The sequence below is a fragment of the Stylophora pistillata genome, chromosome 7, assembly GCF_964205215.1.
Source record: "Stylophora pistillata chromosome 7, jaStyPist1.2, whole genome shotgun sequence".
Taxonomy (NCBI): Eukaryota; Metazoa; Cnidaria; class Anthozoa; order Scleractinia; family Pocilloporidae; genus Stylophora; species Stylophora pistillata.
In genome coordinates, this window is record NC_142525.1 from 11,899,816 (window position 1) to 12,137,315 (window position 237,500).

Consider the following 237,500-nt stretch of genomic DNA (forward strand, 5'->3'; position numbering starts at 1 on the left):
CTATTTTCTTAAAACCCTACGAGAGAAAGGCCTGGTACCTTTCTATCCCAGAAAGCCAAAGGAGACGTGAAAACAAGGAAAATGGCGGCCCAATTGTGCAGTTACTGGGACTTGTATCTTTCGTGTTCTTCCTTCCTAAAACTGGGGTATTTAAAAATGGCGTATTTGGCTTTTGAGCTCTGTGAAAATACGAAGAGTTTCCTGGCTCGAGGAAAATTTGTGGGCCAACATATTGGACCGTTTACGAGCGATTTAGTTGAGCAAACTTCTGCAGAATGCGAATCTTCACAAGGTTGTTCCCACGACAAAAGAATTGTAACACCTAGTCGAAGCAGATTTTAAGAGTTTGTATGGGGAAATGGAGTCAGAATTATTAGTTTACTCGTATACTTTGAGAATAGGCAGGCTTGAATTTGAGTATTTGATGGACGCTTTAACGTAGTGATGGACGCTTTAAGCGATGCAGGCTGCATTTCCAAGTACATAGCGAAGGAATATCTTATTCTTAGGCAGCTAATTTGAAAAAACAATCTTTTCGCATACATTTTCTTAGACTGTTTCGGCGCCATTTTGTTTGTAACACAAGAAGCGCCTCTACCATATTGTCCCGAATTTCTGGCAATGTAGAAAACCTTTAAAGCGGGTTTTGGGCATTTAATTCAAGACATTTTGTAACATCATAGCAGAATCAATGCAGATTTTAGTTAATCTTGTATGCCTAAGGTAGCTTTAACCTTTAGCGTGGGCGCGGAGACTACCCCCTCCCCCCTCTCCTGGGGTGCTCCGTCCAATCGTTCTTTAATCGTCCTATTGTCCAAGAAAAAAGTCTATTTTTGGATCAAATTCAGCATATCGAAAGTAGGAAGCATGAGAAAAAGTAGTTTACTTTCATTTTGCTGATCCTTGATGCATGCAGAGCGCTTGTCATAATATATAGTGATAAAGTTACTCATCATCTCGCTGGTAGAGTGATAGATTGATTCCTTGTGGGACACTCAGATCTCTCTTTTGTCCTTCTCTCTTTACTTGAAGATATATGTCAAAGCTTTAGCAACTTTTTCAGTACTTTTGAATAAATATTTGAATCCAGATCAGTTTTATTTTTTATTCATACTTATATTTAAGCAGGGGCATCCAATTTCATAGGGCTACAAAAGAAGACATTAAATCATTAAAACCGTTTATTGTTTAAGACGGCGCTTTAGTCTACCTTTAAATTCGCTGGGTGTCTCTACTTGTCTAATGTTTCTCGGAAGGCAGTTATAGGTACGAGCACCGTTTATTCTGAAACTCCCTCGACACTTCGCAACTTTTGCTAAGGGAGATCGTAGCAAATCACGGCTTCTGGCGTTAGAGCCATGGGAAAAGTACGTCGGCGCGTGTGTGAACTCTGAAAGTAAATACGAAGGTGAGAAGTAAACCACACCAATAACAGCGAACCACCTGCTACATTCGATATTCGTGTCATTATTTATTTGAACTTTCCCTTTGTAGAAAACTTTATTGTTTCTGGTATATGAATACATTTGTTCGTTCGTGCTTTGAACTACACTCGTCTTCTGACGTAAGTCGTGTAAGTCACACGAATGACAGCAAACGAACCAGCTGCATGTCATTTTATATGACTGTTTATATCTTCCTCCGAAGTTAGAATATGTCGGCTTTGTATTTCTTCCTTTGTCCTTCGCACAGATGATCTTTGTCGTTTCTGGTCTTAAGAGACATATACCTACTTTCGATTAGACTTGTCCCTTAACAGAGAAGTAGCTTAATACGTACATACATAAGAACACATTGGCATCGAAAAGGTAAGGAGATGAGTTCAAATTTGAAATGAATAATAATAATACTAATAATTGTTTATACTCACATCTAAGAATTCAGAACTGGCTTCGTTTAGAAAGAAACTCTACGTGAACTGAAATAGGACACTGACAGCTCAGTACGTTAAAATTTTTTGCCGTGTCATGAAGATGAAGAGATATTGGATAATTTATTGTTCGCTTTAATAAGCACTCAGAAATAAATAGAGTGACAAGGTTTTTTTTAGACAAAATTAGCGAATGTTCTTAATTTTTAGTAGCCGACAGGTTCTACGCCTTTGAATGACATTCAATGAATCGTTTTAAAGGTGATCTATCATTACAAAGAACTTCATTTTGCTATGGGGATATTAATTTCACCGATCGGAAGAGAAGCAAAAAAATAGCTAAAAAAAAAAAAAAAAAAAGAATCAAGAAAAGGGCGTGCAAGTCGATAACAAAACAAAAGCGGAAAAAAAACCTAGCGTAATTACCTTGAGCCGCTTTCATCAAAGACCCCTTTTAAAATATATATATATCTTTTATAGTGATCAATTGAAACGCTAATTTGAATAGTCATTATTATCTCAGGTAACTACACATGTATTCAATGTGAAGAAAAGGTTTTCAACTTTCAGCAATACTATCTATATCAGTCGAATGATCGCGTGAAAGACTCCGAGAGCCGAAATAAATTATTTTTCCCCTTTTTTCATGCGCTGATGTTGTTTGCCTGCAAGGGGAAAAATTGTGTTCGTCTTCATTGTTGAAAAACGTCCAGTATAGGCAGGTAGGATTGTTGAGTATATTTTAGACAGCTTTTATTATTGATATTTTTTGGCGCAGTCGGCAATTTGTGAAACATTTCACTTTAAACAGCATAGACTAACCATGCATCCCACAAGCGACATCCAAAGACAATTTAATTTTATTCGATTCTAGAGCATTCTTGGATTTATTTGGTAAATTCGCTGGGAGACTCAACAAGCCAACAACACAATAACTGTACAAGCCTTGAGTTAACTAATTGAGGTTATGGATCCGAGCTGATAAACAAGGCCCGCATATGGACAACGCCCCGCGAGGACAGTTTCAACCTCAAACTGAAACTAACATGAAAATACCGGAAAAGGCATTGAAATGATTACGCTTCCCAATCGATGCTTCATCTCCGCGTGCGATTTTGGTTTTAGATCTCCAGTATTTCCAAAGAAAATCGCTTTTAACATCATGCATATGACGATATTGTAATCGGTGTATGACATACTAACCATAGGAATAAGAAGTATGCGGGTAGTTTCAAATTGAGTCATCAAAGTCTGAATCTTTGCAGACTGCCATTTCCGCAAATGTTAACTAGAGGGGCTGATATGCTTGAAACCGCCAAGTTCGGCAAGGACTCACATGTATATGTTAAGTTTCATCGCTCGTTCAAGTTATCTTATTTTCCTTTTACTTTGTTTTCTTTCGTTTTCATGGCACTCAGTTACTGTTCTAATTGTAGGTTTTTACTTTCTTTAACTTAGTTTTCGTTACATCACCATATCTCACCTCCCTTTGAACATAGCAAACGTGCCTCGTTTTCAAGGCTACCAAGGTTCAGCCCTTTCTTTCAAAATGTATGGCTCGCTTTAATTAAAAAATGCACCAATAATCAGGACGGATATACAGAGGTACAAAATACCTAAAACATGGATAGATTTTGTACGAAAAGCTTTTTTACCAAATCACTACACTGGGAGATATATGAGTCAGTCATTTAACATTTTACTCAAATTGTATTGACAATGAAAGTGAAATTGAAATTCCCGAGGCAAGAATACACAGAATCAAGAAGCACTGCCTGTAGTCCTTGACGGTTTCAGCCTTCTGACGACTGAATAATTCTCACATGACAGGGAGCCAAAAACGCACCAATTACAGCGAACCGACCCACTGCCTACATATTCATTTGATCCTGGGTTTATCATTTTAAGGCATTGACATGTGTAACCGAATACAGAATTGATTCTGCGTTTCTGGATGCTTTCCATTCAAACGTCATTGTTGCTGGTTTTTAATTGTATATATGGAAACGTATTTTCAACTGCACTTGTCCCTTGGCATGTACCGCTCAAAGAGTACATTATGAGACCACAAATCCGCAAATTTGAAGTTTATCTACACATTTAAAATATTTTAAAAGTATTTTTCTGCTGAACTCAAAATTTGCCATTTTTCCTATTCTATAAAACTACATGAAGCTTTCAACAACAGTGATGCTTGTAGCATGAGCTTGGACGCCTGTCACCTATCTGTATGAACAAAATAATAACTTCACGTACCAGAGAGTACTTCGAAGCTCAATGGTGAAGCATCGTGATCGGAATCCGACAGTCTGAAGTTCGCTTTATCGTGGGAACTCAGAATTATTTCTTTGTTCTGAGCTCATGACAGACTGTAAATATATTTTTCTTTATTCAAATTTTGTTTGCCATTCATAGTTGAATGCCAATTAATTTTATACTTTGTTCTTAAAGAATAATAAGATCAAGATGAAAAGTATAATTTGAAAGAAGACAACGAGAAATCGATAACTAATAACGCAGCGCCACGAACGAGATGTAACGATAGTAACGAAGGAAACAGATGACAGGTTGTTATTTGGCAGAGTTTGTTCTTTGAAGCAAATACAGTGATAGGTATGTGTTTGCGCTGATTGGATTTTATAGGTATGCTGTACAAGAAACTCTGCCATTTGCACAGTGAAATGTTTATTTTACCGCTGAAAAAAAAAAACAAAAAACCAAACCAGAAAATAACAAGTACAAAAAAAAGAAAAGAAAGAAAATTAACTTCTGGAATATGCACGTACACGTTTGTTTTTCATAAATAACAATTCAAGACAAGATTAAAATAACTCTCTGAGGTAAATGACTGCTGTTTTCATTAGTAAGAAAATGGTTTATTCAGCTTTAGTAATCCCATCTATATTCTCGGAATATTGAACATGGAATGTATACGAGTTTAATCTGTTACCAACATATGAGCAACATACCTTGGAAAGCTAGGGCTTGTAGGTGTTCCAAGAGAATATTAATCAGCTTTCATGGACAGGGGGCACTGAACAAGTCTTTCGTCGGCCTCTCTAGGGAATTCCTAAGTGACCCTAATGATACGAAAGCGTTTCCTGGCATGAAAACATACTTTAACTAAGTAGTTTCGAAAACCAAAAACGTTGTCTCTGTTCATTTCCGGGTTGCTTGGTAAGCACAAGAACACAGAATTCCACTTGACAATGGAGGTTCCAACCATGGCAAATTGCATCAGGTTTCACGACGACCTGAAAATTGTAAAAGCATGAGTTTTTATTTTTATCATCAATATTAAAGTATTTCGATTTAGATCGCGAATTGCACTGATCTCACCTACTGTAGTCAATTAATGAAATGCGCATGCGCTCATTTGTACTGCAAAAAAACTAATTTACTCTTTGTACTCACAGAACATAATCACATATCTTTCTTTAACGTTGTTTTATTTTTCTCTTTCAGTCATTTCATCTTCATTCGTCGTTCAACAGAAGTAAATATGAATAACAGCAATGTAACCTCAAAGTTACCTCAGCAACAGTCCGACGATGGAGTCAAGGCCTTGAGCAAATTTCTTCCAATTGCCATAGCAATAGTTGTGGCTAATGGACTCGTGTTTGTCTTGTTTTACCGATGTCCCCGTCTCCGCACTTCTTCAAATTATGTGCTTCTTAGCCTGGCAATTTGTGACTACAGTACTGGCGCTTTCGCCATTCCATACTTCATTGCTTATAACTTTGAGATTTTTCCAAAAGGAATGCACTATGGGTCATACGCTTCGCATACATTACTGGCTGTTTCAGGTTCTTATCACATACTGGTTGTTACTGCGCTCAAGTACTTGGCAACTGTTAGCCCCCTGAAACACTACGTGGTGACCAAGAGATTGATTTTGAAAGTAGTGCTCGGCGTGTGGATCATTTCTATGGTTTTTGCTGTCATTCCTCTTGCTTGGCATGGTAATGAAACATCTGAAAGTTATGACATCATTCACACTGCGGCTTGTCTTGTTGCAGTGTTCCTTTTTCCGTACGTATTTATGATTTATGCATTCATAGCCATGTTCAGAGCGATTACTAAAAGACAGCGACCATCTTCGGTAGAGAGCAATAAGCTGCGGAAGGAGGAGAAAAACAAAAGTGACCGGAAGTGCATTTTGGTTTTCGCAGCCATGGCCATCATATTTGCCTGCTGTTGGTTGCCTTATTTTACCGTCATGCTTTTAGTCGCCGTAGGAAGAGGAGATTTCGATTTTGTCTTAGAAGCATTCATGGTAATTCGATACATCACATCTTTTGCCAACCCTCTACTCTATACATTTTTCAAACGCGACTTTTGGTCCGCCCTACGAAATCTGTTGCAAAACAGGAGAAACTTCAGTTTTTCCTATCAAAAAGGTCAATCTGAGTCTCTCAATCTCACTAGCCGATTCAGGGCAAGGTCACGCGTCAGAAATAGAGGGTTGGTGTCACTCGAAGGAGAAAGACAAGAATCAAGGTTGATTCGCGATGGAAACGTGACCTTCGGTGAGGAGATATTTCGTACAACCCGTGTTTGACTGCTGCTTGCAGTGCATGAATAGGGTACACAGACTTGATTCTTCATGTAGCTGTTAATCGCCATCAAGAGCACTTATGTGGTTCAACTCCTACATAACTTGCAGAAGTTACATACGCGCCGAGTGGTTTCTTAGTCTCCACTTTTACTCAAGGCTCGAGGGAGGCGAGATGAAAGGTGTCTTGTCTAAGAACACAGCACAAATTAATAAATAAGCTGGACTGATTCGTTTCATCGTTACAGTATATAGTTTAATTCATTAAGCCGGTCGCATTGAGAAGATCACTTTTAGGTATTGATTAAAAGCCTGATGTCATTGTCAAGGCCAATAGCACGTAAAAAATGCCAATGAAAAAGCACTTTGTTTGATATAAGTTTGTTTTCTTCAAGTGATACATAATTCAGTGAAGTATTGACGCCGCTAAAAGGTAGAAACTGTGTTTAAAAGCGTTCTTAAGACAGTGTTTGCTACTCCAAGTAACCTCTGACGCGTGTCGATATAAACAAGTTTGGATTAAAATTTAAAAGTATTTTCTTTTATCGTTATCATGTATACGAGGACTACTCTATAAAAAATGGTTAAATTCTAGGCTATTAGAACGCATTTCGATTATCAATCGTTAAGCAAATCCAAAGGAATTATGGATAAGTAAGTAAGTAAGTAAGTTAGCAAACTTTATTTACACAGGGTAGCCCATTCAACCCCAAGGTTGGTCTTCATACGGGCCCTGTATCTTAAAGAATTGATTTACATTAAGAATTTTCATAAACTATCACACTCAAAAGAGCCTAATAAAAATACAACAATAGGATTTAAGAACTATATTTCCAGCCTAGAAAATACAATAAAACATCACTTTTAAACCCTAAAATATAGTAAAACATCAAATTCAGAAATGTCTTGCTCAGCGGCAGAAGGTCTAAATGTTTTCACTCTTCCCAATGTATACAGGGAGTTTGTTAAAAAAAAAAAATTGCGGCAGTAAATGATTATGACATGATTATGAAGCAATTAGGGTTGAGTTTCCTGGTTTAATTTTGGTCGAGAGCTCCGTTCGTGCTTTTGTGAAAAACAATATCAAAGAATGAAGAAAATTATTTAGAGATGTTTGTGAAGAAAAGCAATTTAGTTCACACTTGACAAAATCGATGTAGACGATCAATTCCATCTGATGAAAACAAAATTCCATTATAGGGTGAAAGTGAAATAGATGAATGCAGTGTACAGTATTGGAACGATAATCCATTGCTACCAGCGTATGAAATGGGTCGACGAAGTAGCATAACCAAAGAAGAAGCCGTTGATATCCTTTTGAGCTCAGACATTCTAAGTTAAAAAGTATCACGGGATGTATCCACGTCAATATCAAAGAATTTGCTTTTTGTTGTCCATTTGGAGGCACCACATGTGAAAACTGTGAAGAACCTACTTGCCGATGATTTGGGTGCCTGGCATGGAACGGGGACAAAGATATTTTTCTTCAAGCAGGCCGAGCAAAAAGAAACTGCTGACCAAAGTCACAGAGGAAATGTTTGGAGCCGCTAATGTATTCAAGTGCTCGCGGTCGTTTTACCGCAATCAGAGTGACCCAGAGTTACTTAGAATACTCATACATCTTAGAAGTAGGTACCCTGATGGTCTTTATTTCTTGGCCACCAAATACAACTAACTGTTAGGTCGAATTCAAAAATTCGGGTAAACTGAAACATTAAGAAGTTGTGAGACGAAGTTCGCGAAACTAGGTGCTACCATCGGACATTTGCGGAACCCTTCAGGGAACCTTATAAATTAGTTAGTTGAAGTCGGAAGTTTTGCGATAAAGTGAACGCGTTGTACAGTAACAGGGATTGGTATTACTCTCGTACAATCACAATCGAGTAGTTTTTAAACAATATTTTGTTCAACTAAACGTTACGAATGTCTGATTTGATGACGAAATGCGACTTTTTTTTTAGTTAGGTAGCGACGGCAAAGAAAACAGTATGGCCTTGGTTCAATATGTTTTGGACAATGTGTAGCGCCAAGTAAAAGTTCAACCCCATGGAAACAGCAAGAGCCAAAAGCCATTTTATCGCACGTCATATACAATACAGCAGCGACTTGAACAACTCTCAGAAACTCATTCTCCCAAGGAAGTTTTCCACCAGAGTCTTGAACAAAGTGGTGGCATCCTCCAATTAAGATCTGCTGGTGGGCATGCACGAGATATAAAACAAATAAAAAAAATAAGGTTGAAAAAGCAACAAAACGAAGATGACGAATTCGTGGAGCTGCTACAAATGTTGAAGGAAGATACGAGAGATGTAGACAATGCCTTTGTTAGAAAAGTAGAAAATTTATCTGATCCTTGCGTGGTACTTGCTTCACAACAGCAGTTGAGAGACATTGAACGATTCTGCACTAATCCTGCCAAATTTTGTGTCCTTGGTGTTGACGCAACTTTTAACTTCGGAAAATATTACGTCTCGCTTACGACGTACCGGAACCTGCTCCTTAGGACTAAGGAAGATTGTCACCCAGTACAAATTGGACCTGTACTTTTGCACCATAGAAAGGGTCTTGGCAGTTATTATGAGTTGTCATCGACAATGATTAAGCTACATGCACCGATTCAAAACGTTCTTGTATATTGAACCGACGGCGAGAAGGCCCTTGCAGAAGGATTTGGACGGCCGCTCCTTTACGCGTTGCACCTCATGTGCGACATCTACATGAAGGACAACATTTGCTCAAAATTGGCCGAGCTGGGAATACCAGCTGTCGTCGCTGAAGAGTTTCGAATGGATATTTTTGGAAAAAATATCGGGACCAATAGACAGCCCGGATTAATTGACTGTTTTACACCTGGCGAGTTAAATGAGAAAATGCAGTCATTAAAGGAGTCCTGGGAGAGACACCATACCCAAGGCAAACGTTTCTTGGATTATTTCTTGAAGTATAAGGCAGACCCTATTAAACAAACGATGACGGCAGAAGTTCGTTCAATGGCGGGCCTTGGCTTCCCACCAGGCGTCTATGATCATGGTAACGAGTGCATGAACTCGGTTCTTCAAAGAGAAAAGGCAAGAAGTGGTAAGAAGCGATTGTCACTAACTGCTTGCGTCTGACTTATACGACAAACCGTGAAGCGACAGCAAACGGAGGAGGAACTGGCTTTGATAGGTACAGGAGAGTTGAAAGTTGATGCCATGTATGACGATATGAAAGTCCCAGAGATAGTGTTCTATCGGAAATCTGTCAAACAGAAACAGGCGGTTCTAAAGAAATTTAACAATCAGGAAGTAAGATCTACTGATGACGTGTTGCCGGGCACTGGGGAGGATGAGTGCATTCGTAACAATTTGTTGTCTATTTCTGTGGAACAGTCTGCGATTATTCGTGTCCCATTCGATGTCTTGAAACAAATGTTCCAAAAGGCTGGGGTACATCTATCGCGCGGCAAAGAGGCTATTGTGACAGCACTTGGAGCTAATGCCTTTACTGAAAACTATGTTAAATCAGAGGGAGGCTCTCCTTACGTCTTTAAAACCAGATTTTCAAAGCGTTACGGAGTGTACCACGAATGCAGCGATAACTGTATCCCGTACACAGGTTACGGCTTGTGCTCCCATACAATTGCTGTTGTTGAACAGTCCAATACGGAGAATTTCTTTCATTGGTATAAGGTAAACAAACAGAGTTCACCAAACATTTCGGCCCTCTCCCAAATGGACTTGCCTACAGGTCGAGGAACAAAGAGGACGAAGTCCACTCAGGTTCGAAAAGGAACAAAAAATAACAACAAAAGGGTGAGAACCGTTGTAGAAAAGTACATCACCCCTGTTATCACACCTGTCAGACGGCTTAGCCGCATCAGCTACAATGGATTCCCCAGCTCAGACACAATATCTTCTACATGTGAGTTTTTAAAAGAAGTTACGCGTTTGTTTATTATATGTTTGTTCTGTTATACAGATAATGTCAAAACCACGTATAATGCACGATCCTTCGCAGTAGATATCGCTATTTATGCAATAGGGAAAATCAGACCTGAAAAAATCAGGCCTGTACGGGATTCGAACTACTGACCTCTGCGATACTAGTGCAGCGCTCTACCAATTGAGCTAACAAGCCAACTGGGAGCAGGCCTTTAAGTTGATTCGTAATAAATCCGTGATGATAAATCAGATACAATAAATATATGAAGTTCATATATTTTGAACTGCGGTATTAAATACGTATGATGCACGATCCTTCGCAGTAGATACTTAACGGCCTACTTAACGGCCTGCTCCTAGGTAGCTTGTTAGCCCAATTGGTAGAGCGCTGCACTAGTATCGCAGAGGTCAGTGGCTCGAATCCCGTACAGGCCTGATTTTTTTCTGGTCTGATTTTCGCTATTGCATAAATAGCGCTATCTACTGCGAAGGATCTTGCATCATACGTAAAGAAAGAAATGGCAGAGAAGAATTCGTTGGGTTCTATGAGTGCGAAGATGGTGTCACTGGTCAAGCTATAGCCACTCTTATACTAAAGTCCTTTCAAGAACTTGGCTTGTCTATAGATTTCTGCAAGGGACAGTGTTATAATAGTGCAGGCAACATGTGTGGTCGGCTCTAAAAAGTCTTAGAAAAGGCAAAGACATAGTTATCAAAGGGGCCGATAAGGGCAGCTCAGTCGTTGTTTGGCGCACTGACCTCTACCAAAAGGAAGCTTTGCGGAAACTTTCTGACACTTCTTTTTATCTAAAGGTCGACAAAGACCTCACTACCAGCAATCAAAAATCCGTGAAGAATACGATCAACCAACTCATAACTAAACAAGAATTGCCGGCCACAGCAAAAAATCTCATCATAACCACTCCTAGAACTTCTCGTATTTACTTTTTACCTAAAATTCACAAACCTAACAGCCCGGGTCGGCCCATTGTCTCGGCTTGCAGTTGCCCTACCAAACTTATCTCCAGCTGTCTATACAAAATTATGGCTCCCATCGTCAAAACTTTACCATCATATATTAAAGACAGCCAACACGCTCTTCAAATTTTTCGAGACTTTAATTTCCTTGGCCAAAATAAACTTCTTTTCACCAGGGATTTTACGTCTCTTTACACTGTCATTCCTAATGACGAAGGCCTTCTGGCCCTTAAACATTTTTTTGATGAACGTACTAATAAGGAACCTAAATCTGAAACACTACTACGCTTAGCCGAACTAGTGCTCACACTCAATTGTTTTTCATTCGGAAACAACTTCTTCAAACAAACTAATGGAGTAGCCATGGACACCAAAATGGGACCTAGCTATGCCAATCTTTTTGTAGGTTTTGTCGAACATCAATTTTTCAGCCAATGCAACTGGTCCAAATCTGGACTCTACGGTCGCTACATCGACGACTGTATCGGCGCTACCTCCTCTACCAGAGAGGAGCTCACTCAATTCATAACCGCAGTCAATTCTTTTCACCCGGCTGTGAAATATACCTGGGAAATTTCTGACAATTCTTTATCCTTTTTAGACATCAAAGTTTCAACTGAAGGTAACGGTTGATGCACTAGTGTGTATTACAAACCTACAGACTCGCATAATTACTTGTTATATTCGTCTTCGCATCCATCTCGCGTTAAGAATTCCATTCCTTTTTCTCAGTTCTAAGACTTCGTCGTTTATGCAGTGATGATTCTGATTTCCACCACAAATCAAACTCAATGTGCCAGTTTTTTCGATAAACGTGGTTACCCTGTTTCTGTCGTTCAAGCGGGCTACCACCGCGCCCAAGTTATTGATCGACATTCAGCACTACAAACGTCGCATAAGGAAGATTCCGACCGCATTCCATTCACTCTCACGTTTCACCCTCACAACCAATCAGTTAAATCCATCATTCTTAAAAAATTTAAATTACTTCAAAACGATCCACAGACAAACACTATCTTTTCGCAGTCTCTGCTCATTTCATTCAAACGCGACAAAAACATAGGCAATTTTTTGGTCGGAAGTTCTTTTCAGACTAATGACCAATCAGAAACTTTTAAATGCGCTCGTGCACGATGCAAAACGTGTCCTTTCACTCACAACACTTATAAAATATCGGGACCTAAACGGGATGGGTGGGGTTGGGTTTCCAGGGTGTAAAAACCTAGTAGGGGACTTAGAGTCCTATTGTTTCTACATTTACCTATGGTAAATCTTTCTCTCTCTCTCTCTCTCTCTCTCTCTCTCTATATATATATATATATATATATATAAAATAAAATGAACACTAAAGCTTAACAAAAACTATAACTTCAGCTAGCTTGCATTGATATCCTATACTAACTCATGTTTAAATCTGAGCTATATCTGTACTAATTGAAAAACATGTCGTTTTGTTAAATGACGTGTAATTTTCGTAGTAATATTCTCACACTTTAGGTAACCATCACAGCTAGATTACCCATAGATGCTAAACCCTTACCTATGTCGATCCTCAATTCTTCTTTCTCGAACATGTTCAGTTAAATAACTAAAATATAAATAAAAGAAATACTCGAGGCTGTATATAAGGATTAATAATATGGTTTTGATGAACAGTAGTTTCTATTCCCGCTTTTAAAGATTGTGTATAAAGATTTACCACTCACCGTGAATAGAGTTTCTAAAGGGAAACTAACCATCTAAAAAATTGTTTCCAAAATGCCAAAAACTTGACGCTATCTTTTTCAAATCATCTACTTAGCTGAAAACGCAAAACCTCAATGCCAGTTCACAAGGAGATGTTGTTCTGCTTATCGCCAAGCAGAAGTTTAACTTGCGTCGTTCATTGTCAAATCGTTAGGCACATATAAAGACAGTTTCCCTAAGGCTAGGTTACTTTTTGAAATACGATTTCACTATGACGGTGACTCAAGGTTTGAGTCAAACCTTGAGTCGGCGTTATAATGACATGCGTAGATGGAAGTCAGAAGGTTGTTTGGACATGCTTATCCCATAACTTTCAAGCCACCACTACATGTACCAGACTGTTTTTCATCTCTCGCGTTCATTGATATTTAACGATGGCCACAGGTTTACATCATAATCCACAACATTCTAAATATTTGCTCACAAATCGTTAATCCAGACACGCGTAAGAAGTCATTTCAATGAGCAGAAACATTTTAAAAACAGCTGTTTCCCGTCAACAATTCACTGAATTCTGTATCGCTCGAGGAAAATAAAAGGATATCATAAAAAGCGCCATGAAATCATTTGTTTTTCATTTGGTACATGTTATTGGGGAGCCTATTTGTCACAGTGAAAACCAACGTCAAGGCGTTAAACCAATCCTATCTTAGCAAGTGATTTAAGCTTAAGGAGCCAAAGTTTGAAGCGATTCAGTCCAGCTTTTTTTTTTATCAATTTTTGTGCTATGTTCTTGGGCAAGTCACCCTCCACAAAGTCTCTCTCTAAAACTACTGTATTTTGTGAAAATGTTCACATTATAAACTGCTTGGATCTTCATTCAGCTGCGGTCGTGAGACAATGCAACTGTCACGTGATTATTTTCCCATTTTGCCAGTCGTACCACCTCGGAACTTTAAATATAAAAGAAAAAAATTTATGAGCACCCACCTCAATATCGAGTTATCAATTTAAAGAAAAATATGCATTTGCTTTTACTGGATATGAATTTGGTTGAAGCGAACTCTGGGCTACGCAGCTCATTGGATATTTATTATCTGATATTCAATGCCCGCTCATGAAATAACTAATAATCAGTTGTTTCCAATTTTTTTTTTTTTTACCATAAAATCTCCTTCATGGTGTTGTGTGGGATTTTAAAGTCTTAAAAAATGTGTCTTCCAAGAAAATGTCAGCCAAAAGATTTAATTAACGAAATGGGAAGTTGTAATTTTAATGCATCGTAAAACACTTTGAGTACATGCATGGTTATTTAAAACTTTAATTGACTGATATCATCAGGTATGTCGTTCTGAAAAGTAAAATCACATAAAGTATTTAAATAATTTCCACGCAAGCGATATCAGTTCTGACAAAATATTATTAATGACGAAGGAAAAGAACAGTACTCGCAGAGGATATTTAAAATACAATCTATTAGGGAAAATGTTATTTCAATTTATCTATTTGACTTCTTAAAAGCATTTCAACATTTGTTTTCTGTCCAATTTAAGCTGATCCCGTCGATCTCAACAGCTAATGTTCTAAAGAAGACACTCGCTGCATTTCCTTGTCTGCTTCCTCAAATGGCTATGCTTTTATCTGTTTAATTTTGAGCTCGAAAGTAAATTAAGTTTCTTCTCAGCGATTGGTCAGATTCATACTAGGTCATCTTATCGCGTTTCTGATTCATATCAAATATTGACATTTCCTTGAAATTGAAGGAAATCGAGGGCTTTTTTTATTCTGAATCGCCATGCATCTGAATTTTTTTATCAGATGGTAAGTCGCTGGGTAAGTGATCTGCTTTTAAGCTTTGATCATGAAATGATCATCACGCGATTAAGAGCAAGTTCGTAGATTGAATTTCGATCAGGATCAACGTTTTCTTTTTGTTAAAAGAAATCTGTTTCAATTAAGAAGGTAATTTGTACATAATTGGGAAGAAAAACTTGGTAGGTATCTTGATTCAATCGCTACACCCTTCTACTTTTAGGATATGATTCCGCACTTATAAGTGATTCAATAATAAGTCATGTTTCATGAAATCTAATAGAAAATGAAACTATCTCTGTAACGTAGATCGTATTCCATTTATTCTCCTCTAAAGGACATTTTGATTTTCAGAAAAACCTACTTTCAACCGACACGATTAATAGTTGACTGCAATACAAACTTTCCGAGGGAAAGAGCACCTTTATCCAGTTCTAAAGGAAAGGTAACGAGTTGTATTTTATTTTATTTCTTATCACTAGATACGCTTTTCACCAAATATCAGATATTTTCTCGATTTTCGTTAAGTTTGATAAAAAATTTGGAAGTTGAAATTTTTCCACCCAAAAATAATCAAATACATATTATGTACGAGGTAGTGAGTGAATGTTGTGAGAGAAAAACAGGGAGTCAATTTATTTCAAAGGAAACCATAATTTTCATCTCTGCGAGTCAAAAGTACACCCAGAAATTTGACAGTGAGATTTTAAGGAGTAACCTAGGGATTACGTCGGATTGTGATAAATAAATTGCTGTTTACCTGTGTCTTGCTCCTTTTTAATTTTCTCGCTTGCTATTGAAAGTGTGGCTTCCATAATTGAATTTTAGCTCGTTTAGACGAATGCAAATGTTGCGAACTGGAGTTTCAAAGTATTTCCTAGAGCAAGATTCCATAAGCCGTTTTTAATTTATATTAGTCGAGAAAATATCCATCAATTTTTATCCTCACTTCGGTGAATGAAATGTCTAAGAGTAGAGATAATCAGGATATGGTATGAGCGTACTGCTCTTTTAACACTAGTTTTGTCAAATTTTACCTTTTACGGTTTTAAACCGCTCAACAGCCTTCTCCCTTCTCCCCCCCTCCCAAAAAAAAGGAAAAAGATTGAAATAAAAATAAAACAAAATAAAATGAATACGAAACGTTATTAGCCAATAAGATATAACCCTCCAGAGAATGCTATCCAATCAAAATGAGACTAGTGTTTCAAGTGGGTTCACAGTGTCCTGTTTATGAACGAATCGAATGAAGTAGAGAAATATTAACCTTTAATTTCCTCTTTTGATAAAAATACATTTGATTATGATAAGAATACGAAAAGTAATGCTCTAATCGTATGTTAGAAGAAATTAGAGATTTCATTACATCTTCCATTTAGTGAGTTTCATGTGCTCCGCCGTATTTTCATTAGATTTTCCATTAGGGACTTTCGTTTACTTCGTCAGTAATTTAATATCGACCACGATCGCGCTGTGTGCTTCTCTGATTAGAAAATTCTTATCCGATTTATCTTGCGATTTAAGGGACAAATGAGATAGAAATTTGTCAGGTATTTTGGTAGAAATACCTGACAAATTAGATATACACACGTTTGAAGCGTTGTTTCTGGTAGACCTCGCCATGCCGCGTCATTCGATCTACCCTAGCTGAGATCATGTCCAGCTTCTCAGAAGACTTCGTCTGCTTTTAATCTAAATCAACAAAGAAGCCGTGAGATATCATTAGAGCTATATGAAATGCAAGTTTCCATTTAGGAGGACCCTAAGGCATTAGAGGTTTTGGAGAACATTCAATTGACTCCCTTAAGTCGGTAAACAGATTTGACTCCGGTCATATGTGCTCAAACCTATTAGTAAACTACTTCGAAAGAATTTGGATATATCAACAGAGTGGAAATGGTAAATTGGCTACCGTAACGATTACAAAAGCTGACGTTTCGAGCGTTAGCCCTTTGTCGGAGCGAACGCTCAAAACTTCAGGCTTTGTAATCGTTACGGTGGCCAATTTACCATTTCAACTTTGTTGATATATCCAAATTATTTCGTTACTCCCACCGACGCAGCCCCAAACAGTTTCTTTCGAAACTATCATCCTTTACTTCGAAAGAGATTGGTAAAACTGGAATACCAGTATAGCAGCAAAGCGACATCTTGATTTGTAAAGGAAAGAGGTCTGTTATGTTTTACCCATGATGTCTGTAAGGAAAAAAACATCCACAGAATCCTCAAGGAACACCATCAAATACTCTTGACATCGTCCAACACACAGGCACAGGCCATATTCAAAGAAACAACTCTCGTTGCCTATCGAAAAGGGCGTAATTTAACACAGATGCTTACCCACAAAAGACTGCGATCACCGATGGCCGCTGACACAACCCCCTCCACTGATGAATCCCCACACGATACAAGCAATCCACACATTCAAGTTCCATCTGACACTACCTGTACAATCTGTGGCCGATCATTCAAAACTAACAAAAATCTCAAAATTCATTTCTCTCATAAACATAAAAAGCAGAAACCATTGCAATTCACTCGTCCCGGATTCTGGCCCTGTAGGGCTGACATAAGATGCAACTGCTGCAAAACATACGGGCAATTTACAGGGACAGTTAAAAGCAGCACTACAGGAGAAGCGATAACACAGCGACAACACACGTCATGCAAGACTAGCAATGTGATATACCTGATAGAATTCAGCAAATGTAACGATCAGTACGTAGGCGAGACAGGTCACCCAAGTCACCATCGTGGCAATCAACATCGTAGCGATATTAAGGGTGGACATAAAAACATACCCTCTGTCAGACATTTTAAGAACTGTGGAGTCGATCATCTTAAACTTACGGTTATTGAAAAAGTTAGAAGTCAAAATCAAGAAATCAGAAAAGCAAGAGAAAATTATTGGATTTTAAGACTCAATCCTACTATCAATAAGCTTACTACATGAATTATAACTACTTTAACTTATCTATTTTATTCACCATAACACGTTTCGCTGTTATCTATTCTTTTTTTATATTATTACGTCATGACATGTTTACTGTTGACACGAATTTTAAATTTGAATATTGCTCATGTAATTAGTATGCTCCTGAGGAAGGCCGAGACGGTCGAAACGTCGAGCTTATAACCAACAAAGCTACATTGGAGTTGGCCTCTTGACCATTACATTTCTGCTTATATATATATATATATTTAACAAATATTCGCCGAAGACAATATTAACCGAACCTGAGGCGAATAATTGTTTTAGTTTAACATTTTATGTAAACCGCGCGGAGCGGTATATATGGCGTCATATAAGGAACCACTCGACCAATCAGATTGCTGGAAACTCTTTGTTCAGCTCTGAAATTATACTAAATATATATATATATATAAATAGAATAAATGTTTGAAAAGAAAATTTGCCGTGAGCGTGATTTGAACCCACGTCCGCCTGTTACTAGTCAGGTGTAACAGAAGGCCGAAACAGTACTGTCTGCAGTTAGTTATATATATATATATATATATATACACATATATGCGAGTAGGAAGAATTAATATTTCTGCAGGTGTAAGACAGTAATATCATACAAAGAGACATACAAAGCTAATTAAAAGCCTTTGTACTAATTGATTCAATTGGACTCAACTCGTGCAAAGGCTTTTAATTACTGTTTTTGATATAGTCAAACGTTTTAAGAAAACTTTTTTAGAGTAATGAAATATTTCGGTTAAGCTATTCTTGCATCTCCTGGTGACAAAGCCTACGCAAAAAGATCAAATTTCTTGAGATTGTTTTAAACGATGCACAAAACCTGGCGAGAGCAAGCAATATCACAGGAAACCTCTGCAAACCACCAACGGAGAAATCAAGGCGTAAGGCATTTCCCTTTAAGCTGCACGTTGGCATAGCTTGACCAAGGACCTGTATGGGTGGGTCATAATCATAAGTCTGTACATGCGTTTCTCATCTTAAAATTCTGGATACAACACCAAGAAGCTTTTAAAAGGTCATTACTTCCTAATATAAATTAAAAATTTAAAAGCTTACAAGTTATTCTCGTTGAAGATATGGGTGATTTTAACCCAATTATGTAGACTATGCCTGCATTAATGCAGTTTTGTCCCGATGTAGAGCAGTATCTGATTTCATTACTAGAAATCGGGGACATTTCTAGCCCGTTAAAAAATGTCAGCGGTATATCGTATTACAGACAATTCAACATGGTCGCGGTTGAAGTGTAGTGAACACGTAACTTTCTCTTTTCTTAAAACCCTACGAGAGAAAGGCCTGGTACCTTTCTATCCCAGAAAGCCAAAGGAGACGTGAAAACAAGGAAAATGGCGGCCCAATTGTGCAGTTACTGGGACTTGTATCTTTCGTGTTCTTCCTTCCTAAAATTGGGGTATTTAAAAATGGCGTATTTGGCTTTTGAGCTCTGTGAAAATGCGAAGAGTTTCCTGGCTCGAGGAAAATTTGTGGGCCAACATATTGGACCGTTTACGAGCGATTTAGTTGAGCAAACTTCTGCAGAATGCGAATCTTCACAAGGTTGTTCCCACAACAAAAGAATTGTAACACCTAGTCGAAGCAGATTTTAAGAGTTTGTATGGGGAAATGGAGTCAGAATTATGAGTTTACTCGTATACTTTGAGAATAGGCAGGCTTGAATTTGAATATTTGATGGACGCTTTAACGTAGTGATGGACGCTTTAACCGATGCAGGCTGCATTTCCAGTAGGCAGCGAAGGAATATCTTATTCTTAGGCAGCTATTTTGAAAAAACAATCTTTTCGCATACATTTTCTTATACTGTTTCGGCGCCATTTTGTTTGTAACACAGGAAGCGCCTCTGCCATATTGTCCCGAATTTCTGGCAATGTAGAAAACCTTTAAAGCGGTTTTTGAGCATTTAATTCAAGACATTTTGTAACATCATAGCAGAATCAATGCAGATTTTAGTTAATCTTGTATGCCTAAGGTAGCTTTAACCTTTAGCGTGGGCGCGGAGACTACCCCCTCCCCCCTCTCCTGGGGTGCTCCGTCCAATCGTTCTTTAATCGTCCTATCGTGCAAGAAACAAGTCTATTTTTGGATCAAATTCAGCATATCGAAAGTAGGAAGCATGAGAAAAAGTAGTTTACTTTCATTTTGCTGATCCTTGATGCATGCAGAGCGCTTGTCATAATATATAGTCATGGAGTTACTCATCATCTCGCTGGTAGAGCGATAGATTGATTCAATGACAGCAAACGAACCAGCTGCATGTCATTTTATATGACTATTTATATCCTCCTCCGAATTTAGAATATGTCGGCTTTGTATTTCTTCCTCTGTCCTTCGCATAGATGATCTTTATCGTTTCTGGTCTTAAGAGGTATATACCTACTTTCGATTAGACTTGTCCCTTAACAGAGAAGGAGCTTAATACGTACTTACATAACAACACATTGCCATCGAAAAGGTAAGGAGTTGAGTTCAAATTTGAAATGAATAATAATAATAATAATAATAATAATAATTGTTTAAACTCACATCTAAGAATTCAGAACTGGCTTCGTTTAGAAAGAAACTCTATGTGAACTTTATGAACTGAAATAGAACACTGACAGCTGAGTACGTTAAAGTTTTTTGCGGTGTCATGAAGATGAAGAGATAATAGATCTGAGAAACAGCTGATAATTTATTGTTCGCTTTAATAAGCACTCAGAAATAAATAGAGTGACAAGGTTTTTTTTAGCCAAAATTAGCGAATGTTCTTAATTTTCAATAGCCGACAGGTTCTACGTCTTTGATTGACATTTAATGAATCGTTGTAAAGGTGATCTATCATTACAAAGAACTTCATTTTGTTAGGGGATATTAATTTCACCGCTCGGAACAGAAACAAAAAAATAGCAAAAAAAAAAAAAAAATCAAGAAAAGGGCGTGCAAGTCGATAACAAAACAAAAGCGGAATAAAAACCTAGCGTAATTACGCTGAGCCGCTTTCATCAGAAACCCCTTTTAAAATATATAATTTTTTTTTTTATAGTGATCAATTGAAACGCTGATTTGAATAGTTATTGTTATCTCAGGTAACTACACATGTATTCAATGTGAAGAAAGAGGTTTTCAACTTTCAGCAATACTATCTATATCAGTCGAATGATCGCGTGAAAGACTCCCAGAGACGAAATAAATGATTTTTCCTCTTTTTTCATGCGCTGATGTAGTTTGCCTGCAAGGGGAAAAACTGAGTTCGTCTTCATTGTTGAAAAACCTCCAATATAGGCAGGTAGGATTGTTGAGTATATTTTAGACAGCTTTTATTATTGATATTTTTAATAATAATAATAATAATAATAATAATAATAATAATAATAATAATAACGGTTTATTCACAGTATATCCACATAAAAAGGTGCGGTTCTTCATCTGTGAAGGCCTACGATACTAAAATTTAATATTAAAACTAATTTATAATGAATAACTAAATTGTAATAAAAAACTATACATGAAAGTAAATATGCAGAATATATTGGTTGGTGGTGGTGGTTGTTTCTGTATTTTTACTAGGAAGACAAAGCGTGCGCCTTGAAGAACGCCTTGCAGAGCCTGCAGTATTCTTTAAAATCTGTGCAATTCCTTATATTTGCTGGCAATTCGTTAAAAATCGTGGCTGCTGAATGCTGAAAGGTGACCTGTACAAATGGAACATAAAGCCTTGGAGCAACACTTTTTTTTGGCGCAGTCGGCAATTTGTGAAACATTTCACTTTAAACAGCATAGACTGGCCATGCATCCCACAAGCGACATCCAAAGACAACTGAATTTTATTCGATTCAAGGACATTCTTGGATTGATTTGATAAATTCGCTGGGAGACTCAACGAGCCAACAACAAAATAACTGTACAAGCCTTGAGTTAACTAATTGAGGTTATGGATCCGAGCTGATAAACAAGGCCCGCATATGGACGACGCCCCGCGAGGACAGTTTCAAACTCAAACTGAAACTAACATGAAAATACCGGAAAAGGCATTGGAATGACTACGTTTCCCAATCGATGCTTCATCTCCGCGTGAGATTTTGGTTTTAGATATCCAGTATTTCCAAAGTAAATCGCTTTTAACATCATGCATATGACAATATTGTAATCGGTGTATGACATACTAACCATAGGAATTAGAAGTATGCTGGTAGTCTCAAATTGAGTCATCAAAGTCTGAATCTTTTCAGACTGCCATTTCCGCAAATGTTCATTAGAGGGGCTGATATGCTTGAAAGCGCCAAGTTCGGCAAGAATTCACATGTAAATGTTAAGTTTCATCGCTCGTTTGAGTTATCTTATTTTCCTCTTACTTTGTTTTCTTTCGTTCTCATGGCACTCGGTTACTGTTGTAATTGTAGGTTTTTACTTTCTTTAACTTAGTTTTCGATACCTCAGCATATCTCACCTCCCCTTGGACATAGCAAACGTGTTTCGTTTTCAAGGCTATCAAGATTCAGCCCTTCTTACAAAATGTATAGCTCGCTTTAATTAAAAAATGTAGCAATAATCAGGACAAAAATAGAGAGGTACAAAAGGGTACATTATAAGACCACAAATCCACAAAATTGAAGTTTACTTTCACATTTAAAATATTTTAGAAGTATTTTCTACTGAGCTCAAAATTTGCCATTTTTTCTATACTATTTAACTACATGAAGCTTGCAACAACAGTGATGCTTGGAGCATGAGCTGGGACGCCTGTCACCTATCTGTATGAACAAAATAATAAATTCACGCACCATAGAGTATTTCGAAGCTCAATAGTGAAGCATCGTGATCGGAACGCGGAATCCGACAGTCTGAAGTTCGTCTTATCGTGGGAACTCAGAATTGTTTCTCTGTTCTGAGCTCATGACAAACTGTAAATATATTTTTATTTATCTAAATTTTGTTTGCCATTCATAGTTGAATGCCAATTTTATGCTTTGTTCTTAAAGAATAATAAGATCAAGATGAAAAGTATAATTTGGAAGAAGACAACGAGAAATCGATAACTAATAACGCAGCGCCACGAACAAGATGTAACGATAGTAACGAAGGAAACAGCTGACAGGTTGTTATTTGGCAGAGTTTATTCTTTGAAGCAAATACAGTGATAGGGATGTGTTTGCGCTGATTGGATTTTATAGGTATGCTGTACAAGAAACTCTGCCATTTGCACAATGAAATGTTTATTTTACCGCTGGAACACAAAACCAAACCAAACGAAACAAAGAAATAAAGCAACTGAAAATAACAAGTACAAAAAAAGAAAAAAGAAAATTAACTTCTGGAATATGCACGTGCACGTTTGTTTTTCATAATCAACAATTTAAGACAAGATTAAAATAATTCTCTGAGGTAAATGACTGCTGTTTTCATTAGTAAGAAAATGGTTTATTCAGCTTTAGTAATCCCATCTATATTCTCGGAATATTGAACATGGAATGTGTGCGAGTTTAATCTGTTACCAAGGTATGAGGAACATAACGAGGAAAGCCACGGCTTGTAGGTGTTCCAAGTGAATATTAATCAGCTATCATGGACAGGGGGCACTGAACAAATCTTTCGTCGGCCTCTCTAGGGAATTCCCAGGTGACCATAATGATACGAAAGCGTTCCCTGGGATGAAAACATACTTTAACTAAGTAGTTTCGAACACCAAAAACGTTGTCTCTGTTCACTTCCGGGTTACCTGGTAAGCTCAAGAGCACAGAATTCTACTTGACAATGGAGGTTCCAACCATGGGGAATTGCATCAGGTTTCACGACGACCTGAAAATTATAAAAGCATGAGTTTTTATTTTTGCATCAATATTAGTATTTCGATTTAGATCGCGAATTACACTGATCTCACCTACTGTAGTCAATTAATGAAATACGCTCATTTGTACTGCAAAAAAACTAATTTACTCTTTGTACTCACAGAACATATCACATATCTTTCGTTAACGTTGTTTTATTTTTCTCTTTCAGTGATTTCATCTTCATTCGTCGTTCAACAGCAGTAAAAATGAATAACAGCAATGTAACTTTGAAGTTACCTCAGCAACAGTCCGACGATGGAGTCAAGGCCTTGAGCAAATTTCTTCCAATTGCCATAGCAATAGTTGTGGCTAATGGACTCGTGTTTGTCTTGTTTTACCGATGTCCCCATCTCCGCACTTCTTCAAATTATCTGCTTCTTAGCCTAGCAGTTTGTGACTTTAGTACTGGCGCTTTCGCCATTCCATACTTCATTGCTTATAACTTTGAGATTTTTCCAAAAGGAATGCACTATGGGTCATACGCTTCGCACACATTACTGGCGGTTTCAGGTTCTTATCACATACTGGTTGTTACTGCGCTCAAGTACTTGGCAACTGTTAGCCCCCTGAAACACTACGTGGTGACCAAGAGATTGGTTTTAAAAATAGTGCTCGGAGTGTGGACCATTTCTACGGTTTTTGCTGTCATTCCTCTTGCTTGGCATGATAATGAAACATCTGAAAGTTGTGACATCATTCACACTGCGGTTTGTCTTGTTGCAGTGTTCCTTTTTCCGTACGTATTTATGATTTATGCATTCATAGCCATGTTCAGAGTGATTACTAAAAGACAGCGACCATCTTCGGTAGAGAGCAATAAGCTGCGGAAGCAGAAGAAAAACGAAAGTGACCGGAAGTGCATCTTGGTTTTCGCAGCCATGTTTATCATATTTGCATGCTGTTGGTTGCCTTATTTTATCGCCATGCTTTTAGTCGCCATAGAAATAGGAGATTTCGATTTTGTCTTAGAAGCATTCATAGTCATTCGCTACATCACATCTTTCGCCAACCCTCTACTCTACACATTTTTCAAACGCGACTTCTGGTCCGCCCTACGAAATCTGTTGCAAAACAAGAGAAAATTCAGCTTTTCCTATCAAAAAAATCAATTCGAGGCTTTGAATCTGAATAGCCGATTAAGGGCAAGGTCACGCGTCAGCAATAGAGGGTTGGTGTCACTCGAAGGAGAAAGACAAGAATCAAACTTGATTCGCGATGGAAACGTGACCTTCGGTGAGGAGATATTTCGTACAACCCGTGTTTGACTGCTGCTTGCACTGCATGAATAGGGAACACAGACTTGGTTCTTCATGTACATGTTAAAAGTTTCCGTGCTGAATCGCCATCAAGAGCAGTTGTGCGGTTCAACTACTACATAACTTGCAGAAGTTACATACGCGCCGAGTGGTTACTTAGTCTCCACTTATAGTCAAGACTCGAGGGAGGCGAGATGAAAGGTGTCTTGTCTAAGAACACAGCACAAATTAATAATTAAGCTGGACTGATTCGTTTCATCATTACAGTATATAGTTTAATTCATTAAGCCGGTCGCATTGAGAAGATCACTTTTAGGAATTAATTAAAAGCCTGATGTCGTTGTCAGGGCTTCAATAGCACATCAATAGCACGTAATAAATGCCAATGAAAAAGCACTTTGTTTGAGATAAGTTTGTTCTCTTCAAGTGATACATAATTCAGTGAGGTATTGACGCCGCTAAAAGGTAGAAACTGTGTTTAAAAGCATTCTTAAGACAGTGTTTGGCACTCCAAGTAACCTCTGACGAGTGTCGAGATAAACAAGTTTGGATTAAAATTTAAAAGTATTTTATTTTATCGTTACCATGTATACGAAGACTACTCTATAAAAAATGGTTAAATTCTAAGCTATTAGAACGCATTTCGATTATCAATCGGTAAGGCAAATCCAAAGGAATTATGGATAAGTAAGTAAGTAAGTAAGTAAGCAAACTTTATTTACACAGGGTAGCCCATTCAACCCCAAGGCTGGTCTTCATACGGGCCCTGTATCTTAAAGAATTGATATACATTAAGAATTTTCATAAACTATTACACTCAAAAGAGCCTAATAAAAATACAACAATAGAATTAAAGAAGTACATTTCCAGGCTGGAAAATACAATAAAAAAATCACTTTTAAAGCCTAAAATATAGTAAAACACCAAATTCAGAAATGTCTTGCTCGGCGGCAGAACGTCTAAACGTTTTCACTCTTCGCAATGTTTACAGGGAGTTTGTTAAGAAACAAATTGCGCCAGTAAAAAGAAAGGCCCCTTTCCCATAATTCTGTTTAACGTTTGGTAAGGATAGCCTCATACTTTGCCTTGTGAAGTAGTTGTGAATGTTCGAACATCTAGTAAAATATAATAAAAAATAACAAGGGACTAATGAGTGAAGACATAGAAAAACGAGTTTTGCCTTGTGGTAAGAGCGTCTGCTGGAAAGAATCGGCCAGTGCAGCTGCTCTATTGCCTCAGATGAGCGAGAGCAACGTGTGATGATCCATGCAGATATAGTCTGTAGTCCCTGTAGTCGATCTATATCTCGCTGTGGAAGGTTACTCCAAGCAGTGACACAGCGCTCGAATAATGGACACTGCCAAGGATACAATGACACTGCCAAGGATACTAACTCTTGACGACACCTTTTTATACACATAGGTTCTAATAAGTCTATTGTTATAATTACCTTTGATAATTACCAAGTGTAGATTACCTTTGATACCCAATTAGAACTTTCTCTAAGCAATTAAAACTTTCTCTAACGCAAGTAGGTAATAATAGGTACATCTCCGTAATTTTTGTCTTGTATTATCAAAATTTTTTGTAATGGCTGTTAATCAAGAGTTAGTAATTTTTCGCCTATAGATTATGAAGGAAATCGTTAGAAATCAGGAGATTATGTTAGATATCATTCACGCGAGTCGGAATGAAGTTGTAGCTTTCAAGTCAAAGTAGATGTATGCTCCAGTTACCTTTTAATTTCTATCTCCATAAATTGGAAGCCACTTCTGTCATTTGTACACTGACAGTGGTTTGAGATTCCAAAGAGTAGCCTGGCCTTTGAATTACTGTCATCACATGTGGTTAAAAATTTGACGATGAATGCCTCCATTTTGAATCTTGCCTAGCAGACTAGCCTCTTTAACGTGCACTCCGCATTTTCCCATCTCTCAGCGTTTTGTTTGATTAATTATGAAATTGAAACACGACTGTAATAATTGTTTTTGAGGATGACTAATGCAGCTTCTCCTTCTCGTTATGAACTAGCGTTGTGATTTTGAAAAGGAAACTGTTAAAAAACGGTGGCGTCGTGTTTTAAGCATGCTTGAGCACAATTTTTTAAAGGTTTTTTTTTTTTAGAAACTTAATTCGTGGTGCGTGGTAAATCTCTACAAAACATTTATTAAAAGAGAACAGAAAAACTATCTTATTTCTAATTCGCCTTTTTTTAAAATTTTTTAACGATTAGTAGTGTAAAATATCTTTTTTTCTGAAAGGAACTTATCAAAACAGAAGCAGAGGCAAACAAAATGAGTGATAGGACAAAAATAATAAAAAAAAAAAACAGATATAATTAAATGAAAACCGGCGAGAGGCTATGGAAGGACTCAGGTGTTAGTGAATTTTACAACCTTGAGTTTTTTTGCAGTTTTTTAATTAAGGTAGATTTAGAAGGATGAAAAGCTGTCAAAGAAAAAAAACTTTATTGGAAAGAAGACAACTATTTACATAGTCTATGTATTCGTTCACTCTTCAGGTGACACAATAAGCAGAAATTTAATTTTCAGACGTGTTATTTGTCTTTTCAAGTTTTGTTTTGAGATAAGAAGTGATCAATGCAGACAGTTAAAAATGTGTCAACTTAACTATCGACAAAACTACCCAACAGATTTGATTAACAGAACTCTAGAGGAAGGAAGTTGTGAGCCATGTCTTTTTAAAGTAAAACGACAAATGTTATTTATCCCTAATCTAAGATGGAAGATGCCCTTGGTTTGAATTCTGAGAATATAAGTAGGTATTTTTCCAACTCCAAGATGGAATCAGGTAGAAAGATAAATTCAGACATGTAAATCATTTATTACATCTCGTTGGTCGATGCAGTTTCACATGGAATAAATTAGGAAATTTGAGCGTACAGAAGTAAATTTCCCTCTTCGTATATGGTTCCAAAGTTGGGATGTTAAAATTATGTAATTCACATAGTTGAGATCGACGCTGAAATCCTTTGAGAAACAAATTGGTATATGCATTACAGCCTTAGACTGGGGGAGTTAATTTTTCCATTTTGTTTTTCTTAAAGCTTTTTTTTTTAAATCATCGAAGCTAAGAAAGTGTTATTGTACAATTCCTTTCCCTTCTATGAACGAGGAACACGTTCTTTTAAAAAGTCCGTGGACAGTTTTGTAACCTTGATATGAAATGGGCTAATATTTAATTTTCTTCAATTATCTCTTATACTAAATCAAACAGTAGGATGCTGTTTAGTTTCTGTTAAATAAGAAGATTTGGAAACGTACGAACTGTTTCAAGGAGGCCTTAAAATGCTGTCCAAAAAGTAGAATTTAGGATTTTATGTTTTTAATCATGCTGCTGAAGGACAACATGAACAGATTATAAGAAGATTTGGGTTACAGTTCCTCCTCGTCTCATGTATACGTACATCACACGCTGTTGGAAAAAAAGGAAAAAAAACGTTATTTTTTTTCGGTGAGCTATTACAAGCATAAATACTGTAGCATCTGTTTTATGAGATTTCTTAAGCAAGAAGCTTATCTTTTGCATTCTGGTAGAAACTTTTTCAGCCAGCGGCAAAGCAATATTTACATAGACAAGAGGAACTCTCTCATTATAGTGGGAAACGGGGCGAACTGTCTTTATCCAGGAGTATTTTAATGCTATTAAAATAGCCAATGTTTCTTAATGGTACGAAAATTTATGGATTAGGAAAAACTCAGTTTCAGTCTTTGGTGGTTTGCATCTGCATTGTTTCCTACAACACATTGAGTATATGCATAATAATTTCAAACTTTAAGACTTTTCAAATGACTTCTCTGTTCTCCATGGTGGCTCCGGTGTCTTCTTAAGCAACAATCTCAATTTGAAGGAGTGAAATAAGCAGTGGTTTTTTAAAAGTCAGGTTTGCATACGAGTCGCTTCACTGGTTTTTGAGAAAGCTGTCCTTTCCTTATAAATAATTTTGTAACGAGATAAAGGTAAACTTACGACCCAAAGGACAGAATCTGCGAGATATTACTTGGGAACCCGAAAGTCTCACTTTTAGGCGAATATTTTACTAAAAGCTTTGATGGCAACAGTAGTTATGCCGATTCTATATTTACTTAACAAGAAAGTTTTCAGTTCTGGGGAGCTCTTACTTAAGATCAAAACATGAAAATGCACTTTAAGTGGAAATTTTTCGCCAGTGATTGAAGGAAATTATTAGTTTTCCGTGCAATTTAAACTTTTCTCGTCGAAGTCAACAATTTCTTCAAACAGAAATGACGCGATGAGAAAAAAATAACCTTGAAAAAACCTACCTTACCACAAACAATAGTAAACTGCTTGGCTGAATCAGATAACTTCCCTTAACGATTGACAGACCTTCGATTTTCTTGGTTTTATGAGTCTAGATATGACACTCGTTGCATTTCCTTATCTACCCTCTCAAATTGCTGAGTAATTTTCTGTTGACTTTTGAGACGGTTAGTAAATTAAGTATCTTCTTTACGATTGGTCGTCTGCTTGATAGTTCATCTGACCGTGTTTCACACCTGGATGGAATATTGACATTTCAGTCCTTAAAATTGAGGAAGTCGAAGCTATTTATTATTATGAATCCCCGCGCATCTTAGTACTTTCTTACATTGTAAGTTGCAAGGTAAGTTGATCCTATGGATTCTCGTTTTCAGCGTAAAAATTGACATGATTATGAAGCAATTAGGGTTGAGTTTTCTGTTTTAATTTTGGTCGAGAGCTCCGTTCGTGCTTTTGTGAAAAACAATGTCAAAGAATGAAGAAAATTATTTAGACATGTTTGTGAAGAAAAGCTTCATATACAACTTGTTTCAATAGCTAGATTTCTTTTCAAAGTAGAAAATTATTTGCATCTAAAATTGATGCAAAGGAAATGGCATTACTCACAATATGTTGCGTGTCACGAAATCTCATAAAAACGAAACTCAAGGCGAATTCTCATTTCCTATGCGACACCTCTTTCTTGGTTTTGCTTCGGACATTTTGAATTTCAGAAACAAGTCATCTTCGATCTCAAGAGTAATAACCGACAGTCAAACGAACTTCCCGAGGGAGGAAAAGTCTTGATCAGTTCTTCAGGCAAGGTAAGAAAATCAATTGTTAATTATTTTTTATACAACTAGATATGCTTATCTCCAAACTTGCTTTCTGCCTGTTCAGAGATTTTGTCCATTTTTAAGTTTGATCATGATTTGGCTGTTGTCACTGTTGAAAACCATAGATAGCGAATATTGGGGAAGACAAACAGGAAACCAATTTATACCGAGGCAGAATAATACTCCGTAAACCATAAATTTCATATCCGCGGATAAAAAGTACATCTTGAAATATAACAGCAAGAATTCAAAGAGAAACCCAATCTTTGCAAAATTTTGTTTAAATTTGATCAAATTTTGCGGTTTGCCGGTTACAAAGGTAAACTTTGCTTCTCCTTTCTTCATTTGTTATCGAAATCGTAAATCTTTGAAAAATTAGGATAAAGTTTTCCTAGCCAAAATTTTAAATTGCACCTCGCAGCAAATTTTCATCAATACTTTTTAATAGTATATACTTCAGATATTAATAGCGCTTTACAAGGGCGGTGATTGGCTTGCTCGAAAGTTATTGGCAAGTTCTACGCACTTCACAGTAGTCGAAGATACAAAGGTGCGTGTCAAGAGTTCTTAAACTCTTGACACGCACTTTTGTGAAATTAAAATTATCATAAGATAAAACCAGTACTGGACTCTGGACTGGACTGGACTCCGGACTCTGGACCCTGGACCCTGGACTCTAATTTTACTTCTACTGTAATTAGTATCTACAAAATTACGAACAACTATGCGCATCATTATGCGATTACTTGAGTCAATTAATCGACTGGTTTCGTCTTCAAGTGAGACTTCATCAGGATAAACTACAAAATAAACTACTTAATGCATTAAAGGAACTTATTTTATACTAGACCTTGTCAGAACATGTCGCGTTACTAGTTTGGGTGTGAACAACAAAACACCCGCAAGTATTTTCGGACAGGATATGATAAAATTCTGTGCTAGAAAGTGGTTTTTTAAGGTGTTTTTGGGGCTCACGGTTTTAACCTTAAATTCAAAACCTTGTAGAAAACTACTTTTGGCAAAATCGAAACGAGCTGTGTGCTCTCATGGATATTTCTATCAAGGAAATGAAAAGCAAACCTGTGCGACTTTGAAAGGAAATTGCCATTTATACCATTTAACAATGTCACATTTCATTAAAACAACCGTGTATACCGTATACATCTCGTATATAGTAACGAGTGCCGAAACTCCTTTTTTTATCCAGGACTTCGAGCACTTACGGTAACCGGAATTGTTTCATCGAGTTTTCACAAGCACTGACAAATTTATCAGTTTTTTAAGCTACTAAAACTGCTGGTAAAACCGCATGCATAGATTAACACTATGGTTGTCAAAGAAACCGATGTCACAGGAAATTAGTGGCCACGAATCATTGAAGAATGTGTAAAACAAAACTGGAACTTTGTCAAGTTAGCGAAAATTATCTTACCACTCCGGACTTACGTATCTGGGTCTGCATATCCGTTGCCGATAAAAGTCGTCTGTAGAACCAGCGTGTGCAGAGTTTCCTTCTAACGTAACTGAGAAGTTTTGCGAAACGTACGAGTTCCTTGAGAGTACAGCTCAGAGTAAAATGGAACATAGAGGCTACACCAGGCTAGTATGTGGAAGAGGTGAGTTCTTGAAGCCCTAACTTCTTCCTTGTGCATATTCTTACTTCTTACTTTGAAGTAACTGTTTCCTTCGTTTCAGGGTCAGGGTCAGGGTCGGGATCTTCGGAAACAGAACTAGAGCAGGTCAGGTATGTGCATTATTACAATGGATCGAAGAACGTGCGAAAAAAGGGGTAAGGCGTCCGATCTCGAAGAAATGTTGTCAGAATGCGAATTATACACGGAGTATTTCACTCAAAATACTTCTGAATTGTAAAATGCATTTTTGGTATGGAGAATTTTTCTAGCTGCCACTTGGCCACTTCAATCGTACAATTATACTACGTTGTTGCTGATTAAACTCGTCTATTTTTAAGTTTTTTTGTATTATTTTCCCAATCAAGAGGGAAACTGGTAACGCCCTAAAATTATTGCAACGTGGCGGTTTCTATTCTCCAAGCTTGCCTGCGACCCCATCCGTCTTTTTCCTTTTTTTACGCGGTTTGGGAAAGTAATAAAAATTAAAGATTTAAGCTGGTCTACTTATGAAGAAGACTTTATAACATGTAACGCACGCTCACATTTAGCTACAGTTTCGTCTGTGCCTAATCCGCATTGTACGTTCATAAACAAGACAACGGGAAATATCGTATTTACACTCAAGTCAATGCCGTGAGCAGGCGAGGACCTTTCCACGTTCTCCGCCACAAAAGGAAATGGCTGAAGGTACTGGCGGCATGAGTTTGCAAGTGCGTAACGTTCAAGCCCGCGTTCAACAGTTAAAATTTCCTTTGTCATGCCTTCATCTTTCAGCTCTGATAGCCGTGATGGTGTCATCTATTTAGGGGTCACTAGAATGTCTGCTAAAACACTTCCTTTGGAGAGTCAAACGTGAGTTTTTTTTATGTTTCCTTCTTTAACTGATGTTTTGTCATTTTCATCAAGCAATCATAGACCGTGGTGTTAGAAAACAGATTATAGACTGCAAAACAGTTTTTTTTTTTATTCTTAAAATCAATAAAGACCCCAGACCTTTCCTTTGACTGCTCACATGTATCTAATACGCAAACATACTTACTGAATGGAACGTGGCGGCTTCTATTATCCTAGCTTGCCTGAGACCACATCCGCATCTTAGCATTTTTCACGCGGTTTGGGAAAGCAATCAAAATTAAAGATTCAAGCCGGTGTGCATATGAAAAAGACTTCTGAACATGTGTCGCCGGTTAGTATTTAGCTACACTAAAGTCTGTGCCTAATCTGCATCGTACGTTCATAAACAAGACAACAGGAAAGATCGTATCAATACCGCGAGCAGGCGACGACCTTTCCACGTTTTCTGCCACAAAAAACTGGCTGAAGGTACTAGTGGCACGAGTTTGCAAGTGTATAACGTTCAAGCCCGCGTTCAAGAGTTAAACTTTCCTTTGTCTTGCCTTCATCTCTCAGCTCTGATAGCAGTGATGACGTCATCTACTTAGGGGACACTAGGGGGTCTTCCAAACCACTTCCTTTGGGGAGTCGAACGTGAGTTTTTTATGTTTTCTTCTTTAATGACGTTTTGTCATTTTGAGCATTTTGAGTTTTGTCATTTTCAGACGAAGTTCGCGAAACTAGGTGCTACCATCGGACATTTGCGGAACCCTTCAGGGAACCTTATAAAGTAGTTAGTTGAAGTCGGAAGTTTTGCGATAAAGTGAACGCGTTGTACAGTAACAGGGATTGGTATTACTCTCGTACAATCACAATCGAGTAGTTTTTAAACAATATTTTGTTTAACTAAACGTTACGAATGTCTGATTTGATGACGAGATGCGACCTCTTTTTAGTTAGGTAGCGACGGCAAAGAACACAGTATGGCCTTGGTTCAATACGTTTTGAACAATGTGGAGCGCCAAGTAAAAGTTCAACCCCGTGGAAACAGCAAGAGCCAAAAGCCATTTTATCGCACGTCATATACAACAAAGCAGCGACTTGAACAACTCTCAGAAACTCATTCTCCCAAGGAAGTTTTCAACCAGAGTCTTGAACAAAGTGGTGGCGTCCTCCAATTAAGATCTGCGGGCGGGCATGCACGAGACATAAAACAAATAAAAAAAAAAGTTGAAAAAGCAACAAAACGAAGATGACGAATTCGTGGAGCTGCTACAAATGTTGAAGGAAGATGCGAGAGATATAGACAATGCCTTTGTTAGAAAAGTAGAAAATTTCTGCACTAATCCTGCCAAATTTTGTGTCTTTGGTGTTGACGCAACTTTTAACTTCGGAAAATATTACGTCTCGCTTACGACGTACCGGAACCTGCTCCTTAGGACTAAGGAAGATTGTCACCCAGTACGAATTGGACCTGTACTTTTGCACCATAGAAAGGATCTTGGCAGTTATTATGAGTTGTCATCGACAGTGATTAAGCTACATGCACCGATTCAAAACGTTCTTGTATATGGAGTCGACTGCGAGAAGGCCCTTGCAGAAGGATTTGGACGGCCGTTCTCTTACGCGTTGCACCTCATGTGCGACATCCACATGAAGGACAACATTTGCTCAAAATTGGCCCAGCTGGGAATACCAGCTGTCGTCGCTGAAGAGTTTCCAATGGATATTTTTGGAAAAAATATCGGGACCAATAGACAGCCCGAATTAATTGAGTGTTTTATACCTGGCGAGTTCGATGAGAAAATGCAGTCTTTAAAGGAGTCCTGGGAGAGACGCCATGCCCAAGGCAAACGTTTCTTGAATTATTTCTTGAAGTATAAGGCAGACCCGATTAAACAAACGATGACGGCACAATTTCGTTCCATGGCGGGCCTTGGCTTCCCACCAGGTGTCTATGATCAAAATGGTAACGAGTGTTTGAACTCGGTTCTTCAAAGAGAAAAGGCAGAAGTGGTGAGAAGCGATTGTCACTACCTGCTTGCGTCCGACTTATACGACAAACCGTAAAGCGACAGCAAACGGAGGAGGAACTGGCTTTGATAGGTACAGGAGAGTTGAAAGTTGATGCCATGTATGACGATATGAAAGTCCCAGAGAGAGTGTTCTATCGGAAATCTGTCAAACAGAAACAGGCGGTTCTAAAGAAATTTAACAATCATGAAGTAAGACCTACTGATGACGTGTTGCCAGGCACTGAGGAGGATGAGTGCATTCGTAACAATTTGTTGTCTATTTCTGTGGAACAGTCTGGGATTATTCGTGTCCCATTCGATGTCTTGAAAGTAATGTTCCAAAAGGCTGGCGTACATCAATCGCGCGGCAAAGAGGCCATTGTGACAGCACCTGGAGCTAATGCCTTTACTGAACACTATGTTAAATAGGAGGAAGGCTCTCCTTATGTCGTTAAAACCAATTCTTCAAGCGTTACGGAGTGTACTACGAACGCAGCGATACCGGTATCCCGTACACAGGTTACGGCTTGTGCTCTCATACAATTGCTGTTGCTGAACAGTCCAATACGGAGAATTTCTTTCACTGGTACAAGGTAAACAAACAGAGCTCACCAAACATTTCGGCCCTCTCCCGAATGGACTTGCCTACAGGTCGAGGAACAAAGAGGACGAATTCCACTCAGGTTCGAAAAGGAACAAAAAATAACAACAAAAGGGTGAGAACCGTTGTAGAAAAGTACATTACCGCTGTTATCGCACCTGTCACAGACGGCTTCGCCGCATCAGCTACAGTGGATTCCCTAGCTAAGACGCAATCTCTTCTACATGTGAGGTTTTGAAAGAAGTTACGTGTTTGTTTATTATATGTTTGTTCTGTTATACAGATAATGTCAAAACCATTTACCATTTTCTGATTCTTACTCTATTTTGTAGGTGTTATAGAAAACCAAATTATTCGCGACAATATACCGGCTGTCATTGTATGTTACAGTTAGTCCAGAAAATCGATCGCATATGAATTCATAGCCATTGAGGCACGCAGTATTGAATTGGCTATTGAGATGTGGTGGATTATATTATTTACAGAATTGATTAATTAGAATTATTCGCCAAGGCTAAGTAAACAATGACAAAGTACTGTAAATATTTATCAATTATTAATCAAGCCTGAATAAACAAGAGAATATATACTAATGTCGCTGTACGGGAATTCATATGCGATCATTAGACCTTCTCTTAGTCTATTTGTTTTGTTGTTATACCATCTATCGTTTTCTTCGTAGGATGAAGAGCCCAGTCCTGATGCTCTTCTGTCTCCGCCACGCATGCAGGAAGGGGCTTGCCAACTTGCTCTGCTGCAGTTTTGCAATCCGTTGGTGAAGAAATGTTACGGGTGTGGCCAGATGCTAAAACATGTATCTGTAAATGACAATCGGCTTACCGTCAATTCCTACTCCTCCTCGTGATTTTGTTATTTTCAGTGCTACAAAGAGGCAGTATTGGCAGAATAGGGTTCAGAAACGAGGCCAGTTAACAAACTTTTACTTTCATTGTATGGCCAATTGCGTCAGGTTGATGCAACCTGCGTTTATACCGCTCTTGGTATATATTCCAAATGCTTTATATGCCCATTTAAAACAAGTTCACAGGGAGCACGTTGCGAAAGAGCTGCAAATTTCCGTAACCCTCTCATAAGTGCCAAAACTCCGCATTTCACGTATTAGAAACGTGCGAGCAGTAAAGGAAAAGTCTGGAACGAGACTGAAAACGGCGAGAGAGACTAGGTGGAGATCAATTTCCGTTCCGAGTACATTAGTTTTCCACTGTGACCACTGCCACCTTTCGACGCCATCATGCTATTCACAGTGTAAGTTAAAAAATTCAAGCTTGAATTTTGAATGTCGATTCGAAAGACTGGCGCATGTACCGTCTTGACAGTGTCCGTTTAAGGGATGACTCTCATTAAATTTAAAGGGAGTTAGTTTCTCACATTTGATCAATTGCCTAAGTGGCATGTATTGAATAAATTTCAATAGAATAGATTTTTTACGCCAAAGATTTAGCCAGTTATTTAGTACGAACTGAACGAGATATCGTGAAAACATTTTTCTACCAATGACCTAATGAATTGACCTAATATAGATAAAGGTCATTAGTGGAAAAAGTAAAAGTTAAGTTCACTGTTTTAGCGGACTCTCGCGTCTAGAAAGATTCCATTGTTGTCCTTTTCAACATTGAACAAGCAAGTGACATTACAAGTTTCTGAAGAAATAGACTGCACCCCTCTAAAGTAAAAGTAGAGTCCAGAGTCAATTGAGTATTTGTCGATTTCATTACCATAATACTATATTTCAAGTTTAACAAGTACTTTGCGTTTTGTTTCTGCTTAAATCAAAACTGCTTAAGGTAAAATTGAGATAACCACCGACAGTACTTCAGCTACGTGTGGCTGCATTAACAGGAATGGATGATAACAACTATTAACTAAGGGAGTGCGAACCTCTCTCGTTTGGATGGTCCTTAACCTAACCTTCGGGCTCAAGGTTTTTAACGTTAAAATGAATTTTACCATTCAGAAGTATTTTGAGTGAAATACTCCGTGTATAATTCGCATTCTGACTACATTTCTTGAAGATCGGCCGCCTTACCCCTTTTTTCGTACATTTTCGATCCATCGTAAAAATGCACATACCTGACCTGCTCTAGTTCTGTGCCCGTAGATCCCGACCCTGATCCTGAACCTGAAACGAAGGAAACAGTTACTTCAAAGTAAGAAGTAAAAATATGCGTAGGGAAGAAGTTAGGGCTTCAAGAACTCACCCCTTCCACATACTAGACTGGTGTAGCCTCAACATTCCATTTTACTCTCAAGGAACTCGTACGTTTGCTTTTCATTTCCTTGATAGAAATATCCATGCGAGCACATAGCTCGTTTCGATTTCGCAAAAAGTAGTTTACTTCAAGGTTTTGAATTTAAGGTTAAAACCGTGAGCCCCAAAAACACCTTCAAAAACCACTTTCTAGCACAGAATTTTATCATATCCTGTGCGAAAATGCTTGCAAGTGTTTTGTTGTTCACACCCAAACTTATAACGCGACATGTACTGACAAGGTCTAGTATAAATAAGTTCATGTAATGTATTAAGTAGTTTATTTTGTAGTTTATCCTGACGAAGTCTCAGTCGAAGACGAAACCGGTCGATTAATTGACTCAATTAATCCCATAGTGATGCGGATAGTTGTACGTAATTTTGTCGATACTGATTACAGTAAAAGTAAAATTATAGTCCAGAGTCTAGGGTCCAGAGTCCAGAGTCCAGAGTCCAGTCCAGTTCAGAGTCCAGTCCAGTCCAGTCCAGTCCAGAGTCCAGTCCCGGTTTTTTAACCTTGGCCATTAAAATTTAAAGAGAAATCAAGTACTTAATTAGAAATTAAATCCTCTAATGAGTTTCTGGTAAAACGTCTCGTAGAAATTTGATATTATTTTTAGTAGAACTGCACACGTTGATCCCTTTTGTTTCTGATTACACCACGCCGCTCCTTTCGGTCTATTCAAGCGGAGACGATTTGCAACTTTTTGAAAAATTTCATCTGACTTTAACGTAAATAATCAGGGAAGACAAATCAATGGAGCGATATGGCATGCAAGCTTTCGTGAAAGGGGACGCTAAGACATTAGAGGTTTTGAAGAATATTCAATTAATTCCCTTAATTTGATAGACCAAATTGGATCTCCGGTCATTTGTGCTCAAACTGAGCACAAGTGAACTACTCGGAAAATCAAAATCGACCACGATCGCTCTGTGTGCTTGTCTGATTAGAAAATTTTTATCCGATTTCTCGTGCGATTTAAGGGAAAAATGAGATAGTGAATGAAACTGATAGAAATTTTTAAAGACCTCACCGCGCCGCGCCACTAGGTTTACTGAAGCTGAGATAATGTTTCACTTTTTAAATGGTTTCGTCTGCTTTTAATGCAAATTAACAGAGAAGAGAAATCAATAGAGCTACATAAAATGCAAGTTTTCATTTAGGAGGGCCCTAAGACATAAAATGTTTGGAAGAATATTTAATTAATTCCCCTAATTTGGTAAACAAATTGGATCTCCGGTCATTTGTGCTCAAACCTATGAGTAAACTGCTCAGAAAGAAATAATTGTCAGGCGATTGGAGGTTGGCATGTTCCAACAGTTATGTCTGCAAGTACTTTTCGATCTACAATATCGAGAGGAAAGGTAGATTTCGAGTTAGAATTTAATAATATATTAACAGCAAATTTTATTTCATTTCATTAGCAAAGGACCAAAATGACCCGAATACAATAACGAAAAATTTCCTGGTAATAACCATTTATCAACAAAAGCCGTAAAATTCAACACAAAATATAGAGTGTTTTTTTTCTTTTTCGCCAAGAAATAAAAGGATAAACTGACTTTAACCGTAATAAAAAAAAAAAAAACAAAAAAACAAAAAAACTGGGAATCTTTTACTGTGCGCGTTGAACAAATCATGTTTATGAAACAGCTGCAATTGCGGTGTTTCATCAGTATTTGTAATTTATTTTTTAACTTAATTTCTGTTACAATATTCAAGAGGGCAAAGCATACGTGTTATCTGTAGAATCATGAGACATACTAATTTGAAAGTGTTGAATAATCGGACCGAATTTGACGTCTACGTTTGAAGGCAGCTGGCGTTTGCTGAAATACATTTTGAAATGAAATGGTAAAGTTTAGTCGAAATACAGTATTCTAAATATGCGTGGCCGTACGTTCTGTCATCTAATTTGGTGAGATAGCTCCTAGAGTTTATCTAAAATGAAAAAAGGCAGATTTTGCTGATGAGAGACACATTTCCGTTAAATTTGTTCCTCTCCCGAATTGGTTAAGTATAAACGCTTATTTCTGTTAATCACACAAGGAAAATACAAATGTCGTGTAGAGACAGAGTGACGAGGTAAGATAATGCAAACTGAGCACTAACCAATTTTTGCACCATAATGGATGATATCTTGTTTAGTTGATAAAGATAGTCCCAGACTTACCCACGAAGGAGCTTTGATATCTATTAAATATCTTCTTCAAACATTTCATTTCCATTAAGCATTTCAGTTACGGGTGTGTTGCGAATGCGTATTCATATCGTAGAGACAGAAGACAAATAGTATGACCTTAAAGACTACGACCGTCAAATTTGCCCTCTTTTGTTTCACTGGTCGACTATGCTGTTCCCGCAACTCCCGGTGACAAAACTGGTATCAAAAATCGGACCCTTCACGTTGCTTCAAACTTAACACGAAAGCTGGCGAAGTTGAACAAATTGCAGATGGAGAGTCTGGATAGGAAGGAAACTTGTGCAAAACGCTAGCACAGAGAGGGTAATGCGTAAGATACGTTTTTGATTTTTAACAAGTGAGCGTCGCCTGGCGAAATGCTCCCACGTTAAAAACATATTTTTCTCATTTTGAAACTTCCTGGATGTTAACACAGGAAAACGCTTTGGGGATCCTTATCTCCAGATAAATTTAAGAACTTTAAAAAAAAATCGTATAAAGTTATATTGTTTGAGCCCAATGCATAAATAATATCTGCGATGATGCAGTTTTGTCTCGATACAGAGTTATCGTAGACAGTTTAAGAGTATTATTTGATTAAGTATGATTATTTTCAAAGAACGATTGGAGCCTCGTTAATCCTTCTAGGTATTTCAATTTGAGTGCTTGGATTCGAGCCATTTTTTGACATTGTAGCAGAAACGGTGCAGTTTTACTATTTTTTAGATCCGAGAAAAATTTTTATTTAGGTATGAAGCTTTGTCAATCTCAACCTTTTTTCCTATTCGTTTATGCATAAGTTAGTGTTAGACGCGGAGACTAGGCCTGCGTGGGCAGCTCCGTCCAGTATTTTGGAAGAACTTGCAATGTTTGTCAATAGGAGGTTCCACTAGTAAGCCACATAAGACTTCATCAGTAACATTACCGGTGAAAGTGAAACAGAAACTCGAGATTCTTGAACGTATGTAATGAAAAAGCCTAGCAGGTGGTCATACCTGCCCTAGCGTTCAAAAACTAAGTAGTCAAAAACTGGCTAATCAACCAGTTACATTTAATATTCACATTCTCATTCTAATGAAAATTGGGGCAATAAATGGGCTGATGATTTAGATTTGAGTGAACCAATCAGAAAACTAGGAATGCAATGTCCAAAATCGATCATTTAATAATCAGTTATTGTTGAGCTCAGTTTACATTCAGAATCAAATACAGGGACATAACTGTCTTTTGTATGAGTTTGCGACACTTTTCATTCCCATTAGACAAGATTTTGGCCTCTGATTGATCCGAATTAATTTCTGGAGGTTATCTATCTTCTTTCACCAAGCAAAAACTAAAACAAAGCAAAAAGATCGAAAACTGAACCGAATCATGTTATAAATAGAAATATACATATTTGATTTTAAAATGGACAATAAAAAAAGCTATTAATAAAAACTCATAGGCAGTGGGGTTAAACAGTTTGATGATAATATTTCTTCAAATATCCGCCAAAGAAAAAGGCTGTCATAGCAGATCCTTATGGCTTCTGGTGTAAATATTATATATCTACTTTCAATTGACTTATAGCTAAGCATATACGTATCTTGAGACCTTAAAAACTAATTTAAATAATTGTTAATATCTAACGTAATTACATTTGTATTCAATTTGAAGAAAAGGCTTTTGAGTTTCAATAACACTTCCCACGATCTCTAATAATCGCACCAGAAACTCTGAAAGCCGAAAAAAAAAATTTTTCCCTTTTCGCTCATGCGCTGATGTAGTTTGTCCGCAAGAAGAAAAACTTTGCTTGTGCTTTTTAGTGGGGAAAAACTTCGAATAAGCAGTTAGGTAGGATTGTAGAAGTAGATTTTGGACATCAGATATCAGTATTATTTTTTGGCTCAGATGGCAACTAGTGGAACATCACAGCTCAAACGGTTGGCGTAGCCTGGCCATGGACTCCCGCCTGCACGTCAAAACAATATTTACATAGTAAAGAGGAACTTTGTCAGTCGTGGGAAACGAGACGAAATGCCCATTGTTTCTTATTGGCACTAAAATGTATGAAGTAGGAAAAACTCAGCTTCAGTCTTTGAGGGTTTGTATCGCCATTGTTTCATACAGCACATTGAATACAAGCATGATAACTTCCAACTTTAAGACAGGTGTCTTTTTAATTAAAAAAAAATATCAGTAGTTATGCCGATCTGAATAGTAAAATCATATATACTTTTGAAATTATATTGACGAATACGATATCGATCTTAACAAACTGTTATTAATGACCAGGGAAAATAAATGAGGCAGTTCCAGAAGAAATTTAACACCATGTATGAATAAGAGAAAAAAGTATTGACTTAACGTCGTCTTAGGACAATTTGATTATTAGTTTTGCCAGTAATATAATTGAGGACATGACTATGAAGCAAATTGGATTGAGACAAGTTGGAGTGAGTTGCCTGGTTTAATTTTGTTTGAGAGCTCCGTTCGTGCTCTAGTGAAAAACAATGTCAAAGAATGAAGAAAATAGTTTGAGATGCTTGCGAAGAAAAGCTTTATGTGCAACTTGGTTCAATAGCTACATTTTTTTTGCATAGTAGGAAGTGATTTGCATCTAAAATTGATTCAAAGGAACTGATACTACTCATAACATGTTAAGTGTCACGAAATCTCATAAAAACGAAACTCAAGGCGAATTTTCATTTCGCATGGGACACTTTCACAGTTTTTCTTGGAACATTTTGAATCTCAGAAAAAACTCATCTTTGACCTCAAGAGTAATAACCGACAGTCAAACGAACTTCCCGAGGGAAGAAAAGTCTTGATCAGTTCTTCAGGCAAGGCAACAAAATCAACTTTTAATTATTTTTTATACAACTAGATATGCTTATCTCCAAAATTGCTTTCTGCCGACTGTTCAGAGATTTTGTCCATTTTTCAGTTTGATCATGATTTGGCTGTTGTCACTGTTTAAAACCATACATAGCGAATATTGGAGAAGATTGTTTCTGATGACACCATGCCCCGCCTTTCGGTCTAATCAAGCGGAGACGATATCCAAATGTTTGAAAAATCTCGTCTGCTTTTAATGTAAATCAACAGAGAAGACAAATCAATCAAGCGATATGGCATGCAAACTCTCATCAATGAGGACGCTAAGGCACTGGAGGGTTTGAAGATTATTCAATTAGTTCCCTTAATTTGGCAGACGAAATTGGATCTCCGTTCATTTGTGCTCAAACCTATGAGTAAATTTCTCGAAAATCCAAAATCGAGCACGATCGCACTGTGTGCTTGTCTGAGTAGAAGTTTTTATCCGATATCTCGTGCGATTTAAGGGACAAATGAGGTAGTGAATGAAACTGATAGAAAATTTTACAGGTATTTCTAAAGGTAGGAAATGCACACGTTTGAAGCTTTGTTTCTGGTGGACCTCACCATGCTCGTGCTATTCGGTCTACTCAAGCTGAGATAATGTTCAAGTTTTGAAAAGACTTCGTCTGCTTTTATTGTAAATTAGCAGAGAAGAGAAATCAATAGAGCAATATAAAATGCAGGTTTCACTTAGGAGGGCCCTAAGGCAGTAGAGGTTTTGAAGATTATTCAATTAATTCAATGAATTTGGTGGACAAATTGGATTTCCGGTCATTTGTGCTCAAATCTATGAGTAAACTGCTCGGAAAAGAATAACTGCCAGGCGACCGGGAGGACAGGAGATTGGCATGTTGCAACAATGATGTCTTCTGAAGGACTTTACGATCTTCAGTATAAGGAAGCAGGGTAGATTTCGAGTTAGAATTTATTAGTATATTAACAGCAAACTTTATTTCATCGCATCAGCAAACGACAAAATGACCCGAAGACAGTATAACGAAAAATTTCCTGGTAATAACCATTTATCGAGAATAGCCGTAAAATTCAACCGTCAATCATGAAAAGATTAACTTACCGCCAATCTCCAGGGACAGTCCCCATCGACACCCAGTGAGCCATATGGTAACAAGACACTGAGATAACTGTGTCAAAGACACTTAGAAGTAGAAGCCTTTTTTCTGAACGACAGTCTTGATGAATTACCAAAACAGCTCAAGAAACGTGACATTTCTGGGAACAAAAGACCTATTGAACAGAGGGAATACCTGAATGGAGTTGGTTCAAAAACTACCAAAGCTTTTAAGGTAGAAAACCAATATTCGAGTAGTTAAAGGCCCATTTCCATCCGAGATCTTTTGCAGTCGTTTGTTTTTGTTTTGGAGTCACGCTATTGTTAAATGGCGAACTCTGATAGTCATTCACAAACACTATTAAAAAAAAAAAAAGATTTGGTGAAGAACACAGTGAAATAATTTGCAGCTAAATATTTGAGACTGAAAAATCATAAATCGAGTCTGTGTATAAAACTTGTACAAAGCTTACCTGATGTTAAAGGAAATTGTTCGGCTTCAACACTAAATAAAATATAAAAAAATAACCAATATTGGCCACAACTGATTTACTTTACGCATTTCAATGATAGAATAATGACTTGTACAAATGAGATCGCTTACATACATATTTCAGGATCTCAAGTAAAAATCAGTCAAATAATTATTCTCACCTCGAAAAAATCTCCCCGGAGTCTCTAGTTCCATCGTAGGAACAGTGCAATAACATTTCTGCAAAAGCACTGTCTCTAGAGTTACCGAAACCCATGGTTGTTTTCCTTCCCCTCCTTAAATCATACACAGACTCTCGAAGTCGAATAACCTTTGCCGAGCCGGGCAGACTCGGCCTTCTTCTAGACCGCTTCTTTGGCGGCATCAACTTTTCAAATGAATTTCTTCGCAGTCATACATGTAAGAATTAAAAACTATTTAACAATTAGTATATACTAAAACAGTGGATAGCGTTGAAGGCGCGCTCTGATTGGCTAGTCAAACTCCGAATATCCTTTGGTATTTACCTCCGAGCAACTCGAGAAAAAGTGGCGTGCCAGTTTGCATCCGTGACAGGCGAATAAATCACTCAAATAACAACGAAGCAGTCCCTGAAAACACAGAGAAAGCGACTAAATTTGGTCTGGCTGTGTTTAAAAGTAATGGTAACCGGGAGTTTATCGATAAAAACCAATGAAAAAGGTTTTGTTTACAAATGCAAATTAATCTTGCGTAACCTCACTTGTTTACTTGAAAATCAGAGTTGAATGGTATTTTTTACAAAATGGTTTCAAATACAGAAAGAGTTTGCAACATCATTTGAAGAAATGTCGCCACCAGAGCTAAACAAAATGTCTTCAGAAATTTTATCTGTCAGCGAAAAAACGAGACGGCACTTTTTACAACAAAAAATCACTTACCGCGATCCGAGCCGCGTTGGATCGTTACGCGCGAGAAAATGTTGAAATTTTGGAATCGTATGAATTAAAATAAATTTTTGGTGGTGCATATTATCTCACTGTTTTAGTACATACTAAAACAACTATTCACCACTGACCACCTCCACCTCGGTGAATAGTTGTTAATTATTCGCCTCAGGTTCGGTGAATATCGTCGAATAATCCCCGAGACGAAGTCGAAGGGATTATTCGACAATATTTACAGAACCTGAGGCGAATAGTTGTTTTAGTATAATTTCAGAGCTGAACAACAGAGAAATTTCTAAAATCATAACATTTTAGTAACATTTATTAACTTTTTATTTCAACATTTTATATAAACCGCGTAGAGCGGTTTATATCGCGTCATATAAGGAACCCCTCGACCAATCAGATTGCTGGAAACTCTTTGCTCAGCTCTGAAATTATACTAATTACTGATATAGTTACTACGATAGTTTGTTGTTCGCACATGATTCAAGATGGAACTTTGAAAGCCCTAATTAGTAAGATGGAAGAGGATATCAAAGCGATTCCGCAACTACGAGGAAAATAGCGTATTTTTCATATATGAAAAATGATCCGGGCGCGCAAGGCATGTCGGTTGGAAATGGGCCTTTAAAGAGAATTTAACATGACCACGAGAAAATGTGTTTGTCACCAGAAGTGGTATGTTCTTGTTGTCGTGTGCATATTTGAACTAAGGTGAGACAATTTACAAACTGCATGTACACTGATCTCGTAGAAATGCTGTTCTCTATTCCAAGAATTAAATAGGTTCGCATCACACACAAAAAAGGAAATATTTGCTTGCAAATAGATTTTTTATGCTTCTTCTTCCCATTGTGTACTTTTTATTTCTTTGGGGGGCCTGGGACTTGGGGTAGCATTTATTTGGATTATAGCAAATACCCTTTAGAATACTTGTGCTTGCCAAGTGAACAGGCTCCCATGTGAGCGTCACTTCGCTTCATCTTGACCGTGGTAAAAGACGTGTTTTTTCATCCCTCCTCCTTCCCTTGTCCCAGCCACTCCTCTTTTTCAAATCATTAGATTGTATTTTTGGCGTTTTCAGTGCCCTCACCCTTACTGGGCCAAACTTTGTATCAAGGATTTGATTGAACAGTATTTTTAAATAAATGCGGTTATGGGATTTTGCCCACAGCCATTTGCTCCAATTGTTGATTGGTTTTAATTCTGCCCATTAAACATAGCTCAGGCAAGGCAACATGTTTGGGTTGTCCGTATAATTTATAAGAAAGAAAGGGCATAGATGATTTTTTTCTCTTGCGCTTAAAGAATAAGATAAACTGACTTTAACCGTAGTAAAAGAAAAATAAGGATCTTTTACTGTGCTTGTTGAACATATCACGTTTATGAAACAGCTGAAATTTTGGTGTTTCATCAACATTCGGAACTTATATTTTAACCTTAATTCTGTTGCAATATTCAAGAAGGAAAAACCTATGTGTTATCTGTAGAATCACGAGAAATACTTTTTTTGGAAAGTGGGGAATGATCGGGTCGAATTTAATGTCTACCTTTGAAGGCAGTTGGCGTCTGGTGAAATAAAAATTTGAAATTAAATATTGAAGTTGAGTCGAATTTTACATTACTATTTTAGATTTGGATAGCCGTAAGTTTTGTCATCTAATTTGGGGAGATAGCTCCTAAATGAAAAGAGTCAGATTGTGCTAGAGACATTATTCAATAATATTTTTTTCTCTCCTGAATTGGTTAAATATAGACGTCCATTTCTGTTGATTACACAAGGAAAATACACATATCGGGAAGAGACAGAATGACGAGGTAAGGTAATGCAAACTGAGAGCTAAAGAAGTTTAGCACCGTAATGGATGATATCTTGTTTAGATGATTAAGATAGTCCAAGACTTACCTATGTAAGTCTTGGACTATCTTAATCTCTACCTATGGTAACTATGTCTTCTCATACGCTCATACTACATACAAATGCACACACTATTCGGGGTAGACCCACACTAAAAGATGTCGAGCGTTTTCAGATAATAAGCAGAAATTAAATTAAACAACACTCTTCTTCAGATTGCATGCCTTTGTAAACCTGCCTAAGCAAAAAAGCCCGAGTTCACGCAGTTATGTGCTTAGTTTCCATAGAAGGTGTGGCGATAAATGAGCTTATAGTTGGGTCGGATTCAGTCTTTGGGGATTTGCATCTTCATCGAATACCTGCGTGATAACTTCAAACTCTAAGGCTTTTCAAATGATTCCGCTGTTCTCCATGGTGACTCTGGTGTCTTTATAACCAAAAAGAGTGGTATCTGAATAGTAAAATTATATATACCTTTAAAATCATATCTACGAATACGATATCGATCTAAACAAACTGTTATCAATGACAAGGGAAAATAAATGGTGCAGTTCCAGAAGAAATTTAACACCATGTATGATTAAGAGGAAATTGTGTTGACTCAACGTCGTCTTATGACAATTTGATAATTAGTTTTTCCAGCAATATTTACAGACTTCGTCGATTTCAGTGGACTATTCAAACAAAGACGACACAGGAAAAAAACTGCCAAATTGTATGTTCCCCTATTCAGTAAGATAAAGTATTATTTAAAATTTTCCCCAAAAAGTTCTATTAACATGAACGATGTATATCACTCTGAATAGTAAAATTACATACATGCATGCCAATATTTTTTTCATTAAAAAGAAAGTTATCAATTCTGGCGAACTTTTATTTAGGATCAAAATAAGGAAATGCATTTTTAGTGAAAAATTTTCCCAAATGATTGAAAGAAATGAGTAAATTTCCTTAACTGCTTGTTGCTTTAAGACCATTCCACCATTTGTTTTCCGTGCAATTTAAACTTTTCTCGTCGAAACCAACCAGTTCTTCAAACAGAAATGACGCGAAGAGAAAAAAAAAACCTTGAAAAAACCTACCTTACCATAAACAACAGCAAAGTGCTTTGGTGAATCAGATAACTTACCTCAAGGATTGACAGACCTTCGATTTTCTTTGTTTTATGAGTCTAGAGATGACACTCGTTGCGTTTCCTTATCTATCCTCTGAAATGGCTGAGTAACTTCCTGTTGATAGTTCATCTCAACATATTTCACACTTAGATCGAATGTTGACATTTCATTCCTTAAAATTGAGGAAGTCGAAGCTATTTATTTTTATGAATCACCTCGCATCTAAGTACTTTCCTACAATGTAAGTTGCAAGGTAAGCTGATCCTATAGATTTTCGTTTTTAGCTTAAAAATTGACATGATTATCACGCAATTAGGAGTGAGTTGCAAGGATTAATTTTAATCAACAGCTCCGTTCGTGCTTTGGGGAAAAACAATGTCAAAGAATGAAAAAAATAATTTAGAGATGTTTGCGAACAAAAGCTTCATGCGCAGCTTGTTTCAATAGCTACGTTTTTTTTTTCATAGTAGGAAATGACTCAAGGAATTGGTGTTACTCTTAACATGTTGCGTTTCACGAAATCTCATAAAAACGAAACTCAAAGCGAATTTTTTATTTCGCATGCGACACTTCTTTCTTAGTTTTGCTTCGGACATTTTGAATTTTTAGAAAAAACTCATTTTCGACCTCAAGAATAATAACCGACAGTCGTACGAACTTCCTGAGGGTAGGAAAGTCTTGATAAGTTCTTCAGGCAAGGTAACAGTCTATTTTTAGTTATTTTTTATATAACTAGATATGCTTATCTCAAAATTTGCTTTCTGCCAGTTCAGAGATTTTCCCCATTTTTAGGTTTGATTATGATTTGGCTGTTGCCACTGCTACAATACAACAATGTTTGAAACCATAGATAGCGAATATTGGGGAAGACAAAGAGAAAATCAACCTTTTCCGAGGCAGAATGATAATCTGGAAACCATAAACTTCATATCCGCGATTGAAAAGTAATCTTGAATTATGCCAGTAAGATTCGAAAGAGTAAGAGAATCTTTGCAAAATTGTGTTCTAATTTGATCCAATTTTGCGGTTTGGTAACAACAAAGATAAGATTTGCTTGTCCTTTCTTTATTTGTTATCGAAATCGTAAACCTTTGACAAATTAGGATAACATTTTCGTATCCACAATCTTATGATGGCACCCCGCAGCAAATTTTTTAAATAGAACTTCAGATATTAATAGTGCTTTACAAGGGCGGTGATAGGCTTGCTCGAAAGTGATTAGCAAGTTCTAATAGTATTTACTTTAGACATTTAAAATAGTGCTTTACAAGGGCGGTGATTGGCTTGCTCAGATTAGCAAGCTCTACGCACTTCACAGTAGTCGAAGAGACAATAGTGCGTGACAAGAGTTCTTAAACTCTTGATACGCACTTTTGTGAAGTTAAAAGTTAAATCAGAAAGGAATGAATTAATTAGAAATTGAAATTTCTCACCCTTTACTCGGTATATTGACAGAAATAAATTAATTTGTTTGGTACTCCATGTGGAGATTACCATTATGTGGTTTTTAAGAGCGTACTTTTTCTTTAACTTCTTCAGCGATTAGGATTTTCCTTTTTGGCCATCTCTCTTAATTATCAATATTATCTAATTTGTAAAGTTTCTAGAAACTCCACGTCACTTGAGCAATTGTTTCTTGGGCCAGAGTGAGCTTTATCTTGAATTGGTTTTGGTTCAAGATCCAGAAAATCCCTTGAGGGGCAAATAGATCGAGTACTTCTAAAGGACCTTAAAAAGCGCTTATGATATTGGGCGGTTTTTTTTAGCGTTTGTTTTTTTTGGTGGGTTTTTGGACATTAGATCTAAGCTTGTTTGTTGACCGACGGTTAACCCCAAAGGGTCCCTGGTTGAACGTTGTTTAAATAGTTATTCACTCTGTTACACTTTAATTCTTGAGCTCATCATATGTTTAAAGAATTTATAGCTTTCACTCGATATTCCATCAATGAGTTTCTTGTGCTGCACCCGTAGTTTCAAATCGACCTCGATCGCGCTGTGCGCTTTTCTGATTTGAAATTTCTTACCTTATTCCAATTATAAGGGCCAAATGTGAGAGTGGTTAAGTCTGGTAGAAATTTGCCATTATTTTCAGTAGAACTACAAACGTTGATCCCGTATTTCTGATCACACCATGGCACGCCTTTCGGTCTAATCAAGCGAAGACGATATCCAACGCTTTTAACGTAAATCAACATGGAAGACAAATCAATCGAGCGATATGGTATGTAAGCTTTCATCAAAGAGGACGCTAATACATTAGAGGTTTTGAAGAATATTCAATTAATTTCCTTAATTTGGTAAACCAAATTGGATTTCCGGTCATTTGTGCTTAAACCTATGAGTAAACTGCTCGGAAATTCAAAATCGACCACGATCGCACTGTGCCTATCCGATTAGAACATTTTTATCCGATTTCGCCTGCGATTTAAAGACTGATAAAAATTTTTACAGGTATATATTTCTAAAGGTAGAGATGCACTCGTTTGAAGCTTTTTTCTGGTGGACCTTGCCATGCCGCGCCATTCGTTCTACTCAAGCTGAGATAATGTTCAACTTTTTAAAAGACTTCGTCTGCTTTTAATGTAAATCAACAGAGAAGAGAAATCAATAGAGCTATGTAAAATGCAAATTTTTATTTAAGTCGGCCCTAAGGCATTAGAGGTTTTGAAGATTATTCAATTAATTCACTTAATTTGGTAGAAAAATTGGATCTCCTGTCATTTGTTTGCAAACCTATGAGTAAATTGCTCGAAAAGGAATAATTGCCAGGCGACTTGGAGGAAAGGAGATTGGCATGTTGCAACAGTAATGTCTGCATGGACTTTACGATCTTCAATATTGGAATGCAAGGTAGATTTCGAGCCAGAGTTTAATGCCGGGTATATTAACAGCAAATTTCATTTAATTTCGTCAGCAAAAGACCAAAATGATCCGAATACAATAATTAACAAAAAATTTCCCGGTAATAATCATTTATCGACAAAAGTCGTAAAATTCAATCGTAAGAAGATTAACTTACCATCTTACCGTAAATCTTCAGGGACATTCCCCATCGACACTCAGTGAGCTATATGGTAGCAAGACACTGAGATAACTGTGTCCGACTCCTAGAAGTAGAAGCCTTTATTTCTGAAGGACAGTCTTGATGAAATTGCTAAAACAGCTCAAGAAACGTGACATTTCTTGGGACAAAGATCTTTTGAACAGAAGGAGTACCAGAATGGAGATGATAAATAATAATAATAATAATAATAATAATAATAATAATAATAATAATAATAATAATAATAATGATATTTATATAGCGCCTATCCAGTGATAGATCTGGGCGCTTAACAAAGTGAGAGGAAATATAAAATTAAAGTTAATCAAAGTAAATAAACTTAAAATTGAAGTAAAAACATATGAAGTCTATTTTCTAATGGCTAAAGTAAAAGTTCTTAAAAAGATAGGTTTTAAGTTTATGCTTAAAAAGATTGAACTTCTCACAGGAGCGTATGTGGTTGGGTAATTTGTTCCTGAGTTCAGGGGCTGAAACGGAGAATGTTCTGGTACCATAGGTCTTAGTATAGGTAATCGCATGGGGCCGAGTAAAATTAAGGATTCATATCACGCGTGTTTTCCGAAGTTACTGAAATTGCCCTCGTCGCTTCGCGATTCGGGCAATTTCAGCAACTTCTGAAAACACAAGTGATAGTAATCTTTAATTTTACGAGGACCCATTGCGATGACTTGTTAATGAAACTGAGGGCAAAATTGTTGAGTTTTTGAATGCGCTCTTCAGTAATCAGTCATAGGAAGCCGTTTAAAGTTGACAGAGAATCAATGACCACAAACGCATGAATGAGCTGAATAAAATTTTATTTTTGCACAAACATACCAGGACATTGACAACCAGGCCTGCTAACAAACTTTCAACTTTCAAAATACAAAGTTGGTGCGTTTTAAAGAAGGTTAAAACGTTCAAGACGCTTTCAGATCACTCTGAATCTGATTCTTTGATGAAGATACGCTATTATCCTCGCCTTACATCCCTTATGCTCTTCTGAACGGCATCATTTCCGGCGATGTTCATGGTAAAGTAAAAGGTAAAGGTGTCTTTATTTCTCCAAAAACAACATACGTGTTTAGTTACAATTTTAAGGTTGAAATCAGACAGGCGCCTCTGGCAGCCGTGTTTAGTCCGTAGCGATTTCACCTACCCACCCAACCCACTCCAGGGAGGCCATCCATCACGCAGTAATCTTGTGCGTGGGAATTTAACGTCTCCTACACCAACCCTGCAGGAGACGGGACCTCCATTTATTCGTCCCTATCCGAGAAGACTAGAATATCTAACCATTTCTTGATGTTAAAGAAAGGAAGCATATTCTTCTCAAATCATTTTAAGACCCTGAGTGTTGGTCCGGCCGGTATTGAACTCTCGACCTCCCGCACAGCAGTCCGGCGCTCTCCCAATTGAGCTAATCAGGCGGCGCTTCATGGTGACGCTGCAGTGACTGAATTTGTAAACATGGCCGGGAGCACACAAAGATGCAGTGGAATTTGCAGGATATAGTTGACTTAAAGTGCCTCTTGAAGGAAGAGGTAAAGCTCGGTGCTAATCATGGTGGCCACGTCTAGAGTAAATCTAGTTTCTATCACTATCTTATCCTGTTTAAGCGCTACATTTCTAAACCATTTATTATCCTTCGAGGCTACTTTTAAATCAAGGTGGAAACCCCTGCACACTGGTGTTTAACTCAAGAAGAAATGCACTCATATCGTCAAACATGGTTTTCATCGATCAAGAGTTCCAATGCAGTAGCACACTAAACACGGATTTGTCTCCTTAGTCATCTCTGACCACGACCTTACACTGGACATCGCGGTATACGTTGATATTTCGACCAACCCCGGTCCTGCTTAATCTATTATCGCCACTGGTAGCCGGCACAGAGCCACCACTAGAGATTTAATTCGGCAACTTGGTTCTCCAGTTCGCCAAACAACGACCCTACAGTACTCTCGGCGTGAACTGGTGTCGCTCCGGTTAATTTACAGCCTTCAGGAGAGACGGTCAGTTTTATTTAAGAACATTCGAGCGGATGGAATTTTTAAGTACCGAGGGAAACGGTCTGGAAGACTTACTAAAACACAATTAAATACAGGCCGAAGCAAATATTCTTCAGAAACGAATGATTTTTCTACCTTGAATAACTATTCACAGTCGAACAATTACACTTTACCAGGGCTTTCAGTAATTCCCGTGAGAAAAACTACGCGCGTCATCTCCAGTAGCTACACAAGTCAAAGAACTGTTAATTGCTATAACTTTTCCCCCTTGAATGAATTTTTACGGTTCAATTGTCACACTTTACCAAGACCTTCAACAATACCCGCGAGAGTAACTACGCGTGTCGCCTCCAGCCGTTACACAGATCAAAGGGCCGTCAATTTCAATATTTTTGAACACCCACAAGTCTGATCTTTTTTTTATAACGGAGACATGGCTGAAAGATTCTATTGATGACAGCGTAGTTGACATTAGTAGCTGCAACATCCTACGCAAAGATAGGACCCACAGGCTACATGGGGTGGGGCTCTATGTGTAAAAGATTCCATCAAATTCTCAATTCTACGGGACTATGAGTGCCCTGACCCCGAGGTCCCTGAGGTTTTGTGGGCCAAGATCACGCCCAACCGATTGCTCCGGAGTTATAACTGCCTTATCATTGGTACAGTATACCATCCTCCACCTGCCAAAGATGAGCCCCTCATCGATTACATGATGGATTCTCTCTCTGGTATAGAGAGTGATATCCCTGGTGCAGGTATAATTCTCGCTGGCGACTGGAACAGGGCAAATGTTTCACCAGTTATTTTGATAAATGGACGACCTGCGTGAGGCGGAACTGCTTAAAAGTAGTTCCGCCTCACGCATGTGGTCAATTTTCCAACAAGAGGGGATCGTACACTCGACAAAGTGTTAACTAATCTTACAGAACACTACGAGAAACCCTCTCCATTCCCGCCCTTCGGACTATCCGATCATTGTAGTGTTGGTTTGTTTCCAAAAATTAGATCGAAGGCCAATATTCCTGCAAACAGAGCGGTTACTACACGTGCTGTGAATGCTGAGTCCAAACAGGCTTTTGATCGTTACATGACGGGGCTCGACTTGTCATTAATCGACACTATAGATAGCATTCAAGAACATTATGCTCACTTTAGTTACATAATTCGCGTAGGTTTAGATTCTATCCTTCCCAAAAAGCGAGTTAAGTTCCACCGAAACGACGCACCATGGATTTCACCCAAACTCAAGGCACTTATAGCACACCGTCAAAGAGCATATTACCAAGACAACAAACCATTGTTCCATTACTACCTGAACAAAGTAAACAGGGAACGAAAGCTCTGCAAACGCTCTTATTACAACACTAAAGTCAGCGTTTTGACCGAAAAAAATCCTAAAATGTGGTGGTCCGAATGTAGGCGGATATGTGGAATGAACAAAACAACTACAAGTGTCGCAAATGAGCTCCTTGTAAGTAAACCAACTACCTCAATCAACCTTAATATCTTGGCTAATGAAATCAATACAGCTCTGCTAGAACCTCAAGCTTCGTTTGACCCACTTTTAGATAATATCAAAACTGTGAGCAGTGAAGGTTTTAAAACCCATTATTTCACCCGAAGCTACCTTCAAATGCCTTATTACGGTCATCTCCTCCAAATCCGGGAGCCCAGGTAATATCCCAAACTGGGTCTTGCGTGATATCGCTCCTGAGCTCGCTCAACCCCTTCATTGTATCATCAATTCCTCTATTAGTCAAGGGACTTTACCGACATTTGGAAATGTGCAAACATCAGCCCTCTTCCCAAAAAAAAGATAGTTCAGGATGCGGCGAAAGATTTGAGACCTATTTCATGACACCAACGTTGTCCAAAATTGCCGAGCACTACTTCGTCCATGAACATGTGAAACCAGCACTTCCGAAACGCTTGGAACTCGATCAATTTGGGTGTATTCCAGGGTCGTCCCCTGCGCATGCGTTGATAAATCCGATGTACAATTGGGCGCAAGCAACAGACGGAACGGGGAACACCGTGCGTATCTTTGCGTTGGACTATAGAAAAGCCTTGGATCTGATAGATCACAGCCTCTTGCTATAGAAACTCTCGACCTACAACATGAACCCTTACATCATTAATTGGATAATAGCCTTTCTTAAATATAGGAAACAAAGGGTCAAACTTGCACATGATTGTCTCTCAGAGTGGGGTTCGGTCCGAGCAGGAGTACCGCAGAGAAAAAATTGGGACCGTGGCTATTCTTGGTTATGATAAACGATTTGAAAGTACCATCAGCCAATGATTGTATAAAATATGTGTATGAAATAATAAGCAAGGGTGGTCCTGGCAATGCTTAGTCTATGATAAAAGAAGTAGCTACCTGGTCAACACTCAACTCGTTTCAGCTCCATCTGAAAAAATGTAATGAGCTAAAAGTTCCCTTTCTGCGCTCCCCTCCTTCCCACGATCTCATAGAAATTAATCGCTCTAAGGTTAGTGCCGTTAGTGTCATGAAATTACTGGGTGTGTATTTTCAAGACAACCTCAAGTGGAACACTCACGTTACTGAGACGATTAAAAAGGCCGCTAAGTGCCTTTAGTTTTTAACTCAGTTAAAGCTAGCTCAGGTGCCATCACCAGAATTAACAGATTCTTATCAATCTGTCTTACTTTATGGATTTCAGGTCTACCATTATAGTCTCCCCAATTATTTGAGCTTAAGTTTAGAGCGTGTTCAAAATAGCGCCTTGAAAATTATATACGGTTATGATAATCATTATAGAGAAGTGCTTCAGATGGCAGAGCTCAAAATCCTAAGAGATCGGAGAGAAGACCTTTGCTTCAAATTCTTTAACAACATCGTTTCCAATCACTTGGATTGTTTATACCATTTACTGCCTTTCGATAGCCGAGATCAACTTATGGAGTTACGACGACGCAGACCATTTAAAGTTTCCTTTAAAACAAATCGGTTCAGAGATACTTTCATTCCAACACACGCAAGACATTATAACTAAAATTTATTATAATTGTATATGTAAATTAGTTCCCTTTTAGGTTTGATTTTATTTTATAGTTCTATTACATAATTTGCACACCTTTGCAATTCAGCTTCTAGCTGATATTAACGTATTCTTAATAAACGACTATCTATCTATCTATCTCTCTATCTATCTACCACTGTTGTCAATGGCTCGTGAAATGATCTGCTGCTCTCAAGCCCGTTGGCTGATGCGTGGCCTTTGATATTCTTTATTTCACACTTTGGGATAACAGAACTTTTCACCTTCTTTACCACGGTTTTTCGTGCACTATGACTGGTCAAATTCTTGTCGGGACACAGATCCTTCAGCGGTGAGTTCTCTTTCGTGTTTTTCGTGATTGTGTTTGTATTTTTTTTCCCATTGGGGTTTTCTTGTACCAAACCCTTGAAACCGGCTTGTCGATGACTGTGAGGTAAAACGGACCGCTTTTCTTCATTTCGCTTGGTCGCTTCCCCAGGTATCGTTTGAACAACATGACGGGACACCATTCCTCATTCCCTGTGGCAAACATTTTGGGGGTGACTAGTATGGGTTTCATGCTAAGTCCTCCCTGTCTCGTCTTAGTTGGACCTTCTGCGAAAGTTAGAAATTCGTTCTCGTCGTCGTCGCGCTGTAAAGTGAAATCTTCAACTTTCATTTGGTGGTGTTCTTGTCGCCCTTGTAGGCCAAAGGGCTGAGTGAGCAGCCACCACATGGTGTCAAGTAGAGCTCGTAGAGTGCCTCCTCCAAGCTGGCCGTTCTGCCAGAAGACTTCTTCCTCTTCTTTTGTCAAAATTCTGGATCGGGTTGGTCGTCTTCCTTTGCCCTGCTCTCGTAATTTCCTGGCCTTCGTTTGTAGGACTTTTCTGGAGTTAAGAAACTGCCTATCTCGGATGATGGACTTTGGATAGGCTTTTGATTTCAGATATCTCTCCAGTGATGCCTGCATTACTTTCAGGCAGTCGGGCTCATATTCATCCCCGTTTTCTTTTCGTAACTCGGCATAAAACTGCGCCAGTGTTTGGTTGACGACATCGCTCTCGTACCCTCCTAAATCTGCTTGGAAGTTTCTTTCATTCGCCCACTTTTTAAAAACATTCTTCCAGTACTCTGTGCTTTTCCTCGTGTTTTCGTTTTCACTTTTGTCTTTTAATTCTTCGATATATTCCTCGTTAACTATCTCGAAATGAGACGCCATTGTTACAGAAAATCCTCAGCAACAACTTTTCGATAGCATAAGGTGTTCCTAGGTAACCTGAGTACCAATCATAAGCTCGTAATTTTTCTCTCTTCTCAGGGAAAAATAAAAAAAAATACCCTCTTAATTGACCAATAAGCACTCAGTAATTTTGCCCTCTATTTTATTAAGATTAAAACTAACGGGATTCAGATTTAACGTAGAGGATGAACGAAGCGATTTGGAAGGTGAGTAGCGAGTGATAAGGTCTTGAATATAGATTGGAGTTTGCCGATGCAGTGCTTTGAAAGTAAGTAGTAGAATCTTGAATTTAATTCGTTCAGAAACAGGTAGCCAGTGAGGATCGAGGAGGATGGGAGTGATGTGATCACACTTCCTAGACCGTGTAATCAGTCTGGCAGCTGCATTCTGCACTGACTGAAGCTTTTTGATGATGTATTCAGGGACATTGTATAGTAGAGAATTGCAGTGATCGAGCTTGGAAGTTATAAAAGCATGCATAAGAATCTCAGTAGTTTGCATTGATAAGTATTTCCTAACACGCGAAATAGTACGAAGATGATAAAAGGCAGATTTATAGACACTGCTTACACGGGGAAGCATCGACATAGTGCTATCGAAGATGGCGCCAATGTTTCTGGCATATGAAGAAGGCTTGACGATGTCAGTTCCAAAGCGAAGATGGGGTCGGGATTGCTGTGGATTATACTTTGAGAATAAATAGAGAACCTCGGTTTTGTCTTTATTCAGTTAAAAAACTACCAAGAATTTAAGGGTAGACAAGTTAAAACCTGCAGGTAAACTGAGCCCGTAGAAAAGTTGTTTCGCTATTCTATAAATTAAATAGGTTCGCATTAGACAAAAAAATGTTTTTTTCTATTTCGCCGAAAAAAAAAAAAAAAAAAAGAAAAACTGACTTAAATCGTAGTAAAAGAAAAATGGGAATCTTTTACTGTGCCCGTTGAACATATTACGTTTATAAAACAGCTGAAGCTCTGATGTTTCATCAGCATTTGGAACTTATTTTGTAACCTTAATTCTGTTGCAATATTCAAGAAGGAAAAACATACGTTTTATCTGTAGAATCATGAGACACTTTTTTTTGAAAAGTTGTGATTGATTTGGCCGATTTTGACGTCTACTTTTAAAGGCAGCTGGTGTCTGGGGAAATAAATTTTGATATTTAATGTTAAACTTGAGTCGAAATGCATTAGTCTAAATATATGTAGCCGTAAGTTTTGTCACCTAGATTTTACGTAAAATGACTAAAGTCAGATTATGCTAATGAAAGACACATTTCCTTGAAACTTGTTTCTCTCCTAAATTGATGAAATATAATCGTTAATTTCTGTTGATTACACAAGGAAAATACACATATTGTTTAGAGACAGAATGACGAGGTAAGGTAATGCAAACTGAGCGCTAACGAAGTTTTGCACCATAATGTATGATATCTTGTCTATATGATAAAGATAGTCCGAGACTTACCCACGAACGAGCTTTGATATCTATTATATATCTTCTTCAAAGGTTTCATTTCCATTAAGCATTTCATTTACGAGGGTGTCATATCGTGGAGACAAAAGACAAATAGTATGGCCTTGAATTTTACGTCCGTGAAATTTCTTTAAAGTAAAAAAAAAAGTTTCCTTCTTCTGTTTCAATTCGTCGATTATGCTGTTCTCGCATCTCCAGGTGACAAAACATGTACAAAAAATCGGACCTCTTCAAGTTCTTTCAAATGTTACACGAAAGCTGGCGAAATTGAACAAAATTGCAGATGGAGAATTGTGATAGGGTAATGCGTAAGATACTTTTTTAAACGAGTGAGTGCAGCCTTGCCAAATACTCCTACATTAAAAACATATTTATCTCACTCTGAAATATCCTGGATATTAACACAGACAAACTCTGTAGGGGGTCATCTCCAGATAAATTTACGAACTTTTAAAAAAATCGTATTTAAGTCATTATTTCCGTTTAATGTATAAACAATATCTGCGTAGATGCAATTTTGTCTTGATGAAGAGTTATCGTAGACGGTTTAAGATTATTATTAGTTCTCTGAAAAGTGTAAAAATCAATGATTATTTTCAAAAACTATTGTAGCATCGTTAACCCTTTTAAGGTATTTCAAATTGAGGGCTTGGATTCGAACCATTTCTTGACATTGCAGCAGAAACGGTGCAGTTTTTATATTTTTTAGTTTTAAGAAGAAGTTTTATCTCGGCTTGAAGCCCTATCAGTCTGAACTTTTCTTCCTACTCTTCTAAGCATAGGTTAGTTATAGACGCGGAAACTGGGCCTGCGTGGGCAGTTCTGTCCAGTGTTTTGAAAGAACTTGCAATATTTGTCAATATTATCGATATAAAATAGCGAACGCTAGTTTTTTTGCAGTGTCAGTAACATTACCAGGGAAAGTGAAACAGAAACTCGAGATTCTTGGACGTAAACAATGAAAAAGCTTAGTAGGTGGTCATACCTGCCCTAGAGTTTAACAACTACATAATTAATCAGATACAATGAAATATATGAGGTTCATATATTTTGAACTGCGGTATTAGATACATATGATGCACGATCCCCGCAGTAGATAGCGCTATTTAAGCTATAGCGAAAATCAGACCTGAAAAAAATCAGGCCTGTACGGGACTCGAACCACTGACTTCTGCGATACTAGTGCAGCGCTCTACCAATTGAGCTAACAAGCCAACTGGGAGCAGACCGTTAAGTTGATTCGTAATAAACCCGTGAAAGTGATAAATCAGATACATTGAAAAAAAAAACTAATGTTAAAACTAATATACAAAGCATTTCGTGATAAGCCACTACTAGTGCTATCCGATACTATTATGACGAAACGCCCTACAGGTTACTCTTTACGAGCGTCAGAGTCCTTATCGGTGCCACGTTTCAGCTCTATTTATGGTAAAAACTCTATTGCTTATAGAGAGCCTGTATTATGGAATATTTTAATTTCTAAGGATAAAACTATTCCTAATACAAGTTATCAAAACCTGAAGAAGAAAACCTGTTCAATTTAAAGAGTTGACATTCAAAGAGACCTCTACAACAACCACAAATTTTAGACGTAAAGATTTCCATTATATTTAGGTTGCGTGATAGCTTTTAATAATTTAATTTTTAGATAGTTTGATATTGTTATGTATTATATATATCTTTTTCTTGGGTTTAGTATTTATGCACAACTCCATAAGCTGCATAGCTTTTATTACTATCGCGCTAAATAAAGGTTGTCTGTCTTTCTGTCAGTCTTTCTGTCTGTCTGTCTGTCTGTCTGTCACACTGTTTGTGGTAGACCCACACTAAAGATGTCGAGCGTTTTCAGATAACAGGCAGAAATTAAATTAAACAGCACTCTTCGTCAGATGACATGCCTTTGTAAACATGCCTAAGCAAAGAAGTCCGAGTTCACGCAGTTATGCGTCTTGTTTCCACATAGGGTGGGGCGATAATTGAGCTGATAATTAAGATTTGAGCGAACCAATAATCAGAACACTAGGAATGCAATATCCAAAATCGAGAATTTAATAATTTAATAATTGATAAGAGTTTAATTGTTAAGCTCAGTTTACAGTCAGAATTAAATACAGGAACATAACTGTCTTTTTTTAGAATTTGCGACACTTTTCATTCCCATTAGACAAGTTTTCAGCCTCTGATTGATCCGAATTATTTTTGTAGGTTATCTATCTTCTTACACCAAACAAAAACTTAAATAAGACAAAAAGATCGAAAACTGAATCGAATCATTTTATAAATACGAATGTACATTTATGGTTTTAAAGTGGTTAATAAAAAAAGCTATTTATAACAACCCATAGGCAGTAGGGTTAGACAGTTTGATGATGATATTTCTTCAAATATCCGCTAAAGAAAAAGGCAGTCATAGTAGATCCTTGTGGTTTCTGGTGTAAATATAATATATCTACTTTCCATTGACTTGTCGCTAAGCATATACGTATCTTGAGACCTTCTCTAAAGGACGACACATTGGCATCGGAGAGGTAAGGAAGCACGTTCAAATACTGTCTGCGTTCAAATTTGAAAATCCATAGCTTGCTTTGTTTGTCAAGAAGCCTCCAAAAACTCTAGATGAACAGCATGAATTGAAATACGACACAGACAACTCAGCACGTTAAAATCTTTGAGGTTATCATTAAGGAGACGTAAAGGTGATAGTTTTGGGAAACAGCTGATAAATTATAATTCGGCTTAGTTTGCACTTGAAACTAAACAGGCTTTGTTACGACAAAATTAGCGAATATTTTCAATGTTTAATGTCTTTAATGTCTTTTAAAGTTAAATTATCATTATAAACAATTTCCCTCTGCTCTGCGAATATTCATTTTACTGCTCGGAACAGAAAAAGAATTTTAAAAGCTAATTTAAATAGTTGTTAATACCTAAGGTAATTACATTTGTATTCAATTTGAAGAAAAGGCTTTTGAGTTTGAACAACACTTCCCACAATCTCTAATAATCGCACCAGAAACTCTGAAAGCCGAAAAAAAGACTCCTCCCATTTCGCTGATGTACGTAGTTTGTCCGGAAGAAGAAAAACTCTTCTTGTGCTTTTAGTGGGGAAAAACCTCGAGTAAGCAGTTATGTATGATTGTAGAAGTAGATTTTGGGCATCATATATCAGTATTATTTTTTGGCGCAGATGGCAACTAGTGAAACATCACACCTCAAACGGTTGGCGTAGCCTGGCCATGGACTCACGCATGCGACGTCAAAACAATATTTACATAGTCAAGAGGAACTTTCTCAGTCGTGGGAAACGAGACGAGATATCTTTATCTGGGAGTATTTTAATGCTCTTAAAATAGCTAATGTTTCTTATTGGCACTAAAATTTATGAAGTAGGAAAAACTCAGCTTCAGTCTTTGGGGGTTTGTATCTTCATTTTTTCATACAACAGATTGAATACAAGTATGATAACTTCAAACTTAAAGCCTGGTGTCTTTTTAATAAAAAAAATGGTATCAGTAGTTATGCCGATCTGAATAGTAAAGTCATATATACTTTAAAATCATATTGACGAATACGATATCGATCATAATAAACTGTTATTAATGACCAGGGAAATTAAAAGGCGCAGTTCCAGAAGAAATTTAACACCTGGTATGATTAAGGGGAAATGGTATTGACTTAACGTCGTCTTATGACAATTTCATAATTAGTTTTGCCAGCAATATTTACAGCCTTCGTCAATTTAAGCTGACTGTTCAAACAAAGACGACCCCGGGAAAAAAGAGCTGCCCCACTTTATGTTCCCCTATTCAGTCAGATAAAAAAAAAAGCATTATTTTAAATTTTCCCTAAAAGTTTTAATAACAGCAATTATGTATATCACTCTGAATAGCAAAATCACACATATATATGCCTATATTTTTTTTTTAATTAACAAGAGAGTCATCAATTCTGGCGAACTGTTATTTAAGATCAAAATAAGGAAATGCACTTTAAGTGAAAAATTTTCCCCAATGATTGAAGGAAATGAATAAATTTCCTTAACTGTCTGTTGCTTTAAGACCATTCCATCATTTGTTTTCCGTGCAATTTAAACTTTTCTCGTCGAAGTGAACCAATTTTTCAAACAGAAATGACGCGATGAAAAAATAAAACCTTGAAAAAACCTACCTTACCATAAACAACAGCAAAGTGCTTGGCTGAATCAGATAACTTGCCTTGAGGATTGACAGACCCTCGATTTTCTATGTTTTATGAGTCTAGAGATAATACTCGTTGCTTTTCCTTATCTATCCTCTAAAATGGCTGAGTAATTTTCTGTTGACTTTTGAGACGGTTAGTAAATTAAGTATCTTCTTTACGATTGGTCGTCTGCTTGATAGTTCATCTCACTGTGTCTCACAACTAGATCGAATATTGACATTTCAGTCCTTAAAATTGAGGAAGTGGAAGGTATTTATTTTTATGAATCCCCGTGCATTTAAGTACTTTCTTACATTGTAAGTTGCAAGGTAAGTTGATCCTATAAATTTTCTTTGTTAGCACAAAAATTGACATGATTTTGTAGCAATCAGGAGTGAGTTGCCGGGTTTAATTTCGATCAAGAGCTCCGTTCACGCTTTGGTGGAAAACGATGTCAAAGAATGAAGAAAATAATTTAGAGCTGTGCGCTACGAAAAACTTTATATGCAACTTCTTCCAATAGCTACATTTTCTTTTCATATTAAGAAATTTATTTGCATCTAAAATTGATTCAAAGGAATTGGTATTACTCATAACATGGTACGTGTCACGAAATCTCATAAAAACGAAACTCAGGGCGATTTTTCATTTCGCATGCGACACTTGTTTCTTGGTTTTGCTACGGACATTTTGAATTTCAGAAAAAAACTCATCTTCGACCTCAAGAGTAATAACCGACAATTAAACGAACTTCCCGAGGGCAGAAAAGTCTTGATCAGTTCTTCAGGCAAGGTAACAAAATCAATTTTTAGTTACTTTTTATACAACTAGATATGCTTACTTCCAAATTTGCTTTCTGCCTGTTCGGAGATTTTATCCATTTTTAAGTTTGATCATGATTTGGCTGTTGTCACTGTTTTAAACCACAGATAGCGAATATTGGGAAAGACAAACAGGAAATCAATTTCTTCCGAGGCAGAATGGTACTCCGAAATCCATAAATGTCATATCCGCGTTTAAAAAGTACATCTTGAATTATATATGACAGCAAGATTTCAAAGAGTAACCGAATCTCTCGAAAATTGTGTTTAAATTTAATAAAATTTTGCGGTTTGTCGGTAAAAAAGATAAACTTTGCTCCTCCTTTCTTCATTTGTTATCGAAATCGTAAATCTTTGACAAATTAGGAGAAAGTTTTCCTAACCAAAATCTTAATTTGCACCCCACAGCAAATTTTCATAAATACTCTTTTAATAGTATTTACTTTAGATATTTAAAATAGAGCTTTACAAGGGCGGTGATTGGCTTGCTCGAAATTGATTAGCAAGCTCTACGCACTTCACAGTAGTCGAAGAGACAAATTTGCGTGTCAAGAATACTTAAACTCTTGACATGCAGTTTTGTGAAATTAAAAATTACATCAGAAATGAATTAATTAATTAGAAATGAAAATTTCTCGCCATTTTTTGGTAAATTGACGGAAATAAAGTAATTTTTTTGTGGTACTCCATGTGGAGATTATTGTATGGTTTTTAGAGCGTACTTTTTCTTTAACTTTTTTAAAAATTAGAATGTTCTTGTTTGGCCATCTATCTTAATTATCAATATTATCTAATTTGTAAAGTTTCTAGAAATTCTACGTCACTTGAGCAATTGTTTCGTGGGCCAGAGTGAGCTTTATCTTGAATTGGTTTTGGTTGGTGCGGTGAGAAACAACTTGTCAATGAGGTGAGTCATATTTTCAAACTTTCAGCTACAGCCGGAACAATTAATGGAAATGACTGCAAAAAGAGTTTAAACATTCGCAAACTTTTCTGGAATTGGAAAAATGTACTTCAAGATCCAGAACATCCCGTGAGGTGCAACTAGCTCGAGTAGCTCTAAAGGACCTTAAAAACGCTCACTATTGATATTGAGCGGGTTTTTTAGGGGTTTTTTTTATTGTGGCGCGTTTTTCGACGTTAGGTCTAAGCTGGTTTGTTGACTGAGGGTTAACCCCAAGGAGTCCTTGTTTGAACGCTGTTTAAATAGTAATTCGCTCTGTTACACTTTAAATCTTGCGCCAATCATATGTTTAAAAAATTTAGAGATTTCATTCGATATTCCATGAATGAGTTTCTTGTGCTTCACCCGTAATTTCAAATCGACCCCGATCGCGCTGTGCGCTTTTCTGATTTAAGATTTCTTGCCTTATTCCAGTCATAAGGCCAAATGTGAGAGTGGTTAAGTCTGGTATAAATTTGATATTATTTTTAGTAGAACTGCACACGTTGATCCCTTGTTTCTGATCACACTATGCCGCGCCTTTCGGTCTAATCAAGCGGAGACGAGTCCAACTCTTTTAAAAATTTCGTCTGCTTTTAACGTAAATTAACAGGGAAGGTAAATCAATCGAACGATATGGCATGCAAGCTTTCATCAAAGAGGACGCTAAGGCATTAGAGGTTTAGAAGAATATTCAATTAATTCCCTTAATTTGGTTGACAAAATTGGATTTCCGGTCATTTGTGCTCAAACCTATGAGTAAACTGCTCGGAAATTCAAAATCGACCACGATCGCATTGTGTGCCTGTCTGATTAAAAATTTTTTATCCGATTTCTCGTGCGATTTAAGGGAAAAATGAGGTAGTGAATGAAACTGATAGAAATTTACAGGTATTTCGAACGGTAGGAAATACACACGTTCAAAGTTTTGTTTCTGGTGGACCTCACAATGCCTCGCCATTTGGTCTACTCAAGCTGAGATAATGTTCAATTTTTGAACAGACTTCGTCTGCTTTGAATGTAAATTAACAGAGAAGAGAAACAAATAGAGCTATATAAAATGCAATTTTTCATTTAGGAGGTCCTAAGGCAGTAGAGGTTTTGAGGAATATTCAATTAATTCCCTTAATTTGGTGGACAAATTGGATCTCCAGTGATTTGTGCTCAAATCTATGAGTAAACTGCTCGGAAAGGAATAATTGCCAACAAGCATGCCTGTTGCAGGACTTCACGATCTTTAATATGGGGAAGCAAGGTAGATTTCGAGTTAGAATTTAATAGTATATTAACAGCAAACTTGATTTCATTGCATCAGCAAAAGACAAAATGACTCAAAGACAATAATTAAAGAAACATTTTCTGGTAATAACCATTTATCGAGAAAAGCCGTAAAATTCAACGGTCAATCGTGAAAAGATTCACTTACCCTTCAATCTCCAGGGACATTCCCCATCGACACCCAGTGAGCCATATGGTGACAAGACATTGAGATAACAGTGTCAGACTCCTAGAAGTAGAAGTCTTTTTTTCTGAACGACAGTCTTGATGAAATTACCAAAACAGCTCAAGAAACGCGAGATTTCTGGGGACAGAAGATCTATTGAATAGAGGACATACTTGAATGGAGTTGGTTCAAAAACTACCAAGGCTTTAAAGGTAGAAAATCAATATCCGAGTAGTTAAAGAGGATTTAACATGACCACGAGAAATTGTGTTTGTCACCACAAGTGGTATGTTCTTGTTGTCGTGTGCATATTTAAACTTAGGTGAGACAATGAAAAACCTACACGTAAACTGATCTCGTAGAAATGCTGTTCTCTATTCTAAAAATTAAATAGGTTTGCATCAGACAAAAAAAAGAGATTTTTTCTCTTTCGCTTAAAGAAAAAGAAAAAGTGACTTTAACCGTAGTAAAAGAAAAATAGGGATCTTTTACTGTGCTTGTTGAACATATCACGTTTATGAAACAGCTGAAATTTTGGTGTTTCATTAACATTCGGACCTTATTTTTAACCTTCATTCTGTTGCAATATTCAAGAAGAAAAAAACATACGTGTTATCTGTAGAATCATGAGACAACCCTTCTTTGGAAAGTGGGCCGAATTTGATGTCTACCTTTGAAGGCAGCTGGCATCTGGTGAAAGAAAATTTGAAATTAAATGGTAAATTTGAGTCGAAATACTCTATTCTAAATATGCATCGCCGTAAGTTTTGTCACCTAATTTAGGGAAATAGCTCCTAGATGAAAAGAGTCAGATTGTGCTAATGGGAGACACATTTCCGTGAAATTTGTTTCTCTCATGAATTGGTTAAATATAGACGTTCATTTCTGTTGACTGTACAAAGAAAATACACATATCGTGTAGAGGCACAGGGGGCCCACACAAGCTGCGTGTCTGGTCGTTTGTTCGAAATATAAAGAAATGTATGGGAGGATATTGAAGAGTCATAATATCGTAAACTTATATCAAGGAATGTTTATGTTAAAGCTTAAAATAAATGTAAATCTACCTCACTTGTTGTGTATTGTCGTTTCTGTAGTTCTAAATGGCGAATTTGAGCGATTTGGTAGACTTTGCGTTGAGTGTTACTTTACTGTATAAGAAGGAAACAAGGGTGGAAAGCTCATTTTCGACCGCTCCAGCGCGAGGCCGATTTTCACCCAGAAATTAGAATCACCCGGCTTCCAAATCGAACACTAGATAAATTAAAAGGTTGACCCTTCTTCTTGTGTCATTGAATCGACGTTTGCTTCCTGGCACACCAAATCTGTGCCGCGGATGCCGATCGCTTGGAAAGCTGCATTTCTCGAAAGTTTTTTGGCGGTTAGCGCTTGGATTTTGAATGGATCTTCGATTCAATGACACAAGAAGAAGCGTCAACCTTTTAGTTTATCTGGTGCTCGATTTGGAAGCCGGGCGATTCTAATATCTGGGTGAAATTTGGCTTCACGCTGGAGCAGTCGAAAATGAGGTTTCCACCCTTGTCTCCTTCTTATACAGTAAAGTAACACTCAGCTCAAAATCTACCAAATCGCTCAAAATCGCCATTTAGAACCACAGAAATGACAATACACAGCAAGTGAGGTAGGTTTGCATTTATTTTGAGCCTTAACATAGACATTCAAGCTTGATATAAGTTTACGATGTTACGACTCTTCAATATTCTCCCCTACATTTCTTTATATTTCGAACAACCGACCAGACACGCCGTTTGTGTGGGTTCCCTGTGGTAGAGACAGAATGACGAGGTAAGATAATGCCAACTGAGAGGTAACGAAGTTTTGCACCATAATGGATGATATCTTGTTTAGATAATTAAGATAGTCCGACACTTACCCATGAACGAGCTTTGATATCTATTAAATGTCTTCTTCAATGGTTTCATTTCCATTAAGCATTTCATTTACAGGGGTGTTGCTAATGCGCATTGATATCGTTGAGACAAAAGACAAATAGTACGGCCATAAATATTACGTCCGTGAAATTTCTTTAAAGTAAAAAACTTCCCTTCTTCTGTTTCAATTCGTCGACTATGCTGTTCTCGCATCTCCAGGTGGCAAAACATGTACAAGAAATCGGTCCCCTTCAAGTCGTTTCAAATGTTACACGAAAGCTGGCAAAGTTGAACTAAGTTGCAGATGGAGAATTGTGATAGGAAGGACACTTGTGCAAAGCACTAGCACAGAGGGTAATGCGTAAGATAATTATTTTTAACGAGTGAGCGCAGCCTGGCCAAATACTCCCGCATCAAAAATATACTTGTCTCACTCTGAAATCTCCTGGATATTAACACAGACAAACTCTGTGGGGAGACTTTTAAAAAAATCGTATATAAATCATATTATTTCAGGAAAATGTATAAATATCTGCGTAGATGCAGTTTGTATCTCGATGCAGAGTTATCGTAGACGGTTTAAGAGTATTATTAGTTCTGTGAAAAGTATAAAAATCTATGATTATTTTCAAAACCGATTGGAGCCTCGTTAACCTCTAAGGTATTTCAAATTGAGCTGGGATTCAAGCCATTTCTTGACATTGCAGCAAAAACAGTGCGGTTTTTATATTTTTTAGTTTTAAGAAGTTTCATTTCGGCTTGAAGCCCTTTCAATCTCAACCTTTCTTCCTACTCTTCTATGCATAGGTTAGTTATAGACGGGGAGACTGGGCCTGCGTGGGCAGTTCCGTCCAGTGTTTTGGAAGAACTTGCAATATTTGTCAATATTATCGATATAAGATAGTGAACGCTATTTTTTTTTTTTTTTTTTTGCCATGTGAGTAAACATTACCAGTGAAAGTGAAAGAGAAACTCGAGATTCTTGGACGTATGCAATAAAAAGCCTAGTAGGCGGTCATACCTACCCTAGCGTTTAACAACTAGATAATTAATAGCAGCTGATGAACAAGCTACATTTAATATATACATTCTCATTCTAATGAAAATGGTTCCATATATTTTCAAACGTTCTCCTTTCTAGGAAATAGAATCGTATCCGGTTTTCATTCGTGCTTTGAACTATACTTGTCCGGTGACATAGACAACGTAGGTAGTACCTCATAAGTTAACATTTCGTAATCGTAAAAGTGAGAGAACACTTAAATTAATTTTCAACTGATGACGAATGGCTGTCTTAGTAAAAGAAACCAGCCTACCAACGCCAGGGTGATTTTTTTTACTCGGGCTTCCTGTGGAATGCCCAAGTTATAAATTAGGCTTCGTTATTTTCCGTCTTGAGACGCAAAGCGCAGTCTAGCAAGCAAAGCGCATGCGCTGAGTATGCTTTTTCAGTTGCGAAGTAAGAAAACAAGTATACGGCATTTAATCATAAAGTATATACACAGGTAAGCTTCAAAGCACATGGTTATCATGATGGCCAGAAAGAAGCCCCGTAATTCAAGGGTAAATATGTCTTCTCTTATGCTCATTCGACATACAAATGCACACACTGTTCGGAGTAGACCCAAACTAAAAGATGTCGAGCGTTTTCAGATAACAAGCAGAGATTAAATCGAACAATACTGTTTATCAGATTACGTGCTTTTGTAAACATGCCTAAGCAAAGAAGCCCGAGTTCACGCAGTTATGAGTCTAGTTTCCACATAAGGTGTGGTGATATATGAACTGATAATTGGGAATTGAGTGGTCCAATCAGAACACAAGAATTGCAATATCCAAAATAGAGAATTTAATAATAAGTTATTGTTGAACTTAGTTTACACTCAGAATTAAATACAGGGATATAACTGTCTTTTGTCAGAATTTGCAAACCTTTTTCATTCCCATTAGACAAGTTTTCAGCCTCTGATTGATTCGAATTAATTACTGTAGGTAATCTATCTTCTTTTACTAAACAAAAAATAAAACAAAACAAAAAGATCGGAAATTGAAGCGAATCACTTTATAAATAAGAATATACATATTTCATTTTAAAATGGCCATTAAGAAAAGCTATTTAAAACAACTCATAGGTAGTTGGGTTAAACAGTTTGATGATGATATTTCTTTAAATATTCGCTAAAGGAAAAAAGCAGTGAAAAAAAAATCTCGTGTATTGTCTTTGCTTCTTAGTCCGTTTCCTCATGGAAAAATTCAGTATTAGTTATTTGCGGTGGGAAACCTGGCAAAGACAGGACCGGTCACGGTATATGTGAACCACTTTCAAACCTCTTGCGCAGGCAATTCATGCTCAGCGACACTAGAAATACTATTGGCCTTTTTCTTCCACTTTAAAACTCTTGAACATTATAACCGACTAGCTTTGTAGGGTCATTCTTTCTGGCCAAAATTGGAACTCAGAAGCCTATTTAAGTCAGGTAATCTCTTTGAGGAAATAGTTCCGAGCCAAATGTGAATTGATAAAAATCATGGTTGATTGTCTCAAGTAAAAACCCGAGGCATGTAGGCATACAATAAAAAAAAAAAAGCACAATAGCCAGCCAATAACAACGCCGATCTGATAGATGTTACCAATAAGGATCGAAATTAACAAGACAGCTAATGTATAACATGAACCAATAACAGCAAGCGAACCAGCTGCGTATCATTCGATATTCGCATGATTTTGTTTATCTTCGTCCAGGCTTCGAATCGAATCTGTATTTCTTCTGCTATCCTTCGCATAGCAGATCTTTGTGTTTTCTGTGTAAATATTATATACCTACTTTCCATCGACTTGTCGCTAAACATATACGTAGACGTTTAAAACCTTGTGTATAGGACAACGCATTGGCATCGGAGAGGTAAGGAAGGACGTTCAAATGCTATCTGCGATCAAATTTGAAAATCCATAACTTGCTTTGTTTGTAAAGAAGCCTTCAAAAACTCTAAATGGACAGCACGTTAAAATCTTTGAAGTTATCATCAAGGAGACTTTAAGGTGATAGTTTTGGGAAACAGCTGATAAATTATAATTCGGCTTAGTTTGCTCTTGAAACTAAACGGGTTTTGTTTCGACAAAATTAGCGAATATTTTCAATTTTAAGCAGACATGTTTAATACATTTGATTGGCATTTGGACAAGTAATTTTGAAACAAATTTATCATTATAAACAATTTCCCTCTGCTCTGCGAATATTCATTTTACTGCCCGAAACAGGAAGTGAAGTAGAACAACACAGGTATTCCAAAAATATTCAAGAAAGAGGCTTGCAACTCGAAAAAAAAAAACAAACAAACAAAAGCAGAACTTTGCTAAATAAACTAAGCCGCTTTCTTTCAAAGCCACCTATCAGAATATTTGTATTGTTGAATAGTGCAAATTTAAAAGCTAATTTAAACAACCGCTTTATTCCCAGGTAATTACATTTGTATTCAGTTTGAAGAAAAGGTTTTTGAGTTTCAATAACACTTTCCAGAATATCTAATAATCACGCCAGAAACTCTGAAAGCCTAAAGAAAGATTCCTCCCTTTTCGCTCATGCGCTGAGGCAGTTCGTCTGCAAGGAGAAAATCTTTGTTTGTGTTTTCAGTGGGGAAAAACCTAGAATAAGCAGTTAAGTAGGATTATAGTGGTAGATTGTAGACATCACATATCAGTATTATTTTTTTGGCGCAGATGGCAATTAGTGAAACATCACACCTCAAACGGTTGACGTAGCCTGGCCATGGATTCTCGCATGCCACGTCAAAAACATCACTTAAATGCTATTCGATTTTAAAATATTCTTGGATTGTAAGGCTAAGGAAGTCTGCGGAGGTCATTCTTTCGACACGGCAATAACTCTAGAAGCCTAAAACTAACATATTGAGGTTATCGATGCAAACAAATAAACGAGGCCTGCAAATAGACGCCACCTGCACGGGCGGTTTCAACTTCAAACTAGTAGTTTTGAGTTAATTCCAGCATAAGATGAACGGATTCTTGGTCTCGTGGCGTCCATTTGCAAGCCAACTTATTTTACTTTTACCTGGGAAGTCTTTGATCGGGAAAGATTAATTGAAAAGGCCTCTTGTAGAGGCAAATGACCACTACGCTTCGATTCATTAACACCTAGTAGACTCAATGAAGTATTTAACTCACGATGCGAGGTAAAATATTATATTGGAGCGATGTAATTGTAACCACTCTGCTCCTAATCTTCTTTTAAGCGCTTGATGTTAACACACTTACATGTCGGTCCGCCTGCGACTGAGTGTGTCTCCTCCTGCCAGCAGTCATGAAATCGATTTATTGTTCTAGAACATAGTTAATCGATTATGTCTAGAAGTATGTCAACAGTTCTGTGGCACAGAATTAACAAATTAAAACTTAAGAGCTGATGTTTGCAGTAGGCAGGAAGCGTGTCACAGTGAGTCTATCAATTCAGAAATCATACGTATGTGGGTCAGTTTTAAATAGATTCTACAGATTCGGAGTCGTTGCAGTTACTTAAGTCGCTAAGTTTTGCACTTGCACCTTCAGAAAGTTGTATGCTTGATCTCAGCAGCAATTTCTTTGGAAATTAAGCTGAAATTGAGCAAAACGACGCAAAAATTTCTTATCAGTCAGCAACAGGCATTAATTAAGGTGAGATTTCTGGTATTTTTTAGTCAATTCTAGTTTGAAATGGATGGGGTTGCGGTCTCACGACGTGTATTTGCAAGCCTTGTTAAAACTCTCTTCTTCTTATTGAGGAAGCCTGTGGTCGGAAATGATTATATAAAGAAGCTTCTCAGAGAGGTAGATGGCCACTGCACTCTGGGCATTAAGAGCCACTGACCATAAATATCGATAATCCGCCGATAGTTGCAAAATTTCGTAATTTTTTTTTATTTTTTCTATAGGACCCTTTTAATGAACCCTTTTCGAAAATTATATCTAAAAGTTCTACAGCGTTTTTTTCTCCGAAAAATCGAAAAGTTCGAAATACGCCTAAACGACCGTTTGTGCCCCCTGTAAAGCAACGAAAACCTATGCATCTTCGGCAACTTCGTACGCTACAACGCGATGAAATCCCGCTTTTAAATTTGGTATGCTCGCAAATGGTCCTTTAATCTCTTGGAAAGTATTAATTTCTTGTTATTTTGTTACGTTTAAGTCTGAATAGTGACCCGTTGAAATAAAGTACTTCGTGTCTCTTTCGCAGAAATAAAGGTCAACTTCAGTGGCCTATGAACAGGTCTGCCATAGATACTTATAAATCGTAATGCACATCAACTTAAAGCTTTTTCCTTGTATTTCAATTCCTCCAATTCTCTATCCTGCCCCACCATAATCGGCGCGTCCAGGCTTACAAGAGTTTGGGCTATTTTGTCAAAAATGCACTGCGAACCGCTGAAAAGCTGTCACGACCCATTCAAAGGCCATTAAAAGGTCTTGTATGATATATTTACAGACCAAAATATATATCATCTTAAAGCTTTATCCTTGTAGTCTACGTCCTCAAAGTTTCTTTCTTGGCCCGCCATAGGCGGCGCGTCCAGCTTTAAATGAGTTTGGGCTAAAAAATGACAACAAATGTAATGCGATCCGTTGAACGACGGTCATGCAAGAGGTCGAGGCCAATCTTTTATCTTGGCCAGGAATGTACGAAATACATAACCTCTTGCGTGACAGCCGTTCAACGGATCGCATTACATTTTATGTCATTTTAGCCCGCACTCTTTTCAAGCTAGACGCACCGCCCATGGTGGGCCAAGAAAGAAACTTAGAGACAGACTACAAGGATAAAGATTTAGGATGATATAGATTTTGATTTGTAAATATATCATAGGAGACCTTTTTAAAGGCCTTTCAATGCGTCGTGAGAGCTGTTCAGTGGTTCGCATCGCATTTTTGACAAAATAGCCAAAACTCTTGTAAACCTGGAAGTGCCGTGTATGGCGGGCCAAGATAGAGAATTGGAGGAATTAAAATACAAGGATAAAGCTTTGCGATGATGTACATTAGGATTTATAAGTATTTATGGCAGACCTGTTCATAGGCCACCGAAGTTGACCTTTATTTTACCTCTGCGAAAGAGATGCAGAGTACTTTATTTCAACGGGTTACTATTCGGACTTGGAACGTAACAAAATAACAAGAAACTGATATTTTCTAAGAGATAACGGACCATCTGCTAGCATAAAAAGTTGAAAGGCGGGATTACATGGCGTTGTAGCGTACGAAGTTGCCAAAGTTGCATATATTTTCATTGCTGTACGAGATGGAAAACGGTCGTTTAGCCGTATTTCAAACTTTTCGATTTTTCGGAGAAAAAAAGTGCGATAGAACTTTTTGATATAATTCTCGAAAAGGTTCATTAAAAGGGTCCTTCAGAAAAAATAAAACGAATTACGAAATTTTGCAACTATCGGTGGATTCTCGATATTTAGGGTCAGTGGCTCTTTACATCTAATGAGGATTATTTGAGATATTGTGATCACGATACGTTGCATGATCTTCAATCGAATTCTCTATTCGAGACCGCATTTCGTAATAGGTATTTCGTAATAGGTATTCGTAAGAGGTATTTTGTAATTGGTATTTTGGAAACATTTTGTTATAAAGGACTATGGATATATTCTGTCGATATCTCTGGCTCACGTCTCTTTAAAAGAAGTTAATTTGATACATAAGCAGGGAACTAAGCAAAATATGCGAAAGCCGTGGATCGCTGGTTGTGACCAGTGCCTAGAATTTCAGGAACAGGTAAGTAACATTTGCAAAAGATACAAAATAAGTAAGAGGCCAATAGACTGGACTGCCAACGGTCGTTGGCTACTTTAGCTGAGTTATTTTGCCGACTTCTGTGACCATATCTCATGCTTTGTAGATGTTTAGCACATCTAGGATTGAAACTGCCTGTTGGTGGTCCTCCGGAAAGTTGGTGTAATGTAATGAATATTCAGTTGCTTGAGGTTTGCCAATGAAGGTCACATTATTTATCAAAATTTTGAAGTCTTCCTCAGTGTACGTATAGTTTGTCAGCTTTATTGGGGTTGTGCCGGTTTGGCTCTGCTCTAGTAGAGGTTGTTTCGAGGGAGATTATAGCAGTGCTGGTGTCGCTTCGTTTGGAACTGTTTGAAGAGTGAACGTAAAGTAGTCCATGGTATTGTTTTTGTTGCGTTTAGTGGACGAAAGGTTGTACACATAACCTATAACACTTTTTTCAGGTGTGCTTGATTTTGGCTTTCTAGCCGATGGACCAGAGGAATAACCATCTATCTATCTATCTATCTATCTATCTATCTATCTAATCTATCTATCTGAACTGGTCTTGGAATACGACATACTGAAAATCCTCATCAACCACTTCACACATTCAAAAGACGCATTTGTTAGGAGATCAAAGTTGTTTTATAGGTGGTATACTTACCAATTAGGAAACACAATTCTTCGTTCGCTCTGATTGGTTCGTTTTTATTGCTGGAACGGACTTTGACCTGGAAATTTCGATCCTAAATCTATAGCAAGGTAGGATATCGAGCACGAATGATGGAGTTTCAGGAGTTTTAGAAATATCCAATAAAGAGCATGTTTTGAATTAAGTATGGCAAATGAAGGTATAAATTGTTGTATTTAAGCTTACATGATTTGTATGGCTTAATCTGATGGAATACTTAACTTGTGATATAAGAGCTTAATATGTTGTTCAGGAAGATTTTGCGAAATTGTTTGAATAATTAATGTCATTGTAATAAAGCTTGAGACCAGATTTTTGAAAAATACTCGCATATATGAGCTGAAGCTTCAGGCCGTACAACGTTTACAAGTTATCATTCATATCTATGTTTGTAGTAAGCATCACTCGAGCATTTTCTTTTGCTAAGATTACAGAGTCAGGACCTCCTTTTTCTGATCTTCCGCAAGCTAACACTTTATTAAGGTCTTGCTTAGTGGCATTTGGTGGATATTGGTCTATAGCCTTAAGAGTATAGAGATTTGTTGTTAAATGGTCAAGGCGCCCATTATTTTGCCTATGAACAGGTACATTTTCAGCAAAGATATGCAATGCATGTGTTGGGTAATTGATATCTGTTGGGTTGACAAATCTTAACCGAATGCATTTAACATCATCAGTGTGTGCTGCATTTCTGAATCTATTTAGTAACTCAGTAAGTAGTTGATACTTTTTTTTGTCTCATTATATCTGTTAACTCTATCATTTGAAAAACTGACCAAGGATGGCATAAGTTGTGAACATGACTTTTGAATTCATCAAATACAGGCCTCGAACGGATCGGTGGAAGTTGATGTAAATCACCTAAAGCAATAATACTAAGGCCTACAAACAGTGGGTTGTTTGGTGTGACAAAAATTTCTTTCAGTTGTTGGTGGATATGCAGCAAACTGGTGTTTGATACCATAGAGATTTTATCAATGATTGTTAGTTTTAAAATTGATAGAGCCATTTTTATTTGTATTCTCTTTTGGTCGACATTGGTGGAAGATTGTCACCTGCTTCTTTAGGAATTGCTAAAGTAGTATGCATCGCGGTACCATTGATGTTGATGACAGCTACTCCTGTTGGAGCCATTAATAGCACAGTTGGTTTTTCAGGATTCGTAAATCCATGCCTAAAAGTCTTTGAAGCAGTATGATATATTGTTTTAATTAGGTGGGATTTGCATGTACCTGCACCTCCTGTTATAAACAAATAGATTGGCTGTATATGCACTGGTTTTAAGCCGTTCATGTTTTTAACCTTGTTTCTACACCATGATACAACTGTTGTAAGCCTGGCGTTGCTGAGTGTTTAAAGATCTCACTGGTTGACAAAGATCATCATCAGAAATTTCTAATGGCTAGGTGTAGGCTGATATTCCACCTCCAGAGGATAGTTCATCTGATATTGTCTGTGGACCTTAATGTTCTGATGCTGGTTATTAAACGATTCTTCATTATTGGAATTGTCTTGTATTTGTAACGGCAAATCTTCATTTCCGGGTCATTAATAGCATCATAAGAATGCATTGTGCTCATATCATTATTTCTTAATATCTCAAGTGCTTTAATGACTGCATCACAATCTGGTTCACAATGTTTTTTTTATCCTCTACTACTGTCTGGACATAGAATTTAGACATGTAAGTTCGTTCATTTCCAATAAGCTCAGTTTCTTGTCTCCATGGTAGTAAAACATAAGAAGATGATGGAAATATCAATCAGGTTCCTTTGCCTTGTTTGGAGTGTGGTATCTTATGACAGTCTTAACCTGCCTCCTGCACTTCATAATTTCTTTGCCATTCATCAATTTTATCTTTTAGGGAGTATTGATGTATTTTCACCCGCAGTATCCACATGTAGCTGTGAAATTATATCATCGGCAAGAACTTCTGGTTGAGCATCTATTGTTTTAGTTATATCACTTTTATAACCCTTGTAGTAGTAAGCAGCAAACTCAGCAAGACACATGTTGTTGACTGATTGAATGTCATTTGGCTTTATGCTATGACGCTCAATGATATTGGACTTGTAGATATCTATACTATCATCTTCTAATTCATCAACTTCTTGAAGATTCTTTGTTACTCTTAGTCTTTTGTCTTGTAAGTCTGTGCTCACAAAAACAATTTTTGGAAATACCTTTCTCAACCAAAGCTCAGGCATACACCTATAAATACACTCTTGTGAGCTTACTTCTCTAGTGAAGAGGCAGGCAGCACAATTTTTTTTTAGTCCATCTTTGATGTTTAGATTTGCTTCTTTTGCTTCTTTCGCCATATTCATAATAGCTTGAGAGCATTCAGTCTCATCTTTAGTGACATATGAACATACATATGCAATACACTTGTAATGGTTGAATACCGGTTGAAGTCTTCGTTGGCAGCAAATCCTTTTACACCAGTAATGAAGTAGCGGTTGGTAAAACAACTGTCGAGTTATCTCTTGAGATGGAGTTCGTAGTCGGAGTCAGGAGATATTGAAAAAGCCCACCCATATTGTTCTTTAGTAATATTAAGATCTTGAAGTATATCCTCATGGGTTAAAGAAGGGTTGTATTCTGGGTGTTACCAAAACGAAGACCTCGAAAACTAAGACCCAAGACCTAAGACCCGTCTCAGTTCTCGAGATTACGAAAACTAAGACCCCCTAAAATCGAATCCGTCGGAGTATAAAGTCAAATTGTAACCAAAGTAAGTCTAATCTGTCAAATTATCTCCTTTTCACCGTGTGCAGGTCAAATTTGATGGTAAATTTAGGAGTCTTTGTTTTCGTAATTTCGAAAACTAAGACCCCTCGTATTCTTCGTAATTACGAAAACTAAGACCCTCACCGTACCATTCTGTAAAATTTATACAAAGTCGAATTACGACCGTTCAAAGACTGTAATCCGTAAGACAACCAAAAAGCTACTATCATACTTGACGATCAGGCATGCGAACGACTCAAAATCCGATCTCCCGCTCCAAAATCTACCGCCTGCGCATACGTTATTCAGCTCTGTCAGAGGTAACGCAATCTCGGTCGCAGAGACACGAAGAATAACATCCATCTCCAATGAAAAGCCAGTTTTATGATTTAAGGGATAAACAACAAAATGAAAGATCAATAGGGGTAAGGAATATTTTCATTGTACAATTATACGTAGGTAGTTTATGGCTTTCATCTTTATAAAGCCACAGTGCTGATATGATATGTCTGCAAATTTTTATAAGAAGCGAAACGTCTAGCACGAGTATGATATTAGTTTTAGGTCGTCTTATGAAGTATAGTCTTTGAATGGTCGTAATTCGACTTTGTAGAAATTTTAAAGATTACGAGAACTAAAACCCCTAAATCTACGGTTAAATTTGGGACGGTACAAAACGTGGATCCCCCTTCTGGACCCCTTTCTGGACCCCCTTCTGGACCCTTTTCTGGACCCCTTCTGGACCCACTTTTGAAACCCCTTTTGGACCTCCCCAACTAGATGGAGAAAGGATGAAAACAATAAATACCTGGTGCATCTTAGGAGGTCGTCATCAAAGTGGCATTTCATGCTAGAAACATTTGGCTGAATCTTTAAAAAGTGCCACTAGAAGTGTTAATTCTCCCTGTGCTCTCATGGAATCCATTTTGTTTCTAAGTTAGGGTGGAGACCTTGGCACAAGGCTACAAAACCTCCGGTCTTTTCCTCCGATCGACCGATCAGATTATTCCGCCATTTCGATTGCATCATCTCATGTCCTTGGCTACCACCGCTGACCAAAACAATTGTGGTCACCATACACGGAGCTCTATGGTGGAACCTTGAAGATAAGTTGTGTGATTGTTTGGCGAGAAAATGTCGTAAATGTTTATCGATGGCCTCAGGAATGTGAAGATTGCATACAAAATGCGAAAAAATCACCCACCTACCTTCAACATTCCACCATAGAGCTCCGTGTATGGATGGCCACAATTCTTTTGGTCAGCGGTGGTAGCCAAGCACATGAGATTATGCAATCAAAAAGGCGAAAAAAATCTGATGGGTAAGTGAAATATTGTGAAAGTGAAAGATTCGATACCTTAATAGCAGCATAGGCTGAATTGCTAAGGCTTACGGTGTTACTAAGGTTGAGATCGGTCGTCAGCATTATCAGGCGCCTCTGGCAGCCACTTTAGTCCATGTAACGACTTCACCTTTTCCCCCCACACATCCCCCCCCAGGGGAGGACATCCATCACACAGTGATCTCGTGCGTGGGAAATTAACGTGTCCTACCCCTAACCCTGCAGGAGACGGGACCTCCATCTATTCGTCCTTATCCGAGAAGACTAGAATATCTATCCATTTCATTGATGTTATAGAAAGGTAGCAAATTCTCCTCAGTTATTGTAAGACCATGAGTATTGCTCCGGCCGAGGACCGGGGCTCGAGCCCTCGACCTCCCGCACAACACAATCCGGCACTCTAACCAATCGAGCTAACTAGGAGGCGGCCGATCAGAGGAAAATACCGGAAGTTTTGTGGCCTTGTGCCGAGGTCCCCACTCTAGCTTATAAACAAAATGACACCCACAATAGCACACGGGAGAATTAACATTTCTAGTAGCACTTTTTGAAAATTGAGGCAAATGTTTGTAGCATGCAATGCCACTTTGATGACGACCTCCTTAGTCGCACCACATATTTATTGTTTTCATTCTTACTTAATCTAGTTAGGGGGTCCAGAAGGGGGTTCAAAAGGGGTTACAGAAAGGAGTCCAGAAGAGGGGTCTACGTTTTGTACCGTCCCGTTAAATTTGACCTAAAACACGGTGGAAAGGATCGGACAGGAGATAATTTGACAGATTAGGCCTATTTTGGTTACAATTTGACTTTGGACTCCAACGGAATCAATTTTAGGGGGTCTTAGTTTTCGAAATCTCGAAAACTGAGACGATCTTAGGTCCTAAATCTTAGTTTTTGAGGGTCTTAAGTTTCGTAATATCCTTGTATTCTGGCTTAGTGGGATTAAGAATTTCATCTATTTCCTGTTTAATCAGACAAAAAATTTATTTTCCCTCTTGTCAGTGTGGCTGTTTTTATGCCTTCATTCATATCTTCATGTAAAGGTTCAGTAACAATTGTACAGTCTGTAAAGAATTGACCAAAATTGAATCCACATGTAGTGTTTTTATATTTTCTACATGTTTTGCTATGGCTGTGTGTTTGATATTTCTTGACCAATTCATAGAGTTCAGGACCAGTGTCTCGGTCTTGTAAATATGCTTACACTTGCTGCATGGTCAATATACTATATACTCTTGCGTAGTTTCATGGGTTCATTTAGGGCAGTCATCTGTCCATATCAATGCGTGCAGATGGGGAGAACCTCTCATTTTAATTTCTGTACGGGGAACATAATGTACTATTTGCCAATTTGATTTGCATTACCTAGTAAAATCTCAGTAAAGAATGTTTCTACTCTGTACTGGAAGTGTTTAGCTACTATAACTGGATTGAGATTCAGAAGCCTGGATCCCTCATCATAATTATGATAAAGCTTTAACTTCCTCATCACTCATGTTTTTGCCATTAGCTCGAGCAATAATCTAAGATAATTCAGGCCGTCTTAAATCAGTACATTAGAGTGTCATGAGCCATGTCGGTATATCAAGCTGTTTTATCATTGCTACTACCTCATACATGAATATTTGCCAGTATGGAGGAGAGCCGGCTAGAATTTGTCTCAGAAATAAGTAGGCTTGATCTTGATAAATAAGGTTCTGCAGGAATTGTGCATTTCACCTGACTTGTCATGCTGTAACACTCTGACCATGAACCTTAACCTCTTCAGAGCAATATTCATGCTTTAAGATATTGTTTCTGCTCAATAATGAACTGTGCATAGAAAAGGTACTCTTATTTGTAGTAAACCGCCCACTGTAATGCCACAGTCTGGCCCTAAAGTATTTTAGTGGTGATAATTTAACATCTCTTTCAGTAGTGTAACCAAATTTACCATTAAGAAATAGTTCTGGGAATGCAAGTTCTTCACATTGTTTATCAGTCATTAAAGACACTGGGTGTTTGTTTTCTCCAGGGGCTGCATTGTAAATTTCTTTACCGGTAGAGTTATCGGAGTTCTGTTCCTCAGCAACGTACTAGAGGGTAATCTGGAATGACTGAATGTAGACATGTCTCATTGGCAGTTGACCCATGCTCATTTAGAGGGTCTTTCACTTCTTCATTTTGGACTTCCATGTTGTTACTAGGAGGAGTATTGTTAGCGAGACTATTTACTCTTACATCTACAGAATGATCAGAATTTGTACTATCTACTGCATTTTCAGATGTATTTTTTTCTAAATTGCTTTGAGGAGAGTTTATTGGTAATGAGTTTGTGTGATCAACCTCCTTGTCATTCATTATACTTGTCAGTTCCGTGCTAATATTTGTGCAATCAATCTGTATACCTTTGTAAAGGTATTGGCTTTTAACCAATTTAGTGCTGTTATTATGAATATTCTGGTCTAACTGCTTCAAAATAAGCATGACCTCTAAATTGATCTTTTCTTAATAATTTCAAAAGAATAATACCACATATTTTAGGGGGACAAGGCTATATGTTACATCTTTGATCACAATCAACTGGTACATTACAGATTGCTTCTTTAATCTTTCTTTGTTGTCCCTTGGACATCACTACTATTTTTTCAAATAGAATCCGCCATGCTATTATAACTAGCTCTAGTTTTTTTAAGACCTTTAAGTTCAGTTGGTACATCATCAACATATAAATTGTTTACAGTTTACATGGAACCTTTCCTTGAATAGCTTTTGAGTGACATGTCTTGCAGAATATAAATTTTTTCATCAAACGATATTAGCACATTAAAAAGATGCCGAGAAGGGTACCCATTTGAGACCAATAGCAATACAGATTTCTGATAGAGCATCCTATTGCACACACAACATATGTAAAGTGGACTTTCCTTAATATTCTTTTTAAATGTATCAATGAATGAATCCCCGCTTTTACTTTTATTACCACAGTACTTTTGTTTCTGTTTCTGAAGTAATTCTTCTTTGCTGCATCCATTGTTTTGTATTTTTCTGCTTGTTTATTTAATAGGTCTTGCTTCTCTGCTGAATCCATAGTTTTGTATTTTTCTGCTTGTTTGTTTAATAAGTGTTGTTTCTTTGCTGAATCCATTGTTTCTTGTCGTTTTGCTCGTTCGTTTTGTAATTCAAGTTTATTTGCCTGTTTCTTTTTCTAATAACATTCTCTTTTTTGACGGTTCCATTGCTTCATAAATTAGTTTTTGTCTTTCATTTGTCTTTATCATTTTCCTTGCAGCACTCGCAACAGCTTTAGCTGAACATGTCACAAACTGAATTTTGTAATACCCTCTAGCATTATTTTGTAATACCCTCTGGCATTATTTTGTAATACCCTCTGGCATTATTTTGTAATACCCTCTAGCATTATTTTGTAATACCCTCTGGCATTATTTGATTTTTGAATATTGCTGATGGCCACAACAAGAGAAGCAGTGCTATTTACAGTTGTAGTATCTTCAATTAGAGGCAGTTGACTTTCAGTAAGTACCAAGAGGGAATACTCGTGTTGACCTTTTTGTGGGTTTAAAAATACATGTCGTGCAAAAAACTGAAAATCACATAGAAAACCCTGTGCATTCAACTATTATTTCCTACAAGATTTTTGAGAATTGATTTGCTGTCCACTGAATCATGTAACAGTATCTGATTGTGCGTTTACATAATGGGACAATTTCTAGGTCACGCGTTGTTTACATAACGTGAGTTGTCACGTGCAGTATCTTTCCCGCCGTTTTGCTGTATGTATTACTGTGGTCCTAAATAAATAGTTGAGTTAAAAAAAAAAACAACACTTTACAAATCAGACAATATTCCTTCACTGTAATCACTTTTAAGATCTAAAATTGCTTCAGTTCCACAAATATCAACACTTTTTTGGCAAATCATCTGATGATAAATACTTGTTCAAAGATGAATCAACAGACAGCAACTGCAGTACATCTTATTGTCACGACAAAATTGTTCATGGAAAATTTTCGGATATGAGTGGTTGAAAGGCTGTATCTTAGGGTGTACAGTACTGATATCCTTCTATTGTAGCTTCTTGATGAATAGTACCAGTGTAGCTCTCACTATATTGAAGTTCTTACTCTCGAACACATTTAAAATTGTGGGTAATTTCGTCTGCATTAAAAATGGTTGTCAACTGAGACAAACTTGAATACAACTGATTTCCAATATTCATTGACACCAGATCTTGATAAGTAGTTTTTTAGAAAAGCTTTTCAAGGTAAAAATTAGTGATAATAATTTTGGACGACGTTTGGACCTCGCTGGGGTCATTTTCGAGCAGATGAAAAAGAAAATTGTTACATATATGTACTAAATTCAAGACGTGGGAATGATAAAGGCGATAAAATATGGAAATATGTAAACGCTAGACGTAAAATCATTAGCAGAATTGATTCCCAGAATTGAGGTCATTAGCAGAATTGATTCCTTGTTTGTTATTGCAAATCAAAGAGCATAAACTCAATACAACACATTGTTGTCATGAATTTTGTCCAAATTGTTTTGCATGGGTCAATGTACATTGGAGTAGGACCAGGGTCTTTCTCTATCTATGAACTCAGTTGAAATTTATAATAGTTTGATATGAGTGTCTGACTCTTATAAAGAAACATGGGTCTATTACAAGAAAACATTGATAAATACCGACTTGCTCTATACTTCAATTTAATTATCCTTTGATATATCCTCACAGAACAATTCAGCAAATACTTTTTCCCTTGTTGTGTAACTTTATTTAATCTTACTCTCCTCCTATTAAGCTTACAAACATTCTTTATAACTCTTCTAACCTTCACATAACGACGTAGCCAAGAGGACTTCGGTATGCTTCACAGGCGGCCCAAACGTACTGTGTGTGACTTTGGGGCGTAAAGTTCATTAACGGCAATAACTAACATATTAAGATCGCGTTTTAAGCGTACGTGTAGGCCGTTAAAAATGGACATATTAAAAAAGAAATAATAAGAAAAAATTTAAAAGGATAATAATAGCGAGGAATAAAACAAGTGAAGTCTCCTTATCCTTTTTTTCGTAGCCGCTTTGTTGCCAACGGTCGTTTTAACGCTGTTTTGGCGACTTGCTTTATAACGCGTGCGGTGTCACCAGGCAACTGTCTAATAGGAAAAATTATAAAAAAGAATTAAAAAAAAATTAAAAAGGAAAATAAAAGCGAGGAGTACATCGCATGAAGTCTCCTTTCCTTTTCTTCGTAGCTGTTTTTCTCGTTTACGGTCCATTTAACGCTGTTTTGGCGACTTTCATTTGCATAAAAGACTCTCCCAGGGGATTTTAGGAAGGTTGCTCTATTGTCAAACAACACCGTCTGGGAAGTCGTGCGTGTAATTCGACCCGAAGTGCATTGATATTTGAATCCCGTAGTTAGGGCAAAACGATTACGAGTATCTACGAAGCGATTTTTCCAGAATTGGTGGTAAAACGGAGTGTCTCTCAGATCGATGTAGCGGAATTTGGAAACTTTTGCCACTGGAACGGGTAGGTAATAGCTAAGCGCTCTCGAAGGTGGAAATTTGAGGGAGATTGGTCGGCTTTTGTAAAATTTAGCGGCCTTCGAGTGACGACGGTTGGTGTTCGGGACCGGTTAAAGTTTCCAACCTTGGGTTTTTTTATACACATTTGACCGATAGCGGCCACACGCTTAACAATGAAAGTATAGACACACATATCAAACTATTATATAAAATTTCAACTGAGTTTAGAAATAGAGAAAAACCCTGGTCCTACTCCAATGTACATTGACCCTGCAAAACAATAACGGCACCATAAAGCCAAGCTAATGAGTTGGTATTTGGACAAAATTCAAGACAACAATGTGTTGCAACGAGCTTATGCTCTTTGATTTACAATAACAAACAAGGAATCAATTCTGCTAATGATCTCGTGTCAATAATGAATATTGGAAATCAGTTGTATTCAAGTTTGTCTCAGTTAGTCAGACAATCATTTTTAATGTAAACAAAATTACCCAGTTTAAATGTGTTCGAGACTATGAACTTCAATAAAGTGTGAGCTACACCAGTACTATTCATCAAGAAGCTACAGTAGAAGGATATCAGTACTGTAACCCCTAAGATAGAGCCTTTCAACCACTTATATCCGAAAATTTTCCATGAACAATTTTGTCGTGACAATAAGATGTACTGCAGTTGCTATCTATTATAAAGGTTATGTCGACTTGAAAATATGCGATTCTCAGGCAAGGGATATTCATGGTAGAAGCCATCCTCAAGGTACATGTGTGCTGCTTGAAGTGTCATCACTGAATAGCTTAGCATATTATTTTCAGAGTATACATAACAATGATATATTTGAGTTAAAAGGGGTTAAAATTAATAAAGTTCAAAATAGTACCTTTTTCAGAGTCATGCCTGTGAAACCAGAAAGTTCAATGTGAGTTGCACCGTTGAGGCATTGTGTATGGTTGGACGAATACGCTCCTGAACAAATTCCTTCAGTTTTCTGCCCTTTCTTCTGAGACGTTTCAGAGTAACTTCTGGTATTCTACTGGGTTCTTGATCACGGCTAAATACACGGTTGTGTTTACATGTAAACAATACGAGATAACTCGTTTGATATAGCAGATTTCGCTTGATATTTCACGATAGAAGGTTCACTCGTAAAGGATTGCTCGTAAATTGATTTCTCGTAAATTTTGCGAACCGACCCGTTCCCAAACCGCTCCACAAGTTTTAGTGTGGGTCTACTGCGAACGGTGTGTGACTTTGTATGTATATTGAGCGTAATAGCCAACGAATTTCTTTCGCGTACATCAGTAAGGAATTGTCCACGAAGGCAGCCATTGCTTTAAACCCTGCGCACTACGGTTCATTCTACGCATGCGCGTATATTTCACGCATGCGCTGTAGTTGAACTACGTTTTGTGACTGAACGCACAAAAAAAAAATAAATAATAAAAAAATCATGCTGAATTCCTACCTCGAGCGTTTCCTTCGGAAAACCCGAGTAATAACATTTAGAACCATGTCAGTGAAAATATAATTCTCGGGACAAGAATACCTACAAGCTAAAAGCGGATTCATCCCCATGAAACAAGGACAAAAATAATTATTTAAGCGCTTTTAAAGTGGATTAATCGTGTCTCTAAGGAGGCTGGATATAGTTTTTCACTTTTCTGATGCAAGATATCTAAACTAAAATTATCAAGCTTAGCTTTAACGAATCGCGATCACATTTTTCCCTAAAATAAAGATATTATTGAAGAATCAGTTTGTTGTAGATATATTGAAAACCTCGTTGCCATGGCAACGTTGCTGGTTTGCAATGCTGGGCCCAAAATTAGACTTGACTTGAATTTTCTTAAAAATTGGACGATGAATTTATTTTAGATTTTGCATGCGTCCTTTGACTGTCTTGGTCTTCTTGGCTGCTAAGTTTAAAAGAATTCTGCCAAAAAGTTTAAGGAAAAGGGGCCTTTTTTTGAATTCATCGTTAGTTCTTTTACCCTCTGACAGAATTTATTCGAATTTTTGTAAAACACCCACAGAGCAGTTCAAAGTTAACGTGCAAAAAGTAAAAAAAATTCACCGAGCGGAAACGGAAATACGTAAGTCTAAAGTTTCAAATTTCTGAAAATTTCTACTCGACAAGATGGGAAATTGCACATGCGCAACATTTGTGTCACGCCACGACACTTGCCACGGACGCCACAAGGTGTTGGACGTCTTCTTCGCCGAACGTCCTTCTCGCTCTTCTAAAGAGCTTTATTTTGCTAAGAGAGGTTCACCTTCCGCCTGGAAATGGCTGCTGCTCTATTTTCCTTGAAAGTGCTGGATTATTTTGTGCAAAGTGTCGGGATGTTTTGTTCCTCTTGGAGCTGATCGACGCGATGTGGTTGGCGATTTGCTAAGAATGGAGACCAGTGCTTCCTTCCCACCGTTGTTGTAAAGATCTTTTAAGTCATCGTAACACAGACCGCTTTCTGCAATTTTCTGAATGATGTTTTCTTCGACGAGGAGCCCGTTATCGCCCTGTGAATAGGGCTTGTCTTTGAAAGTTTACATGCGTTCGTGGCGTCCGTCAAGAAGGTCCGGGTCTACGAAAGCGAAGGAGGCGGATTTCACATGCTGTTGTTTACAATGCCAGCGCTTGTTAGCTGCAACGGGGATTGAAGGAGGACACAGTGGAGGGCACGTACATCTTCCAAAGTATCGTGTGCATTGAAATCTTCATAAAAAACAGCTTGATACACAGAAGGGAGATTGCTTTTACATGGTTTTCCGTCAGGATTGAGAAGAGCGTTACCACCTTTAGCGAGTGTTTTGATGAGTGTAAGGTTATCGGCGAAAAACAATTTCTTCGACGATAATGTTTCTTTATTTGAATTTCCAGCACATCGTCGGAGTGTAGGAGTGTCGAACACAGAAGAATTATGGTCAATTAAAACGGTGTGACAATGCATACTGCTGGAAAAGAAAGTGGTAAAAGATTGAAGACATTCGCTCAGGAGTGTACTGGAACATTCTCTTTGAGCAAAGTTCTCTCACCATTCACAGTTTTGACAGTGAGTTGTTTACATGAGAAGTGTAGCTGCTGATATCGCATGTAGGTAGCACCTATTTAGTGTTCCGGAAACCAGCCACGATATGAGAAAATAGCTCCGAAGATCGCGATCGTGTTTGCGGCCGGATTCACGCGTATTGTGGTCACTTGAGAGTGTTGTAGCTTTCCGTTTTTGAAACACACTACTAATAAAGTTAGAAGAAAGTGTCTACTAGGCAGAAGAAAAAGTGATTCTGGCCTTGGCGTGGCGGCCATGTTTGTTTGTTTGTGTTTTTGTTTTTTGCAACTTTTAAAATTCCCATGTAAACTAGAACCCAGTCTGGGCGCACCAAAGAAACTATATCCAGCCTCCTTAACTCGAGTTCAAGAGACATAAATATGGAACCAAAAACGCAACCATCGCAGCTAACCAAGTCGATCTTTGCCTTATCATTCTAAAGGATTGTCCGAGTATTTCGAATTATAAATAAATTCTGCGTTACTGAGTGCCTCCATAGGAACCTTTATCTGGAATGGTGTATAAATAACATAACATAACATTACATAACATAACATAATCTTTATTTCTTTAGATAAAATCACATATCCTAAGTTACAACATAAACTCACAAGGGAAACTATTACATGTCATATTTAAAAATTATCCTATTACTAAAAACGTTCTTAAACCTTTCAGTGGGGATTCTAGGGATAGCTCAAGAAGTACTTTAAAAGGTAACAAGTCGGCAAAAAATAAGCAGAATTTCAATTTTGACAAACGTATTTCATAAATAAGCTCAAAATCTGCTATTTTTCGCATTCTTCATTAAAAGACGGAGGTTCCAACAACACTGATCCTCGTTGTGTGAGCTGGGACACCTGTCACACAGGAACCGAGGTATGGCTACACTCACCATTAAGTTCTCTGAAGCTTAGTGGTAGAGCTCGAGCATCGAAGGGATGAGTCCGACGGTCTGAGGCTTGATTTATCATGAGAACTCAGAATAAATTTTTGATTTAACGGATGGTGACAGGATGGAAATGAAAATTCTCTTCTTTTTTTAATTTTATTTTTTGCAATTATAGCTGATGCCAATTTCGTCCTCTGTTCTTAGACAAGAATAAAATCAAGACGGTGAGCATGATTTGAGACAAGGCAAAGAGAAATTGATGATGATATCTTAAAGCATACGCAGCATCAGGAAGGAGATGTAGCTTTTTTTTTGGAGGAAAACGCTGATCAGTTTTTATTCGGCAGAATTTGTATTTAGAAGCAAATGTAATGACAGAGTTGTGTTTTCTTAGACAGTTCTCATTTAAACAGACACATTTTGAACCTCTATTTCACAAAATCAGTTGTATGGGCGTGCTGTGCTAACAATTCTACCATTAACTCAGCAAGTTATTCATATAACCTCTGGAAAAACAAAATGAAACATAAAAGAACAAAGAAACAGGAAATAGAGAAGAAAGAACGAGAAAAAGGAAAAATCTCTAGCTTAACTGCTTTTTTTTATACGCATGGACACGTTTGTTTTCACATTTACGTCACGTCTGCATTCATGTTCACTGATCATTTTTCTTTACTCTTCATGAGGCATCTGTTTTCCCTTTATTGGTAACTCTCCTTCTGGGTGTAATCGTGTAAAAGAAATCCATCCCCGTTTAGTCAAGAGGGCACCGAACAGTCAAGTCTTTCGTCGGCCTCTCTAATGAAGCTTCCAGCCATGGCCAATTACATCAGGTTTGTCTGCAACCTGAAAAGCGAAAAAGAGGAAGCTTTTTCACCTCAATATTAATATTTCAATATAAATCATTAAGTGTTCCCATGATCTCACCCCCCCCCCCCCAGATTCCCAACAACATTTACTTGAATATTCTCTCCATCTGAGATATGATATGCAATTATTTGTATTCCAATTAATCCAAGTCTCTCTTTATTCACGTGATACGATATCATGTAGCTTCTGTAAGTAATACTTCATTTTTAAACTTTTGATCTCTTTCAGTGTTTTCGTCTTCATTTGTCGTTTCAATGGAAGTAAGCGTGAATAACAGCAATGCAACCTCAAAGTTTCCTCAGCAACACTCCGACGATGGAGTTAAGGCCTTGAGCAAATTTCTCCTAATTGCCATAGCAATAGTTCTGGCTAATGGACTCGTGTTTGTCTTGTTTTACCGATGTCCCCGTCTACGCACGTCTTCCAACTATGTGCTTCTTAGTCTGGCAGTTTGTGACTTCAGTATTGGCGCTGTCGCTATTCCATTCTTCATCATTTATAATTTTGCAATTTTGCCAAAAGAATTGCACTATGGGATATACGCCTCACATATATTACTGGCTGTTTCAGGTGCTTATCACATACTCGTTATTACTGCTCTCAAGTACTTGGCAACTGTCAGACCACTGAAACACTACGTGGTGACCAAGAGATTGGTTTTGAAAAGTCTGCTCGGGGTTTGGATCATTTCTACGGTTTTTGCTGTCATTCCTCTTGTTTGGAAAGATACTGAAGCATCTCAGCGTTGGCAGACCATCCATACTGCAGTTTGCATTGTTGCAGTGTTCCTCATCCCGTACATTTTTATGACTTACGCGTTCATAGCCATGTTCAGAACGATTACGAAAAGGCAGCGACCATCTTTGGTGAATAAAAGGCCACGGAAGCAGAAGAAAAACAGAAGTGACCGAAAGTGTATCTCGGTTTTCGCAACTATGGCGATCATATTTGCATGCTGTTGGTTGCCCTACTTTATTATCATGTTATTAGTCACTGTAGAAATAAAAGTTCAGTTGTTTAATGTCATACAAGCATTTATGGTCATTCGATACATCACATCTTTCGTCAACCCTCTGCTCTACACATTTTTCAAACGCGACTTCTGGTCCGCCATAGGAAATATGATGCAGAACAAGAAAAACTTCAGTTCTCAAAGAAGTCAAAACGAGTCTCTTAATCTCACCAGGCGATTAAGGTCAAGTGTCAACAGTAGAAGGTCGACAATACTCGAAAGCGAAGAAGAAGGATCAAGAATGATTCGCGGAGGGAAAATGACATTTGGTGGAGAGCCATCTTATACAAGCCGTGTTTAACTGGTTTCAGGGTATGGAACAAGAAGGCAGAGTTAGTACCTCATATAAAGAGATCTAATTAGTCGCCACTGATAGCAATTATATGGTTAAATAAAGACATGGCTTCTAGATATTGTACATACCCAATAGGTTTGGTACGCTCCATTTTCACTCAAGGACGGAGATTGTACATTGTGAAATATTTCTTGCCCAAGAAACACAGCACATGGGAAAATCGACTGAGCCGGGCCGGATTGTTCAAAACACGGGATTAGTATGAATTTTTAATTCACTAGAATAGTTTAGCAAAGGGATTTTTTCTCCTTAATTTTTTTCTGGTTAGTTTCGAGTCATAATGAGATAAACCCCAACTAAATCTTAGCTCTTAAATAAGCTCTTCTACACGAGAAACTAAAGCCAAGGTTAAATTTGAATCCTAGTTCAAAATTAACTCGCCTTCGAACAACCCAGCCGAGAACTGAACGCTCCATGCCTATTAGATAATGTTTGGCTCATTAAACCAATCACATTGCAAAAACGGGAGTGTCTTAGTTAAAGAAGAAGTATGCATTAGGGACCATAGAATTTCCATCTCCGTAAACAAAAAAGGAATGTATGTCATTATGACGTTGGCGAGGATTGAGATTCCAAAGAGTGACCTGGCCTTACTTGAATTCTCCTCATATATGCAAAATTTTGCTGAGCAGCTTAGCCGCTTTACTGTGACCTAACTGAGTCTCTCCTCCGCATTTTTCTAACTCTTAGCCAGTGTTTGAATAATTAAGAAATGGAAATATGTTTTTTTTTTTAAATGATAACTAGAGCAGCATCGTTTTGTGAATTGGCGTTACGGTTTTGCTTGTTGGGTCAGGAAGTTCTTTAAAAATAGCGGCGTCCAGTTTTTGGAGCTCAAAAATGTCTTTTCAAAGGTCTGTTTTTTCTTTCGAAACGTAAGACCCGACGAGTGGTAAATCTTTAGACATACTTCTGAAAAGCGGAGAGAGAAAACATGTTCTTTACGATTCACTTGTTTTAGTCCCTTTTTTCGATTCGTGTGTACAACTAAAAACTTTCTTGATAAAAGGTTTTATTGAAACGAAAGGATAGAATCCAAACAGTTAATCAGGAAACCAGAGCTTTCTATATCGCACTTTTAAAAGCTGTTGGTGTAAAGCAAAAAAATTAGAGACTTGTATGATTTATTGATAATTACTGTACGCAGCCTACTTTACATTGTAATTGTACGGATGTACCATAATGTATATTAAGTATACGTTAGCTCCAATGTATATTGGAGCTATTTGCATAGCATTTTTTGTTGTTGCACAGCCCTTATTGACGACTTAATGATACACTAATAATAACTGCAATGGGAATTTAATAGCAATAAATTGATAATGATGCTGATAATGATAATATACAAGTATTGGATGAGGTTGAGCACGACATTTAACAATTATTCGCTGAGCCTGAGGCAGAAGACAGTCAAAACAAAGAAAATATAACGACTCTCGTGGTTTTGTTGTGCGACAAACACAGTTTTCTTTCCCGGCTCTCGAAATAAACAAGTCATTCACGATTCTTCTTAAAGCGAAGTATTTGTGCAACAATATAAATCCTTTATTGACCGAGCTTGTCAGATCAAGATAGCTGGATATTGGCCTCGCTCTTTTTTTGTATTTTAAGGAACCTCTACTTCACCTCGGTCTATAAAAAGAACACGGCAGATATCCAACCATTTTTACCTCACTGTGGTCAATATCGCACGAATGTCATGTGAAACTGAATTCGATGACTGTTTTATTGTAAAATTTGTAAGGAGACACCTTTCTCTAGCTCTCGAGCTCTCTAGATGTGTGACTAGCTCCTTCACGAGTTTAAAAGTGTTTTTTAGTGCCACAAAGTTGGTGGTTATCGATGGCATTAAAGTACACCTCCTTTGTTTGGAGAAATAGCGCTCAAACTGTTTCAAATGTTCTACTCAAAAGATCTGGCATAAAATAATTGCCTTACTAAGCGTTCTAATTTTTCTATCGTTTTTCAAAGAAGGGTCTTACAGCCACTTCGAATTTCCCGCTGCCGTCATCTTGAATGGTGCGCAATGCACTCTGGGCTGTTGACGTGTAATGGTTGCTCAGTTTAGTCGGGGACTTGTTAATGCCATACTTCTTCTAGCCTCCCTCGCAGCGGTTTTTAGTCTCGTCACGCAACGCTTCTCCCCACAAACCTGGGTTTGCTTGACGAGAATAAAAACGGCTGCGAGGGAGACTATTCTTCTTCCGTCTGAAAAAACATTTTTAGTAAATATGCCACAGATCTTCCCCATCAGTTGGAGCCGGAGTGCTCTTCAAGCGAATATAGACAGGAAAGCGAAGTAGAAGATGAAGAATATGAAGGAGCGTGAGATTTTAATTGTGAAAATGTCGACCGCCAATCGAACACTTCATGGTGCTTATGCGAAAGATGTCCGTAATGCCAACAGGAGTCAAGTCAGTGTGCTGTAAAGAGCTGCCATTTTTCTCTTGAATGGTCGAAGATACTCTGTGATCCAAAATCTTCAACTGCGATTTGTAATATTTTCATATAAAGAAACTCTTAATCAATAATAAAACTGGGAGCAGCTTTACTTGACTTCTTTGTTTTGTTTTGTTTTGTTTTTTATTTAAGATCGATTCTTTTTTTAAGTTAAACTGATACTGTTGTTTATTTATCGTGTCAATCCTTCGGTTTGATTTTGGTATGACTCTACATAATTTACCAGAAAGATCGAATATAGGTGATTTGCAACTAATCTCTAGAGACACAGGTAACAATGGTGAAAGGAAGAAATGCTGGTGGACGAACAAAAGGAGCCAATGAGATATCTATTGTTTACGTTCACCAACATGGCGGCAATGACGTAAAGTGCAAACCACCGATACATCAGCGGTGACTTGGGCATTCCGTTTTAACCTATTCAGTCTCGCCATGCTAGTTACCAAGACAGAATTTCTCCCTACAATATCAATGCAGTAACCAATAAGACAAATCATGAGAATAAAGAAAAATGACAATAGTCCATTTTACAGTTGTGTGCTTGGTTGCCAAGCCTTTGAACGGGAGTGAGGCTAGGAGTGACCTTGTTATGATACAAACCTTGCTGCCTTTCAAAAGTAAATCACTTTGTTAGCATGCTAACTAGATACAGGTCTCTATCACAACATGGTCACCTTCAGCCTCAATCTGAATCAAAGGCCTGGCAACTAAGTACACAACTGTAAAATGTAATAATTTGGATATATCAACAAAGTTGAAATGGTAAATTGGCCACCGTAACGATTACAAAAGCTGACGTTTCGAGCGTTAGCCCTTCGTCGGAGCGAATGACGAAGGGCTAACGGTCGAAACGTCAGCTTTTGTAATCGTTACGGTGGCCAATTTACCATTTAAACTTTGTTGATATATCCAAATCATTTCGTTACTCCCACCGACGCAGTCCCAAACAGTTTCTTTCGAAACTATCAGCCTTTATTCAACTGTAAAATGTCCTATTAGGGGATTATTATCATTTGATCTAATACCAAGTTCTCCAAAAGATCACCGGAATAGTTACACGGATGACGGCAAGGAGAATTACTATTGAGAACGTGGGACTGAAAAGGTTAAATGTCTTGCATTATAAGCAAGATTATGGTAGCTTTTAGACCTCATGATTAATCTTTACTGCCTTCAAACGCCCACTTTTTTTTATGGTGAAAGCACCGCACTTGCTATCTTCGGCCTCAAAGCAGACCGTCTCCTTACCATTTATTTTACGCCAGCCTTCTGAGATAAGATATCAAAGATGAACCGGCTCTATCTGTACATTTCATTCAAATTGTTCGGCAGAGCCATATCGATATACAGGTACGACACATACAACTATATAGGCGCATATGCATCAACAGGGATTTCCAATTAGGGTTATCAATTGTGCTCAGAAATATTCAGCTAATTTTCCATGGTACTTCCATAGTAAGCCTAGATGACCTTACCTCTCTCACAGAATATATCCATCTTTTCCGTTGCCATCTCATTTCTTTCGCTCGCTTTGATCTCTGTGCATGAATCATCTGGAAGCTCCTTGATGGAGCCGAGAGAGACTGTGCCAAAAGAAAGTGAAAAGATTCCTTCCGCATAATAATGTTCTGGTTCACCTAGAAATTTCGTAGATATTTGGCACTCTCTGATATGAAATTATCTGCCTTTTATTTTTTGTTTCAAAGTTCCTTGCATAAGAATATTTCTTCTTCATTGGGCTCGCAAGGATGGTAGGTTTATAAGGGCTAATATTAAATATAATCAAATCCTGAAACGAGAAAAATTGCCGTTTATAATAATGTCAATTACAACTTTCGACAACGCTTTGGCATGCAATTTGCCCAAGGAGTAATTTAGGCGTGCACGGCCTTTGTTAGGCTTTAGCTTTAGCATTTGAAGAAACAGCTTTTAAAACTCGCTGGTAGATCCGCGAAAAACTAAAAAATAGCGCAAATAACAACTTGCAAGGCCTTTGTTTCTTAAATATGCGCTGATAAGTTACCGAGCTTGGGCAATATTCCCTGTGGATAAAGGGACGCAAACCTGAAGCCGACAAATAGAATCCAACTAGTGTTCGCTTCGCTGCTTATACTGATTACAGATCTAGAATTTGTTCCCTTCTTCAAGTAACTGTCCCGAGAACAATCAGCATTTTGTGCGATGAGGATCTTTAATTTGAAAAACTTCTCTTCATAATTTGTGGATTTCTGTAAGGTGGATAGACAATGCTTCTGAACCCAACGCTTTCATGTCCATACTTAAAAAAAATATATGTTTTCCTTCACGCCCGTTCGACCGTCAAAGGAGAAAATAGACATAGAGAAGATTAATAACGTGCAGCTGTTTCAGGATCCGGAGAAATGAAGTAAATGGCGCACGAACAAGCCGAAGAAAAGGGTTTAAACGTGCCTTACGAGGTGAAATAGCATTTCATCACAATTATTTGATATATCCGTTCAAAACAAGTCCCATTTGGATTGCGTTCTTTCGTGCGCAACACTGTTGTCAAGGTTGCGGCAGCAATAGCATGTAATAACATGTGATTAACCTAGTCATTATTCCTCACAGCAGGACTCCATCGATGAAAATAACCTCTTCTTACTTTTTAAAAAACATGATCTTGGAACGGTTTACACTCACCCTCAAACATTTTAGCGTACCAGGCGCAGATGAAACATTTTGCTCTTAAATCTTACAATTTGAGATTTAGTTTGCTCGAACAGTGTTTCAGTGTATGGCACAACAGTTCTTCAAGTGAGGGTGCCTTATACCGCTTTCAAAAACTCAGTCGCGTGAAAATATTTTACCTTTTCACGAGTCACGGAGTTTGTTCAAAACTGTTTCACGTTCACTCGAAATTCGAGGCAATCACCTCATTCAATATTTTTAGTTTTCCTTGTCTTGACGAGTCCTAGCGACAACAGAGATCGTAATGTCTTATTTCATCTGTTTAAGAACTACTAGTAGTCTGTTTTATGATTTTATTCGATTCAAAGCAAGTCCTCTTAGTTTCAAAACCCTGGTCGAATCCTAACCGCAGCCGTTGAAGAACAATACTTATATTTCCAAAATAGCAGGAAATTCCACGCGCAAAACAAGATGGTTCTCTTATCAGATTTAACTCTGCTCTCAATTTACAGTTCATGCTTACGTGAAAAAGAAAAAAAAATTGTTCACGTGGACACGAAAAGATAAAATAGCTTCAATCACGATTCACGAATAAAGGAAAAGTCAAATCACGATTTACGAAAAAAAAAATGACCCAGTCACGCTTCACGTACTAAGTAGTGGGACTCTCTTGAATATCTAAGGCAAACTTCTTCGAAATCTTCCGAAGTTCAATTCTATTGACTAATCCCTTTCTGTTTACCCATGTAGAAAGTGTTTGGTTTCCCTCACGCTTGCTGGGTCGTACAGGAAAAATATTTGTAATTTTGTAGGAAACTAAGAAGAAATAAGGCTAATGATTGTGCAAACATACCCCACTTTGGTGTTTACTATATTCCAGCCAATTCAAAACAACCCCCTGTTTGTATCGAGTTCTTTCGGAGACAAAGCCGGTTGTCTAGGCTGTGATGAGCATTTCAATTAAAGCATCCATCGTCTATCTTAGGCTTATCACGCCTTTGGAGCTGATCTGAGCTGAAAAGTTAATCATTGCAACTGGTTTTTAGTACCTAATAAGACGCCTTCACTGCATAAACCATTTAGCTCTGATAGGGATAAATAACAGGTTTCGAAATGATACAATTGAAAAAAGAATAAGTTTTGTTCAGTTTCCAAAAAAAAATTATCACATGTAAACGCTTCAATTTAATTGGCTTCTCTAACTTTTCATATCCTAAGTAGAGGGTCCCCTATACCCTTTTATAAAACCCAGTCACGTAAAAGTATTTGGCCTTTTCACCCATCACGAATAATATCCAGAACTCTTTCACGTTCACGCGAAATACAAGACAATTACTTTGAAGTACTATCATACTTTTCTAGTCTTGCTCAGTCTTACGCGACAAAAGTTGATGTAACGTCTCATCATAGTTGTTGAAGAACCAGTAGTGGTCTGTTTTGCGACTTTTATCGAACCAGGGGGTGGGGGGAGGGGGGTGGCTCATCGAAATAATCATGAACCATAAATATGGAGGCCCATCTTTTCATCATGGGCCATAGGGTCAATTAAGTTAGACTGATACTGTTGTTTATTTATCGTGTCAATACTTCAGTTTGCTTTTGGCATCACTCTACATAATTCGCCAGAGAGAACGAATATACATCAGCGTTGACTTGGAAATTCCGTCAGTTTAACCTGTTCAGTCTCACGAGTGATAAAGAAAGATGAAAATGAGGGGATTATAATTATATCAGTTAGAACTTTCAAGGCTCTGGCATGCAATTGCCTAGGGAGAAATTTAGGTGTACACAGCCTTTGTTAGGCTTTAGCTATAGCATTTCGAATAAACAGCTTTCAAAACTCGCCGATAGATGTCAAATAAAACGATAAAGTAGCGAAAATACCAACTTGTAAGGCTTTTGTTTCTTAACCTGAAAAGTTGCCTGACAAGTTGCCGAGCTTGAGCAATATTCCCTCCTGATAAAGGGACGCAAAACTGAAGCTCGACCGATAGAAACCAACCAGTGTTTGCTTCGCTTCTTATATTGCATACCATGATTTTTCCCTTCTTCAAGTGACTGTCCCGAGAACAATCAGTATTCTTTGCAACGAAGATCTTTGGAAAACTTTTCTCACACGTTGTGGATCTGAATTATATTGACAGTTATTGCTTCTGAACCCCGAACGCATTCATGTCCCCACTTCAAAAGAATGTTTGCTTTCCCTTCCCGCCCGTTTGACCGCAAGAGAAGAAATTAGACAAAGAGAAGATTAATAATGTGTAGATGTTTGGGGAGAAATGAAATAGATGGCGCATGAATAAGCCAGAGAAAAGGGTTTGAACACGCCTTATGAGGTGAAATAGTATTTCATCACGATTGTTTAGTATTTCCATTAAAAACAATCCTCATCTGGATTGCGTTCTCTTGTGCGCAACACTGTTGTCCAGGTTGCGGCACGTAATAGCATGTAATTCGTCGCTCCGACGAAGGGCTAACGCTCGAAACGTCATCTTTTGTAATCGCTATGGTGGCCAATTTACCATTTCAAGCATGTGTTTAATTAATCTTTATTCCCCAAAGCAGGATTCCCTTAACGACACTAACCTTTTATTTTTTTTTTTAAAAAACATAAATTTAGAACGGTTAACACTCGCTTTCGAACATAAAATCTTGCGATTTTCAAGTCTATTTACCATCTCTTTCTGTTCACCCGTGTATGAAGTGTTTGGTTTCCCTCACGTTTTCTGGATCGTAAGAGGAATATTATTTTTAATTTTGTAGGAAATTAAGGAGAAATGAAGCAAATGGTTGTATAAACATACCCTAAGGTGGTATTTACCATATTTCAGCCAATTCAAAACAATCGATATTGGCCCCATCTGTATCGAGTTCTTTCGGAGGCAACGCCGTTGTCTAGGTTGTGATGAGCATTGGAATCAAAACATCCATAATGTACTTTGCTGGGCTTATCGCGTCTTTTAAGCTGAACTGTGTTGGAAAGTTAATGCAACTGGTTTCTAGTACCTAATAAGATGCATCCAGCGCATAAAACATCTAGTTCTGATAGAGATGAATAACAGGTTACGAAATGATACAATCGAAAAAAGAATAAGTTTTGATCGGTTTCCTAACAAAATTATCGTATGCAAACACTTTGATGTCATTGGGTATCATTCATATCTTAAACTTATCTTGGGTGTCATTCATATCTTAAACAGTTAACCTTATATATAGGCGCATCTTCGAATTCGTTCATCTGCACAATCGTTCTTGTCCTGTTGAAAGACACTGTTCTCTACAACGTTACTGGTAGGTTCCTATCTCCAGTCTTAAGGTAACATGTCTCTTACAGCTTCCTCAACGAAAATTTGTAAACTGAAGAGATCAATCCATCGATCCAAAGTAAAAAACTTGCCATATTTCAAAATCTGGTGTGGGTAAATAGCAAAAAATTGTTGATCACGTTAGTAGGTCAACGGCGTAGCGCTATTTGCTAGGATGAATTCCTGCAGTTTGATATAATCATTTCTGCAAATTTATTTATTTCAATTTACAATGTCCCATTATGGCGGCAGATTATCGAACTGAAGATGAGCAAATTTTATACCGTGTCGAAATAGATGCTTCTTTCGCTCGAATCCGAATTATCCAACCAACACGGATTAGTTGCCTGACATCACACATGGTCATTCACGTTTAGGTGATAAGTGAAATAGGAGACGTGGTGATGGAGCTGGCGATAGGTTTTTAGGAAAGAGTGTGCTAAGTTCCTGAAGTGGTGAATGTGGCCGATAAATACTAAAACAAGGAATTGACGACTGAGAGTAGAGCGTCCCACAAGTTTGGTACAAACAAACACGAAGAAGCTCCTCATCCGATCTTCTAATCTGATGATTTTTTTTTTTTCGTTTCTCTCGTTTGTTAAAATGTGCCTTCATTTTCGTAGTAATTCATAGTCGCTTTCGTTCGTTTTTCTCTAATGAACTACAGTAAATATTTATTTGCGATCCAAAATACGTTCATGTAATGAAAGGCAAAAGTCCCAATTTTGGTTAGCTAGACATAATCTCTTTCTACTGATAAGATGAGAACTTACATTTTTTTCCAGTGCTTTCGTAATAATCCGATAACGCAACGCTCCTTTACATTTTGCGAACTCAAATTCGAATTGGAAGAAACAATACTCCCAATGAAAAATTACGGAGGCGAAGGATGGAATGATCTTAGTAGCTGAGCTGTGAATCTTATTAATTCTGTAGCGTATCTTAAATTTTATTTTATTATTGTTTTCTTTTTTTCTCTCAATGAAAAGGAAGGATATTGGCTACAGATTGGGGCTGACCGAGAATTGAAAAAAATGTTGTCGTGGCTCAATTTATCTATTCCACAGATCTTAAGTCCAGCCAAAATGAGATCCATTTTTGTTGTCTCACTGCTTGTGCTGATTTTGATGGAAGGAAGCAGACCTGTCATGGGTGGAGGAAAGAAAATAAAAAAAACTGCAAGCCAGGGTGAAAGCATTGGAAGAGTGCCAATGTACGTATAACATTGGCAAGTTGTACATAGCTGTAGAATGTTTAAAATACTAACAAATCTTGATCTCATATTTAATGTGACATTGACGTAATACCCTTCACAGTGAACTTTATTATGTAGATATTGGTGAATTACAAATTTATCTCGTGTTTCCAAAAATAACATCTTCACCATGTGCATTGAACTTACATTTATGTATTCTTGTTAACAAGCAAAGATAATAAAGTCGTCCTGCATGGTAACCAGCTGGTGACCTAAGGTAACCTAAGCTCTCTCGTAAAAGGCAGTATCAGCAGTCGAAAATATGAAATTCGTATCCATGTGCGACCATGTAAAATCCTGTATATGTATGTTTGAGCTATTCGAGTAAAGCTCAGGAAAGAGCTTTCGTATCTTGACTCTTTCACCATCATTTTGTTCTGTCCTTTTGAAGCCTGCTCCATGATTGAAGATCTCTTGAATAGAGTTGAAGCATTGGAAAATAGAACTCCACCACCTCCTCCGACAACAGCTCCAGCACCCCCTACAACGATGCCCGCAGGTAACACGAAGACAGTCTGACTTCTGATTACTTTTCAAACATTTTAAACTTGGCAAGTTAAGACAGGAAACAACATTCTTGATTTAAATACATAGATATCATTACGCTAGCTCTAACGAACGAGATTACTAAACGAGGTCTGCCCAGTTTCCTGAGAGCTAGCTGCAAAAGCACGAAAAATATATGCAAATTATGTTCCACGAGATCATGAGCACGTTGATATAAACAAAACAAGACCAGCTCCTTTCTGAGCCGGTCAGCGGTCCTTTATGGGCTGCTGTACACAAGCACAGCTTGTATTCTGGTAACTTTTGACACAAAAAACTGAACTTATAAACTCTATAATTCTATAGGCAATCATTTTCATTAGAAGAATGGATTAATAGTTAATTAATCTTGTAATGAAAAAAAAATTAAAATCGAAGAAAAAAATCACAAAGAATTCTACATCCCGTGCTTACGTGTCAATGTAGAAAGTTTCGGTGAAAGAGATGTACGAAAGAAAAACAAAACATTTGGTTAGGCATCCACTGACAAGAAAGTGGTCGCTAAACAACAGCGATAATGTATGTCCGTGATGCCCATTTACCATGCAGAATAAGTCTGAAACTGATCTTGTAGGGATGCAGGGTAGGTGGATATTTGTCGAAACTATTTGAGTTGTTTCTTTTTTGTACTATAGAATGCAAAAGCTATCAAATCCTGGCAGATGCAAGCAGGAATGTCAACCACAGTGAAAGTCCACTCTTATGCGATCAAAATCTTACTCCAAACTGGTATCGCTTCCAAGGAGCGGCCGGAGTTAAAATGCCTACATCTTGCACCCAAACAAGCAAGTGCGGTACCCACGCCACTGGATGGCTGAGTGGCGGTCATCCCTCAGTGGAAGACGGTAAAGTCACTAGGAAGGTCTGTTTCTCGTGGGACAGTTGTTGTACTTGGTCGATCGACATCCAGGTGATAAATTGCGGCGATTTCTATCTTTACTACATCGAAGGAACACCCCCGGAGCACCGATGCAATTTGCGCTACTGTGGTACCGACTAAGAAAGTTCCGTCGTGACCAGGACCTGTGGTTTTAAGTAAAGGGGATTTAATTAGTGTTTGGGATAAAATGAGTATTTGCTTGACTCAATGCTAGTTTTCCGTGGAGAGTTATCACTTTCAAGCCGAATAAATATACTTAAAAAAAACTGTTGTCTCTTTCTTTCCATCGTTGGTACGTAATAAACTACCCTCTGTCTCATGAGAAATGCAAGAAGTCAGAATTTGAAACCGATTCAGAAATGACGAGGGTCGAAATAACCATGAACGGCGTAAATGTGGAGGCCCATTTTTTCATCATGGGCCATAGGGTCTACTCTTGTTAAACACAAGGATCACACTTTCGTATGTCAATACAGATTTACACTTTTTTCGGAGATGACAATGTTTTGTCTCTAACTCAGCTCTGCTGCACTCGCGTTAAATTGAAGGAATGAGTCTCTGTCAACCACCGTACCATATGTAAACTTGGCAAGTAAGACTGCATCAATTCCAATTCGGTTTAATGGAGTCACTCTCAGGGTAGCTTGTGTGACAATACTATTTCTCTGCATATAAAGGAGAGAAGTCTCCAATTTTCCGATCTCAAAATTTTCCTCTCTTGTGTATATGTAGTGTAATTTTCTTCTTGCTGGTCGATGCCTTGATGTGACTCGGTTAAGGACTGATGATAATTGCTTCTACTTGGATCATAAAAAAATTGGATTCCTTTCTTTCCTGCATGTTTGAAAAAGTAGCGTCATGGCTGATTTCTGATCGAGTTAGCGGGGGTTATTTCCTTATTTTTTTGTTTCTGTTGTCTTACTTTAGCTGTTACCGTCAAAAACGTACTAAAGACAGTCATTTGGAAATCCACAGTTTTAGTCTATCTGAGAATAAGCTTAATATATCCACAAGTCATGAGCACTGAAGGCCAAATGCGCCGATGTCAGATTATTTTTGCAACCTAAGCCGTCTTTGAGTGAGGACTATACTTTTCCAACTCATAAAACAAAACAACTTTTTAGACAATCTGAACTAGTTTTCCTTATCTTTCTCTTCCCTCCGACGAACGGCTAACGCTCGAAACGTTTTTGTAATCGTTACGTTTTTGTAATCATTAGCTTTTGTAATTGTTACGGGGGCCAATTTACCATTTCAACTATGTTGATATATCCAAATTATTTCCTTGATAAAACTGAATACGAAACAATAACAGCAAAAGCAAACAATAACAATGAATTATAAATAGCGCAAGTCAATTCTTCAACAGGCACTATTGAGACAAGTCAGGGCTGTACGGAGCTGGGGCAATTCGGGCCAAGCCACCTCTTGCAGTTCACAGTACAAATGTTTTGTTTTCCTCTCTTTCAAAAGCCTCGTGTAATGTTTAATAACTTCCTTAGAAGTGATAAAAAAATCCAGATGGAATACGAAATTACTGTTTGGGTTAGGGTTGCTATTCTAATCTGGTCCAGTAGTCTCTCTAGAAACTCAAAGGACCTCAGAAAACTTCCTCAGATCGCTTATCTATTTACAGTTCTATTGATGATATTTATGTTTTCCTTTCCCTTTGGGATTACGATGTGCTTGGAATGCCCTCTATTCGAAAGAACAACGTAAATATCAGTTGATAACCTCAACATAAATATTGAAATCCGCTCTCCGTCCAGCCGTGACGAGTTGCACCCTGTGACTCCCGTCATAAACAAAACAAAATTCTTGGCCTCGTCATTCGATCAAATAACTGCTTTCCATCTCGTCGACATTTGATAGATATCTTGGTCAGTATATAACTTGTCAAACAAAGTTTCGCTTTTATTTTCACCGGAAGTGAGCTCAAGTTCAACGAAAACACCACTTGAGAACATACAAGCTACAATCAGCACGTCCGCGTTAATTTTTAGGCTGTGGATGGACTGTGGAACTTAGATATTTACTGCTGCTGTGTTAGGCTGTGCCGCATGAATGGAGTTCTCGGTGCTGTTGATAGCAAGCGTTTTTCTCATTAAGGTCTCAGGTAAGCATCGTTAGGTTAGAAAACGTGGTAATAGAATACAGTTGTACAATTTCGAAAGTACTAAGAGAACATTCTCGGCTCAATAATATGCGACAGCTCACGTAAAGAAAAAAAAAATGATTTATATTTACTCTATATTCGTGGGTTGGTCATAGCGTAAGAGTAACATAAAGGTCGTAAAGTTGGTCATAATCCTACTTTAGCTGGATGTTATCGAAGCGCTCGAGCTCCTTAGCAATTTTAAAACTTATCATTAGTAACTAGGCGCGACTTAACAAATTAGGATCGTGCGGTGCATGATCTGCATTCACGGCACTCAGCGAGGCGAGTGATATTTGCTTATCCTTTATGGCCGTCGATATTAAGATAAAATTTCAAAAACGAAATAACATCACGAGATGCCATAACGTGAAAGTGACGGTCGCGGTTAAAAGGATTGACTTGAAAGGACCTCATTAAATATTCTATAGAAAACGTATTTTTATGTTTTCGTTGATTTACATTTTTTTGGACTTTCACTACAAATATGTTTTCTAGAATGTTTAATGAGATCCTTTCGAGTCATTCCTTTCAGCCGCGACAGAAAGTGACTGGATTCCCGCAGAAGCGAAAGTATCGCGTTTTTTCTATCGAGCTATCATGGTCGTCAGTGTTTATTCAACCCTTTAGAAATTTTATACCATGATGAGTAAGAAAATATTCATAACGATTAAAATTCCTGCATAAGAAGACTCACACACCTTTCAATGATATAAATAGAAGTTGTATTTCGTATAATTATTCTTCAACCGTCAACCACTATTTTCGAAATACAAAACTCTGGTGTGGTTTCCAAAAAAAAAAAAAATTAAAAATATATATATATTATTACAGCTTGAATAAAATGCTTACCCTTCTGAGTTATGTTCATGTTTCGCCATTTGCTTAGTCGAATTGAAAGTATTTTTGCAAGCTAGGTACGTGGGAAATTTTATGAAGCAACTCTGTTTTTAACGCGTTGTCTTCAGCTCTGAATGAAAACAGTTACATGAACGCTGCACATCAGTGTGTCACGCAAATCTAGAATCGCTCGAGCATATTGATCTTTAAAATAAGTACACTGATTATAGGGTCTTAGCGTCCGGAATGTTTTTTGTTTTTTGTTCTTCTCCTTCAATCAATCATTAGGGTGTCCTATTGTGTTGTCGCTGTTTCTCGTCGTTCGTTAGTATTTTTTCGCTGGTCAGTTAGCTTCTGTTGTTTCTATGTCACGTATCTTCGTTCATTAGTTTCTTTCGTAATATAGGCGCTAATTGCACTTTAAGTTAGCTAGTCGTTTTCGCATATATGAATTAGTTTTTCTCAAGTTCAGAGTTTAGTTTTCCGTTAGTCATACAGCAGTTAGCTTTGAGCAGTTACTCCAGTTTATCTTATTTTTGCCTTTGGGCAGTTTATATTCGTCCAGCAGTTTCGTAGAAATTGTAACAATGTAAGTATTGTCATTTCAATTTTGTTCGGTTCGTTCAGTGTATTTCTTTCCTGTCACTTTTACTAGTCAATTGTTCTAATTTCGTATTCATTTATTGTTTTAAGTTTCAACCCACATACCCAATAAATCGTCTTTATCATCGTGGTGTTGGGAGGTTACGATTACTGCAGTTACACTGATCTAACTCTGATGAACCCGGTGGGGCCGACATCATGATCTTTTATTATTCTCTATACTCCTGATTATAGTTTAGCTGTAAGTAATATTTCGTTTTGCTTCTCAGACCCCTGTAGCCATCCTGAGAGTATCAATTGTGTCCAGGGACACAATTGTTAGGAGTGTGACATGAACGTTCTATCAAGAGTGATAAAGAGAAAGAAAACGATGCTTTCCCTATAGACCCTCTTATGGTGAATGCAAATGAAGCGAACAAGAGTACAGCAAAATATGAAGTAGCATTTATTTCAGTGAAATGCGCATTCTTTTCCTTCTGCACGTCCGTTGAGCTTCATTTCTACGAATTTGAAGAGGGGTTTACTGGGCGGAAAGTTTTAAAAGGCGCGAAAGCGATTAAACTGATCGACATTAGAACATTTAAAAAGAGTTTTGTTGTCGATAACCCAGATTAGCTATATTAGCCGTGAGATATATCTTTTAGATAACTGAATAAAATTAAATCGATAACAACTCATGCGATACCTCAAGTTAACGTTACCACCAAACGATCGATGGACGAATCCTTACACTTCTTTAGGACCAAAATAGCTCAATAAAAACTCAGTTTAAAAGATAATGAATAAATTTTTGAAAAGTGGATATTTTATGAATATATTCTTCTTTCTTTAGAAGCACAAGTTTTTGTACTGACCCCAGTCAGTCCAATTCAAGCTCAAGATGGCGGCAACATCACACTACATTGGGACTACCACTCTAGCTTTTACACACTGAACCTTGCTCAGTGGGGAACTATGACCCCAGATGGTACTTTGGAAACCATCATAGCTCAACAGCAGGGGAATTAGCCAGTAGAGTATTTATCATCAAGTTATAAAGACCGCGTTTTTGTAACGGAAAAAGCTTCCTTGACTTTCATTAACGTTAAAATGGATGACGGTGGGCGATATGGTTGTAAGTTGGCGTTTAGAGACGCGAAAATTTTAAACTACACAATACTGGAAGTATCAGGTAGGCGAGTGTTTACTTAAAGAGTCAAATCGATAGTTCATATGTGTAAGTAGACCGAATTACTCGTGAAGAGCCAGTTTCTGGTTGGAAGAGTTAATGCCCAGAAAGGTTTGGGACGAGGCATATTTATGACTCAGTTTTTTTGCATCATTCCCGTCCCCGCTTTCTCTAGTGGGAGTGTATACATAGGGAATGCTAATTTAGCCTGTCGCTCCAGATTTAGGTGCTATGATTTCTGAAGTAGGTTTGGTTACTAAAGACCTCACTCTTTTGTAGATGTCGTTTTCTCTCTCAACTTATTTTCCTCTATGGAACTTGTTGTAGCACTTTGCTCACGGTTTACGCGATCAACCTTTACTTATCATTCGAAATGAAGTACATCCTAGTTTAAGTTTTCCAACTTCCGCTTTTGCTAATAGTACTTTGTGCTTAGCAAAATGCAAGGAAACATGAAAGAAGAAAAACATCGAAAAGAGGGATTAACCTTTTTTTTCCTGTCTTTAAAACGATGTTCTCCTCCTCACTGGTATGGCGAATAGAAATAGTATCATGTGTCCTTTCCGACATCAACGTCTTGTCATGAGTATGTCAATCACATGTAGTGGCACGTCAGAGTCTTAAATGAATTCACACTATGTCTGCCTGTTCATCTCTTAAGCAAGAGCCACAACAGACGCATTCCCAACAGCTGATGGTACCGCTGATGATGATACGATAAATACACATCCGATATATCTGGCTTTTGTTGCCGTGGTTCTGTTCCTAATTATACTAGTTGTCGTCTACTTATTCATCACGTGTAGGAAAAGAGGTAAGTCCGTGCGTCCTCGCCTTCCTCGTCTAGAGGGCCTCACAGCCTTTTGGCTAAAAGTGCGATAGAATTTGGATTTGGAGAAGGTGATGGGCAGAAAGGGGAGGGGAGGGGAGGGGAGGGGGGGCTTAAGAAAGTCGACTGTTATGTGGTGTTCTAGAAACTTCTTTGAGACTATCATCCCTTGCTTTGTGGAGATAGCCTAGGTAGTGCGCAAAAATAGATATCTGTTATACTCTGGAAAAGTTTGAGTTAAGCGGAATGCCATCTTTCTTTAGTTTCAACGGGAACGTAGGAACTTTCGCCCTTTTCCCTCCTTTTTATTTGTGCTTGAGTTTGGCTCCACCCTCAGTTTGATATGCGTGCCATGCGAGACAAAATTTAAGACTGACGAATGCTCTTTAGGAAAAGGTTAATGATTAAAATTACGTGATCATCTTTATCCTATTTTGTTTCTCGACAGAAGCTCTTACCGGTAGAAAGTGAGTATATTGCCTGTTTCAGTTTGCTTAAGCTTATCATAATGTCCCGTCTTCCATTCGCAACTTTGCAGACGATTTCAACTTGCCAACCTCCGTGTTAATCATTGTCATTCATAGTTTTAACAAAGTTTCAGATGATGAGCTGATATGATTCTCCTGATATTCAGCCAGCCTCTTGACACTTGAATTCAGCTTTTACAAATCTCTTTTATACACTTCTGTTGCGTTAGCTTCACTTGTCTGTTTCAAACGCTCAAATTGACCTGTTGTTAGCAGGAATGCAATATCAAGTATATTGTTTTCGCTTCTGTTTTTCTTTTTCTACAGAAAAACTGAAACAGCAAGACCGGACACGAATATGATTGAAATGGTTAGAAAAAAATTAAATCAATGTTTTTTCATTTTTTTTATTATAATTTTTATTTGTTTATTAATTTTTGTTTTTTTAATGAGGAAGACTGCTTAGAAATTTCACAGGATGATATCAAGCACGTTCCTCGAGACAATTTTAATAGCAACATATATTTTTATTTAAATCAATGGCAAGCCTTTCGTTTATCTCGCCCCGAAAGTAATAACTTAGCGCTCAGTCATTGTTCATCGTGATGTTTTTGTTGAGCACAAACTCACATCCGATGGAAAAAAATAGCCAAAAACTGTTACAAGCTATATGGTAACCAAGATATACATCAAAGGTCAACGAGAGGGAAAACATTTATCGACCGAATAACGAGGCCAAGAATTTTTATTTTATTTTATTCTATTTTAGTTTTTTACGACGTGGGAGGTGTTGGACTTTGGTTTTGATCGCATGGTTCTCAGGGGGAACTGAGGGGGGAGGGCAGTCGTCTACAATAACATATTCGGGGAACTAAACTGACTGCCAATCAGGAGGAAGCATTAGAAAACTACAGAGCCTTATGGAGGGATCGGGTTCATTTTTTGTGACAACACTAAAATCCACCCCTCCCCTCCTCTTAGGCGCAAAATAATTATCAGACTAAGTCTTGGTGTGTCGTACTTTTTCTTTACAGAATCCAGTGTCTCGCAATTACATGTACGCAGACACAGAAACGACTTTGGATCCAAACGGTTCATATGACGACGTTATCCGTCAAGAATACTCAGTGATTCCTCCAATACTTCCAAACGCGACCGAAAAGGACTGGGAAGTACCTAAGGAGAACCTTATGCTTGTGAAGGTGATTGGCAGGGGAGCCTTCGGTAAAGTGGCTCGCGGAATGGCAAAAGGAATAAATGAAAACAGGGAAGACATGCCTGTAGCTATCAAAATGTTAAAAGGTTTGTTTAATCATCTATTTTTTTTTAACTGATGCCTCGAAAAAGAATCGCCTTGCACTAATTTTCACCACACTGATGGATTTGTGGATGACGATAATTTACGGTTTCTTCATGAAAGTTCTTTTTCGCTGCAACAAGCTTAAGTGACGGACGATATCAGATGGCACGAGGGTGTACACATAGAAATTCTCCCGTCCAGTTAATTCATCGTAAACTTGATCAAGAATGGGGACACCCAAATTGAATAAAATCTTTTGGTCCTTGTCACTAATCATCTGTACCATGATACCAGGCCTTATTGCCAACCAACTAGGGAAACGAGAACGGAAAGAAAAAAAAAAGCAGTGTATGCCACAAGAAAGTGCCTTGAAAAACTAAGCAAATATGATGAAGCCAAAATTCCGGCTGAGAAGTGCACTTGCGAAAAGCATCTCCTAATCGAATGCGTGAGAAAACTGCATTTGACCCATCTCTGATTTCATGAGTCTTTATCACAATGGCAACTGAACTGTTTGGGCAAAAAAAAAATGGGAATTTGCTGTGGATTATGCAATTGGAAATGCTCATAACTAATAAACTTGGGAACGTGAATTGTTATACTTTTCTCGCTCGTTTGATTTTAGATTCTGACGAAAATGTTCGCAAAACTTTAGAATATTGGAGCGCAAAGGTCTGAAGTTTGATTCCTCATAGAGACTCTTTAACCCACGCTCATGACGAGACGAAAAATCTCTCTCTATTCCTTTACCGAGCTAATCTCATTTGAGTTTTGTTTAGGACCCGTACCATTCCAACGCACGTTTTTTATTTTGATCCATGATAGAAAATGCCACCGACGAAAACAGACAGGACCTCCTTGCTGAGCTGAACATGATGAAGAAGCTTGAACAACATCAAAATGTCATACAGTTACTGGGCTGTGTCCCTAAGTCAGGTGTGCTACTGCACTTACTCTCTATGGATTGAATGCACAAGGTCACTTGGAAATATCAGTGCATATTGTATATATTGCGCATTTTTGAAATTGTAGACGCATTTCAATGGCATAATTTCCTGGGTGATCTTTATACAATGGTATGATTTGCATCATGTAGAACTGAATCTCATAGAGCACGCCCTTCCAAACAATGACAGTGCGCGTTATATCTGAACTTTATTATAACGATGGGTAGCCCTTTCGACGTGACAATCTTGTTAAAAAACAAAGAAACATCGGTGCGTTTTTTACTTTCTTTAATGTCGTTTCTTATCTTAGATCCTGTGATGGTTATAACGGAGTATGTACCGTATGGAGATCTCTTAGGTTATCTGAGAAAGAGCCGTGGACTTCACGATACATATTACAATGACCCTGACATAAAACCTCAAAGCTCTCTTGGTTCTGACCATTTATTCACCTTTGCTTGGGATATTGCAAATGGTATGGATTATTTGTCGTCGAAAAAGGTACATTAGTGCACCCATGAAAACTGGGTATTCCTAATGAACGGCTATGGGAACACTCGAGAGCAAAGCTCTCGTTTAAGTATTTATGTTTTATTTTGTCGAGCAGACTTCAAAAAAAAACAAGTGGAAATTCAATCGATTTAGGATGGACGCACTGTTTCAGAACAACGTAAACCAATGGATGAACTTTCAGAGGGCTTTCTTTTTTGCTATAATTGGCTACTGGAGAAATAGGGCTGTTCGCAGGTTACCCCCATTTTCCCTAGGAAATTAGATATTTTGAGCTGTTATTTTCTCGCATTTGTTAACTCATGATACTCGGCGTTTATGCTAAGATTGTAAGAGTTATCATCCCCCTGCCTAAATCACTAGACCACCTGAGGTTGGGAGACTCGGGGCACCCGAAAGATTGACCACATCGATGTATGACCGTTTTTCAAACATTCTTGCAGATAGTTCACCGTGATCTTGCAGCCCGTAATGTGCTAGTTGGTGAAGGAAAAATCTGCAAAATAACTGACTTTGGTTTGGCGAGAGACGTTTTTAAAGAGGACCTATATAGAAGAACAGCTACGGTAAACCTGAAGTGATAATTACTAGTCTAATTTCCTCGTTAATGACCTTTTCTTTTCATTTCCTTTTGTTTTTTTCTTTTAGTTTTTGATCCGTCTCATATTCTAAAAAAAAAAAAACTGTGTTGATAAACGAAATTACTTTGCGCACGATATATTGTGTTATTGGCGCATTAAGTTGCATCGCAAGGCATTGATGATATGCGCTGCTTACTCCGAAGAGCATGAAAATGTTCACGACAAAATACTTAATTACTATTTAAGAAATAGAACCCATTTTCCAGGCTCACCATTTAGAATGCTTAAGCCTCTAGACATCTTATTATATGCTTTTCGAGTGTGTTCACCTAACATCCCAAGTAACAGTGTTTAGCATCTAACCCTATGCAAGTTTTGCTCGTTTGTCTCTCGACTGGTAGGGTCGTCTCCCTGTAAACTGGACTGCATTTGAATCCTTGTTGTATGGAACGTGTACGACGATGAGTGACATGTAAGTTACTTCCGATTGTTTACTTCGTGTTGGTTTTGTTACCACTGTTCTGGATGCCGCTGAATTCATTTGCTAATTTTTCTTTCTTAAAAAAAAATTACTTCTTTGACCTTTGTTATTAATTTATTTCAGATGGAGCTATGGAATCGTGATGTACGAAATCTTTACCATAGGTGAGAATGAACACTTCCATGAGACGTGTTCTCACTTTAATCTGCCAGCTTCCTCTTGAACTGCAGAACCATCTGGTTTTTGAAACAAAAATTAGTTAAAAAATTTACTTTAATTGCTGCTTTCTCAGTGTTCTTTGACTTAATATCTACCTTCGTTAAGTGGCCGAAACTGAAATAAGCGAAATGGTTAATTAAGAGTTTGCTCGTCGAATAAAGTAAGATGTTTCAATTCTTCAATTCGTATTTACAAAACAAACCGGCGAGCAGGCTCCAGGCCTCCGTTGTTAACGCTCTGGCAGGTGCGTTTCTTCGCCAGTAATAATAATAATAATAATAATAATAATTATTTACATTTCTAAAGCGCTAAAATTATAAAATATTCTAAAGCGCTTTACAACATTATTAACTACAAATATTAAAATGATAAACGACAAAATATCAAAACAAACTGTAAGCCAGCTTGAATAGATGTGTCTTAAGCTTTGACTTAAAAATCGTTACACTTGGACTGTTTCGAATTTCAAGCGGCAGTTCGTTCCACAAAAAAGGTCCAGAACGGGCAAAGGCACGATCACCAAAGGTCTTAAAGTTAGTTCTTGGGACCTTAAGGAGACCCTGATCGCAGGAACGTAGCTGATGACCCTTGACACTGTGTGGCTGCAGATATTCTTTTATGTATAGTGGGCCTTGGTTATTTAAAGCTTTATAAATTAAAAATAACAACTTAAAATGGACGCGATAAGCCACAGGAAGCCAGTGAAGATTATATAAGGTGGACGAGATGTGGTGAAACTTGGGAATCCTAAAAATTAGTCGAGCAGCGGCGTTAAGCACCTTCTGAAGACGCTCTGTCTGGTACTTGGGTACGCCAAATAAAAGGGAGTTGCAATAGTCTAAATGCGAAGTCACAAATGCGTGAACAAGAGTCTTCGTGGACTCAGGACTGAGGAATTTCCTAATTTGGCGAATTTTATACAATCCATGAAAAGCTTTGCTGCAGATCTTACCAATGTGAATGGACATGGACATATTGGAGTCAAACCAGGAACCCAGGTTTCGAACACTGTTGAGAGGCTGAATGGACCAGATTCACGGCAAACCTCTCCCCGGCTCGTCTCCAATCTCCCTGCGGGCGGAGAAAGGGGCGTCCTACAGCATACAAATTAACATACAGTCTCGACTCTACGATCGTCCATTCAGACTATTACGAAATCTATCTTTTTTTCCCTAACTCCAATCATATTTTGGACATATCACAATGCTTTCTATCGTTTTGCCTTTTTAACCTTGCTGTGGGATAACGCCAATGATTTCTCGATAACAACCTCTCGTTCACAGGAGGTTCGCCTTATCCGAAGATCGACGGAAAATCTTTAGCCTCTTTACTTCAAGAAGGTTACAGAATGCCTAAACCTTCACATTTAGATGAACAATTGTAAGTGAAAAACCAAAGTACCTAAGTGTCACATTTGATGCAGCTACCTAATGTCTGTATCCTCTATTACCTTCTATTGCCTTTAATATCTTCAAAGCAAAGAAAGTTAACTCTAAAAACACGGTTAAACACGGTAACTTGAGGAAATCGAATGGACGCGAATGCGTCCTTTTTCGTTAAAATTACGGGAACGAGTGATTACTGAGATGAAAACAAGTTTCTGACGCTTTCTTATCATCTAAGATTGCCTTACTTAAACCACTTTTAAACGACTCGGAAAATTAATGAACGCCTCCTTTAAACTGATTGTATCATTTCCATTTATTTAGGAAGGCAAATCAGGTTAATGTTGTTTACAGTATTGTTTCTCAACATATTTTTTGTCAAGGTATAAGGTCATGAAAGCCTGCTGGAATGAAAAACCCAAAGAGAGACCATCATTTGCCGAACTGCGCGGGACCATGGAAGATATGAGTAAAGAGAAAGGGGTAACTAAAACTTCTATTTTGTCTCAGGATGATCGCATTTTGATTGTATTCCATGTGAGAATAAAGAGTTTTTCCTCGCAGATGAGCTCCAGCAAGAGAGTATAAACCACTCTAATCCCTTGGCTCCAGGTTAAAGGAATTGCAGAAAAGAAGTTTGGAAAAAATTAAGGGTTCGACGGAAACGAGCCTGTGTCCCCCAACCACTCCCCAAAAGGGACCTGAAATTTTAGCTATAGATGAGATCGAAAAGCCTCTTCTCTCTACGCACTTTTGTTTTTGCCAAGCCTTTTTGCGATTGAGCGTCGAAATTGAGATACGCAAAGTTCTGAAGAATCCTTTCTGAACATGCCTTGTTGTTCATTTGCTTTGGTTTTGTTTTGGTCTTTATGAAAGTAAGGAAAAGTCAGATCAGGCACAAACATTGTGCTAAAGGTTCTCATAGATGAAAAGTATTTCAATTCATTGCATGAAGAACTCAAACCGTTACTGTAACATTAATTTTTCAGACCTACATCAACCTTCAGGACTACGACAGCAAACTTTATCAGAACGTCGACGATATGAACGCTTAAGCCACGGCGCACGTTTTAACTTTCATACTCTTGAGATCCAAAGGGGCTCCAGAACTCTAACAACGGAGGACGATGGCTTTCCTTCCAGCATAAATTTTAGTAAAGTTACTTTTTGTAGATCTTTGCTAAAGCTAGGACAACCAACATGCCCAGAATTTATATCGGACGGGTAAAATCAAAAGAGAATCAAGACAATGGCTGAAGAGAATATGAGAAATATTAATAAATTTTTAAAGTATATTTAAATAAAAAAGTACTCGATATGTATCCTTAAGACTTCCACCTACTTAACGATATAGGTGTAGACGTCCTTATACTAATGGGCCGGCGTAACTGTTAGAGGCAATGATTCAATTAACAGGTGATTGACGAATGTAGCTGTTTTAGCAAAGTTCGGAATACAAGCGTATATTCTAATTTATAATGGAACTAAGAAGGCCTCGAGACTACCTAATGTGACTGGCCTGTTAAACCAGGCGCTACAGCACCATCGTAAGTCAGTCATAATTTTCATGTTTGGAAAACGTGACGCATTTTAAAAGTGTACTGGAATTACGTTCAAGACACTATTACTTTAATTCTTATTAAGTGATTTTTCTATTTTTTCTTTTTCTTTTTACAATATTAAAATGTCAGAAAATAGATAAAATAAGCTTGAGAAATGTATCCTTGTGCCTCATGTACACTTTAACTCCAGTCGGATCCCCACTAACGACTTCTTATTCAGAAGGGTACGCGTTTTACGACGGCGACCAGTCCTTGCATGCTCCCCTATTTCAACTTATCTACGACGACGACTTCGCTGCAAAGGTAGTGGCCATAGTGTATTAACAATCATAGAATCATAGCAACTGACGGAACGAAGAACGCTTTTCACGAGGCCGCAAACAGGTCAACTTTTCTCAGCAGAGTGCGCAACAAGTTGTGTCCTCTGTCTCAAAAACACATCACGTTTCTACATGCTACAATGTACTTAATTTCTTTTACGAAATTAAAAAACTGAATTCCCGCGAAGATTTGTTCCAAAATACTCCAGAACCTCCGGGTAGCGACTCCCTGTCTTAATGGCATCCTTCCTTACTTCATTGCATAAGTAAGACATTGAAAATTAAACGCACCTTTTAAAACTACTATTTGATAATTATAACATCATCTTTAAATAATATTGTTGTAGCTGAATTACCTGGGTCATTCCTCGAGCAGTGTTGGTTAGTTAGTTAGTGTCAGTTAGTGTTAGTTAGTTCAGTGTTAGTTGGAGTGAGTGATCTTATACTCATGAAAGCATATGGTTATCAGTAGCCAAGATATATTAACAAAACTAAAGGTATACTGCAGGTAGAACATAGTTTAAAAAAAAAGAAAAAAAAAATTAAAATGTTGTTTGTACCATAGTCAATAAGCAACGGAGTAATGTATCCGTGTTGCAACCTATGTTAAAAACACTTCGTCAAAGAAGAATCAGGAAAAAAAAAGTTAAGATTTAAGTGATACAAACGTTTTCCTCTATCAAAAAGACCTTTCTCTCTGTCCTTGTTATTACTCGTCCCAGTCTTCCAAGTTACTGTAAAGATCTTCGTCATACACATTCATGTAAATAATTTCCTGAAACGGATGAAAACAAAAACAAAACCAAAAAAAAAAAGATAACAAGATTGGAAGCTGGTAACAGACCAGGATGTTTATTTGCATATATCCGTTAATTAAGCCTCGCGATTTGAATTGCCAAGGTTGATCCTCTAACGGAACCAAGCGTATATCTCACCAGCGCCATGGTTTGAGAAAAGAGATGATACTACTTAGATTAAAGGAATCGTGATAATATGAAATCCTTTTCTGGGACTATTTTACATCAGCACATGTCTTGTATAGTCGATCCCTGCCCTAATGGTTCGCAGTAAAACCAAATAAGGAAAAACAAGTATCGATTTTTACCTTGTGACAATTCTCAAGGCGTTTGGCAATTCTGCTTATAGATTCAAATGTAGGACGGCGATCCGGCTCCTTATCCCAGAATTCAGTCATCAGCGCATAGCTGAAGATTCAAACGGGAATATGGTCAGTTACTATTGTAGAAGACACCACCCAAAATGTAGAATTTAGGCAGCAGCGAGAGAGTTATTCCGTCATACACTGAATAGTTCTGGAAACAATTTTTGAAAGCTGATGACACTCAAGAATAGTAGGATAAAAAAAAAATTATTGCTTATTGTCTTGGGAATTTCGCGAGTGACTTAAGGTTTGGGATGGAGACTTAGTTGGGTCATTTATTGCTTTGTGTTCTTGGGCATGACACTTTACTCTCACGGGGTTTTTCTCTCTCTTTCTCTCTCCACCCTGCAAACTTTAGGGGAACCGCCTGGAATAAGCTCCGGCTAGAGTTTTCTAGTTGATTTGGCCTAACTGTCGACAATTGTTCTGACTGCCAGTTAGGCTAGGTTTTCATTGCTGTAGCCTTTGTGGTTTGTCACATTGAGGTCCCTGTTACTTTGAGCGGCTCTGAAGTAAAATGTCACGAGTATCACTACTGCCACAAGTAAATGTGTCTAAACCACAATAATGTTGTACTCACATATCATCGTCTAAGTGGCCTGGTTTAGGCATTCTGTAACCGCCTTTTATCTTATAAGGGATATTGTGAGCTGCAACTGAGGGGTAAGGACGACCACCTATTAAGACACAACGGTCGAAGTTAGTAAACATGCATCATAAGGAAATCAACGAGATCTCTAGAGATTCGTGGTTCGCTGCCTCAGTATCTAATCTTTTAGCATCACAAAAGATCTAAGATGCAGAATCTGTTACCATACCTATAGTGAAGATTTCGTATAACACAATGCCATAGCTCCACCTGAAAAATACAAAAAAGAAAAAAAAAAAAAAAACACGTGATAACATACTTCTGGGAGTGTTGTAAGCGCAATAATCGCACTACTGATGACTTTGAGAGAGGAGAAGATGCAAACGGCAATACAACAAATCTTCACGCACTTTGAAACCAGTGGATCAGGTTCGTGGTTTTACGATATCAAACCAAAGTGTGCTGACTGGAAAGCTTTGGTGCCCTCATTTTCTCAAATCATTAGAGCTTTTAAGCTCTAATGTTAAGCTTAAAAGCTTCCGAGGAACTCCGTGGTTCAACTGGTTCGTTTGATTGAGATAATTCGCTTTCTAACTGCTGCTGGTTTGGTTGATCTGCTATTCACAAAACGCTGCTCTTATCATCAAAAGTAATAACTTACACGTCGCTCTTTGTAGTATAGTAACCATACAGCAATGCCTCCACTGCAGTCCATTTTACTGGGAGGCGGCCCTGAGACATACAAACACTGTGGTTGGAAAAATGTCAAAAATTACCTGTCACTTGCATAGGCGCCTTCGCCTATGCGAGATACTGGAAAGAAACAGGTAAACTGATATTACACCCTAAAAAGATATCTGGTCTCATGACTTTTCCACAGACTGCTTCATAACTGGGAGTCGTCCTTAGCGATATACATTTGAAAACGCGCAGCCAATCTGCAAAGAATCAACGGCGAAAGACGTATTCATCACGTGGCATGCACTGATTTTGCGCGATATCCGGCTTTATAAGATACCAATCAAAGATTCTTTTGAAAGTACTACGACTTTGCATTGCTGTATCATATCATTTGTAATCATATGCAAGCCCTAACAATATATATGACTCATCTGTAAAAAGTGTAATCATCGGAAATGATTCTTGTAAATTTGTTCATGTCCAACGAGGAAAAAATATGATTTGCCTCTATTTCTTAAGGGTCAAGTGATAATACCTTTGAGCGCTTTTGATAAATATCGCCTCCTTGAACATCTCTGGCCATCCCAAAGTCTGTTATTTTGCATGTTTCCCCCTCACCCACAAGTACGTTTCTAGCCGCCAGGTCTCGGTGAACTATCTAAAGGAGTTTGGAAGAAATCGTGTGAACATATGTAATTTTCAGAGATTTTTAATAGTGCCATTGGGACTAGGACCCCCCCCTCCCCCCCTTGCGTAGATGAATATATGCTCGATTGTTTTCCGTTTGTTATAGTTGCTATTGTTATATTCGAACTCTGATTTCGCATAATGAAACAAGTTTACCTTTAGTCACCGCTCACTAATTCAAAGTTAATGACAACCGAAACAAGTAACCTATATCAATTTACATGGAACCATTATTTTGCGGCTTAGCGTGCGGTATTGTAATTAAATTAGAATGGGATCTGAACGTCCCTAGGAGCCTTACTGATCAACAAGACTGTTTCACACGTCATTACGGATACACAATGACGTAAACTGATTTTTCAACACTCGAAGAGAAATTTCCTATCTCTGCACGGCCATGTCGTCTTCTCCTCTCTACGTTTTGTTACCTAGATAATTGTTGGAAATTAGCGTTTGGGTCGCTGTGGTCACTTTTCAACATAGATGTATTCAAGGATGTATTCAGTTTTCGAACGGCTGGATTGCATCTTAAGAATCTCTTTTAAAGTGTGATTAAGTGGACTGAAAACCGACTGGTTACTACTCTGTTTACCTTGCTTGCTGCCAGGAAAGCCATACCATCAGCAATTTCTCGAGCAAATTTAAGAAGCTGTTTAGATGAAAGAGAACTTGGTGGTTTAACATCTGGATCTTGATAATAATCATCATTGAGACCTCTGCTTTTTCTTAAGAAACCAAGAAGATCACCAAATGGTATGTACTCGAAGAGAACCATAACTGGATCTAAAAATCAAGCACAACAATCCATGAGTAAAAAAAGGGAAGATTGCATCCTTATCGTAAAATTCTTAAACAAATGAATGGCGGAGGTGAGAATATTGTGACTCTTCCTGGAAAAGATGCCCGACCATCGTTGTCTCCCCCCCCCCCCCCCCCTTCATTCTGCGGACCCCGAACGTCTCGACCCAGAACTCAACACGCAGGCCGTTAGGCCTTGGCCTCTCCCACACTTTCAAAAAAAGTAGTCGCTAAACTGCTCAACACGAAGGCGCGCTATTTTTTAAATTATAGATTAGTGAGCAGCACTTCTGCGAACAGAAATTGTAAAACGTGTTGTATTTTCCTACGCGTTTCGTCTAACTGTCGTAGACTTCTTCTGGGAGTTTTACAAGTATGACTAAACGCCTGTATTTGTAAGCGGAAGTTACAGGGGCCGATGACCGTAAAGGCTCGGCCGGACTTACGAACAGGAACAGGCGAAGCCGTGAAAAATTTGTGAAAATTTTAACACGTGAAAGGCAAGGTGAGAAAAATATTTTGGGGGCCACGGTTTTAGCTCTATAATTAAAAAATTGTTAAAAAAAGGAGAGGTGCATTAGGGACCTCTGGATCAGTTGTCAATCAACCATCGTGTGATGAAGAACTTTAAGAGTCAAGTCAGCTTGAGCTATAGGTAATCCAAAGCAGTTAACAGCGGGCGCATTCTTCAAAATTGTTTTATGTTTTCATCATGATACAAGAATATTTGAGATTTGTATTTCCTCTCTCCAATGAAAATTGTCTTTATTTGTGGCGGTAAATTTGAAATCGAAGTAGGTGGTTCGCACGTTACATCACTGCCACCATGCTGGTGGAAGTAAAAATCTCATTAGCTCCTTTTGTTCGTCTACCAGGCACCTAAGGGACCTCTCATCTTATAGCGCGCCCTCGTGTTTACGGGTAGGTATTGATACGAGCATTTCAAATGAAGACTACTCGTTCCAAAGATATACATGGGTTAAGTTGTTCAGAAAGCTTTTACCTGAAACAGTTGGTCTTGTAACTTCAGAACGTTGTGAAGGATCATGGGCAATATCAAATGGGTACAACTTACTCGATTGGAGATAGAACTTCCAGACGGAACAAGAGAATCGTACACGCTATATAGTGGGCATACCTGACATTGTAACAGCACCCATCAAGCGAATTATATTAGGATGGTGTTGGAGCTGTGTCATGAGTCCGTATTCTGCTAACAAGTCTTGCTTATTTGACTCTGGAGAGTTTTCTGAGACAAAAGATTCGTAAAGAAGAAGGGAAAATATCATCTTCAGTTGTGCGTATATGGCCACATAAAATAACAAAAAAAAGTAGATTTTATGATTTTGTACATCTTTTGTAGCAATAAAGAATTGGTTCATATTTAGTGTGCATTATCGATTTATAGATGCACGCGACAGGTTTGGAGAGCACAAGAGAAGCGTAAGAGTTGCTTGAGGTGACCCAAGAGCATTTATAGCTTCTAAGGTGCAGTCCGAATTTCTCATGTGCATCCGTAACTCGATATACTTACAGCTAAAAGCATGAACCAATTATCTTAAGACATTGCAAACACAGATTGTCTACGAAGGATAAGCCTTCTTAAAATTGTGTGCACTTCACCAGGGAATCTGGTACTAACCGAAAACTATCAATAAAAGGAAAGCCAAAAACGACCAAGAAATATTCCATTCAACTGAAGAAATACTAAATTTGCTGATTAAAAGTGAACCAGAAAGGAAATGTTCTCATGTACGAAACCCGCATATTAGATTCACTGTGCTTTAATCGTTGTAGAAATATTAAAATCACGGCCGGAAAACTGCTTAGCTTTGAATTTAAAATTCTGAAATTGCACAATTTTGAAACATTCCCAATTACACAATCCCCTAAGGCGGTCAGACCAACATTTAGGAATAACATACACCGTTCTAAAGATGAGTCACCCACATCACAAAGCCTCGCTGAAGTCAAAACGCTTAGTTTTCTTTTTTCCAGTGTTAATTCGTACTTCATTTAGAGCGAGGTGCTGTGAACTCCGAAAATAGTTTCGTCGCTTGAAAGAGCTACATGTTCATTTTTGTTTTCCGAATCAAGTATTAGTTATTATATTTACTTTTGATTTGAGCTTCAAGAGGTCTATCTCAATCAGGATGAAACGAGAAAAATATCGTGCTAAAAAAAGAAATAAATAAAAAGTAAAAATCGAAAAAATCCAGAAATGCTGCTTCTACTGATAACTTTACTCAAGCCAAAGTGAATGAAAGAATTCCATAAGCTTCATCTTTCAATTTCTCAATGATTTTGCTTGATCACAATGTGCCAGCTTTACCTTTCGAAATCTTGACAGCTACAGTTCCCAGTCCTTCGGCACGGGCTTGAGCAACCACACAGAATGCACCCTTGCCAACATACTTTTCAATGTGAAGCTTGTTCTTTGGGAATTCCCATTGATTTTCTTCTTTTAAGCATGGAAGGTTTGCATACACAGCGCACGTAGTTTGTTCTCGTTCACTGCTGATTGAAGATTGTGAGTGAAGCACCTGATGTTTAAAAGTAGATTCGATTAAAATAAACTTTATGATATAAATGGCGAGAAAAATTTAGACTATTTTGTGATTGGCATTACTATGAGTTTCTTTGATGGTCAAAGGACGCGACAACTTGGTAAACTTTAGTTCTACACCAGATTACCAAACCTATGACCTATGAAAGGATAAAAAAATTCTTATTACCGAATTGTACGTATTAGGTACGCTTTCATTCCTTCGAGGCTGAGGACTCTTTTTAGAATCGCATTCGCTGTAAAAAAATTTCAGTGAAAATAATGTTAAGTAACAGACTTGACGTAGAAACGAAAACAAGAAAAACTTACTAAGTCCATACTAATTGAGGTAAAATGAATTAGTGACACATTGTTCCGGCTATAAAAGGAAACTGCAATCAGGCAATTTTTTTTAATTTCAGAATTTTAAAGCTACGATATGCCTCTCAAGTACCAGTAGAGCGTTACTACCAACTCACCGGAGAGACAACAAGCTATCCGAATAACTGTGGTCAATTAGTATCTAAAAATAGGGGGCGGGAGAAAGGGGGATGGGAGCTCTGACGTTAAGTGATAATAATAATAATAATAATAATAATAATAAACATATATATTTTTTTTACGCTGTCTCATTCGTTTATGCATTGCATACTGTAAATACATAGACGTAAGGAGCATTTAACATAAAGTGGGCTCTGTAATCATATTAAAGTGAGGTCTTAGATGATCATTTGTCTAACGGTTTGATTGAACATTACTTTCTTTACTCAAATAATATAATAACGATTTTATTTAGCAATAATTTACATAAAATCCTCTACAATACAAAATATTAGCAGCGTAAAAAACGATTCAAAATAACTCACTTTTGGCTCACATCTACAATAATAATAATAATAATAATAATAATAATAAATGTTTATTCACAATCAATAAAAAGTGAAAGGAGATAAAAGAGATTATCCCTTTGTAGTTTATCTCCTAAGTAAATTTCTCTTTTGCACTGATGTCTTACATGTACTCTTTTCCATATAATTTAAGTGGAGATTAGTTGTGGGGATCGATGATCTTATCACTGATCATTAGCAAGTGGATTACCTTCAAAATCATCTATAACAAAACTGATCAACTTACCTCGGTTGAAGTTCAAATAAGTCCTGCAGTTGAGCTTCTGAATGAAAACAGTGTATAAATCATAAATAAGAGACATGAAAACCAATTAAGATACGAATCGGTTTTTAAGACTCCAAAGAGGAATCTAGCAATCCCAATATTTTTTTCAACACGCTAAAAAAGTTCCAACTTTGGGCACTGTATGACTCAGGTATCTGTATGATTGCACACTCTTGACCCGGCAGGAATCCCAACGCCCAGTTCACAAACCAAAGTTCTTTTATCTGGGTCAACAACGCTTTTCTGCTTGGCCTTTTACTGTTCAAGCGCATTTCAAGCAAATATATGAAAGAGAAGTGAAACCTTGTGGCTAGATCTTTGAGCAAGGTCCAAAAGTAGGGTGCCTCAGGATACTTTTTGCACTTTTGAGAACAATTTTTTTAAGGATTGAAAGGTGTCTAGAAGAACAAAACGAGCTGAAATTCATAAATAAATGATTTTTCTTTTTATGGCAGAGAAAAAAATTTCTTGTTTTCTGGAGTATACTTTTCCTATACGCGTGCTCAATTGCTGTCTTCAGTTCCGTCATATGTTCCCCTTGCACATGCATGCTGGGGTAACCTAAACAGGACAAAAAGCATTTGGATAAAAAAAGAAGAAAATCGAAAGACATTGCACACTAGGGCTTAACTCATCAACAACATCCCAAAACTTGTGAGCTCGTTTTAAAATTTTGTTGACTATAATTTTTTTGAGACAACTGAGATTACTAAGGGGCCGTTTTACCCCTTGTAAAACTCAGTCACGTCAAAGTATTTGGCCTTTTTACACATCATGAATAAAATGAAAAATTATTTCACGTTCATGCGACATTTGAGACGATGACGTTTCATATAAAAATAAAAATCCAAATTCACATATTATCGATCCATATGAAGTCCATGTCTTGCCAAAACCTAGGTCAAAACCTAACTACAGTAGATCGAGAACAACACGTACACTTTAAAAACCATTAAAAATCTGGGAATTTATCACGCAAAACAAAATTGGTTCACGAATCACGTTCAATTCAGCTCTTCATTGATGACTTTCGTTTAGATAGAAAAATTCGTTTGCGTGGACATGAAAAGATTATAACATCTTTAATCACGATTAACGAATAGAGAAAAATCAAATCACGATTCACAAGAATAAAACATCGCCCAATCACGTTCGCGTTAAAAGATATAAGGGACCCTCATAACTGGCTTGTGTTACCGGAATAGAGGATTTAGAAAAAGAAACGATGGTGGTTATGAACTGCTTAGCATCCAGGAACGCGCACAGTAACATGTCAGCCAAATGATACCTATCGAGCTAGTAAAAATTATGTTAAAAAGCATAGTCCAATTCACAAAGTAAACTTACCTGTATTACGCTTTCTCTTGATAAAACACCCAACTGCTATAGCAATAGCTAGCAAAGCGACGGCGCCAATGACAGCAGCAGCAGCATATAAGCTGGCCTTTGAGCTGTCTGTGACATATATACAAGAGCGAAGTAAATTCACATAGTCTATTCAGCGTTCTTGAAGTTGTATGATTAAACTTTATGATATGTATCTTATGTTCAATTCTCAAACGTGGCCTTTTTATCTTCATGATTTACTCCGACAATCTGTTTTTCCCTACAATTAATGCTCTAGTTTTCTCTCTCTCATCGACCTTTCTTGCTTTGAGCAACTGTTCATCGCAATTTTGTGATCGGACGTATTGGAGGTTATTTATCTCGCATCAGGTTTCTCGATCGAATCCTTGCATTTTCGATTTGAATGTAACGCACACGTTCGTGATCACAAGCGAAACAAATGTCGGATATTTTCTTTCCTTAAAAAAGGATATTGCCGTGGTCATGAATTTCTGTCAAACAGGTATCGGGATTTGGTTTACCAGAATCTGACGTAGGCCGCAAGGTTGATGGAGTTGTCGTAGTTGTGATTACTGTAGTTGTGTTACAGTAGATTAGGCAGGCCGACTCGCAAAATTGGTGTGTAGGCAAAGCAGGATCTCAGTTAACACAGATGCTATTTAGGACGTTACATGAATTTTCCGTGGGAACTGTTAAACCAGTGTGACGAGAAAGGCTGGGGTAGGGTGGGAGGGGGGGGGGGGGAGATTCCCTTCGACAACTGACCAAGGTAACCTTGAGTTCGTCGCGATACCGACATTATTTTTACTCAGATCTACGCTTACATATGGATGGATACAACATGATTGTATATCTCACCTGTAGTTGATGTTTTGGGTTTGGCAGTCGCAGATGTTGGTTCTAAAAAAAGCAAAATTGGCGCAGTTCTTTAGCTATCTTAAGTGAGTATAATAACTACGGTTGTAAGTGTTCTTAATTTATAAGAAATGTTTCCCAAACCGTTTTTTGATACAGGTAAAAACTAATTAGATTGTTATTTATCTCGCATCAGGTTTTCCGATTGAATCCTTGCATTTTTCATTTGACTGTAACGCACACGTTCGTGATCACAAGGGAAACAAATGTCGGATATTTTCTTTCCTTAAAAAAAAAAACAAAGATATTATCTTGATGATGAATTTCTGTTAAACAGATATCAGGATTTGGCTTACCAAAATCTGATGTAGGCCGCAAGGTTGATGGAGTTGTCGTAGTTGTGATTACTAATGGATCAAAGATACAATATTTTTTTAGTGCACTCTTGACAGATACTGCGCGCGAGATATCGATATAGAGAGAAGGACTCCATCACTCTAAAGGATGATTTGGTGAACCACAATGTGTTCGAGTTTCGGAATCGCGTTAGAGTGGATTAGGCAGGCTGACTCGCAAAATTGGTGTGTACGCAAAGCAGGATCTCAGTTAACACAGATTCTATTTACGATGTTACATGAATTTGTCGTGGGAACTGCAAAACCAGTGTGACGAGAAAGGCGGGGCTAGGGTGGGAGGGGGGGATTCCCTTCTAAAACTGACCAAGGTAACCTTGAATTCATTGCGATACCGACACCGTTTTACTGAGATCTACGCTTACGAATGAATGGATACAACATGATTGTATATCTCACCTGTAGTTGATGTTTTGGGTTTGGCAGTCGACGGTGTTGGTTCTAAAACAAAGGGAAACTTGGTGCAGTTCTTTGGCTATCATAATTGAGTATAATAACTACGGTTGTAAGTGTTCTTGATTTATAGGAAATGTTTCCCAAACGGTTTAATTTGATACAGGCAAAAATTAATTAGATTGTTATTGATCTCGCCTCAGGTTTTTTGGTCGAATCCTTGCATTTTCAATTTGACTGTAACGCACACGTTCGTGATCACAAGCGAAATTAATGTCGGATATTCTCTTTCCTTAAAAAAAAAATACATTGTCGTGGTGATGAATTTCTGTTAAACAGATAGTAGGATTTGGCTTACCAGAATCTGATGTAGGTCGCAAGGTTGATGGAGTTGTCGTAGTTGTGATTACTAATGGATCAAAGATACAATATTCTGTTTAGTGCACTCTTGACAGATGCTGCGCGCGAGATATCGATAAAGAGAGAAGGTGTCTATTACTCCAAAGGATGATTTGGTGAACCACAATGTGTTCGAGTTCTGGAAATCGCGTTACAGTGGATTCGGCAGGCTGACTCGCAAAATTGGTATGTACACAAAGCAGGATCTCTGTTAACACAGATGCTATTTAGGATGTTACATGAATTTGCCGTGGGAACTGCAAAGCCAGTGTGACGAGATAGGCGGGGGTAGGGTGGGAGGGGGGGTATTCCCTTCGACAACTGACCAAGGTAACCTTGAGTTCGTCGCGATACCGACATCGTTTTAGTCAGATCTACGCTTACGTATGGATGGATACAACATGATTGTATATCTCACCTGTAGTTGATGTTTTGGGTTTGGCAGTCGACGGTGTTGGTTCTAAAACAAAGGGAAAATTGGCGCAGTTCTTTGGCTATCATACTTGAGCATAATAACTACGGTTGTAAGTGTTCTTTATTTATAGGAAATGTTTCCCAAACGGTTTAATTTGATACAGGCAAAAATGATTTAAATTCTTATTTATCCCGCCTCAGGTTTTTTGATCGAATCCTTGCATTTTCGATTTGACTGTAACGCACACGTTCGTGATCACAAGCGAAATTAATGTCGGATATTCTCTTTCCTTAAAAAAAAAATACATTGTCGTGGTGATGAATTTCTGTTAAACAGATAGTAGGATTTGGCTTACCAGAATCTGATGTAGGTCGCAAGGTTGATGGAGTTGTCGTAGTTGTGATTACTAATGGATCAAAGATACAATATTCTGTTTAGTGCACTCTTGACAGATGCTGCACGCGAAATATCGATAAAGAGAGAAGGTGTCTATTACTCCAAAGGATGATTTGGTGAACCACAATGTGTTCGAGTTCCGGAAATCGCGTTGCAGCAGATTAGGCAGGCTGACTCGCAAAATTGGTGTGTACGCAAAGCAGGATCTCTGTTAACACAGATGCTATTTAGGATGTTACATGAATTTGCCGTGGGAACTGCAAAACCAGTGTGACGAGAAAGGCGGCATTCGACGGTGTTGGTTCTAAAAAAAGCCAAACTGGAGGAGTTCTTTAGCTATCATATTTGAGCATAATAACTACGGTGGTAAGTGTTCTTGTTTTATAAGAGATGTTTCCCAAATGTTTTTTTGATACAGGTAAAAATTAATTAGAACATTATTCATCTCCCAGCAGGTTTTTCGATCGAATCCCTGCATTGTCGATTTGACTGTAACGCACACGTTCGTGATCACAAGCGAAATTAATGTCGGATATTTTCTTTCCTTAAAAAAAGAAATACTTTGTCGTGGTGATGAATTTCTGTTAAACAGATATCAGGATTTGGCTTACCAGACTCTGATGTAGGCCGCAAGGTTGATGGAGTTGTCGTAGTTGTGATTACTGATGGATCAAAGATAAAATATTCTGTTTAATGCACTCTTGACAGATGCTGCGCGCGAGATATCGATAAAGAGAGAAGGACTCCATCACTCCAAAGGATTATTTGGTGAACCACAATGTGTTCGATGCAATGTTCTGGAGATGTAGTGTCCAGGCCTCTATGTCCACGCCCAAGGTCCCAGGAACAGGTCTGCGTATTCCTCAAGTAATTTGCCTGTGAACATTTCAGATTAAGCTCTTATTGCATTCGTAATCACCACCAGGCCAAGACTTTCGGAAGTCTAAAATCCTATCAAGGGTTCCGTGTTAGTGTTACCTCTAATGACGTGGAACTTTACCCGGATGATTCTCGTGTTTGACTCTACGACTGCATCGAATTTGCCCGTAACAGTTAATGGCCTGGACGGGTGTTCATTCGTTTGGTACGAGCGCAAAACACTTGTCGACTTCTCCAATTTGATCTTATTGGCAAGTTGCTGCTGAAAGGTGTATTCATCCATTACGTTAACCGACGCTCCTGTGTCGATCAGCACTTTGACTTCGCGGTTTTCGATTTTTATACTTCTTACTGGCCTGGGTTTTGGGTTGCCCTCGACAGCTCCAACTTGTTCAATCCCACAAAGGGATTCCGCGTGACTGCTATCTGATTGCACCTCCTGATGAACTGTCTTTACGATACTCTTATTTACTTTCCTTTTACTCCTACAGCATTTGGCAAAATGATTCAGCTTCCCGCATGTGGTGCATTTCTTTCCCCATGCCGGGCATTTCTCCTTTCCTCCCGCGTGTGAAAATGCGCCTCCACAAAAGTAACACTCTTTGTTGATACCAGTCGGGCTCTTTTCCCTTCCTAATAAGACCCTCATCAACTCTTCCTCGGTATTATTCCCTCGACTTTGTTGCTCCATTTCGATTCTCTTCGCTTGTTTATCCGACAGTTCCTGTGCTCTAGCGTAATCTAACGCCCCCTGAAGGGAATGCGGCTTACTGAGCAAGCGGTGTCTAACTCTCTTCGATTTTCCCTTTTCAATTAGCTGCATTTCTATTTCAACTTCACGCCAACTCTCTGGAAATTCGCACGGAGTCGCTGCTTGCATTAAACACGTGGTGTAATCATCGTACGACTCGTCTTCCTCTTGGGCTGACTGCCGAAATTGGTATATGCAAAAAGGATGATGTCTTTTAGGCTCAAAATATTCTAGAAGTTTCTCTCCTGCGGTTTCGAAGTGTTCTCCCGTATCCTATAGTGTGTCGAAGATGTCCTGTACTTTGGGACCAGAACAGTGTAAGAATAGTGCTCGTTTTCTCCCTTTGTCCTTTATATTCATAGCTACAGCGTATACTTGGAATTTTTCGAGATACTTCCTGAATCGAGTGCCAACCGATGTCAGATCTAGGTCCGGGTCAAACGGTCCGAAGCTGAGATTTGTGTCATATGCGGCCATTCGCAGAGATTTCTCGATCGAAACAATTCGATCGAACGCCAATGAGATGATCCTCGTCGCCAATGTAATGTTCTGGAGTTCGCTTATACGGTTCGCTTACCGTTCGCCTAGTTTGTTCGTTATCCAAAAATATCGCACCCACCGTTCTCACTTACAGCGCATAATAAATACTACGTCTCCTGGGGCCTTGGGCGAGGACCTGGAGGGCTGGACAGTACATTCGAGTTCCGGAAATCGCGTTACAGTGGATTAGGCAGGCCGATTCGCAACATTGGTGTGTCGCAAAACAGGATCTCTGTTAACACAACACAACATTGGTGTTGTACACAAAGCAGGATCTCTGTAAACACAGATGCTATTTAGGATGTTACATGAATTTGCCGTGGGAACTGCAAAACCAGTGTGACGAGGAAGGCGGGGGTAGGGTGGGAGGGAGGAGATTCCCTTCGAAAACTGACCAAGATAACCTTGAGTTCGTCGCTATACCGACATTGTTTTACTCATATCTAAGCTTACGTATGGATGGATACAACATTTTTGTATATCTCACTTGTAGTTGATGGTTTGGGTTTGGCAGTCGACGGTGTTGGTTCTAAAAAAAAGCAAAATTGGAGCAGTTCTTTAGCTATTATAATTGAGTATAAGAACTACGTTTGTGAGTGTTTTTGATTTATGAGAAATATTTCCCACACAGTTTTCTGATACAGGTATAAATTAATTTGATTCTTACTTTTCTCGCATCAGGTTTTCCGATTGAATCCTTGCATTTTCGATTTGACTGTAACGCACACGTTCGTGATCACAAGCGAAACGAATGTCGGATATTTTCTTTCCTTAAAAAAAAAGACATTGTCGTGGTGATGAATTTCTGTTAAACAGATATCAGGATTTGGCTTACCAGAATCTAATGCAGGCCGCAAGGTTGATGGAGTTGTCGTAGTTGTGATTACTAATGGATCAAAGATACAATATTCTGTTTAGTGCACTCTTGACAGATACTGCGCGCGAGATATCGATAAAGAGAGAAGGACTCCATCACTCTAAAGGATGATTTGGTGAACCACAATGTGTTCGAGTTCCGGAAATCGCGTTACAATTGATTAGGCAGGCTGACTCGCAAAATTGGTGTGTACGCAAAGCAGGATCTCATTTAACACAGATGCTATTTAGGATATTACATGAATTTTCCGTGGGAACTGCAAAACCAGTGTGACGAGAAAGACGGGGGTAGGGTGGGAGGGGGGGGGAGATTCCCTTCGACAACTGACCAAGATAACCTTGAGTTCGTCGCGATACCGACATCGTTTTACTCAGATCTGTGCTTACGTATGGATGGATACAACATGATTGTATATCTCACCTGTAGTTGATGTTTTGGGTTTGGCAGTTGACGGTGTTGGCTCTAAAAAAAAGCAAAATTGGAGCAGTTCTTTAGCTATTATAATTGAGTATAATAACTACGTTTTTGAGTGTTTTTGATTTATAAGAAATGTTTCCCACACCGTTTACTGATACAGGTAAAAATTAATTTGATTCTTACTTTTCTCGCATCAGGTTTTCCGATTGAACCCTTGCATTTTCGATTTGACTGTAACGTACACGTTCGTGATCACAAGCGAAACGAATGTCGGATATTTTCTTTCCTTAAAAAAAAGACATTGTCGTGGTGATGAATTTCTGTTAAACAGATATCAGGATTTGGCTTACCAGAATCTAATGCAAGCCGCAAGGTTGATGGAGTTGTCGTAGTTGTGATTACTAATGGATCAAAGATACAATATTCTGTTTAGTGCACTCTTGACAGATGCTGCGCGCGAGATATCGATAATGGGAGAAGGACTCCATCACTCTAAAGGATGATTTGGTGAACCACAATGTGTTCAAGTTCTGGAAATCGCGTTACAGTGGATTAGGCAGGCTGACTCGCAAAATTGGTATGTACGCAAAGCGGGATCTCATTTAACACAGATGCTATTTAGGATATTACATGAATTTTCCGTGGGAACTGCAAAACCAGTGTGACGAGAAAGGCGGGGGTAGGGTGGGAGGGGGGGAGATTCCCTTCGACAACTGACCAAGATGACCTTGAGTTCGTCGCGATACCGACATCGTTTTACTCAGATCTGCGCTTACGTATGGATGGATACAACATGATTGTATGTCTCACCTGTAGTTGATGTTTTGGGTTTGGCAGTCGACGGTGTTGGCTCTAAAAAAAAGCAAAACTGGAGCAGTTCTTTGGCTATCACAATTGAGTATAATAATTACGGTTGTAAGTGTTCTTAATTGATAAGAAATGTTTACCAGACTGCTGTAAGTCATCTCCTTCTGTTGTGATCGAATTTGAAGCTAAGAAAAAGTAATGTAAAGGCACGAATGAGTGATTTTAATTTGAATTACAACTGAAAATATCAGAAATTTTTTTGCTTTTCCACAATTGATCCAAATGCGTGACATGACACTGATGTGCCACAATCACCAAACCCTACGTCCATTATTATGGAATTATGTGATTCAAGTGTAATCTAAGGTGGTAGATAATTTTTTCAGCGTTATAAAAAGATAACACGAATCATTATTTTATCAAAATTGTCCACGAGAACTCTGAAACGCCTATCCTCCATACCATAATACGCACTAATTGACTGGATGAAACACGATGTACGGACTTCGCATAATGACCTCGAGTGTAATATTTATGTAAATATGTAATGTATTTTGGTCACTTGAGAGTGTTGTAGCTTTCCGTTTTTGAAACACACTACTAATAAAGTTGGAAGAAAGTGTCTACTAGGCAGATGAAAAAATGATTCTGGTCTAGGCGCGGCGGCCATGTTTGTTTGTTTGTGTTTTTTTTTTTTTTTTTTTTTTTTGGCAACTTTTAAAATTCCCAGGTAAATTAGAACCCAGTCTGCGCGCGCCAAAGAAACTATATCCAGCCTCCTTAACTCGAGATCAAGACACATAAATATGGAACCAAAAACGCAACCATCGCAGCTAACCAATACATATTCAGTCGATCTTTGCCTTATCATTCTAAAGGGTTGTTCGAGTATGTCGCATTATAAATAAATTCTGCGTTACTGAGTGCTTCCAAAGGAACCTTTATCGGGAATGTGTATAAATAACATAACATAACATAACATAATCTTTATTTCTTAAGATAAAATCACATATCCTAGTTCACAACATAAACTCACAAGGGAAACTATTACATGTCATATTTAAAAATTATCCTATTACTAAAAACGTTCTTAAACCTTTCAGTGTGGATTCTAGGGATAGCTTAAGAAGTACTTTAAAAGGTAACAAGTAGGCAAAAAATAAGCAGAATTTCAATTTTGACAAACGTATTTCATAAATAAGCTCAAAATCTGCTATTCTTCGCATTCTTAATTAAAAGACGGAGGTTCCAACAACACTGATCCTCGTTGTGTGAGCTGGGACACCTCTCACACAGGAACCGAGGTATGGCTACACTCACCATTAAGTTCTCTGAAGCTTAGTGGTAGAGCTCGAGCATCGAAGGGTTGAGTCCGACGGTCTGAGGCTTGATTTATCATGAGAACTCAGAATAAATTTTTGATTTAACGGATGGTGAAAGGATGTAAATAAAAATTCTTTTCTTTTTTAATTTTATTTTTTGCAATTATAACTGATGCCAACCTCGTGCTCTGTTCTTAGACAAGAATAAAATCAAGACCGTGAGCGTTTTTTCTAGACAAGGCAAAGAGAAATTGATGATGATATCTTAAAGCATACGCAGCATCAGGAAGGAGATATAGCTTTTTTTTTGGAGGAAAACGCTGATCAGTCTTTATTCGGCAGAATTTGTATTTAGAAGCAAATGCAATGACAGAGTTGTGTTTTTTTAGACAGTTCTCATTTAAACAGACACATTTTGAACCTCTATTTCACAAAATCAGTTGTATGGGCGTGCTGTGCTAACAATTCTACCATTAACTCAGCAAGTTATTCATATAACCTCTGGAAAAACAAAATGAAACATAAAAGAACAAAGAAACAGGAAATAAAGAAGAAAGAACAAGAAAAAGGAAAAATCTCTAGCTTAACTGCTTTTTTTTATACGCATGTACACGTTTGTTTTCACATTTACGTCACGTCTGCATTCATGTTCACTGATCATTTTTCTTTACTCTTCATGAGGCATCTGTTTTCCCTTTATTGGTAACTCTCCTTCTGGGTGTAATCGTGTAAAAGAAATCCATCCCCGTTTAGTCAAGAGGGCACCGAGCAGTCAAGTCTTTCGTCGGCCTCTCTAATGAAGCTTCCAGCCATGGCCAATTACATCAGGTTTGTCTGCAACCTGAAAAGCGAAAAAGAGGAAGCTTTTTCACCTCAATATCAATATTTCAATATAAATCATTAAGTGTTCCCATGATCTCACCCCCCCCCCAAATTCCCAACAACATTTACTTGAATATTCTCTCCATCTGAGAGATGATATGCAATTATTTGTATTCCAATTAATCCAAGTCTCTCTTTATTCACGTGATACGATATCATGTAGCTTCTGTAAGTAATACTTCATTTTTAAACTTTTGATCTCTTTCAGTGTTTTCGTCTTCATTTGTCGTTTCAATGGAAGTAAGCGTGAATAACAGCAATGCAACCTCAAAGTTTCCTCAGCAACACTCCGACGATGGAATTAAGGCCTTGAGCAAATTTCTCCTAGTTGCCATAGCAATAGTTCTGGCTAATGGACTCGTGTTTGTCTTGTTTTACCGATGTCCCCGTCTACGCACGTCTTCCAACTATGTGCTTCTTAGTCTGGCAGTTTGTGACTTCAGTATTGGCGCTGTCGCTATTCCATTCTTCATCATTTATAATTTTGCAATTTTGCCAAAAGAATTGCACTATGGGATATACGCCTCACATATATTACTGGCTGTTTCAGGTGCTTATCACATACTCGTTATTACTGCTCTCAAGTACTTGGCAACTGTCAGACCACTGAAACACTACGTGGTGACCAAGAGATTGGTTTTGAAAAGTCTGCTCGGGGTTTGGATCATTTCTACGGTTTTTGCTGTCATTCCTCTTGTTTGGAAAGATACTGAAGCATCTCAGCGTTGGCAGACCATCCATACTGCAGTTTGCATTGTTGCAGTGTTCCTCATCCCGTACATATTTATGACTTACGCGTTCATAGCCATGTTCAGAACGATCACGAAAAGGCAGCGACCATCTTTGGTGAATAAAAGGCCACGGAAGCAGAAGAAAAACAGAAGTGACCGAAAGTGTATCTCGGTTTTCGCAACTATGGCGATCATATTTGCATGCTGTTGGTTGCCCTACTTTATTATCATGTTATTAGTCACTGTAGAAATAAAAGTTCAGTTGTTTAATGTCATACAAGCATTTATGGTCATTCGATACATCACATCTTTCGTCAACCCTCTGCTCTACACATTTTTCAAACGCGACTTCTGGTCCGCCATAGGAAATATGATGCAGAACAAGAAAAACTTCAGTTCTCAAAGAAGTCAAAACGAGTCTCTTAATCTCACCAGGCGATTAAGGTCAAGTGTCAACAGTAGAAGGTCGACAATACTCGAAAGCGAAGAAGAAGGATCAAGAATGATTCGCGGAGGGAAAATGACATTTGGTGGAGAGCCAACTTATACAAGCCGTGTTTAACTGGTTTCAGGGTATGGAACAAGAAGGCAGAGTTAGTACCTCATATAAAGAGATCTAATTAGTCGCCACTGATAGCAATTATATGGTTAAATAAAGACATGGCTTCTAGATATTGTACATACCCAATAGGTTTGGTACGCTCCATTTTCACTCAAGGACGGAGATTGTACATTGTGAAATATTTCTTGCCCAAGAAACACAGCACATGGGAAAATTGACTGAGCCGGGCCGGATTGTTCAAAACATGGGATTAGTGTGAATTTTTAATTCACTAAAATAGTTTATCAAAGGGATCTTTTCTCCTTACCTTTTTCTGGTTAGTTTCGAGTCATAATGAGATAAACCCCAACTAAATCTTAGCTCTTAAATAAGCTCTTCTACACGAGAAATTAAAGCCAAGGTTAAACTTTAATCCTAGTTCAAAATTAACTCGCCTTCGAACAACCCAGCCGAGAACTGAACGCTCCATGCCTATTAGATAATGTTTGGCTCATTAAACCAATCACATTGTAAAAACGGGAGTGTCTTAGTTAAAGAAGAAGTATGCATTAGGGACCATAGAATTTCCATCTCCGTAAATAAAAAAGGAATATATGTCATTATGACGTTGGCGAGGATTGAGATTCCAAAGAGTGACCTGGCCTTACTTGAATTTTCCTCATATATGTAAAATTTTGCTGAGCAGCTTAGCCGCTTTACTGTGACGTAACTGAGTCTCCCCTCCGCATTTTTCTAACTCTTAGCCAGTGTTTGAATAATTAAGAAATGGAAATAGGTTTTTTTTTTTAAATGGTAACTAGAGCAGCATCGTTTTGTGAATTGGCGTTACGGTTTTGCTTGTTGGGTCAGGAAGTTCTTTAAAAATAGCGGCGTCCAGTTTTTGGAGCTCAAAAATGTCTTTTCAAAGGTCTGTTTTTTCTTTAGAAACGTAAGACACGACAAGTGGTAAATCTTTAGACATACTTCTGAAAAGCGGAGAGAGAAAACATGTTCTTTACGATTCACTTGTTTTAGTTACTTTTTTACGATTCGTGTGTACAACTAAAAACTTTCTTGATAAAAGGTTTTATTGAAACGAAAGGATAGAATCCAAACAGTTAATCAGGAAACCAGAGCTTTCTATATCGCACTTTTAAAAGCTGTTGGTGTAAAGCGAAAAAATTGGAGATTTGTATGATTTATTGATAATTACTGTACGCAGCCTACTTTACATTGTAATTGTACGGATGTACCATAATGTATATTAAGTATACATTTGCTCCAATGTATATTGGAGTTATTTGCATAGCATCTTTTGTTGTTGCACAGCCCTTATTGACGACTTAATGATACACTAATAATAACTGCAATGAGAATTTAATAGCAATAAAATGATAATGATGCTGATAATGATCATATACAAGTATTGGATGAGGTTGAGCACGATATTTAACAATTTTTCGCTGAGCCTGAGGCAGAGGACAATCAAAACAAAGAAAATATAACGACTCTCGTGGTTTTGTTGTGCGACAAACACAGTTTTCTTTCCCGGCTCTCGAAATAAACAAGTCATTCATGATTCTTCTTAACGCGAAGTATTTGTGCAACAATATAAATCCTTTATTGACCGAGCTTGTCAGATCAAGATAGCTGGATATTGGCCTCGCTCTTTTTTTGTATTTTAAGGAACCTCTACTTCACTTCGGTCTATAAAGAGAACACGGCAGATATCCAACCCTTTTGACCTCACGCTTGGTCAATATCGCACGAATATCATGTGAAACTGAATTCGATGACTGTTTTACTGTAAAATTTGTAAGGAGACACTTCTCTCTAACTCTCGAGCTCTCTTGATGTGTGACCAGCTCCCTCACGAGTTTAAAAGTGTTTTTTAGTGCCACAAAGTTGGTGGTTATCGATGGCATCAAAGTACACCTCCTTTGTTTGGACAAATAGCGCTCAAACTGTTTCAAATGTTCTACTCAAAAGATCTGGCATAAAATAATTGCCTTACTAAGCGTTCTAATCTTTCTATCGTTTTTCAAAGAAGGGTCTTACAGCCACTTCGAATTTCCCGCTGCCGTCATCTTGAATGGTGCGCAATGCACTCTGGGCTGTTGACGTGTAATGGTTGCTCAGTTTAGTCGGGGACTTGTTAATGCCATACTTCTTCTAGCCTCCCTCGCAGCCGTTTTTAGTCTCGTCACGCAACGCTTCTCCCCACAAACCTAGGTTTGCGTGACGAGAATAAAAACGGCTGCGAGGGAGACTATTCTTCTTCCGTCTGAAAAAACATTTTTAGTAAATATGCCACAGATCTTCCCCATCAGTTGGAGCCGGAGTGCTCTTCAAGTGAATATAGACAGGAAAGCGAAGTAGAAGATGAAGAATATGAAGGAGCGTGAGATTTTAATTGTGAAAATGTCGACCGCCAATCGAACACTTCATGGTGCTTATGCGAAAGATGTCCGTAATGCCAACAGGAGTCAAGTCAGTGTGCTGTAAAGAGCTGCCATTTTTCTCTTGAATGGTCGAAGATACTCTGTGATCCAAAATCTTCAACTGCGATTTGTAATATTTTCATATAAAGAAACTCTTAATTAATAATAAAACTGGGAGCAGCTTTACTTGACTTCTTTGTTTTGTTTTGTTTTTTATTTAAGATCGATTCTTTTTTAAGTTAAACTGATACTGTTGTTTATTTATCGTGTCAATCCTTCGGTTTGATTTTGGTATGACTCTACATAATTCACCAGAAAGATCGAATATAGGTGATTTGCAACTAATCTCTAGAGACAAAGGTAACAATGGTGAAAGGAACAAATGCTGGTGGACGAACAAAAGGAGCCAATGAGATATCTATTGTTTACGTTCACCAACATGGCGGCAATGACGTAAAGTGCAAACCACCGATACATCAGCGGTGACTTGGGCATTCCGTTTTAACCTATTCAGTCTCGCCATGCTAGTGACCAAGACAGAATTTCTCCCTACAATATCAATGCAGTAACCAATAAGACAAATCATGAGAATAAAGAAAAATGACAATAGTCCATTTTACAGTTGTGTGCTTGGTTGCCAAGCCTTTGAACGGGAGTGAGGCTAGGGGTGACCTTGTTATGATACGAACCTTGCTGCCTTTCAAAAGTAAATCACTTTGTTATCATGCTAACTAGATACAGGTCTCTAGCACAACATGGTCACCTTCAGCCTCAATCTGAATCAAAGGCCTGGCAACTAAGTACACAACTGTAAAATGTAATAATTTGGATATATCAACAAAGTTGAAATGGTAAATTGGCCACCGTAACGATTACAAAAGCTGACGTTTCGACCGTTAGCCCTTCGTCATTCGCTCCGACGAAGGGCTAACGGTCGAAACGTCAGCTTTTGTAATCGTTACGGTGGCCAATTTGCCATTTCAACTTTGTTGATACATCCAAATTATTTCGCTCCGACGAAGGGCTAACGCTCGAAACGTCAGCTTTTGTAATCGTTACGGTGGCCAATTTACCATTTCAACTTTGTTGATATATCCAAATTATTTCGTTACTCCCACCGACGCAGACCCAAACAGTTTCTTTCGAAACTATCAGCCTTTGTTTAATTTCGCTCCGACGAAGGGCTGACGCTCGAAACGTCAGCTTTTGTAATCGTTACGGTGGCCAATTTACCATTTCAACTTTGTTGATATATCCAAATTATTTCGTTACTCCCACCGACGCAGTCCCAAACAGTTTCTTTCGAAACTATCAGCCTTTATTCAACTGTAAAATGTCCTATTAGGGGATTATTATCATTTGATCTAATACCAAGTTCTCCAAAAGATCACCGGAATAGTTACACGGATGACGGCAAGGAGAATTACTATTGAGAACGTGGGACTGAAAAGGTTAGATGTCTTGCATTATAAGCAAGATTATGGTAGCTTTTAGACCTCATGATTAATCTTTACTGCCTTAAAACGCCCACTTTTTTTTTTATGGTGAAAGCACCGCACTTGCTATCTTCGGCCTCAAAGCAGACCGTCTCCTTACCATTTATTTTACACCAGCCTTCTGAAATAAGATATCAAAGATGAACCGGCTCTATCTGTACAATTCATTCAAATTGTTCGGCAGAGCCATATCGATATACAGCTACGACACATACAACTATATAGGCGCATATGCATCAACAGGGATTTCCAATTAGGGTTATCAATTGTGCTCAGAAATATTCAGCTAATTTTCCATGGTACTTCTATAGTAAGCCTAGATGACCTTACCTCTCTCACAGAATATATCCATCTTTTCCGTTGCCATCTCATTTCTTTCGCTCGCTTTGATCTCTGTGCATGAATCATCTGGAAGCTCCTTGATGGAGCCGAGAGAGACTGTGCCAAAAGAAAGTGAAAAGATTCCTTCAGCATAATAATGTTCTGGTTCACCTAGAAATTTCGTAGATATTTGGCACTCTCTGATATGAAATTATCTGCCTTTTATTTTTTGTTTCAAGGTTCCTTGCATGAGAATATTTCTTCTTCATTTGGCTCGCAAGGATGGTAGGTTTATGAGGGCTAATATTAAATATAATCAAATCCTGAAACGAGAAAAATTGCCGTTTATAATAATGTCAATTACAACTTTCGACAACGCTTTGGCATGCAATTTGCCCAAGGAGTAAGTTAGGCGTGCACGGCCTTTTGTTAGGCTTTAGCTTTAGCATTTGAAGAAACAGCTTTTAAAACTCGCTGGTAGATCCACGAAAAACTAAAAAATAGCGCAAATAACAACTTACAAGGCCTTTGTTTCTTAAATATGCGCTGATAAGTTACCGAGCTTGGACAATATTCCCTGTGGATAAAGGGACGCAAACCTGAAGCCGACATATAGAATCCAACTAGTGTTCGCTTCGCTGCTTATACTGATAACAGATCTAGAATTTGTTCCCTTCCTCAAGTAACTGTCCCGAGAACAATCAACATTTTGTGCGATGAGGATCTTTAATTTGAAAAACTTCTCTTCAAAATTCGTGGATTGCTGTAAGGTGGATAGACAATGCTTCTGAACCCAACGCCTTCATGTCCGTACTTAAAAAAAATATATATTTTCCTTCACGCCCGTTCGACCGTCAGAGAAGAAAATGGACATAGAGAAGATTAATAATGTGCAGGTGTTTCAGGATACGGAGAAATGAAGTAAATGGCGCACGAACAAGCCGAAGAAAAGGGTTTAAACGTGCCTTACGAGGTGAAATAGCATTTCATCACAATTATTTGATACATCCGTTCAAAACAAGTCCCATTTGGATTGCGTTCTTTCGTGCGCAACACTGTTGTCAAGGTTGCGGCAGCAATAGCATGTAATAACATGTGATTAAACTAGTCATTATTCCTCACAGCAGGACTCCATCGACGAAAATAACCTCTTCTTACTTTTTAAAAAACATGATCTTGGAACGGTTTACACTCACCCTCAAACATTTTAGCGTACCAGGCGCAGATGAAACATTTTGCTCTTAAATCTTACAATTTGAGATTTAGTTTGCTCGAACAGTGTTTCAGTGTATGGCACAACGGTTCTTCAAGTGAGGGTGCCCTATACCGCTTTGAAAAACTCAGTCGCGTGAAAATATTTTACCTTTTCACGCGTCACGGATATTGTTCAAAACCATTTCACGTTCACTCGAAATTCGAGACAATCACCTCAATCAATATTTTTAGTTTTCCTTGTCTTGACGAGTCCTAGCGACAACAGAGATCGTAATGTCTTATTTCATCTGTTTAAGAACTACTAGTAGTCTGTTTTATGATTTTATTCGATTCAAAGCAAGTCCTCTTACTGTCAAAACCCTGGTCGAATCCTAACCGCAGCCGTTGAAGAACAATACTTATATTTCCACAATAGCAGGAAATTCCACGCGCAAAACAAGATGGTTCTCTTATCAGATTTAACTCTGCTCTTAATTTACAGTTCATGCTTACATAAAAAAGAAAAAAATTGTTCACGTGGACACGAAAAGATAAAATAGCTTCAATCACCATTCATGAATAAAGAAAAAGTCAAATCACGATTTACGAAAAAAAAAAAAATGACCCAGTCACACTTCACGTAAAAAGTAGTGGGACTCTCTTGAGTATCTAAGGAAAACTTCTTCGAAATCTTCCGAAGTTCAATTCTATTGACTAATCCCTTTCTGTTTACCCATGTAGAATGTGTTTGGTTTCCCTCACGCTTGCTGGGTCGTACAGGAAAAATATTTGTAATTTTGTAGGAAACTAAGAAGAAATAAGGCAAATGATTGTGCAAACATACCCCACTTTGGTGTTTACTATATTCCAGCCAATTCAAAACAACCCCCTGTTTGTATCGAGTTCTTTCGGAGACAAAGCCGGTTGTCTAGGCTGTGATGAGCATTTCAATTAAAGCATCCATCGTCTATCTTGGGCTTATCACGCCTTTGGAGCTGATCTGAGCTGAAAAGTTAATCATTGCAACTGGTTTTTAGTACCTAATAAGACGCCTTCACTGCATAAACCATTTAGCTCTGATAGGGATAAATAACAGGTTTCGAAATGATACAATTGAAAAAAGAATAAGTTTTGTTCAGTTTCCAAAAAAAAATTATCACATGTAAACGCTTCAATTTAATTGGCTTCTCTAACTTTTCATATCCTAAGTAGAGGGTCCCCTATACCCTTTTATAAAACCCAGTCATGTAAAAGTATTTAGCCTTTTCACCCATCACGAATAATATCCAGAACTCTTTCACGTTCACGCGAAATACAAGACAATTACTTTGAAGTACTATCATACTTTTCTAGTCTTGCTCAGTCTTACGCGACAAAAGTTGATGTAACGTCTCATCATAGTTGTTGAAGAACCAGTAGTGGTCTGTTTTGCGACTTTTATCGAACCAGGGGGTGGGGGGAGGGGGGTGGCTCATCGAAATAATCATGAACCATAAACATGGAGGCCCATCTTTTCCTCATGGACCATAGGGTCAATTAAGTTAGACTGATACTGTTGTTTATTTATCGTGTCAATACTTCAGTTTGCTTTTGGTATCGCTCTACATAATTCGCCAGAGAGAACGAATATACATCAGCGTTGACTTGGAAATTCCGTCAGTTTAACCTGTTCAGTCTCACGAGTGATAAAGAAAGATGAAAATGAGGGGATTATAATTATATCAGTTAGAACTTTCAAGGCTCTGGCATGCAATTGCCTAGGGAGAAATTTAGGTGTACACAGCCTTTGTTAGGCTTTAGGTATAGCATTTCGAATAAACAGCTTTCAAAACTCGCCGATAGATGTCAAATAAAACGATAAAGTAGCGAAAATACCAACTTGTAAGGCTTTTGTTTTTTAACCTGACAAGTTACCTGACAAGTTGCCGAGCTTGAGCAATATTCCCTGCTGATAAAGGGACGCAAAACTGAAGCTCGACCGATAGAAACCAACCAGTGTTTGCTTCGCTTCTTATATTGCATACCATGATTTTTTCCCTTGTTCAAGTGACTGTCCCGAGAACAATCAGTATTCTTTGCAACGAAGATCTTTGGAAAACTTTTCTCACACGTTGTGGATCTGAATTATATTGACAGTTATTGCTTCTGAACCCCGAACGCATTCATGTCTCCACTTCAAAAGAATGTTTGCTTTCCCTTCCCGCCCGTTTGACCGCAAGAGAAGAAAATAGACAAAGAGAAGATTAATAATGTGTAGATGTTTGGGGAGAAATGAAATGGATAGCGCATGAATAAGCCAGAGAAAAGGGTTCGAACGTTCCTCATGAGGTGAAATAGTATTTCATCACGATTATTTAGTATTTCCATTAAAAACAACCCCCATCTGGATTGCGTTCTCTTGTGCGTAACACTGTTGTCCAGGTTACGGCACGTAATAGCATGTAATTCGTCGCTCCGACGAAGGGCTAACGCTCGAAACGTCATCTTTTGTAATCGTTACGGTGGCCAATTTACCATTTCAAGCATGTGTTTAAGTTAATCTTTATTCCCCAAAGCAGGATTCCCTTAACGACACTAACCTTTTCTTTTTTTTAAAAAAAAAGACATAAATTTAGAACGGTTAACACTCGCTTTCGAACATAAAATCTTGCGATTTTCAAGTCTATTTACCATCTCTTTCTGTTCACCCGTGTATGAAGTGTTTGGTTTCCCTCACGTTTTCTGGGTCGTAAGAGGAATATTATTTTTAATTTTGTAGGAAATTAAGGAGAAATGAGGGAAATGGTTGTATAAACATACCCTAAGTTGGTATTTACCACAATCCAACCAATTCAAAACAATCGGCCCCATTTGTATCGAGTTCTTTCGGAGGCAACGCCGTTGTCTAGGTTGTGATGAGCATTGGAATCAAAACATCCATAATGTACTTTGTTGGGCTTATCGCGTCTTTTAAGCTGAGCTGTGTTGGAAAGTTAATGCAACTGGTTTCTAGTACCTAATAAGATGCATCCAGCGCATAAAACATCTAGTTCTGATAGAGATGAATAACAGGTTACGAAATGATACAATTGAAAAAAGAATAAGTTTTGATCGGTTTCCTAACAAAATTATCATATGCAAACACTTTGATGTCATTGGCTACTTTAACTTTTCATATCTTAAACAGTTAACCTTATATATAGGCGCATCTTCGAATCGTTCATCTGCACAATCTATCTTGTCCTGTTGAAAGACACTGTTCTCTACAACGTTACTGGTAGGTTCCTATCTCCAGTCTTAAGGTAACATGTCTCTTACAGCTTCCTCAACGAAAATTTGTGTACTGAAGAGATCAATCCATCGATCCAAAGTAAAAAAACTTGCCATATTTCAAAATCTGGTGTGGGTAAATAGCAAAAAATTGTTGATCACGTTAGTAGGTCAACGGCGTAGCGCTATTTGCTAGGATGAATTCCTGCAGTTTGATATAATCATTTCTGCAAATTTATTTATTTCAATTTACAATGTCCCATTATGGCGGCAGATTATCGAACTGAAGATGAGCAAATTTTATACCGTGTCGAAATAGATGCTTCTTTCGCTCGAATCCGAATTATCCAACCAACACGGATTAGTTGCCTGACATCACACATGGTCATTCACGTTTAGGTGATAAGTGAAATAGGAGACGTGGTGATGGAGCTGGCGATAGGTTTTTAGGAAAGAGTGTGCTAAGTTCCTGAAGTGGTGAATGTGGCCGATAAATACTAAAACAAGGAATTGACGACTGAGAGTAGAGCGTCCCACAAGTTTGGTACAAACAAACACGAAGAAGCTCCTCATCCGATCTTCTAATCTGATGATTTTTTTTTTTTTCGTTTCTCTCGTTTGTTAAAATGTGCCTTCATTTTCGTAGTAATTCATAGTCGCTTTCGTTCGTTTTTCTCTAATGAACTACAGTAAATATTTATTTGCGATCCAAAATACGTTCATGTAATGAAAGGCAAAAGTCCCAATTTTGGTTAGCTAGACATAATCTCTTTCTACTGATAAGATGAGAACTTACATTTTTTTCCAGTGCTTTCGTAATAATCCGATAACGCAACGCTCCTTTACATTTTGCGAACTCAAATTCGAATTGGAAGAAACAATACTCCCAATGAAAAATTACGGAGGCGAAGGATGGAATGATCTTAGTAGCTGAGCTGTGAATCTTATTAATTCTGTAGCGTATCTTAAATTTTATTTTATTATTGTTTTCTTTTTTTCTCTCAATGAAAAGGAAGGATATTGGCTACAGATTGGGGCTGACCGAGAATTGAAAAAAATGTTGTCGTGGCTCAATTTATCTATTCCACAGATCTTAAGTCCAGCCAAAATGAGATCCATTTTTGTTGTCTCACTGCTTGTGCTGATTTTGATGGAAGGAAGCAGACCTGTCATGGGTGGAGGAAAGAAAATAAAAAGACTGCAAGCCAGGGTGAAAGCATTGGAAGAGTGCCAATGTACGTATAACATTGGCAAGTTGTACATAGCTGTAGAATGTGTAAAATACTAACATTTCTTGATCTCATATTTAATGTGACATTGACGTAATACCCTTCACAGTGAACTTTATTATGTAGATATTGGTGAATTACAAATTTATCTCGTGTTTCCAAAAATAACATCTTCACCATGTGCATTGAACTTACATTTATGTATTCTTGTTAACAAGCAAAGATAATAAAGTCGTCCTGCATGGTAACCAGCTGGTGACCTAAGGTAACCTAAGCTCTCTCGTAAAAGGCAGTATCAGCAGTCGAAAATATGAAATTCGTATCCATGTGCGACCATGTAAAATCCTGTATATGTATGTTTGAGCTATTCGAGTAAAGCTCAGGAAAGAGCTTTCGTATCTTGACTCTTTCACCATCATTTTGTTCTGTCCTTTTGAAGCCTGCTCCATGATTGAAGATCTCTTGAATAGAGTTGAAGCATTGGAAAATAGAACTCCACCACCTCCTCCGACAACAGCTCCAGCACCCCCTACAACGATGCCCGCAGGTAACACGAAGACAGTCTGACTTCTGATTACTTTTCAAACATTTTAAACTTGGCAAGTTAAGAGAGGAAACAACATTCTTGATTTAAATACATAGATATCATTACGCTAGCTCTAACGAACGAGATTACTAAACGAGGTCTGCCCAGTTTCCTGAGAGCTAGCTGCAACAGCACGAAAAATATATGCAAATTTTGTTCCACGAAATCATGAGCACGTTGACATAAACAAAACAAGACCAGCTCCTTTCTGAGCCGGTCAGCGGTCCTTTATGGGCTGCTGTACACAAGCACAGCTTGTATTCTGGTAACTTTTGACACAAAAAACTGAACTTATAAACTCTATAATTCTATAGGCAATCAGTGTCATTAGAAGAATGGATTAATAGTTAATTAATCTTGTAATGAAAAAAAAAATTAAAATCGAAGAAAAAAATCACAAAGAATTCTGCCTCCCGTGCCTACGTGTCAATGTAGAAAGTTTCGGTGAAAGAAATGTACGAAAGAAAAACAAAACATTTGGTTAGGCATCCACTGACAAGAAAGTGGTCGTTAAACAACAGCGATAATGTATGTCCGTGATGCCCATTTACCATGCAGAATAAGTCTGAAACTGATCTTGTAGGGATGCAGGGTAGGTGGATATTTGTCGAAACTATTTGAGTGTTGTTTCTGTTTTGTACTATAGAATGCAAAAGCTATCAAATCCTGGCAGATGCAAACAGGCATGTCAACCACGGTGCAAGTCCACTCTTATGCGATAACCATCTTACTCCCAACTGGTATCGCTTCCAAGGAGCGGCTGGAGTTAAAATGCCTACATCTTGCACCCAAACATTCAAGTGCGGTACCCACGCCACTGGATGGCTGAGTGGCGGTCATCCCTCAGTGGAAGACGGTAAAGTCACTAGGAAGGTCTGTTTCTCGTGGAGCAATTGTTGTACTTGGTCGATCGACATCCAGGTGATAAATTGCGGCGATTTCTATCTTTACTACATCGATGGAACACCCCGGGAGCACCAATGCCATTTGCGCTACTGTGGTACCGACTAAGAAAGTTCCGTCGTGACTAGGACCTGTGGTTTTAAGTAAAGGGGATAAAATTAGTGTTTGGGAATCTATTTGCTTGACTCAATGCTAGTTTTCCGAGGAGAGTTATCACTTTCAAGCCGAATAAATATACTTAAAAAAAAACTGTTGTCTCTTTCTTTCCATCGTTGGTACGTAATAAACTACCCTCTGTCTCATGAGAAATGCAAGAAGTCAGAATTTGAACCAATTCAGAAATTACGAGGGTCGAAATAACCATGAACGGCGTAAATGTGGAGGCCCATTTTGTCATCATGGGCCATAGGGTCTACTCTTGTTAAACACAAGGATCACACTTTCGTATGTCAATACAGATTTACACTTTTTTTGGAGATGACTATGTTTTGTCTCTAACTCAGCTCTGCTGCACTCGCGTTAAATTGAAGGAATGAGTCTCTGTCAACCACCGTACCATATGTAAACTTGGCAAGTAAGACTGCATCAATTCCAATTCGGTTTAATGGAGTCACTCTCAGGGTAGCTTGTGTGACAATACTATTTCTCTGCATATAAAGGAAAGAAGTCTCCAATTTTCCGATCTCAGAATTTTCCTCTCTTGTGTATATGTAGTGTAATTTTCCTCTTGCTGGTCGATGCCTTGATGTGACTCGGCTAAGGACTGATGATAATTGCTTCTACTTGGATCATAAAAAAATCGGATTCTTTTCTTCCCTGCATGTTTGAAAAAGTAGCGTCATGGCTGATTTCTGATCGAGTTAGCGGGGGTTAATTCCTTATTTTTTTGTTTCTGTTGTCTTACTCTAGCTGTTACCGTCAAAAACGTACTACAGACAGTCATTTGGAAATCCACAGTTTTGGTCAATCTGAGAATAAGCTTAATATATCCACAAGTCATGAGCACTGAAGGCCAAATGCGCCGATGTCAGATTATTTTTAGCAGCCTAAGCCGTCTTTGAGTGAGGACTATGCTTTTCCAACTCATAAAACAAAACAACTTTTTATACAATCTGAACTAGTTTTCCTTATCTTTCTCTTCTCTCCGACGAATGGCTAACGCTCGAAACGTTTTTGTAATCGTTACGTTTTTGTAATCGTTAGCTTTTGTAATTGTTACGGGGGCCAATTTACCATTTCAACTTTGTTGATATATCCAAATTATTTCCTTGATAAAACTGAATACGAAACAATAACAGCAAAAGCAAACAATAACAATGAATTATAAATAGCGCAAGTCAATTCTTCAACAGACACTATTGAGACAAGTCAGGGCTGTACGGAGCTGGGGCAATTCGGGCCAAGCCACCTCTTGCAGTTCACAGTACAAATGTTTTGTTTTCCTCTCTTTCAAAAGCCTCGTGTAATGTTTAATAACTTCCTTAGAAGTGATAAAAAAATCCAGATAGAATACGAAATTACTGTTTGGGTTAGGGTTGCTATTCTAATCTGGTCTAGTAGTCTCTCTAGAAACTCAAAGGACCTCAGAAAACTTCCTCAGATCGCTTATCTATTTACAGTGCTATTGATGATATTTATGTTTTCCTTTCCCTTTGGGATGACGATGTGCTTGGAATGCCCTCTATTCGAAAGAACAACGTAAATATCAGTTGATAACCTCAACATAAATATTGAAATCCGCTCTCCATCCAGCCGTGACGAGTTGCACCCTGTGACTCACGTCATAAACAAAACAAAATTCTTGGCCTCGTGATTCGATCAAATAACTGCTTTCCATCTCGTCGACGTTTGATAGATATCTTGGTCAGTATATAACTTGTCAACAACGTTTCGCTTTTATTTTCACCGGAAGTGAGCTCAAGTTCAACGAAAACACCACTTGAGAACATACAAGCTACAATCAGCACGTCCGCGTTAATTTTTAGGCTGTGGATGGACTGTGGAACTTAGATATTTACTGCTGCTGTGTTAGGCTGTGCCGCATGAATGGAGTTCTCGGTGCTGTTGATAGCAAGCGTTTTTCTCATTAAGGTCTCAGGTAAGCATCGTTAGGTTAGAAAACGTGGTAATAGAATACAGTTGTACAATTTCGAAAGTACTAAGAGAACATTCTCGGCTCAATAATATGCGACAGCTCACGTAAAGAAAAAAAAATGATTCATATTTACTCTATATTCGTGGGTTGGTCATAGCGTAAGAGTAACATAGAGGTCGTAAAATTGGTCATAATCCTACTTTAGCTGGATGTTATCGAAGCGCTCGAGCTCCTTAGCAATTTTAAAACTTATCATTAGTAACTAGGCGCGACTTAACAAATTAGGATCGTGCGGTGCATGATCTGCATTCACGGCACTCAGCGAGGCGAGTGATATTTGCTTATCCTTTATGGCCGTCGATATTAAGATAAAATTTCAAAAACGAAATAACATCACGAGATGCCATAACGTGAAAGTGACGGTCGCGGTTAAAAGGATTGACTCGAAAGGACCTCATTAAATATTCTATAGAAAACGTATGTTTATGTTTTCTTTGATTTACATTTTTTTGGACTTTCACTACAAATATGTTTTCTAGAATGTTTAATGAGATCCTTTCGAGTCATCCCTTTCAACCGCGACAGAAAGTGACTGGATTCCCGCAGAAGCGAAAGTATCGCGTTTTTTCTATCGAGCTATCATGGTCGTCAGTGTTTATTCAACCCTTTAGAAATTTTATACCATGATGAGTAAGAAAATATTCATAACGATTAAAATTCCTGCATAAGAAGACTCACACACCTTTCAATGATATAAATAGAAGTTGTATTTCGTATAATTATTCTTCAACCGTCAACCACTATTTTCGAAATACAAAACTCTGGTGTGGTTTCCAAAAAAAAAAAAATTAAAAATATATATATATTATTACAGCTTGAATAAAATGCTTACCCTTCTGAGTTATGTTCATGTTTGGCCATTTGCTTAGTCGAATTGAAAGTATTTTTGCAAGCTAGGTACGTGGGGAATTTTATGAAGCAACTTTGTTTTTAACGCGTTGTCTTCAGCTCTGAATGAAAACAGTTACATGAACGCTGCACATCAGTGTGTCACGCAAATCTAGAATCGCTGGAGCATATTGATCTTGAAAATAAGTACACTGATTATAGGGTCTTAGCGTCCGGAATGTTTTTTGTTTTTTGTTCTTCTCCTTCAATCAATCATTAGGGTGTCCTATTGTGTTGTCGCTGTTTCTCGTCGTTCGTTAGTATTTTTTCGCTGGTCAGTTAGCTTCTGTTGTTTCTATGTCACGTATCTTAGTTCATTAGTTTCTTTCGTAATATAGGCGCTAATTGCACTTTAAGTTAGCTAGTCGTTTTCGCATATATGAATTAGTTTTTCTCAAGTTCAGAGTTTAGTTTTCCGTTAGACATACAGCAGTTAGCTTTGAGCAGTTACTCCAGTTTATCTTATTTTTGCCTTTGGGCAGTTTATATTCGTCCAGCAGTTTCGTAGAAATTGTAACAATGTAAGTATTGTCATTTCAATTTTGTTCAGTTCGTTCAGTGTATTTCTTTCCTTTCACTTTTACTAGTCAATTGTTCTAATTTCGTATTCATTTATTGTTTTAAGTTTCAACCCACATACCCAATAAATCGTCTTTATCATCGTGGTGTTGGGAGGTTACGATTACTGCAGTTACACTGATCTAACTCTGATGAACCCGGTGGGGCCGACATCATGATTTTTTATTATTCTCTATACTCCTGATTATAGTTTAGCTGTAAGTAATATTTCGTTTTGCTTCTCAGACCCCTGTAGCCATCCTGAGAGTATCAATTGTGTCCAGGGACACAATTGTTAGGAGTGTGACATGAACGTTCTATCAAGAGTGATAAAGAGAAAGAAAACGATGCTTTCCCTATAGACCCTCTTATGGTGAATGCAAATGAAGCGAACAAGAGTACAGCAAAATATGAAGTAGCATTTATTTCAGTGAAATACGCATTCTTTTCCTTCTGCCCGTCCGTTGAGCTTCATTTCTACGAATTTGAAGAGGGGTTTACTGGGCGGAAAGTTTTAAAAGGCGCGAAAGCGATTAAACTGATTGACATTAGAACATTTAAAAAGAGTTTTGTTGTCGATAACCCAGATTAGCTATATTAGCCGTGAGATATATCTTTTAGATAACTGAATAAAATTAAATCGATAACAACTCATGCAATACCTCAAGTTAACGTTACCACCAAACGATCGATGGACGAATCCTTACACTTCTTTAGGACCAAAATAGCTCAATAAAAACTCAGTTTAAAAGATAATGAATAAATTTTTGAAAAGTGGATATTTTATGAATATATTCTTCTTTCTTTAGAAGCACAAGTTTTTGTACTGACCCCAGTCAGTCCAATTCAAGCTCAAGATGGCGACAACATCACACTACATTGGGACTACCACTCTAGCTCTCACATACTGAACCTTGCTCAGTGGGGAACTATGACCCCAGATGGTACCTTGGAAACCATCATAGCTCAACAGCAGGGGAATAAGCCAGTAGAGTATTTATCATCAAGTTATAAAGACCGCGTTTTTGTAATGGAAAAAGCTTCCTTGACTTTCATTAACGTTAAAATGGATGACGGTGGGCGATATGGTTGTAAGTTGGCGTTTAGAGACGCGAAAATTTTAAACTACACAATACTGGAAGTATCAGGTAGGCGAGTGTTTACTTAAAGAGTCAAATCGATAGTTCATATGTGTAAGTAGACCGAATTACTCGTGAAGAGCCAGTTTCTGGTTGGAAGAGTTAATGCCCAGAAAGGTTTGGGACGAGGCATATTTATGACTCAGTTTTTTTGCATCATTCCCGTCCCCGCTTTCTCTCGTGGGAGTGTATACATAGGGAATGCTAATTTAGCCTGTCGCTCCAGATTTAGGTGCTATGATTTCTGAAGTAGGTTTGGTTACTAAAGACCTCACTCTTTTGTAGATGTCGTTTTCTCTCTCAACTTATTTTCCTCTATGGAACTTGTTGTAGCACTTTGCTCACGGTTTACGCGATCAACCTTTACTTATCATTCGAAATGAAGTGCATCCTAGTTTAAGTTTTCCAACTTCCGCTTTTGCTAATAGTACTTTGTGCATAGCAAAATGCAAGGAAACATGAAAGAAGAAAAACATCGAAAAGAGGGATTAACCTTTTTTTTCCTGTCTTTAAAACGATGTTCTCCTCCTCACTGGTATGGCGAATAGAAATAGTATCATGTGTCCTTTCCGACATCAACGTCTCGTCATGAGTATGTCAATCACATGTAGTGGCACGTCAGAGTCTTAAATGAATTCACACTATGTCTGCCTGTTCATCTCTTAAGCAAAAGCCACAACAGACGCATTCCCGACAGCTGATGGTACCGCTGATGATGATACGATAAATACACATCCGATATATCTGGCTTTTGTTGCTGTGGTTCTGTTCCTAATTATACTAGTTGTCGTCTACTTATTCATCACGTGTAGGAAAAGAGGTAAGTCCGTGCGTCCTCGCCTTTCTCGTAGAGAGGGCCTCACAACCTTTTGGCTAAAAGTGCGATAGAATTTGGATTTGGAGGAGAAGGTGATGGGCAGAAAGGGGAGGGGAGGGGAGGGGGGCTTAAGAAAGTCGACTGTTATGTGGTGTTCTAGAAACTTCTTTGAGACTACCATCCCTTGCTTTGTGGAGATAGCCTAGGTAATGCGCAAAAATAGATATCTGTTGTACTCTGGAAAAGTTTGAGTTAAGCGGAATGCCATCTTTCTTTAGTTTCAACGGGAACGTAGGAACTTCCGCCCTTTTCCTTCCTTTTTATTTGTGCTTGAGTTTGGCTCCACCCTCAGTTTGATATGCGTACCATGCGAGACAAAATTTAAGACTGACGAATGCTCTTTAGGAAAAGGTTAATGATTAAAATTACCTGATCATCTTTATCCTATTTTGTTTCTCGACAGAGGCTCTTACCGGTAGAAAGTAAGTATATTGCCTGTTTCAGTTTGCTTAAGCTTATCATAATGTCCCGTCTTCCATTCGCAACTTTGCAGACGATTTCAACTTGCCAACCTCCGTGTTAATCATTGTCATTCATAGTTTTAACAAAGTTTCAGATGATGAGCTGATATGACTCTCCTGATATTCAGCCAGCCTCTTGACACTTGAATTCAGCTTTTACAAATCTCTTTTATACACTTCTGTTGCGTTAGCTTCACTTGTCTGTTTCAAACGCTCAAATTGACCTGTTGTTAGCAGGAATGCAATATCAAGTATATTGTTTTCGCTTCTGTTTTCCTTTTTCTACAGAAAAACTGAAACAGCAAGGCCGGACACGAATATGATTGAAATGGTAAGAAAAAAATGAAATAAATGTTTTTTTTATTATTATTTTTTATTTGTTTATTAATTTTTGTTTTTTTAATGAGAAAGTCTGCTTAGAAATTTCACAGGATGATATCAAGCATGTTCCTCGAGACAATTTTAATAGCAACATATATTTTTATTTAAATCAATGGCAAGCCTTTCGTTTATCTCGCCCCGAAAGTAATAACTTAGCGCTCAGTCATTGTTCATCGTAATGTTTTTGTTGAGCACAAACTCACATCCGATGGAAAAAATAGCCAAAAACTGTTACAAGCTATCTGGTAACCAAGATATACATCAAAGGTCAACGAGAGGGAAAACATTTATCGACCGAATAACGAGGCAAATAATTTTTATTTTGTTTTATTCTATTTTATTTTTTACGACGTGGGAGGTGTTGGACTTTGGTTTTGATCGCATGGTTCTCAGGGGGAACTGAGGGGGTAGGGCAGTCGTCTACAATAACAAATTCGGGGAACTAAACTGACTGCCAATCAGGAGGAAGCATTATAAAACTACAGAGCCTTATGGAGGGATCGGGTTCATTTTTTATGACAACACTAAAATCCACCCCTCCCCTCCTCTTAGGCGCAAAATAATGATCAGACTAAGTCTTGGTGTGTCGTACTTTTTCTCTACAGAATCCAGTGTCTCGCAATTACATGTACGCAGACACAGAAACGACTTTGGATCCAAACGGTCCATATGACGACGTTATCCGTCAAGAATACTCAGTGATTCCTCCAATACTTCCAAACGCGACCGAAAAGGACTGGGAAGTACCTAAGGAGAACCTTGTGCTTGCGAAGGTGATTGGCAGGGGAGCCTTCGGTAAAGTGGCTCGCGGAATGGCAAAAGGAATAAATGAAAACAGGGAAGACATGCTTGTAGCTATCAAAATGTTAAAAGGTTTGTTTAATCATCTATTTTTTTTAACTGATGCCTCGAAAAAGAATCGCCTTGCACTAATTTTCACAACACAGATGGATTTGTGGATGACGATAACTTACAGTTTCTTCATGAAAGTTCTTTTTCGCTGCAACAAGCTTAAGTGACGGACGATATCAGATGGCAAGAGTGTGTATACATAGAAATTCTCCCGTCCAGTTAATTCATCGTAAACTTGATCAAGAATGGGGACACCCAAATTGAATAAAATCTTTTGGTCCTTGTCACTAATCATCTGTACCATGATACCAGGCCTTATTGCCAACCAACTAGGGAAACGAGAACGGAGAGAAAAAAAAAGCAGTGTATGCCACAAGAAAGTGCCTTGAAAAACTAAGAAATATGATGAAGCCAAAATTCCGGCTGAGAAGTGCACTTGCGAAAAGCATCTCCTAATCGAATGCATGAGAAAACTGCATTTGACCCATCTCTGATTTCATGAGTCTTTATTACAATGGCAACTGAACTGTTTGGGCAAAAAAAAAAAAAATGGGAATTTGCTGTGGATTATGCAATTGGAAATGCTCATAACTAATAAACTTGGGAACGTGAATTGTTATACTTTTCTCGCTCGTTTGATTTTAGATTCTGACGAAAATTTTCGAAAAACTTTAGAATATTTGAGCGCGAATGTCTGAAGTTTGATTCCTCATAGAGACTCTTTAACCCACGCTCGTGACGAGACGAAAAATCTCTCTCTATTCCTTTACCGAGCTAATCTCATTTGAGTTTTGTTTAGGACCCGTACCATTCCAACGCACGTTTTTTATTTTGATCCATGATAGAAAATGCCACCGACGAAAACAGACAGGACCTCCTTGCTGAGCTGAACATGATGAAGAAGCTTGAACCACATCAAAATGTCATACAGTTACTGGGCTGTGTCACTAAGTCAGGTGTGCTACTGCACTTACTCTCTATGGATTGAATGCACAAGGTCACTTGGAAATATCAGTGCATATTGTATATATTGCGCATTTTTGAAATTGTAGACGCATTTCAATGGCATAATTTCCTGGGTGATCTTTATACAATGGTATGATTTGCATCATGTAGAACTGAATCTCATAGAGCACGCCCTTCCAAACAATGACAGTGCGCGTTATATCTGAACTTTATTATAACGATGGGTAGCCCTTTTCGACGTGACAATCTCGTTAAAAAACACAGATACATCGGTGCGTTTTTTACTTTCTTTAATGTCGTTTCTTATCTTAGATCCTGTGATGGTTATAACGGAGTATGTACCGTATGGAGATCTCTTAGGTTATCTGAGAAAGAGCCGTGGACTTCACGATACATATTACAATGACCCTGACATAAAACCTCAAAGCTCTCTTGGTTCTGATCATTTATTCAGCTTTGCTTGGGATATTGCGAGTGGTATGGATTATTTGTCGTCGAAAAAGGTACATTAGTGCACCCATGAAAACTGGGTATTCCTAATGAACGGCTATGGGAACACTCGAGAGCAAAGCTCTCGTTTAAGTATTTATGTTTTATTTTGTCGAGCAGACTTGAAAAAAACAAGTGGAAATTCAATCGATTTAGGATGGACGCACTGTTTCAGAACAACGTAAACCAATGGATGAACTTTCAGAGGGCTTTCTTTTTTGCTATAACTGGCTACTGGAGAAATAGGGCTGTTCGCAGGTTACCCCCACTTTCCCTAGGATTTTAGATATTTTGAGCTGTTATTTTCTCGCAGTTGTTAACTCATGATACTCGGCGTTTATGCTAAGATTGTAAGAGTTATCATCTCCCTACCTAAATCACTAGACCACCTGAGGTTGGGAGACACGGGGCACCTGAAAGATTGACCACATCGATGTATGACCGTTTTTCAAACATTCTTTCAGATAGTTCACCGTGATCTTGCAGCCCGTAATGTGCTAGTTGGTGAAGAAAAAATCTGCAAAATAACTGACTTTGGTTTGGCGAGAGACGTTTTTAAAGAGGACCTATATAGAAGAACAGCTACGGTAAACCTGAAGTGATAATTACTAGTCTAATTTCCTCGTTAATGACCTTTTCTTTTCATTTCCTTTTGTTTTTTTCTTTTAGTTTTTGATCCGTCTCATATTCTAAAAAAAAAAACTGTGTTGATAAACGAAATTACTTTGCGCACGATATATTGTATTATTGGCGCATTAAGTTGCATCGCAAGGCATTGATGATATGCGCTGCTTACTCTGAAGACCATGAAAATGTTCACGACAAAATACTGAATTACTATTTAAGAAATAGAACCCATTTTCCAGGCTCACCATTTAGAATGCCTAAGCCTCTAGACATCTCATTATATGATTTTCGAGTGTGTTCTCCCAACATCCCAAGTAACAGTGTTTAGCATCTAACCCTATGCAAGTTTTGCTCGTTTGTCTCTCGACTGGTAGGGTCGTCTCCCTGTAAAATGGACTGCAATTGAATCCTTGTTGTATGGAACGTGTACGACGATGAGTGACATGTAAGTTACTTCCAATTGTTTACTTCGTGTTGGTTTCGTTACCACTGTTCTGGATGCCGCTGAATTCATTTGCTAATTTTTCTTTCTTAAAAAAAAAAATTACTTCTTTGACCTTTGTTATTAATTTATTTCAGATGGAGCTATGGAATCGTGATGTACGAAATCTTTACCATAGGTGAGAATGAACACTTCCATGAGACGTGTTTTCAGTTTAATCAGCCAGCTTCCTCTTGAACTGCAGAACCATCTGGTTTTAAAACAAAAAGTATTTAAAAACTTTACTTTAATTGCTGCTTTCTCAGTGTTCTTTGACTTAAAATCTACCTTCGTTAAGTGGCCGAAACTGAAATAAGCGAAATGGTTAATTAAGAGTTTGCTCGTCGAATGAAGTAAGATGTTTCAATTCTCCAATTTGTATCTACAAAAGAAGCCGGCGAGCAGGCTCCAGGCCCCCGTTGTTAACGCTCTGGCAGGTGTGTTTCTTCGCTGGTAATGACCAGATCCACGGCAAACCTCTCCCCGGCTCGTTTCCAATCTCCCTGCGGGCGGAGAAAGGGGCGTCCTACAGCATACAAATTAACATGCAGTCTCGACTCTACTATCGTCCATTCAGACTATTACGAAATCTATCTTTATTTTCCCTAACTCCAATCATATGTTGGACATATCACAATGCTTTCTATCGTTTTGCCTTTTAACCTTATTGTGGGATAACGCCAATGATTTCTCAATAACAACCTCTCGTTCACAGGAGGTTCGCCTTATCCGAAGATCGACGGAAAATCTTTAGCCTCTTTACTTCAAGAAGGTTACAGAATGCCTAAACCTTCACATTTGGATGAACAATTGTAAGTGAAAAACCTAAGTACCTAAGCATCACATTTGATGTAGCTACCTAATGTTCGTATCCTTTATTACCTTCTATTGCCTTCAATATCTTCAAAGCAAAGAAAGCTAACTCTAAAACACGGTTACACACTGTAACTTGAGGAAATCGAATGGACGCGAATGCGTTCCTTTTCGTTAAAATTACGGGAACGAGTGATTACTGAGATAAAAACAAGTTTCTGACGCTTTCTTATAATCTAAGATTACCTTACTCAAACCACTTTTAAACGGCTCGGAAAATTAATGAACGCCTCCTTTAAACTGATTGTATCATTTCCATTTATTTAGGCAGGCAAATCAGGTTAATGTTGTTTACAGTATTGTTTCTCAACATATTTTTTTTGTCAAGGTATAAGGTCATGAATGCCTGCTGGAATGAAAAACCCAAAGAGAGACCATCATTTGCAGTGCTGCGCGGGACCATGGAAGATATGAGTAAAGAGAAAGGGGTAACTAAAACTTCTATTTTGTCCCAGGATGATCGCATTTTGTTTGTATTCCACGTGAGAAAAAAGAGTTTTTCCTCGCAGATGAGCTCCAGCAAGAGAGTATAAACCACTCTAATTCCTTGGCTCCAGGTCAAAGGAATTGCAGAAACAAAGTTTGCTAAAAATGAGGGCTTCGACGGATACGAGCCCGTGTCCCCCAACCCCTCCCCAAAAGGGACCTGAAATTTCAGCTATAGATGAGATCGAAAAGCCTCTTCTCTCTACGCACTTTTGTTTTTGCCAAGCCTTTTAAGATTGAGCGTCGAAATTGAGATACACAAAGTTTTGAAGAATCCTTTCTGAACATGCCTTGTTGTTCATTTGCTTTTGTTTTGTTTTGGTCTTTATGAAAGTAAAGAAAAGCCAGATCAGGCACAAACATTGTGCTAAAGGTTCTCATATATGAAAAGTATTTCAATTCATTGCATGAAGAACTCAAACCGTTACTGTAACATTAATTTTTCAGACCTACATCAACCTTCAGGACTACGACAGCAAACTTTATCAGAACGTCGACGATATGGACGCTTAAGCCACAGCGCACGTTTTAACTTTCATACTCTTGAGATCCAAAGGGGCTCCAGAACTCTAACAACGGAAGACGATGGCTTTCCTTCCAGCATAAATTTTAGTTAATACTTTTTGTAGATCTTTGCTGAAGCTAGGACAACCAACATGCCCAGAATTTAATTCGGACGGGTAAAATCAAAAGAAAATCAAGACAATGGCTGAAGAGAATATGGAAAATATTATTTAATTTTTAAAGTATATTTAAATAAAAAAGTACTTGACATGTATTCTTAAGACTTCCACCTACTTAATGATATAGGTGTAGACGCCCTTATACTACTGGACCGGCGTAACTGTTAGAGGCAATGATTCAATTAACAGGTGATTGACGAATGTAGTTGTTTTAGCAAAATTCGGAATACAAGCGTCTATTTTAATTTGTAATGGAACTAAGAAGGCCTCGAGACTACCTAATGTGACTGGCCTGTTAAACCAGGCGCTACAGCACCATCGCAAGTCAGTCATAATTTTCATGTTTGGAAAACGTGACGCATTTTAAAAGTGTACTGGAATTACGTTCAAGACACTATTACTTTAATTCTTATTAAGTGATTTTTCTATTTTTTCTTTTTCTTTTTACAATATTAAAATGTCAAAAATTAGAAAAAATCAACTTGAGAAATGTATCCTTGTGCCTCATGTACACTTTAACTCCAGTCGGATCCCCACTAACGACTTCTTATTCAGAAGGGTACGCGTTTTACGACGGCGACCTGTCCTTGCATGCTCCCCTATTTAAACTTATCTACGACGACGACCTCGCTGCAAAAGTAGTGGCCATAGTGTATTAACAATCATAGCAACTGACGGAACGAAGAACACTTTTCACGAGGCTGCAAACGGTCAGCTTTGCTCAGCGAGAGTGCGCAACAAATTGTGTTCTCTGTCTCAAAAACGCATCACGTGTCTACATGCTACAATGTACTTAATTTCTTTTTACGAAATTAAAAAGCTGAATTCCCGCGAAAATCTGTTTCAAAATGCTCCAGAACCTCCGGGTAGCGACTCCCTCTCATAATGGCATCCTTCCTTACTTCATTGCATAAGTAAGACATTGAAAATTAAACGCACCTTTTAAAACTACTATTTGATAATTATAACATCATCTTTAAATAACATTGTTGTAGCTGAATTACCTGGGTCATTCCTCGAGCAGTGTTAGTTAGTTAGTTAGTTAGTTAGTGTCAGTTAGTGTTAGTTAGTTCAGTGTTAGTTGGAGTGAGTGATCTTATACTCATGAAAGCATATGGCTATCAGTAGCCAAGATATATTAACAAAACTAAAGGTATACTGTAGGTAGAACATACTTTAAAAAAAAAGAAAAAAAAATTAAAATGTTGTTTGTACCATAGTCAATAAGCAACGGAGTAATGTATCCGTATTGCAACCTATGTTAAAAGCACTTCGTCAAAGAAGAATCAGGGAAAAAAAAGTTAAGATTTAAGTGATACAAACGTTTTCCTCTATCAAAAAGACCTTTCTCTCTGTCCTTGTTACTACTCGTCCCAGTCTTCCAAGTTACTGTAAAGATCTTCGTTATACACATTCATGTAAATAATTTCCTGAAACGGATGAAAACAAAAACAAAACCAAAAAAAAAAAAGATAACAAGATTGGAAGCTAGTAACAGACCAGCATGTTTATTTGCATATATCCGTTAATTAAGCCTCGCGATTTGAATTGCCAAGGTTGATCCTCTAACGGAACCAAGCGTATATCTCACCAGTGCCATGATTTGAGAAAAGAAATGATACTACTTAGATTAAAGGAATCGTGATAATATGAAATCCTTCTCTGGGACTATTTTACATCAGCACATGTCTTGTATAGTCGATCCCTGCCTTAATGATTCGCAGTAAAACCAAATAAGGGAAAACAAGTATCTATTTTTACCTTGTGACAATTCTCAAGGCGTTTGACAATTCTGCTTATAGATTCAAATGTCGGACGGCGATCCGGCTCCTTATCCCAGCATTCAGTCATCAGCGCATAGCTGAAGATTCAAACGTGAATCTGGTCAGTTACTATTGTACAAGACACCACCCAAAATGTAGAAAATAGGCAGCTGCGATGGAGTTATTCCGTCATACACTGAATAGTTCTGGAGGCAATTTTTGAAGTCTGATGACACTCAAGAATAGTAGGATTAGAAAAAAATGAGATGCTTATTGTCTTGGGAATTTCGCGAGTGACTAAAGGTTCGGGATGGAGACTTAGTTGGGTCATTTATTGCTTTGTGTTCTTAGGCATGACACTTTACTCTCACGGGGTTTTTCTCTCTCTTTCTCTCTCCACCCTGCAAACTTTAGGGGAACCGCCTGGAATAAGCTCCGGCTAGAGTTTTCTAGCTGATTTGGCCTAACTGTCGACAATTGTTCTGACTGCTAGTTAGGCTAGGTTTTCTTTGCTGTAGCCTTTGTGGTTTGTCACATTGAGGTCCCTGTTACTTTGAGCGGCTCTGAAGTAAAATGTCACGAGTATCACTACTGCCACAAGTAAATGTTTCTAAACCACAATAATGTTGTACTCACATATCATCGTCTAAGTGGCCTGGTTTAGGCATTCTGTAACCGCCTTTTATCTTATAAGGGATATTGTGAGCTGCAACTGAGGGGTAAGGACGACCACCTATTAAGACACAACAGTCGAAGTTAGTAAACATGCATCATAAGGAAATTAACGAGATCTCTAGAGATTTGTGGTTCGCTGCCTCAGTATCTAATCTTTTAGCATCACAAAAGATCTAAGATGCAGAATCTGTTACCATACCTATAGTGAAGATTTCGTATAACACAATGCCATAGCTCCACCTGAAAAATGCAAAAAAGAAAAAAAATCAAACACGTGATTACATACTTCTGGGAGTGTTGTAAGCGCAATAATCACACTACTGATGACTTTGCAGAGAGGAGAAGATGCAAACGGCAATACAACAAATCTTCACGTACTTTGAAACCATTGGATCAGGTTCGTGGTTTTGCGATATCAAACCAAAGTGTGCTGACTGGAAAGCTTTGGTGCCCTCCTTATCTCAAATCATTAGAGCTTTTAAGCTCTAATGCTAAGCTTAAAAGCTTCCGAGGAACTCCGTGGTTCAACTGGTTCGTTTGATTGAGATAATTCGCTTTCTAACTGCTGCTGGTTTAGTTGATCTGCCATTCACAAAACACTGCTCTTATCATCAAAAGTAATAACTTACACGTCGCTCTTTGTAGTATAGTAACCATACAGCAATGCCTCCACTGCAGTCCATTTTACTGGGAGGCGGCCCTGAGACATACAAACACTGTGGTTGGAAAAATTTCAAAAATTACCTGTCACTTGCATAGGCGCCTTCGCCTATGCGAGATACTGGACCGAAACAGGTAAACTGATATTACACCCTAAAAAGGTATCTGGTCTCATGACTTTTCCATAGACTGCTTCATAACTGGGAGTCGTCCTTAGCGAAATACATTTGAAAACGCGCAGCCAATCTGCAAAGAATCAACGGCGAAAGATGTATTTATCACGTGGCATGCACTGATTTTGCGCGATATCCTTGCATTGCTGGATCATATCAATTGTAATCATATGCAAGCCCTAACAATATATATTGAGGGGAGCAGGGATGGCGCAGTGGTGAGAGCACTCGCCTCCCACCACTGTGGCCCGGGTTCGATTCCCGGACCTGGCGTCTCATGTGGGTTGAGTTTGTTGTTGGTTCTCGTCCTTGCTCCGAGGGTTTTTCTCCGGGTCCTCCGGTTTTCCTCCCTCCGCAAAAACCAACATTCCAAATTCCAATTCGATCTGGAAACGGTGGACAAGAATAGCCACCCAGTGGATGTCCATTGCTAAATCATTTATTTATTTATTTATTTATTTATTTATTCATTTATTTATTTATATGACTCATCTGTAAAAAGTGTAATCATCGGGAATGATTCTTGTAAATTTGTTCATGTCCAACGAGGAAAAAATATTTGCTTCTCTTTCTTAAGGGTCAAGTGATAATACCTTTGACCGCTTTTGATAAATATCGCCTCCTTGAACATCTCTGGCCATCCCAAAGTCTGTTATTTTGCATGTTTCCCCCTCACCCACAAGTACGTTTCTAGCCGCCAGGTCTCGGTGAACTATCTAAAGGAGTTTGGAAGAAATCGTGTGAACATATGTAATTTTCAGAGATTTTTAATAGTGCCATTGGGACATTGGGACTAGGACCCCCCCCCCCTGCGTAGATGAATATATGCTCGATTGTTTTCCGTTTGTTATAGTTGCTATTGTGATATTAGAACTCTGATTTCGCATAATGAAACAAGTTTACCTTTAGTCACCGCTCACTAATTAAAAGTTAATGACAACCGAAACTAGTAACCAATATCAAATTACATAGAACCATTATTTTACGGCTTAGCATGCGGTATTGATTAGGATGGGATCTGAACGTCCCTAGGAGCCTTACTGATCAACAAGACTGTTTTACACGTCATTGTGGATACACAATGACGTAAACTGACTTTTCAACACTCGAAAAGAAATTTCCTATCTCTGCGCGGCCATGTAGTCTACTCCTCTCTACCTTTTGTTACCTAGATAATTGTTGGAGTTTAGCGTTTGGGTCGCTGTGGTCACTTTTCAACATAGATGTATTCAAGGATGTATTCAGTTTTCGAACGGCTGGATTGCATGTTAAGAATCTCTTTTAAAGTGTGATTAAGTGGACTGAAAACGGACTGGTTACTACTCTGTTTACCTTGCTTGCTGCCAGGAAAGCCATACCATCAGCAATTTCTCGAGCAAATTTAAGAAGTTGTTTACATGAAAGAGAACTTGGTGGCTTAACATCTGGATCTTGATAATAATCATCATTGAGACCTCTGCTTTTTCTTAAGAAACCAAGAAGATCACCAAATGGTATGTACTCGAAGAGAACCATAACTGGATCTAAAAATCAAGCAGAACAATCCATGAGTAAAAAAAGGGAAGATTGCATCCTCATCGTAAAATTCTTAAACAAATGAATGGCGGAGGTGAGAATATTGTCACTTTTCCTGGAAAAGATGCCCGACCATCGTTGTCCCCCCTCCCCCTTCATTCTGCGGACCCCGAACGTCTCGACCCAGAACTTAACACGCAGGCCGTTAGGCCTTGGCCTCTCCCACACTTTCAAAAGAAGTAGTCGCTAAACTGCTCAACACGAAGGCGCGCTTTTTTTTAATTATCGATTAGTGAGCAGCACTTCTGCGAACAGTAATTGTAAAACTTGTTGTATTTTCCTACGCGTTTCGTCTAACTGTCGTAGACTTCTTCTGGGAGTTTTACAAGTATGACTAAACGCCTGTATTCATAAGCCGAAGTTACAGTGGGCGGTGACGGTAAAGGCTCGGCCGGACTTACGAACAGGAACAGGCGAAGCCGTGAAAAATTTGTGAAAAATTTAACATGTGAAAGGCAAGGTGAGAAAAATATTTTGGGGGCCACGGTACCGTGGCCCCCAAAATATTTTTCTCACCTTGCCTTTCACATGTTAAATTTTTCACAAATTTTTCACGGCTTCGCCTGTTCCTTTTCGTAAGTCCGGCCGAGCCTTTACGGTCATCGGCCCCTGTAACTTCGACTTATAAATACAGGCGTTTAGTCATACTTGTAAAACTCCCAGAAGAAGTCTACGACAGTTAGACGAAACGCGTAGGAAAATACAACGAGTTTTACAACTACTGTTCGCAGAAGTGCTGCTCACTAGTCTATAATTAAAAAATTGTTAAAAAAGGAGAGGTGCATTAGGGACCTCTGGATCAGTTGTCAATCAACCGTCGTGTGATGAAGAACTCTAAGAGTCAAGTCAGCTTGAGCTATAGGTAATCCAAAGCAGAGAACAGCGGGCGCATTCTTCAAAATTGTTTTATGTTTTCATCACAATACAAGAGTATTTGAGATTTGTATTTCCTCTCTCCAATGGAAATTGTCTTTATTTGTGGCGGTAAATTTGAAATCGAAGTAGGTGGTTCGCACGTTACATCACTGCCACCATGCTGGTGGAAGTAAAATTCTCATTAGCTCCTTTTGTTCGTCTACCAGGCACCTAAGGGACCTCTCATTTTATAGCGCGCCCTCGTGTTTAAGGGTAGGTATTGATATGAGCATTTCAAATGAAGACTACTCGTTCCAAAGATATACATGGGTTAAGTTGTCCAGAAAGCTTTTACCTGAAACAGTTGGTCTTGTAACCTCAGAACGTTGTGAAGGATCATGGGCAATATCAAATGGGTACAACTTACTCGATTGGAGATGCAACTCTTCCAGACGGAACAAGAAAATCGTACACGCTATATAGTGGGCATACCTGACATTGTAACAGCACCCATCAAGCGAATTATATTGGGATGGTGTTGGAGCTGTGTCATGAGTTCGTATTCTGCTAACAAGTCTTGCTTATTTGACTCTGGAGAGTTTTCTGAGACAAAAGATTCGTAAAGAAGAAGGGAAAATATCATCTTCAGTCGTGCGCATATGGTCACATAAAGTAACAAACAAAAGTAGATTTTATGATTTTGTACATCTTTTGTAGCAATAAAGAATTGGTTCATATTTAGTGTGCATTATCGATTTATAGATGCACGCGACAAGTTTGGAGAGCACAAGAGAAGCGTAAGAGTTGCTTGAGGTGACCCAAGAGCATTTATAGCTTCTCAGGTGCAGTCCGAATTTCTCATGTGCAGCCGTAACTCGACATAATTACAGCTAAAAGCATGAACCAATTTTCTTAAAACATTGCAAACACTGATTGTGTACGAAGGATAAGCCTTCTTAAAATTGTGTGCACTTCACCAGGGAATCTTGTGCTAACCGAAAACTATCAATAAAAGGAAAGCCAAAAACGACCAAGAAATATTCCATTCAACTGAAGAAATACTAAATTTGCTGATTAAAAGTGAACCAGAAAGGAAATTTTCTCATGTACGAAACCCGCATACTAGATTCACTGTGCTTTAATCGTTGTAGAAATATTAAAATCATGGCCGGAAAACTGCTTAGCTTTGAATTTAAAATTCTGAAATTGCACAATTTTGAAACATTCCCATTTGCACAATCCCCTGAGGCGGTCAGACCAACATTTAGGAATAACATGCACCGTTCTAAAGAAGAGTCACCCACATCACAAAGCCTCGCTGAAGTCAAAACGCTTAGTTTTCTTTTTTCCAGTCTTAATTGGTACTTCATTTAGAGCGAGGTGCTGTGAACTCCGAAAATAGTTTCGTCGCTTGAAAGAGCTACATGTTCATTTTTGTTTTCCGAATCAAGTATTATTTATTATATTTACTTTTGATTTGAGCTTCAAGAGGTCTATCTCAATCAGGATGAAACGAGAAAAATATCGTGCTAAAAAAAGAAATAAATAAAAAGTAAAAAACGAAAAAATCCAGAAATGCTGCTTTTACTGATAACTTTACTCAAGCCAAAGTGAATGAAAGAATTCCATAAGCTTCATCTTTCAATTTCTCAATGATTTTGCTTGATCACAATGTGCCAGCTTTACCTTTCGGAATCTTGACAGCTACAGTTCCCAGTCCTTCGGCACGGGCTTGAGCAACCACACAGAATGCACCCTTGCCAACATACTTTTCAATGTGGAGCTTGTTCTTTGGGAATTCCCATTGATTTTCTTCTTCTAAGCATGGAAGGTTTGCATACACAGCGCACGTAGTTTGTTCTCGTTCACTGCTGATTGAAGATTGTGAGCGAAGCACCTGATGTTTAAAAGTAGATTCGATTAAAATAAACTTTATGATATAAATGGCGAGAAAAATTTAGACTATTTTGTGATTGGCATTACTATGAGTTTCTTTGATGGTCAAAGGGCGAGACAACTTGGTAAACTTTATTTCTACACCAGATTACCAAACCTATGACCTATGAAAGGATAAAAAAAATTCTTATTACCGAATTGTACTTATTAGGTACGCTTTCATTCCTTCGAGGCTGAGGACTCTTTTTAGAATCGCATTCGCTGTAAAAAAATTTCAGTGAAAATAATGTTAAGTAAGAGACTAGACGTAGAAATGAAAACAAGAACAACTTACTAAGTCCATACTAATTGAGGTAAAATGAACTAGTGACACACTGTTCTGGCTATAAAAGGAAGCTGCAATCAGGCAATTTTTTTTAATTTCAGAATTTTAAAGCTACGATCTGCCTCTCAAGTACCAGTAGAGCGTTACTACCAACTCACCGGAGAGACAACACGCTATCCGAATAACTGTGGTCAATTAGTATCTAAAAATAGGGGGTGGGAGAAAGGGGGATGGGAGCACTGACGTTAAGTGATAATAATAATAATAATAATAATAATAATAATAATAATAATAATAATAATAAACATATATTTTTTTTACGCTGTCTCATTCGTTTATGCATTGCGTACTGTAAATACCTAGACGTAAGGAGTATTTAACATAAAGTGGGCTCTGTAATCATATTAAAGTGAGGTCTTAGATGATCATTTGTCTAACAGTTTGATTGAACATTACTTTCTTTACTCAAATAATATAATAACAATTTTATTTAGCAATAATTTACATAAAATCCTCTACAATACAAAATATTAGCAGCGTAAAAAACGATCCAAAATAACTCACTTTTGGCTCACATCTACAATAATAATAATAATAATAATAATAATAAATGTTTATTCACAATCAATAAAAGGTGAAAGGAGATAAAAGAGATTATCCCTTTGTAGTTTATCTCCTAAGTAAATTTCTCTCTTGCACTGATGTCTTACATGTACTCTTTTCTATATCATTTAAGTGGAGATTAGTTGTGGGGATCGATGATCTTATCACTGATCATTAGCAAGTGGATTACCTTCAATATCATCTATAACAAAACTGATCAACTTACCTCGTTTGAAGTTCAAATAAGTCCTGCAGTTGAGCTTCTGAATGAAAACAATGTATAAATCATAAATAAGAGACATGAAAACCAATTAAGATACCGATCGGTTTTTAAGACTCCAAAGAGGAATCTAGCAATCCCAATATTTTTTTCAACACGCTAAAAAAGTTCCAACTTTCGGCACTGTATGACTCAGGTAACTGTATGATTGCACACTCTTGATCCGGCAGGAATCCCAACGCCCAGTTCACAAACCAAAGTTCTTTTATCTGGGTCAACAACGCTTTTCTGCTTGGCCTTTTACTGTTCCAGCGCATGTCAAGCAAATATATGAAAGAGAAGTGAAACCTTGTGGCTAGATTTTTGAGCAAGGTCCAAAACTAAGGTGCCTCAGGATACTTTTTGCACTTTCGAGAACAAATTTTTAAAGGATTGAAAGGTGTCTAGAAGAACAAAACGAGCTGAAATTCATAAATAAATGATTTTTCTTTTTATGGCAGAGAAAAAAATTTCTTGTTTTCTGGAGTATACTTTTCCTATACGCGTGCTCAATTGCTGTCTTCAGTTCCGTCATATGTTCCCCTTGCACATGCATGCTGGGGTAACCTAAACAGGACAAAAAGCATTTGGATAAAAAAAGAAGAAAATCGAAAGACATTGCACACTAGGGCTTAACTCATCAACAACATCCCAAAACTTGTGAGCTCGTTTTAAAATTTTGTTGACTATAATTTTTTTGAGACAACTGAGATTACTAAGGGGCCGTTTTACCCCTTGTAAAACTCAGTCACGTCAAAGTATTTGGCCTTTTTACACATCATGAATAAAATGAAAAATTATTTCACGTTCATGCGGCATTTGAGACGATGACGTTTCATATAAAAATAAAAATCCAAATTCACATATTATCGATCCATATGAAGTCCATGTCTTGCCAAAACCTAGGTCAAAACCTAACTGCAGTAGATCGAGAACAACACGTACACTTTAAAAACCATCAAAAATCTGGGAATTCATCACGGAGAACAAAATTGGTTCACGAATCACGTTTAACTCAGCTCTTCATTCACGACTTACGTTTAGATAGAAAAATTCGTTTGCGTAGACATGAAAAGATTATAACATCTTTAATCACGATTAACGAATAGAGAAAAATCAAATCACGATTCACAAGAGTAAAAAATCGCCCAATCACGTTTCGCGTTAAAAAATATAGGGGACCCTCATAACTGGCTTGTGTTACCGGAATAGAGGATTTAGAAAAGCAAACGATGGTGTTTATGAACTGCTTAGCATCCAGGAACGCGCACAGTAACATGTCAGCCAAATGATACCTATCGAGCTAGTAAAAATTATGTTAAAAAGCATAGTCCAATTCACAAAGTAAACTTACCTGTATTACGCTTTCTCTTGATAAAACACCCAACTGCTATAGCAATAGCTAGCAAAGCGACGGCGCCAATGACAGCAGCAGCAGCATATAAGCTGGCCTTTGAGCTGTCTGTGACATATATACAAGAGCGAAGTAAATTCACATAGTCTATTCAGCGTTCTTGAAGTTGTATGATTAAACTTTATGATATGTATCTTATGTTCAATTCTCAAACGTGGCCTTTTGATCTTCATGATTTACTCCGACAATCTGTTTTTCCCTACAATTAATGCTCTAGTTTTCTCTCTCTCATCGACCTTTCTTGCTTTGAGCAACTGTTCATCGCAATTTTGTGATCGGACGTATTGGAGGTTATTTATCTCGCATCAGGTTTCTCGATCGAATCCTTGCATTTTCGATTTGAATGTAACCCACACGTTCGTGATCACAAGCGAAACAAATGTCGGATATTTTCTTTCCTTAAAAAAGGACATTGCCGTGGTAATGAATTTCTGTCAAACAGGTATCGGGATTTGGTTTACCAGAATCTGACGTAGGCCGCAAGGTTGATGGTGTTGTCTTAGTTGTGATTACTGTAGTTGTGTTACAGTAGATTAGGCAGGCCGACTCGCAAAATTGGTGTGTAGGCAAAGCAGGATCTCAGTTAACACAGATGATATTTAGGACGTTACATGAATTTTCCGTGGGAACTGTTAAACCAGTGTGACGAGAAAGGCTGGGGTAGGGTGGGAGGGGGGGGGGGAGATTCCCTTCGACAACTGACCAAGGTAACCTTGAGTTCGTCGCGATACCGACATTATTTTACTCAGATCTACGCTTACATATGGATGGATACAACATGATTGTATATCTCACCTGTAGTTGATGTTTTGGGTTTGGCAGTCGCAGATGTTGGTTCTAAAAAAAGCAAAATTGGCGCAGTTCTTTAGCTATCTTAAGTGAGTATAATAACTACGGTTGTAAGTGTTCTTAATTTATAAGAAATGTTTCCCAAACCGTTTTTTGATACAGGTAAAAACTAATTAGATTGTTATTTATCTCGCATCAGGTTTTCCGATTGAATCCTTGCATTTTTAATTTGACTGTAACGCACACGTTCGTGATCACAAGGGAAACAAATGTCGGATATTTTCTATCCTTAAAAAAAAAAACAAAGATATTATCGTGATGATGAATTTCTGTTAAACAGATAGTAGGATTTGGCTTACCAGAATCTGATGTAGGTCGCAAGGTTGATGGAGTTGTCGTAGTTGTGATTACTAATGGATTAAAGATACAATATTCTGTTTAGTGCACTCTTGACAGATGCTGCGCGCGAGATATCGATAAAGAGAGAAGGTGTCTATTACTCCAAAGGATGATTTGGTGAACCACAATGTGTTCGAGTTCTGGAAATCGCGTTACAGTGGAATAGGCAGGCTGACTCGCAAAATTGGTATGTACGCAAAGCAGGATCTCTGTTAACACACATGCTATTTAGGAGGTTACATGAATTTGCCGTGGGAACTGCAAAACCAGTGTGACGAGATAGGCGGGGGTAGGGTGGGAGGGGGGGATATTCCCTCCGACAACTGACCAAGGTAACCTTGAGTTCGTCGCGATACCGACATCGTTTTAGTCAGATCTACGCTTACGTATGGATGGATACAACATGATTGTATATCTCACCTGTAGTTGATGTTTTGGGTTTGGCAGTCGACGGTGTTGGTTCTAAAACAAAGGGAATATTGGCGCAGTTCTTTGGCTATCATAATTGAGCATAATAACTACGGTTGTAAGTGTTCTTGATTTATAGGAAATGTTTCCCAGACGGTTTAATTTGATACAGGCAAAAATGATTTAGATTCTTATTTATCTCGCCTCAGGTTTTTTGATCGAATCCTTGCATTTTCGATTTGACTGTAACGCACACGTTCGTGATCACAAGCGAAATTAATGTCAGATATTCTCTTTCCTTAAAAAAAAAATACATTGTCGTGGTGATGAATTTCTGTTAAACAGATAGTAGGATTTGGCTTACCAGAATCTGATGTAGGTCGCAAGGTTGATGGAGTTGTCGTAGTTGTGATTACTAATGGATCAAAGATACAATATTCTGTTTAGTGTACCCTTGACAGATGCTGCACGCGAAATATCGATAAAGAGAGAAGGTCTCTATTACTCCAAAGGATGATTTGGTGAGCCACAATGTGTTCGAGTTCCGGAAATCGCGTTGCAGCAGATTAGGCAGGCTGACTCGCAAAATTGGTGTGTACGCAAAGCAGGATCTCTGTTAACACAGATGCTATTTAGGATGTTACATGAATTTGCCGTGGGAACTGCAAAACCAGTGTGACGAGAAAGGCGGGGGTAGGGTGGGAGGGGGGATATTCCCTCCGACAACTGACCAAGGTAACCTTGAGTTCGTCGCGATACTGACATCGTTTTAGTCAGATCTACGCTTACGTATGGATGGATACAACATGATTGTATATCTCACATGTAGTTGATGTTTTGGGTTTGGCATTCGACGATGTTGGTTCTAAAAAAAGCAAAACTGGAGGAGTTCTTTAGCTATCATATTTGAGTATAATAACTACGGTGGTAAGTGTTCTTGATTTATAAGAGATGTTTCCCAAATGGTTTTTTGATACAGGTAAAAATTAATTAGAACATTATTCATCTCCCAGCAGGTTTTTCGATCGAATCCCTGCATTTTCGATTTGACTGTAACGCACACGTTCGTGATCACAAGCGAAATTAATGTCGGATATTTTCTTTCCTTAAAAAAAAAATACTTTGTCGTGGTGATGAATTTCTGTTAAACAGATATCAGGATTTGGCTTACCAGACTCTGATGTAGGCCGCAAGGTTGATGGAGTTGTCGTAGTTGTGATTACTGATGGATCAAAGATAAAATATTCTGTTTAATGCACTCTTGACAGATGCTGCGCGCGAGATATCGATAAAGAGAGAAGGTGTCTATTACTCCAAAGGATTATTTGGTGAACCACAATGTGTTCGATGCAATGTTTTGGAGATGTAGTGTCCAGGCCTCCAAGTCCACGCCCAAGGCCCCAGGAACAGGTCTCCGTATTCCTCAAGTAATTTGCCCGTGAACATTTCAGATTAAGTTCTTATTGCATTCGTAATCACCACCAGGCCAAGACTTTCGGAAGTCTGAAATCCTATCAAGGGTTCCGTGTTAGTGTTACCTTTAATGACGTGGAACTTTACCCGGATGATTCTCGTGTTTGACTCTACGACTGCATCGAATTTGCCCGTAACAGTTAATGGCCTGGACGGGTTTTCATTCGTTTGGTACGAGCGCAAAACACTTGTCGACTTCTCCAATTTGATCTTATTGGCAAGTTGCTGCTGAAAGGGGCATTCATCCATTACGTTCACCGACGCTCCTGTGTCGATCAGCACTTTGACTTCGCGGTTTTCGATTTTTATACTTCTTACTGGCCTGGGTTTTGGGTTGCCTTCGACAGCCCCAGCTTGTTCAATCCCACAAAGGGATTCCGCGTCACTGCTATCTGATGGCATCTCCTGATGAACTGTCTTTACGATACTCTTATTTACTTTCCCTTTACTCCTACTGCATTTGGCAAAATGATTCAGCTTCCCGCATGTGATGCATTTCTTTCCCCATGCTGGGCATTTCTCCTTTCCTCCCGCGTGGGAAAATGCGCCTCCATAAAAGTAACACTCTTTGTTGATACCAGTCGAGCTCTTTTCCCTTCCTAATGAGACCCTCATCAACTCTTCCTCGGTATTATTCCCTCGACTTTGTTGCTCCATTTCGATTCTCTTCGCTTGTTTATCCGACAGTTCCTGTGCTCTAGCATAATCTAACGCCTCCTGAAGGGAATGCGGCTTACTGACCAAGCGGTGTCTAACTCTCTTCGATTTTCCTTTTTCAATTAGCTGCATTTCTATTTCAACTTCACGCCAACTCTCTGGAAATTCGCACGGAGTCGCTGCTTGTATTAAACACGTGGTGTAATCATCGTACGACTCGTCTTCCTCTTGGGCTGACTGCCGAAATTGGTATATGCTAAAAAGATCATGTCTATTAGGCTCAATATACTCTAGAGGTTTCTCTCCTGCGGTTTCGAAGTGTTCTCCCGTATCCTATAGTGTGTCGAAGATGTCCTGTACTTTGGGACCAGAACAGTGTAAGAATAGTGCTCGTTTTCTCCCTTTGTCCTTTATATTCATAGCTACAGCGTATACTTTGAATTTTTCGAGATATTTCCTGAATCGAGTGCCGACCGATGTCAGATCTAGGTCCGGGTGAAACGGTCCGAAGCTGAGATTTGTGTCATATGCGGCTATTCGCAGAGATTTCTCGATCGAAACAATTCGATCGAACGCCAATGAGATGATCCTCGTCGCCAACGTAATGTTCTGGAGTTCGCTTATACGGTTCGCTTACAGTTCGCCTAGTTTGTTCGTTATCCAAAAAATATCGCACCCGCCGCTCTCACTTACAGCGCATAATAAATTCTACGTCTCCTGGGGCCTTGGGCGAGGACCTGGAGGGCTGGACAGTACATTCGAGTTCCGGAATTCGCGTTACAGTGGATTAGGCAGGCCGATTCGCAACATTGGTGTGTCGCAAAGCAGGATCTCTGTTAACACAACACAACATTGGTGTTGTACGCAAAGCAGGATCTCTGTTAACACAGATGCTATTTAGGATGTTACATGAATTTGCCGTGGGAACTGCAAAACCAGTGTGACGAGGAAGGCGGGGGTAGGGTGGGAGGGAGGAGATTCCCTTCGAAAACTGACCAAGATAACCTTGAGTTCGTCGCTATACCGACATTGTTTTACTCATATCTAAGCTTACGTATGGATGGATACAACATTTTTGTATATCTACCTGTAGTTGATGTTTTGGGTTTGGCAGTCGACGGTGTTGGTTCTAAAAAAAGCAAAATTGGAGCAGTTCTTTAGCTATTATAATTGAGTATAAGAACTACGTTTGTGAGTGTTTTTGATTTATAAGAAATATTTCCCACACAGTTTTCTGATACAGGTAAAAAATTAATTTTATTCTTACTTTTCTCGCATCAGGTTTTCCGATTGAATCCTTGCATTTTCGATTTGACTGTAACGCACACGTTCGTGATCACAAGCGAAACGAATGTCGGATATTTTCTTTCCTTAAAAAAAAGACATTGTCGTGGTGATGAATTTCTGTTAAACAGATATCAAGATTTGGCTTACCAGAATCTAATGCAGGCCGCAAAGTTGATGGAGTTGTCGTAGTTGTGATTACTAATGGATCAAAGATACAATATTCTGTTTAGTGCACTCTTGACAGATACTGCGCGCGAGATATCGATAAAGAGAGAAGGACTCCATCACTCTAAAGGATGATTTGGTGAACCACAATGTGTTCGAGTTCCGGAAATCGCGTTACAATTGATTAGGCAGGCTGACTCGCAAAATTGGTGTGTACGCAAAGCAGGATCTCATTTAACACAGATGTTTTTTAGGATTTTACATGAATTTGCCGTGGGAACTGCAAAACCAGTGTGACGAGAAAGGCGGGGGTAGGGTGGGAGGGGGGATATTCCCTTCGACAACTGACCAAGATAACCTTGAGTTCGTTGCGATACCGACATCGTTTTACTCAGATCTGCGCTTACGTATGGATGGATACAACATGATTGTATATCTCACCTGTAGTTGATGTTTTGGGTTTGGCAGTCGACGGTGTTGGCTCTAAAAAAAAGCAAAATTGGAGCAGTTCTTTAGCTATCATAATTGAGTATAATAACTACGTTTTTGAGTGTTTTTGATTTATAAGAAATGTTTCCCACACCGTTTACTGATACAGGTAAAAATTAATTTGATTCTTACTTTTCTCGCATCAGGTTTTCCGATTGAACCCTTGCATTTTCGATTTGACTGTAACGTACACGTTCGTGATCACAAGCGAAACGAATGTCGGATATTTTCTTTCCTTAAAAAAAAGACATTGTCGTGGTGATGAATTTCTGTTAAACAGATATCAGGATTTGGCTTACCAGAATCTAATGCAGGCCGCAAGGTTGATGGAGTTGTCGTAGTTGTGATTACTAATGGATCAAAGATACAATATTCTGTTTAGTGCACTCTTGACAGATGCTGCGTGCGAGATATCGATAAAGAGAGAAGGACTCCATCACTCTAAAGGATGATTTGGTGAACCACAATGTGTTCGAGTTCTGGAAATCGCGTTACAGTGGATTAGGCAGGCTGACTCGCAAAATTGGTGTGTACGCAAAGCGGGATCTCATTTAACACAGATGCTATTTAGGATATTACATGAATTTTCCGTGGGAACTGCAAAACCAGTGTGACGAGAAAGGCGGGGGTAGGGTGGGAGGGGGGGAGATTCCCTTCGACAACTGACCAAGATGACCTTGAGTTCGTCGCGATACTGACATCGTTTTACTCAGATCTGCGCTTACGTATGGATGGATACAACATGATTGTATATCTCACCTGTAGTTGATGTTTTGGGTTTGGCAGTCGACGGTGTTGGCTCTAAAAAAAAAGCAAAACTGGAGCAGTTCTTTGGCTATCATAATTGAGTATAATAATTACGGTTGTAAGTGTTCTTAATTGATAAGACATGTTTCCCAGACCGTTGTAAGACATCTCCTTCTGTTGTGATCGAATTTGAAGCTAAGAAAAAGTAATGTAAAGGCACGAATGAGTGATTTTAATTTGAATTACAACTGAAAATATCAGAAATTTTTTTGCTTTTCCACAATTGATCCAAGTGCGTGACATGACACTGATGTGCCACAATCACCAAACCCTACGTCCATTATTATGGAATTATGTGATTCAAGTGTAATCTAAGGTGGTAGATAATTTTTTCAGCGTTATAAAAAGATAACACGAATCATTATTTTATCAAAATTGTCCACGAGAACTCTGAAACGCCTATCCTCCATACCATAATACGCACTAATTGACTGGATGAAACACGATGTACGGACTTCGCATAATGACCTCGAGTGTAATATTTTCCCTCTCCCATCAGGCCGGACACATTCAGTAAGCAATTCATCGTACTACAGTTGCTCTCTCTTTTTTTTTTCCATTCCTTCTTTCGGCTCGCTCTTCGTCTACATTGTGCAAAGAATTGCACATTTTCTGCTCAGAGGAGAAAAACCAACAAATTTCTTGGGTGTACGAACCGCGTAGCAGCTTCAGCATGCTTGTGTCGGTGAGGAAATTGTTTGTGTTGAAAACTTTGAAAAATCTGAAATTCTACGGCTTTTTAAAGTAACTTATATTAGACAGTGCTTTAGGAAATATCAACACCTATAGATAATATCAACCGTTCGAAAAATGAAGCGAAAAACTTACATGTTTCTTGAATTTACGAGACCCGGCGTGTGATAGTTTCACCCTCCTTGGATTGTTGTTTACAAGAATTCAACCAGAAAATTTATGATTTTAAAACAAAATATTCTATTGAACAACACTTTTGGGACATATCAAAATGATCATTACCAGTTCTAATAAAGAGTCCTCAATGTCGCAAAGTCTTAGCTGAATTCAGAAAATTCAGTTTTGTTTTCAGCCATAATTCGCACCGGGTTTGGGAAAGAAGTATCGTCAACTTCAGATGAATTTCGTCGCTTTTAAGAGCTACATGTTCGTTGATATTCGAAACGAGTAATACTCGGTATACTTTCTATTCATTTCAAGCCATAAAAGAACTTTCTTGAAAGTTTTGGAACCTCGCGGCTAAATTGGAAACTCGACAGGAACTTTCACCGACAATTCGCCTTTATCACGGAGCCGCCATCTTGAATTATTCAATACCCAATTGAACATGAAAGCGAGGTCACGCGCGGTAAGGTCACCTTTGCAATCATGCCGAACCGAGATTACTGTTGTGTGCCTTTGTGCCAAAATAATAGATCAAAGCAGCAGTTATCATTTCTTTTCATCAATTTCCAAAAGAAAAAGCCTTAAAGCGTCGATGGATTATAAATATTAGGTGGGATGAAGGGAAAACATTCGAGGTAAAACAATTTTATTTTGATTTTTCATAGTCCATTGTTTTTTTACAAATTTTAAGGAAACAGTCATTCTGTAAACAACTGCAAGAAATGCTGGACAAACGTTACTGTTAGATTCCACACTGGCCTCTCATCCTTACAATTCCTTGTAAGTACTTTTAATGCCGTAAAACCAACCGTAGACAATGGTCTTGGTCACAAATACAGCGAATTAGGAATAAGGAAAAATCTGATGTAGAAGTCATGAGGAGCACTGTCAAAACATGTAAACTTTCTTTATTTGACCAATTTTACATGTGCCTCACTAAGTTAAGGCTGGGTACTTTAAGCGAAAAATTGGCTGAGGATTTCAATATTTCTGTTTCAACTGTAAGTCGTGTATTTTTATCATGGGTTTACTTTCTGTATTTTTTATCATGGGTTAACTTTCTGTATTTTGTATTGGGGACCCTCCCTATCTGGCCATCTAGACCTAAAACTGATAAGCATTTGCCAAAATGTTTTAAGTTACTGTATTCCAAGTTCCGTGGTATTATAGGTGCTTTTGAAATCAAGGTGCAGGCACCTTCTAGCATGGTTTTAAACAGTCCATGTTATTCATCATACAAGAGCCACACAACATACAAGGGTAATGTTGTTATATCACCCTTGGGTGAGGTGATTCATGTGAGCTCACTTTTTGAGGGAAGTATATCTGATAAAGAATTAGTAAGCCAATCAGGACTTTTAAACTTGCTTGACAAGGGCGAAGAAATTATGGCAGACAAGGGTTTTACCATTGGTGATCTTTTAGAGCCAATAGGATGTACGGTTACAATGCCTACCTTTCTATCAAGCAAGGGGAAGTTTTCTACGAAGGGAATAGATAGTAGCAAGCAGGTACATAATTTAAGAGTTCACGTAGAGAGGGCCATTAGAAGGGTTAAGGAACTTCACTTTTTTGATAGGATAATTCCCCTTACTGTAGCAGGAAGTATTAACCAAATGTGGACAGTAGCTTGTCTAATTAACAATTATTCCACGAGCGCGCGTTGGATATGAGATGATAGATAGCCAACGAGGCGCGTAGCGCCGAGTTGGCTATAATCATCTCATATCCAACAAGTGCGAGTGGAATAATTGTTTTATTAAAAACGTTAAATTAAATTATTAAATTTTATTAAATTTTTAGCTCTCTTTTAATTTTAAGCTGACACGTACGCTTACCATATTTGTAGATTATGGTATATTGGCTGATATACCATAATGGCTAAGCCAATAAAAAGTCTTGAATTGCATTATACAATGATCTAGTTTTTAATAATAGCTAATTTTCAAGGACCCTTATTTTATAACCGATCATAAACAGTGATTTTAAAATTCAAAATGAGATTTATTGGGATACTTTCACAGTGTCAGCAAGAGCAAAAGAGGTTGTTCTCTTTGTTAGATACCCATATATGATTGAAATATAATACAATTTTCTTTTTAACCCAGCCTAACTCCTGGTTCATGTAGTTGACATAATGTTAGGGAAAGCAGCTTATTCAATTCACCTGGTTTTTGTTGCCTTTAAACATTAAAATATAATAAAATGTTAAATTATAAACGCTTTTGCTTTCTTGTGTTGTTATATTCAACAGGTTTCCCAACTGAACCAGGCATATGTCAATTGCAAAATAAATATTTTTGTAATAAAGTACTTTTTTATTGGATACATCATAGAGGGTGATAGTTAAAATAACAAAGGTGCAGTTTTTCATGCATTTCTGAAAAAAACCTGTCTGTCAAAGTAAATTCTCTCGCAATGAAATTCTTGTCGGCAATACACAAAACTGCAATCATTTCTCACTATTTCAACTGTCGATGAGCGCTTAAAAACAACTGGCAATGAATGAGATTCCTCGTTCTTTCTCCTGGTACGGTCGCATCTCGCTCGAACCGTAATGCTTAAATCAGCATCTTTGACCATTTCCACTGCAATTATTATTTGAATATATCAAATTGATTCATTGTCGGACTAATGCAAGAACAAAACTATAAAGACGGATGTCACTCCGACTACAACAGACTCTGGAAGCTAGAAACTTAAACTCCGTTAAAAAATTGATAGCCTCGAGTAAGAGTCTGCTGGACAGGGAAGTTATCTTTTGCATATTTTACAATCGAATCATTGAAAGAAGCGAAATATTTATTAAATTTCTATGCCAAAATTCAAATGTTTTTATCTGTTTGACACGATGCCATGTTTGTTTACCACGCGTGACCTCGTTTTCGTGCCAGATTTCCACTGACGTAATCCAATATGGCCGGCCTGTGATAAAGGCGAATATGACGTTAGCTAGAACCATCTCTATGAGCCATCCAGTTTCTCAGCCAATCAAAGCACTCGTTCTCAGGTAGCTATGTTATAAATAAAAAGCGCATGGATTTTTGCGGTTACATGAAATTCGCCCCGCAATGATACATTACTGAAGGATGATGAACATAGTCACATCCACTGGATCTTAAAATATGCTCATATATTTAATAGCAGATTGCCTGATCTTTCTCGGAATAGATAACATCCACGAAACAAATATCGGAGTATATTTTTCCGCCAAATGAGGTTCTCATTTCTGATGGTTTTTTTTTCTTTTTGTTTTATTAATCTGAATAAACCTTCTCGATCCAAGACGGATATGGCTAACACGTGCCTAAAATTTCGTTTCATCTTAAGTTTATAAACATGCACCTCGTTTTATTGCATCAGTATAAACTTTCACGCAATAGGCGTTGCAAACAACCATACATTATAGTATTCAAATGAATGGAAAATATCGCTCGGATATTCACCCACAGACATTGATATATTTTCTTGTCCTTCAAAGGATTAGTTGCCTCAGGAATGTAACCTTCCAAAGCTTTTACTGTGCAGATATTCTGTTTACAAATATTTATTTCGTTAAGTCAACAGAAGCTACAGCAGGATTGATGTATTGCGGGATTTGTAAGTTTAATTTCGTTCACAGAAGGAAAGTCTAATGCGCTTTCAGCCTTGACTTATATCGTTATAAATAGCTTTCACCGATTTGAAGTTAACCTCTTCCACTTGCCAAAGTTCCAAAAGATATTTGATTCATTAATCAAAACAAAATGACAGGAAAGTAAAAGTATTCATAGACCTTCGACTACGGCGAGGTGTAAATTGATTCGTTTACAAGAGATCCACAACAACAACAACAGCAACAACAAAACTCGTCAAATTCTGTATCAAATGGAAATAAAAATATTTCTGTACCCAGTATGAATGCATGAGTAAGCGGAAGTCACACGTATCAATCATATCGACTCTACATCAATCAACCGCAACTTTCGAGTGTTCAACATTCAACTAACAACCGAAACAGAAAGGTTCCGTCAGCAAAGTCGCTAAAAGTTTACGACTCATAGGCGGCAGGTTAAAATCGTAGAAAAATGGTGAAACATATTCAAAAATACCCTAATGCAGGTTAGGACATGCCGAGTAGTACACCTGATAAATTGCCACTGACCACGAAGCTGTCAGACGGGTGATGATAACAAATCTCAAATCGATTAGCAATATGGTAATATTCCCCCATTGCCTGTTTGAGAATTTTTGATTTTTCCGCAACTGCTCGCTTTCGCAGATTTTCGAAAAACAAAATTAAAAGATATCGGAAATAGATTTATAAAAGGAAATATATCATTACAAGCCACGAATATGCAAAGCGGAACATGTGTCGGCGGATTATTTGTAGGTATTAGAATGCGAAAGAAACATACATAAAATGGTGCATGGAAGCTCTGCAAAAGCTACATGATACGTTATAGCCCCTATATAAATGAATGAAAGATACCTGATGAAGAGTGACACTCAAGATTTCTTAAAATCCGCGAAACGGTGAAGAGAGCGAGGAGCAATTTCATCGCAGTGTAAATGTTGCTCGACTCCGAATGGACGTTGAACGGGTAGCGTGACACTAAGAAATAACTCCACCGCATCCGCCGTAATCCGATGAGTCAACGAAAGTTTGATACTTAACCACAGATCATGGTTCTTCCCGGTGACTGGTACAGAAGATGAATAACTTGCTTGTGTAAGATCGAGGGCAACGGGACAGTTGCCAAATCAATCACGTCAGCTGCATATATTATCTGCCCAAGGAAGTTCTAAATGCTAAGCTCCCTTTGTGACCACCAAAAAAAAAATCACCTACCCGCAAACTTAATATTGTCCGAAGTGTCACGCATGAACGACACCTGGGAATTAGTTTCTGCTTATTTACACTATGCGGAAAGGTCGAAAATAGGCCTCGTCTGTCGCCCTAAGATGTCCTAACAGTCATAAAGATCAGAGGAGGAAGCATGGTGACCGAATCGTTGGTGCATTGTGTTCCTGGGAAAGATACTGTACTCTCAAAGTACTTCACCTCGTCTTCCAGATGTAAATATGAGTACTGGTTGGGAAGAAATGGGGCGATGTACTGTGAGTTATTAGGAAGTTAATGGCTTCTATGTACAATGAAACCCCACTTGATAATGATCATGCGCCTGTTTAGCCCCTGTGTTTACGTGAGTAATTCCTACATGTAGACAAATATGTAGGAAATATGACAATGTACACTCTTCCTTACTCTTATTTAGCCAAATATCTGTATAAAATTCATTTCTGTCTTTTATTTCTTTATGAAAAAGTTGATCAAACGGTTAACACTGTGCATTATCATCAGGAAATAATAAATATGATTGATCGTAGGAAAAAAAGATAAAAAATGATTTTGGCTGCAATGATTTCTTTATTCTCTTTGTGATTTATTTCTGAGTCAAATCAGACATACAGTCCCGATCGATAAAACGAAATAGAAAATTTTTCAGGAGAAAGACTCAATTCTTGCGACTCAATTCCAGGGGCTGTACCCTTAGGGGGAAGGGTCAAAAGAGAAAGTGAGCGCCAAAAGGGTGGTTCATACCTCTTTGTAAGCTATTCAAAAAGAGGGTCATACTCGTTTTCCAGAATTTTTCATGAGGATTTTTATGATGTTGCTTTATTATGCCATGGCACGTTGTTTTCTCGGAGGACCTGCTTCTTGCTCCTGTCGTTGACTCTTTGTGAGGAGTGTGCTGAGAGGTCCTCTCTCATTATCGTGATAGGATGAGTAGTACAAGTTATAAACGAACCTCAAACGCTTTTACACTTGAAACTGCCCTGAGAATCAAATCTCTGTAATCAGTTACATGGTCTTCGTCATTCAGAGTTTCTTGGTCAGCCTTTAGAATCCTTGTTTTGAATGGCTTTTCATTTTCTGCATTCTTCGTCATTCACAGTTTCTTCGTCAACCTTTAGAATTCTTGTTTTAAATTACTTTTCCTTTTGTGCATTCTTCGTCATTCAAGATGTCTTCGTCAACCTTTACCGCCAACGGAAAATCGGACGGAGGCACAATTAGCCAACGGGTAACCGTACCTTTCCCCTCAAAATAAACGGAAGGGAGGGAACGTTCCCCTAAACGTAGGCTAAGTCACAGCGCAGACTTGAGGAACTGTGAGTGACCGCTTCAATGAAGACAACACTCACGTGCTTTTAACTCGTTATGCAGATTACCTTTCTGACCCGCAATTTTTCCAATCCACACCCCCAGTCGTTCATTCGTTTATTCAGTCGTTCATTTACAAACCAGCCATGGGTATGAGAATCCCTGAAGGCATTTTAATTCCCCTACCTTAGGCCTGTAAGCTCATTATAGGTAGCTTGGTTTCTTTTCAAGTCAGATAGTTTTGCTTTGATTGCTTCTTTGCATGTGTTTTTTTTTTTGTTTTTTTGTTTTTTTGGCTTTGAAAGTAGATATTTATCCCTCTCAAGCATCCTTTTTGCCACCAAAGTACTTTTTTTTTGTACAAATTTAATGAAAGGCATTGAGCAATTTATATCTAATATGTTTATTTTTATAACATGTATTGAATATTTATTCAGCACATTCTAGCCACAAAGATTATAAATCAAAAGCTGCTTATGCCGACAAACTTCTCACGGATGGGGTCCTGCAGAGATTTAACTGGGTCATTATTTCGAAAGGTTGCTTCACTGTAGAGCTTTCAGTCTTACGTCTTAAAATTTGAAGGACCATGACTCTCGAGGATTCGCTAAATAATACTTTCCCCGCCACTACCTTTTTTCATCGAAAAAACTACGCTCTAGCTTATTCCTCACGTTCACGAGACACATCTTTAATTCTAATTATTTCTCACGTTCAGTGAATCCCGGCTTTTTTCAAAAGCGAAAGAAGGGTTCTTGACGCTAATCGTCCGCCATTTTATTATCTTTTTTAGCAGCTTCATTGTTTTGTCTATCCCGATGGCGAAATTCGTTATGACAGCTTATATCACCATGACACCAACCTAAAGGTTAATGTTTTAACAGTTGCCTCCAGCCGTGCACAAAATTTGTTTTCATAACGCTACCGGTAAAAGCTTTAGAAAACTAATGAGTTCACAGTTTCATCTAATACTTCAGAATAAATCAAAGTGAATTCTCTTTTTCATCCTTTCCGATGCTCGACTAGACATACTGCTAGTCTTCAGTCTTTTTATTTCTTGACCTTTTACCCTCCACAGTTTCGGCCTTATTCCATCGAGGTCTTTGTCTATGCAGAGTGATGTTTAATGGCCCAGTGATCAATTGCACTGTGCATTAAGCTCGTTCATTTCACAGAGTGAAATGAAATGAATGTAGTAATTTACAGCTATACAAAAGGCGACTTTTTAAACTGACGCCAGAAAGTTTCATTTGGAATCGGAAATGACTTTTTAAATTGATAAAAACGAGGAATAGAATGATCACGTTTTGTGTTGTCATTAGAAGCAATGTCTGTACTTAATCCAATAGACAGATTCATCCGATCTTTTTTCGAGTTTCTCCCTTTTTAAAGATCTCAGCTCGTTTCACTCTCGTAAAATTTGCATGTTTCAGTCACTACACAAACAGATGCTTTTTATCGTCAACTTTTTGATGGAAAGACAAAAGGCATCTCCACAAGGGGCAATATAGAAAGACAGGTGTTCCTGTAAATCTCCTAAATTTGCATTTCTATCGTGAACCCAGAGCATATTATCATTAGAAAAAATAATTTAATTCGTTCCTAAAAGAATGGTAATAATTCATGTGTCGAATCTGCTCCAAAAGAAAAGGACATCTGCATAAAGGAGGGTAATTTTCGCGTGCTGATTGTGGATAAGGCTTAGGTTTTTAAAGAACTTTGACAGTCGAGAAAGCCTCACTTAGACGATTCAACAAGGATCGCCAGACATCAAGAATGGACGTCTCCCATGAGCTCTGTCCGCTTTTCATCCTCGACGGAAACAACTCCGGTGGAGCACCCACAGCTTTGAATATTTTCGTGGTATTTTTTAACTGTATATTTTTGCTGATAACATTGATATCAAACGCACTTGTTGTTTTTGTAATATGTTTCAAGCCTTCACTTCGCGCTTCATCCAATATCCTTGTAGCATCTCAAGCAAGCGCCAGTGTTGTGGTTTCAATCCTTGCACAACCGTCATTAATCGTTTTGGAAATCGAAGAGATCCTTGGAAATGCGAATGGCTATTGCATATCTCAGTTGATAACTATTGTGGTGTCAATAATTTGCATTTTACTTTCCTTCTTCTCTGTTTTGGGAATGGTAGCAGATCAATACTTGGCTTTGCAGCATTCGGTGTGGCATGCCTCAAAGATCACACCGAGAAATGCAGCCTTTATGGTTCTCTTGGTATGGTTGGTGACCACTTTGACATGTTCTCTGCTTGTTGCCTTTGGCGGAGCAGAATTATTTGTATTTGTTACAATATGTCTGGCTGTATTTGTCATGTTTTCCACTCTCCTACTGAATGTCAAGAATTATCTAAGAATTCGACAATATTTCATGCAGGTTCAGCAACAACTTGAGACTCCCTCCAATATGCCTACACGTGGGATCAATACGCCAAATATAGCTCGTCATCAGAAAGCTACAAACATGGTCTTTTTTATCTTGGCATCTCATTTTATAACGCATGTGCCTTTCTTTAGCACATTTGTTATGGCGTATAAAGTTGGATGGTCGACGTCATTGCAAATTTCCTTAACTTTGGCGCTGACAATTGTTTACGTCTGTTCTGTATTATGCACTCTTATTTGCTCTCGGTGGAACGAAGGGATCCGACATGCAGTTTTTCACATTCTGGGTCTCTGAAAGTTGGTGTTCAACAAACTGTGTTGAGGAAAACTCATAGTGAATGTAATAATACCTAGATAACATACTGAGCGGCCCACTATGGTCATTATTTATACTCAAAATCTAAGTGCTGTTTCAGTTTAGTGTGTTGCCATCTAAAGTATAGCTCTGCAATTTATACACAAATAGTATCACCTTTGTGGTATGTTGTTGATGATTGTAGCTTACTCATATCTTATTTTTGGTTTCCGGCCAAGTAAAGTGCCGTTAGATACAATGAATGTATGAAGTTCATATATTTTGAACTGCGGTATTAGATACATATGATGCACGACCCTCGCAGTAGAGAGCGCTATTTATGCAATAGCGAAAATCAGAACTGAAAAAAATCAGGCCTGTACAGGATTCGAACTACTGACCTCTGCGATACTAGTGCAGCGCTCTACCAATTGAGTTAACAAGCCAACTGGGAGCAGGCCGTTAAATTGATTCGTAATAAACCCGTGATGAAAAATCAGATACAATGAATATATAAAGTTCATATATTTTGAACTGTGGTATGATTTTCGCTATGGCATAAATAGCGCTCTCTACCGCGAGGATCGTGCATCATACGTAAAGTGCCATTAAATATTAATAAGAGATCTTGATCAGGAAAAATGCCCTTAAGCAATTCTGAGTCATTCGTGAGTTTTTTTTGTTTTTGTTTTTTTTTGTTTTGATTCTTGTAGCAATGCTCAGCGACATAGCCTGGGAAATCTCATTTTTCGCTCACTATCGTGAATAACAGTTTCCGTAGAATTTTGTATTTTTGTCTGTTTTTTTTTTTATCTAATTTGGTTTCGAATAACTTAGTACTAATCAGTTTTTATGTGATGAAGTTAAGTGATTCGTATCACTTGCGTCTGTTTCAGCGAGCTCGTATTTAGCAATACTGTGTACTTAAGGACCGAGAGGGAGTGCCAGATAGGAGAATGTTCATGTCGAGGTCATAGCATACGGACCGAGCGCAGGGAAGTACGTGCGTCTTAACCGAGAGCCAAATATTTTCTTACCCCAACCTTACTTAGTCAATATCATATTTCTGTGGCTTTTTCTTTTCTTTAATTTCTTCTCTTATCCCACATCTCACGGGGCCGCACGGATTTTTTCGGCCCTGCAAACGCTATCGAGTGCGGCCCTTAATAGGGAATTTTTGCCTATAATGCTTTTTTCACGAAGAACGTGGACGGACGCACAAAGGGTGTCATCATACTTGAACTCAGACATATGTCTCATTGAGTGAATAATGATAATACCAAGCTCTAGATCTTAAGTTGAAACTTCTCTTTTTCGAGAAAAAAAAGAGAGTGGATCAAACGCAGGCTAAAGACTTGATAAACCTGTGATGCTAATCGCTTAAGTCGAATTTGACAAACAGTTTATCGAACACTTTCCTTTTAACATGAGCTTTGATACTTAAGGACAAATACTCGGGTTAATAGGTTATAAGATCGATTGAGCTCCTAATTTTAAGCTGAAGAAACAGGACCACGGAGGGGGAGGGGCTGGTAGGGCTATAGCCCTACCACTTTTATTGCTGAGATTTGTCCTCTAGAGCTCCAGTTGAGATGGACAGAATATAGATATTGCTACTTGAAAGTAATAAAACGAGTCTACTGTTGCACATTTGCCTCAAGTCAAAGGATCGGTAAATCTGTGCGGCAGCACTTAATTATTTGACAGGGGTTCCTACTGTGTGACAGACACGAATGAGGGGAACTAGGGGAATTTGCTCTGACCCACCTGCTTCAGGAACTCCATACTTCCAAACATTCTGTTTGTGGCCTGTTCGTTGGCTGTGCTAGCTCAAACGTTGTTCTATTTTCTTCGTTCTCCATTCGGAATGTCAAGAAGGATCACGAGCTTTTTAAAAGGTGCGAGATATGTGATGTGTAACTGTAAATTGTTGCCACAAATAATGGATATTTTTTGCCAAGGATATCGTCACCCTAATCAAATTTTCACCAAAGCGAGAATCCTTAATTCAAACTCTTAAGGGAAAATATAAAGACGGAAGACTAGGATACTCGTTTCCATGGAATTATTGGACTTTGCCCTACAAGGTGGAGAGTTAGCGCCAGTTGTTTCAGACGACTTCTGGAGAGCTAGTCAGTTCTTATGGAAGAGTGGGATGTTTGCTTGTCCGAACGATTACAGCCCGATGTGCGTGCAAGGATAATAGGATGTAAGACCCAAGTGGAACGATTTGAAGTTTTCTTGATTTTCATCTTCGAGAGCGGCTTTCTTCCCACACCGATAATCTATCTAAGATTCTTCAGGGTACTAAGATGGCTGCTGCCCGCGGAAAACGCCTGGCAAACCTAACTAAAGGAGACTCACAAAAATGCGCACTGATCAGAGCTTCGACCATTTCTATGCTAATGTTACCCATCAGAGTGAAGGCGTTGTTGGCGAACCAATACTTCCAAGAAAGCGGCGCACTCCGGCCAGACTGGAGGTTGGTGCTAGTGCGCAAAAAACAGTGCTAAATATCACTTTAGAATGGTCTATTACGAGGCTATTATCTTATCATTAGTGCTATCGACCTGCTTTTTTAACCAGGAAAGCTTCAGCTCCTACGCCCAGATGGAGACCCTCTTGGTTAAAGCTGCTAATGATGACGACTAGGAGGCAGAGTTAAAGTTTCTTGAAGAATTATGCAGCGAAGATGTTGATACTGGGGCGCTATATAGCTACCTGGACAACTAAGTATCTTGGAGGTTATGTTAAAGGAGAAAGTATCATGTTCTGACGAGATTCTGTTGGCGATGTCAAAGTTTCCAGAACCAAAACATGAGCTAATTCGGGAAATCCAAAATATCTGTAGGCTGCTTGCCGTAAATCCTGCCACCTGCACTGCTGGCGAGCGTTCATTTTAATCTGCAGTGTGTCTCAGGATGTGGCATCGATCCAGGATGGGTGATGAAAGGTTTAGCAACCTAGCAGTGTTAGAATGGCTACAAGCAGGAATGGGTGATAAACTGCTAGCAACCCAGCTGGGTTAGAATGACCTCAAGCAGGAAACAGACATTGTCTCTATAGCTGAAGTCGTACAGGAGTTTGTCTGGGAGCAGCTTCAAAACCTAGCAAGGATACGGAGGCTGTATTGGATAGTATAACAAGTGAAGACGTCTATGTTATATCTATTCAGGTTGTAGGTAAGATGGGGTGCAAATGCAAGATGAATGACGAACACTTTCTCAGCGTTTGTTTGTATTGGCCAGATTTTTTAGCCCTACCACTTTAAAATGGTCTCCGCGGTCCCTGAGATGGCAGCTAAATGCTTCGTTATAATTTTATAGGAAAATTCATTACCTGACTCGTGAATTTCGCGTTAAATTGCACGCGAAAACCGATATCGCAGGAATCGCGAAGCGATGAGTGCGATATTGGTTTTCAAGTGCAATTTAACGCGGAATTCGCGAGTCAGGTAGTGAATTTTCCTTGAATCAAATAACTGAATGAAAATAATAAAACAAGAAATTAAATCGGACGTATTACTGTTTGTTTTTATCCCGAGCGCGCGCTCTAGAAAGCCATTTCAAAGCCAATCGTCAGAGGTGTCATTATGTTAGCGAACAGAAAGCAAGGTTAGTCGTACGCGTTTGAACCTTCGAGAATTTTCTTTGTACCTTGTGCTTGATTTTACATTAATTTTCGATCTTTTTAAACAAGCTTCACACTATTTAAGGATAATAGTAGTATTTCATTTAATTTAAAAGCCGTTTATCGTTAACGTGTTTTTTCAAAATTCCAAATGATTTGCTCGAGAAGGAAAATAATTTACACCTTTTACCTCTTTAGTGGCAAACTGAGAGAAATGAAGTGTGCAAGCGAAAGAACTGATTTCAAGTTCAATAACATCGCGATTATATAAGGTAAGCGCCTTGAAGTGTAAATACGTGTATTGATCGATTCTCTATTCCCTTAAAAACAAAGAAGTGTTTCATGAAAAGTCCAAAAACTTTAATCTTTTTATTTGTAGAAATTCACTACAGGCGACTGCCATTAGCTGAATCGTTGAGACGACCGTTCGACTAAAAGTGGATGGAAATATTCACTGGAGAGTTGTTGAACGATACATTGGTGAACAATCCACTTAGCCTCTTGCGGCTAAATCTTCAATGCCGATATTCATTGATGCTGTGTTATTGCCAACTACTGATGGAAGTGCAAGGCTGTTGACATAAATTTCTCGCAAAGCTTTAGTGCGTGGACCGTCGCTGGCGTTGGCAGCTGTGACAGCTGTAGTGGTACGACTGAAAACCTAGCCAACTTTCTTGACATCCTTTGTTGTTTTTCTAAAAGATTATTGCTGCAGATGGATATCGAACCCGGGTTGGCGTGACCTGTTAGCTCGGAGATTGTTTTTTTTCTGGACCGTGTTCACAGAATTTTCTCGCTTTCGGGTTGTCGCGAGCGAAAGAGGTTTTTCATGCCTCTCCAAGAATTTGAAGTTCAGTTCAAAACAAGGAAGAAGCTCAGGCTTACTTTGAAAACGCTTTTTTGTTTTTGCTCTCTAGAAGGTGACGATGGTTTTGAAAACATTCTAAATTGACTTAGAAACCAATTTGACGATAGTCGTTGTGCTTACGTCGATGCGAAACAATTTCACTTAGCCTCGCTTTCAACTCGCAATTCCACGCTAAATACATCGCTTCGCTAACCAATCAGAATGCGAGATTTTATTCAATGATGCGATTCTAAGCTGAATTGTGGATCAATACAGAAAGCACAGGCGGTCTAAAATAGGTCTGAAGGTCTCAATGGGATTAAACTTATGCCGTAAAACGGCATGCGCAAAACAAATTAGTCGTTAGGAGCAAAATCTGCCAAACTTGAACCGTTACTCGTAGAAAAAAAAAAATTCTTTCATTGATGCTGTGTTACTGCCAACTACTGATGAAAGTGCAACGCTGTTGACATAAATTTCTCGCAAAGCTTTAGTGCGTGGACCGTCGCTGGCGTTGGCAGCTGTGACAGTCGTAGTGGTACGACCTTTTTATTTTAACAACCTTTTTATTTTAATCACAACGAAAAAAAAAAAAAATAACGCTAGCCGTTAAATGACGGATATTTTAACCGTCAGTCGTAAGAGCCATTACCCCATTGAGAGCCTCAGCTATAGGTTAGTCTGCATGAGGAACATAGGTTGATATAAAACAGTTCTTGTTAAAATAGCATAAAACTTTATATATATGACTGTATTATTTAAAGTGAAGGGACCGTAGGGGTCATCCTTTAAGCGGAAGGAATAATGATTTTTCTATCTCAAAAACTATTTTTTTTAGTTTACCTCTACTTTGCTGCCACATCTTCCCCAATAACCTTCCTTTCAATTAACAAAACGCTACGCGCTTGTCTTATAACCTTGAAAGTCGACGACTCGCTTTTGCTCTATCCGAGGTAGTGGCAGATCTAACAGTGAGCCAAACAAACTGACCTTAGAGACAACCTCCGTAATCAGAAAATACTCTCACGCTGATAATGGGCCAAAATATTTGAGCAAATGCTAGTGACGGCGGTATTTACAGAAACCAGAAAATCGATAACAGATTTAAAATAATCCTATACAATTTAATTTAAACTTAACCACAAAAGAACATTTCTTTTTTATCTCGGTTTACATATTACTATGACACCAACGCTCATAGGCAACTATGATAACCCACCACAGCTAATCGAACCCGATGAAAAATAGAAACTGAACAAACAATTTGATTCGGTGGTTGTTAGATCCACCCTGATGGAAGAGGATGTGTCTACTTCGTATCTATCTTCACACATTGGGCATTTGAAGGCAGCTGCGTGATCTCAGTCCCAAGACAAGCCTCTTTAGTAATAAGACAAGTAAGTCAGGCGACATTTCAATGTGTGCTGCTGCAGTGGACTAAAAGAGCTTTCTAAGACATATTAGGGAATAAAAGAAACCACGACTGTTTTTAAAAGGCCGAGTTTCATATAACTACGTATCCTTAATAGACCTAAGCCAAGTTGTTCAAAGATAGGGATAACCCATTTTATTGCGAGATCTGATTTTAGATGCGAAAGCTTTAAAAGAAAATTACTGCTAATTCTTCGTCTAAAATATGATGATTGGAGGCCCTAAAAGGAATAGAGAATATAATCCCAAAAAGGCTTTTGAAAGAAGAAATAAAAAAAACCTGGATCAAAATTCAACCTTGGGTTAGCGCTAGTCGGCCTTCGAATTACTAGGCCCAGGATGGTATTTTGTTTATTTTCTTTTAAATTTTGTTAATAGTTGTATCGTTATCTAGCCAAAAACGGGTTGATACTAGCTTTTAATCTCAAATCTTTATATCGATTTTGAGTGCGTCCTTCCAAAAGAGAAATGTGTTGTAAGACTGACTAAATATCTTTCTCCTACATTCATAACTTTGTAGACTACCGAATCATTTTTGTTAGAATATATAATGACTTTGCCAGTTTGGGTTATGAGATTTCCATAATTCTTGAAAATCAATTTCAATCCAAATTTTCGTAGAGCTTGTTGTCGTACAATTGCATGTTGATGAACCTCTGTCAAAACAAAAAGAAGACAGTAATCAACCAAAGAAAGCCAAGGCCTTTGAATGACATTTGTGTTTGATTTTCTTTCACCTGATGTTGATTTTCCATTTCCTTCAAATCCTTCCTAATTTTTTCAAACGTTGGACGATCATCAGGATTCTTTTGCCAGCAGTATCGGATGATTTTGTACCTACAAATTAGGATTTGGAATTAAGTTTTCATGATGTTATAAGGCTCTTCTCGATCAACTTTATTTTATCTTTGAAATTCCTCTTTGCTTTTGATTATTTATGGTATAGGGGGATTTTACTTTCGTTTGGAATATAATTCTTACTGTTGAACAATAGACATTCTGCACGATGATAAATATATGTACCTCGTGGATAACTTATGAATAATAAGTTAAATAATAGATTCCAAATTAATGACCAAGTACTTACAAATCATTATGCAGGTGTTGTGGCCTTGGCATTCTGTAGCCTTGTTTAAGTAGTTTTATCACGTGTGGTCCTTTAAAAGATGGATAAGGCAAGCCACCTAAAGAGAGAAGTTGATTGACATAAGACTGATTTGATCAGTTACCTACCTTCTAATATGACTAGCTAATAGTTTTAAATGAAGCGTCTTCGACTTTAGCCAGTCGTATTGTGGACTTGTACAATGTTTGTTTGATTTGGAATTAAAAAAAGAAAAAAAAAATTAGAAAAAGCAATTCATGATTCAATTTACTTAACCTTGATCGGATGGCTGAAACGTTGTCTTTTCAAACAAACACATACCTATTGTGAAAATTTCTGAAAGCAAAATTCCAAAACTCCACCTGATTTACAAGAAACAATTCAAATAAATTCCTGTCTGTGGGTACTGATAAGCTGAAACTGTCTTAAAGCATTCAAAATACATAATATTTAAAGCAATAATCAAGCTTCGACAAATTAATAAGGCAGTTAACAACTTACACATCACTTTGCGTGGTGTATAGTCCACTCTCGAATGGTTCAATAGCAGTCCATTTCGCCGGCACTCTTCGCTTTAATCTGTAGCAAATTACAAGAAAATATGTGAGAAAATGTTTGAATGCAAGTTTTTAAAAAGCATTTTAAATATTTCCACGAAATTAAATGCACATACCACTGTTCTACATTGATAGGTATTTTCCCGGCCCACGTGTCGCTCCACTCCAAAATCAGTTACTTTACATATTTCCTGATTTCCAACCAAGACATTGCGGGCTGTAAGGTCGCGGTGAATAATCTGTCAGACATAATGCAAAGTAAAAGTCATCGTAATTACCCCTTTGTAACAATAGGCATCGTCTAGTAGCTTCGTTTGAGCGTCAATTTAAGGGACGGACGTATAGGAAAACGAGACAGTTGTTATTACTCTTGATGGCAGATATTAAAGTGATGTCTTCGTAACTAAACAGCTTTGATCTCGCCCCTGGGTTAGGTTCTGCAAATGTGCAACAAAGTGGAGTACTTAATTTTTTTATTCCAATTTTTAAAAACGCTCCGCGGAAGCCTATCTTGTACTTGTGTGTGTGTGCGTGTGTGTGTGTGTGTGTATGTGTGTGTGTGTGTGTGTTTTGTATGTATGTGTGTGTGTCTGTGTGTATGAGTGTGTGTATGAGTGTGTGTGTCTGTTTGTGTGTGTGTGCGTATGTGTGTGTGTTTGTGTGTGTGTCTGTCTGTCTGTCTGTTTGTGTGTTTGTGATAATCACAGCGGCAGCTTTTGGAAAATCCCTCCGTTAGGGCGTGAGCACTCATGTTATTGATTTAGTTTTCAGATGACAGTGTCCAAAGTCGAAATTTTAGAATTTCAGATCGGTCTGGTTTATCTGTGAGATCTCAAGGTATGAAAATGATATGAAGATTTATTACATACTTATCAATGGCGAAATAAAGTTTATATGGTTTCTTAGGCAAGAAAAGAGACTACTATCCTTTGTTAAAAGAAAAAAACAAACAAACAAACAAACAAACACACAAATTTACCTCCTTGGACGACAGATATTCCATGCCATCAGCTACTTGCCGAGAAAACTTCATCAACTGCAGGGAAGTTAAACTCGTCTGTAGCTTAACATCTGGGTCGCTGTAATAGTTATCATCTACGTTTCGGCTCTTCCTTAAATAACCCAAAAGATCTCCATACGGAATGTGCTCGATTATTACGAGTAGAGGATCTGTGGAAAATTAAGAACACAGCTTACATACAGTATGATCAATTAGTAACGAAAGTTACTAATTGATCATATAACGAAAAAAAAATTGTCTAGAAGATACCTATAAAGAAACACATTTTATCACAAGGGACACGCAAAGATAATAATTGAGTCTGCCTCAATGCCCTCCGTACATAAATCAAGTCCGCTAAAATAGAAAAGCAGCGAGCTCGTAACCAACAAGGTCTTTCACAAGGTTCATGGGCGTCATTCCCACAACAGTTATATGCTGTTGAGATTTGTCGGCAATAATCAGAGGTTTTTGTGTCAAAAGATCAAGAAAATGGAAAATAAAATCAAAGCTCCAGCTTTCCAAAAAAAAAAACAACAACAACAACAACAACAAAAAAACATGCTTAATTTATATCGTAATATACTTTGTGGCTACTTGGGATATGGACCCCGACGTTTCGACTGTGTACTACTAGTATTCTTCAGGCGTTGAAGTCAACTGTCCACGAGTCACCTAGATGCTGTTGTCTTCAGCTGTGATTGAACTGTCAGGCTGTCTACAGCGTCGAAACATACGCACTGTTTTCAAGTCAGAGACTACGCTAAGATCACACCCAAAGGATACCGTCGACCTGGCTAAACAGGATGGCGCAGTCCAAAGGATTCTCTCTGTGAGTATGGCGAATCTGGCAGACCTCTCCAGGCCGAGGGAATCAAGGGACACGACAGGGATATCCGACTCGTTAAAATGCAGACCTCTTCCGTCTCGGAGTACGCTAACAACACCGGACACCGCCCGCTCTGGAACGAAGTAAAGTTTATGGATCGTGATCTCCATTCCTATTCACGCAGGGTGAAATAATTCACATAGGACTTCACCCTACAAAAAGTAAGAGGGAAAGTGGAATTGAAATCCTGGAAGCCTGGATTCCAACGATCAAAAAACACAACAGCAGGAGAGCTGTGCAGCAGCGGACCACAGAAGGAAACTGATCCAAAAGGTACGGTGTACTAATCGCAGCCATGAAATTCCATCCAATCTCAGCTGAGCACAACAGTATATAGGTGACACGTACTCAATCGATCTCAAAGCCTGAAGAAGGCTAGAAGTATGCAGTGGAAACGTCGTGATCCACATTCCAAGTGACCACACCATGTTACAAACAATTACTTTTCCCCTTTCAAATGTTTAGTTAATCTGCTAAAAAAGGTGGGCATGGCGTTAAAATGATATTAAGAGACTATCTTGAGGTAAAATATGACAAAATATTATTTTATGTACATATGCCACTAGTTGGGCGTAAAAGTCTGTGTAATTTAACGGTTTCGTGATTCCATTAACCTGATACAGTGACGCATCCCAGCAGTTGGATGAGGTGGGGATGAGGTTTGAGTTTCTTCAGAACTTCGACCTCAGACAACTAAGCATTTCTTTCTTCGACTGTACCGCCATCTAGATTTTATGCAAAAAAAAAAATATGAAAAAGGGAAAGACCTTTATACAACTCAAGCAAATATTCCAGAAATGAGATATGCGTTTAAATGTTCGAAAGATGTCGCTTTAAATATAGTGTAAGTAGAATACCATATAGCATTTTTATGGCCACCGTTATTCTTCCCTCTCTTCCTGGCAGGCTTGTAGCTGTACCCTGAGCGACTTGACCGAAAGAACTATCTCCAATGATCTTCTTAATGATTATATTTTCTCTTTCCACTTCCCAGGAGCGGGTTCCCGGATTAAGTGTTGCATATTCATTTATTTCCAAATTGTCCAGCGTCGGCTCTGCGTCTTCCCTTTCCTCTGATCTTATTCTACTCATAAGAATGTGAGTTCCTGGCCCACGACACAAGACGCTATTGTTATCATTACTGCCTTCCAAGTCAAGTGCCTCGTTCTGTAATTTAAAAGAAAAGTAGGCCACACTCAATAAAAACACGACCTTTCCCTTAGACAACTACCTAGGGTACCGAAGTAAATGTCCTTTTCTTTGGTACTCTCGCCATATCTTAATTTCAGTTTTTATTGTCTTGCGATATCTAAGTAATCGTAAAGTCATAAATTAGTTTCTAGATTGGTGGCGAGAGCAACTCGATCGCATGGGTAACTAGACAATTAATTATAGCCAGGAATAAGCCTGCAGAATGTACTAAAATCTGCTTCAATTTGTTTGTATGATTCATGACCATCTGCTATTACACGCCAACTATTCTTGGAATAATTTGGATATATCAACAAAGTTGAAATGGTAAATTGGCCACCGTAATGATTACAAAAGCTGACGTTTCGAGCGTTAGCCCTTCGCCGGTATAATATAATGAAAAGTTTACGCATCGTCTGATTAGTGAATGCAGTTTTCAAGCGGATACCTTATAAGGCTATGGAGCCCACATGTAACTAATATAAAAATATGTCATAGAGGCAATAAAACGAATTTCTCTGTGCTCTTAAGATTAACTTGCCGCTTGGGATGTCGGAAGAATACTCCGAAAGCTTATTAATCACTCGCCACCTGGCTCCGGTTGGTCGAAAGGTGGATAACTCTATCCACTGTATAAATCGCTATCCAATGGAAAGCGCAGTACATTTTGGAAACACTTATCCGCCGGATAGCAATTTATCCACTGGAAAGTGTTATCCGTTCTTTGAACAACTGGGGCCTGGTGTTCTCCTAACATTCCGCGGGGCTTTATCCCGTTATAAAGCTCGGAAAAATGTATTCTATGGCTAATATAGCCCACCTCTCTTAAATTCAGTTAATTGACATCGTTGCAATCGCTGAACGTTTGAAAAAAATCATATTTAGCTATAGTATATATTCTATGCCTATACGTGTATGCTTGTACGTGTAGTATTCTGCTGACAACATCTTGGCTGATCATCGTACTCACAATTTCGGGCCTAATTGCTTCTTCGCGGACCCCAGGTGGTCTGAAAGAAAATCAAATATCAGAAACAGTAGCTATAAAAACAGTTTGCATCTAGGGATCTCTTCTTGAGGTCAAAACTGACTAACAAAAAATCTTATCAGTTATGCTCAGCTGGAAACGAGGAGAAATTAATGCCTCACCAAAAGTTTATCTTAACATCACAGTTACCGGCTAACTTAGAACACGAAAAATGATTTTTTAGAAAGAACGTGAACCTTAATACAAGGTTTAAACAATAGAGGGGGAATCGTTTTAGATACAATTATACTTGAGTATGTATGTAGAGAAACCCCCCGTCATTTAACAGGCGATAACTATATTTTCTCTGCTTTCTAGTTATTAGCCAGATATTTAACTCATTAGAATAAGTCACTTTATCTCACCTATCTCTGTTTTGACCTGAAAATTGCAAGAAAAGTATTAGGAAATTAGGTCAGAGAGCGGTTGCATCAATCAATCGATGGTTATCATTCATTTATTGTCTAATATGCCTGATATGAATGGTCGATTTTGATTTTCAATAAGCACCTGCAATCTACATTCTTTGAAATTGTAGGTGTCCACACAAATTCAAAGATATCACGATGTCAGGAAATCTTGGTTTTTACCCAGATGCACATTTCGAAGACCTTCTGGTTTCTTATTTTCATTTTCTCCCTTTTTTTCTTTGTTTCTTTCTTACCCTCTTTTAGTGTTTCTTTCCTACGAATCCAATTTAGCTTGGACGGGTAAATATACCTTTTGAGAGCCTCTAACTTTGGGTATGTTCCATTAAAATTAACAAATGGTAAACACCACAGCGTACACTATTGAGTTATGGATGCACGCGGGAGGTTGCTAAGCACGAAAGAAGCGTAAGAGTCGCTCGAGGCGATAGCCGAGAGCGACTCTGGCTTCTTGAGTGCTTAGCAAACCTCCCAAGTGCATCCACAACTCAATAGTGTACGCTGTGGTGTTTACCATTTGTTTTATAACGTAACATTGATACATTGTAGCTTAAGAGTTCCCTTTTATTTAAGAAATCTTACGTGACCGGAAAAAACAAGCGCGCGCGGAAAAATAGTCTTTGCATTTGCTCACGTCAGCAGCGTATACCCATGGGCAAATGGGGGACCCTAAATTGACCAATCAGAGCGCGCGCTTTACTTTGGTTATGTTATAATTATAATTTTTACTTACGTTGCCAGCGTTTCCAAGGTTTGAAAATGAAGAGAACTATACATACAACCACCAAGGCGAGGACCCCACCAACTGAGCCAAAAATAGCGACATATTCATCAACCTTTGTCTGTTCAGATGGAACAGGACTAGAAACAGGAACTAAAAAGGAGTAAATTTGAGATTCATCTCTCCAGAAGAAATGCCCTCATATCATTTAATCCTGATTTCAAAAATTTTAAGATTTGACTAGTTCATCACAAAAGATTACCTTTCGGAACCAGTAAAGAATTACTATAACAATTGGTTTTTACTTTTAGCTGCGTTTATCTCTAGATATGTGTGCACTTAGGAAGTTTGGAGGGCACTCGCCCGCGCCTGAAATAACGCTTACGCTTCTCTGGTGCTCTCCAAACTTTCTCCGTGCATCCATAACTCAAAACACACACGCTAAGCAGTACCCAGCTGTGAGGTAAAAGCGGCCTTCTTGGAGGCATATTTGTGTAGTTGATACAAAATCAAGTACACTTTTTTTATACGAATGTAAAGGAGACTCGCCTGACCAGTCTTTTTACCAACAGTGCATTCGCACTTCAACTGTCGACAAACCTTGGAACTGAAAGGGTCTTCACTAAGCAGAAACGATGATGTCTCAAGTCACTACAGGCGAGCAAATAAAGTATGCTGCTTGTTTTGACTGTGAAATCTAGGTAGCCTGTTTTCAATGTTTTGCGTCCGAAATAAGTTTCATCCCAACACCTAGTATCTCAGATATCTCTCTTCGTGACAGAATTTCTACAGAGTATAACTCCCGGTCACATAAGTGAGTGGAGGACATGTATTACCGTGTTTTTGACGTACAAATCGATTAGTGTGGACCGATATGGAAATAGACTCTCAGTTTAATAAAAATGAGATGTATTGCAATAAGGGATGATTTAGCTGTTTCTGAGGTCACTCAAAAGGTATATTCGTCGAAGAGGATTTTGCCTCTTACTTAATTAAAAAAATGTTCTGTCTTATTATTTTTGAAAACAATCGTAATAGACCAATACCATCTGGCCCATATGATAACATACACTCATCAAAGTGTTAGAGTAGGTGTTTCAATTTTTTCCGCTCATACTATAAAGCCACTTGTGCGGCCACTCGTCTTCAACTTGGTTGTTGGCTGTCGCCCTTTTAACAGTTTACGAAAACAACAACTCCCGTGCTGTTGCCACATGGCAGGACGGAAAACGCGTGCACTGTAAGTACCTCCCGTTGTCCCGTACAAAACTTTAGAAAACTTTTCTAAGGCTCTGTATGGGACAACGGGAGGTACTTACAGTACACACATTTTACGTCCTGTCATGACCCATGGCGTTCTTGACGACGCATCGATAAAAAAACACTCCCCAGCTAGCCATCTTTCTCTTCCATACACCCGAACTGTGGTCATCCTTCCCAAGGGTGTCATTCTCAAACAGTTCATAGCTATCAACAGCTGGATTACTATCAGATAAGCGTTTGAAGCTCATTGTCTCATTCTCACAGACAATGAACTTACTTGTGGACAGCTGAACATTCACCGGAGTCTCTATGGTAACAACACGCGCGCACACACACACACACACGCACACACACACGCACACACACACGCACACACACACAAATGCTGAGATGTTCACAGAAAACTCCACGGATGGCTCAAATGAAACTTTACTATAAATCACTAAACAGGGCATATGCCTAGTTTTCTCTACAAGACTAGGAATAAGAATGAGCGTGATAAAAATACGACTTAGGTGGCCCTGCGTAAAGTCATATTTGTTCAATGGGTAGGGTTTATTTTAAAACAATCCCTTCCTCATCTCCTTTCTATTCGGGGATCAACATGCTAAGTTAAGTAAACGGTAAGAAATAGCACAAACTGCAGCTACAAGCATGACTGGAAAACGCATGTTGGAAAACAAGATTAGTAAACTTTACTTGACGTTTCGTATGTTTCCACAGACATATTCAGAAGTGACAGCTAATAATACACGTGGCAACTAAGTTTAAATTTAAGATAAGTAACTAATTAACATTACAACGAGCAAAAGTTGAGAAGAAAAATATTTGCATATACAAAGATGCAAACTAATACAGATAAATCTTATCGCTGCTGACATTATCTTTTAGAGTAGGTTTAAGTTCTTGAATTAATAGAGTCTCCTTTATCTTGCAATGAGCATCAGAACGACCTTTTGCTAATGATAGCAGATGTATGACACTGAGGCACTTGTGAGCACTTTAAAATGTTCAGTTTTCCTGTCATGCAGTCTACGTTTTGTTTTTCCAATGTAAAAATCCGGGAAGTCCCAACAACTAGCCTTATAAACAACTTTCCACACTTTCTCGACATCTATTTAACGAAAGAAGACATTTACTGGCCTGTGCACAAAATGGATTCCTTCACACCTAGAAAATACAAAGTAAACCTCCTCCGCACACTCACTTTTCGTTGCTTTCGCATCTGTTCGTCACCTTCTCTTTTGCGATCCTGTCTTGGCGAACTGAGGAAGTTGTTACTACAGAATGGTTATCCGGCTGGATTTGTAAATTACAACATCAATGATGTTTTGAGCAGACAGCAAAACAGACCGACTAATCCAACCACCACAGTTCCCAAAAAGAAAACAATCTTAGTTTTACTTTTTTTAGGGATGCAAAGTAAAATTGTTACCAAACAACTTAAGACCTGCATTAATAAATTTTATGGTTGCGTTGATCTCATGGTGATTTTTCAGAGCGCTCATCGCATCAAGTCCTTTTTTCCATACAAAGATAAGATCAACCGTTTCCAAATGTCAAAAGTTGTTTAGAAGGCTAGTTGTTGGGACTGCCCGGATTTTTACTGGATTTTTTATTGGAAAAACAAAACGTAAATTGCATGACAGGAAAACTGAACATTTCTTGATGTTATAGAAAGGTAGCGCATTCTCCTCAGTTATTTTTAAGACCTTGAGTGTTGATCCGACCGGGGCTTGAACCCTCGACCTCCAGCACAACAGTCCGGTGCTCAACCAATTGAGCTAACCGGGAGGCGGTTTTATTTTCATAAAATTTGATTAAAAAAAAGAAAGTGTGACTATATATCTCAATGACTATAGATCTTAATGACTATATATCTCTTTTCTCGTGACATTTTTTTGGCTCAGAATATCTTACCTTTTGGTATGCAAATCACACTGGCATCTTGCTTATGTGTGCAGTCCGTCGTTCTCCATCCTTTATGCTTACAATAAGTAATTGCAGTCTCATTTCCAGTACAATTTACGTCATCCATCCAAATGACACCCGAACCTTCTCCAAACGCTGCTGAACGGAGAGCTTCCAATGCTTGTTCAAATCCCAGTTGTCGACAGACTACATTAGCTTCCGGTAGTTCCCAATAGTCATGGCATATTGTTCCCCATGCTCCATCGTAAAATACTTCAACTCGACCTTGATATGAAGCATCTCCCCCAGCTAGCCTGACTGTCAAGTGAACAAAATTAAAAACAGATAAATGATTAAGGTTGGATCTTTTGTGTTCCTGTTGGCCTCTTGTATATGGCTAAAATAGTTTTTTTTGCCAAGGTAACAAAATCTTTGATGGCAAATACCTTTGCTAAAAGGCATAATCTTGATAAGGTCGGTTTGTCTGGATCGAGTGTGTGTGTGTGTGTGCGTGTGTGTGTGTGTGTGTATGTGTGTGTGTGTGTGTGTGTGTGTGTGTGTGTGTGTGCGCGTGCGTGTATCTGTGTGTGTGTGGGGGGGGGGGGAGGGAGGGTTGGGGTCAGTACAATCCCTAAAGGTTTTAAAGATCTATCGATGCATCACTTTTTTCGGAAACTTAGATTCGAAAGATGTCTTCAAAGTACCTTCAGGAGTTTTGCATACCACACCGGCTAGTTTGTTACTGGGACAGAAATGCCTTTCCCACTCATCGCGTCTACACGAAAACAGTGATATTTCATTGCCAACACAGTGCACATTGTTCATCCATACATCAACGTTTTTGTTTGAGAACTGGCTGTACGCTGAAATAGCGTTTGTGTACCCAAGCTCGCTACAAACGACATCAGCGTCGTTTTTGTCCCACTGCTGATCACAGATCCAGCCCCATATTTTGTTGTGGTAAACTTGAACGAGGCCGTCACTGGCCACTGCGTCATTTGCTAAACGGACTGTGTGAAGACACATAAAATCAAATCATTCTTGACGTAATCTACACATTGGTTCAAAAGCAGCATCTCGTGTGTGGCGTCGTCACGTTTTCGTCAATGACAACTGTTCATTTAAAAAAAAAAGTCACTTCTATTTTCGCCTTACTACATTTTTTTTTTTTACATAGAACTTTACTCAACCCTACCTTTTGGTGTGCAAATGACACTGGCATCCTGACTGTGGTCACAATCTGACACTCTCCATCCCTTATGTTTACACTTAGATATTGCTTTCTCCTTCCCCGTACAATTGACATTATCCATCCATATGATTCCTGACCCTTGTCCATAAGCAGCATTACGAAGTGCTAATAGACCTCCTTCGAATCCCAGCTGAAGACATACAACATTAGCTTCTGGCAGTTCCCAGTAGTCATGACAAATTGTTCCCCAGGCCCCGTTGAAGAAAATTTCTACACGGCCCTTGCATGGCCTTGTTCCACCGACTAAACGCACTGTTAATGGTATAAAAAAACATTCACCTTTGCATGTCACAGGACTTGAAAGTTAAACGCGTCTTGAAATCATATTCATGTTTGAATGTCCGAACATGACTCTCAATATATCTGAGCCTTTTGACAGCTGTCCTGACTTTTCAATTTTTCCGAAACCACAACACGTTTTAATATCCGTTGACTTTATTTTATCTAGTCTTAATGGAAATATCATGCGCGGAACCGAATTAAAGTTAAAGTTGTTTTTTATATGATCCATACGGCCCCGCGCGCTTAATCCCATAGAAAACTGTAAAGAAAGCTAACGTGTGTAGGGCATCAGAAAAAAAGGATAAACGACGTAACGACCGCGAGTGAGGTCGTTACGGGAAAATCTAAAACCTCGGCCTACCCGTAATGGAAAGTAATGACCTCGCTATCTCTTCCACAGCTGCCCCTTAGGGCCGTTTGAACTTCAAAATCATAAAGTTAGCTATATAAGGCATCTGCTCAGAGAAACAATCTTTTATTTTCTGCTCTCGGTGTACAACGACAGTCACCCTGGTGAATATTAAATTTACCTTTGGTTTTTGTTTTTCTGTCAGCGAAATTTGTTTGCAAAATTATGCCTGATTACGACATACACTTACCTTCAGGAAAAGCACAAAACACGCCAGCCACGTGAGCGTTTGTGCAGCTATGATATTTCCAGCCATCATGGGCACAGGAAAGTAATGAATTTTCAGTTCCCTGGCACTGCACATTATTCATCCACACCTTGCCAACTGTGTTTGCAGGACTGCTGTATGATGAAGAAGCATTTGTATATCCTAACTCTCGACAAACTACATCAGCATTATTTTTGTCCCATTGACCATAGCAAATCCAGCCCCATGTCCTCTCGTGATAAACTTGAACCAGACCCTCACCTAAATATTCACCTCCACCTACGCGAACTAAAAGCAAAAAGTAATTAAGGTTGGTATCGGTCGTTCGAAAGCCAAGTTACAGGTGTATGTGTCCCAAGCGAAAGTGCTTTTTAACGTGTTTAAGAGTCTTTTGTCAAAATGATTAGATGTCTGCCCCTATACCTCATACAAAATTTGCTGCAAACAGACCTTACTTGTGTTTAAGGTCAGGACAAGGTTAACCGAAGAGAACACGAAAAAGAGCTAACGAAAAGGTGACAAGTGTTATTCAAAATTTTCATGGAAGATTCTCGCTTTTTCGACCGGTCTTAAAACCGCCTTTACAGAGAAAAGAAATGCAAAGTTTAACTATAAACGATCGAGCAGCAGGTGTTAGCTTTTAACTTTCAAGTAACACAATAAAAAGAACACTGTCCGCTATAGCTCTTAGGGTCACAATAATCAGGTTCATGGATCTTTTTTTAGATTATTTCACCGTTTGGGATGCAGATCACACTGGCATCTTGGTTGTGTTTACAGTTTGTTGCTCTCCATCCCCTGTGTACGCACTGAGATATTTCAGTCTCTTGTCCGGTACAGTTAATGTCGTCCATCCATATACTTCCTGAGCCTTCTCCAAAAGCAGCAGAGCGAAGTCCTGTAATTGCTCCTTCAAATCCAAGCTGACGACAGAAGACCTTTGTTTCTGGATTATCCCAATAATCATGACAAATTGTTCCCCATTCTCCATTGTAGAATATTTCCGCACGACCATTGTAAGGCGCTGTTCCATTAACAAGTCTTACTGTTAAAATAAAAAGGACAAACCAAATTGTCGATAAATGTAACTAAATTGATTTATTCATCCACTTATCAAATTATTTATAAAGTTATTCATTCAAATTTTATGAGTATTTGAATCAAAACTACAGCGTTTGTGATGGTACGCTAGTAGAGTTATTAATAGCGCTTAGATTTAACCTGTGAATTAAAAAGCGAAAGTATGTCGAAATAAAAGTCAAGGTTGACCTTTCGGAGTACTGCAAACCACACCGGCAAGTCGACCTTTTGTACAGCTGTGATCTAGCCATCCATCATGAGCACACGAGATTAAAGATCCTTCGCTTCCATTGCAATTCACTTTGTTCATCCAAATTATTCCACCTTTATCCACCGGATCACTGTACAACAGTGTTGCATTTTCGTACCCCAATTCCTGACAAACCACCTTTGAGTCTATGTCGTCCCACTGCTGATTACAAATCCATCCCCAGGCATTGTTATGATAAACCTGAACCAGACCTTGGGTAGCATAGATTTCTCCACCGAGGCGAACTGTTGGAAAACAAATGTATTTTGGTGAACACGTCTATGAACTCAGGCCTTGGTAGTAGTAAGGGTGTAAAACGCTATCCAATAAATAAAAGCTTTTCGGTGGATAGAGTGGTAGACTTTGTTAACACTGTTCTACTGGATAAATATTTATCCATTGAATGGAATTATCCGCCCTTTGAACAACTCTTATCAAGCGTTAGAGTATATTTACTTTTCGGTGAGCAAATCACACCAGCGTCTTGGGTGTGATCACAATCTGTTACCCTCCATCCTGTATGTTTACACTGGGTTATCGCTGTTTCGTTTCCAACACAGTGGACATCATCCATCCATATGATTCCTGACCCTTGCCCAAAAGCAGCAGAACGAAGAGAAAGTAGCGCTTTTTCGAATCCCAGCTGATGGCAGAGAACAGAGGCTTCTGGCAGTTCCCAGTAATCATGACAAATTGTTCCCCAGGTTCCATCATAGAATATTTCGACGCGACCTTTATATGAGGCAGTTCCGCCAACTAACCTCACTGTTGATGTGAAATAAAATGTTCACCTTTCAGATGTGGCAGTTATTTTATATGAAAGTTAACGCCCATTTCCATATTATTTGATATTAGTTAATTTGATAAGGATTAGTCGCAAAGCTTAATGCATTTGTTCGAACTTGTGAAAAGTAATGAGAATTCATGATCACTGTTCGTTAGAATTAATGATTCTGTTATACTCTGTTTATACCCTTTTCCATAGAGACTAATCTGTGAACCATTTCCATAAATAGGATGAGTAAAGAGAGCCGATGCCTTAGTGTAATCTTCTCGAGAATCGCCAAAAAAATTGATTTTAGGGATATTTTCAAGTGTTACTTTTTTTTTTATGGGAACTTTGCTACGAGGCTATCATACTTCTATCCACGAGACATAGTATAAAATTTCATTCCTCTTTGACGAAACTTGGTCATTGGTCAAGTTGTTAAGGCCATAGGGTGTATCAAAGTTTAATTTCCGGTACAAATAGGTTTGGGTCGAAAGAAGCCAAAATCTCAGAATCGCTCTTCCTGAAGATAGCAACAAAAATGTACCAGAATTCTATTATTTGTTTTCCTTTGAATACGATAATCTCACCTTCAGGCACAGTGCACTCCACACCCGCGAGTTGACCATTTGTGCAGCTGTGGTTCTTCCAGTCGTCATGGTCACATAAGATTACTGATGTTTCATTGGCGGTGCACCGCAAATTTTTCATCCATATAACGCCACCTTTATCCTCTAAACTGCCGTAAACATTTACGGCATTTAAAAAACCTAACTCTCCACAAACCACATCTGCATTCTGTTTATTCCACCGCTGGTTACAAATCCAACCCCACGTTTTACCATGATAAACTTGAACAAGACCCTTGTGGGAGAACACTCCTTCACTCAAACGAACTGTTGGAAACAAAAAAGTGGTCAGAATCGATGATTGTGAATATTTGGAAATCATATAGGGGAACTTCGGTTGTAAGAAATGTACATGAAAGCGACCCTCGAAGGTAAAAAAGATGTAATATTTATCGTTAATCCTCCAATCTCTAGCTTTAGAAATTTACCAATTGGAATGCAAATCACACTAGCATCTTGGCTATGATCACAGTTCCCAACTCCCCATCCCTTGTGTCCACAATGGAAAATTGAGCGCTCATTTCCTTTACATTCAACGTCATCCAACCATATCACTCCTGTTCCCTTTCCATAAGCAGCAGAACGGAGCGCTACCAGTGCACCTTCAAAACCCAGCTGGCGACAGAGTACATTTGCATCCGGTAGCTCCCAATAATCATGACAAATTGTTCCCCAGACTCCGTTGTACGATATTTCAACACGACCTCTACTGGGGGCATTCCCTTCGACCAGTCTGACTGCAAGGTGAACAAAAGAAGAAAACCGATAAAAGAAATAAAGAGAGCCCGCGGTCCAGCGGATGACATAATTAATTTCTATTGTACAACTATACGTCCTGTTCTGGAATACTGCGAATAGATATTCCATCATGCGTTACCTGCGTATCTTAGTGATGACATTGAAAGGGTCCAAAGACGCGCATTATCCATCATTTCACCAGAACTGTCATACCATGACTCTTTGGAAAGGCACGGTTTAGCTTCCCTCTATGACAGACGCATGAAATTATGTACGGATCTGTTTTTGTCTGTCTCAAATCCATCTCGCAAATTATATAATTTGCTGCCAGATAGGCATCTTTCAGCTTACAATACTAGACACTGGCGCGTTTTTAACATGCCGCGCTTTCGCACTGATCGTTTTAAATCTTCATTTATCCCGGCTATGTGCGCGTGTGCTAACCTAGATTTTAAGCTATTCCGCTGCTGTATATCAGTTATGTTAGTTATAATAGTAATTTTATTTAGGTTTTAGCATTTTTGTAATTGGTAGTCTTATGTAGTCTTATATAATCAAGGATTGTGAAAAGTACGCAATTCAGCCTATGGCTGCAATGTATTTTAATTGGTAATAAACTATCCATCTATCTATCTATCTATCTATCTAAATAATCGAATAAAAAAAGGAGCAAGATTGAACACGTGACTCTCATGCGTTGAATTAAAATTTTCGTCAATTTTCCAACAAAACGCTGGCCATTTCATTGCGAAGTAACCAGTCAGACAAACACGACCTTAGTTTCCGAATAATAGTACTTGATTTCAAGATAGTCGCCTTATAAACGCATTTATTTTGACTTCTACTGCATGAATTTACAGCAACTGCGTCCTCAAATATTACATCGTTACTCTCCAAATTGACCCAATGTATCAAACATCTTACAACCTGTTGTGTGAATTACACTAAGTGTAAACCACACTATGTCCTGACCTAAGATATTTATTCCTGGCTAGCTGGCTGGATTTGTCACGGTGAACAGAGTGCTTGTCACGTGGTTTATTATCGTCGAGAATAGGTTCCAGTCTTCCGCATAGCTAAGTTACGTAAGCTTAAACGCTTTAGAAAGCGGTTATTTTCTATGTATGGGTGAAACATGTTGTCGAAGATCGTTTTTTATCTAGTGATTCGTTCATCTTTGTTGCATGGATTTCACACGCGGCTTCTTACAGTCAGCTTGTCTTCTAAGTGCAGATTACAGCGAGGAGTCTTATATTTAGAAACACTGAAACAAGTTGTTGGACAGTGTTTTGGTTTACCCGATTTATGTATCGCTAGAATTAACGCGACGAAGCGGTGCGTCACATCTCACATAAAGTCATTCCCAATACGTTTTTTATCCTGTTTTTTATCCTGTTCTTACCACGTGCCCAGTAAAAAATTACTTAATCAGTCTTTTTAGCCCATGCTGAAATACAATTTCTAGCCGATGAGTGAAAATAGGACTTCTTGTTGCCATTTAAAAATTAAACACTACTGTCGTCTGGAAATTGAATATGACTTTAGACCTTAAGATTTCAGGACTTCCTGTGAGTTTGGCAGTGCTTTAAATTCTCTTCATAATGGTTCAGATAAGCACTGATATTTAAACTTGGTTGCAATACAAGTATATTAGGCCTTTATTTGGTAGACTACAACTCCTTTTTAACAGGTGAGTTGCGCGCATGCGCAAGTGCGAGTTGTAGGTATGATGTGATGAATGGCGCTCGCTCGCTCGCTCGATTGGTCAATTCCTGTTCTATTTCAGGCTTTTGAATGCATTTGATAGTTTTTGGCGAGTGATAAACAAACGAAATGGCGACCTTTGTTGCTAAGAGGCTTTACACCTAGAACATGTGCTTCAAGAAATTGATACACCAACTTTTCTTTTGAATCATATTGAAGATTAAAACAATAATAAGTTGACAGTGACAACAACAATCCATTTACAAGGATGAATATCCTTGCTGGTGTATGACTTTAATTCTGTCAACTAGTGGTTTATATTTAGTTTGAGATTCTTTACTCTGGCTCAGTAATTTTTGGTATTTTTCTCTGATCGAATGTTATAAATGTATATTTTCTCTCAGAAATCTTGAATTCCAAGACTTTTTCCAGTTAGCGTCAAATCGAACAAAAAGTGATCATAATTACAAGCTGAGGTTCAAAGCATCCAGTTGCAACTGTTACAAATATTCATTTTTCGTGAGATTTTTAAAATAATGGAACGATTTGCCTGAATGGGTTGTAGGGGTGGGAAATTTCACATGTTTTAAGCGTTCTTTAGGTTCATTTTTAAATATTTCGTAGTATTAGAATATTTTTAAGATTTTTCTTTTGGGAGTTTTTTACATAGGGCCAACCTTCTAAACTCCCTTTTTAAAGATGAACAAAGGCTGATAGTTTCGAAAGAAACTGTTTGGGGCTGCGTCGGTGGGAGTAACGAAATAATTTGGATATATTAATAAAGTTGAAATGGTAAATTAGTGACCGTAACGATTACAAAAGCCGACTTTTCGAGCGTTAGCCCCTCGTCGGAGCCCCTCGCTCCGACGAAGGGCTAACGCTCCAAACGTCAGCTTTCGTAATCGTTACGGTGGCCAATTTACCCTTTCAACTTTGTTGATATATCCAAATTATCCCTTTTTAGAGCATCCTTTGTCATTTATCTTTGCTTTCAAATGCTTTAAATAAACGTATGTATGTATATTTATGTATGTATTGTAAGTAAAAATTACAAATGGTAGCAGTTTACATTCCATGCTTATTCTTCGGCAAGTTATATATTTATGACTTATTTTGACAACCACTTTGATTGTCATTTGAAATCAAAAATTTTTGTGAATTACATGCAACAAGGATATTCCTAGTGCTTTCTATTTAGGGTAAACTAGGAACAATCAAAACTGTGGTCTTGTTTCATGAAACACAGATATTGAGTGTGTTGAAAGAAAAATTCATGTCAAATAGTTTTTCAAATATATTTATAGTTATATTTCCATAGGAAATTGACAAGCACAATTCCACAGATATTTCTAAAATTTGGCAAGCATTTATCATAAATCTAGTTGGAGGAAAAACATTTCTACATAGAATGAATACTTGCTAAAAGCAAGGATTTGAGATATTTATTGAAAAGTGGAGATACCCTTAAAATCGGAGAATTCAAAGTAATAACTCTTAAAACAAGGAATGTAAATCTTATTTTTAATGGTGGTATTCTTAAACTGAGGAACTTTAATTGGAGAGTATAAAATTCTTAAAAGCAGAAATCTTGATCCTTTCATTTCAAGGAATTGACTCTCAAAATAAGGAAAAAATCCTTGTTTTGAGTATCCACTGACTTACAATAAGAATGCCGAAAAACATAAACTTTAGAGTGGTGTGAACATCCTTGTATTTGTTTTCATCCTCGTGCTAATAAATATCTCAGAAGTGCTAGACAGGCTTCAAGCGCGGTAATTAGTTGCAACACAAGCATAGGCATAAACATAACAAGCAAATGCGCAGGTGCATGGGCACAGCTGCAACATAAACATGAGCACAAGCGCTCCTAAAGTCGATGTTATGTTAAATAGGAACATGGTTAGTATAAGCAGCATAGTGCTTGCTGATTGCCTGAAAGTCTTTCGCTTATGTTAATCCTTACGCTTATGCCAACCCAGTCTTAACTAGACAGTATAAGCATAAAAAGAAGGCAACGTTTTGATAATCATATGCATATATGCTTATCCTTATTTCCGTGCGTTCCATCCAGCGCATAAGCTTTTACATGCCTATCCCTTCACTTGCACCGCAAGTAAATGCTGAGCTCAATATTGGAGCAATAGTTTTATGATAAACAAAACAGCACCCTTTTGAACTTTCATTGAACAAACCTTTACAACAAAATCTAGAACAGTGATTGTCTTGCACTAATCAGGCCATACTTTCTGTCTTTGAGGCCTAATTTAGTTTGACATCATATTCCTCATAATGCTCATTTACCGTCCAGTCTAACGATTCATACCCTAGTATGGAAATCAAACACCCATTTCTATTGACCACGCAAATTACATTGGCTTACCCAATTCAAGAGTTGACTAACAGAACCTTTGATCAGTTACTTGTTTGGTTGTGGATATTTCATCACAATACTGACATACTTGTAAAATTACACTCTTGATTGGCTGATAACAGCTAGGTGCCTTTTTCATGTGTCACTAGTGCAAAACTCAAGTACAGATATAATATAGGCTCAGCAACAATAGATCACACTAGAAACCAATCAGATTTACACGAAGGAGGTCGTGCTGATTAAAACATAGTATTCCTGAGTAGGATTTTACGAGAAGGACAAATTTTGATAGCATTTTAAGTCGACCATTTACATAATGATGTCAAGTTCACCTATTCATTTTATGTATGTACATAGTTGAATTTGGGAAACAGTGGCATGAAATTACAATTTAAATAATAAGAAAACTTGAAAAATTCGGGTACTTTAAATCATATTATACTATCACTCACTTGCCTGTACTTGAACTCTCTTATGATTAAGTAATGAATCAGCTGATTACTGTTCCTGAAATCTCTTATTCAGACACTCTATGTCTATTGAACTAACTGTTATATAAAACCCCTAGGTCAAATTGTAAATCTTGTTTATTCAAAAATTATTATCATTTTAGCAATGTTGATATAAAGTTGCTTCAGTGTACTACTAAGCATATGACTCACTAAATATTGCTTGTGTTCTGAACTTGTGATGTACCTATCTTTTTTCCCTAAATTCTTCCATTTGCAACCCCATATCCACTTACCTCAACTGAATTTTTCTTTGTTCGTTATTGAAAATGCAGTCAATTCCAATACAATAATTATAGTAAATGAAAATAGAAACCTGTGCTCACTAAGCATCGTGTTACTTTACATGTATGTATTGTCAAAATTAGTCATACATTCGAACCAAATCAAGCTCTCAATGGCTTCTGGTGTAGTTACATCATTTTCCGAATGCCCCGGCCCTTTTTCAAAGTTTACTCTTCGTGTACTGGTACACAAAATGCCAAAAATATTCATATGAAATGCTTCCCTAGAGTTATCCTAATAACTTCAGAACTCAATTCCACTTCGTTACGTAAACAAAATCATAACTGTATCTATCAGGCCAAGACAAGATGATTTACTTTAACTCAGCTCGGTTTCACAAGATATGTAGGTTAAATTTACATAGCAACTAAACACAGTACAGTTTAAATGTGTTGTCAAAATGAGACCTCCATAACAAAGTTTGGCCATTAATCCTCAACTTAAAAATGAACATTTCAGGACTATTGTATGCTAGTTATCTCAGAAACAATATTGAAAACAGGAACAATATTGAAAACTATCTTACTGTAATCAGATCTTAGCTCCTCTAAAAGAAACTCAATAAGACATCAGACACTAAAAAGCAGCTCAATTTCGTAAGCCACACGTTTACGCATTGCAGACCTAATTTTTTCTTGTCATTTGCAGCAGACAGCTAAGCAAGAAAAAAATGGTATTTTCATATATAACACAAAAAGTTATACAACTAAAATGAGCACAAGACAACTTGCCGTTTACATTGCCAAGAACAACATCTGTCCGTTTTCGCAGCAGAATACCTAAAAGTTCGATAGAAAGGTAAAACTGAAGTGAGTAAATGTGTCAGCACGTTAAGTGTCGCTGTTAACATAAGTAGCAAATATGTCCCCTAAATAAGTAAATGTATATTGTATCCATGTGTAACAATTTTATTGCTGCGCTTTGTGAATGCGGGAAAATTAATCTATCTTTTAATATCCGTAGTCAATCAAGTCAGGAAATATCAACCATCACCACAAGGAAGCATTTGCAAGTTCGTCTTTTTCGATCTATTTCTTTCCATCGTTGCTATTCGCTTATTTCTGTCATCATTTATTCTTTCCAAGTCAAAGCACATATCAACACACCACAGCAATCGTATAAATAAAAGAAAACACATCTATCGCATCAATATGAGGTCCAAATCCCTCATAAAATTATAGTGCACGGTTAACAACTAGTCAGTTGAAGACTGGTAAGCTTTATGAACATTTGGCCGAAGACAACATTGATTAGAATAGCTTCTTGTCTAAAAAGTGATTAATTTATTACTGATTAATTTATTACTGATTAATTTACTACTGATAAGGCAAACTTGGAGGCTAGGAGGAGTATAGCTCCAAAGAGAAGGCATTACCAGAAGCGACAACTTAGTAACCTATTTCAAATTAGAAAGAGAACTGTAGGTTTGCCATCTGTTGATTTGTCATCTTTCAAAAAGGCATAAAGAAATGCAAAGTCAACAATAAGCAGCATAAATCCCCTGTTATTGCAGAAGAAACACTAATTATGACATTCATAAAGCTACTTTATCATTAATTCTTTCACCCCAGTGTGATTCCAATTCGGGTGAAATATTGCAACTATTCACAGTCTTAAGGCCAAATTGCGAATCTTCATCATCATTGAAGGTCTAGCGCTTTAAACCACGCAAGCGAAGCGAGTACCGTGTCGTGGATGCCATAACTTTGCCTTGATTTTATATTTGACATCTAACACCCAGGAATTCAGTGAGTGAAAGTTAAAAATGCTTTGCCGTAACGTACGATCAGAGCACGATTTCTTGTCTTTTAGACAAATAATAGATTAATTTTAAGGATATTCAAGAACATCGAGTAGATACATAACACAGATCTCAATCATGGCTGCTCTCAGCTGTTGCCATGCCACGGAATTTGAAGCAACCGTGCGAAAATTCAATAACATAGAAACCTTAGTAAGATATTTCTGGCAATTATCAAGCCGCTTTTGACCAAGTCATGGACATAGATTATGCTTAACACAACGGATGCAATTGATTCTCGACCGAACAGAAATGCATTTTGTGCTCTGAATTAGGGATGTCGATACGTACCCGATAACTGCAACAGAAGTATCTGAAAGAGCCGACGATAGCTTATCCACCGCATCTTTCAGATCCCACTACGAGAATTGAATACAATGCAACGAGACAAAATACAAGTAAATATATGAGCAAAGCGAACGGAAATAACATAATTCACCGGACCTTAAGTGTTTTGCAATTGTTTCTTGCGTTCGAGCTCAGTGACCATGAAACGAGGTTGCTCAATTTTGTTTTTATAATCCAGGCCTTTGGTGAGTTCATGGTTGCAACATAATATGTATGACGGCAGATTGCATTGGGAAGAGAGAAAACGCATCTTATGTGTAGTGGCTATGGCTAAGTGTCTGGAACTGTTCCTCACAAACTAAACGTCCGGTAGTCATAAATTTGTAGAGAATTTACAATGAGGTTCGTTGGAAATGTCTATTCATAGATGAATAAAGGGGGTAAGTTTCTAAAGAAACTTGTGGTGCTGCGTCGGTGGGGGTAACAAGGTAATTTGGTAATATCAACTAGGTTGATATTGTAAATTGGCCACCGTAAAGAGTTAAAAAGCACTCGCTCTGACAAAGTGCTAACGCTCAAATCGTCAGCTTTTTAACGCTTTACGGTGGCCAATTTACAATTTCAACCTGTTTGATATTACCAAATATTCATAGATGAATTTCGAGCTCTATCTCGCGCCTACAACTACTTTGAATTCTAAAGCTCGGAAAACTCGCCAGCTTGAAAAACCAAAATGATTCATCCTGTCGCTTGGTATTTCTTAACAACATTTAAGTACTCCAGTTAGATTTACTGGAGGTTAGTTAGATTTGGCGGATACTTTTCACCGCTGGACATTTATTCTGGGTGAGATTGGGCTTTATAATGAGAGAAGATCCGGGTCAGTTGAACCATATTTTTTTTCAAAGGTTTGAACGGTGCATCATGAAAACTTGGATAAAAAAAGTTTTCTTTAAGAAGAGAACATACTACCGATTAAATCAGCAAATTATGCCCAGTATTTCTGAAAACATAATATTTTTAGGCCTTGCGGTAACACCATATAAAGATGATAAACATCTCAAAATAATGTCACGGTGGCGTCTCCGGCGGCACGTAATTAGAAACAATACTGGATTTGATTAGTACGTCGTGGAAACATCGAGGGATTAATTTTCTGTATTCGAAGAGAGAATATCTTAACATTTTAGTCAGTACTAACGCCCTAAGGAGCATCTAAATTTGAGAAGCAAGCAAAGCCTTGATCTTAACTAGGTGACCTTATTCGACGGAAGGATGGAACAGTAGAATGGCAGGGTGGCAGAATATCCTAGAACGTGACACGTCTTGCTGTACGAAACAAGGGTCTCATAAAAATGGAATTGTTATATGCGGCAGGTGCTCAAATTAAAACAAGCCGTAGATGCTATGGTTAAAAGTGAATACTAGGAGATCGCTTATTGATATTTCATCCTAGTCAGATGGTAACAACAAATATTCAGATTTAGATCTTGCAATGCCTGATGCAAAGGTTCAATACGCGCCACACAAATTGATATTATTTTGCAATCTCAATAATACAAGCCGGATCTTGTGATAAAAAAAAAAATAATGCGACAAAACAGTTATCATCGAGGTAAGTGAACATATTTTAGTTACATTAATTTTATGAAACCCTACTGCTCGTTCTAATTTAAGTTGAGAAGTTAATATCATCTAATTTCTTATTGTAATCATATAAAAAAGCATATTTTTGTGAGAAAGCAGCTTTCGTATGATTATTTGGGCTCCGTCTGTCGAGAGCTGTGACAAAAACCAACCGTAATGCGTCAAATAAACGTATGCACCGTTGCGCAAAGGGTCAATTAGGTGCGTTTCACTGATTTGAAAACTATGAATAAAGATGAAATAAGCCCTTTACTTCGGACATCTATATCTTTAAGTTCAACATTGGATTCTTGTCCACTGTAAACGTGACTAGTATGCCTAGGAATTTGAGACAATGCCGAGATAACTATCAACTCAAAAATACCTATAAAATCGAATGAATACAGTTTCTTATGATAAAACATGAATTTATCAACAAAGTTGAAATGGTAAATTGGCCACCGTTACGATTATACAAGCTGACGTTTCGAGCGTTAGCCCTTCATCGGAACGAATGACAAAGGGCTAACGCTCGAAACGTCAGCTTGTATAATCGTAACGGTGGCCAATTTACCATTTCAACTTTGCTGATATATATACAAATTATTTCGTTACCCCCACCGACGCAGCTCCAAACAGTTTATTTAGAAACTATCAGCCTTTACTCTTATGATAAATGCAGGAACATCTCTGTAAAATCGACTGAGTATAGTTTAATAAAACAAACAATATGTGCATGTGTTGAGTCCACTGAAGCAATCAAGCGGTACAGTTAAAGACTTCATTACAAAATGAATGTCGGCTAATATCTTCTAACTGTTGCTTATTTAACCAAGCAGCCCCCTGGACTATTGTAGGTGGACCCAGAGATGATTACATTTTTGACTGCGTTTCTCATTATCTAGTTCGAACTTAGAGAAAACTTTGATCAAATGAAGGATAGTTTTGTATGCCTCGTAGATGCGAACTTCGAAGTGGATCTCAGGGGGGGGGGGGGAGGGATGAGTACTGACTGTTACGAAGTGTAGACTAATTTTAGTTTCTTTTCGCTGTTGATAGACCACTTTCGAGATCTCCCAGTCAACGCGTTCCACGAAATGTATTAAATGGTCTCTTATACAAAATTCACATTTCAGCGTGCTTCCCTTTCCAGACTTTCTGGATAGAGTGTCACAGAATCTACTTCTGTTTCCTTTCTAGTTACAGATTTTTCCTTTCTACAAAACAATTTCAGTTTCTTTACTTCTTCCTTTATATCTTTTCTAAGGAAAGTGTACACAAATGGATTCATTGCCGAGTTCGCAATCAGTAAGAGCCGACGAATCATTTGAAGTATTTCAGTGTCATCGCAGAGTTTTAAAACATTTTTGCACATCGTGTAATAAACTTCCAAGGCATAACAAAATACAAAGAGAAACGCAACCATCAATATCATCTTTAAAGCTCTTGGTCCTTCTCGCTGATTCTCCATTTTGGCTTTTCCTTTCGACCTGTTTTTGTGTTTTGTTTGTTCCCTTTTAGCAATTATGCTAATTCGTACGGCAGCGAATAAAATGAGTAAACAAGGAAGAACCTCAAATATTATAATTATCGCAGGAAGAAAGTACTTGAATGCTTCTTTCTTATGTAGATAATAAACGGGAGTGAAGACAATACCACGCAAACTAATAGGAAAAAGCCACGAGATCGTGATCCAAATGGCCACAGTCCTTTCCGATGTCTTGACTCTGTGGTACAAGGGTTTCGTGATGGCGAGGTAACGGTCAACCGTCATGGCGCAGAGATTACATACTGACGAATAAATGAAGATCCAGCGAAAAGCTCTTAAAATACTTGTTTGGCAGGACAACCAACGATCACAAAAAAACAGTGGAGGATAGAAACTTACAGCAACCAAGGCATCCGCTACAGCAAGAGAAGTGATGTACCAGTTGAGTTTGCTTAAGCGAAGATTCCCTCTCAGGAAGATCAGCAAAATCACGAAAATGTTTCCAAACAAAGCTGCTATTGTTAACGTCCAAGCAATAGTCACAAACAGTGCTGACATGATGCTTATGTGAGGTTTATTGCTCTCCTGACGAACGAAAGATCGGAATGTGCTCTTTAAGAAGTTCGAAAATGAAAAACAGCAGATATCACTAAGTTCCTGTCATAGAATACAGACAATTATTTTGCATTGCATGATTATGCAAATTCCGATCGATTCAGTAATGCACAGTAGGTATATTTCATTTTCGTTCTTTAATACCGGAAGTTTGATTCCTTTTAACTAAAGCAGACTTTGATTAAGGGAACAAAATGCAATCAAATGATAAAGAATCTAAGTTCGCAACAACTCAATCTTGTGAATCACAGTTATTAATCATTGACAGATTATACTTGATCAGGAAAGTAGGTAGATGCATTCACCGAAATTTCGTTGACCAAACGATCAGAAAGGGTGCTAGTGACATCAACGCACACGCTACGCATGCGGAGACGTTTTTCATCCCTGTTTTAGCCCATTGTCAATACTCAGCGTTGTGCCAGCAGTTTATTGCTTCAGAGCATACTTATTCGTGTGGGCTTAGCCCACGTATCCTATTCGTTAAGATCATTAAAAGCAACCATGCACTAGTTATTCATAATTACTGCAGTGACGATAACAATCTGAACAGCCTCTGCTCTGCCATAGCATTTAAAGTCTACTAGCAAAAAGTAACCATAAAACCGCCAAATAATTGAATGTAGCATTTAACACGACCAAAGGTAGTCAGTTTACTTATCTCTAGGTGGCCAGTTTACTTATTTCTTTCGATACGAATAATCCCAAAACCTTTAAGTCTATTTTTTCGAAATTCGGATGAAATTCGGATTTTTGTTACAAGCTTATAGCTAAAGTTTCTATGCACCCTACCGTGCCTTCAGTTGTTGACTTAAATTTTTCAAAGAAGCTTGTTTAAAATAAGTTTATCACTTAAAAAAACACCAAACACAACAGCAATAACAACAACAACAGTAACAATACAAAAAAAAAAAAAAGAAAAAAACATGAATTAGCAAACAGAAAAGACCTGACCTGGAAAAGTTTTTCGAACTACCACCTCTTCAACTTCTAGACTGCCAAGTTTTCCATCGTTCGCTACCTGTGTCAGCAGTTCACTTACATAACTTTCAACGACAGAGTTGTTAAATTTAAATTCCAAGTGAGCAATGATACCTCCTGGGCTATAAGATAAACAAAAAAAAAAAACAAATGAAAACGTTTTTGGTTGGAAAACACATGAAATAACTGTGTAATGCAGGAGTGGTCTATAGTGCTTCAGTTGAAATCTAGAGTTCCCCCATGAACATTGTGACGATCCCACTTCTCAATTTACCTATTATTCTTTCAATACCCAAATCTCGATACTTTCACTTCAACCGTAAAACAATAGAATCAGTTGGAGGCTGTTGGTGTAATTCCCAGTACATTGTTCATTTCTTTGGGTGTCTAAAGTAAGATTTCTTGTAATTCTCTATAATACTGTTCTATCTATTCAGATGCGAATTCAAATTCGAAAAATTCCAGCACAGCCTTACTTAAGGCCCCTTTAGGTGATCTGTAAACCTTCCAGCGTCGGATAAACGATATTCACTTTAAACGAATTAATTAGAAATAAGAAAAAATTGGACTTCGAGATTCCTTTGATCCTCCACACCCTATAGCTGCCACACTTACTCTCCATACTTTTTTCTCTCTTGCTATGGTATTGATATGGAGAAACTGATGCCCCAATCCACAGTTTTGAAATGAAGTTTAGAGTGAGGCCTTTCATCTAGAATGAATTCTCACCATCACGCAACACAATAGGTCTATGAGGGTACCGGTGTCGCACTCGATATTTGAAATGTTACTAAATTCTTTTCACAAGTTGCGAAGCCATATAGAAGCTTTGATGTGTTGCTATCTCCCCGGATAACTCTTGCTTTTCTTAAATTTTTAAGATATTACGTTATCGTCATCGTAATGAAATTACCAAAGCACTTACAGTTTTATCAATCTCCTGGAGAAGCGTTTTTGTCTCTGGATTTTCCAAGTTCTCGTATACTGGTTTGAAATCTCACTTGATCCTAAGTACCACAATGAAATTTTTCCTGGGTTCCTCTAATAGGAGCAAGAGAAGTATGAAAAGAAGAGAAATTTGGGTTTAAACTGAGCATGAAGTCGCAAATAGCCAAATTCACAAAATATAAATATGTGCGCGCAAGGCTAAATGCATATTTATGCTTTGGAGAGTTAACAAGTTATTCATTATGGGCCACCATAAAGTTTATGTGAACATTCTATTTTTCTATGTGTATGTGGTATGTATTAGGTGTACACAATTTGCTAAAACGATAATCTTAATTGGAGGTATCTATAAATAGATGAGCACAGTAGCCCGTAAAACGAATATTTTGGCTAGAGTAAAGAATGCACTTTAAAATGTGTGCTTAACATGTATCGAATGTAATGGAAAATAATTTTTTTTTCTACAAATTTACAAGTTGTTCCGACCTGTTTCCAGACAGTTTGTCCCTTTCTTTCCCGGAGGGCAGGAACAGATGTATGTACCAAACTCACGACACGATTTTCCAGCAGTGCATGATCCCTCACAAAGACCACCTGTAAAGAATGACAGTTAAAAATCACGAAATAGTTACATTTTCAACTTCTAAATAAGCTTAAGCTATATAGCGACAGTAAAAATAATAGAGGGGGTACAGGTGCTAAATTCATTGGATCAAAAAATAAAACAAAAGATATTTCAGTTACAGATGGTTTTTTGTACTCAATATATTTCTGACCTATATCGTTGTCATTACGAACTGAACTTCTTAGAATATTTTGGGCATTCTCATCCAAACACCAACGAGTAGAAGTAACAGTAACTCCATGAAAAAGCCGACGTACACCAGGATGACAATTAGATAAATTATCGTTGGGAACTCTTAGAAGCTATCTCTCCATCAGGGGCTGTAAGACCACTGACTTTAACAATGCATTTTTTTCAGACTTGCAGCACCGCTAAACATAGTTTCCCTCCTCCTTCGCATCCTCGAGGCTTAATTATCGACTTCTCGTTAACCAATTAGTCAAAACTCTTCGTCCGCCATCGTCTATCTTTTGCTCAACTTACCCTATTCTTTGCAATCTTGTCCTATTTTCCTTTTTGGACATAGGCGAAGGTATTTTCCGAATTCTCTGCAATTCCGTCGCTTCGTACATTCCTCAAGGCAAGGGTTTCCTACAAGCAGAAACAGTCACACGACACTATTGGATAAGTAAAAGTTCTGTAGGTGTTTTTCATTGCAAAAGCAAAAATTTACTGGCTAAAATTTTCAAACTTTTGATATGCACGAAGAAAAGACATTATTAGACTATTTCTCATAATATTTTAAAGCTCCATTCTTAGGAAATCTTTGAATAAAATCCTACCTGTGCTTATCACTGTACAAGTGAGGGTTTACTCTTTAGATAAGCTTCGGATTTGCATTTGTGGACTGGCTAAGTGGTGACGACTTTTTAACACAATTTCGCAACATAAACGTACCGACACAAATACATGAAAAATTGACATTTACCAGAACCCTACCAAAAACCATGCATGTATATGCATTAACAACAACAGTTCAAATCTCCACGCCACAAATTAAGCGAACCTCGTAACAAGCATCAAAGGACTTGGCGACTTGGTTACTTAAGAGTAGTTTCCAATTTAGTGTCGAAAAACCCAACACAACAATAATCGCAGCGACCAATAAAAAGGTTAGCATTATCGTTAGCAGATCAGAGCACACAGCGAAAACAAGGAGACTTCCTGAGGCGTGACCAAGTCGCAATTGTTTTAGTTTTACATCTGATTGGTGGATAGGAGGGCACGATTTTTCTGGATCAATCTGAGAGCTGAGTCCAGTGAAACCAAATAAATCTCAGATTGCTTTCGACACTAATAGAAGGTATCAGTCTGAACAAACAAACACAAGAACTTTGTGGATTGTACACCTATTGTAGGTCAATGTTGTGAGCAAACAAAATACAATCATAACAGCCATAAATAATTCACTTACGATGTACTGTTATGCTGACATCAAATCAGCTACATTTTATGCTGACATCCTTAGTAACAGGGCTTCCAACACCATTCTCAGCAGTACATCTGTACAGTCCTTCGTCCTGACTGCCACGGATGATCAAAGGGAAGTTGACTGGACTGCTATCGGCGACTTTTGTTCAAGTTATAGTTGGTGCTGGATTACCTTCTGCCATACAGAACAAACTCACTACGTCACCTTCGTTTATGGTCTGCCCACCAGAAATGTCTGTAATTGTTGGTTCGTCTTTAAGAGGAACAAATCATGAAAAAGTCATTAAAAAATGTAAGGATTTTTACTTCATTTCAAATTCTGGCAAAATACTGTCGGATTTTGGAAGCGTTAAGGTAGAGGTTCCCCACTCAAAGATCTCAAGTTCAAAGAAAGGACGATAAATGCAGTCAACATCAACAAACTTACACTGCACATCAATGGCTGCCATCTCTGTTACATTATCACACTCATTACTGGCTTCACATTTGTATTCACCAGCTTCATCCCTGCTGATGTTCACAAGCTCCAACATATATCTACTATGACGATGACCATTAGGTTTCATGCAAGACACTATTGGTGAGGGCATTCCAGATACCTTACACATCAGAGTCACATTGTCACCTTCAATCACCTCCTTATTGTTGATTGGTTGTATGGATGGAGGCACTATTAAAAAAAAAAAAAAGAAAAGAAAAAAAAAAAGAAAAGAAACCTAAACAACAAACAGAACGGCTAACTCTGGTAATAACTCTAGATTTTCGATTTCTTTCTCCAACCAGTTGAAACGCCACACTGCAAATAAACGGACCTCTTACTGGTCCTGTGCCTAGCAAACACCATAGCAGTGTCATTCTTATACAGCTGGTATGACGTCACTGCTGGCTTAGCTTTTAAAGCTGATGACTTCTCCCTTGCACGCCTTGTTGTTCATGGCAGAACTCATTAACTGGACATTCTCTGGTTTGGCTACGGAAGAAGAGACAATTTATAACTACAACTTCTTTGATCCCAACTGGTTACATATCAGATTTCACAAAACACTCTTCCTACATTATCTACCGTCCTTTAATTCTTGCCACACACGTTAAGAAGAAGTACTGTGCATTTCCTAGTGGATTCATAATAAAGCCCCCTGTCATTAATTGAGTTGAAAACTTACATACGAAATTTATACAACATTTAGGCAATTACTTACAATTGTTACGAGGATCGAATTATTTTTACTGAATCTGTCACGCAATCCCAGACTTTTCTAGAATTATCTATAATCTGTAATATTCCAGAAACTTCTTTCATGTGACTCAGCAGTTTCCAAAAATAGTACAACTTGTAATACGCTATAAATAGTAATAGAACATTCTAGATAACTAAAATAAATGTATAAAAGCTGGCTTATGAGAAGTACAAAAAGAGATTTGCCCGAGGGCTTACCCTCGTGGCTTGCTGACTGAAGTTGTGGAAGCTATGTTGTGACGAGGCTATGACCTTTTGACCTTGCGATATCCGGAGAGAAGAAAGAGATGAAGAAGACGATATTCGAGAGAGAAAGAAGATAAAGAATACAGAGTTTACTATGGAGTCCTCCGGAAGAGTTTTTGTACTAGGAAAGAATACGATAAATCAAGAAAGCCAAGCGATGTGGTCTTCAGTCGGCGGATGTTGGAATTGGAAGTTGATCAAGATGATGAACACTTCTACGGCATAAAGGATTGTAAGCCTGTTTTGTGAACTGCTTAACTTAATCCTTAACCTAACTATATTAGACAATGTAAAACTAATTAAATAATAGTTAAAATGGGTAACTGCTTGTTGTTACATTTTTGTTGCGTGCCATATGTCGTACTCGGGAGTCTATTTTCATATATGCTTTGTTAGCGGACATTTGTTGGTCATTCGTGCACGTAACACAATGCACATCAATTTTTGCCATCTCTGTTGCATTGCCACACTCATTACTGGCCTCACATGTGTATTCACCAAATTCATTCCTGCTAATGTTCACAAGCTCCAACAAATTTCCAGCAACACTTTCACCATTGGGCTTAATCCAAGACTCGTTTCGTTGAGGCATTCCAGATGCAGTACATGTTAGATTTACAGTTTCACCTTCAGTTAAATTCTGATCTCGAATTTTTTCTATAGTTGAAGGCACTGTGGACAAACACAAAATTAACAACTGAACCAAAATCAAAACCTTTGGTAAGTAAATAAATCTCTTTTTTGGAAATGTTGCATTAATCAAACACATTTGTACGTCAAAATTCATCGATACCTTACACACACGTACAAATGCCGTAGATGGGTCCCCTGTAACAAACGGGTTGAGTGATTGCATCCGAAGTATTTGTCATTTTTTTCTTCTTTGGTCACAGCAGTTATAAGGAATGGAAATAAATTAATTGGATTCATAGCTTTCTTTGGTTGCTTGTTTGATTAGATGACTCTGGCAACGGTAGTGGAACTGAATGTGCGAAATGCGTATCACAAAAATGGTAATGGTTTCTTTTCTTTTTGTCGTTGTTGTTTCTTTTTTCAGTACTTAAATCATCTAACAAGGACAAGGGCATACCTTAAACGCTCTTATCAATATCTTTAAAAACCTTTTTTCTCACTCCACCCTTTACATGTAACACGATCCCTTTGAATATGCCAAACAGCTAAGCCAACGATGTAAATTGGTGAGTGAAAGCAAGAAAACAGCTTTACAGCTTCAGTATGTACAGTTAAGCTTACCATTTTCTGTAACTATAACTTATGAACTGACTCCTGATCCTAAAGAGTTGTTGGCTACACATTTGTATGTAAACACACCGCTCGTTGACACGTTTCTTGTCCATATTCCTAAAGGGTTTACGTCTAAGATAGCAGCGTCGTTCTCGAACAGCTGGTATGATGTAATCGATGGTCTAGCATCAGCTGAGCAGTTAAAGCTAATTCTGGCACCCTTACATGCTTTGTTATCCATGGCAGATGAAATAAATTGCACATTCTTTGGTTTGTCTAAGAGAATTGCAGACAGATTGTGTCAAATATTGTAGATAGTAGAAAGCTCACTGCAATCATTTTTTCCTCAGGTTATGCAAAAGTGCGCATAGAAATTTAAAGTTCTATATGATCTAAAACCCTGAGGGCGGGTTATTTGAACGAAGTCAAAGCCTTAGACATTGTTTAAGGCAAAAACACTTGTAAAAGGTTGTTTGGACAGTTTTTCCACTTAATTCACCTGAAAAGACGGGAATTGTCCTTTCTATCTCCCCTTGATATCCTGTGAAAGATGGTGCATGTAGAAAACCTCGAGACGCCAAAAGATCCAGCTGCTTAGAATTTCAGAGCAATTAAGACTTGCAGCATGATTTTTAGTCCCGAGTGGCAGAAATCTTCTTGTTTGATATTTGAGATCGTACTCTACACTTTTAATGAGGTCTGCAACTGAGTTTTCTCTGAAGTGAAAGCGAGTTCGAAAATCTGCTAAATTCCTCAAAAAGGTAAATTCTATCTATACGTTGCCTAATTTTTCGAGATCAATAAAGGCTAATAGTTTCGAAAGAAACTGTTTGAGGCTGCGTCGGTGGGAGTAACGAAATAATTTGGATATATCAACAAAGTTAAAGTGGTAAATTCGTCACCGTAACGATTACAAAAGCTTCGACGAAGGGCTAACGCTCGAAATGTCAGCTTTTGCAATTGTTACGTTGGCCAATTTACCGCTTCAACTTTGCTGATATATCCTAATTTTTCTAGACTATCGATAATGTTTATTGGCGTGTTCCCTTAACTGTCTGAAACACGTAATCCTTACATTTTAAAGTGGCTGGCAATGAAAGTGCCCAAAAAACTGCGTCTAAATCAACTTCCGAGCAGGTCTAAGTCATTATTGTTCTTTAGCGGTGGTTAATCATGGTCTAAGCATGGGTTAGACGATTACTTTCACAAAAGCTGTTTCAAATGTAGTAGGTAATTCAATGTACATAACTCTCTGCAAAATTAAAACAAATATTAATGGATGAATTGAGTTAATCAAGTACTAAACCAACACCGAGATGGATATGATAAATATGATAATAATGACGTGAATACTTTGCTCTGACCTTTTGTTGTCTCAATGTATTGCGAATTGCACACTTTAGTTTGCTTACATTATTTTATATTACCTTTACCTTACTCCAATTTATACAAATTGTACACGTGTATATCATACATGTGACAAAAGCTACCTCTAGTGAATGGATTTACATAAACTTTACATAAACTGACGTTTCCTTCCGCACTGTCCAAACCTTATAGGCTAAATATTTCTGTCAGAGCCCCATGTACCTGGGGCAAATAAACTTTTAAACTAGTTTGAGAGGTGCTAAGCTCTCTTACCATTAGTTTAGCTTTTGGATAGCTTATGGAGGCTTTTCATTTTACCCAATTATTCCTGAATATTTTTTCTCACAACGTTATAACCTCTTAGGAAACCCTTCATTTTAGCTTTGTCTGCCTACATCTCAGAGATGCGTTCCATTTCTCATTGTCTGATTGAAATCAGCAAATCACTCTTCACCCATTTTTAAGGAATAAAAAGAAAAGTTTCAGTGATGCTTCACATAAACAAGTCTCTCCATTGCAAAAAAGTGAAATAGAAATATGGCAAACTGACATAATGTGTTAAGGATATACAAGAAGCACCAAGTAACGAAGGACAACTGTATACACTAATTGCGATATTGAGACGGCAATACAACATTATATTGACGGCTAGTTGGGAGAAAATATATTCCGTGTCACATCGTTACAATTTTTATGACTGTAAAAGTCGAATTTTCAATAAATACTGTTGAACTTAAAGTGAAATATTTGTACAATAATTTGAATGCGGCGGTAATTTGTTTGTGTACGTCAGCAACCCAATTTAGTGCAACGACGTCGACTTCGTAGTATTGCCACAAAAGTTAGACGGCAATGCTACGAAATATTGACGGCTCGCGCATAGCCAAAACTATAAGAAGATCGCGATACTTGTATTTACTTACACCACACATCAAATCTTGTCACATTTGTCGCATTCCCACACTCATTATTGTCTTCACACTTGTAGTCACCAGCTTCACTCCTGCCAACGTTTTCAACCTTCAACGGGTTTCTACTAACACGTTCAATCAATCAATCAATTCTTTATTTAAACACGTGACACCTAGGAGTACAGAAGTTCTCGTTAAAACGTGTACGTGTATGTACAGTTAGAAATAAAACATAATTTCTGTAAGAATATAATTAATAAGTAGATATATTAAATAACTACAAACAGGATCAAAGAACATAGACAAGAGCTATCATCAGAAACTTACAATATGAACAATATTTACAATCACCACCGCTAAGCCATGTGGGCTTTAAGAGAACGCTTGAATGAAACAATATCTTGAGATTCTCTGAGTTTAGGGGATAGCGCATTCCAAAGTTTACTAGCTAAAAATTAAAATGACCGATGTAAAAAATCAAGATTAAAAGGAGGTAAGTCTAGCCTTGTACTGAGCCCACGTAAACTATACGGTACATTTCTAAAATTAAAAAAATCACTCATATAAGGAGCCCCCTTATCATACAAGCACTTATATAACATAACTAACGATTGGAGTTGCCTACGATTCTCCAAGGACTTAATGTCACCCAGCTTGAGGAGGAAGTCGTATGACACAGACTTCGAGAAGCCTAATACAGTTCTTAACATAAAGTAATTAGTTGTCTCTATTTTAGTAGTCTCCGCGTTACCTACTCCGAGTAAAAGTGAACTGCAGTACTCAAGATGAGGGAGAACATAGGCCTTGTATAAACGAACTAACATGTCCTTAGAAATAAACTTACGTATTTTCCGCAAAGCCGAAGCCTTTGCGCATCCCTTATTCAGCTGTTGCTTTATGTGCGCTTTAAATGTTAATTTGCTATCTAGGACCACCCCTTGGATTTTGAGTGTACCCTTTGTATAGACATTAGAATCTTTAAGATGGAAATCATACTGGTATGAAGACGGGCCAATAACGATAGCTTGCGTTTTGGCGGCATTAATCTGTAAAGAAATTCATTTAGAACCATCTTGATAGAACGCTCAGATCAGAGTTAATTATATACTGCAAGACTGTTGGTGAGACATCAGAGGCGTAATGAGTAGTGTCGTCAGCGTATAGCCTCAAGGACGTATTAGCAATAAAATAATTAAGATCATTAACATACAAATTAAATAAGAGTGGACCCAACAGGGAACCCTGTGGTACACCATTTTTAACGGTTCTCCACGAAGAATATACACCATCAAGTTTAACTCTGTCTCCGTCCAATAAGGTAAGCGGTCATAATTTCCTGCGCATCATGCGTAAAACCATATGCCTTTAATTTAGCTAGGGGAAGCGGGTGTCAAAACAGAGTCAAAAGCTTTACTTAAGTCGATAGCCACCGCTGCAACAGCCTCTCTTCTGTCAAGACAGGCTCTCCAATCTTCAGTCAGTTTCAATAAGGCCGTGCAACACGAGTGACCCTTGAGAAAGCCAGACAGATTGGGTGAGAGCCGCCAATAAAAAGGCTTCATAGACTTGATCGAACAACACCTTCTCATATAATTTCGATAAGGAAGTCAGAACAGAAACTGGACGATAGCAGGTCTTATCCGTCATACTTTCCTTCTTGAAAACAGGAACAACGTCATTGCTTTTCCAAACCATTGGCCATTGACGATTGGTAATAAAATAATTGACTAAACTAAGACACTTTGTCCCTTTAAAAACACTTTTAAGTATTTACAATTCATTAATTTCTCGCTATATATCTTACGGCCTCATTGCCTGGGGCCAAGCTTTTAAATCTCATTTAGAAAAACTTCTTATACTCTAAAAGAGAGCCGTTCGCCTCATCAATTTTCTGACTTTCAGAACGCATGCGATTTCATATTTCGCCCGATGTAACATTCTGCCAGTCTCAATGCTCTACTTCAAACTTTCATCAATCTTAATGTTTGATTTAACCGCCAACTCTGCACCTCAAAATATCTGTAATCTATTTAATTCTACACAAGACATACATCAGTATAATACTCGCTCATCATCTTCTGGTAACTACTATATTGAACCTTCTAGGCTCAATCATCATAAAAACTCTTTTTCCATTGTTGGTGCTAAAATTTGGAACAGTATTCCCGAATGCTATCCAAAACTACCAAAGCACATGTTTTAAAAGAAAATTGAAGCATTACTATTTGAAACTCTAGAAACTCTGGACAGTTATGCTGACACTAGCACTCTCATTTCTGGAATTGAAAAAATGCATCTTAATTACAAATCAATCATAAATTATGATATTTTACTTCACTTTTTATCACTTTTTTTAACAAGTTCCTTTAATCGATCGAATTCTGAGGGTGTGTTCAGCACTTGTTAACTTATGCCCTCCTATAGTCCCATTTGACTAGGTATTTTACTTTCTAGAAATAGTGGAGCCGAATAGAATGTCTGTTGAACAACATGCATGTGTGATCCTAGTTTCCAGGAACCCAAGCCTAACTTTGTAATGAACTTCTTTCAGTGGAAATATGTTTTTCCCCTCTTTTTCTTGAAAATATTCATCAGCTCTGTTATCAAAATGCCCCCTTCCCATGTACAAACGCATGGTAAAAAAATTAGGCATAATATAACTCGTTAAGTGTACCATTTAATAGCATAATGCAGTATAATGATTTGACAAAGTATCTTGGCTGAAAATAATGTATTTTTTTTCTCACTAAACATCTTGGAAACTTGTCTAGGCTTTAATTTAATTTGCTGGAGGGGAAACTCCCATAACAATTAGAGGGGGTCTTAAAACAGAAATTAGCCCATCAGAGATGGCAAAAAATAGGGCTAAGTGATTTTGCACCCTGAGAAATGTAAAATAAAAATTTAAGTTTTACCTAAATAAAAATATCTTGGATCTAGTAACTCTTGACAGCACTGTGAGTGAAACTATGAAGCTCTGTCAGTATCAATAAATCCCCTAGCTGAATCCCCCTCAAAAATACGAAAGAATTTGAACACCCTAAAGGCATAGCACTTGGGGGTAATTTATTGCCCAATTTATGGATGGGAAAAGCACCCCTGTTATGTTTAAGGAGACCCCCACAAACCACCCCCCCCCCCCCAAAAAAAAAAAGAAAAAAAAACAACAAACAAAAACTTGCATACTATCAAACAACTCATGCAAACAGAAAAAGAACTAATTTCCCAAGTGGTTTGTCACTGGTAAATATAGGTATTTAATTATCTCAATGTCAGTTGGACCACCACCAGACAATATCCCATTGTTCAAATTTGGTATCGATTCCATCTTTCCAATAAATAGGGCAATTAGACTATCCTGGTAAAAAATTAATTAATTCCCAGTATTTACCAATGATATACCACTGAAGCAAACACCTTTTTTCCCAGTGATATGAAGAATCTCAAATACTATTGGGCCTATTTACCGCAAAAGATATGGTCATCCAGCCCTTAGATCTATGACTAATTTGTTCCTTTGAATTCTTGCATCCTATAAATAAACAAGTATTGCTCTAGGTTTGTCCATGTTACTACTAAAATACTGGGAAGTTTCTCATCTTCCCATTTCTCAGACATTCAGCCAAATGTGAACGCATTCTTGAGGGATCAAAGGTTACCTTCCTAGGGTCTCCGCCATTAGCAAGATAGCAGGCAAAAGCAATAGCAAAAAATGCCACAGTCATTACCATTATTTTGCTGTTGAACTGGTGCATGATTGAGTGAATTCAAACGACCACTTAGAAGATCATTTGTTTGATCTACCACTTCCTGGCAAATGACATCTTGATAGAGACTGTCGTATAAATTTGCATCAAAGGATTGGCAACCAATATTACTGACACACACCCAATGAGCAGAACCTGTATGTAAAATCTGTTTAAATTCACCAGACACTACATCAAAATTACGATTGGAATCCTTCAATTAACTGATTTTCCTCGTGCGGCAGTACCTGAGCTTTTTGTACGATGTCACAAGTGAGTCAGCCAGTTGGGTTTAAAATAATTTGGTAGTCAGATGTTGTAAGATTTGCAAGAGGAGCTTGCTTGTTAATGTCACATTTAACAAAATTGATTACTGTGACATCATCGTCTACTGAATCTTCAGCTTTGCTGTCACTGCTGGATTCACTCCCAGAGTCAGCTGCCATGGCTAATTCTTGTAAAGAAGTAGAAGTGGTAGGAGGTGTAATCGGAACAAGAGGGGAGGGAGTTTTCTTACAGAATTTGCAGCACCAGGTTGTCTTGGCATTGTTTGGCATTCTCTTTAAACCAACACAGCTGAGGTGGAAAAATTTCCCATTTGTGCAATAACTGTTATGACACTCTAATAACTTGTCAGAAGGTGCTGCCTTTGATTTACATGTACAGATCGCATTTAGTTGGAGAGCAGCTTGGCAGGCTGGAGGTTGTTTTGGTTGCTGCTTTTTCTTTTGCTTGAACTGGAGCAACCGAAAACAGTGTGGACAGTACCATAACTTTGGTATTCCAGCTACACAAAGAGACAAACAGGAGGTGTGAAATTGTGCATAGGGACATTCCACATTACTGCAGGTGATCACATCGTTGTCTGCTGGTGTACGACAATAGCAGATTGCATCCACAATAGGCTTGACATCCGGAGCATGACACCTTGTATACCAACGTCCTAGTATCTCAGGGAGGATGCATAACCTCCAAAAGGTATTTAGCCTAGGAAGGACGGTGTGGTGGTGCTGCTGCTTATCAGGGAAATTCCTCTCTGTTACTATTACTACCCTGTTATTCACATTGTCAGTGGCACAAACAACAAAATCACAGTGTTTCCTATCTTTGAGAGTAAAGAGTTGTTGTTGTACCTGATAGTAATAGTTGGTGCTTCTGATGAGCTTGAAACTGCCATTTACCTTTTCCAAGCAAGAGGACTTCTCAAGGGCATACTTATCAAAATCACAGTCTTGGATAGACATTGGACATTTGACCTCCCCGCAGCCCAATCCACAACAATCACATGAACTCAAAAAGTCAGGTGAGGCATGGAGGATGGGATGCTGTGAGTTCATAAAAAGTCCACACTTCTCAACCTTAAAATGAACATGCTTGGTTGACATCATTTCAACACATGCTTTAATTGCAATATCTTCATACTTGCAACCATGCTTGATTGCCTTTGTATTTACCTTGAACAAATGTAGGTAACAAATAGTTCTTATCGTTGAGTGCGGAGGCTTTGCTAAGTGCATAGACGCCCCAATTCTGCCTGCCCGATGTTGATAAAAACTCGAGCATTTCGCCTGAGAGCGCGTGTCTTTTTCTACTAGCGCAATGTTCTCCACAGTTAATTCAAGTTTCACGGCTATGCATTTCCTCAGCAAGTCAGGATAGTTTAGATCGAGGTTTTGAGTCTCATATAAGTCTTTAATCAGACGAACAGCTCTACTTCCTACTACAAACTGGCCTCCGTAATCATCCTGCAAACTCAGTGCTGCAGGCTTAAAGCTACACTGATTTAGCTTCGCATAGAACGCAGACAGTTCCTCTGTTGTGGGGCGACATTTTTCGACCTCATCATCCTTAACAAATAGATCGGATCGGTCACCAATTAAGTCCGCTTTGCAGTCTGGGGTTAAAGTATATATTTTCCCATCTATATTTTCCTTGAGCTTCCTGGCTGAGCTGAAATCGATGTCTTGCACTGGCGCGTAATTTACTTCACTGACATGAGTAGTCAAAAGCCATGTGCATTTTACGCTGGTACATGCTAGCTTTCCATGAATTCGAGTCAATGCCTCAATATAAAACATCACGCTTGCATAAGCGTTCAAACTTTTGTAGGCCTTGAATTCTTTTCTCGTATAATGGCTTGTTTCCAGAACCAAGACATTCCCGTTAAACTGCTCTTTCGGGATGCTGGCCGGGTCGACTCCGATAACAGATATTTTTGCTAAATATCGCTCTTCAACTCGAGTTTCCAGCCGTTTCACGTAATCTGAAAGCACTGGGATAGCTTTGCTGAGTTTTTCCGAGTCGTCTTCGAATTCAGAATCCATTAAGAGGTCGCAAGATTATCAGAGAATTAAGGAATCTAGAAATGGCATAATATTTCCCTCTAATTTACAAGTGATAACACGCTTCGAGGGACACCAACATGTCGGATCAAGTAATTTGCATAATCTGTGACGTCACGTGAAAAGCAAGAATTTTCTGGTGGTGTTCATTGTAAGTAATTGTTTTGGAAGAGCCAATAAACTTGGAACTTGGAACTTTCTGATAAAAGGAAAAACAGGTGTGATTCCCATGGCTCTGAGACCATCAATCTGATGGTCTATGTTGCACTGAGCCAGAGGAACAGTGTATTTGCCCAACATGGCCTCTGATATCAATCAAATAGCCGACATGTATGAAACATGCCAGGAAAAAAAACCACGAAATCCACCAGAACCACTCATGCAGCACAGTGATGGCGACGAGCCGTGGCAAAGGCTTGGTATTGACTTATTTAAAAGTGCTAGAAAGCACTATTTGGCGGTGGTAGATTACTACTCAAATTTCATCGAGATTGATTCACTCACAACGATGACAAATGTACGTATTGTAGCATTACTCGAGAAACATTGAGCTCGTTATGACATACTGAGAATGATTGTGTCGGATGGAGATCCGCAGTTTACCAGGCAGGGATTTAATTCATTTGTCGAGGACTGGGGTATGACTCATGTTACCTCATCACTAATGCACCAGATAGCCATTGGAAAAGCAGAATCTGCCGTTAAAATCATGAAATCTCTTCCCGTAAAATCCCATGAGGAAAGGGGGGGGGTCCTTATGAGGCGATGTTAGAACAAAGAAACACCCTTCGTCAAGACACTGGTCTTAGTCCAGCAGAAATGATGTTTAACAGAAGAACACGTAGTTTCCTGCCTAGCATAAGCGGTAGCCTAAAGAACCCCCTTGTGAAAGAGAAGCGGGAGGCACGTAAGCGCAGTATTAAGAAAGCTTATGACCGGAGGTCCCGAAGGCTCTCAGCAATAGTCAACGTTCTTCCAACACACTGAAGCGCAGAACTGGAAATTAGGCAGAGTAACTGACATTTAGGGTCCTAACACTTACCAGTGGTCCGAATGAAGAAAGGTACAGAAGAAATCACGTGCATATAAGACCGACCAGCATTAGACCAAAGGCTCGAGACCGGTCCCCCGTTGTGTTACTTCGTTTTTTTGACGTGACACCATTGATGCTACCAGAGGAAACTTCACAAGTGTGTAGCCCACCCACAGACCCTCCGATAGTACGCAGCCAACCGTGTAGCGTAAACGAGAAAATTGCATCTACTGACAGTTCTGGACGGTCACTAAGTGCCAAAAGCCGCCAATCCGTTTCAAAGATTACGTGACCAAGTAGAGATCCCAAGTCGGAGGAATCTTTACCCTGACATTGTTTATTTGTACAGTAGACATGACATTTTCAATAACTCTTTGAGCGTTTGAATTTTGTGGTATTTTGAAAGTTTACTCTTAGCTACTGTACTTTTTACAAGCTCTCCTTTTTCTTAAACAAGGAAGGATGTTGATGTATTAGCGAGACTATGAGTACGCCCGCATTGAATGCCTACATGAACGTAATCACCCATTACACTTTGTAGCCTTAAATCTACCGTGTGCTCGATATAAGATGGCGACCGTTGTTTCTTAAATTATTTTCAGTGCTCACTCGACGCCTCCTGATTTCCCGTTTTTCGAATCAAATCAACAATCTGGACGCATACACGTTGTTGCGCTTTGTTTTTTTTCACCAAGCTTAGCTTGCCCCTATGGGCAACTATTAGAATTTAAATTTAATGAAAGATAGAAGCTGAACCATCTGAGTATGATTCAGTGTTTGTTAAATCCACCACCTAAATCGAAAAGGATGTGTCTAACCGATATCACAGCAGTGTCATTCAGGTGAAAATTTTATCTTCAGGAACTAGGCATTTGAAGTCAACTTCGTGATCTCAATCTCAAGATCAACCCTTTTACTAATGAGACAAATACATCCGGCGACTTTTCAATATGCTGCTGCAGGTAAAGAAAAGGATCTACGACTGTTTTTAAAATTAACAACACAGTATTCATACAATATAATGAATTAGTACGGAAACAAAAGGACCCCCTTTAAAATGTGTGATACTTATCCGTTCAAATGTCTCGGACAATACGAACTAGCTAAATTAAAAAATAATAATAATTTAGAGGATACGTATAAAGAAAAACACTTATCACAAGGAACGGGCAAAAAAATTAATTGAGTCTCCCTCAATACCCTCCGCGTTCTGTTTCCTGGTGCTACCTCAGTATTCTTTGTTTCGGAGTACAGCAGAAAATGATAAACATCTCAGAATAATTCAAAATAATGCGCGGAAAACAAAGCTTTTTCTTGCAGAAATATCTTGAAGGGTGTGATTAGCACAACATGAAAACTTAGAAAAAAAATTTTCTTCGAAAAAAGAGCACTTTACCGATTAAAATCAGCGAATTATGCCTCGTAGATCAGGAGATATAATTTTTCAGTTCTTGCGGTGACACCACAAAAGATTATAAAAATCTCATGATAATTACACGATGGCGTTATTCTACGAGAGGGCGTCTTAACGTTTCAATCAATACTAATACCCTTAAGAGCCGCTAAACTCGACAAGCAAGCAAGGCTTAACTAGGTGACCCTATTTGACGGAATGATAGAACAGTGGAATGGCCGCAATGGTGGAATATCCTAGAACACGAAATGTCTTGTTGTATGGAACAAGAGTCTCACAAAAATGGAATTACAATGGATACGGCAGACGCTCAAATTGAAACAAGCCGTAGATGCTATGCTTAAAAATGAATAGCAGGATATTGGTTATGGATATTTTATCCTAGACAGATAATGAAGTGCAGCAAATATTCAGACTTAGATCATGTAACGCCTGGTGTTAAGATTCCAGGAGTGTCACACGAAAGTTATTATTTTACAATCTCAATAATGCAAGCCGGATCTTATGAGAAAAAAAATGCATTCAATGGTTTTCATACAAAATTCACATTTGAACGTGCTTCCCTTTCCAGAATTTCTGGAGGGAGTGTCGCAGAATCAACTACAGTTTCCTGTCTAGTTGCAGATTTTTCCTTTCTACAAAACAATTTTAGTTTCTTCACTTCTTCCTTTATGTCCCTTCTCAGGAGAGTGTACACAAATGGATTCATGGCTGAGTTCGCAATAAGTAGGAGCCGACGAATCATTTCAACTATTTCAGTGTCATCACAGAGTTTTAAGACATTTTTGCACATCGTGTAATAAACTTCCAAGGCATAACAAAATACAAAGAGAAACGCAACCATCAATATCATCTTCAAGGCTCTTGGTCCTTCTCGCTGATTCTCCTTTTTTGCCTTTCCTTTCAATCTGTTTTTGTGTTTCGTTTGTTCCCTTTTAGCAATAATGCTAATTCGTAGGGCAGCGAATAAAATGAACAAACAAGGAAGAACTTCAAATATTATGATTATCGTAGGAAGAAAGTACTTGAATGCTTCTCTCTTATGCAGATAATAAACGGGAGTGAAGACAATACCACGCAAACTAATAGGAAAAAGCCACGAAATTGCGATCCAAATGGCCACAGTCCTTTCCGATGCCTTGACTCTGTGGTACATGGGTTTCGTGATGGCGAGGTAACGGTCAGCTGTCATGGCGCAGAGATTGCATACTGAGGAGTAAATGAAGATCCAGCGAAAAGCTCTCATAATACTTGTTCGGCAGGACAACCAACGATCACAGAAAAACAGTGGAGGATAGAGACTTACGGCAACCAAGGCATCCGCTACAGCAAGGGAAATTATGTACCAGTTGAGTTTGCTTAAGCGAAGTTTCCTTCTCAGGAAGATTAGAAAAATCACGAAAATGTTTCCAAACAAAGCTGTTATGGTTAACGTCCAAGCAATAGCCACAAACAGTGCTGACATGATGCCTACATGAGGTTTATTACTCTCCTGACGAACAGAAGGGCGGAATGTGCTCTTTAGGAAGTTCTAAAATACAAAACGGCGGATATCACTAAGTTCCTGTCATAGAATACAAACATTTATTTTTGCAATACATGATTATGCAAATTAATATCGATTTAGTAATGTAAAGTACGTATATTTCAAATTCGTTCTTTAATACCGGAAGTTTGATTCCATTTAACTAAAGCAGATTGTGATTAACGGAACAAATGCAATCAAATGAAGAAGAATCACCGAAAAGGTAGACCTAGACCCATTCGTGCAGAAAGTTCAATAGCATTACGATGGCTTTTAAATTTTCCAAAACTCGGACATCGTCAGGAGCATAAACTGTGTAAACACAGCACCGCTGTTTTGATATTTGCTTAAGGAGCTTCCTAGCTGGGCCGCTCTAATAAATACCTTAATGTTTCCTTATGTATTGGTAAGTTCGTATGTTGCAGCAAAAGTGAAAAGTCGCAAGGCTATTCATGTGAGACTAGCAACCAAGGTTGCCATATGAGTAGAGCAATCGACCATCAAATCGTGAATGGTTGTGTTTCTAAACCTTGTGCGAAAATAATTCTTGTGTTTTGTTTATATTTTTTTATGATTTTTCTTTTGGCATTATTGTTGCTACAATGCTTTCTGAGCTCCTGAAAATTTTTCAAAAAAATATACATATTCATCTTTACCTACTAATGAACAACTGTTTACCATTATTCCCTGTATTCCTTGAACTTTATACTCTCTTGATCCTGTACAGAGTGTGCGCTTAACATAATTTGTCAACTTGACATTCGAAAGGAAATGCTCATGAGTCCATAGTACAAAATCCAGAAGGGCAAATAAGTTCCAGGACAGTCTAATAGTAAAAGGTCTGCAGCTCATTAACCTCCAGTCAGAATTTCTTAATCTTCTTCTTATAACAAGTTCATTTCGTATGTTTGTTTTTTTATGTTATAGGAAGAAAGTTCCAATGAACAGCTGTTACAAAAAAGTTTTTCATTTCTGAACAATCTTCCAACAATTTTACCTGAAAGCCTCGACGCGTCCAAACAATTAAATGATGAACCATTACTTGGCGAAGAGCTTGGTCAACCTTTCTTGAATTATTAGATGCACCTGACTCATAATGGAATCGATCTATATTTGTTCTGTTCTACTCCTGATGATATCCTGAACAAACGAGTTTGAGAATTTAGCCACATCACCCTTCAATCAAACTTCATTTATTAAAGTAACTGTGTCATTATCA

At 38.1% G+C, this 237,500-nt stretch overlaps 15 protein-coding genes, 3 long non-coding RNA genes and 4 pseudogenes across 30 annotated transcripts; 11 read left to right on the top strand and 11 right to left on the bottom strand.

Annotated features, from left to right (window-relative positions):
- Window positions 1-5,331: 5,331 nt before the first annotated feature.
- On the top strand, window positions 5,332-7,204 carry LOC148726640 (RYamide receptor-like). Its single transcript, XM_088727871.1, has one exon. It carries the CDS (start codon window positions 5,373-5,375, stop codon window positions 6,429-6,431), a length of 1,059 nt encoding a protein of 352 aa, XP_088583997.1. The 5' UTR covers window positions 5,332-5,372; the 3' UTR covers window positions 6,432-7,204.
- A 957-nt stretch (window positions 7,205-8,161) lies between these two features.
- LOC148726641 (uncharacterized) lies at window positions 8,162-23,839 on the top strand. Its single transcript, XM_088726343.1, has 2 exons — window positions 8,162-10,328; window positions 23,805-23,839. The coding sequence occupies exons 1-2, from the start codon at window positions 9,620-9,622 to the stop codon at window positions 23,837-23,839; spliced, it is 744 nt and encodes a 247-aa protein (XP_088582469.1). The 5' UTR covers window positions 8,162-9,619.
- On the top strand, window positions 14,772-26,559 carry LOC148726642 (RYamide receptor-like). Of its 2 annotated transcripts, none has more exons than XM_088727868.1 (2): window positions 14,772-15,269; window positions 23,805-26,559. In XM_088727868.1, exon 2 carries the CDS (start codon window positions 23,842-23,844, stop codon window positions 24,898-24,900), a length of 1,059 nt encoding a protein of 352 aa, XP_088583994.1. In that variant the 5' UTR covers window positions 14,772-15,269; window positions 23,805-23,841; the 3' UTR covers window positions 24,901-26,559. The 2 variants fall into 2 exon arrangements, with proteins under 2 accessions (XP_088583994.1, XP_088583995.1); XM_088727869.1 differs by lacking the exon at window positions 14,772-15,269 and adding an exon at window positions 18,971-21,093.
- A 5,025-nt stretch (window positions 26,560-31,584) lies between these two features.
- LOC148726643 (uncharacterized) lies at window positions 31,585-36,232 on the top strand (annotated as a pseudogene). Its single transcript, XR_015989181.1, has 4 exons — window positions 31,585-31,624; window positions 31,704-31,747; window positions 33,433-35,318; window positions 35,775-36,232. The product of XR_015989181.1 is annotated as an uncharacterized LOC148726643 (transcript).
- Window positions 35,804-44,931, bottom strand: LOC148726644 (uncharacterized). Its single transcript, XM_088728012.1, has 5 exons — window positions 44,127-44,931; window positions 43,946-43,977; window positions 43,479-43,648; window positions 37,184-37,232; window positions 35,804-35,910 (listed from the first exon to the last, which is right to left on the bottom strand). The coding sequence occupies exons 1-3, from the start codon at window positions 44,327-44,329 to the stop codon at window positions 43,551-43,553; spliced, it is 333 nt and encodes a 110-aa protein (XP_088584138.1). The 5' UTR covers window positions 44,330-44,931; the 3' UTR covers window positions 35,804-35,910; window positions 37,184-37,232; window positions 43,479-43,550.
- Window positions 44,932-56,642: 11,711 nt separating this feature from the next.
- LOC148726645 (uncharacterized) lies at window positions 56,643-57,125 on the bottom strand (annotated as a pseudogene).
- A 7,281-nt stretch (window positions 57,126-64,406) lies between these two features.
- LOC111343084 (RYamide receptor) lies at window positions 64,407-92,659 on the top strand. Its single transcript, XM_088727870.1, has 2 exons — window positions 64,407-64,532; window positions 90,014-92,659. Exon 2 carries the CDS (start codon window positions 90,040-90,042, stop codon window positions 91,096-91,098), a length of 1,059 nt encoding a protein of 352 aa, XP_088583996.1. The 5' UTR covers window positions 64,407-64,532; window positions 90,014-90,039; the 3' UTR covers window positions 91,099-92,659.
- Window positions 75,722-76,908, bottom strand: LOC148726646 (uncharacterized; annotated as a pseudogene).
- Window positions 88,570-96,925, bottom strand: LOC148726647 (uncharacterized). Of its 2 annotated transcripts, XR_015989732.1 has the most exons (3): window positions 96,277-96,925; window positions 95,091-95,198; window positions 88,570-89,761 (listed from the first exon to the last, which is right to left on the bottom strand). It is a non-coding gene; the product is annotated as an uncharacterized LOC148726647 (long non-coding RNA). The 2 variants fall into 2 exon arrangements; XR_015989731.1 differs by lacking the exon at window positions 96,277-96,925 and having other exon boundaries at window positions 95,091-96,223.
- Window positions 96,926-99,438: 2,513 nt separating this feature from the next.
- LOC148726648 (pancreatic secretory granule membrane major glycoprotein GP2-like) lies at window positions 99,439-102,532 on the top strand (annotated as a pseudogene). The gene is made up of 4 exons (XR_015989630.1): window positions 99,439-99,555; window positions 100,559-100,782; window positions 101,216-101,323; window positions 102,006-102,532. The product of XR_015989630.1 is annotated as a pancreatic secretory granule membrane major glycoprotein GP2-like (transcript).
- A 1,483-nt stretch (window positions 102,533-104,015) lies between these two features.
- Window positions 104,016-114,822, top strand: LOC148726649 (tyrosine kinase receptor Cad96Ca-like). 3 transcript variants are annotated; one of them, XM_088727832.1, is made up of 14 exons: window positions 104,016-104,366; window positions 106,681-107,019; window positions 107,678-107,830; window positions 108,294-108,312; window positions 108,640-108,682; window positions 109,347-109,614; window positions 110,438-110,548; window positions 110,870-111,060; window positions 111,513-111,635; window positions 112,052-112,122; window positions 112,255-112,295; window positions 113,634-113,730; window positions 114,119-114,218; window positions 114,725-114,822. In XM_088727832.1, the coding sequence occupies exons 2-14, from the start codon at window positions 106,938-106,940 to the stop codon at window positions 114,788-114,790; spliced, it is 1,365 nt and encodes a 454-aa protein (XP_088583958.1). In that variant the 5' UTR covers window positions 104,016-104,366; window positions 106,681-106,937; the 3' UTR covers window positions 114,791-114,822. The 3 variants fall into 3 exon arrangements, with proteins under 3 accessions (XP_088583958.1, XP_088583959.1, XP_088583961.1); XM_088727833.1 differs by lacking the exon at window positions 104,016-104,366 and adding an exon at window positions 105,484-105,834; XM_088727835.1 differs by lacking the exon at window positions 104,016-104,366 and adding an exon at window positions 105,934-106,089.
- A 187-nt stretch (window positions 114,823-115,009) lies between these two features.
- Window positions 115,010-180,892, bottom strand: LOC111343078 (proto-oncogene tyrosine-protein kinase receptor Ret-like). Of its 4 annotated transcripts, XM_088727769.1 has the most exons (31): window positions 180,554-180,892; window positions 175,177-175,218; window positions 174,717-174,767; window positions 174,370-174,411; window positions 173,911-173,961; window positions 173,564-173,605; window positions 171,518-171,568; window positions 171,170-171,226; window positions 170,711-170,761; window positions 170,359-170,400; window positions 169,899-169,949; window positions 169,546-169,587; window positions 130,476-130,526; window positions 127,078-127,119; window positions 126,619-126,669; window positions 126,267-126,308; window positions 125,811-125,861; window positions 125,458-125,499; window positions 124,600-124,707; window positions 123,739-123,813; window positions 123,214-123,250; window positions 122,270-122,336; window positions 121,867-122,077; window positions 120,673-120,783; window positions 119,329-119,519; window positions 118,585-118,707; window positions 118,030-118,100; window positions 117,598-117,638; window positions 117,360-117,456; window positions 116,723-116,822; window positions 115,010-116,392 (listed from the first exon to the last, which is right to left on the bottom strand). In XM_088727769.1, the coding sequence occupies exons 1-31, from the start codon at window positions 180,696-180,698 to the stop codon at window positions 116,327-116,329; spliced, it is 2,244 nt and encodes a 747-aa protein (XP_088583895.1). In that variant the 5' UTR covers window positions 180,699-180,892; the 3' UTR covers window positions 115,010-116,326. The 4 variants fall into 4 exon arrangements, with proteins under 4 accessions (XP_088583895.1, XP_088583896.1, XP_088583897.1 ...); XM_088727770.1 differs by lacking the exon at window positions 171,170-171,226; XM_088727771.1 differs by lacking the exons at window positions 171,170-171,226; window positions 171,518-171,568.
- LOC148726650 (uncharacterized) lies at window positions 132,768-140,475 on the bottom strand. Its single transcript, XR_015989730.1, has 2 exons — window positions 139,485-140,475; window positions 132,768-133,904 (listed from the first exon to the last, which is right to left on the bottom strand). It is a non-coding gene; the product is annotated as an uncharacterized LOC148726650 (long non-coding RNA).
- On the top strand, window positions 133,978-135,238 carry LOC148726651 (somatostatin receptor type 4-like). Its single transcript, XM_088728593.1, has one exon. It carries the CDS (start codon window positions 134,180-134,182, stop codon window positions 135,236-135,238), a length of 1,059 nt encoding a protein of 352 aa, XP_088584719.1. The 5' UTR covers window positions 133,978-134,179.
- On the top strand, window positions 143,769-146,897 carry LOC111343085 (pancreatic secretory granule membrane major glycoprotein GP2-like). Of its 3 annotated transcripts, none has more exons than XM_088727953.1 (4): window positions 143,769-143,925; window positions 145,009-145,153; window positions 145,587-145,694; window positions 146,380-146,897. In XM_088727953.1, exons 2-4 carry the CDS (start codon window positions 145,027-145,029, stop codon window positions 146,742-146,744), a joined length of 600 nt encoding a protein of 199 aa, XP_088584079.1. In that variant the 5' UTR covers window positions 143,769-143,925; window positions 145,009-145,026; the 3' UTR covers window positions 146,745-146,897. The 3 variants fall into 3 exon arrangements, with proteins under 3 accessions (XP_088584079.1, XP_088584078.1, XP_088584080.1); XM_088727952.1 differs by having other exon boundaries at window positions 143,782-143,925; window positions 144,931-145,153; XM_088727954.1 differs by having other exon boundaries at window positions 143,799-143,950.
- Window positions 148,424-159,033, top strand: LOC111343075 (fibroblast growth factor receptor 3). Its single transcript, XM_088727800.1, has 14 exons — window positions 148,424-148,734; window positions 151,047-151,385; window positions 152,044-152,196; window positions 152,657-152,675; window positions 153,003-153,045; window positions 153,701-153,968; window positions 154,793-154,903; window positions 155,226-155,416; window positions 155,867-155,989; window positions 156,404-156,474; window positions 156,609-156,649; window positions 157,226-157,322; window positions 157,712-157,811; window positions 158,317-159,033. The coding sequence occupies exons 1-14, from the start codon at window positions 148,683-148,685 to the stop codon at window positions 158,380-158,382; spliced, it is 1,674 nt and encodes a 557-aa protein (XP_088583926.1). The 5' UTR covers window positions 148,424-148,682; the 3' UTR covers window positions 158,383-159,033.
- A 7,654-nt stretch (window positions 180,893-188,546) lies between the features above and the next one.
- LOC148726652 (uncharacterized) lies at window positions 188,547-190,065 on the top strand. The gene is made up of 2 exons (XR_015989799.1): window positions 188,547-188,826; window positions 188,934-190,065. It is a non-coding gene; the product is annotated as an uncharacterized LOC148726652 (long non-coding RNA).
- A 1,578-nt stretch (window positions 190,066-191,643) lies between these two features.
- LOC111343074 (scavenger receptor cysteine-rich domain-containing protein DMBT1-like) lies at window positions 191,644-213,704 on the bottom strand. Of its 2 annotated transcripts, XM_088727621.1 has the most exons (22): window positions 213,503-213,704; window positions 212,142-212,189; window positions 206,232-206,540; window positions 205,765-206,070; window positions 204,862-205,170; window positions 204,345-204,650; window positions 203,812-204,120; window positions 203,058-203,363; window positions 202,120-202,428; window positions 201,629-201,934; window positions 200,934-201,242; window positions 197,763-197,903; window positions 196,967-196,982; window positions 196,545-196,584; window positions 195,241-195,550; window positions 194,998-195,108; window positions 193,474-193,664; window positions 192,611-192,733; window positions 192,439-192,516; window positions 192,259-192,299; window positions 191,920-192,016; window positions 191,644-191,669 (listed from the first exon to the last, which is right to left on the bottom strand). In XM_088727621.1, exons 1-16 carry the CDS (start codon window positions 213,555-213,557, stop codon window positions 195,077-195,079), a joined length of 3,411 nt encoding a protein of 1,136 aa, XP_088583747.1. In that variant the 5' UTR covers window positions 213,558-213,704; the 3' UTR covers window positions 191,644-191,669; window positions 191,920-192,016; window positions 192,259-192,299; window positions 192,439-192,516; window positions 192,611-192,733; window positions 193,474-193,664; window positions 194,998-195,076. The 2 variants fall into 2 exon arrangements, with proteins under 2 accessions (XP_088583747.1, XP_088583746.1); XM_088727620.1 differs by lacking the exons at window positions 191,644-191,669; window positions 192,259-192,299 and having other exon boundaries at window positions 191,938-192,016.
- A 2,043-nt stretch (window positions 213,705-215,747) lies between these two features.
- Window positions 215,748-217,281, bottom strand: LOC111343077 (octopamine receptor beta-2R). The gene has a single exon (XM_088727884.1). It carries the CDS (start codon window positions 217,170-217,172, stop codon window positions 216,258-216,260), a length of 915 nt encoding a protein of 304 aa, XP_088584010.1. The 5' UTR covers window positions 217,173-217,281; the 3' UTR covers window positions 215,748-216,257.
- A 4,064-nt stretch (window positions 217,282-221,345) lies between these two features.
- Window positions 221,346-222,009, bottom strand: LOC148726653 (neurotrimin-like). Its single transcript, XM_088728022.1, has 2 exons — window positions 221,642-222,009; window positions 221,346-221,467 (listed from the first exon to the last, which is right to left on the bottom strand). The coding sequence occupies exons 1-2, from the start codon at window positions 221,820-221,822 to the stop codon at window positions 221,361-221,363; spliced, it is 288 nt and encodes a 95-aa protein (XP_088584148.1). The 5' UTR covers window positions 221,823-222,009; the 3' UTR covers window positions 221,346-221,360.
- A 92-nt stretch (window positions 222,010-222,101) lies between these two features.
- Window positions 222,102-224,216, bottom strand: LOC148726654 (limbic system-associated membrane protein-like). The gene is made up of 3 exons (XM_088726345.1): window positions 224,030-224,216; window positions 223,127-223,369; window positions 222,102-222,184 (listed from the first exon to the last, which is right to left on the bottom strand). The coding sequence occupies exons 1-3, from the start codon at window positions 224,181-224,183 to the stop codon at window positions 222,102-222,104; spliced, it is 480 nt and encodes a 159-aa protein (XP_088582471.1). The 5' UTR covers window positions 224,184-224,216.
- A 10,004-nt stretch (window positions 224,217-234,220) lies between these two features.
- On the bottom strand, window positions 234,221-236,275 carry LOC111343076 (octopamine receptor beta-2R-like). Its single transcript, XM_022950220.2, has one exon. The coding sequence runs from the start codon at window positions 236,219-236,221 to the stop codon at window positions 235,289-235,291; it is 933 nt and encodes a 310-aa protein (XP_022805955.1). The 5' UTR covers window positions 236,222-236,275; the 3' UTR covers window positions 234,221-235,288.
- Between the last annotated feature and the right edge of the window lie 1,225 nt (window positions 236,276-237,500).

Excerpts from the sequence above, each read along its gene's own strand:
- LOC148726640 (XM_088727871.1), top strand. The coding sequence starts at position 5,373 with ATGAATAACAGCAATGTAACCTCAAAGTTACCTCAGCAACAGTCCGAC.
- LOC148726641 (XM_088726343.1), top strand. The coding sequence starts at position 9,620 with ATGTATGACGATATGAAAGTCCCAGAGATAGTGTTCTATCGGAAATCT. Across the intron at positions 10,329-23,804 it reads AGACACAATATCTTCTACAT|TGATTTCATCTTCATTCGTC; the intron begins GTGAGTTTTTAA and ends TTTCTCTTTCAG.
- LOC148726642 (XM_088727868.1), top strand. The coding sequence starts at position 23,842 with ATGAATAACAGCAATGTAACTTTGAAGTTACCTCAGCAACAGTCCGAC.
- LOC148726644 (XM_088728012.1), bottom strand. The coding sequence starts at position 44,329 with ATGCCGCCAAAGAAGCGGTCTAGAAGAAGGCCGAGTCTGCCCGGCTCG. Across the intron at positions 43,978-44,126 it reads TCCGGGGAGATTTTTTCGAG|TGTTGAAGCCGAACAATTTC; the intron begins GTGAGAATAATT and ends TATTTTATTTAG. Across the intron at positions 43,649-43,945 it reads ACAATTTCCTTTAACATCAG|GTCTTTTGTTCCCAGAAATG; the intron begins GTAAGCTTTGTA and ends TCTGTTCAATAG.
- LOC111343084 (XM_088727870.1), top strand. The coding sequence starts at position 90,040 with ATGGAAGTAAGCGTGAATAACAGCAATGCAACCTCAAAGTTTCCTCAG.
- LOC148726649 (XM_088727832.1), top strand. The coding sequence starts at position 106,938 with ATGGATGACGGTGGGCGATATGGTTGTAAGTTGGCGTTTAGAGACGCG. Across the intron at positions 111,061-111,512 it reads ATTATTTGTCGTCGAAAAAG|ATAGTTCACCGTGATCTTGC; the intron begins GTACATTAGTGC and ends ACATTCTTGCAG. Across the intron at positions 112,123-112,254 it reads TGTACGACGATGAGTGACAT|ATGGAGCTATGGAATCGTGA; the intron begins GTAAGTTACTTC and ends AATTTATTTCAG.
- LOC148726651 (XM_088728593.1), top strand. The coding sequence starts at position 134,180 with ATGGAAGTAAGCGTGAATAACAGCAATGCAACCTCAAAGTTTCCTCAG.
- LOC111343085 (XM_088727952.1), top strand. The coding sequence starts at position 144,976 with ATGTTGTCGTGGCTCAATTTATCTATTCCACAGATCTTAAGTCCAGCC. Across the intron at positions 145,154-145,586 it reads AGCATTGGAAGAGTGCCAAT|CCTGCTCCATGATTGAAGAT; the intron begins GTACGTATAACA and ends GTCCTTTTGAAG. Across the intron at positions 145,695-146,379 it reads CCCTACAACGATGCCCGCAG|AATGCAAAAGCTATCAAATC; the intron begins GTAACACGAAGA and ends TTTGTACTATAG.
- LOC111343075 (XM_088727800.1), top strand. The coding sequence starts at position 148,683 with ATGGAGTTCTCGGTGCTGTTGATAGCAAGCGTTTTTCTCATTAAGGTC. Across the intron at positions 155,417-155,866 it reads ATTATTTGTCGTCGAAAAAG|ATAGTTCACCGTGATCTTGC; the intron begins GTACATTAGTGC and ends ACATTCTTTCAG. Across the intron at positions 157,323-157,711 it reads TCACATTTGGATGAACAATT|GTATAAGGTCATGAATGCCT; the intron begins GTAAGTGAAAAA and ends TTTTTTGTCAAG.
- LOC111343078 (XM_088727769.1), bottom strand. The coding sequence starts at position 180,698 with ATGCGGTGGAGTTATTTCTTAGTGTCACGCTACCCGTTCAACGTCCAT. Across the intron at positions 171,569-173,563 it reads ACCCAAAACATCAACTACAG|TAATCACAACTACGACAACT; the intron begins GTAGATATACAA and ends TTGATCCATCAG. Across the intron at positions 117,639-118,029 it reads TATACTACAAAGAGCGACGT|GTGGAGCTATGGCATTGTGT; the intron begins GTAAGTTATTAC and ends TGTATTTTTCAG.
- LOC111343074 (XM_088727621.1), bottom strand. The coding sequence starts at position 213,557 with ATGCGGTGGATAAGCTATCGTCGGCTCTTTCAGATACTTCTGTTGCAG. Across the intron at positions 206,541-212,141 it reads TGTTCTTGGCAATGTAAACG|TCAGACTGGTCGAAGGGAAT; the intron begins GCAAGTTGTCTT and ends TTCACCTTGCAG. Across the intron at positions 206,071-206,231 it reads TGTGATTTGCATTCCAATTG|TTCGTTTGAGTGAAGGAGTG; the intron begins GTAAATTTCTAA and ends TGTTTCCAACAG.
- LOC111343077 (XM_088727884.1), bottom strand. The coding sequence starts at position 217,172 with ATGTCAGCACTGTTTGTGACTATTGCTTGGACGTTAACAATAGCAGCT.
- LOC148726653 (XM_088728022.1), bottom strand. The coding sequence starts at position 221,822 with ATGTGTAAGGTATCTGGAATGCCCTCACCAATAGTGTCTTGCATGAAA. Across the intron at positions 221,468-221,641 it reads GGCAGCCATTGATGTGCAGT|ACGAACCAACAATTACAGAC; the intron begins GTAAGTTTGTTG and ends TTCCTCTTAAAG.
- LOC148726654 (XM_088726345.1), bottom strand. The coding sequence starts at position 224,183 with ATGGATAACAAAGCATGTAAGGGTGCCAGAATTAGCTTTAACTGCTCA. Across the intron at positions 223,370-224,029 it reads AAGAAACGTGTCAACGAGCG|TGCCTTCAACTATAGAAAAA; the intron begins GTGTGTTTACAT and ends GTTTGTCCACAG. Across the intron at positions 222,185-223,126 it reads GGCAAAAATTGATGTGCATT|CCAAACCAGAGAATGTCCAG; the intron begins GTGTTACGTGCA and ends CTTCTTCCGTAG.
- LOC111343076 (XM_022950220.2), bottom strand. The coding sequence starts at position 236,221 with ATGTCAGCACTGTTTGTGGCTATTGCTTGGACGTTAACCATAACAGCT.